At 35.7% G+C, this 288358-nt stretch overlaps 1 protein-coding gene and 1 non-coding gene across 2 annotated transcripts; both read left to right on the top strand.

Annotated features, from left to right (window-relative positions):
• The first annotated feature begins 69030 nt into the window (after positions 1 to 69030).
• Positions 69031 to 282473, top strand: TLL1 (tolloid like 1). The gene is made up of 21 exons (XM_028104406.2): positions 69031 to 69199; positions 153760 to 153867; positions 156018 to 156098; positions 157825 to 157977; positions 158500 to 158617; positions 167145 to 167323; positions 186024 to 186129; positions 192922 to 193046; positions 210675 to 210790; positions 225173 to 225275; positions 227343 to 227459; positions 228628 to 228773; positions 239834 to 240029; positions 242128 to 242253; positions 244332 to 244492; positions 247600 to 247780; positions 257452 to 257577; positions 260173 to 260300; positions 273330 to 273543; positions 280907 to 281157; positions 282339 to 282473. Exons 1-21 carry the CDS (start codon positions 69031 to 69033, stop codon positions 282471 to 282473), a joined length of 3039 nt encoding a protein of 1012 aa, XP_027960207.1.
• Positions 272180 to 272334, top strand: LOC114210217 (small nucleolar RNA SNORA62/SNORA6 family). The gene has a single exon (XR_003609489.1). It is a non-coding gene; the product is annotated as a small nucleolar RNA SNORA62/SNORA6 family (small nucleolar RNA).
• Positions 282474 to 288358: the final 5885 nt, after the last annotated feature.

Raw genomic sequence — 288358 nt, 5'->3', positions numbered from 1 at the left:
CACCCACTCTATTCCCACCCTACACCATGGCCCAGAAGCTTTGCACATCTGTACAATGTCAGCAACTCCAATAAAGCATCTGAACACCAAATGAGAGGAGTGGACAGAGGAGTCCACCCAGGGCACCTTGTATCTTGAAAAGTCTAGTTTCAGTAGAAGCATGTTTTTGGTCACATAGGAGACAGGAAGAACCTGGGAGTGCAAGCTGGGAGTCCCAGCACTTTACATACAACTTTAAACTGTCAGAAGAACACGTTGTAGGATGATAAGAAGCAGCAGCAAAATATAGCACACTCTCAAATAATGAACGTCTATATTGAGGACTATGCATATTGATAATTTCTCCAGTGAAAATTTTGAGAAGACTTGGATATCAAACAGTCTAATCATAATTCACACTCTTTAACAGCTGATGAACAATTAGCTTGGATAAAATTAAACTTGATAAACACAGGAAAAAATAAACCACATTAGAACCTATAAAGAGTCTGAGAAATAGCAAAATAAAGTGAAAAGGATTACATTCTAGAGCTCAAAGAAAGAACATGTCTCTGAATGTGGTTTTTACATATCAAGAAAACTTTTCAGTCAACTGTTAGGCATTCTCAGAAAATACTAGAGAATGTAGTCTCAAAGAAATAGGAGTATGTTGAACAATGAGAAAGGCTGAGTTGGGAAAGAGGAGGAAAGATAATAGGATGAAAAGGAAATGAAAATGAATAGATGACAAACAGTTGTAAGAAGAATAGAATGTAGTCGAGGCGGAGCAAGATGGCGGAGGAGTAGGAGACCTAGATTTCGTCTGGTCTCAGGAATTCAGCTGAATAGGAATCAAACCATTCTGAACACCTACGAACTCAACAGGAGATCGAACAGGAGAGTAGCAACAACTCTCTGAACAGAGAAGCGACCACTTACTGGAAGGTAGGACGTGCGGAGAAGTGAATCCGAGGCGATATTCGGGAGGATAGACGGTGGGGGAGGGGCCTCCGCCGGCCGCTTCTGGCAAGTGCTAGAGCCGCGGAGCACAAAATCGGACCTTTTAGAAGTCGGCTCCGCTGAGGGACGTCGCTGCAGTGGCTAAGCGGGGGGTGGAATCCTCCCGGGACAGTGTGGTCTCAGGACCCTTGGGGTCACAGAGAGACCGGGGGTGCCTGAGTGCGCCAGAGCTCCCAGATATCAGAGCGGGGAAGCCGGCTGCAGAGACGGAGCAGAGTCGTGGGCTCTCAGCTCTGGGTTGCCATAAACCATGATCCATGGCACAGTCAGGCCACTGCTCCCCCAGCAGGGACCCAACAAGCAGCAGATCCGGGAAGACTCCCCTTCCTCCCCCAGGAGGAGCAGTGCGGGAGTGCACTGCAGGGATCTGCTGGGTTTGGAGACTCCGTGCGGGGTCAGGTGCCAGAGATAGCAACGCTCGATCACAGGCCGGGTGAGCACAGAGTGCGGCCGGAGACCAGGGACACGGAAGTGACTGCTTTTCTCTGGGGGCACACTGAGGAGCGGGGCCCCGGGTTCTCAGCTCCTCCGAGTGGAGATTGGGAGGCCACCATTTCTGCCCTGGTCCTCCAAGGCTGTACCGAGAGCTTGCAGGGAACAAAAGCTCCTGAGAGCAAACCGGAGCAGCTTCCTTAGCCCGGACCGACAAGGGCGGGGCAATTCCGCCTCCGGCAAAGACATTTGGAAACCACAGCAACAGGCCCCTCCCCCAGAAGATCAGCACAAACAGCCAGCAAGCCAAGACCAAGTTGATCGATCAAGGAGAATAGGAGAACTCCAGCGCTAGGGGAATACTGCACATAGATTCATGGCTTTTTTTTTTTTTTTTTAACCATGATTCATTATTTCATCAAAGTTAATTTTTGTTGACTTTTTTTTATTTTTCTTTTTCCTTTTTCAACCAACATCTTATAAATCCCTTTTTTTAAAAAAAAAAAAATTTTATTTTTCATTTTGAGAGTCATATTTTATCCCTTCATAGTAGTTACCCTTATTTTTGGCATATATATATAAGTTGTTCTCTCTTTAAAATTTTGAGGTACAGTTTCTTCTAACAGATCAAAATATACCCTAAATCACTAGTGTATGGCTTTGTTCTAGTCTCCTGCCTGATCACATTCTCTCCCTTTTTCCTTTTTTTTTTCTTAAATCTTCTTTCTTTTTTCAAACAACTTATCTTACCAAGTCCTTTTATAAAATCTTTTATAATTTTCATCTTTATAGTCATCTTCCATCCCTTCATTGTATCAACCCTTATTTTGTACATATATGTCTTTCTTCCTTTAAAATTTTAGGAGGCACTTTTTTCTAACAGACCAAAATACACCCAAAATCTAGTGTGTGGCACTGATCTATGCACTAGCCTGATCATATTTGATCATATTCTGCCTTTTTTGTATTGTTTTGTTTTTGTTTTTATCTTTTTTTTTCTTTTTCTCTTTCTTTTTTCTTTCTTTCCCTTTCTTTTCCCCTGGTTTCAGGTCTTTTCTGATTTGTATACAGTATATTTGCTGGGGACGTTGTAAACCTGTTAGCATTTTGTTCTCTCATTCATCTATTCTCCTCTGGACAAAATGACAAGACGAAAAAAATCACCTCAGCAAAAAGAACAAGAGGTAGTACCGTCAGCCAGGGACCTACTCAATACGGACATTAGTACGATGTCGGACCTAGAGTTCAGAATCATGACTTTAAAGATACTAGCTGGGCTTGAAAAAAGCGTGGAAGTTATTAGAGAAACCCTTTCTGGAGAAATAAAAGAACTAAAATCTAACCAAATCGAAATCAAAAAGGCTATTGATGAGGTGCAATCAAAAATGGGGGCACTAAATGCTAGGATAAATGAGGCAGAAGAGAGAATCAGCGATATAGAAGACCAAATGATGGAAAATAAAGAGGCTGAGAAAAAGAGAGAGAAACAACTACAGGATCACGAGGGCAGAATTCGAGAGATAAGTGATACGATAAGACGAAACAACATTAGAATAATTGGGATCCCAGAAGAAGAAGAGAGAGAGAGAGGGGCAGAAGGTATTTTGGAGCAAATTATAGCAGAGAACTTCCCTAATGTGAGGAAGGAAACAGGCATTAAAATCCAGGAGGCACAGAGAACCCCTCTCAAAATCAATAAAAATAGGTCAACACCCCGACATCTAATAGTAAAACTTACGAGTCTCAGAGACAAAGAGAACATCCTGAAAGCAGCTCGGGAGAAGAGATATGTAACCTACAATGGTAGAAACATTAGATTGGCAACAGACCTATCCACAGAGACCTGGCAGGCCAGAAAGGACTGGCAAGATATCTTCAGAGCACTAAACGAGAAAAATATGCAGCCAAGAATACTATATCCAGCTAGGCTATCATTGAAAATAGAAGGAGAGATAAAAAGCTTCCAGAACAAACAAAAACTAAAGGAATTTGCAAACACGAAACCAGCCCTCCAAGAAATATTGAAAGGGGTCCTCTAAGCAAAGAGAGAGCCTAAAAGCAGCAAAGATCAGACAGGAACACAGACAACAGACAGTTAACAGTCACCTAACAGGTAATACAATGGCACTAAATTCATACCTTTCAATAGTTACCCTGAATGTAAATGGGCTAAATGCCCCAATCAAAGGACACAGGCTATCAGATTGGATTAAAAAACAAGACCCATCAATATGCTGTCTGCAAGAGACTCATTTTAGACCCAAAGACACCCCCAGATTGAAAGTGAGGGGGTGGAAAACCATTTACCATGCTAATGGACACCAAAAGAAAGCTGGGGTGGCAATCCTTATATCAGACAAACTAGATTTTAAAACAAAGACTGTAATAAGAGATGAGGAAGGACACTATATCCTACTTAAAGGGTCTATCCAACAAGAAGATCTAACAATTGTAAATATCTATGCCCCGAACATGGGAGCAGCCAATTATATAAGGCAATTAATAACAAAAGCAAAGAAACACATTGACAACAATACAATAATAGTGGGGGACTTTAACACCCCCCTGACTGAAATGGACAGATCATCTAAGCAAAAGATCAACAAGGAAATAAAGACTTTAAATGAAACACTGGAACAAATGGACTTCACAGACATATTCAGAACATTCCATCCCAAAGCAAAGGAATACACATTCTTCTCTAGTGCCCATGGAACATTCTCCAGAATTGATCACATCCTAGGTCACAAATCAGGTCTCAATCAGTACCAAAAGATTGGGATCATTCCCTGCATATTTTCAGACCACAATGCTTTGAAACTAGAACTCAACCACAAGAGGAAAGTCGGAAAGAACTCAAATACATGGAGGCTAAAGAGCATCCTACTAAAGAATGAATGGGTCAACCAGGAAATTAAAGAAGAATTAAAAAAAATCATGGAAACCAATGAAAATGAAAACACAACTGTTCAAAATCTTTGGGATACAGCAAAGGCAGTCCTGAGAGGAAAGTATATAGCAATACAAGCCTTTCTCAAGAAACAAGAAAGGTCTCAAATACACAACCTAACCCTACACCTAAAGGAGCTGGAGAAAGAACAGCAAATAAAGCCTACACCCAGCAGGAGAAGAGAAATCATAAAGATCAGAGCAGAAATCAATGAACTAGAAACCAAAAGAACAGTAGAACAGATCAACGAAACTAGGAGCTGGTTCTTTGAAAGAATTAACAAGATTGATAAACCCCTGGCCAGACTTATCAAGAAGAAAAGAGAAATGACCCAAATCAACAAAATCATGAATGAAAGAGGAGAGATCACAACCAACACCAAAGAAATACAAACAATTCTAAGAACATATTATGAGCAACTCTATGCCAGCAAATTAGATAACCTGGAAGAAATGGGTGCATTCCTAGAGATGTATCAACTACCAAAATTGAACCAGGAAGAAATAGAAAACCTGAACAGACCTATAACCACTAAGGAAATTGAAACAGTCATCAAAAATCTCCCAAGAAACAAAAGCCCAGGGCCAGATGGCTTCCCAGGGGAATTCTATCAGACATTTCAAGAAGAATTAATACCTATTCTCCTGAAACTGTTCCAAAAAATAGAAATGGAAGGGAAACTTCCAAACTCATTTTATGAGGCCAGCATTACCTTGATCCCAAAACCAGACAAAGACCCCATCAAAAAAGAGAATTACAGACCAATATCCTTGATGAACATGGATGCAAAAATTCTCACCAAAATACTAGCCAATAGGATCCAACAGTACATTAAAAGGATTATTCACCAGGACCAAGTGGGATTTATTCCTGGGCTGCAAGGCTGGTTCAACATCCGCAAATCAATCAACGTGATACAATACATTAACAAAAGAAAGAACAAGAATCATATGATCCTCTCAATAGATGCAGAAAAAGCATTTGACAAAGTACAACATCCTTTCTTGATCAAAACTCTTCAGAGTATAGGGATAGAGGGTACATACCTCAATATCATAAAAGCCATCTATGAAAAACCTACAGCGAATATCATTCTCAATGGGGAAAGGCTGAGAGCTTTTCCCCTAAGGTCAGGAACGCGGCAGGGGTGTCCACTCTCACCACTGCTATTCAACATAGTATTAGAAGTCCTAGCCGCAGCAATCAGACAACCAAAAGAAATCAAAGGCATCCAAATTGGCAAAGAGGAAGTCAAACTCTCACTCTCTGCAGATGATATGATACTGTATGTGGAAAACCCAAAAGACTCCACCCCAAAACTGCTAGAACTCATACAGGAGTTCAGTAAAGTAGCAGGATACAAAATCAATGCACAGAAATCAGTGGCATTCCTATACACCAACAAGACAGAAGAGAGACAAATCAAGGAGTCGATCCCATTTACAATTGCACCCAAAACCATTAGATACCTAGGAATAAATCTAACCAAAGAGGCAAAGGATCTGTACTCAGAAAACTATAAAATACTCATGAAAGAAATTGAAGAAGACACAAAGAAATAGAAAAACGTTCCATGCTCATGGATTGGGAGAATCAACATTGTGAAGATGTCAATGCTACCTACAGCAATCTACACATTCAATGCAATCCCCATCAAAATACCATCCACTTTTTTCAAAGAAATGGAACAAATAATCCTAAAATTTGTATGGAACCAGAAGAGACCCAGAATAGCCAGAGGAATGTTGAAAAAGAAAAGCAAAGCTGGCAGCATCACAATTCCGGACTTCCAGCTGTATTACAAAGCTGTCATCATCAAGACAGTATGGCACTGGCACAAAAACAGACACATAGATCAATGGAACAGAATTGAGAGCCCAGAAATGGACCCTCAACTCTATGGTCAACTTATCTTTGACAAAGCAGGAAAGAATGTCCAATGGCAAAAAGACAGTCTCTTCAACAAATGGTGTTGGGAAAATTGGACAGCCACATGCAGAAGAATGAAACTGGACCATTTCCTTACACCACACACAAAAATAGACTCCAAATGGTTGAAAGTCCTAAACGTGAGACAGGAGTCCATCAAAATCCTAAAGGAGAACACAGGTAGCAACCTTTTCGACCTTAGCCGCAGCAACTTCTTCCTAGAAACATCGCCAAAGGCATGGGAAGCCAGGGCAAAAATGAACTATTGGGATTTCATCAAGATAAAAAGCTTTTGCACAGCAAAAGAAACAGTCCACAAAACCAAAAGACAACCGACAGAATGGGAGAAAATATTTGCAAATGACATATCAGATAAAGGGCTAGTATCCAAAATCTATAAAGAACTTATCAAACTCAACACCCAAAGAACAAATAATCCAATCAAGAAATGGGCAGAAGACAGGAACAGACATTTCTCCAAAGAAGACATCCAAATGGCCAACAGGCACATGAAAAAGTGCTCCATATCGCTCGGCATCAGGGAAATCCAAATCAAAACCTCAATGAGATACCACCTCACACCCGTCAGAATGGCTAAAATTAACAAATCAGGGAACGACAGATGTTGGCGGGGATGTGGAGAAAGGGGAACCTTCCTACACTGTTGGTAGGAATGCAAGCTAGTGCAACCCCTCTGGAAAACAGTATGGAGTTTCCTCAAACAGTTGAAATTAGAGCTACCATTCGATCCAGCAATTGCACTACTGGGTATTTACCACAAAGATACAAATGTAGGGACCCGAAGGGGTACGTGTACCCCAATGTTTATAGCAGCAATGTCCACCATAGCCAAACTGTGGAAAGAGCCATGATGCCCATCGACAGATGAATGGATAAAGAAGAAGTGGTATATATACACAATGGAATATTATGCAGCCATCAAAAGGAATGAGATCTTGCCATTTGCAACAACGTGGATGGAACTGGAGGGTGTTATGCTGAGTGAAATAAGTCAATCAGAGAAAGACATGTATCATATGACCTCACTGATATGAGGAATTCTTAATCTCAGGAAAGAAACTGAGTGTTACTGGAGTGGTTGGGGGTGGGAGGGATGGGGTGGCTGGGTGATAGACATTGGGGAGGGTATGTGCTACGGTGAGCACTGTGAATTGTGCAAGACTGTTGAATCACAGTTCTGTACTTCTGAAACAAATAACGCAACATATTTTAAGAAAAAAGAAAAAGAAGAAGATAACAGGAGAGGAAGAAAAGGGGAGTATGTCAGAGGGGGAGACGAACCATGAGAGATGATGGACTGTGAATAACAGACTGAGGGTTCTAGAGGGGAGGGGGGTAGGGGGAAGGGTTAGCCTGGTGATGGGTGTTGAGGAGGGCACGTTCTGCATGGAGCACTGGGTGTTATGAACAAACAATGAATCATGGAACACTGCACCAAAAACTAATGATGTAATATATGGTGATTAACATAACAATAAAAAAATTAAAAAAAAATAAAATAAAATACTTTTGGATTAAAAAAAAAAGAAGAAGAATAGAATGTAAAAGCAAAGGAAAACCAACAAGATAGGCAGTAAAGAGAAGAATTGATATTTCAGGGAACTCTAGTAACTTAAAGGGGGCAAACATAAAATGATTTATAAAGTATGATACGTGAAAGTATTAAACTAAATGAATAGTCATGTGGAAAATGACAAAATTCCTTAAGGCATACATCAGGATAAATACCAAGTGGATCAGAGAAGCAAATGGAAAAATAAAAACACACAAGTACTAGAAGGCATGGTTATATTTCTCTATAATCTCAGAGTGGGGCAAATTTTCCCAACTATGACTCAAAATCTAAAAGCAATAAAGCTCTATGAACAATGAGCTGAGGCTGGCTCAGTCAGTAGAGCATGCAACTGTTGATCTTAGGGTCATCAGTTCAAGCCCCACATTGGGCATACTTTAAAAAAGAAAAGCAATAAATAAAATAAATAAACAAAGCAAAAGCATCATTAGTTTAATTACATAAAAAGATTGTTTTTTTAAATCTGTGCATGACAAAAAATAAGTCAAATAAAATAATAAAAGACACACTGAGAAATAATGTTTGCAAATTATATTGGAAGTATAGGATTGATGTCCTTATTATATAAAGTTTCCAAGGAAATAGAATGGAAAAAAGACCAATCATTCTATTTTTTATAAAGGGCACTAGAGATGTTAAACCGACAGGTCACACGGAAAAAAGCAAGTGGCTTTTAAGTGTATGAACATATTCTCAAGTCTTGTTGTCTGGGAAATACTTTCGTAATGCTACAGCTGCCTAGATAGTGATTCTTTTTTTTTTTTTTTAAGATTTTATTTATTTATTTGTTAGAGAAAGAGAGAGCGTGGGCGAGAGTACAAGCAGGGGGAGCTGCAGGCATAGGGAGAAGCACGCTCCCTGCTGAGCAAGGAGCCCGATGCGGGACTCGATCCCAGGGCACTGGGATCATGACCTGAGCTGAAGGCAGCCGCTTAATCGACTGAGCCACCCAGGCGTCCCTAGATAGTGATTCTTGTGGACCTGGGCAAAGTCCATTGACAACCTTCTGGAAAGGATTCACCATTCTAGATGCCATTAAGAACAATTGTGGTTCATGGGAAGAGGTCAGAATATCAACATTACATTAGCAGGAGTTTGGAAGAAGTTGATTCTGACCCTCACAGAGGACTTTGAGGAGGAAGTAACTGCAGCTGTGGTGGGAATGGCAAGAGAAATGGAGTTAGCAGTGGGGCCTGAAGATGGGACTGAATTGCTGCGATCTCATGATCAAACTTGATTGGATGACAAGTTGCTTCTTATGGCTGAGCAAAGACAGTGGTTTCTTGAGATGGAATCTACTGCTGGTGAAGATGCTGTGAAGGTTGTTGAGATGACAACAGAAGGTTTAGAATATTACATAACCAGACTTGATAAGGCAGTGGTGGGGTTTGGGAAGATCGACTCCAATTTTGAAAATTCTACTGTAAGGCAAATGCTATCGTACAGCATCGCATGCCACAGAGAAATCATTCAGGAAAGGGTCAAAAGGATCCGGCAAACTTCATTGTCTTATTGGAAGAAATTGCCACAGCCACCCCAGCCTTCAGCAACCACCACCCTGATCAGTCAGCAGCCGTCAACATAGTGCAAAACCTTCCACCAACAAAAAGATTACAATTTACTGCAAGTGCATATGGTTAGCAATTTTTAGCAATAAAATATTTTCGAATTAAGATAGGTACATTGTTTTAGACATAGTGCTATTACACACTTAATAGATTGCAGTAGAGTATAAAAATATCTTTTATATGCACTGGGAAACCAATAAATTCATCTGACTCACTATTGCAATATTTGCTTTATTGTGGTGGTCTGGAACCAAACCCACAATGTCTACAAGATATGCTGGTATATCACCTTACTGTTTCCATCATTACTTATTGGGTAAAATGAAATCATCAATGTGTTCATTTTACATATGTATGAATTACAATTCCACCTTTATTTAAAAATTATTCTTTAACATAAGTTTCTATAATTTTTTTTCTTAGTAAACTATTTTGGGTATGGGTTAACTTGGCTAAAGCAATTTTTTTAAGCAACAGAGAATATTTAATGACATGTAAAGTCTACAAACAAGTTAAGTGAAAAAATAGGTTATAAAACAGAATGCACAGTACTTTTTTTTGCCTACATGTTCCACAAATTTAACAGGGTTATCTCTTATTATCTCTGTCTTCTGGCTGCTCCCTTGGGCCTTTTTGTTAGTTGACTTTTGCATTTTTTTTTAATATGTCTCCCTGATTGATGTCATATCAAACGTGACAAATACTCTCTCCTTAGTCTTTCCCAAACCCACCTAACAACAGGCGTAGAGTCTGACAAAATGTTGTTGAATGCTTAGGTGAAAAGGCGGGGGGAATTAAAATGCAAAGAAAAGGCAACAAGTCTTTTTGTTGTTTTGTTTTTTGTTTTGAGAAAGAGAGAGAGGGAGAGAGAGAGAGCTAAGGAGTGTGGGATGGGGAGGAGCAGAGGAAGAGGGAGAGAGAGAGAGAGAATCTGAGGCAAGCTCCCCACCCAGCATGGAGTCCAGTGGAGGGCTCCATCTCACAACCCTGAGATCATGACTTGAGCCAAAATCAAGAGTCTGATGCTTAACTGACAGAACCACCCAGGCACCCCAAAAGGTGACAGGTCTTAATGCTAAAGATTCTATATCACTGTACATAGAATCCACTAAGAACAATGCTCCAAAGGGGGCCAATCACCATTGGTTGTTTATCTTCCCAACTGTGTCCTGCTGTGTTGCAGACTCTCCCACTTTCTTAGGAGAAAATGCTGCTTTCATAATAACCTCTACAAAGATCTAATTGTGTTTCTAAAGAATAGGTTATTTAGCATTTCAGTCAGAATCCTCTACATTTAGATTTCTTTATTACTGAGATAGTCAGAAGGAGCCAACCTGACACCTTCATGTCTAATCTCTCCTAGAACCAGGGGTGATAATGCCCCAAACACAGGTCTATCTTTCAAACTAAGAAGAAACAATTTAAAGATTTTATTTATTTATTTATTTATTTATTTATTTATTTATTTATTTATTTATATGAGAGAGAGCAAGAGTGAAAGAGCACAAACGGGGGGGAGTAGCAGAGGGAGAGGGAGAAGCAGGCTCCCCTCTGAGCAGGGACCCCGACGTGGGGCTCAATCCCAGGACCCTGGGATTATGACCTGAGCCAAAGGCAGACGCTTAACCTACTGAGCCACCCAGGAGCCCCAAGAAGAAATAATTTACCCCAAAGATACAAATGTAGTGATCCAAAGGGGTACACGCACCCCAGTGTTTATAGCAGCAATGTCCACAATAGCCAAACTGTGGAAAGAGCCAAGATGTCCATCACAGACGAATGGATAAAGAAGATGTGGTATATATACACAATGGAATATTATGCAGCCATCAAAAAACCCCCCGAAATCTTGCTATTTGCAACAACGTGGATGGCACTAGAGGGTATTATGCTAAGTGAAATAAGTCAATCAGAGAAAGACATGTATCATATGATCTCTCTGATATGAGGAATTCTTAATCTCAGGAAACAAACTGAGGGTTGCTGGAGTGGTGGGGGGTGGGAGGGATGGGGTGGCTGGGTGATAGACATTGGGGAAGGTATGTGCTATGGTGAGCGCTGTGAATTGTGTAAGACTGATGAATCACAGACCTGTACCTCTGAAACAAATAATACAGTATATGTTAAAAAAAAAAAGAAAGAAGAAGATGGTAGGAAGGGAAAAATGAAGGGGGGGAAATCGGAGGGGGAGATGAACCATGAGATACTATGGACTCTGAGAAACAAACTGAGGGTTCTATAGGTGGGAGGGGGTGGGGGATGGGTTAGCCCAGGATGAGTATTAAGGAGGGCATGTACTGAATGGAGCACTGGGTGTTATACACAAACAATGAATCATGGAACACTACATCAAAAACTAATGATGTAATGTATGGTGATTAACATAAATTAAAAAAAAAAGAAACTGAAAGCAGGCACTCATGCAGGTACTTGTACATTCATGTCCATTACAGCATCGTTCACAATAGACAGAAGGTGGAAACATTATGGACACAAGAGCATTGAAGGATTCAATGTATTTAATACTTTTTGCAATAAAAAATACAATTCTTATCTTGCTGAACTCCATTTTTTTGTTTTCACAAATTGCTATTTGATTTCCTTCTTTTAATTTGATAATACAAATAAATGCAAAATAGGAAGTGTAGACTATCCTGATAACTTAATTCTATTACACAGTCCTTTCTCTTGCATTATTTTGTACTTTTTTCTTTGTATTTATTTACCTGATGGAGCATTTGGAAAATATCTTTTTTGGAGATAATTACCTGCTTGGGGTGGGAATACTCTTTAGGAATATATTAGGCTTAGGCACTAGTTTTGTGGGCTGCTATAAAATGAAACAAATAGTAAGAAAACTTTTTGATGAATTTTTTCCCACAGTGACTTCTTGCATCTAAAAGGTGACACACATGTAAACAATGTATTTCTCATAGCTGATGCTAGTATAGAGATAAAAATGTACGTATTATCACAGTATAAACTTGTGAGAGTATGTGCTAACAAATCAATGTGCAATGTATTCATTACTGGTGTGCATAGGTCTAGCACTGAGGGTTTCAGTCATATTCTCTAACAGTCTGGATTTAAAACAGATATACATGTGTGTATCATTGTCATCATTATTTGCTCACTGTTGATAGCAGAACATTGTCTGAAAGGCAATTTTATTTTTAGCTTATTTACATCACAGGCCTATTCTTTTCTGATTTGGCAAACTCTTAGCATCCCACACAACTGAAATATTCGACTTGACATTTCACAGATAAACTATTATTTGAAGCAAATAATGTAGCATTCTTATGGAAAACATTTTTATAATTCAAAGATGCTTGGACTTTTTCACATTCTAAAAACAGAATTACCTTTGTGTAGATTGGTCAAGGATTTAATATTATTTTAGATGAATGTTCTAAAAGTTACAATCATTTGAAAACATATCTTATATAGAAATTGTGTGGAAGATTTTATCCTAACATATACATTGTCACTGTTAAATATTATGCTTTACAATTGTAATAGCAGTGAAAAGTAAGACCTATTCTTTATTGTCATAAATCAGCTTTCCACAGTGGTGGAGGAGTGGGAAAGGGTTCAATAGCTAATATTTGGTAGGTGGGGGAACTGAGGTTGAGGGAGAGTAGACTGTTTGTCCATGGTCATGAATGATATTATGTAAAGTAAATACAATTCCAGTGCAGATCCATTTGACACTAAAATCCATGCCCCTGGGGTGCCTGGGTGGCTCAGTCATTTAAGTGTCTGCCCTCAGCTCAGGTCATGATCCAAGTGTCCTGGGATTGAGCCCCACGTGGGGCTCTCCGCTCAATGGAGAGTCTGCTTGTCCCTCTCCCTCTGCCCCTCTCCACACCCTGCTCACGTTTGCTCTCCCCCATGCTTGCTCTCTTGCACATGCTCTCTTTCTCTCAAATAAATAAAATCTTTAAAAAATAATATAAAAATAAAATCCATGCCCCCAAAACACTTACTATAATGACAGACAATTCAGCACTGGAAGGCATCATGTTTTAACCACTTGGGAATATGTTCAAATGCAATAGGACTGACCAGGTCGAGAATTGGGTCTAGAAGGCATTTATCACTTAAAGTTTTTTTTTTTTTAAGATTTATTTATTTTAGAGAGAGCACAAGCAGGTGGGGCAGAGAGAGGGAGAGAGAATCTCAAGCAGACTCCACAATGAGTGCACAGCCTGATGTGGGAGCTGGATCTCACAACACTGAGGTCATCACCTGAGCCAAAACCAAGAGTTGGATGCTTAACTGACTGCACCACTCAGGTGCCCCCACTTTACAGTTTTAATGCACTTCATTTAATTCAAGTATTTAGTGTTCCCTTCCATGTACACAATACCAAGAGTGCCTTGTGGCACAATTCCAGGGGCCCAATTCACATTGCATTTTATGCCACGTGAAATCCTAGAAGTACATCTCCTTCAGTGTCATTGACCTTATGGGAGATACACAAAAATTACAACAGATGTTTGTTTAAAGATGCTTCTAATCTTTGTATACAGTTCTTCCATAAACAAACAACATGGAGAATACAAAAGAATTAAAATAATTTATCATGAGTTAAACATGTGGTGAAGGCAGTTTTTAGCAAATTGTGGTGCAGGTTTTTTTTTTTATGGCTTCCATTTTCCCTTTCCTCTACTTGCTCTCATGTACACCCATGAGTCATCATTGGTCTCCACAATTGTTCATCATTGCAGGTGTGTTATAGCCTCTAAACTCCTTCATTCTGCCTATGGGATCCTATTAAAATTCTCTCCCTTTATTTGTCCTTTTTGGTGGGAAGTATATAATGGAAGGGAGTGATACCTGATTTACCCAAAAAGACTAGAAGACCTCATCCTTTCCAGGAATGTCTGAATGTCAAGAAGAGAAAAGATTTTAGTTCTGGTTAGGCTTCCTAAGAAGAACCTTGAGCTTGATCTGGAAGACTGGGTTGGATCTTAGAGGCAAAGGAGGAGGAAAATGCTTTTCTGGGAGTTGGGAAGAAACAGGTTGACAAACTTCTTAAATGGAAAAATAGTAAGTATTTTAGGCTCCAGGATATACTGTTTCTGTCACAACAACTCAACTGTGTTGTGTAGCTCAAAACCCACCAAGACAATACATAAATAAATGGCTGTAGCTCTGTTCCAATAAAACTTTATTTACAAAAACAGCTGACAGGTTCACTGGCTGTAGTTTGCTGACCCCTGCTGAGGTCTTTAAAACCATAAATGGTCAGTGTTTTTCTTTATTATTAATATCCTAAAAGAATAGGAGTTGACAATAATAAAGAAATCAACTTAAGAAAATGGAGTCTATACCTTTTCTCTAAGTTAAATCCTCTGTGCCTCTCAGCTCTTCCTAGGACCTAGAACTTGGCTGAAGCAGAATGCCAGTTTGTTATTGTTTAATTATAGAGTATTCCCATGTGCTGAGTATTAAAACAACCTTCAATCCTGGGAAAGTTTCCAATTTCTCTACCTAGTTTTGGTTTGCATATATTTGGTTTAGGTTTTTTCATCTATGTTTTATGAATGAGAATGGTCTATTCTTTACTTTTATTGTAAAGTCCTTGTTTGTTTTTATATTAAACTGGGGTCAGACTTTTAAAAACTGGATTTGGAGATAGTTGTCATTTTTTCTATGTTTTTGAATATTTTCTATAATTTTAGGATAATCATTTCCTTGAGTGGTAGTGTATACCTAGAAAACCATCTGGGTGTGTGTATGGGATTACTTTAGTGGTTACAGAGTTTTTTATTTAGGTTTTCTATTTCTTTTTGAGTTAATCAAAAATTCTTAGAATTTTACAATTTTTAGATTTTTTGCCATTTCATTTACTGTTTTAAATTTATTGGTATAAAAGTATTCATAATGTACCTTTTGTTATCTCTTTAATAGTTATATACCTTTTTATTTGTTTTGTTGCTTATTTTATGTTTTATCTTCTTTCCCTTCATCAGTCTTTTTCTTTTTTTAAAGATTTTTATTTATTTATTGAGAGAGAGAGAGAATGGTAGAGAGAGAGCATGAGATGGAGGAAGGTCAGAGGGAGAAGCAGACTCCCTGCCGAGCAGGGACTCGATCCCGGGACCCCAGGATCATGACCTGAGCCGAAGGCAGTCGCTTAACCAACTGAGCCACCCAGGCACCCCCTTCATCAGTCTCGCTAGAGTTTTGTCATAGAGCCAACTCGGGGTTTCCTTGATCCTCTGTTATATGTTACTGGTCTATATTACTGCTTATATCTTTATTATTTCCTCACTTTTGAGGCTTATTCTACTGTCTTTTTTCTCATAATTGAGTGATTATTTTAATATTTAATATTTAATAAATTTAATAATTTTCAACTTTTCTCCTTTTCTAGTGGAACTGTTTAGGGTTATAAATGTCTTTCTAGCAATTACATTAGAAATTATTTCTCAATTTTTGGTATTTTTTTGTTCATTTTTAATGTATGTGATATATATTCCTCTTTCCATCATTTCCTCTTGTCCACAAGGTGTTTAGAATTCTTTTCCCTCTTTTTTAAAGAATTGTTTATCCCAACTCAAAGGATTGACATCTTTGATCAATTATGGAAATTTGACCATTTAATCTGGTCATTGGCTAACTTTTATTCTATCTTTGTGTTACAACTAATTTTGTACATGTAACTGATTTTTAATTGGATTGTGGCAAATAACATAATAAGAAATATACCAATCCTTTTATATTTGTTAGGGTTTGTTGATGGCTCCGGACATGTTAATTATTTGTGTGCTGAAAAGGGTATGTTAAGCACAATATATACATATATTTTTAGATAAAGCTTTTTATTGTACTATTTAGTAGTACATTGCAAACAATACTATTGTACTATTAAATTCTGAGATATCTTCACAAAATATATTTTTTCTTGCTTTGTCTACCAATTATTGAAAGAAATGTTTGAAATATCCCACTCTGACAGTCTTATCAAATTTCTCTTTCATTTCTATAAATTTTTGCTTAAAAATGTTTAGTGCTATATTATTATAAGTTATACATAAAAGTCTAGAATAGCAATATTCCTTACAAATTAAATATTTTTCATACAGGTATGTGTGTCTAGTCATGTTTTTTGTCTTAAAGCTAGTATTGTATTAGTATTGTTTCAAGTGTTCTTTTTTTAGGATTTGCTTATTCTATCTCTTTCCATGTTTTACTTTAAAGAATTATTGAAAGTGTAACATAAAAAAGACATAATAGGCAAATATATATTCTTTAGGTGTTACCCTTGAAGCTGTCTTTTCTTTTCTACTTTTCTCACCAACTTTACTGAGGTATAATTGAAAAATAAAATTATATATATTTAGATATGCAGTGTGATTATTTAATATATAGAGTATATAATGTACCTTGTGAAATTATTAATATGTATATAGTGTGTTGTGAAATTATCACCACAATCAAATTAATTAACACATCCATTACCCTATGTTGTTACCATCAAAACATTTTTTTCTTATAGGTGTCTTTGATTTTTCTTTCTCTTTTGCCTTTAAAATACAGTTTGAAAATTTTTACCTTTCAGTGGAAGAACTAATGCAAATACAACTATTGTGATTACTGACATAATTGAATTTATTTTCACCATTCTTATTTTTTGAGCTTTGTATTTGTCCTAATTTTTATGTTTATTTTCTCCTTATTTGCCTTCTTTTGGATTATTTTTCCCTTTATTACTTTTACCTTATAATAGTCTGAAAGTTTAATAGTTTATTTTTATTCCTTTCAGGCTTGTATTATGAAATGTAACAAGCATATTTTAAGAAGTTTAATGTTAATAATTTTACCCTATTCCTGGACTCTCATTACTCCCTCTATTTTACATTCTATTCTTTTCTACTTTTTAATTCATTAAATTAGGCAATAATGTTATGTTTTACAAGATATTTTTAATTTAAAATTTACCCACATTGATCATCATTCCCTTACGTAGCTCAGGCCATTTACTTGGAATCACATTTGTTTTCCTAGAATCATCTTTAAAGTTTCCTTTAGTAAGAATCTGTTGGTGTCAAATTGTCTCTGTTTTTCTGAAATGGTTGTATTTTGTTTTCAGTGTTGAAAAGTAATTTAACCACTTGATTGACAACTGATTTCTCATAGTCCTTCTAGTTTTGATAGTTGGCAAGGAGAAAGATATCACTTTGAAGTATCATTTCTCTGCAGGTAATTTGCCTTTGCCTCTGGTGGCTCTTAAGAGACACTTTCTTTGCCTTTTGTGCCTTGTGGTTTGCCATGATGAGTCTAGGTATGGTTTCAACTGTGCTGGGCTTTCTGAATCTGAGCATTGCTGTCTTTTGACAATTTGGAAAACACCTGTGTCATTATCTCTTCATAATTACCTGTCTCTCATTCTTTCTCTTCTCTCTTCATTTTATCTACCATGTCTCTTTAATCTGCATTTTGCCTCTGTTATGCCACATTCTAAACAGTTTCTCCAGATTTATCTTCTCCAGATTTATCTTCCGTTTACCAGTTCTCTTTTTGAGACAGTGTAATCTGCTTTTAACCCAAAAATGAACTTTTTAGTTATACTTTTGTCTCTAAAAGTTCTGATTAGTTCTTTTCCAAAACTACTTGTTCCATTTTCATAGTTTCTCTCTGGTTCTATGTGTGTATATATTTTCAGTGTTTTCTTTCATTTATTTAAACATAATAGGTATTATTATTTTTAATATTTTTTAAAAGATTTATTTATTTATTTTAGAGAGAGAGAGTGAGCGTTGTGGGGGGAGGGGCAAAGGGAGAGAGAGAATCTCAAGCAGACTCCCCACTGAGCCCAGAGAGCCTGCCACAGGGCTGGATCTCATGACCCTGAGATCATGATCTGAGCCGAAATCAAGTCAGACGCTTAGCTGACTGAGCCACCTTGGCCCCCCAACACTGTTATTTTATATTCTTACCTAATTACTCCAATATCTGGTGTTTCTGAAGTCTATGCCTTCAGTCTTTTGTTTCTACCACTTCTTTAGGTATTTTGTGATATTTTACTGTACACTCATGTGTCTTGAGAATTTATCTGTGGGAATTGTTTAAGACCTTGCCTGAGAGTGAGTTTGTCCTAAGAAGATTATATTTATTTATACCAGCTCAAGACCAATTTAAAGTAAGTTTTCAACTTGAGGCTTTGGAGACCTGCTGGTGAATTCTGGCCACAAACCCAGGTGAGTCCTAATTTATGGTTCTGAATTATCAGGATATTTTTTTTTCCTTTTACCCAGAAAAGACAGGCATGTTTTCTTGTGATATATTTCTGTCCTTAGTTTTGTTTTGGAATTCCTTTATACTAAAGGCATTACTCTTTGCATTCCCCACTTTAGTTATGTGTTTCGATTAGCTTTCCTGCCCTGGGAAATCTGCTGATTTTGTTTTCTTAGCCTCTCGACACGATTAAAACTGACTGAAAAAACTCCAAGTTTTGGTGAATGCCCTCAGGTTAGAAGCCATTTTCAGCACTAGCTTACCTCTCTGGACCCCTGATTTGATCTCATTTTTGTCTTCTTACATTTCCTTCCTTTTTGTAGGCATAAAAATAAATTCAAAATATTTAAAAAATATTTATCACAAGCAGCACTTAAATAAGAAAGAAAGAAACAAGAAAATAAAAGGCAAATGCTAGAAGCAAATATCTGTTTCAAAGAGGAATTTAACTACCCAAAGGAGAGAAATGATGAAGTACCAAAGGAAAATTTGTTTGGTCATTACTATGAATATATCTGTGAAATATCAAAGAGCAGTGTTCTGTAATCTGTCCTATTTCACAGTGGAGGAATATTCCTTATGAGTGGCATTGACCTGTTTCTGGTAGCATTCTTTTTTCCACTCTAAGGACTCACATAGCTTGTCCATCAGTGACCTTCTATCTTGGGCCTGGGGCACACCTCTGAAAGCCTACAAAGCTTGTGGTCCTTCTACCACTCCGTCATTTTTTTTTTTCTGTTACCACTGGGTCTACCAAGGAAGAAGAAGGATGGTGGGGGTGGGGGTGGGGGTGGAGGTGGAGATGCTAATGGAGAGGAGAAAACAAGTCCCATGCAAGTTTAAACCTCTGTACTATATTTATTATTTGACCATAATGTTCCTTCCTACACCCTTCCCCTTCCCACTCCATATTCTCTTTGAACTCTAGTTCCAGGGATTACTCTCTTATCTAAATCTCAATTTAAGTTCATTTTAGCAGTTCTAACCCAGCCAGAGGAACACATGCTGTTTTTAAATTATTTTTATTTCTTTTTAAAGTAATTTCTACACCCAATGTGGGGCTTGAACTCATGACCCTGAGATCAAGAGTGGGATGCTCTATTGACTGAGACAGCCAGGCGCCCCTCATACATGCTGTTTTTAAAAACTAACACATTGTTGTTTCTGCTTCCTTGTGAGGTCCTATAATTTTTGTAGTTGCAATTATCTATGCTGAAACAGGAAACGAATATAGAGGTATTTGTACCGATTTACTTTCCTTGCCTATTTTTCAGTTTTATTTACACGGGATGTGTAGTGTTTAATAAATAAATGAGCCACATTTATAGTTAATAATTTTAAAAGATTCTAACTATCAATTTTAGGTCTTTTGGTGACAAGGTTTTCAGGCACCCTAATTCTCTGTATTGCTAGACTTGGAGGTCCCCACTGTTTTTTCTCGAATAATAGTATTGATCTTCTCAATGAATTGACTCCCTCAGATGCAGTTCTGATGAACACCTTAACACGTTTATAAGGAACCTAGCAGTTGGCAAAAAATAGAGACATAATTCCTGAAAACACTGACTCAGAGAATCTAAGGTGGTAGTTACTTGGCAATTTGTTGGGACTTAGAAGGGCTTTTGATAAATCTAGCCCTATGGGAGCCTCACTATTTTTCTGAAGAAGCCTCCCCACTAAAAACAAAAATGCCCTGAAATGAGTTGGGAGCCCCAAGGACGTGGAACTGTCTAATGGCAAACAGTGGGCTAAGATGCAGAGATTTGATCCCACCTGGGCCTTTTTGGGCATAGTCTCATGCAGGAAAGTTGAAACTAGTTTACCTTGACTTCTTCACTTGTAGCAGAGACTTGTTGCAAGGAACAAACCAAAGAATAGATTAAAAGGGCTTTGGAAAGGCAAAAAGTGCCACAGACATGTAAAATAACACCAAACTTGTTAGAAATGTTCATGGGCTCCCTTGAGACTGTTTTTTCCCCTTGGTTTTATTGTCCTTGTGACTATTTAAACCAGTGCGGGTGCCTGAGGAATTCGAACAGCGCAAGGGTGACTTTGGGCACTCACTCAGGGCAGCAGTTCCTCATCAGTTGCCTGAAGTGCTTCAAATCCTTCTGGCAGTTCTGTCGCCTTTTCTGGCTACCTGAGAGTGTTAGACCAAATAAGTTTTAAGAGTTAATTTTTCTTTTTTTAGAAAGAGAATGCGCATGTGCAAGAGCAAGATAGAATGGGGGGGAGGGGCGGCGGGGAAAGAATCTCCAGCATATTCCCTGCTGCGCACAGAGCCCATGCACCGGCTGGATCTCATGACCTTGAGATCAAGACCTGAGCTGAAATCAAGGGTTGGACGCTCAACTGACTGAGTCACTCAGGCACCCCTAAGGGTTAATTTCTAAAAATGGTAAGAACAAAGTCGTGATTATTATTTATTCCCCAAACAGAATAGTTTCATTTTAATGTCCTTTGTTCTTGACTCCTTTGTCAGGATCATCCAAGATGGTCCACAAATAAACGCCCTGTAACAAGAGCATTTCCAGGGCACTTCCCAGAAGGTGCTCTGATGTTACAATTGTCACTCAAAGATTCTAGATGTTGGTTAAAAAGGAGTTCCCGGAAAAACCGTGGTTTGCACAGCAAAAACATTCAACTTGCCAATAGTCTTGTTTTTATTTAGCTAATGTGTGCACAGATATAGAAAGAGGTAGAAAGAGCATGGTGATGAGGAAGGGGACGCCTTCCCAATAGTGAGGAAATTGCCAATAATTCACAAAGGTGGAGCCTTAAGAAGTTGAAAAGGTCAAGTTCCCAGCTGTGACAACAGTAAGCATTTGTTTTATACAGAAGTTATGCTCAGTGTTATCTTCTATATATTATCTGTATAAATCATTTTGACCCGTTACTTCTTAAATAAAATTATGTTTTACAGTTGCTTCCTATTCATATGTCATCAATATTTATAGATTTTCGTAAGTTAAAAGTGTAGTGTAGTTTTAATATACTATTTTTGAAACTAGAATTTTTGCTTGTGACATTTTGATGGGATATGCGAATTGCAAGGCAAAGTCAAAAGTTTTATGAAGCCAGATTTTAGGAATAGGAGAATTCAACTCTTCTGTGGATAAAATAGAAATAGAAGCTTTCCAAAGCTTCTGTAGTTATTAAGGTATTAAAATATTAATTCAACTATGAGTTAAATTTAAACTCATAAAAGTAAGCACGACTCAAACATCAAAAATTATTATGTCTGGTAAAAGTCACTTACTGTGAAACAGTATCCCTACCATATGATGCATTTATAAAGAGGTCTTTATTAATTTAGAAGCTTCTGGGTTTTTTTTTTTTGTCAAATGGCCTTTTTTTAAAAAAAAGTGTCTAATATGCAGATTTGATTATCTTAATACCAAGAAAGGAGCTGCAAAGAAGAAAACAGAACTGTAGCTATTCTATAGTAAACATTTTCTCTGGATGTGGGTCTGTAAATTGTTTCTAATACATCATGAATGAAACTGAAACATATATCACAAATGATACTTGATCAGTGTTTCCCACAATAGTGCACAATAAAGGCAAGTGATAAGCACATTTTCCCTTCTCGAAGTAGCACGGTATTGCCTAAATTGCTTCTTTTAGAAATAACTAATAGAAATTGGGTATTCTCTTCAAATGTTGTAAGAGTAAACAACACTTAAGTAATGTCCTGTTATTCATTTTCTCTTTGTATGCCAACTAAGCTGCTCTCCAGAACTTTACTGTGAATAATATTCTTCCTGCATAGAATTCTAACCAGGTGCCACATTCTTAAGCATGCTCTGACACATTTGAAAATGTTTCTGATCTATCAAAGCTTTGAGTTGGTTTAATAAGGATTATTGGTTAAATGCTCATTTTTATGTTTGTTTCTTATCTGTCTATGAGAAATCATTCACATGTTATTCATTAGACCACAAGTGAAAATAATGTGATTTCTGGTATGATTAATTTTTTTTCACATGCTATGTTTGATGTCCTTTAAAGAGTATAAATCAAGTGGTAAGCTTCAAACGCTTCCTTTGATTTTTTTTTTCCTCTCTCATCTTTTTATATCTTAAGGCTTCCTTTCAAACATAATATGAGTAGGTTAAAAATTGGGCCATGTATTAATAACATGATAAAGTAATAGTATTGATAATAAAGTAATGCTATTGTTGTTATTATAGCTCCTTGTTTCCATTGTGTTCTCAAATCTTCTGTCTTTTATAAGTAGTTTCTGTCACAAAGTTTACAATATGTACTTGTGTATATGAATGTAGATATATGTGTCTGAGAAGGAAATGAAGAGAATGCTAGTAGCTTTTAAATACCTGTTCTCTGGTCTAGATCAGTGAGACCTCTTTATAAGGCTGAGATAAAAAATGGAAGGAAAAAATCCATTACGGTGTCTTATCGGGGTCATTATTTATCTGTTGAAAATGAGGAATTATTTAGATCATAGCGTCTATCTTGTCCTTCTCCATCTTCCTTCTCCTGAGAATTTATTCAGTTTACTTTGTCCTCAGCAAAACTTGTACAGGCAGCTTGAAGTAAATAGGCTTGACGAAAATTACCAGAAGGGAGCAATTTGGATTACCGATTATATACCACCGTCCAAACCTAAATCTAACAGACGGGATTGTCTCTGCTGGTTTTATTTGCTCCAGGTCGGTTTGTGGGGGCCGGCCAAATAGAAATGAAATATTTATTGCTGATAAAAATAAAGCATTTATCTGAAAAACAGAGGCAAATGGAAGACTAACAGAAGCATTATATTTCAAATGACTACATTATCAGACCAAGTTACACTGCCCCACGCTGTGATCAGCAAGAAGATAAGGTCTCCACCATCTGTTCTCAGGAGGTCCTGAGTTTAAATCTCAATGGGAGACTGCTGCAGAATGCCAGGGGAAAAGGAAAGGTAATTTGTAAGTTTTGCTTTCTTTATGCCAAAGCAATAATGATTCTTGCACACATTTGTTTATAAGAAAGATAGCATTCTACCCATACACTAATTTTAAACAAATTAATATTTAATAAAAAATTGAGATCCATTTAACTCACCCTATATGTTTCAATCACAGCTTACACATAAGAAAAGGTGTCAACAATTATACCTACGCTGTTAGTTTGTCTCACCATTAATGCTTTTGGATTCCAGTGTTGTTTAAATTCGACTTGGATGATGAAATTTTAAAGTATTTAAAAATCCCATCAAATGAAATCCTGTAATTCTTCCTGGCAATGTAATAAGTTAAAAGACCACAGTTAGGTTGAAGTTACTTTAGTATTAAAACAAAACAAAGTTACTCTTAGATGGATGTTTGTATGTTTGGAAATAACCTGATGGATGTTGGCATCTGGTCTCTCTAGACTGGATTGAAATGTAGCTGCAGTAACCTGCAACAGTTGTTATAAGTTCTTAAGAGGAGAGAGGTCATATATCAAGTTTTTGTATCATGTCTCTTTTAATTTCCTATAATTTCTCCTGGTCTCTTGTTTCTATCTCCTGGTCTCAGCATTTATGTCTCAAAACATCTTCAATACTGATAGCATCTATAGAAAATAAAACATTTTTTTCACAAAATAAATGTCCTCAAAATACAAAAACTGCTTCTCTATTTCCTCTCCTTTCATGGCTCACTCCACCCACGTATGCCTCTCTCTTACCTCCACACTACTAGTAGCCATCTTATAATGAATGAAAGTATCATGTCCAGACAATCACATTGGATCTTTTCTTTTTTTTAAGATTTTATTTATTTATTTGTCGGAGAGAGAGCACAAGCAGCAGGCAGAGGGAGAGGCAGGCTTCCCATGGAGCAGGGAGCCCGGTGCGGGGCTCGGTCCCAGGACCCTGGGATCATTACCTGAACCGAAGGCAGACGCTTAATCAACTGAGCCACCCAGGCGTCCCTCACATTGGATCTTTTAAAGGAAGTATTTGTTGTCTGTACAATCCAACACATAATTCAGCCCCCTACATAAGGACTTTAAAGGAAAGTTTCGATCCTTCCTTTCTTCTGGACACTGCAGCCAAAACAAGCTTGATAGCTCTATAGTATGCTTCATCTTGGTCAAAGGCTTCCTTTCTCGTTGCCCACAAATGTGGACATTCAAAGCCCTTCACAATCTGGCTTCCCCATCTCTTCCAAGCTTATTTCTAACTACATATACTATACTACCGCCAACCACCCATCATTACGGTAACAAGTCATGCCTTTTCCTGCCTTTGTGTTTTTGTTCAAATGTGTTCTTCCTAGAACATTCTTGGGACCTTTCTAACAGTTCTGTTAATTGATTTTGTAACAATTTTTCAAGGTGTAGGCCAAATACGACTTCATTCATGAATACTTTTCAGATACCACCAATGGGAAATACCTTCTCCCTTCACAGTATTTTGCAACTATTATTTAGTGATTACCTTATTTCAGTGATATTAAACTGTAATAACCAATTACATTAGGCAGGGGTTATTCATCTTAACAAATTGCTTTATCCCTATTTTCTTGCATACTCCCTTATAGGTAGAAAGTATTCAATTATTACTGAGCCAAATTTGCTAAAGATCAAATAGATGTTGTTTATGTAAATCTAAGTGCTAAAGGTATATAGAGCAATCCTGGTTTTCTTGTCTTGGTTTTCACTCACACATTAATATAGCAAATATTTATCAAATGCCTATCTGTTGCTTTGTAAAGCACTGTAGATATAAAAATTAGCAAAACAGACTTGGTTCTTGCTCTCATAGACCACCACTCTCTGGATTTGTGGGCTTTATGGGATTTCAATTTCTTTATCTGTAAAATGAAAGGCTTAGGTTATATAATCTCATAGGTTTCTTCCAATTTTAAAATTATGAAGACTCATAAGCAAATGACACTTTGTAAGATTAAATATCTTTATTTAAAAGAGATGAACTGGGGCACATGGTTGGCTCAGTCTGGTTAAGACTCTTGATCTCAGCTCTCAGGTCATCATCTCAAGGTCGTGAGTTCAAGCTCCGTATTGGGCCCCAGGCCTAACTAAAAAAAAAAAAGGCATAAACAATTATGCATTGTATATTTATACATCAAATACATATACATGTGTTTTTTCATAGGTAGTCTGTCATAAAAACATGACAGTCATAAAAAGTTGGATTTTGGGGGGCAGAAAACAAACTGTCACTTGATAATTAAGTATGGTAGTCAAAGACATTATCAAATATATCCTCTGTCTTTTTTAGATTTTGGGTGAAAATATTGTCCTTCCTCCTTTTAGGAATCAAGAACTCGGATGATGTCAGAAGATTTAAAATTTGTATATTGTATATACTTTTTGTCAGATGTGTGTAATCCTTCTACATGTTAACTTCATCACTATATTACAGTTCCCCTCTTAACTAATACGTATTTTACGAGTAGCACTGGGAATGTTTCCAATAGAAAATACGGTGATGTTCTTGATATGGTGGGGTCTGGTTGAATTAGTTCTTAAATCACTTATTTTAAGTAGAAATTATGTATGCTACCAAGCCTGCAATCAAAGGAAACGTAAATTTTCCTCAGACACTCATTTACGGAAGATACCTCTACCGTGAACCCATGAAAATGGTTAGAAATAGCCCCGCAGCCATGAGATTTTCTTTCACCTGTTAAATGTTGGATAATGTAATGACAGTTAATCCTTTCAAATCCTTTAAAGCACTTCAAAATACAAGGACACAGTGTTTTTCCAGCTATGTACGAATGCCGATTATTCCTGTTGTTTAAAAACCTTTAGAAAACTCCACTATACTAGAAATGAATAAAAATATTCTGTATTCTTTGAGCAAGGAAAGATGTAGACGTCAAGTCCAGAAATGTGATTTCCTGATTATTCGATTGAGGGATGTCTTTTCAGAGATCTATGTTTGCTTTTGATTGGATAATCTGGATACAGCATATTCTCAGCAGAGGAGGGGTAAAGAGGGTAGAATAGAAAAGTAGAAAGGATCAAGTGGAAGAATTACTGAAAATCAAAATAAGATCAAGATAATAATTACCTTGTTATCACTTAAATAGAACCTTATTCTACTATGAGAAATTATCGGACTGAGTTTACGAAGTGATCATATGCGTATACGGACGTGAAACTGCTGCCTATGCTCATTATCCCATCACGATCCAGTTAAATCATCCTCTCAGAGGAGAGTGATTTGTTATATTTGTGAACAGGTTGCAGCTTCATCTACTCAGAGACCAATTATGTAAAGCAGCATGAAAAGAGCCAGGGTGCCAATGCTGGCAGAGAGAGAGAGAAAGAAAGAGAGAAAGAGAACAAATCTGTCACGTGTTACAAAAGCAATACTGATTCGATTTTTGAACAAGGAAGTTTTTTTTTTCTTAAGTGAAATAAATTAATAACTCCCTGTATGAATGAGTGTCTATGCTTGTAACAGCCATCTGAGTACCTGGTAGTGATTCTATTAGAGCAGGGAAGAGGGATGAAACTTACCTCCATATATTTCCATGGTATTTTGCTTTAGGATATGCTGCTGGAACTCATTTCAAGGAGTAGATGACCCTTAAAAGACAGACTACCTGTTAAAATTTGAAAAATACTGACAGAGCAGTTTGCAGCCACAAGAATCCTGGCTGCGGGTACTGTCCTTCCTTTGGTTAAAACATTGCCTGTCAGGGTTATTATACACATGCAAATGTATCTATTAAGTACAGATTTGCTTATTGAATTAACTAGTCATCTCCCGGAAATGTTAGCGAGAAGGTTCCTAGAGAAATGGGGGACAAATCTGATTAATTTTGAGGAGAGTGAAATGATCAGAGAAGTTGCTGGAGACGGCGAGTTTGTAGGAACGAGGGACAGCATGAGTGAATGTGACTTTAAGAGAGTAAAGGTGCCTGGAGGGGGAAACAGAGCCAGCTGTTTCTCCAACAATGAGTAAGTCTACCCACAATTTATAAAAATGCCTTTCTCCATCGAATACCTCTTGGTAAAAGCCTGTTATACTAAAGCTTAGAAGTTTTGGTGGGTGATGAATTTCTTTGATAGCTTAATGAAAATGCCCACAAGCCCAAAGATGAGTTGAAGAAAAGCTATTATCCCTTAAGCCTAGAAATGACTTAGATGATGGTAAACAAGTTAACAATGCAAATGCGTTTAGACTATTGAACTTCAACCCAACTTTTTGTTTTTTATATGGCAAAGCTTGCCTTCAGGAAGTGAAAACATTAATGATCATCAAAGCCACTGTATTTGTTGTAAGCACTGGGAAATGATGAAGTCTCTTTGTTTCAAAATAAGTATTTTTTTTCTGTATATGTTTGAGATTCAAATTCTCTGCTAAATATATTGATTTAGTAGAATCAACATCACTGGATTTGGGTCAGTCAGACACAAGCATGTTGGATATTTAAAATTTTTTTGGAATCATTTTGATTGAGCTCATCTTGGCTTTACAGTGCTGCTATATATAATAATGAATTTCTTAGGTTTGGGAAAAATTGAGTTTCTAATGGACATTTCCTTGCGGAAGGATGATTTCAAGTCTCTGATGGTGGGTACTTTCTTTTGGCATTTGGGATTGTGATACAACTAAAAAAGAGAGTAAATAATCAGCTATACTTCTCTGAATACGTAAGTTGCTGGAAAGGTCTTCAGTGTAATTTGCATTCACTGAATGTTTTGTGTTATATTTGATGTTGACTAGCTCCTTAATGTCTTACGTGAAGTTAAGCTTTGCTAGTAAGCAATTAGTAAAAGTTCCTTTACTGTACAGATGTTTACACATAATTTAGATTATAGCCTACATTCATGTTTAATTTGTATCTCTTTGAATGAATCAAAATTCCTATCTATATTTGGCTTAGATTTAGATAAATTTTCCTAACCTCCGTTGTCTTACATTTGTGTCTGCTTTTCCAAGGAGCTTATCCTAGTCTCCTGGTTTAGCTATTTCCACATAATTTGGAATAAAGATCTGTTAGAGATATAGGAGAAGAAATCTACAGAATTGAGAATTTCTATGGTAACAGAGTATTTCTCAGTTTTTATAAACCAGATTAGTCAGATATGAATTATTAAAATAGTCCTTTTAATCTGTCTGCAAGGTTAGTTGGAGAGGAAATCAAGCTGCAAACCGTTGAGGTTTTCAATACCTCTTAATTCAGTATTACTTGTGAATTTGATTACTAGGCTGCCTACCTTTTTAGCTAGATTTAAATAAAATCAGGCAAATCTGATCCCTCTGGCAACACATAATCATCCTCTCATGTTTCATTACTAACCTTTAAGTCCTTCAATTTGGCTTTATCCTATCATTGGTTTAGACAGTTTGCCTTCATTTTCTTTCAAGTCTCTTTATCTTCCATTAAATTCCATTTCAAATAATTAATTTTTAGTTACTTTATATTTGCCAGTCTTCAGTCTACCAGTTTGTAAATATGTGGACCATTCCTTTGAATCCTATCCACAGTAGAAAACTATTCTAAATGCGGGGTGGGAGGGGAAGTAACAAATACCCGTCAGAAATATTTTGTGTCTATGACAGCAGAGCAAAAGACTCACGCTCCTGTGGAATATTTTTTAAAGTAACTGTGAATGTTAAATTATTTTTTCAAAGTATTTTACATTTCTGTAAACTGCTAACTTTTCTTTTGCACATTCATGTGTGAGAAGGAATCTAATGTACAAAGGAAAAAGGAGGAGGGAAAACTTTATAGGCACAAATATCTTTCCTGACTCTGTCTGTCTGATCCACTGAATTTGTTTATGTCTCCTGAAATATATTCAAGGCCCCTACACAGCTTGGCTCAGATGTCTCGCTGGATTCTGTGATGCGTACAAATGTTGAAATTTAACCCTTTTTTTCTTTGTAAATATAGAAAATGATAATGGGCTCTATTAATAAATGAAGGATTTTACTCTGCCTTTCACACACTTTTAGGATTGATAAGACAGTATGTCATATGTTAATGTTGTTTATCTCCTCAGGTAAAACTTACACATCTGAAAGTGACATTTTCCTATCATTCCCTGAATGAGGAAGATTTCTTTCCTAATATCATGATTCCTTTTCCCTATAAGAATTAATTGCATGAACAGCCTGTGAGAGACTTTATTACATTTACACATGAATGGAATTAAAAAAGACATAAATGACAGGATTTTATAACAGGAATAAAAGACAATTTCCATCTAGGAAAACAACAGTTTGAAAAATCCCAATTATCAAAGAACCCAGAATCTAATCAGTCATGAACTAAACATAGCAATGTCTACAAATTCAGTAACTAAATCTATCTAGAAAGCATGTAGTATTTAAAATGACATTATCTTATATTAAAATATTATGTTAAAATAACATTCTTGATGACATCCAGGATCTTTAAGCACACCATGATTTCATAAAGATGTGGACTGTAGCTCACTTTCTTATTCAGCCTTATCTGTAAGCTGCCTTCTGAGCAGAACAGGGTAACAGCTCTATTATAAGCTCATTTCTCATAATTATTTATATCTATAGTATGGGAGAGCACATCTTCCCAATATCTTAATTTCCACAATTTATTTCTAGCCTCCTCTCCAACTTTTCACTTTTCTTTTCCAGAGCAGCAAAAATGTCTAGTATTGGGATATGTATATATGTATGTATGTGATTACACACACATGCGCGCACACACACAGAGCACTCTAAAATGTTTCTACTCAATGTTTTTGGGGAGTATATATTTCTTACCCATTTTTTTTAGTTGATACCTAAAACTTTCATGAAAGACGAAAGCTGATCTAAGAACTTACTATTTACTGCACACTAGAATCCATCTCGTAATGAAAGTCACTTTCAGTTCATTTAAATGAGACAATTCCTTTACTCAGTCCAGAGAGGATATACTATCATGGAAGGCAGCCAACTGATTCTGCCAGAGAATTCTATCTTCACAGTCATTGGAAATTTCTCACATAGAGATAGTACTATCCCTGGTGAGGACAATGATGACCCTGCTTAAAAAAAATGTTATCAATGATTGGGCATATTTGGAATATATCAAGCTGTTTACAAATTGTTCTACTAATATATCTTCCATGAGTATAGTTGGGAAGGAAGTTACGCAGGCTAATAGAAGTTTCCAGGATTTCCCTGTTCTCTTTGTTTGGCATTTACCTCCATATTTATTTTTCTTTCGTTGTTCGACACCTGCTTAGGTTTCTTTTTAAGCTTATTTTTAAATCCTGTTAAAAATATTAGGTTGTTACATTTGCTTCTAATTCCCATTTTTCACTTCTCTATATCAAAATTAAACAAATTATGCTTCTCTAGATTTGTGAAGTTCTTTTATATTCTATTATCTACCTAGGAATCATCCTTGTACTATCTTCTGCAGTTTAAGATGGTTTATATTCCTTAATTTACACATTCTGCCCCTTTCTAATCCCAAATAACTATACTTTTAAAAAAAACTGTTCACAACATAACTATCCATCCTTTATTATTATCACTTTAATATCAATAACTTGTATTTCTGGAACACATAATAGGTATAATGCTAAGTGCTTTGCATTGTTTCACTCAATCTTAGCAACAACCCTTTCATTTGGGTACCATTTTAAAGATGAGGAAATTGAGGCCCACAGCAAAATTAATCCACCCCACATTTTCAGTTACTGTCCAGTTCACCTATTCATTGGCTCAACTTATGCCAAAGCTCTCTCTTAAACAATGACCCTTAACTTCTGCAGCTGTCTGTTTTCCTTTGCTGGCTCCCCTCTATCTTTTTCCTGCACTGGCTTTTCCTGACATGACTCTGTAGTTCGGCTAAGTTCCTTCCCGATCGCCTTTCCATTTCAATTGCGAGTTCTTTTTCACCTCATAAATCCCTAGGCATAATCTGAGAGTCAGCAGTAAATCTGGGAGTACTCAAGGCCCTGTTTATAGGTGTGTTCTTTGATGGCAAGGTAACTAGGAGCTGGGAAATTGGTCATAATGAGTGTTTCTGTCAGTAGAGGGCAGGAAAGCATACTCCCTCTGTCATGTGGATTAGAGTCGATTCTAACTGTTTAGACCTCTTAATAACTTGATATTTGATTCACCTTCTTGGGAAGCCAGAGTTTTATTCCATTGAAAAGTTTGTTATATATAAGTCTTCTTTGTTGTTTGGTAAAGGGTGGGAATAAGGTGAAGAGAGGGGAAGTACGTTCCCTTTGTTGTCTTTCCCTTCCTCCAAACCTGGTGTGAAATTCCACTTGGCATACTTTCTAAAATTTGGCCCGAGTAGCACACACAATGATACACAGTGTATACAGGAAGCAAAATTCAACAGAGTACCTTTGGCTACTACCCATGCTTATACAAAAGAGGAAATGGGCCATTATCCCACTCTCTACTTGCTGAACTTTGGCTACCATCGCTGTGAGGACAATATTTATTCTCATCTCACTTCATTGAAACTACTGTATTGTTTTCAAGGCACAGTATGAAGCAGCAGGAAGAAAACTCAAGCAAAACAAAACCTTACCTACCACAGCCAAACAGCTAAAAAGTCTAAGAGAAGATAACTTTACAAAATTAGGTATACTTAAATGATTGTGGTATTTGGATATAAGGTAGTTTTTAAGATGGCAGTTGATCAACCACTAAGATTTACTTCCTTGAGGGCATTTAAACTTCCTCAAATCATAGAATTTGTAGGTGGGAAGGACATTAGGAGTTGCCTGATTTAGAGACAATTTATTGATATTACACATGTTCAGAATACAAGTGTACAGCAATTCAGAATCAAAGAGAATAAATCCATTGCCCCATGTTAAATAGCTAGTTAGGGAGAGAATCAAGTTGTGGACGAGGACCTCTGGATTTTCCGACTAACATGTACTACATGCTTACGTATTGCTCATCACAGTAGGTGATAGAAAGTCTGAGTAGCTATAGATTTGATTACAGTCAACTTTTGCTTATCCACATGTAACATACCCTATTTCTAAATTTTCTACCACAAAAACGTAATCTTCTGCTAGTTTTCTTTCTTTTTTTTAAAAGATTTTATTTATTTATTTGAGAGAGAGAATGAGAGACAGAGAGCACGAGAGGGAAGAGGGTCAGAGGGAGAAGCAGACACCCCGCTGAGCAGGGAGCCCGACGTGGGACTCAATCCTGGGACTCCAGGATCATGACCTGAGCTGAAGACAGTCGCTTAACCAACTGAGCCACCCAGGCGCCCCTCTGCTAGTTTTCTTTACAATGGAGCACACATCATGCCACCTCCAACTTTATTTATAGTGATATTATTCCACTGTAACTAAATACTATCATTATATGCCTTCAACAGAAATACAAAGGGATTTTGTTCTGTCTGGAGGAAATTGGGGAAGCCCTCACAGAGGGCTTTTAGCTTGGATTCAGGAAGAGAGGAAGTTTACAGGAATGAGAAAGAGGGAAACATTGACTGAGTCAGTAGTCTGTGTGCTTAGCACCAAGGACAATGCCTGGCCCATTATAGGTGTTAACTGGAAAAAGGCAGGGTTGTAAAAATTTACCTCACTGGTGGGAGGGAGAAATGACAGAAAGAAGGGGGAGAGAGAGAGAGAAAAGCAGATGAGAGGGAGAGACAGGGAAGGGGAGGAAAGGAAAGAGGAGAAGAAGGAAGGAGGGGGAAGGAGGTGGACGAAGAAAGAAAGGAGAACTTAATTTTAACAGAATCCCTCAGTGAGGAATTTGTTTCATTTGTTAGTATATTTCTGCATTAGGAAACATTTAATGAGTCAGTCGAGTGAGGCATGAAAGGCCCTTTGAGGCTGGAAGGAACTGGTGTAACAATATATTAAAAGTAGGTGTAATTACACTGCATTAAAAAAGGAGAAAAAAGAATGGATAAAGAAGATGTGGTATATATACACAATGGAATATTATGCAGCCATCAAAAGGAATGAGATCTTGCCATTTGCAATGACGTGGATGGAACTGGAGGGTGTTATGCTGAGTGAAATAAGTCAATCAGAGAAAGACATGTATCATATGACCTCACTGATATGAGGAATTCTTAATCTCAGGAAACAAACTGAGGGTTGCTGGAGTGGTCGGGGGTGGGAGGGATGGGGTGGCTGGGTGATAGACATTGGGGACGGTATGTGCTATGGTGAGCGCTGTGAATTGTGCAAGACTGTTGAACCACAGATCTGTACTTCTGAAACAAATAATACATTATATGTTAAAAAAAAAACCTAATGATGTAATGTGTGGTGATTAACATAACAATAAAAAATTTAAAAAAAAAGGAGAAAAAATAGTATAAGCAAAACAGAGCCTTAGAGGCATCTGATTTTTAATTTATACGATGGAATCAGTGCCAGAAACGAGCAATGACAAAAAATCGTATTTGAGAGACATCTCATTTCTGCTTATTAATACAACAATATTATAAAACGAAGCACTCTAACACTGCCATCAAATCAGTGTTATTTAAATTCTCATTTAGCCAAAAAAGACTGAATGCATCATTGTGAGTCACAAGTGTAGCTCACATCTAGGCTCAGGATGCAGAAACCCTTATTCGCATTAAGTATCATTTTGTGGAGTCAGAGCTGTGCCATCTCACTTCATGGTGGCCTGGGAGGAGCAAACAGTTGTTTTTATGGGTTTGTACAATGTGATCCAGTGGAGAGAACTTTTGAGATCCGTCAGAATGGATTCTACTAGAAGCTTTTTAAATTTAAAACAGTGTAATCTTGAACAAATAAATTTCTTTCATTTATTTATCCATTAAATGGAGATTATAATGCTTATAGGTTTTCTTTTTGAGAAGTAAATCAGAATAGATACATAAAGCATCTAATATAACACCTGGTATACACAGGCTATGTTCAAGTGTAAATCCCCTTTCCTCTTGCCTGCCCAATCTAAGACCTGATATTTTCTTTTGCCCCTCAGGGAGGGAAAAAAACCAAAAACCAAAAACCAAAAATAAAAGAAAAAAAAAAAGACAGGAAATTGGGTTATCTAGTAAATTTGGGCTGGAGAAATATACTTCAATATTTAAGGTAATTTAATTTTTTTCCTGGTGCTAGAAAAATCACCGCCTAATATACAATTAACTTGATGCCGAGTAATTCCTTAGATTATTTCTCTAGACAATTCTGAAATCATTAGACACTGATGCAGTCTTCTTTGCGAATGAGACATCTTGTCCCTGGATTAATGCACCTAATCAGCGTAAGGAACGAGAAGGCAGAGGGAAAACAAATAAAAGTAAAAAGACAAAATGAACGATAACCCCAATGCCCTCCCTTACCTCCCTTTCTAAATAAAAAATATTCTAAATATATAGGCTTATGTTGGCTTATTGTTCATTCTTTGTAAAATCTTGATCATGAAGACCTAAAAATAGATTCAGGTCCTATTTATGTAGTTTCCCTTTTAAATGGACATTTCAAAAATTAAATAAATAATAAATAGACATTTCACAAAATTTTGACTCCTCCCTTATCTCTACTCCCCAGTAGAACAAGAGAAAAAAAGGAGCCAACTCAGCTAATATTTTCCTAAGATTTATTTTATTTCTCACTATTATTTCAGCCTAGATGATTTACATGAATTGTCAAGAGGTTAACGTAGCACAAGCATGCCCTCAATCTCAGAACACTCTCCCAACACTGCTAAAAAAGGAGAATAAGTATCTTCATGGAGGGTGACATTTTAGCTGTCTTGAGGTGTTTTTATTCTAAATTCAATTATCTCTAGGACAGAAAGAGGGTATTAAATTTCTCTCTACCGCAGACCATGTAATGGTAAATGTTTTATTGATAATGTTTTAGAGTTTCGGTTAGTCACCATTTTAAGAGGAACTAAACTCAAAATATGGCTGTCCATTGGATCAAGTTTCCCTGTAAAAATCAAACCTCTCTTTTTATTTATGTACAAGTTTATAATTAAAAATCAATTATGGTAACAATATTCATACTGAAACTGCTATTAAATTAACAGTTTTTTCCTATGTATTTTTTCAAGTGTGACTCATGGTGGGTGAAATGACTTTATAAATTATTTTAAGAAAGAAAATGCTTGGTTTTGGCTGACTAAACTACATTTTAACAAACCAAGTTGGGAAACAAGAGTCACAAGAAATATTACTATATTAAGAATGGAAGTTAGTATTGAAAAGATATGTAGAGGGGGGCCTGGGTGGCTCAGTTGGTTAAGCATCTGCCTTAGCTCACGTCATGATCCTGGGGTCTCAGGATCGAGTCCCACATTGGGCTCCCTGCTCAGCAGGGAGTCTGCTTCTCTCTCTGACCCTCTTCCCTCTCGTGCTCTCTATCTCTCATTCTCTCTCTCTCAAATAAATAAATTAAAAAAATCTTTAAAGAGAAAAGAAAAGATATGTAGAAGCAACTCATAGTGTATGTTTTGAATTATGGTTTGATTCATCCTAATATCCTCAGAACTACTTAGATATACAAATACACCCTCTTCCATATCCTCATCTGCCTTATTGTGAACCAGTACCAAACACCTTCTCAGTTAAAATCAAATAATTCACAGACTATCCCATTTTTTTTTTTTCTCACAGAAGCAACATCCCCCTATTATGGGCAAACTCCTCTCCTGGGTAACGTGATGTCTGTACCACTAACAGGGTGCACACTATCCTCCAGGACATTCTGTATCTTGGGAGCTCCCTTACCTAGAGCTGCATTGTTCTGGATTATGCAAAAAACACTGCTATGCTAGGAGCAAAAGCAAAATATAGGTACTTTTTTTTAAAATTTGGTACTTGCTATTTCAAAAAGAAATCAAAATTTCTTCTTTAGAAACTTAAGAACTATGATGAATATACTTATAACTTGTTTCTGGTTTAGTGTTAATAATTAGTATTTCTAGCTCTTTAACCCACCTTTCTCCTGCCCTTGAATGCCAGAGAAGTACATATCCTGTTACTTCAACCTCAAGTTCTTACCTATTGAGATTGTCCCACCTTTTTGTGTAAACCCCATTGGATTCCCTTCCTATGGCCTTCTTGCCTCCCTTTATTGCCCCCTCTTTTTTTTGGATTTACACTGTATTGTAGCTAATTAAAATAGAATGATTTAATTGTATTAGATACTAATTTATTTGTATTATACAAACACTGCTGGAGTAACACTTTCCTTCAAGATTAGACAGTTTGGAACATTTCTCAATAAAACTTAATCGTCTAAATGTCAGATTTTAGCTTCTGTGCATCCTTTTTATCTAATGTGAAAGATATCATGCATGTTTTCTGACTTGTGTCTGGTCCTCTGAATAAAACCATGTTTTGTTTGACTCTGCACTTTAATTAATGGAGTTCATTTTCCGGCCAGGTCTCTATTGGCAGCACAGGATGGATCAGAGCCAAATTTCTGAGGTTGGTCGCTCACTGAGTAGCCTAAACACACATGCACACACATACTCAAGGCATCAGCAATGGAAGTTTAAGGTGGTCCTTCTGGAACAGCTTCATTGCAAATGGAAATTTCTTCTCTCCTTCTCTCCAAAACTGCCACTTTAAATTATATTTAGGCATAAAAACTTTCTTACTTTGTCTTGAGCTTCCATGGCCAATCACGAGATACTGACAACTCTCGGTGTATCTCCTCTCACTTTTCCAGATATTTAAAAGTAAATAATTCTGGACTATAAATTAATTTAAAGCCATCTACGATGGGGAACATGGGAAGTATAGGATGGCGGTAAAGACTACAGTCTCTGGAATGGACAAGATTGGATCGTGGCTCAACCATCTATAACTGTGTGACTAGGACTATTGCTCAACCTCTGTCAATCTCAGTTTTCTTATTTAGAAAATGGGGAAATTTTAGTACCTACTTAATGGTGCTGTTGTATAGATTAAATGAGATCTAGTATAGTGTCTAAATGGTTGCTATTACTATCATTTAAATTATTAGAATTTTCTCCACAGTGAAGACTAAGGCTATAATTAAGCGTGATCTGTTTTAACTTGGTTAAAATTGATCAACAGTCTCATCTGACTTGGGGATATTTTAGCTTCCAGAAGCTCTGAAATATTTATAGCAGCAAAGGGAAATTCTATCCAGGCTTTATAATAGATGGAAGCAAAGCTCAATATGTCTCTGACAGACACCATACCCTGGGATTCTTTTTTATTTAAGTTCGAAAAAGACTATGTTCTGTCTAGGAATAAAAATATTTAAATATTATTTTACAAGGTAAAACATTTTCTCTTTAAGCTGAAATAAAAAAGTATTGGAAAGATTACAAATAAATGCAGGGCTTTAGTAGATAACATTATTTTGAATTAGAACCCAAAGATACTATAGGTCCTTGGGGGAAAATGTCTTATGTAACCTCATGGAATAATGTTTCTGTAGCAACAGAGGCAAACAAGCAAACTTGCAGCTCTAAAAGCTGCCAAAGACACTGAATTTAGGTAACATGTTTGCAGATAGAATAGCACAGAATATTGGGGCTTGCAAGAGTTTAATATAGTCTGGTGCATAAAACTTTGAAATTGAAACACTCTACCAACAGGTAAAAGTATTAAAATATATATGGAGACTTCTGAGATAGACAATTTTATTGATTTCTCTTCCCTAGGGAACACTCAAACATGATCAGATGGAACTAAATGCTTTGGAAATTGCTTTCTCTTAAGGCAAAGATCTGAGACTTATTCTTCTTTATTTATATTCAGCTTGTATGTAAAAATACTTCTGTCTCTGAAGTGTCTAATTTGAGGTTTTGGAATAGCAAAAATATCATATCACTTGATTATAAAATGATAAAAATAACTTGCTCTATTTTAAGAACATGCAGTAGGGCAAAAAGAGAAGGACCTGACTGTAAGTTTATCTTAGATTTCAGTATTTAAGCATTTTCGAAATGTAACAAAAAGTTATCTAGAAATCTTAAGCAACAGAATTTTCTACTAATATACTTCTTTCTCCCTGCTTTCTTACCTGTCAGCCAGAGTTCTAAAACATAAGTACAATCAAGAAAAGAGGTATATTAAAATTGTATTCAAATTACAGGACTGCTAGGAATTCCAAATTCTATCTTTCATAACTTCAATTCAATCTCTCTCTCTTCTTTTTTAAGATTTATTTGTTTATTTGAGAGAGACAGAGAGAGGGAGAGAGCAGAGGGGAGAGGCAGAGAGAGAGGGAGAGAGAGTCTTAAACAGACTTCGTGCTGAGCATGGAGACTGACACTCGGTTCGATTTCATGACCCTGAGATCATGACCTGAGCCAAAATCAAGTCAGGCACTTAACTGACAGTGCCACCCAAGTGCCCCTAATGCAATACCTCTAAAATCTAAATAGCACATCGATATATAAACTGTTAACTCAGGGATGGTCATTTACAAAAAGCAATAAAAAATAAAACAAATAAAGCACTAGGTTTTATCAAAAATAAATACATACAAAGTCAAGACTTTCAACCTAAAGGGAAATGGCTTGCACTTAAAATAAAAACCTACTGATCAATAAAACATACTCTCTTGAATTACTCCCATTACTATTTAACATTTTTTTATTCTAGTAAATGAGATTTTTAAGCAATGTATATTTTTTTCTTAAGTAATAAGACATAGAAGTAGTTGTCAAATCATTCATACCACTAATCTAGGTCTCTGATAACCTCTAATAAAACAGTAACAATTCAAGACCATAGGCTAAAAGAAATGGCATTTAACATTTGCTAAAGCTTGACATTTTGCCATAGATACTAAGATAAAAAAGTACTTTTAAATTAATTACTTTTCGGGGCGCCTGGGTGGTTCAGTTGGTTAAGTGACTGCCTTCGGCTCAGGTCATGATCCTGGAGTCCTGGGATCAAGTCCCGCATCGGGCTTCCTGCTCAGCAGGGAGTCTGCTTCTCCCTCTGACCCTCCCCCCTCTCATGCTCTCTCTCTATCTCATTCTCTCTCTCAAATAAATAAATAAAAAATTAATTGCTTTTCTTTCCAATAGCATCAGGAAATTGTACTCTGTGGTGTCACCTCCATTTGGGCTTTAGGCTTCCAAGCCCATTAATTAAAAAAAAAAAAAAAGAAAGAAAGATAACTTCAGTTTTCCTGTTGCAGTGATGATCAGTCCTAAATAATATTAGATAAAGTCCAATTTTAAAAAATGGTTTTTGTATTTGGAGGTGGGAAGAGTGGACATAACTGGTACAAAAGATTTTTCAAGTGTCAGAGTCTGTGATACCTCTTATTTGCTTCTCATGCCTGACCTGGGTCTGCTTCATGAATGGTTTGTTATCACTGGCTGTGTCCACAGGATAAACTCAGTGTGTTCAAGTTATCTGGGGCCAAATATACATGAGGACTTTATTTCCGGGGCCAAATATGCTCTAGGATTTTATCTGCTGGCTTAAATCATTGGTGGGTTTTGACTACTTGAGGAGAAAAAAAATAAAGAAATGAATTCAATATGCTTTTGCATAGCATTCTTTTTTTTTTTTTTTTTTTATGGGATCTACATTTATTTGGATCCTGTTTTGTTAACAGATCTTCCTGGACCAAAATGTAACCATTGATCTCAGAACAAAAATATCCTCTTGAAAACTCTAGAGGAGTTAGGGAAGTTAGTGAAAACTGCCTGAAGAATAAGTGCTGTCTTCTCTATGTCAACCATACAACTCCTCTTGACAAGTCTTTTTGCAACACACACACACACACACACACACACACACACACACACACACACACACACATATGAACATACACGAACACATGCACTTTCAAATCTGTAGGGATGAGTAGCCATGTGAATCTGTCTGTTCTCTGTTCTATAGATCACAAAAAAAAATCTGCTTTCTTAGAAAGAAAGAAAAATTAGGATTGCTATCATTCCTTTTTTTTTTTTTTAATTCATTTGATAGAGAGAGAGAGAGCAAGCACAAAGCAGGGGGAGAGGCAGAGGGAGAGGGACAAGCAGGCTCCCTACCGAGCAGGGAGCAGGGAGGCCGACTTGGGGCTCGATCCCAAGACCTTGGGAGCACAACCCGAAGGCAGACTCTAAACCAACTGAGCCACCCAGGTGCCCCAGTTTGCTATTATTCTTTAAAAGGCCTATAAATTATCTAGGTTAGATAACAGAATGAATTAAGGAAGAAGTATACTTGACATTCTTCTTTCAATAATTTAACCAAATGTAGTGTGAGATGCCAGAGCCTAGAATCATATGGTGTGGATTCATGATCTGTTAGTATTTATTGCATGCCTACCAAATTATGTGGCATTATTACGAATTATTTTTCTCCAGGTTGTGGTTCCTAAAGATGACCCTTAAAAGTTTAATAAACAATACAAAAAATAAACTAAATAATATTCACTCAAAAAATTTTAATTAGTGATGAGTCTTGAGAAAACCTTTTGCCAGAAAAATTTCAGTTAATTTAGAATTGAAATTCCGTATACTTTTTCAAAAATTGCAAATGTTTTTAAATCAATTTATACATCTTTTTTTCACATACAAATAAAAAAGTCAGTTTTGAAAATGTGTTTCTGTTACACCAAAACTTCCTCTATCAGTGTCTTTGTGTCTCTCTCTGTCTCTCTTTTCACATACACATACCTACTTACAATGAATTAGTCATTTTCAATAACAAGGTGAGAAGCTCCTGGCTTCAAATTTGCCAGCTTTGGAGCAATCATTAGGATCTGTTCTTCTAACAGTCAGTTTTCATTAATGGAAAAACAATGTATTTCTACCATAATCTAAAAAATTTCATAAATTGTGAAGATGAACTGGAATTTGCTATTAGATATTCATATTAATTAGACAGAAAGCTTTTTCTTAGCAAGAACTTAGCCATGTATGTAGAAGTTGAGTACAGTAATTTGAAGAGGCCCCAGCTTTTCAAAATGGATTAAATGAAACAAAAACAGAGAGAAAACAACAACTTACCATGTTGAAAATTCTTGTGCTTTTTTCTTACATAGAAGAAAATAGGTCTGGGGTGCCTGGGTGGCGCAGTCGTTAAGTGTCTGCTTTCAGCTCAGGTCATGATTCCAGGGTCCTGGGATCAGCCCCGCACCAGGCTCCCTGCTCAGCAGGAAGCCTGCTTCTCCCTCTCCCACTCCCCCTGCTTGTGTTCCCTCTCTCGCTGTCTCTCATCTATCTGTCAAATAAATAAAAAATTTAATTAATTAAAAAAATAGTTTTTTCTGTGTTTATTAAATTAAAACAAAATTGCTTTTCTTTTATCAGGCTACTAAGTTACAACAAACTTTGAGACATTATTTTTTAAAATATATACACAGAAAAAAATGCTGTATTGATATACATATGAATACAATATGTGATACAATTAATATTATAAATGTTGGTATGCATATTGACATAATCACGGCCAATATGATGAGAAAAATTCCTGCTTCTTCAAAATGTCAGAGGAGATTTCCAATCTTTTATCAACCTATTAAGAGCAAGGCATTATTCAGTATACTTGCAGCAGACTTACATGATGCCAATAGATATATGGGATACATACAACAAATGATTATCTAAGTGTCTAGAAAATGTAGGCTTAAAGTGCCTTGCTTGGAGGAGAATTCTGGAAATAGTGTCACCTTCTTAGCTCTCAGTTAATAGCATCTATCTCTCCTAACCTAACCAATGACTTATCCTCAAGGGCTTTGGATAATTAAGAGCCATTGGAGTCTCTGAGAAAACCCCAGAAAGGAAAAAAAAAAAATGAAGCCAGGCCTTCTCTCTGTGACCTGGTGGGAACCTGGTTTCCATTGATGGGAGCAGAAAGATGAGAGCAGAAGGGTAACTCCTGGGAGAAGCTACACCTGTGTGAGTCTCAGGAATTTAAGACAGAGGCTGATGTTGCTCATTCCCAAGTATGTCAGGACTTACAAGAAGACCATATGGAGCTCAAGGGAAGGCCAAATGTGTTTATGTATTTTAAATATTTTAAAATCATAATAATTATGATATTAATGAAATTATCAAGATAACTATATAGTTTCTACTCAAGAATCTCTTAGATAATTCTATAATAATCTTGTCTTAGTTTTTTTGTGCCTTACCTAATCTTGACACTTGGCCAGATTAGGGTCTGCTCTTTCATATTAGTGTTCATCTTCATAGTTCAGTTTAGAGTTTTAAAAATGTTATAAGAATTAAAGAACACTGAAAGGGGTGCAGACCAATGTTGGGCAACAATCTCAAAAAACAGTACACTTTGGAGATGTCAGTGCATTTGTCTGATGCCTTATTTTCTGAGCCAAAAAAAATGAAGGTAATATCACAGGCCATTCAATGGCATATTTTTGTTTGTTCATTTTTAACCTTCTTGTTTATCCTCTTTGAATTTAGGGAGCCTGAGTCTCATCATCTCTTTGAGCTGTGAAGTTCTGCAAGCTTATCTCCTCACTTCATCTCTAATTTTCATTTACTCATATGGTCTCTAATGTTTGACATGATTAAGTTTGCTATGGCTTGATAAAGAGTTGATAATTTGTGTAGAACACAATTTTGACTCTAAGACATTTAATTTTTTTATGTTTCCAACTGAACTCCGAAAATCATGTAGGCCTCTAATTGAGTTTTTTGTGTTAACATGGTGCCCTTCAAATGAAACATTTTGACCATGACTTTTCTTAATATGAAAAATTACACTTATATTCTTCTTCTTATCTAAAAATATATTATACCAAGAATATTATTATACTTTAACATTCTAACTGGATTCATTTTCTCTGTCATAAACTTTTATCTTTTAGTTCAAAGAACTTTTTTTTTCCTCTTAAATCATTTCTTGCCCTGTGAGCTGCCATGGTGGTTAGGTTGGCAAGAGCCATTCCAGATATGGATATGGTTAAAGCTTGTTTTTCTTTCTCTTTCTCTCCCACATGCACACAGCCACATACAGCCACAAACAACACACACACCACTTACTGTGTACACACACACACCACACATCACATACGCATGCACTGAGAAACATTATTAATCTGTAGCAATCCAGGGGAATTCTAGGTGGAAGAGTCTTTGGACTGCCCACAGGAAAGTGCATTTTTCGTTAAAGAACATTCGTGCCAAGACGTCTGTAACTACTAAGATGTGCACCACGGTCATATAGGAAAAAAAAATGCTCCTTTGCCAGAGCTCAGTTAGCAAATTAGTACTATAACTATTATCAGTAGTCGTATAATATCCAGCGACAATAGAGACATCATTTTTCTCTCTTACATTGTCAGAACAGTGTGTAATTGCATATGGCTCTGTGAATTACCCTTACAATCAACTTTGATCATCCCCAAACCACAAGTTAAATAATTCAAGATTATAAGCTCACGTAATATGATATGTAAAAATTAATATATTACTAATTTTTAAATATTCCTGACACAGAGGCTGATGTAAACGAGCTATTTTTACAGTTCTGCCAACTGTCTGAAGACTCTGGCCAATGTTTGAAAGCTCTTTCAACTCAGAACTCCCTCAGATGTTCTTTTATGATAAGGAAAAAAGGAGAAAGCAGAACAGCTTTGTGTTCTGTGGTAATGAAGGAAGGTCAGAAACCACAGCATATAGATTTTTGGAAACAAGTCAGAACTTTTTAAAGAGAAAAGATAAAGATTATTAGCAACATTGACCTTGCAGTCCCATGTAACCATTCCTAATGCTAAATTGAAACCTTTGTGGAACAAATAATGTGTTGACCCTCAAAATAACCTCATTGTGACTATGAATAATAATGATGTAGCTAGGTAGAGATGACAAAGGATTCAGTTTTAAATTACAGCAGCAATATCAGACTCACAGAGCAAACTCTAAACGGTTTCATCCATATATTATCTTTTTTGTATAGTACCTTTTTTGTATAGGAGGATTATAAATACTATATTTTTGATTGCAATATTGCTATAGTAATCATATCAGTTACCATCTAAACTGAGATGCTTTCAAGAGTGACAGGGATAGGACTATTCTAGAGGAATAGGAAAAAACTGGGACTAACTGGGGGAAACAAAGACGCATGGTCCCTGTAAGTACCACATGGTGCTTGTGGTAGAGAAAAGATTTTATTATCACAGGATATGCATTAGTATATACCTTACAGAACCTCGCTAGTAGTGTCTAATTATTTGAGGCAATCTAAAAATAAACCAGTTCAACTGAGATTTGTAGCCAGGAGGAAAAATGACTGAGTTTTACCCAAATTTTAATCACAACACTTCAAAAGTTGTGTTCAATAGACAATAAAAATATGGTCTAGTAAATATCAGAAATGAAATCTCGTGTATGAATTGCAAATATGGTATGAAACATTGGTCTAAACATAGGTCTATTAGTGAAATATTCCTAGGATGTGGTTTTTGTTTTAAGTACCAGCAGAACATTGTGGAAATTTCTATCAAATATATGGGTCATCACACAGAAATTCCATTATGTTTCTATTTTGTGGAAGGATGTTTACAATTAACATCTCGCCCAAAGACTGAAGTAGTTACAACTAAAAATGCTGAAAAATTCTTTAAGAAAAAATAAGTCTGTGTTGAAAATAGTACTACAATATACATAAACACAAAGGATTGGGCTAAATTTAGTAATTTCTCCCAGTTACCCAGCTTAATTTTTAAGGCTGTTTTTACGTAAAAATGTTATATTTCACTAAAATGTAAAATTTTTCCCAAAGTTAGCTTATTTGATCTGAGACAACTAGTAAATACACACATTTGAGTTTTAATTAAATAAATGAACTTAAAAAGGTGAACCAATTGTAGGTAGTGGCACAATCTGACTCTATTTGTATATTCCAAATCCAAAATCCATCTATAGGTTTCACGTAGGAGGAACACTGACATCACATAGAGGAGTCCTAACTTGGTGGAACTAGTCCTGAACAACTGCCAGTTCATGGTTAAGCCTTTCTAGACTTTAGTTTTCCTAACGTATAGAAATGAAAGTACTGAATTAGGTTGTACAAATGGGTCCTTTCCAGCTCTGACGCCAGATACTTGTGTCCTACTGACTCAAACCACCGAAACCATGTTGCTGTCTTTTGGCCATTAATCTTTAGAAGGTTATCCTCTTGGCATTGTGAGTATTTATGTATCGGAGAATGGCTTTCATTGAGATGCGTCAAAAATTAACTGTATTTAAATGAATAGTGGTAGGAAAGATTTTGGTTTGGATTTGATTTTGGTTTGGATGGTCCCCCCTGCTGCAGGACTACAGGATGCAGGGGTTGGCCAAGCACATCAGCGTCCTCTGAGGCTCCCTGCTGCTGTTCTGGCTGCCAGTGATGCAGTCCTCCAGTCCCCAGGGAGTGGCTCTCCGCACCGTCCCTGCTTGGGCTCTTCCGGCTGTTCCGGGGAAAAGTGGCTTCCTGCCCAAACTGGATGGGACATGCCTTGGGGGAGGAGCGTGGGTGGGGAGGAGGGGCAGGGAGTGGGAAGGTTATTTCCAAAGTTAATTCCTCAGCAATTAAAAGGGACTCATCTCTCTGGCCACACCTAAAAAAAAAAAAAAAAAAAAAGAATTTGACCTGTAAGGAGTGTGTCTTTATAGAGTTTCCCCCTAAATATCGTCATGTTGGCAATCAGTTGCACAAAGTGGCATTCTATAAATAGTGTGTTTCAGCTGCATTTTTATTTCACTTTTACATGAGAAAATAATCAAAGTTGGCTCATAAGGATTCAATTTCTGGAGATATACGGAGGAAATTTCTGATTTTTTTCCCCCCAAAATCGCTGCCAGCTACAAGTGAGATTCCATATGTTGTGTGGTATTTAAAGAGAAACTGCTCTTGATTTTTTTCACACCTGAACTACCTTATTTCAGATGTTCCAAAGAATGTCTACCTAAAAGGGAGTTGCAAGATAGATTATAAAATTATTCTGGCATCATTCACTGAAGAAAAAATGAATAGTATTTACTAACATATTATCACACCATCACATATAAAAGAAGGAAGCTAGTAACTTTGCTAGTTACTAGAGTACCATTTAAAGCAACTGAGTACGGGTGCTTGGGTGGCTCAGTTGGGTAAGCACCAGGTTAAGCACCCAATTCTTCATTTGGGCTCAGGTCGTGATCTCAGGGTCTGAGATGGAGCCCCCCCTCCGCTTCAGGGTCCAGGCTGGAGAGGGAGCTTGCTTAAGATTCTCTCTCTCCCTCCCCCTCTCACTGGCTAGCACTGTCTCTCTCTCTCTAAAAGAAAAAAATAAATAAAAAATAAAGCAACTGAGTGAACAAAAAGTTTCAGGTCTCTTTGTCTTGCTTCAAGTGACTTCCACACTGAATAGTTACCCCTGCCTATATGTTTTCTAAGACTCTGATTTTTCTTTGTAACATTTACAATTATAATAGTCATTTACAATTCACAGTATATAGTCATTTATAACTATAAACATATGTAATCTTGATTTTGTAATGACAAACTTGAACATAAGTCAAGTGACTGGGTCTCTTGTAAGTGTTATCATGTCCATAATACTTTTAACATGCTCCTCTTATCCACAATGCTGTCGAGAATGAGAACTGTGTCAGTGCTAAGTAAGTACCTAGGGGCAGAGGCTGCTTATGGGTACAGAGTCAGATGCATAAAGCATTTATTAAATCTATTCCACAACTTCAGGAGCTTAGTAATCACAAATCCTCGGAGCCTTGAACATAGTATTAATAAAATCTCTGTTGAAATTTCAGGGAATGAGAAATTGTCCCAAGAATAGATACACTCTTGGTATGAACATAAATTTTATATACATCTCTCCATTTTAAATAAATGCTCTCTAATAACTCAATCCAGTAAAAAAAAAAATCAGAACATAATTAGTTCAAACTATTTTCTGCTATGTAATCGTATGTATTTTTTTTTTGTTTGTTTGTTTTTAGTTGTAGCTATTTTTACAATACCAATTGTAAAACTGGCTACATGGTTTTGTATATCTCGCACATCATAATCTAGATCTTTCTTTCTGGGAACCTTAAGAACAGTGGAATGCACACAGTGATGCAGGGGTGTCTGCGATTTGAATCAAACCATAGAATGCTGTTAACTTTTTCTCTCAACTACAAATAATGGAATACATTTCTACAGATGCCAAATAGAATGACGTTCTAAGAATGTTATAGCATATATTTCAAAGCATCTTATTTTTAAACCCAGAGAATGCCATGCAAAACCTTGGAAGTACTTATTCATGCCTAAGGCAGAAACATAAATATACATTTTCTTACCAACTGGAATTTAATCATTCAGTCACAACTTGTTATGTTAAAAAATGAATAGTCCAAGAGATGTCTTAAGGTCTTAAATTGGCTCTTCTAATTTTTAAGTCTGAATTAAAAATAAAAGTCATATCTTATGACATGATGAATACAGTTCTGTACACAGAACTATTACAAAGCAATGCTGACACCTATAGAGAATGTATGCAAATATCCAAATTTAATTGGTATATACTTTATTGATTGGTATTAGAACTTTAAATTCCACTTCTTTTAATATGCAAAAAACCAAGTTTGATGTGCTGCATTTAGAAAGGATATTTAATTTATAATAAAAAAGTTCTTTTATTCTTCTTTCAACAAACTCTGCTGTTGCAACAGTATTATGTGAGTGGCAAATCAGAATGACTTGAGTATTTTAATAGTCAAGGGTGGAACCGATCATACCAGCCTCATTATGTGGATTCATCTGCTGATGTTAACTGATGACATGTGTGAAACATGCTGACAATAACAAACAAACATGTTTACTCTTTTACCTCCTGTATTTGTGCAGTATTTCTAGGGAGGAAGGAGAGCTATCTTCCTCTTTCTGAGAGAGCTAAGATAGAGAGTTCCCAAATATATTACTGGAGGCCAGTATTTTCTCTACTGGCTGTTCAACTCCATGTTTTAGAAGAACTGTTCCCCCCAAATTAAACCATGACGTGAACTTGGCCCAAAGAATATTTTTTATGTAAGTAAAACTCACTAACCTCTTTAATGAGCATTAGCTAAAGGAAGGCAAAAGCCATATCCTTTATTAAACAAATATTTGAGTGCTTAGTTGTCATGGGAAGAAATCAGGTTCCTATAATGATGAACAGAGTCCACTGATACCAACTAAGCCTAATAGCCTACGAGCTATTCTGATTGACAACATTCTATTTATTTGCAATAAAAAATACCTAAGAATAACTTTAATAATGAAAGTTCAGTAGCCTTATAGAGAAAAAGTACAAAATTTTACTGAGAGACAATAAAGCTGACTTAAATAAAACAAGAAACATGTTTGTGAATAAAAACATAGATCAATATAGAGATGTCAATTATCTCTTAATTAATTTGCAGATTATTTGTAGATTTTATATGATTTCAAAAAAAAAATCCTAAAAGCTCTTCACTGGACTTTTACTTGTTTAAATTTTTTAGAAGTTGTATAAGTCAGAGTTTTCCAGAAAAACAGAACCTAGGCCCACTGGCATTGGGGAAGGCAATCTGCTTTACTCAGTCTACCAATTCAAATGTTAATTTCATTTAGAAACAGCCTCACAGACACAATGTCCCATAATGTTTAATCAAATGTCTGGGCAGCCTGGCCCAGTCAATAAAATTAACTCTCACAAAAGTTCACGGGCAGAATTAGCTAAGAGAATTTTGAACAAGAAGACTAATTAGAGAACAGTGTTAGCAAATAACTATATGCCTAGTAAAATGTATATTCCATAATATATATTATATGTCATATTATGTGTATATACTATGGAACCAAATAATTAGAACAATGTAGATCCAACATTTTATAGATGGACATTTGGAAAGGACAGAATCCATAGTTTATAAATAGATGTTGGTATCACAAATTATTGTGAAAGCAAGAATTAGTCAATAAAATAGTGTTAGGAAAATTGATTTCTCAGTTGATTAAATTAGCAAAAATATAAATAAAAAGTACAGAAAGTAAATTAAATATATTATCTGATCTTTAGATATGAATAAAGAGATCATAAAGTAAAATAAAACCACAAAGTAAAGAGTGATTGAATTAAGACCTTAATAAGTAGAGATTTCTGTATCACTAATATGTCACATAAATTCAAAAGAAGATGATAAACTTGGGGAAAATATTTACAATGATTACAAAAAATATACATGAGGAAATTACCCCCCAAAAAGTCCAATCGAAAACTAAGCAAGGAATATAAAAGTTTATTCCCTGAAAAACTAATAGAAATATTTAATAAATATAAGAAAAAATTGCTCAACACCACTAGTATTTAATCAAATTCTAGTAAATATGATAATACTTTTTTGCACATTAAAATTGTCAAAGATTTAAAGTAGATTATATTCACTATTGGGTAGGTATATGGTGAGAATATACACTCTTAAATACAGCTGATAGAATATTAACATGGTAAAACCTTCTGAAAAGATAATATATGGGCTTAAATGATGATCATACTATATGCTTTTATTCTATTAAGTAATCCTGAAAAATATATTCTAAGGAAATAATGAAAGTATCTTAAGATCTAAGTAAAAGTAAGACTATTCATTGAAGCACCACAAAACTGGGGATAAGCCTAAAGGTCCAACTATTGAGAAATGGTGAAGGTGATTTTTTAAAAAAAATTTATTTATTATTGAGGGAGAGAGAATGACAGAGAGAGAGAGAATGAGAGGGGTGAGGGTCAGAGGGAGAAGCAGACTCCCTGCCAAGCAGGGAGCCCGATGTGGAACTCAATCCAGGGACTCCAGGATCATGACCTGAGCCGAAGGCAGTTGCTTAACCAACTGATCCATCCAGGCGCCCCTGGTGAAGGTGATTTTACTGCTTCCACAAGGTAAAATCTTATGTAGCTATTAAGAAAATACTTTCAAAGAAATTTTAATATGTAAGAAAGAAAATTTATTGAAATAAGAAATATGGCTACCTTGGGGGTAGAGTCAGGGTTGGGGAGATCTGTTTGGGTTTAAGAACTTAGTTTGAACATGCTAACTTTGAGATGTATAAGAAATACCCAAATAGAGACTGGCAATTGAATATATGCAACTTCAGCACAGAGGAAATGTAAATTGGGGAGTTAAATTTCCCTGAACTTTATTTCTTTTTTGTTTTTTAGGTGGGAGGGGCAGTAGGAGAGGGAGAGAGAATCTTAAGCAAGCTCCACACCCATTGCGGAGCCTGATGTGGGGCTCCATCTCATGACCTTGAGATCATGACCTGAGCCAAAATCAAGAGTCAGACGCTTAACCCAGGTGCCCCATGACTTTTTTATTTGTTTTTAGCATCTCTGGTCATTCCAGTTAGAACTCTGTGCGTGTTGACTGTTCTTTTTCCCTTGCTGCCCCTTTCCACTGGAAAACTAAAGTTAATCTAGTTTATCAAGTTCTATGAATTACTCCTTCATAGTAATTTATTTCCTTAATGCAGTACTTAGTACTCCATTCAATGAACTGACATTTTCACTGTCATGACTGTGACATGAACTGTGGCAATATATTCCTCCACACCTTCCACTTTTGAATAATTCCTGGAAACGTCACCAGATTAAACCTTCCGAAACCTCCAACTCTATTAAATTTCTCTCTTTCTCAAAATTGTGAATCGTTCCTCAATATGTAACTCTTCTTCCCAGGATGTAGCTCACATTCCAGACAATCTGTATCATTAGCTTTAGCAAACATTTGTGTTGTCACAAGACCAACCTTGGATTATTTGTTCTCATGGGCTATAAGCTCTTTTCCTCTTCTATAACCCCAAATCTTATTCATATTTGAAGAATCACAAAATGTCTCATCCTATATGGTGTCTTATTCCAATCCCCTCAGACAGAATGTTTCATCACACAGAACTTTTCATGGTTCTCATTTTACTTTTTTTTTTTTTAAGGAATCTCTACACCTAGCATGGGGCTCAGACTCACAACCCTGAGATCAAGAGTCGCATGGTCTAGTAACCGAGCCAGGCAGACAAACCCTATGTTTACCTTTTAGATTATACTTACCAGCCCATATTTTGATAATTTGTTAAATGTTTTACTTCATCTCCTCATTTTAAGTTATTTGTAGCAAGTTGCAGACTTTTAAACAGTCTATAAATCTATTTTAGCAGATCTGTGTGACCAAAAACAAAACAAAATGTAACGACAACAAAAAACAAAAAGCAAACGTAGTGACAGTATGATTAATATAAATAAAGACATTAACACATACAAGCTAAGTTTCTTTTTTTTTTTTTTTTAAGATTTTATTTTTTTCACAGAGAAAAAGACAGCCAGAGAGGGAACACAATCAGGGGGAGTGGGAGAGGGAGAAGCACGCTTCCCATGGAGCAAGGAGCCCAATGTGGGGCTTGATCCCAGGACCCTGGGATCATGACCTGAGCCAAAGGCAGATGCTTAACGACTGAGCCACCCAGGCACCCCACAAACTAAGTTTCTTAATGTTACAGCAGAGAAAACCTATTTCTTTTCCATGTCTATGGGGCTTTAGCAAAGCTGGCTATACTTTGGCCACAAAAAATCTTAATACATTTCAAATGGCAAAAATGTATACCACCACCTTCTGTGTTAACAATGCAAAAAAAAAAAAAAAGGAAATGAAAATTAGTATTAAGTTGATAAAAAGAGAAAACAACTCAGGTACTTTGAAATTAAAAAAATAAATCTTCTAAATAATTTGTGAGTGAATATAATAAAATTAGGATAAAACACATTCTATCAAAAATCATTACAAAGAGAAAAGTAACCTTGTGAGATATTGCCTGAGCTTTTTACTAAAAAATGCTTCATGTAGAAGATACAGTGACTTAGCTTGCTCAGTATTCATTGCAGCTGATTAGGAGGCCTTTCTGAGTGACGGGAACTAGAAAGCTAAAGCCTACTTTTACTTGATTTCCTTGCAACTAAATTTTTGGATGTGAAATCAGCTCTTCTAAAAGATGCACTCTTATGAGTTCTAGAACAGCCCCATCCAAAAGAAATTTAATGTAAGCCACAGATGAAATTTTAAATCTTCTAGTAACTCCATTACAAAAGGTAAAAAGAAAACAATGAAATTAATTTTTTGAAATGCATTTTATTTTACCCAATATATTCAATATATTATCATTACAACATGTAATCAATATTTAAATATTGGGCTATTTTACATTCCGTTTTCCCCATTGAGTCTTTGGAGTCTGGTGTGTATTTTAAACTTAGAATACATTGCCATTTGGACTATTTCAAAGGCTCATTAGCCACATGTAGTCAGTGGCTACCATGTTGGGTAGCAGTGCTCCAAAAGATGAACATGGAAGATTTTTTTCTGCTGTGGAGGCAGTTTCTCTTAGGAGGCACTGCAGTAGGCATGTTGGGCTTCCTGCAGCAGCGTTTCAGTGTCGCATCAGAAATAGGTGTGGTAGTGACCTTGACTTTAATTTCTGGATCAAAGCTAACAGGACGTCTTCCTGAAGTCAACATTTCCAGGAAAGACTTTCCGATTTCTTGCTTTCTGATTGTATCAAATGTGGTCTCCTGTCTTGGCAGGCTAGTTTTGTGGTCTTTTTCTGGGGTCATTCCTACTGGGTTATAATCAAGCCTGATTCTTCAGGCCTTCTAACATCTCTCTAAGTGTACAGTTCCACCGAATTTCTTTCTGTTTAAAATAGATAGAATGGTTTTTCCTCCTACAGGTGAATTCCAGGTATGGAATTTATGACATCATCATAAATCTTTTCATGTTTAAAGGGATAAAAATACACTGAGGATTTAAAAATGATTTTTTAAAAAGAATTTCAGCAAAATGAACAAAAAATGAAGAAGTAATTAATAAAGAAAAAGATAAATTAAAAAAAAGAAAATCTTTTTGACTAGCCTAAAAAATAAGTGAAAGCGAAATTGGAAATGCATATAATTGGAAATGAAAAGAGCATGAGTTATTCAATAACAAAACTAAACATTATAAAACATTATATTTACATCAATGTTTGACACTATCAAGTTGAAAATCTTGACCAAACAAATGAAATGGAGACTACAACTTCCTAAAAAAAATGAAATTATCAAATTTGATTCAAGATAAAGTAAAAACTTCAATAACCATGAGAGACTCAAGCATCTCAGAAGATAGAATATCATCTTTCTACAAAGGAACTTCCACTGATTGAAAAGTCACTCTCTCAACAGTTTAAAAGGAGCAAAATCTTTCTCCAACTTACTGGTATTGTCAAGTTGAGCACACCTTTCAATTCAGCTAACCAACAAAACAGATGATACAATTACTCATGAAGAGAGACAGGTATCTAGCTTGGAATTTATGAATTATAAATTAGTATTTACTCACTATTTTTAATTACTAAAGAAGTCGTACAGAGCCTATTTTATCCAGCATTGTGTTTGTGAAAGGTTGAATAAGACAGAAAAAGAAAATGTTGTATCATGTTCAAAAGATTTATAGTTATTTCTTTAGTCATCATCTTATGATGATGTACCGACTTTGAATTTCCTTAGCAGCCAAATAATCAGCTCCTGGGTCACTATTTTTACATAGTAAAAGCATACTTTGCTTCAGGTAAGAAATCATGTCTTTTGCATTTGATTTCCTAGAGTATATAACAGAATGATGGTTGAATTGAGTTGGAAATAAAATAAAATTGAATTTATCTCCCCGGTTGGTTTACTTTGTGTGTCAGTTTCTTCAGAGAGCAATAAAACAACGCCAATACCAAGAACAAATTCTACCATATAATCTTTGAATATCATTAAACTCAATACTAATTTCTATCTGAGTAATTAGAGAACTTCTGAGTGATCAAGCCTGTTTATGAGGAAAGATGACAGCCAAGTGAAGATCAGGAGAGCAATCTGGACGTTGGCCAGTTCCCCTCCACTCATTATGTAGAAGAAAATGCCTTTATCCATATTCTTCTGTATAAGGAGACAAAGCTAAGCAGTGCTGCTCCCAATGGCGGGCTGCAATGTACCTCGAGTACTTTCTAAAGTGCTCACATATATTATAAACAACTCGTGACAACTAAAGATTCAGTCATCCAGCTCAGATCCTCAATTAAAAATGTAAAGAGAAAATTCAAGCTAAACTCAAAGAAAGTGACTACAGCTAAGATTCTTATTGGTTACCTGGCACTCAGGTGGATCTCCAAGGCAATAGAAGTTTCAATTATGCTAGAAATGAAGGAGTTGGACATCATCTGTGATCATTTCAGTTGCTATGCTTCTGATGATCCATGCTAACCAAGTATCATTAAAGGACTCAAATAGCTGATGTTTTAAAAATTAATAAAAAAATTTGCCTGTATGTCACCTTATCCCATATATTTGTTTAGTGAATTATATTGGTTGATTAATTGAAATTACATTTGCAAAAACTACTAATGAAAAAAAATTGAAACTAGCCCTTTATTGACAGATATAATGGAGGAAAAAATCATGTAAATCCCTATTTTTTTCTTATAGTATTCTTTAGTTTAAAGATGAATTTATGACATACAGATTTGTCCAATCATTGTTGTACACCTGAAACTAATGTAACATTGTGTGCCAATTATACTTCAATTTAAAAAAAAACAATTTATAAGAATTTTAGGAAGCTAGATCTATAAAAATAGTTTTAGGACTATTTAGACTAAATTCCCTATCTAAAAAAGGAAGAGAGAAAGAAAACATGATCAGAACAAACAAGTTATAATATGGCCAAATTTAATCCATTAATTGTGTTCCCTATTAATTGACAAATAAGAAAATATTTTATCATTATGAGTAGAACTGATCCAATGGAATCTTTAGGACATAATGAGAATCACTCTCACACTCAAATCTCAGAAAAATTACATTTGCAGTAATAACTATGTACATATACATATCTAATTTAGGGTTCTGTAACCATAGTTCAACATTATACATATTATATATGTATGTGAGCACAATATATTGCTGTGAATAAGTACTTATAGGCATATTTCTCAAAAAATGACCCTGGAACAGAAGTCTTAAGAGATTGTCAAAAAAAGTTTGAGATTATCAACAACAAAGATGACTCCCTAATCATGCTAAGTGAAAAAAGCCAATCTAAAAAGTTTATACTATATTGTTCCATTTCTAGAAAACTCTAGAAAATGCAGACAAGCCTGGTGGAGAAGCCCAGAAAAGTGGGAAAAGGAAGGAATACAAAGAACATGAGGGAACTTTGGGTGGTGATCCATATACTTACAATCTTGATGGTAGTGATGGTTTCATGGGTGTGTGCATATGTCAAAATGTATCAAACTGTACATTTAAGATATGTATACTTTATTTTCTCTCAATTACATCTCGGGATTCAGTTAAATTAAATACATTAACTTAGTCTGGGGGTATGAAGTATTTTATAAAATAAATAAAATATAACATAGATTATTCATAAAATGTATTTCCAAGAAAGTATTTATTTGATCAAAAACCTTACCTGTTTTTCAGGAAGAATTTTAGATTGAGCTCATGTTTCTTGAAACATCCTTATCTGTTATAGCATTAAAAAGGTATGGAGTGTTCTAATTTTTTAAGTGTGGATAAATTTTATAATTCCCATAGCAACTATAGTCCTGAAAAACTGAAAAACCATATATAAATGTTTAGGTGTAAAACCCATTTTAACTGTATTAGTTATACTGAATGTCCTTATGTAAACGATGTATTAATATGTTTACCGTTATCAGTAATAGAAAGTTATAATACAGAAAGTTATAGAATATATGTGAAATTTGGGAAGAAATATAAGAGTATTACCCAAGGTAAGATCAAAGAAATAGTATTATTCATCTTTATATAACAGATTAAGTAAAGGCTAAAATAAGGCTGAGGAAGAAGAACAGAATTTATATGGCATCAAAGGAAGCTGAAAGGTGCTTGCTTGTTCCTTTTTCATTCTCTCTCATATTCCCTATTAATGTCCAACAACCCTATAAACATTCTTCCCTTATTTCCTAAAACGAAAGTGATCACCTTTCAGAGAACATCTGTAATTTTTCAGTTGTTCATCATGTAAGGTACTTACCACATTCTATCAAGTTATACCTGTCCTTCATCCTATTAGATTGTACATTCAGAGTGGCAACCATGTGTCATTCATCCTTCTGTGCCTACACTATACTCTTAATAAATACATTTGACCTCAAACAACTATGTGTCATTATAAAAGTTATTAGTTACCACAACTAAACTTTTTAGAATGAGCAGCATGCTGGTACACTCTGTGCTTTGAGAATTAAGGCCATGATATATTCTCATTCATACCTCATATACTCGTTTATGCATTTATGTTATACATGGAAATGCACTTACTGGGCACCTGGGTGGCTCAGGCATTAAGCATCTGCCTTTGGCTCAGGTCATGATCTCAGGCTCCTGGGATTGAGCCCCACGTCAGGCTCCCTGCTCCACAAGAAGCCTGCTTCTCCCTCTGCCACTCTGCCTGCTTGTGTTCCCTCTCTCACTGTGTCTCTCTCTGTCAAATAAATAAATTAAATCTAAAAAAAAAAAAAAGGAAATGCACTTACTTATTTGATATCTTAATTTCAGGCAATAATACTATGCTTTATAGGATTAATTAAAATATGGTATAATTATATACTCCATAAACATATAATTTGCAAAAACTTACTGAAAAACAAATAGCAAATAGCTGTCCACTTTAAATTATTTGTAATATATAGAAAAGGCACATTATTTTTTTTCCTTTGGTACTCGGCTTATATTGTTACTGGACTTTTCACCATTTTCCCTTTCATTTGCATACATTTTAATTTTTTTCAGTGTAGTATTTGAAGGTACTTTAATGACTGCAATGTAATTTCTAGAAAACCTGAGGAAAAATTTCTTAAGGTACATATTTTTAAATATTTTCACTCCCTCCAACCTGAATCAATGCTGTGATCTGAAAAAAGAAAAGAATATTCTACGAGACTTGGCTGAAGTTCTTTTCTGTCTTTCTCTGTGGTTCCTATAGGGACTCAGACTAGGCGAGGAAATTTATGTTGGCTGACAACTTCTGGTTCTCACTAGAGGTCGCAGGATGTCAAAAAACTGACCGGCAAACAAGAACACAGTTGCCAAAGGTAGTCTCCACAAAGCATCCTCTTTGTACAGTCCAGGCAATGCCTCAGACAGTGAGCCAATTAGAACACGAGACTTGAAAACACATTAAGGTTAATTAGCGTCCACCTCCTGCACTGTTTTTGTCTTTGAAACTAAGAGCTTCAATGCTACGTGGCCTTTAAAGACCTAGAAGAATTGGATCTGAAGGATTGGTATAACACTCCCCAGAGTAAATGCTTCAATATAGTTCAGGTCAGTTGATGACCAGGGTTATGAGTCTATTTTCTCTCATTTGTGAAGTGATATACATATTTAATTAGTATCACAATGAATATTATATATTCAACTCTCACAAAAATCATTATTTCTTTAAAAGTTTTAATTAATCACATTGCTAGAAAAAGAGGTAATATTGTCCTATCTCTCTCTTAGCACACGTTAGTAGGTTTTACATGCAAATATTCCTCTGTCAATTTCAATTGTCAGGTTTTATTATAACAGCACTTTCAATATTCAAGCTCTGATATGGTTCTCATACTTTTGATTTGTCTGCCCATCACAGTAACTAGAACTTTAACAAATCAAAACAATGATTAAAATATATCCAAAAATCTCTCACAATTGTGGTGCAAAAGTACCAATTATAAATCCTCAGGAGAACTTTTAAATGGAGCAATCATTCTGAAAACTTCTCCTGAAATGAGTGACATAGTTAAAGGATTAGTCTTATGGAAAAATATGACAATTGGGGAAAAAATAGATTTCATCTTTGAGGGAAATTCAAAAGCCACAGGAACTCTTACAGATCAAAAAAGTTGTCCTCACTTCAGCATATAGTATTTGATGTGTGAGAGAAGAAACAACTAATTCTGCAATAAAATAAGTTCTTTTGAGCTAAATTAAAATTTATCATCACTTTATTCACTTTGATGTTTATTATTTGGGGAAATTATTAAAAATAACTCAGATACTGAGATCAAAGCAGTAAATATTGATTTAGTTAGGAGGAAGTTAGTTTTGGGGGGTGAGAAGAACACAAGTTAGTAACTTGTCTACTCTGATGTTTTTTGTATAGTGAAGATCACTAGCTGGCCCTCTGTTTTTATGAAAAGCTTCTTGTTTCATGATAATTTTATTCTTTGGTAGCATGGCATGTGAACTGTGGCATTTATATGTTGGGTTATTATAATAAAAATGGCTAATAAAAAGTCCTACTACATATTGAATTAATTGCTCTACTAATTTCTTTCCTGTTTTACTAGTAATTAAAAGCAAACAGCTTTAGGTTCTTTGCATGTGGTCTGATGATTTCAAAAGTGTAAGTCATAAACTTTGCACTGATTTTAAAGCCAAACACATGACAATTTCCATTTCTCACAGCAATTGTTATTATAGAGGAAGAAAACAAAGGAGAACCAACTCATTTTTATAAGTTATCTAGAAATGTTTAAATCTTTTGTTATTCTTTTTTGGAATTACTAAAGTGTTTTATTTTAAAAGGGGGCTGTATTTAGAAATTGGTCTAGCAATATGATTTAATTGCTTTTTATGTCAATGTTGGAACCCATATGAACGAGCAGACTTTTTCAGTCTTTCTGAAGAGAAAAAAAGGGATAGCAACCCAGTCTGTCTCTGTTACAACCAGAATACTTAATAGTGAGGAGTGTGATACTAAGCACAGCCTTACAAGTGAACTGTGACCTCCACTCACAGATGGTGGTGTTTTTAGAGGAGTGGTAATAATTTGGAAAGCACTGGGTATAATCTCCTATCTAATACATGCTAACTAAAGTAGAAAACGGAGGAAATTATCCGGAAATGTCAGCACTTTCCCTCTAGCAAAAAATTAAAGCACCACACCCATTTTCCTCTGAAATAGCTAGATAATTGAGGATGAGGGGTGCTTTCAAAACCTTGTCTGAGTAATTAGCTTTTGATAACCCAGCTCTCCTGTGTACCCTGGCAAAAGTAATGTGGATATTCTAGTGCTCTACTGACCTGTGAGACAATCGGAATCCACTGTTCAGACAGTTGGTATCCCTGCCCCGGTTGTGCTCCCTTCTGTTGACAAGATTTTTTTTTTTTTTTTTCTTTTGGGTGTCAGACACAGGGTAAATCTGAATGAAAACTTTCCCCAGGAAGTGAGGAAGAGAAATAACATGAAGGAAATTGTCCCTTCTGAATCCTGAAGGGACGCTGTTCCCCACTGCAGCATCTCAGGATTTTTAGAGTTGGTGTTGCCAACCTTGAACAAACCATGCTCACCTATTTTAGGGACCATTAGTTAATGTTGTGAAAGTGCTCTGAAGATGCAAAGCAATACATAGATAAATAAACACACCTCAGATGCTTCATATTGATTGGAAGTTGGTTTTACAGTGCAAAACCACTACTTTAGTGGTTGGAAAAGTGACGTAAAGTGAGTTATAATGCCTGAGATGAAGGGCCAGGTCATTAATTATTGCCACCTGAAAGCTCAGTGCAGCTTACAGAATAAATCTGGCCTGGCCCCGAAATCAGACCCAGAGCATAAAGGAGAGTTTAGAAATACAGAAAAACTAGTGTGCAACTGCAGCTGCCTATGATGAACAGAGTTAAATAAGTTATAAAATAACCTGGTGATTTTACAATGCATCATAAAAACTGAAGTCATTCACATTGTAAATATATACCAACCAGTTACCCAGCAACTTATTCTAGAGGGTGGTAGACAATGTCAGCTTTTTCAAGTTGACTCAGTTTTGGCGTACTATGTTCTTATTTGCTAATTACCGAAAGGGGTTTGTTTTGATAAATACAGGCTGCCAGAAATTTAAGAAGGTAAATTAATAAAGTTAGTTATGGGATATAACTGCTGTTCGGACATTTAGTTGTTTCCAGGTAGGGAATGGAAAGGAGAGACGAAAACCTGAAGTAAACAAGTCCTGTGCTGAGGAAAGGCATTCTCCTCTTTTGGTCTCCCTTCAGATTCTCTTTCTAGCTGTGACGGAAAATCTTGTTTTCCCCAACCATTCTATAAATGCTACAAGCCTCCTTTCTGAGTCTCTGATCTGATTATTGATGCTCTCATGGATAGTTGTTAGTTGTGGGCAGGAGAAGAGGCAAGGACTTCCTAGCCCCTGAGCTACTCTCAAATGCCAGGCTCCATGCTAAGTGATTTATGTACCTGGTGTGTGCATGTTGCAAGATAACCTTATGAAATAAGCATTTTATTTTAAAGGTGAGAAAAATCGAGCTGAGAAAGAATAAGTGTCCAAAGACATCTAATAAGTAGAGCAAGGATTCAAAGACATTTTCTGATTCCAAATGTTGCATTTGTATTAAATATATAGATTTTTAAAATTAATCTTCACTCTTATTCTAGTATTAAATGTTTCCAGTGATGGAATATTAGAATATTACTTAGATTGTTGTAATAAACTCAGTTATATTTTTGTCATTTAAAAAATTACCTTGCACTCATACATGCAAAATATGTATCTTCTGGGGTTCATGCCCAGAAAATACAGGCCTCTGTCACGGAAAAGATGTGCATGGAAAAGGCATGGCCTCAAGTTGGCATGACTTGAATGCAAGGCAGAGTAGAGGTGCTTCTGTCTAGAATATAATCTGGGGAGTCAGGAGGGATACAATGCAAAATGAGGCTTCACCAGGGGCTTGAAGAAAGGCTGGGGGCTTTAGCTGGGGCCAGAGGCTCTTGGCTACTGTCACACATGCGGTTCTCCCTGCCCATCACTGGTTGTCAGGATTAGCAGAACTGTAGGCCCCCAAAGAGCAGACAGCTGAAGGAGCCAGTGGAGGGTCAGAGGTTAGGAGGTAACAGTACTGTGTTCATGAACGACGCACTCATTCTCTTATCCCTTATCTTTAAAATAGCATAAGATCAGAGGATCCTTGACTTGGATCAAGGCTCTTATGAAGTTTGGGCATTTCTTTCTCACAAGAAGCTGGTTCTACTTAATTATTTTATTTTTAAATTAAGTTATTCTCATTGCATTGGAAGTATATGGTATGTCCTACTGAAGACTTCAGTGCCTATTTTTTAATATTCGTGAGGAGAGTAGAATGAAATGAAGTACACATTTTATTTGATAGGGAAATTAATAGGTAGGAAAAATTGGGAGACTCACCTCCTGTTCATAATATGAAAATAAGAAACTAAGGGGACAGATAGTGGCCAGGTGAGGAGCATTCTAGATTCTGGTCACAGGTGTATATTATTGGGGAATTTATAAGCAACACCAGCAATGTCACCTACATCTTTACTTCAATTTGATATGTTTTGTATTAGTGGGATTTTTCAAATAAAACTGTTCTAGCTTTATTTAATTTGTACACTGGTGTGTGTGTATGTGTGTGTGTGTGTGTGTGTGAGAGAGAGAGAGAGAGAGAGAATTTCTTGCCTAATAGTGGAAAAGCTCACAGCATACAAATTTTTCCCATAGATCACTAGAAGAATGCCAATTAATAATAATAACCACCTTTTGGGCGCCTGGGTGGCTCAGTTGGTTAAGCGACTGCCTTCGGCTCAGGTCATGATCCTGGAGTCCCGGGATCAAGTCCCACATCGGGCTCCCTGCTCAGCAGGGAGTCTGCTTCTCCCTCTGACTCTCCCCCTTCTCATGCTCTTTATCATTCTCTCTCTCTCAATAAATAAATAAAAAAACCTTAAAAAAATAAATACTACGCAAAGAAATACTCTTTAAAAATAATAATAATAACCACTTTTTAAAATATGCTTACACCTACTAAAAAGTACACTGCATGCATAATCTTACTTAATTCTTATTTCAACCCTATGAGGTATTTTATTCTTGTTTCAAAAATCAGGAGAGTAAAACTAGGGAAGTAATTTTTCTCAGAAGCAAAACAGCTACTAAATGACAAAGTCAGACTTTTTCTGCTAATGAAACCTATGCTCTTAACCAGTCTGTCCCTTGCCTCTCTCCAGCCTTGAACAAGTTAGGCTACCTTAGAGTTATACCATTTAGTTCAAAGTGAAGGAGGAGAAGGCTCTCTTCAAATAATATATTTAGAGGGGCTGGAAATAGTTTGACTTTTAAGAACTCACTTAAGATGATAATAATAGCAAACACATATCAAAAATGCACTACATATAGGAACTGTAAAGTGCACCACATATATTAACCAACTTAATCCTTGTAACAACTCTATGAAATGTTATTACCCTTAAGATTATCCCTGTTTCACGGATGAAGAAAGTGAGGGCAGACGAGGTTAAAAAAGTGGGTTCAAAATTACCATTACCAAGCTAGTAAGCAGAGTGCTGGAATTTTGATTGGGGGACGATTTCTGAGCTCCATACTTTTGTGCCTCTCTAGCTAGGTGTTCAGGGGAAAACAGTGAGGATTCAGTGTAGGCCTAGAGGTCACACAATTGAATATCTGTTGGCGGACTCGAACTTAGCGTCCCATCAGGTGAGAAATGAGATGACTTTCTTCTTATTTTATCCCATGCCCTACATTTCCCTTTGGCAAGCTGATGCCTGAATGAAGACTACAATCATTTCCAGATGTCATTAGGCAATAATACATGGTTTCTGAACAAACAAGTCAGTGGCTCTTCTTGAGACTTAAACAGCAAATCATACTTAAACAAGCGAACTAACCAAAAGTGCTAACGGTAAATACATGCAGCTCTTGTGTCCAAACATAGCCTTTCCGCCTTGCGCTACTGGAAATGAGAATGAGTGATAAGTAAGCAAGAGAAAGAATAGACTGAGGTTTGGTGTGTGGAAGGGGCAAAAAGGTTGTTGTCCACAGACAGTGTGAGGTTTTAAGGGGACTTAGGAATTAAATTAGATCAGTGTTTACCAAACATCAGTTAACCTTCACATGCCACCTTTATTATCGACTTAATTTCATAAAGCAACTAACTTGTTTTTTTAATCTAAGTGGCATGAGAAACATATGCAATTGCAAATTTGTTAATTAATTTTTTATAACATATATGGATATATAATATACACACATATGTAACTATTCTTTTTTCTTTTTTTTTAGAAGTTTATCACTATGTTACCTAAAATGATCTCATGTGGTATCAGGGTTTTACCACACCTTGGGACACTGACGAAGAATTAAGAGATGCTATGTTGATTTGCTCAGGGCTGAGAGAGAGAGAGAGACCCTAAGAGGAAAGAAGGTAAGATACAACATAAGTGTGCTGTAGACGGTCACATAAGAATGGGGTGAAAGGGGGCGCTTGGGTGGCTCAGTTGTTAAGCATCTGCCTTTGGCTCAGGTCATGATCCCAGAGCCCTGGGATCGAGTCCCGCATCGGGCTCTACGCTCCTTGGAAGCATGCTTCTCCCTCTGCCTCTCTCTCTCTCTCTCTCTCTGTGTCTCTCATGAATAAATAAATAAAATCTTAAAAAAAAGAATGGGGTGAAAGGGAGAGTTAAAAGGTCTGGAGTAGCTAAAAGCCATAAAAACAAAGAGGATCTCCATCCCCCACACCGAGGATATGCTAGAGAAGAAGGTAGTACTGCAAACTAGCAAGTACCAAGGGATAGCCAGAGACTCCTAGGGCAGTGGGCTCTACTCAGACCAGAATCCACTGCAGGAGGAAGGTTCTTTATTTTATTTTATTTTTCTTCATTTCCTGGGGGAGGTGTATGTCTTTTTCTTAACAAACAAACACCTTCTGTAACACTTGTGAAGCATTATTGTGAAGCAAATACTGCTTTCTGTTCACTTTTTCATTCTGTCTCTGAAACTATATTTGTTACTAGGAAACAGCAATAAAGACAGATTTTGATTGAATGTAGTGTCATCCTAATTATCAAGAGTTGGGAGCATCCTGCCATAGTGACATACGAAATAATGTGATATCAAAAAATCATAGAATGTGAGATTTAAAAATGTGGAAGTCAGAGGCCATTTAGGTCCAGAGAATCATCTTCTCATTTAAAAATATTTAACTGAGATGCATATAATTTAATTCAAAAGAACAGTAGCATTAGTACAAAGCAGGATTTTTTTAAGCCTTGAAATAATAGTTTGAACCATATGAAATTGCTAGTATTTGCTGTTTTTAATCTGCTGATAAGGCAATTTCATAGAAGTCAGTCTCTCTGTATATACTATTTGGTTAACAGGTCAAGAGTTTCTACTTCAGACAAGGGGAGTAAGACCGAGAGAGAGGGAAACACATTTTATTCCATTCTCATCTGAATTATCTTTTTTATTTTAGTTTTTATTTTATTTTTTAAAGATTTTATTTATTTATTCATGAGAGACAGAGAGAGAGAGAGAGAAGCAGAGGGAGAAGCAGGCTCCCAAGGAGCAGGGAGCCCGATGCGGGACTCAATCCCAGGACCCTGGGATCATGACCTGAGCCGAAGGCAGACGCTTAACCATCTGAGCCACCCAGGCGCCCTGAATTATCTGTTTTCAAACAAGGGACATGAGAAGGGTATATTCACGTATTACTTGGTTTCATAACAAAAAACAATAATAACTAGCTTTTCACAAAATGGCTCGATAAGAAAATAGACTTTTTTTAAAAAGATTTGTTTATTTAAAAGTGGGGCACCTGGGTGGCTCAGTTGGTTAGGCGTCTGCCTTTGGTTCAGGTCCTGGGATCAAGCCCCTCATCTGGCTCCCTGCTCAGTAGGGAGCCTGCTTCTCCCTCTGCCCCTCCGCCTGCTTGTGCTCCTGCATGCGCGCTCTCTCTCTCAAACAAATAAATAAATCTGTTTTTATTTATTTGAGAGAGAGAGAGCATGAGTAGGAGTGGCAGAGGGAGTGGGAGAGGGAGAGAGTGGGAGAGAGGGAGAGAAGGGTAGGGGCAGATGGAGGGGGGGAGAGCATGGGAGAAGGGCAGAGGGAGAGAGAGGGAGAGAGCATGGGGGAGGGAGGTGGGAGAGGGAGAGATCCCAGGGTGGGGGGAAGGGACAGAGGGAGAGGGAGAGGGAGAGGGAGAGAGAATCTCAAGCTGACTCTGCCTGAGTGCGGAGTTAGACCCAGGGCTCCAGCTCAGGACCCTGAGATCCTGACCTGAGCCAAAACCAAGAGTCAGACACTTAACCACTACGCCACGTAGGTGCCCGCAAAATACACATTTCTAATTCACATTATCCACAGGGCAAGTTTATTTTAATTACTGTGATAGCAAACAGTATATACCAATTGGCATAGAGTTACCTCTTGCTTCAGCTCTCTTGGGTGGCTTTATTCCCTAAGGTTGCTGGCGGCTGATGGGGTCCTGCTGCAGGTGGTGATGGTGGTCAGGGGCAGTTGCCAGCTAGAAGCCAAAGTTACTTCAGTACATGTCTTACTAACGGAATCAATCACCTCTTTTTATCTTCCTGAGGAGATTGTATTCACATACTGCACATGTTTGTGGCTATATTCTGACTGAGCATTCAACTCTTTTCTCACATGCATATTCTTATTATCTGTTTTCTTCAAGTTCTTGCAAATTTATGTTTTTTTAATGGACAGGGCAAAATCTTTTGTTAGTTTGCAATCATAGCAACTATAGTAATAAAATTTAAAAAGTAGTTATTTTATTACTGTAGAGTTAGATTTAATAAATATTTTAAAGTAATATAATTAAATCAGGGATTGAGGCCTAGGATATTGTGGTGTAAATAACTATTCTCCACAGCTATTTTAGCCATAAAGAAACATTTCTATATTTTGGTTTGAGGTTTTACTATGTCAGTCATTCTAAATGTAGAATGTAAATTTATAAAATTGTGAAACTAAGCAATGATAAATTCTGAAGGAATCCATAATAGGCATCATTATATAATGAGGCAGATGTCCCTATATGTTACTTTTTTTTTCAGGAAAAATGAATGAACATACTAATTCCTGCAAAGTAAGTGATATTTTAGGTAATCTCCAGGTACAAACTCTTGCCAACTTACCTATGGTAAAATAACCTAAGGAGATATTTGCAGTATGTAGATTAACAAGGGACATTTTCAAGGTTTGGGGATAGCAAGCAGGGACAGTTTCAGCAGCTCAAGAGCAAGGATCCTCTAAAGGAAAGTTGCATTTTCTGGGCTTTCAGATGGGCTAAGCACAATACATTCTTGTTTGGCCCTGCACAAGAGCAACACCATTATTAATTATGCAAACCTTTTTTTGGATGGGTAAAAGAATTTGAGAATGACTCAGCAAGAGATTTCAAAACCAAATACCTCTACCTACTTATTGAACATGTTCTTTTCAGATCTGCTCTCTGTTCTGTGACCTGGGGTTAAAAGTTTGAGATCTACAGAAGGAAGTCTCCATTACTGCATTGGCCTCTGAGAAAGCCCCAGTTTTGCCAGGAATATCAAATCAGTTCTACCTAGTCCTCCCATCCTTTTAGTCTTAGTTTAAGAGGGAAATAGATGATACTTCTTCAAGTTTAGCCTCCAATTTTTCTTTAACAACCATAAAACCTGGTCAAATCCCCTAACCTAACTGGGTTTACCTGTCAAAAGTATGTGTGTGGGTGGGAGGGTAGTTACTTTCACATTTTCCTCTAGATAACACTGTATATTGATGGCAACTTGGAAAAGGGGGACATTTAAATGTTAAATAAAGATGTAAAGGCAACAGAAGATTTTTTACAAGTCCTTGCTAAAGTGACAGTTCAAGATTTAGTTGGAAAAGGCAAGGCTCCCAATCACCAGTCTGGGGGAGGAGAAGTCCTCTCACCTATTTTGGAAACTACTTGCAGATGTGGGGAAACCACTGAATTGCTCACAACAGGGGTTTTGCAGAGATTTCCTCTGATTTTTTTTTCCTCCCCAATTTCCCACAACCTGTGTTTGTCTTGCGTCTGCTAGGCTGACATGTGGTTTACCTCGCTGATCCTGCTGCCAGGTTTTACACACTCTCCTCAGAAGTAAAACAACTGAAGCCGAAGGATACTGAGCAACTCCGGGTATGGGCGCCAGAACTGTCACAGAAAATTTGCTTCCCGAGTATTCCTTCCAACTTCCCTTCCTGCGCCCACGTGAGCCATAGCGCCAGCCCATCAGCAAGGTCTTAGCGTTTCCTGCTGCTGCAATCTGTAACTTGATTTTGGATTTTTTTTTTTTTAATTGCAGTTCTGGGGATCTTAGTTCTTAGCAAAACTTTGTTGGTTGGGGGACTTTTAAAGCAGTCTTCTTCCTTACCCAAGTCGCGAAGGCTCAGACACTTTTCCTCCATTCCCGGGCTGCACTAAGGTTAAACCGCAGCAAAGGAAAGAAACACACACCCGCTGTTTATTTGGGGGGGGGGAGGGGAAGTAGAGGTTTGCAGCTAAGTTATCACGATCCTTCGCGCCACCCCCGGTCTGGCACTCTTGGCTGACACGTACATCATCTATTAATTGCTGTTCGCGGACTCAGATACATAATATATTCATTTTTATCTTTAGTAAAATATAAATGGATTGTCAGAGCGCTCGTGTCTGTTTGTTTGTACAAGGCTATCAAAAGAAGTCAGAGAGGAGGCTGTGGCCCGGATCCTGACCCTGATTGTATGAATAAGTAAGCAGGATGCAAGTGATTGGGTTAGATGCTGCGAAGATTTTTTTTTTTTTTTTCAAGTTAGGAAGAGGGTAAAAAGACAGCCTGGGTGGGGGGGCGGGGGAGGCAAACGGTGTATCCCCAAATCCTCACACTTTTGCTCTTTTCAGTCAGTTGCTTTGCTGGCTTCTGCAGGCTTTTAAGGTCTCGCGGCGTAGAAATGCCTGCCCCCCACCCCCTTCCTCGGTCTCCCCTTTCAGTTCAGATGTGCTGATGTGCAGACCGGATTCATCTTCCCCGAGCGACGGCGGCGGCGGCGGCGGGCTCAGGCGGCGGCGGCGGCGGCGGCGGCAGCTCGCGCTCTACGGCGGGGTCCTGGCAGCGGCGGGGGCGCGGCGCGGGAGCCCGAGCTTCGGTGGCAGCTGAGCCCGCGGGGCGCCGCTCGCCCAGCCGCGGCCGCGGGAAGTTCGGCGGCCAGAAGGACGACCTGGCAGGCAGCGAGCGCCCGCTCCGCCAGAGCAGAGTTTGCCCGCAGCTGCCCCTCCCCGTCTCCGGGAGCCGAGCTCCTTACCTGCCCTCCGCCCACCCGCAGGCCCCTAGCCAACTTCTCCCTGCAACTGGGGGTAACAGGCACTTCTTGCCCTCTCTACTGTCCCGACGGCATCCGTATGTCTCCGGACACCTGAACACCCCAGTGTCGCCGAGGAGCCTCCCGGTAGGGAGAGGAGCACCGGTTCCCCTCGCACCGCACATCAGCGCGGACCGCGGACGCCTCACCTCCCGGTCCCGTCCCTTCCTTTTCCTCCAGGGGAGGAGGATGGGGTTGCAAAAGCTTCCCCCGAGGATGCTCGTGTGGCTGGTGGCCTCGGGGATTGTTTTCTACGGGGAGCTTTGGGTCTGCGCTGGCCTCGATTATGATTACACTTTTGATGGGAACGAAGAGGATAAAGCGGAGACGATAGATTACAAGGACCCTTGTAAAGCCGGTAAGTGCCTCTCCAGGTCGGGACGGTGGCGTGCGGGGGGCCGCCGCGCTGGATTTCCGAGGGGCGGTGGTGGGAGCTCACCTGTTTCCTTCCCTCTCTCGCCAGCCCCTCCGTCGCTCTGTCTCTTGCGCTCCTTTCCTTCCCCTCCCCACCCCCCAAGTGACAGTCGCCACGGCCCGAGTTGACTGGAGTTCTGTGCTAGTGGGATCGAATGCCAAGCTCCCGGCTCCCAGTTTGGGAAAAAAGTCCAGAGTTCGGATTCCCTTCCCCTCCCCCAGCAAAACGAAACAAGCCGTAAACACAGCTGGCCTGCCGAGGGTTTTAAATACCAGCCCTCAGCGGGCTATATGCATCTGGAGGGGACTACACCTCCTCTTTGTTCCAGGGTGTGGTTCCCCAGTGTTCGCCTGAGACCGAGTTGGTTAGAGTTCCCCAAAAGATGGGTGGGGATGGAATTGCTACCTCGGGACACCTTTGCTTCCTCTTTTGCCAGGGATTTCAAGTGTGGGATCCAGGCGAGAAGGGGATTGTGACGATCTTGGAAGCTCTCAAGCTAGATGGAATTTAAATGCATTTGCCCATTTAAAATAAACCTTAAAAAAAAAAAAGTCCAAGTTGTTACCCCATTCAAACTTGCGCCTTCCTTCCTGTGTACACCCCGGGGAACTGCAGTTTGACCTGCACTGCCTGAAGCTCAGCTTCTCCTCGCGCGCCCCGGAGCGCCCCGGGTCCTTCCCCTCTCCCCAACGCGTCCAGCGCCTCTGCGGGTCTCCCCTCCCGCTCCGGGCGGTGCTTCACTCCCACCGCCTCAGGTCGGAGCCGCACGTGCCGCGGCCGGCGACCACGTGAGCGCAGCGTTCCGGGACTCCCGGGGCGCTCCAGGTCCCTGACCCTGCGGAGTTGAGGTTGAGGTGACCGGAATTCATTGTGGACTCACGACTAACTTCGGGAGGAAGGTTACAAGGGTTGTTGGGGCCGGCTTCGTAGAGTTGTTTGTAGGCTGAAGGCACGTTCTGTCCCATCTCTAGAGGTGTGGGCTTTGGCGAAGCAAAGAGGAAGGGAGTGGGCAAAGTGCCCAAAGTACCTCTGCTTCTGCGGATTCTGTGCGGGCTTGGTCGGTATGTGACTGCGATTTCTTTCCTTTTCATAGCAAGGTAAACCTTATTCAACCTTTCTTGGTCCTGAAGGAAGGAGAAGTACACACAGTGAAGGAAAATGCTGGAAATTCCCTTGTTAATTTGTACTGTTGACACATTGCTCTGACAAGGAGCGTATGTGTGTTCTGTGCATGTTATCAGATCTTCGTTCGCGCTTACTGGAGATGGTTATTCAAAACTTGGAGTAGCTTAATAGAAACTTGTCAGTCTGGAACTCAGATTTCTGTTTTAATTCTGTTTTGTTTATAAGTTTCCTCCTACCACCTTTAACACTCAGTCTATCCCACCAGAAGTTTCTTGGGCCTTCCCTGATGGCTTGGGGAGCAAGACACCATTCTGCAATGATGGGTGACTAGTGGCTGGACAACCAGAATTCAATACCATACAACTCCCCAAACATACAAGTCCCCAATTTTATTGAGAAATTAATTTTGAATCATGTTTGCAACTGGGTGAAAATTGTGTACTTTCTTGTTTTAGATCATATAGAAATGAAGTGTTATTTCTAAAGATTGTCTAGGAAAAACATCTATTCTGATGCTCTGATGTATGAAAGATTCGACCAGCTATTAATATGAAAAAACCAGTGCATATATTTGACCTGATTTCAGGAAAATAAATATAGTTTTCTATACAGATTCAAGTGAAAGTTTATGCCTTTTAAAAATCATTAATTTCAAACATGAATATAAGAAGTGTCAAAAATGAGCTAATACTATATTCAGAAATTATGTTGTTTAGGCTTATCTTATGTTAGAAATTGTCCAGAATAAGGTTCTGTGAACATAACTGTTTTTTTTTTCTATTTAAGAATGTTTTCAATTTTAAAATTTAAGTGGTTGCACCGTGTGTATTGAAATCTGCCTCAAGCATAAATGTTTATTATCCTCAGCAAATAAACATCTAGGGCAAGAAAAAAAACTTCAAGAGCATTTACTTTTGTTTTTCCTTTAATACTGGTTTATTTTAGAGCATAACCTTTGAGTACAAGAAGCATACCTGTGTCTATGTGTATATTGTATATGTATAATGAAAAGAGAAGAATGGCCCAAGTGGAAGGCTGAGAAGTATATCCAAAATCTGAGATCACTTTTTAAATGATCAACCCTGCTTTTTAAATTTAGTGACATGAAAGGCTTTAATTTACCATCTTGGCTAAAGAGTGGCAAAGTCTTGGCTAAGAGTGTCCTACACCCTTTGGCATGGTGTAAGACAAGTAAAAGTTATAATAACAAGAAAAAAATTTAATAGCACATTGAACTCCCAAACAAGAGTCAAAAAAAGGTCACTAAAATAGAAAGATGATGACAGATATGTGAAAGAAGGCCACACAAAAGCCAGACAGGGTGCCCTCCAGATTCTGGGGCACCTTTAATCTGTCCTTTCCAAAGAGCAGAGTGGAGGGCATGGACTATAAAATAAAAGTGTCCTTTCTGCACTTTTCTAACAAAATACTAATTTTCCTCAAACTATATAGCGGCTTGATGTCATAATGACTAACATAGCTTTATACTTTCAAAGCACTCTTAAGTACATTATTTCAGCTCAACACAACAGTCCAATGTGGTGGAACTTGTTAGTCTTCCCATTACACAGATAGGAAAACAGATGTTCCACAAGGCCAAATGGTTGTTAAGATTATCCAGAACTTGATTTGAAGTCTCCTGGCTGCAAAACCTGGCATGCAATTAGGTAGGTAGGTAGGTAGGTAGATAGATAGATAGATAGCTGAAATAATTACACTGCATCCTTAGCTGGCCTTTTGGAGGCCTCCCTAGAAATGCAAACAATGAAAATTTGTCCAGGTTTACCTAGAGTCTAGACTAATAGAAGTGCAGTTACTTTCATATCTGATAAGCATGAAATGACTAAGAACATAGTTTCATCTTTTCCAAACCCAATTATAATATAAAGTCTTTGAAGACAGAGGTCATACCTGATTTTTAATATTTATCCCAGGAATAGATTACCACTGTTGTTATCTGGTAAGTTCTCAATTCCTTCTCAATATCTATAGACTATAAATATTGATCTTCATCCCTTATCTACAAACTTCTATTCTAACCAGTAATGTTACCCAAGAAGAAATATTCTTAATACAACTTGTTAAAATTGCGCCATTCTTAATATATTTGTGAAACGCTGTAATTTTTATACCTATGAGAACTCTAATTTCAAGTTCATGGAACTATTGGACAGAAAGGAAGCCTTGTGTTAATTTAATTGAACTTTCACTTAGAAAGACATTTTGGTATAAGTGAAATTAGGTAAGTTAGTGCAGCATAACTAAAGATATATTTATATAGTCGAATCCATTAAGACAGGATAGAGGTAGTTGATCTCTATATATAGATAAACACAAAGATGCATATAATTCAAAGGGATATCTGATTGTCTTTCTTCAACATAGTACATAGTCATCTGAGTTTGCAATCTTACTCTCTCTAGTTCAGAAGGTTCCTAAGGGACACTAGGAAGCTGATGCTGCAGGAAGTCATTCCAGAACAGAGACTAAGGTATCCTGTTTCAGTGTTGTACTGTTCCAATAGGTGTTAATCAGAGTATTAATATCTGTAAAGAGCCTGGGCAAACTCAGTGTGCAAGTTAATCTTCCAGATTTGTCTGGAGATTACCTGGAGACCCGATAGACCAACTCTGTATTCCCTGCCTCCCTCCCTCCCTTCTTTTCTCTTTTTGTATTTAAGGGGATATCAGGAAAGCTCAGGCAATTAAAAATATAATATGTAATAAGGGAGATTGAAGAATTTAGTGTTTTGAATGATGGGTAGAGGCTAAGAAGACTGATGATGTAGAATATTTGTTCAGAAGCTTGTCCTTATCCTTTTGGACAAATGTGAACACCCTGAAAAAAAAAAAAAAAGACTTTCTATCTTGAATCTTCTGAGTAAATGTCTCCTTTTCCTGGAAAAAATCCAAACATGGTTAAAGGTCAGTGACTTGCAAGGTTAAATTTGCCTTTGGAGTGGCATATGCAAGCCTGTTTATATAGAGATAGGCTTTTGGCCTCCTAAAGGATTCTTCTTTCTGCTGTTCTTTGTAATCAGTGTCCCAGTGTCCTAGTATACTAATTTTTGGGATTATTTTCATAAGTTTATAATCTCTTGGTAAGATCTTCTCATTCTTTTCGTCCCCAGTGCTGTACTTTCTAGCTTCAGAGTTAGCCTCCTGGGTATGATGTTTTAGAATTTGATGTTCAGCCCTGTGTCAACTTTATTCTTTCATAATATTAAATATTGAAGCGTATATTTCTTGGTCAGCACCTCCGTCAGTTGCCAAACCCTCATGTTAAAAATGCATTTCATAGAGTGGCTTTGCTTCACCAGCCTCTCTTCTCTTTTAGTTTTCATTCCTCAGATCTTGTTTTTAATTTTTTTCTTTTTCCTCCTGCTGTTTCTGATGCCAACTCAGAAGTGGCCAAAGTATAATTTTTGCAAAAGGGATGGATAGATATTATAGTCTATATACTTGAATTCTGTTCATCATTTGCCAGTAGTGATTCTGTATCCCTTGTTGTGAGGGTCCACATCCATTTTTGGCCCATAAATGGCAGTTCCTGTTCCTAGGTATGAATCGGATAGACTATTTTTTTTTTTTTTTTTACATATATCCCCACAGAGTCAGCCAGCTTTGAAGCTCCTTTTTGTTTGTTTGTAAGTAGTCTCCTGAGATCTTCCCATTTTTTTGCCCCTGATGAGGGTACTGTCATCTGCCAGTTCAAAATCTAGCTGGAATCCCTTCCCTGAGGCAGTTCGGGTAGTAATTACTGGAATCTTTATGATTTCTAGCTCAGTAGATGCTGTTTGAGTCCTCCCTTCCCTGTTTAGGCCTCCTTAGGCTATAGTGGGACAGTTAAAAGTGTGTAAGAGCCTTGAAACGGCTTTTTGAGAAAGTTAGTGTATAATTCCACACTTTTCCTCTTGCCATCATGATGGCTCACTTTTCTAGGAGAACCTAATGTATGCCATGTACAGCTTCTTCTACAGAAACCATATTGTCTTTCCCTATGGTATATGTAAGAATCCTATTTTTGTACATCTTAGCAGCTTCCCCTGATTTAAAATTTAGTCTCACTTGTCTGTAGTTACCATAGCATTCTTTCTAAACCTTAAGAATATTAGTCACATTAATGATCTCTTAGGCCTCTTCATCAGCGAGTGTATTGGACAGAGGTTAGCCTTTAAATTTTTCTAGAACTCAGGTAGATGGTATCAAGTGCTAGTGATTTACCATCATTACTTTTTGTCTTTTTAGAATATTATCTATTGTTTGTAATAGTACCTTAGACCCGTCTGCTTAAAATATTTAAAACTAGGACCTCCCTAAGCTTTTCTAAGAATGCTTGGAAAAGATAGAGGTAAATAATCCATTTAAAATGAGGCCTTGCACATCCTGCTGGGACCATCTGGTGTCTGGGGAGGTGGGGGAAGGGGGCCATGCTGCTCCCCTGAACTGTAGGAGAGCCCCCTGCAGCATCTTGAGCCCATAGCTAGGCCTGGGCCAGGCCAAGGCTCAGGTGCCTGGCAAGGTTTCTGGGGATGTAGGATATTCTCTACTGGGGGAGTTTTGAGGCTTCTTACAGTTCTTTCATATTCTGAGATCTGGAGTTAATCCTGGACTTATCCTTCCTAAATGAAGGGGTGAAGAGTCCTCTCTGCAACCCTGGATTCAGTAGAATGATTTAGCAATATGGCTTTAGTGGTTTATTTCTTTTAGTTATCTATTGAATAATGATGCTTAGGGAGGAACATTAAAAAAAAAATTATAGCCTTAAAGCTATGGAATGAATTGTATAGAATGTGTTCTTTCCCAGAAAGCTGGAGGGAGGGAATCCCTTGCTTATTTATTTAGTTCTTGCCATTGTCAGCCCTGAAAATGGGATATTGACTATTAGATTTGAGACATTGTGGGTTGGCTAATGGAATGCTTGTTTTGTCAGCTCTTTACAAAATGTGTGCTAATCCTGTCAAGCTGTTTTAAGGAGCTCAGCTATATATTTGTATTAAGAAGTATTGTAAATTAGGTGTTAATTGAAATCCAGAAAGTGAACCAAGGAGGCATTTGTCTTACTCAGCTCTTCCCTTGCAGTTTACATTTAGAGTTTGAGCTAAACTATTTGCTACAGACCATATTAAAACAAAACAAAACAAAACAAAACAAAACAAAACACTTTCTTGAATTATAATAGTTCTAAAAAGTTGAAACTATACATTAAGAAGGTCAGAAGTGCTTCCACATATATTATTTTTCCCAAACAAAATCTATTGTTATGTATTGGTATCCTACTCAAAGCATACACCTTAATGTTTAAAAAAGACATTTCAACAGTTTTTAACTCACTGATTTTACAAATCAGGGGAGTTCCATGGGGATGGAGTCACAAGATATATATTTACTATCGGCATTTGATGTCTTTCCTGTGTTGTTAACTTCCTGTTGATGATATTTAATTCATGTGTTGGGGGAGGCAGAGGTGGAGGTGTAGGAGGGTAGAATAGCTTTTTCATTCTTTACATTTCTCATCTGTGTTAAACTGTCAGCACATGGATTGTGTACCACAGGGTCTCCCCGAATGGCCCCTGGCCTGGTAGCTGGTCTCAACATTTCCGAGCTCTCTTCTTTGGCCATGCGTGGATTTGCAGTGTTTATTAGGATAATCTCTACTCTTGAGCAGCATTGGGAACCCCCTTGGCCTCAGTTCTGTGGACTAGTGATACTGAAAGGATGGTGCTCCATTCCTCTAGGCAAATACCTAGTAGATGAGAGTTTATAATATTTTGTGTTTTGTATTCAGATTATTGTGTTATTAAGCATACCTCATATGTAGAAGTTAAACTTTTGAAATACCCCAGGGAAGAATATCATGCATAACTAGAAAACAGCCACACGGAGAACTTTCTAGAGAATGAATTCTTGGGCCCCATATGCCTCACATATCTAGGAATTGCCTTTGTGACTCATGTCAAAAATCACATAATTCCTATTTTCACATTAAACATTTTAAATTGTCTCCTATCTTCAACATATCTCCATCAGTTAATATTATTGTTACCCCTTTTGGATATATGAGGAAACAGACTCAGAAAGGTTCAGCGGCCAGGCCGTCATGACAGTTGCTAAGTGGTGAGAACTTGAACCCAGGTTCTGTATTTCAGATCCCCTTCTTTTTTTGAATCCCCTGCGCTGGCTCTTCAGCCAGTACAAATGTGTTAAGACTGGCAATTGAAGTGATGGTATTTGTATCATGGGCACCTATCCATTGTGGCAAATGACTTTCTTTAGTGAGAATACACCTTGCCTTCAACACTCTTGCATTTTATGACCCACTACTGTAATGTCAGAGTAAGGCCAGTAGTTTTAATTGCATGGAATATAATACAGGGCAGATCCTAGTCCCTTTCAAAAGAGTATTACCTTAGTGTGGGGAGTTGCAAATGAAATGCCCAGTTATGTATGGGACAAACAAAAATGCATATGATTAATTTTAATAGAGTTAGAGAAATATGTGAGTGCTAAATAGTGTCAGGGAGATACTGCTTCCCGTTGTCCCAAGCATTTAATTGTGACAGCAGGCTTTTCATGTCTGTTAAGGCTGCGGCTGGGTTGGATTTAAGCAGAATTCCGTCATGAGTGTCCCATTCTTGGCACAGGCTCTGACGTTTTGTGTGGTATGTGTTAAATTGTTTCACACTTTAGATTTGCTGTCTGAGTATTCATTCAGTGCATGATTATGAGCCCATAAAGAGTGTGAAGAACATCCTTTCAAATGCAGGCGATGCAGGAAAGTGGTTTATTGTGTACATTATGTATGTAAATGATGTGTGAATGCCTTTGAGAAAACAAATATGCCGTGAGAAGGTTCTTAAATAACTTCATCTTTTCAATCCTAACTTGTCTAAAAGCCCTAAGGTCAAAAACTTGAAAGCCTTGGGGGATCATAGGGTTAACTAAACTTCTTGGAACTCCAGTGTGGTTTCCTAAGACTAGGAAGTCTGGCATGTTCAAAATATATACTTTATGTAATATTTACTAAATTACAATTTCTTTGAAGAAAACATGCTACTTTTAGCAAATTATCATGTGTTCTAGGAGGAAGAGTTCCTGCTTGTATTTTTTCTCAAACAAATGGGTAAGAACAGAATCTGGTGAAACAGGCTTCCCTTTTCTATTTTCTTCTTTTCTAAACCTAAGAACCAAGGGGATGTTTTTCTTTTAAAACTAAAAGAAGCACTGAAAAGTACCAGGGGAAGAAATAGTATATATTTGGACCTGGGTTGACTGTGGCCTGCAGGCAGCAACCAAGGGAGGAATAATTAGGATTTGCCATTTGGAATGGGTAACGGAAGTAATGACCTAAATCAGGGGTTTGTGTTGCCTTCTGTTTCTGTGGGGAAAGAGATTTGTGAGATTTGCTGGGTGAACTCGTGACCAGGAGTTAAATTACAGAAAAAAAGATACTGAGTATAAGATACACTTCCAGTGTGTCCAGGATTAAAAAAATTTACAATAAGAAGAGATTTCCAGTGCGTGTAATGGTGGAAGGGGCTTCATATACAAAACTGTATGCAGCATGAAGAAATTACCCCATAACATATTTTATTTCTATATTGAATGGTACCCGTAGCTTAGTGTTTTAAGATAACTTATCATATGGCACCCAGTGACAGAATCAGAATTTGAATCCAGAACTCTGGATTCCATGTGTTGCCATGTTGCTGCTGCTGCAGCTTCATCTTTCTTTTCTCTCTCTCCCTCTCTCTTTTGGATAGGTATATTTTTGAGAATTGGGGTTGGTTTCAAAAATTATTATTTTTTTAAGGTTTTATTTATTTATTTGACAGAGAGCACGTGCACAAGCAGGGGGAGCAGCAGAGGGAGAGGGAGAAGCAGGCTCTCCACAGAGCAGGGAGCCCGATGCGGAGCTCGATCCCAGAACCCTGGGACCATGACCTGAGCCCAAGGCAGCCGCTTAACCGACTGAGCCGCCCAGGTGCCCCTCAAAAATTATTTTTTATGATTTCAGGGAGACTGAATAGTGTATCTGTTAAAAACTTGGGGTCTGGAGTGAGATGGGCATGGCTTCTAATACCAGACCCACCATATGGTGACTGTGTGTGGCTTTTTGTAGCTCCTCTTATGCTTCAGTTTTCTCATCTATAAAATGGAGATAAAGTTATGATCCTCATGGTGTTATTACATGAATGTAAAGTAAAAATCACTCTGTCTGGAACATAGTAAACACTGTATAATTTTTACTTGTAGTACTAAAAATAGGAGGTAGAAGTTTTTTTTTAAATTGCAACTACTTATTTGTGGGAAGATGATCTTTATAAAAACATATGTAGATAAAGGTTCTTTTTTCTTGTCATATATAAAAATGCATTCATATCTCAAGTCCTGTCAAGTCCTCTAAATCTTGGATTTGAGAGGTTAAATCTCCAACTGGAAAGGTAAGGGAGGTTTGGAAAGGTAACAGGGATAACCAATGTACACATTTCTTGGTGTTGTTCTCTTGGCTATTTCCTCCGATGCTTAATAGACCCAAAATATATTGACAATTTTCAATTCACATTGACTAATGTGCGAATAGAATCTTGGCTATATAGTCTTTCAGTAATTTCTGGTACAGATTTTATTTGCCATCTGGATTAACTTGAAGAGCTTACATACTCAAAATCCTATGTTTACACAGAGCTAAGTTTAAGCACATGGCTCTAAGCTACAAATATTCATAAATTCATCAAACCTTTATTGAACACTTACTGTGGATGAAACAGGGATTTATTGGAATTCCAAAAGTATGAAATATGATACAATGCCTGACCTGGTATAAAGTTTTAACTTTATCATTTTTAGGTAGATAATATTTTCTGTATAAATAGTTGCTTATATACTAATTACTTAACTGTATGCTAAAGTTATTTCAATTTATGCATTTGAAAATGGGTACTATTATATATATATATATATATATTTTATTTTATTTTTTATTTTTTTTAAAGATTTTATTTATTTACCTGACAGAGAGAGACACCGCGAGAGAGGGAACACAAGCAGGGGGAGTGGGAGAGGGAGAAGCAGGCTTCCTGCAGAGAAGGGAGCCCGATGCGGGGCTCGATCCCAGGACCCTGGGATCATGACCTGAGCCGAAGGCAGACGCTTAACGACTGAGCCACCCAGGCGCCCGAAAATGGGTACTATTATAAATTGTGACAATCGAGATATATATTCTTATAAATTTTTTTCTGGAATTTTCTTTACTCATGATATATGAAGAGTAAAGCTTTGTGGAGAGCATAAAAACTTTTAAGAAAGTACTTTGCAGACTTTGTTATTTGGCAGTGGATTGGGATGGGATATAACTAATAATTACTTATGCAATTATTTGGAAGAAGTCTGTATTGGTAATATGATTTCCATTTATTGTTCTCAGGTAGCTTGATTCAGAGATTTCAACTAATTTTTGTCATATTTTCCTACATTATCTACTAGAGTACATTTCTGTCCTTCACACAATATCTTTATCCTTAAATATATTTAAATGTACATGGTTGGCTTTTTCTTTGTTTACAGGTCCAAGAGAAGCAAAAAAAAAAAATGGTAAATGAAAAAAAATGTCTAGTCTTTTCACTTGCACTATTCTACTGTGGTTTTGAAAAGCAAATATAAGTTTTGCTTTCTTTAAATAATTTGGTGTGGGTAGTGGTATGGCAATTGGAAAACAAACTGGGTTGATAGTAAGAAATGTAATTTCCACTACTGCCTCTGCTCTTGTAGTTGTGTGTAACCTTGGGGATGTCCCTTGATTTTCTGGGACCTCAGTTTCTGAGGTTTAGAAATCTCTAAGACTGTCCAAGCTACAAAGCTTTCTGAACCTGATATCCTTGACATCAGAAGTAAGAGCTCTTCTGAAGTGGTACCAGGAAGTTGCAGGGCCAATGACTTATACTGTTCATTGAGAGGGAAGGGAAGATGCTTACACCTCTCCAGTGGGCACTTTTGTTAAGTACCCCCTCAGGTTTCTCATGGCTCCAGCCAAATCTTGGCAACCAACAGACTGCAGCTGCAATCACTGTGGAGCTCCTTGACTTGACTTTGCCAAAATTATCGTTGAAAGCATTTATGCATCATTTCCCATTCCTCTTTTCCAGCCTCAGTCCATCAGTAAAAAATTTGTCAAAACAGTGACCAGGTATGCAGACATCACCTATGTGCTTTTCAGAACTTGTTAGTTTCACATTACCATTAGAATCAAACGTTGCTCTATTTGTTTCACTGGAGAGATGATTGCTTGTCAGATGGGCAGAAAATGGCCAGTGGATGGAGAGAAATCAGTTCTTTCAAGTTGGAGGTCAATATTCATAATGGAGAGAAGAAGAGCTATAGGCAAAGGATCTATGGGAAAGTTTTTCTGGCTTAAAGTATTTTATGAAATGTACAATATATTAAAATATATATTCTTATATCAATTAATCACATATCTATCCTGAAAACATTCTTCCATTTGGTACAAGTGTAATTGTTAATTATCTCTATAAAATTCAGTTTCATAAACTTTCAATTTATCTGAATTGTCTAGTAAAGAACTACTTTTTTTCATCATAATTTATCTTATGTATTTATAGTCTTTTTGTTTTTAATGAAGAATCTCAAATTCTCAAACAAATCATTGCCAAAGGAAGTTTTCGTTTTTGAGCTTTATAATAGTAAAGAATGAACTCCGAGAGATATTAGTATCATGAATCTAAATAGTGTTGTTGTACTTAAACAGCATTGGATAGTGTGTCAGGTGACTTAGGTGCAAGTCTCAGGTCTTCTGTGTTTAAATCTATTATTTTGGTTTACTTACTTAATGGTGCTGAACTTAAATTCTCTCATTTGTAATATTGGGATAGTGTTACCTCATCTGTGAAACAAGTAAGGATTAAATGCATAAGTGTGATGCACTGTACAGATGTAAATTAATACAACCAATATTTTGCACCTGGTGTGTTTCAGGAAGATGGGGCGATACAAATAAGATGTGTCCCTTCTTATAATGATTTCAAAAGCTATCAGAAAAAAGGCAACAAATATTTCAATTATCAATGTGAAAGTGCAGTAAACAAAATATCGTGGTAACATGGAGGAAGGAATGCATTAATTATGTTTGGGATGGGGAAGGCTTCTCAGGGAAGGTGCATTTGAGTTGAATCTCAGTCTTGTAAGTTTTTCTCCTGGACAAAAGGTGGTGCAAAACCTTATAGAGTTAAATAAGATTAAAAACTGAAGCGTGAAGATTCATGGAATTTTATGAAAGAGGAGGTAGTAAAGGAGGTGGTAAATAGTCTAATGTGGGTAGTGCAGAGGGTATGTAAGGGTTTGTGCTTTGGCAAGAAATGATTTGGGAAAGTGCAGTGTAAAGAATTTTTAATGCCCAGGGTGTGGAGGTGATCCTGATCCCCTTTGCATCAGGATGGGGATTTACTGGAAATTTAGATCAGATTACTGGCTTATAACAACCTTATTTTTTAGAGATAAGTGGGGATGTAAAGAATGGTCTGATATGGTAGCTCTAGGAAGTAAGAAGCATGTGGGAGCAGGGAGACTTGTTACAGCTATGGTAAAAATAGTGGCAAGTGTTGCATTTGTACTGTGGCAGTAGTTATAGAAAAGAGGGATTAAGTTTAAGAGACCAGTCACCAACTGGTTAGCCTTGGGGGTGAGGGTCAGAGGGAGAAAAAAAGGAGGACTCAAAGATGATGTCTCCATGGCTGTACACTTGAGTGACTAGAGAAACAGGGATATAACAAAGCAAGGTAAGAAACACAGAATAATTATAATAATTTAAAAAAACAGTTTGTCTTTTGTAAAGCAAAAAAGTTTTAAGATCCCTTTGAGTTGCACATACCTGATGTTTGTTATCATAGGTCCCCTCATGTTGTTATTCTTCAGGGCTATATTGGTTATATTTGGACTTTTGTATTCTTTATTAACTTTGAAATCAACTGTCATGTTCCACTGTTTAGATTCGAAATGCCTTGAACCTATGGATTAATTTAGAGAAAATTATTTTTATGATATTGAGTCTTCTAATCCATGAACATGGTATGTATCTGCATTTGTTTAGGCTTTCTTTAATATGGTTTAACACATTTTTAGTATTTTTAACTATAAAGTTTTTTTTCTGCATGTTTTGACACATTTATTCATATATTTCCTATTTTCTGATGACATCAATGTACCATTTTATGAAATTTCTTTTAAGCCATTTACTGCTGTTGTGTAGAAATGTATTTGATTTTTAATATGTTTACTTTTTACTGCAAATCCTTGCCAGTCTGTCACTCATATTAATAATTTATCTGTATATTCTTCACAAGGCAATCAGCTCATCTGCAGTAAACCTGTAGCTTTGTTTCTTCCTTTATAATTCCTATGCTTTTAATTTAATTTAATTTTCTTGCCTTATGTGTTGATAGTCTTCCAGTGTTATTTGGAAATGATGACTGAGGGCTAGATTACTCAGTTCTCAATTTTGAGTAGAATGCTTCAAATTATTTATCAGCTATGCTATTTGGTGTCCTTAAAAATAGATAATTTTTATCAGATTAAAGAATTCTGCTTTTACTGAGATGATATGATTATTTTTATTTTACCAGTTAGTATGGTATATTAGAATAATTGATGGACTGATATTAACCGACTTTGCATTTATGGGATGAACCCAATTTGAACATAATCCATTATTCTTTTTACATCCTTGTATTCTGTTTATTGATATGTACTTCAGAATTTTTGTTCTGTGTTCATTAGTTAAATTGGCCTTACTTTTACTGTTCTTGTTGGGTTTTGGTGTCAAGGTTGTGTTAGCCTCATAAATACTCTGGAATATTTTGTGGAAGATTGGATTTATTTGTTCCTTTAGTGAATTGAAAGGATTATTCTTTGTGTCCAGTGTATGGCATTACTAACAGTTCAGGACAAGTTTATTTTTTTAATTTTTATTTTTTTAAAGATTTTATTTATTTATTTGACAGAGAGAGAGACAGCGAAAGAAGGAACACAAGCAGGGAGAGTGGGAAGGGAGAAGCAGGCTTCACATGCAGCAGGGACCCCGGTAAGGGGCTTGATTCCAGGACCCTGGGATCATGATCTGAGCTGAAGGCAGACACTTAACGACTGAGCCACCCAGGCACCCCCAGTTCAGGACAAGTTTAAACTAAATTATCTGCTTGAGTTTATTAGGCTACCATGGTAGTATAAATTTGGAATGCAAACCTACTTTGGAGATGATTTTTGCCTATGCCATTTGAGAGGATATTTGCTTTTCTCTCTCCTATTTAGTTTTAAGCTTCCAGATAATGAGATTTTGTGTAGTTACCTGGGGTGGTATGAATTTAATTTTCATTCTTATACACAGGCAGGCCAGATTTGGGAGTCTTGGATTTTTGGGGAGTTGCCTATTATACTTTCCAGCTTTGCTGGTCCTTGAACTGTCTTCTTTCTCCTGAGCCCTGGTTGATAACAAAACTCAATAGTCAGGTCAACCAAGCTTGGTAAATCCCCTCACTTGAGAGCTGGCTTTAGTCTTTTGCCTATTTTTCGGTGTTCCCTCCTTCACTCAACCATGAAAATGTTCACTCATCCTGTCCTACATTCGGGGAGATTTTTAAAATATTTTATCTCCCAATTTTAGTTATGCAGGAGGCTCCAGTACCTAGTCTGCCATGTTGGTAGAAATAGCAGTCTTTATAAAGGATTTTATTTTTTTTCAAAGATTTTATTTATTTGAGAGAGAGAGAATGAGAGAGAGAGAGCACATGAGATGGGGGAGGGTCAGAGGGAGAAGCAGACTCCCCGCTTAACCAACTGAGCCACCCAGGCGCCCAGGATTTTAAATATTAAAAAGATCTTTCTAATGTTAAGCATCATCAAGGAATTCCTTTTTAGAATTTACAAATTATGATGATTAAATGGCTTTATTTAAAACGAATTTATCATTTTATATAAATATAACCATAAGGTCTTCTATGAGATTATACCATATGTTTAGTTTGGTTCATAATGATCAAGCCACCATTTGTTTTAGCTGACTTTTCAGTACATTCATTCAGTCCTAGGTATGCACAAGAACTCCAGAAGTTTCATGAATTTTGTGTGAAGATTTCATTGTAAATGTAAACATTTTCATGCCCCTCACTTGAAAGAATTAAATTCAGATTTCACGGGGAAAGAAAATCCCTATGTAACTCAAACTAGCCGTTGTGATTTGCAAGGGAAAGACACTGCTTGAAGGAAGCAGTATACAAGTTACCTGTACTGACTTGCTGCCTTAAGGCAAATGTGTTTACTCTTTAACCTTTTTTAAAAAAGCTAGTATTATGTTTTTCTTTAAATTACTGTGATGTAGATCAGGAATGTGTTTTAACATATTTTGATATTTAATGTATTCTGTTTTATTGATTTTGAAAACATAGCGAAGCAACCCAACATTATTTAATCTCTTTAATTTTTTAAAATTAATAAGGTTTTTCTTTTTTTATTTAAAATAAGCAGAATTTCTTTAACCTCTTCTCACATGGTTATTAAAACTTTTACTAATATGACTTTAACCTCAATTAACAACTCATTCAAAATTTCCTGTTACTTTTTAGTTATAAGTCCTCAAAGGAAATACTATTCTAATTTGTAAAAATATACCTCTGAAGGTACCCTTAGAGATTATAACCCGAAATGCCTCATATTAGAGGCACTACAATGCTGTTTTAAAGTCCTAACCAATCCCAATTATCATGCTTAACCTATGTTGAAACAGATTATGCAAACAGGTAGAGTTGGAGGTGGTGATTTTATTATGTATGAATGGAGGTGAGTTAGTGAATGTGTCATTTACTGATTCAGTGTGGTTTCCTGATAACATGCTATTAATGATTTCTTTCAAATAAGCATTGCTCTCTCTATGCCTCTTTTAAAACACAGATGCTCTTTGCTTGGTAAGTATCAAGTCATTAACATGAAAATCATTAACATGGAAGATTAGGTCAATTTTATAAATGTTCTAGGAACAGAAAATAAGAAGGTGGAGAATGAAGCTCTAAGGATAATCCTATCCTACTTCACCTTGCTTTTGGGCAGCTCCTAGTCTGGGTACACCAGTGACTCTCTTGCCCTTAAACTTTTGCATTCTTTTTATTGGTGCCTCTGCATTGTGCTCAGTTTGTTTTGTTTTATTCAGCAGATTGTCCTAATCTAACGGAATAGTTAGCTGACTGCTGATTAGTGTATGCATGTAAGAAGACTACCCAAGGCTCAGAAAATAACTACCCTAAAAAGATAAGACAGAAAAATCCTTGGAGCTCACACAGAGCTGGTAATAGTGTTCTGTTCTCACCTAGCAGAAAGGAAAAACTCCATAATTTACTGGATATCAGGTAGATATCCTGAGAAGTGTTTTTCCAGAGTATTGGGAAAAACTTAGCTGTAGACTAAACACTACTCTGGTCCTTTCTAACAAAGCTTGAAAAAAAGACCAGAAAGGATCCAAGTAACTTTACTGTTTCCCAGAACAAAACTCAAGAATATTTATAGGAATATAAAAATATACAGCAACCAGCAAGTTAAAATTCAATCAGTATTGCTTCTGGCATGCAATCAGTATTGCAGCATTGCTTTAAGAGGCAAAACAAAACAAAACAAAAAAACCAAAAAAGCCCCTCCCCGCCAAACAAAAAGAAAACACTGGAAACAATGGGAGTGTCTATCATTAAGAAAATGGTTGATTAAAATATGTTATATGGTTAGTAGAGAATAAAATGAAGCTATTGAAAAAATTAGTTAAGCATGTATCTCTTGACCTAGAGAGATATTCATGGTATAATAAGTAAAAAAAGCTCCAAAAAATGCACAAAAATTATATATTTGTCTATATATTGCTTACATATGAAAGATAAAGGAATAGAAAAAGATAAGGAAGGATACACATCAGAGTGATAGTATTTGTTAGCTGAGGAAATGGAACTGAAGTAGGGTATGGAGACCTTTATAGGCATACTTGACTTTATTGTACTTTATTGAACTTTGCAGATACTGTGTTTGTTTGTTTTTGTTTTTTTTTTTACAAATTAAAGGTTTGTGGAAACTCTGCATTAAGCAAGTCTGTCTGTTAATGCCATTTTTCCAATAGCTTATGCTTATTTCATGTCTCTGTGTCACATTTTGGTAATTTCTCACAACAGTACAAAATTTTTTATTATTATATTTGTTATGATGATCTGTGAGCAGTGATTATGATTTGCTTCAGCTCAGATGGTGGTTAGCAATTTTTAGCAATAAAATATTTTTAAATTAAGGTATATACATTGTTTTTCTTTTTTTGACATAATGCTATTATACACTTTGTATTATAGCATTAACCAACTTTTATATGCACTGGGAAACCAAAACATTCATTGGACTCATTTTATTGCAATATTTGCTTTATTGACATGGTCTGGAACAGAACCTGCAATACCTCTGAAGTCTGCCAATTTTTTCTTTCATATAATTTAATTATTTCACTTGTAAAATAAGCATAAATTATCTCATAATTTTTTAATCTTTAAAATATTTAAGAGAAAAAATGAGACTATATGAGGATATTAAAGACCATTATGATATAAAATGACAGCATAGAAATATTAATTTGACTATATGCTTTGATTTTACAACTGTAAAAATGAGATATGGATGTGGATAAAAACCAGTAAGAACTTCAGAGTTTTTTTAAAGAGTGCTAGATATATTTATATATATGCCCCTCTTTTATATCTGAATATTTGTGGGCAATAATGATAGCTCTCTGATGTAAAGTATGTAAAATATAGATGCATGTGAACAAAGTGTAGATTAGAAAATGTAAAAATGAAGTGTTAGGATGGCAGGTTATGAATCATTTTGTGTTTTCATTTCCCCAAACTTTATGTAACATTGTACTGTCTTTATAATAAAAAGTAACTCAAAACCCAACAGGGCTCGCAAACAACCACAAAAATATGATTTACAATGAGGAGAAAAATCAATAAAATAAAAGCATCTCAGAAATGATACAGATGATAAGACTAGTAGGCAAAGACATTAAAATAATTACAATGGTATTTTATATGTTTAAGAAACTAGAAGAAATTTTTAACATGTTATGTGGAGATATGAAGTATATAAAAAAGACTCAGATCTAATTTGTAGAGAAGAAATATCCAGTGACTGAGATTAAAAATACACTAGATGATATTACCAACAGATTACATATTGCAGAAGAAAGGATTAGTAAACTTGAACACTATACAAGAAGCTATGCAAAATGGAACACAAAGAGAAAAAAAAGACTTTGAAGTTATGAGTAGAGCATCAGTGAGCACAAGGTCAAGTGACTTAATATGCAAGTAATTGGAATTTTTAAAAAATATTTATTTATTTTAGAGAGACAGAGAGAGCAGAGGGAGGGAAAGTCCCAAGTTGACTCTGCGCTAACCACAGAGCCCGATGTGGGGCTTGATCCCATGACCCTGAGATCATGACCTGAGCCGAAAGCAAGTCAGTCACTTAACTGAGTCACCCCGGTGCTCCACACGTAATTGGAATTCTTGAAGGAAAAGATAAATGTGGTGGAGGAACACAGCCTAGAAAACTATTTGAATAATAAATGACTGAAAATCTCTAACTTTGATGAAAACAATCAATCCGTAGATGGAATAATCTCCATAAACCCTAAGTATAAGAAACATGAAGAAACTGCACGATGTCACGGCATAATTTTATTTTTTAAATCTAGTGATAAAGAAAATATTAAAGAAACCAGAGAAAAGAGCACATTACAGAGGGACATGAAAAGGAATTGTATATGGAGGAGCAAATATGAGAATGACAGCTGGTTTCTTATTGTAAGCAAGGCAAACTAGTGGACAGTGGAACAACATCTTCAAAGTATTGAAAGAAAATGTCAGTTTAGAATCCTTTACCCAGTGAAGATACTTTTCAGAAATGAAGGTAAAATACTATTTCAGACATACAAAAGCTGAACGAATTTGTAACTATCCAACTTACCCTACAAGAAATGTCAAAAGAAGTCCTTCAAGTGGAGGGCAAATGGCAACAGGTGACAATCTGAATCTACTCAAAGGAATGAAGAACGTGGGGAATGATAACTACATCAGTAAACAAAAACTTTTCTTTCATTGTTTAAATCTCTTATGTTGTTTAAAACTTTCCTTCTGCCCTGTCTTAATGTGTCTCATTTCACAAAGGATTTGGTGTTCTACATTCTCCCTACTTATTGTGACTTTCCATATGGCCATTTAGTTCTTATCTCCTGAGCCATATTTACCTTGTTATCTTCCTCTCCCTACTATTTTCCTGGTTGCTGGCCTACCCTGCTTACACTCTTTCCCTCCCTGAACTTACACACACACACACACACACACACACAGATGCACTCATGCACACATGTGCACACACATACCTACTTTTGTAGAGGTGCAATTTGGTTAAAATAGCATCAGATAAAACTTTGAAGAGGTCCTAGAATAGAGTAGTGAATACTGGAAATGTTTAGGGTTAAGGGCAAAAATGAAAAGAGTGTCTGAATATGTTAAAACCAATGTTATGATTTCTAATCTGTTTTCTAAAAGCATAATCAGTTGCATATCTGACAGTCTCTAGTTGCTCACCAATGAGAGACCCCACAAATGTCCAGTGGGGCAGATACTCATTATATTCTAGAAATGACTGCTTGTCTTTTTAGAGTAATAATGCCTCAGTTCATTTCAAGATAGGAGCAATTTTCTATACTTTATGGTTCAGGAGTCAGCAACTGCTGACTTATTTTTATAAGAAAAGTTTTATTAAAAAAAGCTTTATTGAAACACAGCCATGTCCCTTCTTTTCTATATTGTCTATGGCTGCTTTCATCCTACAATAGCAGAGTTGAATAGTTGCAACCACTAGAGTTAGTATGGACCTCTTGCAAGAGTAAATTGTTTACTTTTTGGCTCTTTAAGAAAATGTTCACTGGCCCCTATAGTTACTTAAGATTAATAATAGCAAATAGAGCACTTACTGTGTACTAGGGTTTTTTGCTTTTTTGTTTTTTTTTTTTAGAGAGAGAGAAAGTGCGAGTGTGTATGCGTGGAGTGGGGAGGGGCAGAAGGAGAGGGAGAGAGAGAATCTTAAGCAGTCTCCACACCCAGTGCAGAGTCCCATGCAGGTTCCATCTCACAACCCTGAGATCATGACTGGAGCTGAAATCAAGAGTCAGATGCTTAACTGACTGAGTCACCCAGGTGCCCCTATGTTCTAAGTTTTAAAAAATATATTAAGTACAAATATTAATTTTAAAACTCATAAAACCCATATGGAGTAGATACTGTTACAATACTTATTTAACTGAGGAAACTGAGGCACAGAGCTTTTGTCCTAAGTCACAAATTTAATAAGTGGTAGGGCCAGGATTCAAACAAAGGTGGCTTGTTTCCAGAGTCTGGGCTTTTAACAGCTGTCTCATACTGCTGCTGCAGTTGAAGAAATAAAGGAAATACAGAATTAAGAAAAAAAAAATCCAGCACATGGAATACATGGTTAATTTATGGTGGACAGCCAACCAATTTATGTGAAAAGCAGAGAATTATTTAAATTACAAGAAAGAAGATAAGATATATTTAATTAGTTTTAGATTAATTATTGCAGTTTCTTCAGACTTATCCACAAAAGAATAATTATATGACTAACCAAGTTTTTGTTTTTTTATTTAGTTTTATTTACCCTTAGTGAATTACTTCTTTGAATTAGACCTGTATGTCAGGGTAGTAATTCTATAGGATAGTAGATTCAGGCTCCTTTTGTCAGCTTCTCCATTTCTCTGTTTTACTTTTTCTTTTCTGTTTGGTTCAATGTTATATCCATGGAGCTGTTCCACTGAGAAATCAAAATCATTTCCAAAATTTTAGTTCCATAACTTTGAGTTTTCCTTAAACCTGTTTTATATTTTCTACATCATTGTAGTAGAGTAATTGGTAAGCATTTATTTTGCTAATTGTTTGTAACTAAAATGTGAAATAAAACAGGCTCAAGAGATTCTGACAGCTTGCTTATTTTTCTTGAAATTATTTGGGTTTGGATTTTTGACACAGTGGTCTAAAAAAGTTTAAAAATTATAAACATGCAATTTTCTCCTTATGGAGACTATAGTTGTGACTGGAGCTCAGCATGAACTGATATTTAAGAGTATGTCATGGTTATGCTTTTAGTAAAAGACCATTATGCCATAGCTGTATTTATTTTTGGACTAAAGCCGTAATGTCCTTTCTCTTTTAGGGCCATACTAGATATTTCTTTCAAGGTAGAAAGCATGAGTTTTGTTCATCATGAGGCATTAAAGTAATACCTCTTCATTGTACCGAAATAGCCACATCAGCTATAAAAAATGTGTACATTTTCTTTACTAGGCACCTGTGGAATATGTGAGAAATTAGAGTATCTCAAAGAGAGTGTCTTGTCCTAAAAAGAGATTATAATCTGGTCAAGAGTGCAGATTATAGAACAGAATAAATATACAGATGATGGTAATAAAAAAATGCAGAGTAAGGTCAGTTTCACTTAAGACACTTTATACACTTATGATAAGTTAAACAACATTGCATTATTGAATTACCTGTTTAGGACAATGCTATAAATTGATATAAAATATAGTAAACATTTGCAACAAACATTTGCTATAGGACTTAAAAAGGAAAAGACATTCTTTTACTAGTTCACCTTGGAATGTTTTACAAAAAAATGTGGACTGGGTTTTGAGTAGATAGGAAGGATTCGATTATAATAAATACTAAATATTTCTATAGCACTTGTTTTTTTCAAACACTTTCAAAAATCTAATCTGATTTTACAATAACCTAATAGAACAAGTAACATTGTTATTTTCATTTGAAAAATAATTTGAGATGAGAGGTTAAATGTCTTGGGCGTATACAAATGATAAGTGGTGGCATTGTTCTTCAGGGTCTTCCAACTCTGAATCTTCTAAGTTTTATATTGTACCACCCTTTCTTTCTCTCTTTCTTTCTCTCTCTCTTTCTTTCTTTCTTTCTTTCTTTCTTTCTTTCTTTCTTTCTTTCTTTCTTTCTTTCTCTCTCTCTCTCTCTCTTTCTTTCTTTCTTTCTTTCTTTCTTTCTTTCTTTCTTTCTTTCTTTCTTTCTTTCTTTCTTTCCTTTCTCTCTCTCTTCTTCCTTCCTTCTTTCTTTTTTCTTTCTTTCTTTCTCTTTTTCTTTCTTTCTTTCTTTCTTTTTCTTCTTTCTTTCTTTCTTTCTTTCTTTCTTTCTTTCTTTCTTTCTTTCTTTTCTTTCTTTCTTTCTTTCTTCTTTGACAGAGAGAGACACAGTGAGAGAGGGAACACAAGCAGGGGGAATGGGAGAGGGAGAAACAGGCTCCCCATTCGGAGCCCGATGCGGGGCTCCATCCCAGGACCCTGGGATCATGACCTGAGCTGAAGGCAGATGCTTAATGACTGAGCCACGCAGGCGCCCCTGTACCACCCTTTAAAGAGGAGAATGGAAAGCATTAAGCTAGACTCATTCTACCTGGAACTCAGGAAAAGGAGGTTGGAAATTAGGCTGAGATTTAGGGAGCGTTTAGACTCTGAAGCTCCTTAAATGCCTGAGAAAAGATTTGAGGTGGGAACGAGGCAAGAGGAGATGAGTAGACCATTGCAATAATCCAGGCAAAACAAGACTGTGGCACAGACCAGGGTATGGGTAATGAGGTTGGAGGGAAGTGTTTAGATTCTGGATACATTCTGAAGACAGAGCCAACTGGATATGTTGATGAACACAATGGGGTGTCTTGAGAGAGAGAGTCAAGATGGATCCAAAATTTAAAACTTGAGCAACTGGAGGAATAAAATTATGGGGAACACAGAGAGATGAGCAGGTCAGAGTTGAGTTTTAGATGTGTGGATTTGAGATGTCAATGGGACGACCAAGTGGTGATATCAAATAGGCAGCTGGACACATGAGTTTAGAGTTCAGAGTAGAGTCTGGGCTAGAGATATGAAGTTAGAAGTCATCAGAATGGAGGTGGTTTTTATAGAGGTGAGATTGGGTGGTGAATCATTAGAAGACTGATTGCAGATAAAGAAGAGATGAGGTCTGATAACATGGTTCTGGCGCACTCCAGCATTCTGAAATCTTGAAGATGAGGAAGAACAAACAAGGTGCTTGAAACTGATGCAGTTGCTTTAGAATAAGCTGAAATGAGGCTGCCAAGTATGGGAAAGCTGTGAAGGCATGTTGAAACGCAACTTGAAAGCAAGTTGGAGAGATTTTTTTTTCTAGACCATGCTATGGACATAATAGTATGTTAGGCATGGAGTAGTTCAAGAAAGTCCATCATAAAACACTGTAGTGATTAAACATTTTTATTTATTGGGTGAAACAATGTTTATGGCTATCACAATAACAGAGTGAGAAGTAAGTAATAGGGAGTCAGTATCCTCATTTTTGAAATGAGGAAACCGGGACCAGAGAAGGTGAGTGGTTTTACAATTTATAGTAGCCTTTTTTGTTGTGTTGTTGTTACTAATGTCAAGTGAATTTTCAATACCTCCTATAGTCCCTGATGTCAAAGATCTTGCTAAATTTCTAGAAGTGTATTTATAAGGAGAAACCAATTAAAGATCAGAATAAAGTAAAGAAAAGTAATTGATGTTAAGGAAAATAACAGAAGAACGTTTGAACACAGTGAAACAGTCTACCAGGACATGAGGAATCTCGGTGTGCTGAAGAAATGACTGGACTGAGAATCAGGAAATTTGGATACCAGTCCTGGCTGCTTAACTTTCTGAAAGCCTTGAAACCAGTTTCTCAAGCTCGGTGTGTTGTTGAGAGCACAGCTTTCATGTAGAAAAGGATTTGTAAACACATTAAAGAGGTCTGGGGGGACACAGATATCAAGGAATTAACTTCTGGGGGGCAGGTTGGACTTAGAGGGGCAACTAAAGAAGACTTTTACTTTCCCCTTCAGTATTGTCTGGTTTGTTTATAATGAACATGTGTTAGTTTCTTTAGTTTCATGAAAAAGATAAAAATGAGGAAAAACTATAAGAAAAAGTTCAATTAAACCATTTCTAGATATCAGCCGAAAGATGTAGTTCATATCCATTTAATCTCCAAGACAACAGTTCTACTGTAAAATTAGGGAGTTTGACTAGAGTCCCTAAAACCAGTTCCAACTGTAGCATTCTGCGATCCCATGGAAGGCCACACATGTCAAGATGTGGGGCCCTTTCCTCACTACTTTATAAAAGGGAACCTTTGGACTAATGTGTTCAAGAAAATCAGGTAACTGAAGTACCTGGTACATTGTAATGCTGAACTTATAATGTGTATCTAAGTAATTTAGTAAAATAATACACTATTTCACATAACCATAATAATAACTTGAAACAGTTACTGTTGTTATCACCCATCCATCATCCAGTTTTACATATGAGGACATTGGGGCTTATTAAGATTAACTGACATGCCTGTGATCACACGGCTACTAAGTGATGAAACCCAAACCGGAGTTCTGAGCCTGAAATCTCAAACACTCAGTCTTTTTTGGGGGTACACCTTCCTTGATGTGGGGAAACATTGCTTTATTTCAGCTTACAAAGTGGGAAAACCAGGGTTTGCTTGATTTTTGTCAAGTGCCTCATTTCTAAATTCCCACCCTCTTATTTCTTCTCAAGTTAACTTTCCAAGTTAACTAAATTAAGGGCTCACTTTTCCTTCCTGTGCCTCACATGTTCTAAAGCTCTTTAGTCCTAAAATGCATTGCCCAGATTTTAATATTTCTGAAACACAAATCTTATAATTTGTGGGTCTGCTGAATGTTGAATGTTGAATTTTCTACAGAAAAATTAGAATCGAAGGTGTTCTTAAAAATATTATTTCTGAATCCTGACAATAAGGCATTAGACTTTCTGTTGACAGCACCATTGTCTTTAACAGTTTAGCGGCCCATACATCCAGTTTCCTTGACTGTCTTCCTGGTCATAACACACTGTCTTATTGAGATCTCCAGCTTGAGTCTCTGACATCCGTTTCTCTCTTAATTGTCAGACATGGACCCCCCCGCCCCCCTCTCCCTGGTACAACCTCCTCCTTTGCTGCCTCCTTATTCTCATTCCAGAATTTGATTTGGTTTGTCCACTGTTCTGGTTTCCTACTCAGTTTCCGTGACCCACGTGAACAGCTCCCAAACTTGTCAAAGTATCAGAATCATCTGAAGACATTTTTTTTAAAATGACAGATTATGAAGTACAGATCAGAAGTGCAGAATCAGTTGCTTGAATTGGAACCTGGAAATCTATGCTGAAACACGTTGCTTTCATGCACTGCCAGACCAAGAATTTCTGCCCATGTGATACCTTTCCTGGAAGCAGGTGTCTATGTAGATTTTCTCAATGATCTGGGTTCTTCATCTGCCATGGGAAGTTAGAGAATGGGATATCATTCTGTCATGGCATCTTGATTAGAAACTTTATTATTGAGAATTATTAGAGAAGACATTCTAATCTCCAGAAACACATGTCTGTTTACACTTAGAGTTGTGTAAGCACTTCATAGTAAATTAGATTTAGAATTATAATCCCCATAGAGGGCTCATTTCACCATATGATGAAAAGGAAAATTGGGGGGTTGAGTTCTTTTATCTTTTTCCCTCTTTGAACAGATATAAACCATTTTATGCATTGGGGTTGACAAGCAAATCTTTTTAGAAAATCATCCTTGTACCACATTAACTGTGAAGTAGTTACATATTTATTCCAGTTTTTGAAATAAGACATTTCAGCCAACTTCCCAATATTTTTCTTATTTGAATAATAAGTCCAGATCATTGAATTTTTTTATTCCCTTTAATACATGATGAGTTTCTTATGATTAAAATACTCAATGAAAATATAGTTATTTATGTTAATTTAATGAGCGACTAATAAATATCTACATAATGGTAAGAATGTTATTATGTGCTAGAGACAAACAAAACAGTTTATGTCCTCATGTTGCTGACCATTGTCTATTTTTTTGTGTAAAGAGAGCCTTTTCAGAACTGAGTGTTCTTGTTCTGCACCTCATGTTATTTTCCTAAGAACAACACATGCAGATTACTTTTTGAACTATGGCTTAATTACAGAGAACTGCCTAAAGCAAATAAAATGATATATAATTTATTCACCTGAAAAATTCAGGGCAAAGCTGATCCTGCTTAGGTATGAAAGTCTAGTTGAAAATATGTTAATACTGTGTTCCAAAACAGAATCCCATGTTACTGAGACTTCCCTCCTGCCTCTTACCCTTAATTTGCAGTTGGGCAAAATAACAGCTGTCCCATAGTAGCCATTTAAACTGAGGTACTATGTAAAATACTTATATTTTAGTTTATAATTATTTACAGCATACACTGGGGGAAGTTCCAAAACTATAAGAAGTCAGTGCAGTAAATCTCCATAATCCTCTCATTCTTCACCTTCTTTAGTTGCTTAGAGCACCAATAAGAAATGATATTTAAACTCTTTTCAGGAATGTTTATTTTTTTATATTCATTACCTTCATTTGATAGTGTTTTGTATTGAGTTTTTATTTTTTACCATTTGTAAAAGGTAAGGTTTTTTTTTTCATTCCTACCCCAGAGGACAACAGGTTTTACTAAAAATGTTATATTTATGCAGATTTGGAGAAGTCTTGAATTTACTCATGTTATTTGTCCTAGATTATCTTTCCTAAATGATTTTTTTTTGATTCTGTGAAATGCAATTTGTACTGCTATTCAAACTCATCAAGTACTCTGACTTCAGGAAAGCTATCTGGAGGTCTGATGTTCAAGCCAGTTCAGAGTCCCCTGAGAAGGAGAGACTGAGTGATCCCTCAGTTGAGACAGAGGGTTATACCAGGCTAAAAGTCTAAAAGTGTGGACAATGCCAACACCCTTGTGAAGAACTGGGGATGGTCCGAGTTTCTTGCAGACTGTTCTGCAGGCTCCTTGCAGGCTAACGGGATAGCCTGCCATAGTTTCACAGATGTTGGCAGAAACTTCTATTTTAGAGACAAAGACATTTAATGCATCTGGCACAGCAAACACTATGAACTTCAGGTTTGCGTTCTTCTTGTACCCCAGGTTCCTCAGGAGTGCCATGGACTGAGCCAGGTGGGTGGCGTTAATGCAGAGGATTCACATCACAACCACAGGCCCGAGTTTTGAGAACTCTTTTATAACAGACTGCAAGCAAACCTGCCCAAACTTTGCCCTGGAGAGAGATGTTATACAGCTCAGCAAACATATCTGCCCTCTGCCCTGTCTGCATAGGCTGTCCTCTATACAAAATCCTTGAAAAGATAGTCTAGAACAAAGGACATCAATACTCCTGCTCACAAAATGTGCTCACAAGAGCCCCTTGGAGAACTGTCTCCCAAGAATCCTGAGCAATGAATATGCTCATAGTTTAAATGATTCTTACCAGAGTTTTTTTTGCCCTACCTACTAATTCTGCTTTACTTGAATTTACCTTGGACTATATATTTTTATATCATCTTTATGATAGGCAATATTGATGATTAACAGTCCAGCTAAAATATAAATAAGTAGAAGTACAGAGGAGAGATGAAACAGCTCCTCACAGAGCAGGCAGTCCCTCTTTCATTCAAATGTACTGTATGGCAGGCAATATCGGCCTTTTATGATGTTCTAGGAAACATGTCAAATAATAATAGCCCAAGCTGAAATTTCCATTTAAAGAAGATGGTCTGTGGAAAAAAAAACAAAACAAAACAAAAAAAAGAGAAATAAGGATCAACTATTCAGACAGGACTAATAACTATTGAGAACAGATTAAGTCTCTTTCTACAGTTAAATCTTGTGGTTAGGATTTAATGTTTAAGATGATTGAGTGATCTGATGAACTACAGGTTTGGATCTTTCTTTCCCAGATACTTAATTGCCTGCAGGAAGATGGCTCTTTTGAAGTGAATTTTGTGTTAACTCCTCGTATGATTGAGGTTCTTAATGCTGAAGATTATTTAGTCATACCTCCTTCAATATCACCAGCTAGAAAACTGAGGCCCAGGAAGTCTGGGAAAGTTGCCTGAAGTTACACAAGAGGGAGGAGCAGAACTAACATCTCATGTCTCCCTGTAGGGCATTTGTTTACTCAAAAGAATTACATTATGTTAAAGTCAAAATATGAGAGGGGAGAGAGAGAGAAAGCAGAGAGAGAGAGAGAGAGAGAGAGAGAGAGAGAGAGAGACACTGATCTTAGCAGGAATTATAATCCTTATGTAGAGAAAACTCCACTTGTCACTGTAAATACCAACCCAAATTAGTATTGTATTTGGGAACTGGCCAGAATGTTTGAAGGTGCATTTCAGTTTATGACTAGAGCTTGGCTCTAATGTGGAAAAATATTAACTGCCATTCAAAATCACTTTAAAAAGATGAATATCTGAGATGCAAATACAGGATCGCCCTAAGCACAATAAACAAACAATTAAACCAATTATAATTTACTAGTGAAACTTCCAAGTGTTGAGAAATTGGCCTTCTTTCATGTATGGTGAAAAGCAGAGAATGTCAGAGTGGTTTAACTGTTTTCATCTGTACTAAGAGGCTTTGCCTTACTGAACTGGAAAGGGTCTCAGAGAGCATCTGCTGGGATGATTTTCTACCTTTTGAGGGGCCCAAGCATCTTGGAACTCTGAGACAGGGCAGAGGGACCACTGAGGATGAAGATCTTTACTTTTATTTCTAATATAACCTCTCTACTTTTGCCATATCTTGGCTTCTGTTACTTAGAAAACAAACTCTAAAACCAATGTAATATTTTATATCTTGAAAGGAGTTTGGGTATATGCATTTATTAAAACTAAGTGAATATGCACTCTTATGTTTTATTATATTTGTGTTTTATGGAAAAAACTAAACAACCACTGAACTCAATTATAGCACGTTAAAGTATTTAGGGAGTGATGTACTGATATCAGTGATTTACTTGGAAGTACACCAGAAATGAGGTAGATTGATAGTTGGATACACAATGAAGCAAGGATAGTAACATGTTAATGGTAAAATGTAGATGGAGGGTTTATGGGGCTTATTATATGATTCTTTCAACTTTGCTGCATGTTTGAAATTTTCCTTAATAAATTATTTGTGGGAAAACTCACCAATATAGTTCAACTCTCTCATTTTTGTAAGTGAAGAAAGTAAGGTTCAGGGAGAATAAGGTTAGTCATTGGCAAAACAGGAACAAGAACCAAAAAATCTTCAAAGAACAGGTTCTGCTGCTTGTCTTTACATTCAATTTGAACATTTGCCCCAAGATTTCTTCACATAAATGTCAGAAAAGTCATGAGTATTATCAAAGATGAAAAAAGGCCTTCTACAGGATGTTTGAAACTCCTACTTTTAGAAGGATTGATTCTTCTTCGTCTTCGTCTTCTTTTCCTTCATGTATTTTTCATGAAGGCAATTTTTGGGCTTACTCTAGTGTTCAGTACACTAGAATTGATTGTGGGCTTATATATTCTATGGTATTTCTGGGCCAACTCTCCATTTTGTTTTTCATTCATATATAAATAAACACATATGGTATTTCTCGATCAGTGTATTCCTTTGAAAGTATGGAAACATTAGTTAACATTTTTAGTAAAGGTCCATGAACTTTACATAGATCCTTCTAAAGCCTTTCCTGGGGGAAAAAAGTTGGCTTTGCTTCTGGTATTTGGTATAAGTGAAAATGAAGGACTACCTAAAAATGACTTCTCCTTTATTCTAATACTCTGTTAGAACACTTAGAGGGTAAGAATCTCTGGAGTCAAGATTGGCTTAGGTTTAAATTCTAGTTGTGATATTTCTAAGTGTGAGAACCTGGAAAAGTTACTCAACTTCTCTGATCTTTATTCCTTGAAATAAAATGGGGATAATGATGGTACCCTACAGATTGTGGTATTTAGTAACATTAGCTATGACAACTTTTATTAGTGGTAACCTCAGAATATGCTAGTGAATGACTGATGTATTTACAACATTTCATATTTACATTTTGTTTCATTCATTTTACTTTTTATTTATAGCTTATACTTACTTTCACAAGGGATTGTGCTTCTGAGTATTTATAGGATTTGCATCTTCACTTCATGTCAATAAAGATACACACTGTAATCCTTACAGTTGCTTGTACAAAAGCATGAGTCATCTATAAAGCACATTTTAGTTAAGATTAGGTTTATTTCATAACTGTGTTGTCCTTTAAAAATTTTTTCTCTCTCTCAGGTTTTAGTGTTGATTACTGCTTTTCAGTTTCCTCTTAGATTTCCAAAATGTTAGACTTGTAGGCTAGTACAACTCAAGAAAGGTAGGATTCTTAAAAAGTGAGACATTAAAATTTTAGTCATCTAAAATATTTAAAAAATTAACTTAAAAAATTGAAGTGTAAAAATGCTAATTTTTCATAGTAAGTGGATAAAAATATTGGGTTAATTGTAGGTGCAATATCAGACTAATGAAAATATTAGCTAGAAAGTTGTTGGATGGGTATATTTTATCCATCCCCCCCCCATGCATATGTCTGTGCATGGTGTGTGTGTAAATAATGTATATATAAATACATTATATATACACATGATATATATAGTACATGTATATTAATACATAATAAATATATACATACACATGTGATAGTATATCATTTGAAGGAGAAAAAAATCAAGGTTATATTTACTATTGTTCAGTAGTTGTGTAATGTTTTCTTTGTCTATCATTTGGAATTCCTCTTTTTTTAAATAATGTGATATTTCATAGTTTCTATGAGTGACAAAATGAGCTGTGGTACAGAATCATAAAATTTGGTGGGTTGGGAGCTTTGAGATCATCTGGAATTCTAGATTTGTCATTTTTAATTTTTATTTCAGGAGGTTGTTAAAGAATACTTATGTTTCATTATACTCCAATTACATTAAATTAGAGTCTCTGTGAATGGGGACTGTATAGCCCTACTTTTCAAAACCTCCCCTTGTGATCAATGTTAGAGTCATCCATCTGGGTGTGTGTGTGTGGATTTATGTGTGTGTGTGTGTGTGTGTGTGTGTGTGTGTGTGTGTGTTGTTTTTGCCAACATTTAGAAAGGTAACAGAGAATGGCTCTAGATCTTGGTGAAGTCACGGAGCTATTTACCTTCAGAACTGGAACAGAATCTTGGTTTCCTCTTAAACCAGTGGTTTTTCCAGTCTCCTACACAGCTTTCTTTTAGCTACTCCAGATTGTGTTATTTTTAGAGTTTGTGTGGTCCCCAAAACCCTTGGAATAGATGTCTCATGTGTAGTCAGGTCTTGTTTTGGTGGATGAGCCTTAGGGATATCATACATTCGTGTTTCCTAAAACACTGGGGAGTGAGTGAAAATGTTGGAATAGCTTCTATATCCCTGAAGTGGACTGGGCAGGCTGCTCCATAGAGTTCTCCTTGGCCAGGATAAAGTACAGTGCTATTTCTAGTTGGTCACTTCTGATTTTAATATGCAGTATATATTAATTAAATTATATTGTACTTTATTCAGTAATAATGGAATATATGTTTATTAGATTAGTTATGGGATATATATTAAATTACTTTAAAGATGGTAGAATAAACAAAACAGACATATTCTGTAATGAAAGTTCATTTAAAATAATTTTACCTATTCTATGATATTCTTATGATTTTGCTATTTATAAATAACAATATAATTCATAAGCACTCTATCACTAATTGACTTTCTGTGTGTTCCAGAATTTTTTAAAATATAGAGGTATAATATCATTCCATTAAAGCTAATTTCCCATAAATGGCAATACAGAAAAATGTGTTGATAACCCTTTTATGATATATTCTCTGGATAAATACAGTTCATTCTAGGTTTTCATCACCATTTCTTGCTGTGGTGGGATAATGTTATAGTCTCAAATGGCATGTGGCCAAACATGGATGCAGTGTTAGTGCCTCTTGAAGGCCTTGTTTAAAACACTCACTCTGGGATACTACTGTGCTTCTTTACTTCCAGACTGACCACTGCTCTAAGCAGTGTTGGGGCAATGCCTGGGCTGCCCGAGCCCTTGAAGTTCAAGAAGAAGCACCTGGACTTCTCATGATGGGAGGTCAGAGTCAATGTAAGTGACTTCCTAATTTGGGGGGCTAAATCCCTTCAGTGATTTAGGTCTGTATGAAGTCAGCCATGTAAGTGATTATTTTCAGTGTGTGTTTTATGTCATCATACCCCCAAATATTGCCACTGACTTAAAATAAAACTACAGAAGTGTTTCTCAAATAAATTCTTATGAATCTCTGGTGAAAAGCATAGTTCAAAGATATGATGCATTCAATTTTTGTTGTTTCCTTAGGATTACCCATTGATATGTTCAATTCTTTGAAAATATTACTTTGAGGAAATTAGAGTTTCTTGGAAAATGTGCATCAGTTATAGTTTAGGGAAAACTTAGAGTCTAATTAAAAATTTTCGTGGACTTTAAAGCTGAGCATAAATAGACTCATAAATGTTTAAGTGGGCAAAGCTACAAATACATATCTTTTGAAAATAGTTTTAATTTTGCTATAGTTTGAGCATTGTTGAGCATTTTTGCTCAGTACAGATTTATTTCTTTTCAAAGATGTTACTTCATGAATTCCCAACCATGTAGGAATGCCCAAAGGTAATAACTCAGTAAATTATGGCAGAAAATACTTGCTATCTGTACGAATGGATAATAAAAATAGTAGAAATAATGTTCATTTGTGATAAATTACAGGGATTGGATTTTTCCATTAGGGCAAATAATGAAGTTATGATGCTTGTGTTAAGATGAAATTTTCATCACGAACAAAGAGGAGAAATTATTATTTACATCAAGTTTTATTTTCATCAAGTCCTGAGTATCTAAATCCCTTTTCAAATAGTTTTTCTAACTGTTGATAAGTTATAAAGTAATGGTATTCGAAGATCATGAGGAGGTAATTTCTCTTGTACGGTTGAACTCTAGAGCTCTTGGCATAAAATTATAATACTTCATTATATAGAAGGGAAAACAAGGTTTTACAGTAAGTAAAGATTCAAATTAGTTTCTATTTTTCTATACAATGGCTTGCATCTAACTCTGATAAACAACTTTGAATTTATATCATACAAATTAATGTTTTATGTATCTCTACTTCCTTACTTGAATCCGTCCTATAACATATTAAAATAGCGAATACTGGAAAGAACATGGTATATAGAACAGAAAGTCCCAGGTATATTTTAGATTCCCAGTCCCCAGTTTACTAGAGTGTCATTTAAGTTCTCCGAGGGCCTACCCTTTTAGGTTGTTGTGAGGACCACATGAGATGATACATGTAAAATTACTTTGTTCACTGTAACAGGCTGTAAAATTTTTTAATCTTTTGGGTGCATGACTTAGAACAAAACACTTCAAATCTGGGTATTTTATCCAGAGACCTTAAGGAAGATTTTCTTCTTTATATAACTTCTATTTAAAAACAAAAGAGCAAGAAACAGAGTAATTAAAATACATAGTAGGCCGAAATATGCGGAATCACAGCATCAAAATGTTTACAAAAAGCACCTTTAGTTAATGGGACATATCCTGGGTCAGACTGTCTTCATGGGCCCTCCTGCTCCCTCCTCTGCCCTCTCTCTAACTTCCCCACTCCTCTTTTTCCATTCTGTTCTTCTCTTTCCCCTACTTTGCAAGGATGGTGGGACTTTCCTGCTTGTCTCCTGACCTTATGTTTTGTACCCTGTAGACCCTCTTCCTTATCAATATTATGTCACTTAGACTTCCTGACAGGTTTTTTATAAAGTTTTTGACATCTTTCCCTTGATGCTGAGTAGTAAGACAGGGTGAGGCTCTAAGCTGCTGAACCAGAAAAAGGAGAGCAGTCTTTGGTCCCCAGTGAGTAATAAAACCACAGGTAGCATTGACAGGTGTGTCTCGCCACACTTCAGGTGAGGCTCTTCTGTGATTTGAAACTCTTTAGCTGTATCTGTCACTACCATTCAAAATTTAATTTTTTTTTTTTAAACCACACCACATGTTTAAAATGAAAACTCAGGGAGGAACAGAAACAGAAAAGTAATGCATTAAAAAGGAAAAGTAAGCAGAGTTTGAGAAGAAGCACATAGAAATCTGAATTGCATAAACAGAACAACAGCCAAAGCTGAATTTTTTGGTTGGAGATGGGAGGAAGGTTCTTGGATGAGAGAGAAAGACAAAGAGAACCCATTTTACTAGGATTGCTGTGGCTTGTCAGGGCTGATTTCAGAATAGCTGACTGGGGCTCTGGGAAACAATACACACCAGTTGACCTGGGCCAAGAGCACTGGGAAGGGACAAAGAGGCCAAAAATGAATGGGTAACAAGAGGTAGGGGAACTTATTTATCTTGGCATTCATAATTTAAACATCTTAAATCAAGAGGAGTATCTGTTTTGAAACTATATAAACTTATTAGAATCAAATACTTGTGATTCTTTGTTACTGGTTGTTTGTTTTTGAAACCTGTAGTTGAAAGAGTGGTTTAGAAAGCTGAATATTTTCATGAATATCATTTACCATTCTGTAATTACCCTAAGGCAGAAAATTGGGATTGCTTTTTCTCTGTTGTTCCCTTCGTTTCTTTATTATAATCATCCTTTGCCTTCCCTGCCTTTCTTCCCATGTCTCTTGCTCTCCTTCCTTATTCTCTATTCTCTGTCCCAAGATTTTAGAATGATTTCTATAGACACACATGCCCTAACTTGACCATGGGACACCTCAGAAGTCTTTTTCTCAAACATAATAATCATAAGTAATACCAGCTTAAGGGGGATTCACGTGCCACATTGAATTTTTAAATTTTCCCTGTTGCTTAGAGACTGATGCTGATAAGGACATAAAAGTTAAAAAAACAGGGCATTACTTCAATAATTTGGGCTATTTGTTAGCATTGATTTAGGATTTTCAGAATTTATATATGTGTAAAAATTAGGAATTTTGGAATGTGATCTTTAGACAGAGCCTACTCCTCTGAGGGTTAGGATCTGGTAGCCAGCACAAGATTCTAGAGGGACATTCTCTGGTCACTTGAGGTTTTTTCCTTTGCCTGGTCTTCCATATTGGAGTGTTTTGCGAGTCACTGTAGTGTAGCTGTCTCAGGTACAGATATCGTTAACTAGCTTGTACTTGTCTTTGGATAAATTACAAGAACGTGCCCCCTCTGAGCAGAAGAATCCTAATAATACACTTTACCTTTCAGGTGTAGCTTGGCACTGAGACTGGGCTGGGTTCAGGCCCCCATTTGCCACCCAAGATCTGTTACACATGTATAAATAGTAGAATCATATGCAGTAGCCCTGGTTCCAAGCCACAGGGCAATGGGGAAAATGGAAAACTTTCCCTAAAACATTACCAGGTCCCCAAAATACAGCAAATACTTTTTTTCACTCTTTGTCAATAATCAGAAACTCCTGACTTTTGGAATTAGCAGATTATCAACACTTTATCTATCAGTTCTCAAAGTTTAATAAGTAAAGTATTATTTTAAATATAGTCATGATGTTAATTATTTGAAAAGTGAATTTGAAATGTAAGTACTGTTTCTATGCTATTTAATGAGGCTTTGGGGTAGGAAAATAATGCAATTTTTTAAATGAAACTTAAATTTAAATGAGAGATTAAATTTTGAATATTATCACAGTTCAAAGGGTGGGTGGCAGTAATGATGGTTTTTGCTAGTCTTGGTAGCACCCCAGATTCTCAGATAATTTGGGAGCCTGTGATTGCAGTAGAAGTAAAATATTGTGTGTGAGTGTGTGTGTGTGTGTGTGTGCGCACGCACACGCGCGTGCATGTGTGTGTGTGTGTGTGTGTAGATCAATCATTTATATCTACTTTTTTAACATATGAATTCAGGCTTTAAGATTTTAATGAGGAGATAGTGAACAGGCTGGGAAAAGTTTCTGGTTAAAAACTTCATACTTAGAACTTTGATAATCCTCTTAAGTGCATTTAAAACATGAGTGACTAGACAAAACCCCACGAGAAATCAAATTTGTATATAATGTGATTGGCAATTTGCCCTTTCCTCTGTCTGACATTCTTATTTTAAGGGGACACTAAGACCCAAGGGATGTAGGAGTGTGTAAGAAGGGGTGGGAAATGAGAGACTACTCTGTCTCAGGAAGCAGAAGCAGAGTGGTGAATCTTGAGTATCTTTTGGATCCAATTTGCACAGTGTAGTGATGAAATCACCTGAGTTTCAGGAACCCTTGCTCTTGCCCTTGACACTGCAGGTGGTGGTAGCGCCGTAGGCTGTCTTCATGGATTTTTAAGCTGGAGTGGACCCCTGCTACCCAGTGGTGCCACGTCAATGCCAGGAGCTGGAGGCCAAGCCCCAAGAACCCCACCCAGCCAGCTGTTGTTTCATTAACTGCCTGACTGTTGTTTCATTAACTTTGCAATAATGGAACCTCATGGTTTATACAATGGAACAACTACGGTTTGGGATTCTACTTACTAAGTCATGATAAGGTTTTATTGGACTAGATGAATGGAGTAAACCAGGTTTATGTTATTCTTTTTTTTTTTTAAATCAAAACCAAAAGATAATAGCTCTGGCCATTGACTATTCATGTTTAATATTTCAGTTTTGAAATGTGAATTTGTTGTTATACTACTTAGAAAGTAGAACAGAATTCTAAATACTGGAGTTCCTTTCAAAAGGAAAAAAAAACACAGGTACATTAAAATCTCAATTAGGGCATGGAGGAAGATATGGCTTTGGGGAGATATATATTAAAATCGAGTCAAGGATATTTGCTTCCACTTTTACTAATTTTTTTTCTTTAGACTATGTTTTGTAGGAATATTGAATTTGGGATTGTAATGTTTGGTACCGAAGAGGGACTTTAAAGCAAGTTTAAAGTAAAACTAAAGTAAAAATTATTAAGGTTATCTCTAGGACTTGTTAAGTGCATTGAATTCCTTTTAGAACTGGAAGTTTTATCTAGGTCTTTCTTTCTTTCTTTCTTTCTTTCTTTCTTTCTTTCTTTCTTTCTTTCTTTCTTTCTTTCTTTCTTTCTTTCTTTCTTTCTTTCTTTCTTTCTTTCTTTCTTTCTTTCTTTCTTTCTTTCTTTCTTTCTTTTTCTTTCTTTCTTTCTCTTTCTTCTACTCTAGTTGTATTAACAGCTATAGACCAAGTGACAACATCATTGTTTTTAATAAAATGGATTAATAGAAATGTAAGAAGATTAAGTATTTCAGGTTCTGGCTTCTATGCTTAATATGAGAATATTGGTTTGAAGCCAGTATACTAAACATGCTAATTTATTGGTATTTTGCTTGAAGTAGTGTGGAAGATTACCTCCTCTGAGATTGATCACCAGGGGTGGTTATTCTCAACCGGGAGCAATTTTGCCCCCAGGGGACATTTGGCAATGTCTGGAAACATTTTTGGTTGTCACGACTGGGAAGGTGAGCTGCTACTGGCATCTAAGTAAGTAAAGGTCAGAGATGCTGCTAAACATCCTACAAAGCACAGGAAAGCCCCCCATAACAAAGGATTATCCAGTTCAAAATGTCAGTAGTGCCAAGGCTGAGAAACCCTGATCTAGGAGTATTTACAATTTGGCTTCTTCCTTATCTCTTTTTCCTTTCCTTTCTTTCCTTTTCTACTCCTCTTTCTTAAATAGTTATGTGTAGCTTGGTGAGGGGAAGAGTTAAATGGCTCTCTCTGTTTTGTACTAATGTAACCTTTTCAAAATCATTTCCCAAGGTGTGCTATTGTACATAGTGAAAAGGGAGTCAGGAGACCTGTTGGGTAGCTATGACCTTGACCGTGTTGCTTAAACTCTTTTCATTTCTTTGTGTCTCAGAATCAGAACTGAACAGGATCTAAGGTTTCTCCTAGTCCAACAAAGTTAAAATAGTTTGGCTAAACAGTTTATTCAACCTGACACGAGCACCTCCTCTGTGTCAAATAACATATTAGATTCTATGAGTGAAATGGTACAGAAGACCAGAAGATGTGGTTCTGATTTCTAAATGCCTGTGATTTAACTGGGGAGACAGACATGTAAACAGATGTGACCATGCACCATGATGAGCATTCTAACAAAAGTGTGATCAAAGTTCTACAGAACAGGGGAGGACAGCTGCTGCCGGAGGTAAAGAGAGTTTGGGAGAATCTCATCAGAAGGAAAGTAGAATTTGACCGACTGTTGGAGGGATAGTGGAGGGATTTGCCCAAAGGGGAGGAAGGGCATTCCAGGCAAAAGGAGTGGCATAAGCAAAGGCTTAGAATTATGACGAGCCCTGGAATATTCTCTAATGTTGATAAGTTTCAGGATGGCTGGAACATTATCCCTGCATAAAAATACTCTTCTTGTTTTGTCTTAAAATATCAAAATTTCCAAAAGACTCTTAGAGCCGCGAAAAGTAAACATTGCCACGTCTCCCTTGTCCTTACGCCTTAGCCATTCATTCATTTCCAGTGTGTGCCTCCCAAGTGCAGCCAGCCTCAATTCCAGTCCGAGGATTCCCTCAGGCTCCCGGCTCTCCTACTTGTTTTAACTTGTGCCTTCTCTGCTGCTTCATTGCTAATGTTGTGGCTTGTGGTGCAGAAAAGTCAGGAATAACAAATCCAATTAAAAAAAAAGTGCCTGATTTTTTTTCCCCTTTGAAATAATTTTCAATTTTAATAGCCCCCTTGGGGCAATGGACTTGGGTAATTAAAACTGCTGATTTAGTTCACAAACGCAGGTGAACCAAGTACAGTGCCATCCCATTCAGCCCTCCTAAACAAGTAGAGAACATGACGGCAGAAATAGTGCGAAGGCTTCTGGCACAGACTGACAACAGGCAGTGCCGATTTTTGGCTTTGGGTGACCAAAACCCTGCTCAGCATTTCCTAACAAGTGGTTCTCTGCTGGGCTTAAGCCGCCATCACACTCAATTTTCTTTTGCAGCCATGAAAGTCAGTATCTTCCTTTAGATGATGTCATAAAAGGAAATGAAGAGTATTGAGGGAAATTCATCTTTCTATCGCCTGTAAAGAAGTAGACAAATTTTGTGTGAGTTTTCCCTCAGCAAGTCTGGCTTTTCTCAGGCGAAGCGAGTTTAAATGGACTAACTTCTTCTGCTGCTTTCCTTTGGAAATATCTGGATATAAAAGGAAGTTATGTAGTAGATATCACATTGACTTGAGCGTTCAGGAAATCTGTCTTCTATTTCCAGCCAAGCAGTAGACTCTCTGTGACACTTTGTTTCTTGATTTCTGAACTCCTTCTGGAAATAAATCTGGTAATATCTGCTGTTCATTGCTCAGGACTTAGGAAGTAATGTCTTACAGTATTTGAGAAGTAAAAGATTATATCATAACACAAATAAGTATTTTTCCAACCTTGATGTCAGTTAGTTCCCTGTTTATATGATTAAATTCTAAGTAGTTGGATATTTGGCAACATCTTTTTTTCCCCCACCAGAATGTAAAATTCATGTAAATCATGATTAAAATTCATTATGAATTTGTCAAAACATCACTTAACCTAATAAATATCCCAGAAAAGAGCCAGCTTGGCTGGAGTTGAATTAGTATAGCTTTGCTAATTTGGCCACTAAATTAAGCCAATACTTTTTAATCTGGATTGAACTAAGTGAGATTGTTCAGAAATCAAGGCCCGGGTGCATTCTCCCAGAAATCACGTTGTTTTTATTGGGTTGATAAGAGGGAGAGAAGGTACAAATAAATGTGTTCAAGGCCAACACGTCCCCCTTCAAGATGTATAGACCCCCCAGTGGTAATAACAGAGGGACTATAATGAAGACTTAATGGATGAGCAATCGTTAAGTGTGATCTGTGAAAATTTAAAATATTTTGAGTTCTTAAAGACTGTTCATCATGCAATAGGTGCATATTCTTTTCTCATCTATTAGACTTTGTTTTCCATATGAATAATTATTTATTGCATGCTTTAGAGCTAGAATAGATAGTTTTGCTGAAACAGTCACACTCATTCATTTACACGTGGCTTATGGCTGCCTTTGTATTACAACAGCAGAGTTAAATAGTTGCAGCAGAGAATTTATGGCCCACCAAGGCTAAAATAAAATATTTACTACCTTAAAGTTCGCTGACCCTTGCTTTAAAGAGATGCTTTTTGTAAACACAAACTAATTTCTGCAATTTAGATAAATTCTCTCTGTGTCATTATTCACTTAGATAAATGAAATCCTTTCTTTTGAAGAAGTGGAACCCCAAATACTTTCTTTGCATCTTATTTGCTTTCTAATACTTGAGAAATTCTTAAAAAATGCAAATGTTGAAATAATATGTAAAAGGAAATATGTTTCTCAGCTCTGTAGGCACTCCAGAAAAAAACACATGCATATAGTAGTAGAAGGGCTGTGAGGTGATCTTGAATAACATGTCACCAGTTATATTTGGGAAATGAGTAAATAATAATAAAAACAGTAAATGTTTATGTTTGCTGAATGCAATCTTATGCTGAATGCAAATTAAGCAAGTGTTTCTTCTGTGCTAGACATTGTTCTAAGTACTCTTTATAATTTCTTTCTTCAGCAGCTCTTTGAAGTAGGATAATTATTATCCTTATTTTATAGATGACATTTTTTAGTTGTGAATACATTTAAAGACTTTAACTGGTAAGAAAGACAACTAATTTGTGGATCACCACATCAAAAACTAATGATGTATTGTATGGTGACTAACCTAACATAATAAAATTAAAAAAAAGACAACAAATAAAATACCATTTATAATTTATTTCATGGATTTATTGATACAAATGAATAGTTATGTTTCTTGAGATTGTAAAGCCAAGTCACTGTAGTCCATGACTAAAGTATTAAGAATGGCAGAGAGATGTTTTAATAACTTAGGAAAGTTATCTTGAATCGTAACTTGGTAGTTTTCAGTTCTGAGCTTAATTTAATCTTTCAGCTTCTTCTAAGCTTCATTTTTTCACACAGGTTTCTGTTGAGTTTATTTTTCTCTTCCTTCAAAGTTAATGCATTCGAGTGCCCATATTGGAGACTGCAGTGGCTAGCCTTGTATTCTGCATGGGGTTTTTCTCCATTCAGCAGTTCATTCTGAGATACTGCACTTACAAAAAGGAAGTGGCCGGAGGTAAAGACAAGTTTTTTTGCAGGTGGTGGATCATTGAGAAGCAGAGGATATAGTCCCCTGTATGGCTTTTAGTAGGAAAGCAGAAACTATCCTCAATTCATCAGTAAGAATGTGAGAAGAGTGACTGATAGAGTTTGACTGTAAGTGGACGTGCCAGTTGGGACTTACCTTTGTGGGAAAAGCCAGACCAGGGTTAGACATTGTGGAGTAGGTCTTGAGATACTTGCAGTCCAGTATTACACACCGCTTACCTCCACCTACTCTGAAACTAGTCTTGGGGAAGCACTAAGGTTACAGTGAAAAGAGGTGAGAAGTAAAGGCAAAGAATACCACCGGAGACATTTGAGATCAGGAATTTCCCTCTTAGTCCACGTTCATGTGAATCCCATCCACCCCTGCCCCCACACTTACCTCCTTTTCTTGAATCTAAAGCACTGTTATTTCAGCACTTCCACATGCCACCCTATGCTTGTGAGTCTGAAATTGTTATTTAACCTGTTCCTTGTATCACCGTCTCTTCCAGATTATTTCTTTATACTGGGACATTCTCAATTGCAATACTTTTTGTGGGTAGAAGGTGAGCATCCTTAACAGAAAGTACTCCCTGTCCCTGATTCTCATCATCTTTATAAAGTTCTATCTGTATAACTGTTTACATTGAGACAAAAGGTCAGGTTAATGAATAGAGATTACTTATAAACTTTTCACCTTGGGGATGCTCATCAAGGTCTGCAAGAACCTTGCATAATTTGGAAGATAGAGCTCAGCCATGAGGCTAGAAATGGAGGCTGAGAACTGAGAATGGGAAGTCACAGTTCAGATTTTATCCTGTACTTTCTAAAACATTTGTAATCTGTTATTATTTTTTTTAAAGATTTTATTTATTTATTTGACAGAGAGAGAGAGCAAGAGAAGGAACACAAGCAGGGGGAGTGGGAGAGGGAGAAGCAGGCTTCCTGCGGAGCAGGAAGCCCAATGAGGGGCTCGATCCCAGGACCCTGGGATCATGGCCTGAGCCGAAGGCAGACGCTTAACGACTGAGCCACCCAGTCTGTTAATAACAACAGATTACAGGACTTTAGAATTACTTGTCAGAAAAAAAAATACATTTTTTTTTAATAGAATGAGAGCATGCATGAATGGGGAGGGGTAGAGAGAAAGGGAGAGAGAGAATCTTAAACAGGTTCAGCACAGAGCCTAACGTGAGGCTTGGTCTCAGGACCCCGAGATCATGACCTGAGCTGAAATCAAGAGGTGGATGCTTATCCAATGGAGTCACTGAGGCGCCCCTTGTCAGAAAAATATTTTAAAACACATATAATTTAATAATTATTAAATCATTATGTATATGCTTATATACATTAATTATAAATATGTAATACTTATAAAATCATTAATACATTAATGATACATTTAAATATATTAAAATCAGTAATGTGTTTATGTTCCCTTGACTGTGAAAAAAGCCTTCCGTTTTGTATGAATTGATTTGAAAATTTAAATTTGCTTTGAGACAATAAACTTTGCTGCACTGTGGAATAGACTGTGACATTGAACTGTCTGATGTATGGAAAAGAACTGTGAAAGCGTAAGTGTTGGTCAGATACAATACTGTACTTATCAACTACTTTAAGACACTTAACATTATCTGGTACGTTTACCGCTTCTGATTAGAATGTTAAAGCAGATTTAAATATATGAAATTTCTCAAATTCTTGTATAAGACTTCACAGGTTCATATGGTACTGCATGTACCCCCCCCCCCCCAAACTCCCAAACCAAAACCTGGAAACCAAACTGAAAACTAAACCCTAGCATTTTTCTTTTCTGTGTCTTATTTTTCAAGCTTCCTTTGCATGCTTGGTGGTGCTGTCGATGGAGGGTGGTGGGTACTTCAAGCACCAAGGAGTTACTTCAGTTTCATTTTGCATAATTGTTCAGTAAGTTCACTTCTCTGTCTGATCAGTTTCTCCTCATAGACTACCTGAGATGTTGTCTGGGTGCATGGGGGCCGGGAGGGAGGGCTGTTTTGTCACATGGCCATCCTACGGAAGAGGAAGTCTCAGATCTGAGTGTTGTCCCAGGGTTCTCACTGCTGGGGTGTCTGATTGGGGGTGAAAATTCTGGGCTTGTGCCCAATGCTGTTTCCTTGGCTGGTGTTCACTGGGGAAATCAGGGATGATGAACCTATGTGCCTGCTGATGCAACTATTGTTGAAAATCCCAAGATGGGCAATCTATCCGTTTTGGCAGTCTGTCCTTCAGCTTTTAATTTCAGGATCACTTTGACTGCAGTAACTCCCTTGAAAATCTTATCCAGCACGATCAACTACCTTTGTATCCTGCACAGGGCATGGAGAAATATCCTGAATGCCTTCCTTACCCCATGGGGGTTCTAACTGGCCTTTTATTCTGGTGTGGAGGCCCCAGATTGGAGTAGGTCCACTGGACTGGCACTCTTCTCCTAGATTTTCTAGATCCTGCAGCATTCAGCTTTCCTTTCAGCATGCCTGAACTGCTCCTCTCCCCTGTATCCTTTGCTATTTCAACACTCTTGATGACTGACTCCTGTGCTGCTGCTCTTTATCCTTTAAATTTCTATGAGCTCCTTTTATTTCTCCTTTCTGTTTTGGTGGAAATTCCCCTAGGTCATATCCACCTCCTTCTCAGGGTGGCATTCATGCTCACTCTTTAAGTGTAGAATGCTTGCTGGGAGACACGCTTTATCATAGAGGAAATAATTTTTAAAATACCATGGTGTTTTCAGAAAATCATTTCTGTAACCTCTGATATGTGACTTACACTGCACTAGTTCTGGCAACTAGACGTTAGAGGATGAAGCCTCTGTGTCAGGTAATGATTCAGATGTCTTTTAAAAGGTACAGAAGTGGTGCTTGTAAATCAGACACAAAGACCTCATGTCCAGCTTTAAGAGAATGACCCAGGGAGCTGAAGGCAGTGAGAAAGAAGTTCACTTGAAAAGAAAAAGCAAGGTACAGAGGAACAGGTTTTCTTGCTCTATTCCACGTGCTTTTTTTGTACCATTGGTTGATCTCATTCCAGCAGACTCTGGGATCACCTCTAGCCAGTCTCCTGGTGGCCTCATCCCCCTGCCAGTGCTTTCCAGAATCTAATACATTTTAATATGTTTATCACAATGGCCACAGGATCCCTTAATAAAATGATAACTGTATTGTTACTGGTTCAAAATACATGGAAGCTAGTAGTGGGAGATGGAATGAACCAAAATTCTGTTTTTCCTTTGTTATGGAACAGTCAGTATTTTAGGCTTTGCTACTTTGTTAAAGGGAAAATTAGGATTTTACAAGGAATTTCTGTAATCGAAATAATAGATGATATTTCTCGAGGGCCCAAACTGTTTCTGGTACTTTGTAAAAAAAATTTCCCAATGTTAAAAACAACAGTGTCAGTCATTATTCCCATTTTGCAGATGAGGAAACTGAAAATCAAAAAGGCTAAGTCACAAAATTAAAAACAGTGAGATTCGGATTAAAATTTATGTCTGACTGACTCATGCTTTTTCATGTTACTGAGCTTCGGTAAGTAGATCATGTTAGAAAGACCTCTGTGGGGCGCCTGGGTGGCTCAATTGGTTAAGCAACTGCCTTCGGCTCCGGTCATGATCCCGGAGTCCCGGGATCGAGTCCCACATGGGGCTCCCTGCTCGGCGGGGAGTCTGCTTCTCCCTCTGACCCTCCCCCCTCTCGTGCTCTCTGTCTCTCATTCTCTCTCTCTCAAATAAATAAAATCTTAAAAAAAAAAAAAAAGAAAGACCTCTGTGATTGGGGCGCCTGGGTGGCTCAGTCAGTTAAGCATCTGCCTTCGGCTTGGGTCATGATCCCAGGGTCCTAGGATCCAGTCCCTCATCAAGCTCCCTGCTCAGCGGGGAGTCTGCTTCTCCCTCTCCCTCTGCCCCTCCCCCCCCGCTCATACTCTCTCTCCTTCTCTCTTGCTCTCTCAAATAAATAAATAAATAAATAAATAAATAAATAAATAAAATCTAAAAAAAAAACCTCTGTGACAAAAGATCTTGTGACAAATAATGTTTGTTGCTGGTCATCCTAGGAACACACTAAGAAAGTTATGCTGGAAAAATAGGTGTTAACCTGTCTGACATCAATCTCTTTTGCTCTAGCAATGTATAAATATAATGCAGTACTAACTTGATGCACCTGCTCTAAGTTCAGTCTTTTTAGGCCTTAATATTATAAAAGTAAAACTCAAAGGTGGGAAACCAGACAAAATAAATATATAGCTTAGTAAATTACAAGATGTATCCACCACCCAGGTCAAGAAATAGAACATTGCCCCTGGCCCCAGCAGCTGTCTCTGTGCCCCACCCCTGTCAGAGGCCTCTCCCATTCTCCACTATCCTGGTTTTTATAATAACCACTTTTCTCCATTGCTTTATCAGCTATGAGTGCATTCCTAGACACTATAGTTTAGTCTGGCCCATTAAGAAGTGTGATCTATCTTTGAAGTCTCTTAATCTGCAGGTTCCCCTTTAATCTCCTTCTTTCTCTTATAATCGCCCTGAGGAAGAACTTGTACCCTTTAACTGGTAATAGTTCACCATAGTCTACATTTTGCTGATTTGGAGACTTGTAGTACATTCAACCTGTTCTTCCATGTTCTAGATTTCCTGCACTTAGCAATTGGGTCCAGACGTATAATCAGACTCCAGTTAGATCCCTCTGGTGGTGTGTTCTTTTTATCAGGAGGCACATCATGTCTGGTTTTAACTTTTTATATTAGTAGCTGTTGACACCTAAGGCTTATAATAATTATTAATTACTTCCTTGAGAGTTGCAAAATGATTCTTTTTCATTAATATAAATAATTTCATAAAAATAATTTTCTTCTTTTATTTTTCCTCTTTTATTTTTATACCCAGAAGTATAGTTCATATAGGAAAGTCAGGATAAATGTTTCTTTATTATACAATTATTTTTACAATTTTAAAGGCAATAATTCCATTTGCTATCATCCTTTAAAAGTGACCAATTACTATTTTAAAAAATCATCATGAACTAATTTGAATATATTTGTTATGTTTTATTTCACAGCAATTAAATAAAATTAAGAATCCATCTTTCTTTATACTGTGTTTGTGTTTTTTACATAGTTTTCTTAGTGGTTGCTTCTGGTTTTACAATATACATACGTGACTTATCACCATCTACTGGTATGAGCATTTCACTATGTTAAATGAAGCATGGAAACCTCCCTTCCATTTAGGTCCCTTTACCATTTCCATCTTTAAATGTCATTGTCCTAAATACTGTATGATATCACTTATATGTGGAATCTAAGAAAGCCAAACTCCTCAAAACAGAGACTAGCATGGTGGTTACCAGGGCCCAGGTGGTGGGGGAAATGGGGAGATGTTGGTCAAATAGTACAGACTTCCAGTTTTGAAATGAGTATGCCTGGGCATCTAATGTATAGCATAGTGATTATAGTTAATAATAATGTAGTATATACTTGTAAGTGGCTAAGATAATAGATCTTAAATGTTCTCACCACAAAAAGATATGGTAGTTATGTGATCCCAGGGAGGTGTTAGCTCAGGCTACAGTAGTAATCATTTTACAGTATATAAATGTATCAAATCAATACGTTGTATACCTTAAAGAAAGACAAAGTTATATGTCAGTTGTACCTAGGTAAAACTGGGAAAAAATAAATATCATTTTCTTGAGTATTAGATGGTGCTGTGATTTTTGTTTTAATCATCAAATATGATTTATAAGACTCATGAGGATTATAGTCTACTGTATACACCTAATTTTCTGCTCCGTCTGTTATTCTTACTCTCTTCTCCTGTTCCAAGATTCCTTCATCTATTTTCTATCATTGTTTCTTGGCCTATTCACTGGAAAAACTAGGAAATAGTATATATTTTTGAAGATAAATTGCCTTAGGAGTTCATTCAGATACTGCCAATTCAAATATTGGATCCCTGGGCTTTTACTTCATCTTTTTATTTCACTTTAGTTCTCAAGGACACAGAAGATGCTAGAATATTCCATAATTATTCTATCCCACATATTACACACAATATTCTCAGATTAATAATACCAGGGCTATTATTATCAATTTTGATTACTGAAAATAAAACAAATATGGTACATCTATTAACCTTCATTTTTTTTTTTGTCAGTTGATAGCTGCAACATACAATAAGTTCTTCCTTCTAATCTTCATTTCTCTTTGTTCTGTAACTATTTATTTAATGCTCTACACAAGTTCTCCTGTTGATGTCTCACCAGTCATTTTGTTTGTCTGAAATTTGTTCTTTAGTAGATTCTGCAAGAAGGGGAAACAGTAGCCACATTCTCTGAGTTCTTTCATGTTGATAACAGTTTGGGTCTTTTATATTGAAAATTTTATTGGGTAAAAATCTTTGCCTCACATTTTAATTTTTTTGAGAATCTTAATTATTTATTTCTGAAATAAAGCACCTCTCTCAAAGAAAATTGTTTTCTCCCCTTAATATGTTATATACTCCTTTTGTCTAGATGCCCACAGGATTTCTTTTTTCTTTCAAGCCCAGAATTTTACTGGATTATGTATTGGTGGTGTTAGTTATGGGTGGATACTTTCAGGTACCCTATGTGCTCTCTTAATGTATAATTTTAAATATATTTTAGGATTTTTTTTAAATTGTAATTTTTATTATTTGTTTTGTTTCCTTCAGGGACTGGATATAAAATAATAGAGTGGCTATAATTTCCTTTAACTATTTTGAAAGTATAGCCTCACTATTTTTTAGCATCTAATTTTATGTAAAAATTCAGAAGCCATTCTGATTCCTGTTACATTGTATACTTCTCCTTTTTTTGACTCTTCCCATACCCAGTGTTCTAAAATGTCTCAAGCATTTGCCTCAGTCTTCATTTATTGGACAAGGTGCTAGGTGAAACATTTTTTATGTAAAGAGTCTTGTTCTTCAGTTTGGAGAGGATTTCTTTTATTGTTTCTTTTCTTTTTTTTTTAAGATTTTATTTATTTGACAGAGAGAGAGCACAAGCAGGCGGAGAGGCAGGCAGAGAGAGAGGTAGAAGCAGACTCTCAACTGAGCAGGGAGCCTGATGCAGGACTCGATCCCAAGACCCTGGATCATGACCTGAGCCTGAGGCAGACGCTTAACCGACTGAGCCACCCAGGCACCCTCTTTTATTGTTTCCTTAATTTTCTCTCCTTCTTTTCTTAATTCTCTCATTTTGCAATTCTTATTAATTAGCTGAATGCTTCGCCTCCTGGATTAATTTTCTAATGTTTTCCCTTTGTTTTCCCATTTTTCATTTCTATAGGCTGTGCCCCCCACTCCAATTCACGTATGAAATCTTAATTCCCAATGTGATTATGCTTAGAGGTGGGGCCTCTGGGAGGTATTTTGGTTATGAGGGTGGAGCCCTCATGAATAGGATTTGTGTCCTTTTTTTAAAAAAATATTTTATTTATTTATTTGAGAGAGAGAGAATGAGAGAGAGAGAGAGCACAAGAGGGAAGAGGGTCAGAGGGAGAAGCAGACTCCCCGCTGAGCAGGGAGCCCAATGTGGGACTCGATCCCGGGACTCCAGGATCATGACCCGAGCCGAAGGCAGTCGCCTAACCAACTGAGCCACCCAGGCGCCCCAGGATTTGTGTCCTTAAAAAGTAGACCACAGAGAGCTCTCTTGCTCCTACCTCCATGTGAAGACACAGTGGCAAGAAGTTGGCCTGCTATAAACTAGGAAATGGGCTCTCATCAGACATTGAATCTGTCTCCACCTTGATTTTAGACTTTTCAGCCTCTAGAACTGTGAGAAATAAGTGTCTGTTGTTTATAAACCACCCAGTCTATGGTATTCTGTTATAGCAGTCCAAAAGGACAGACACTCCATCTCTGTGTCTTTTGTTTTTTTAAACCTAATTTACATGTACTAGAAGTTGCCCTTTTTAAGTTTACAATTTGATATGTTGACGAATGTATGTGGTCATTAAACTGTCACCACAGCATCTCCCCAATTCCCCTGTGCTCCTTTGTAATCAGTCCCTTTTCCCGCCCTCCCCTCTTGGCAACCACTACTCTTTTCTGATCCTAGAGTTTCCCCTTAAAACCTGTTCTTTTGTTCTACTATCTTATAGGTTTTCACAACTTGCAGATTTTTTTTTACCTACCTTTCTAATAAATATTTTAATTTAAGCTGTATTTAAAAATTTTCCTAACATCTTGTTTCATGGCTACAATGTCATTTTATCTGTCTATGGATATTAATTATGGTTTCCTGGAAGTTTTTTTAATGTATTTCCTCTGAGTTCCCTTTTTTCCCTTATTTTGCTCTTTCCCCCCACCCCCCCAGTTGAATATGTTTCTTAGATGTCTGATAGTTCCAAACTGTCCAATCATATGCAGTGTGAAGTACTAAAAAGCAAACTGGAAGTTCTGTGTTTGGGTGGGTCATGCAGGATTTGGGGCTTCACTATAGAGTGACTAGTTGGGTCATTCACTGGTAACTCCGAAATTATCTGTGAATGTGTTTTTTGGTGTTGGTATTCTACCTTCAAAGAAAGAGCACCAGTGTCCTTTCTGGTAATATAAGCTGTTAATCTTATAAATTTGAGGCAGGAAGAGGGAGCTGTGGATCTCACTCACGGCTATGCAGAATATCACTTAGCCATTGTGTTTTGAATGTCACTTCTCATCATGGCTTTATTCTGTACTTAGTGTCCCCAAATCTGGTGTCTGATTGGTTCAGTTTCTTCAGAATCTATAAAACTTTTTTCTTCTGAGTAGCTTGACAGATTTGAATGGGGTAGGGTCTGGGGACCCAACTATTTTTTAAACAGATCTTAAGATGACTCACATGTTTTCAGCCCCAGCCTCACCTCAGCTTTCTACTATACTTGGAGCTTTCCACACTTGAATCTGTCTAGGGTTCTACGAATCAAATTGGATTATTTCCTTTTCATTATTTCTATAAATTTCTCTCTTCTATTCTGCTAAGTCACTTACTCTCCCTTTATCTACTTACTATTTGGGTTACAGATAGTTCTAAGTGTCAGTCTAGATGGTGTCTAAACTTTTCTTTCTCGTTCTATTTCTTTCTTAGGCAGAGTTTTGGGAGTAGAAGTGTATGGAAATGTCTTCCTACATCCATCCTGAAATGAGAAGTCTGCAGCTATAACTTTAAATATCCCTATGGACTTCTTGTACATAAACTGCACTCTTTTCCGGCATTTGACAAAATGGCCTATTATTGCTAGAATTTCCTTTCCTTTGACTTTCATGGTTTTCCTTATTCTTATTCTTGCATGTCTACCTTCTTTTGTCTACTCTTATGGTGCCACTTTGATCTGTATTACCTCTTAAACATGGATATAATTCTGAGTTTTATAATTATCACTCTTCTTCCTTTCCCTCAGTGATCACTTGGACTATCATATCTCTAGTTCTGTATATCCATCTTCTTACTGGGCATTTTTTATTTATGTGTTCTACCCATTTTAATAAAAGTCAAATAACAAAATCCAAAGATATCTTCCTTACCAAATCAGCTTCTCTTCTCCCTTTTTTTTTATACCAGAACACTACAATTTTCCTATACAATCAGGCTTGATATTTTAGAATTACCTATGCATATTTAATTGGAAAGTAAAGATACCCATTTAGTTCTTTTTCTAAAATCATATGATTGCATTCCATGTTTTCTTTCCATTGTTGCTGCTTGAATACAATTTGAGTTATTTTTCCCTTTATTATTCTTATTATTCTACTAAGAGGTATACATCACATATTTGTATAACTAAAGAAATCTGCTGGCTGTAAATTCCATCAAACTGATGTCAGGAAGTTGAAATTCCTAAGAACTGTATAAATAGCACTCTCTCTTTCTACATGGGCGTGTGCGCGCACACACACACACACGCTAGGCATAAAAATAACTAAAGAGATTGGTAATTTTATGATGGATAAATTGGTTGTATGGGTAGTAAAAATTTATTTCTTAATTTGTTCAAGAAAAGAAGATTTCTCATTTATATGTAACATGTATAAAGTAGAAATTGTTTCAAGGAAAATAACTTGAGATTTTTGCCCTCCTAGGTATTCCTGTCTGTATTACTGTTAAGAAAGATGTGATGTGGATATGTGACCTTTTAAGTATCTTATATCATCAGTTTTATGAAAGAGCCGAATATACATGGCCAACCTTTGTTATCTGGATGGGAGAGGGGTCTTGTAGTAGAGTGTTGGATGGGGACAGACTTACTTGCATTTTGTAAGCATTCACCATTTATAAGGTTATTTCTTCCTGGTGTTCTATATCCAGGATGGAAATGTTACACATTTGCTCAATCCTGTCTCTTAGAATTGCTTATTTTATTATTCCATATACAGAATACTTCAGAATTTAATATGATTTTGTTATATCAGAGATTTCATGATCACTTTACATCATTTAGATCTGAGAATAAGACACATTTTCTGTATCTTCAGAGCTTTATAATTGGCTCAAGATTATATAAAAACTTAAAATGGATGTCTTCTGGATACTTAAATTTGAAAGACATGATTTTTTTTTCGTTTTGGTGACTTTTGTTCTACTGTTCTTATTTCTGAACATAAAGCATTTATTAAATAGCACTTTGTTATTATAGTGATGCAGAGAAAGATTCTATCTTTATTTACCAGGTATAAAAGAAAGGCCTTGAGAAAGGGTAATTCCTCTGAGGTCCAACAGAATAAAGTGAATTTGTTCCAGTGTTGAAGCAAGAATTAAATTTCAGGAGAAAAGTAGAGGTAAAGTGAAAACAAGAAATTATTTGAGCATAAAGAGAATATATACCAGGAACGAATGAAACAAAAGTGCAAACCATTATAACATAGCTTAGATATTGTGGGAAGGGAAACAGAGAACAGGATATCTAATGAATAATGAGGCTAAGACATATGTTAATAATTAAACATTGTTGAAATTTAATAATTGATCTAACTTAGAATTATACCTTAACAAATCATTGGGAGTTTTATAGCCCAATGCCAACCCAAAAATGTACTTAAGTTTAAAGTACATCCATTTGGAAAAAAAAAAACAACTTAAAATTTAGTTAAAAATAAGAATAATTGTCCAAAGTGCTCCCATGTATATAGAGTAAATGCTATAGCCAATAGCTATTGTTCATTAGCTTGCCTTCCTTCCTTCCTTCCTTCCTTCCTTCCATTTTTTTTCGATTTTATTTTACTAGATCATAAAACATAATTATTGTATTCAGGTTCTTTTTCCTGTCACTTTGTTCTCCTTTCCTGTCACCTTGACTTTTTAAAAATTTTTGGATTTTTTTAAAATTTGAAAGCTCTTAAAAATGAGGAAAAACAGTATTTGTTATTGAACTGTATTGTAGCATATGCATTTTTTAAGCCACTAGACTACAGGTAGTGTTAGAATAATGGCTTTCGCTTTCCTCCAATCTGAGTTTAGATCCTGGCTAGGACACTTACTAGCTTTATGGGCCCAGCTACTTTCCTTCTGTTGGCCAAGAATGGCAACTTTTTGAATACATACTGTGTTCCATTCTTTTACGTTTTGGTTATTAGTTCATTTACTCCTCACAAAATCTGTGGGTATTATTAACCCATTTTGCGGATTAGGAAATGGGAGCAGAGCAAGACTAAGTAGCTTTCCCCAAGTGACCACAAATCCTCATTTCTTCATTCGGCATATCTATTGACATCTCTTCCAGTTTCATTTTTGGCCATTTCTCTCTACAAGCCTCATGCTCTCAACAACATTGGCATTTGCAGTTGTTGGAAGATAATCTATTTCCTATCTGTGTGACTTTGTAATGCATTTTCCTGTGAGGTTCTTCCCACCGCCCTCCCCGTTTCTTTTCCTGGCTAACTCTTCATCCTCCTCCCAAGAGTCAGCTCAAACCCTGACATTACTCCCGGCAGAAAGGCCTCCTTCTCTGTCCACCTGTGGCTGGTTAAAAAAAAAAAAAATGATGCTGGGCTTCTATGGCATTTGTTGTGTTTTATCTTTTCACTTTGTGTTATACTTACTGCTGTTTTTGTCTATCTCCATGACAGGCTGAGGCAGAATTTACCTCCTGTGTTTCTATTACCGGGATCTAGCTGAGTACCTTTCAGAATAGAGTAGTGATTGAAAGAACAATATATGTAATTTTTAAATTACAAGTTGTATAATTTGAATAAGTTACTTCTTTTAGCTTTTGCTTCTTCAGTTGTACAAACGGGTTCAATACTATTTTCATCTCATAGAATAATTATGAGAATTGAGATAATAGAGTGTCAAATGTGTCAAATGTACATGCCATGGGAAGGTAACACAGGAAGAGCCAGTTTTATGATTATTATTAGTGTCCTAGATTATTCACATACATAGGCTTTCTCAGAACACCAAACTATGTAGTATTTTACTGGTCATGGATCTTTTTGAGCACCATTTATTTTCATGTCAGAAAGACATTTTCTCTGATAAAGTATTTCATTTAATGGTTGGAATGAGCAGAAAAAAATCTCTATATTTATCAAGGGTGAATGGGAAAATCAAATTCCCTTTATTTCTCTTTAAACTTGCAATATTTATCTGGGTACTTTAAGTCAAAATTAACTGCACTGCAAGATTAATTCCATTATTCATTTACTATACTCAGCATATGAGAAAGGATTGCTAGCTCATGCAAATCGAATAATTGCTGAAATGGATTTTTCTTCTTTTCAATCTAATTATTTAACAATTTAAAAACTTTATTTCAAAACCATAAATTTTAAGCTTTCATACAAGGAAGCAAAATGTTAATTTTTTTAGAAATCTCCTTGAATAAAAAAAAAACCTTACTTTATTAGTTGTATACTCTATAATGTCAGTTTTATTTATGCTTTTAGAAATCTTCTTAGAGAGCTTTGGAGTTCCAAATTTTAAAAGATCATAAGCTCTTCTCTCTTGGTAGTATTTTACATTTTTTGTTTCTTTTGGATATTCTTAATATGATTTCTCTTAAGAATAGATTAAATTTATGTAATAGAGTAAGCTTTCTTTAAAAGAAAACTGCTTATCTCCTTAAAATTAAGCCTTTAAAATACTCATGCCAGGAAGTATTAAGTAAACCATGAATCTGAGTTCTAGCTGTGGTTCTTTGGAAATTGTTTCCTATAGTCCTCCTAAGCCACATGTACTCTTTGGAAAATGTGAAGCAAAATACTCATTACTGACCTCATCATTTAAAGCCATAGTAAGGCAAAATCATGAAAAAGAAAATGCATGCACTATATAAATAAAGCTGCTAAAGTAGATTGTAGTTATTTTTCATTTCTTGACTTTTTGCTGTGTGTTTAATTGGAATTGAATATTTATGGTTAATTTTTTTTATTGCTGCTGCATATACACAATATATATTGGCTTCTGCCCATCATAATATTATTGGGTTTAGCTATTCCACCTTCCTTTTGGGGGTTGACCTCTTTATGCTTGTGTATATATATTTTTAGTAGTTTCAAATTCTTGTTTCAGTTTTTATGGACTCAGCTATTTGAGAATAAGCAGTCTCTTGATATAACTTCATAATAAAAGGATAAAATGCCCCTTTGGAGGACATTCAGTGTTTGGTGATGCTCTTACTATTGGTGATCTCAACCGTTGATTTGAGGCTATATTTTAGGGGGAGATGTTTTAAAGTGCACTACATTAAACTAACCTTTGTACATCAAGTTTTGTCACTCTATTGCTTAAATAACTACACAAGCTGTCCAATGTACTTATAACATCCAAATTCCACATCTGCTCTCTTAAGACCCTGCCTGACTCGGCCTTTGTCTGCTCTCCAACTTTATTCCAGCCCTGATCTACTGACTCTCAGCGCTTATGTCTCCATGGTCATATTTCAGTCCTTCTAACACAGAACCCTCTTTCTGGACTCAGGGTCTTGCACGTACTTTTCTTTTTGCTTTGAATGCTCATGGCTCATTTACTTAGTTGATTCATTTTCATCATTCAGGCCTCAAATTAAATACTACTTTCTCAGAGAGGACTTCTCCATCAACCCAGAATTACTCCTTCCCCCCATGTTGTCTGTTATAATATTATTAATTTACTTGATTATACCTAAGTTATGTCTTATGTTTTTTTCTCATAGTCTTTGCTGCCATAAATAGTAGGCTTTGAAGACCTATAATTTCTCTATATTTAACAAGAGCCTCTGCATCTAACACTGTGACTAATAGTGATTAGCTCTGCATCTAACACTCAACAATATAAGAAAGATTAACAATGAATGATTAAGAATATATTTCTTCACACATAGGGAACAACTTATGCCAAGTTCCTGAGGCAGGAGGAGCTTGATATGTTCCTGTGTGCTCCAGTGTGGCTGGAGCATAATGAGAGGAAAGAAAATGACATGGGATGAGCTTATAGAGTTTATCAGGGACTGGAAGACCATTTTAACAACATTGGATTTATTCCATAGTATAAGAAGAAATCCTTGTAAGATTTTAAACAGCGATGAAAAGGTCTGTATTTAAAGGAGTTCAGATTTATTGCTCTTGGAGACAGGATTGGATGTGGGAAAGTAAACTGGCAAAGCCCATTCAGAGTCTTGTGTAACATCTAGGGGAGAAGATGGGCATTGGGATGCTGGTGGTAGCAGTAGAGTGGGAAAAAAGAAGGTAGAAATTCAGAGAAGATTGTGTTGGTGCCACTTTTATAGATGTGTAATTCTGGCATTGGTATTAAAAGTTTGGGATGGGGGATTAAAAGATTTTAGACATGCTGTGGTGAAGATATCTGAGATCCAAGTAAAGATGCCAACTAGTGGATATATGAGTTTCAAACTCAGATAAGAAGTTTTAACTAAGGAAATGAATTTGGCAATCTTCGATATGTAACTGTTATTCAAATACACAGAACTGGATATAATTCATTGGGAGGCATTACTGAGAAGGAAGCAAGTCCAGGGAAGAATCATGAGAAATCCCAACATTTAAGAAGCAGAATTATGAAGATTCAGCATATAGACTCAGGAAGAATAGCAAATAATGCAGGAGAAAACTAGGACTGTGGAGTTGGAGAAAAGAATGAGTGGTCTGCCTCACCTGATGCTACTGAGAGATTGGGATAAACCACCTGAAATATTACTCATGTTGACATTAATGTTGGGCAGGAGTTGGTTATAGAGGAGAGAAGGGGCTAAAGGCAGCATGTACACACCACTTTGAAAAATTGCTTTAAGTGGTAGCATGGATGATGTAATAGTGCTGGAGACATGAGGTCAGGGGAGGACTAAATAGAATGATAGGTATTGGAGCAAGTTTGTATGTTGTTGGGAGTTATCTAGTTAGTAGAGAGAACTGTTGGTGATTCAACACAGAGCAGAGGAGAATTATCTAATGGGGCTTTCAATGTAACACACATGATTTCATCATAAAGAGGATGGTAAAGACCTGTAGAGTTGTAAAGGTTATTTATCTAGTTTTGTTTGAAGTGGTAAAATTGTTAATTCTAAGTTGATGCTCAAGTAGTACAAAGTGGTATAAAGTGTGAATCGTACTTTGTAAGCATTAGAACAACCACTAAAAAGATTATATGAAGTCTATTTAAAGACCATATAAAATTATAGTCAAAAAGCCAAGAGGAAATTAAAATGGAATTCTAAAAATATTTAAATATTGAAAAAGAGGGCAGGGAAGGAAAATCAGAGGAACACAAATGTGGTGGGCAGATTCTAAAGAACTGTCCCCCCCCCCAAGATTCCTGCCCACATGTGTTTCAATTAAACACTAATCCAGAGGGGACTTTGCAGGTGGAATTCAGGTCACTAAACAGTTGACCTTAAAATAAGGAGGCTACCTACTGTTCAGGCAACCACATCAGCTCTTGAAAGCAGAAGGCTGAAGAATCAGAAAGATGTAGTAGAAGTCAGAGATTAGAAGTGTGAGAATGTGTGAGAATAATTCAACCTGCTCTTGCTGGAGGTACAAGGTGAAAAGGAACGCATGTGACCTTAAGAAGCTGAAAGGGACTCCCAAGGAAAAGCATACTTCAGGGACTTTGCCCTACAGCCTCAAGGAAATGAATTCTGCCAACAACTTGAAGGAACGTGGAAGCTGATTCTTCCCTAGAACCTCCAGAAAGGAATGCAGCGCTGCTGACACCTCAGTTTCAGCCTAGTGAGACACTAAGCAGAGGAACCAGCTGAGCTGCACTGTGCCTGGACTTCTGACCTACAGCAACTGTGAAACAGTGTTCTGTTACATCACAAAATTTGTCATAATTTGACATGGCAGCAATAGTGGCTTTGGAATTAGAATGTAGGCAGAGTCTATAAAAATTTTGAGGAAAATGATAGAAAAAAAAGTTTAGATTGCCTTGAACATACTGGTATAGAATATGGACATTAAGGATGCTTCTGGTGAGGAATTAGAAGGGAATGATGAACAGGTTATTAGAAATGGGAGGGACGGGGATCAGTTATATATAGTGGCAGAACACTTGGCAAAATGGTCCTGCAAGCTGAACTTGTAAGTGATGACCTTGGTATTTACTTGATAGTTCCAAAGAAAATGTTAAGGGTATTACCTGGTGTATTAGTCTGCTCAGGCTGCTGTAACAAAATATCACAGATGGGACAGCTTAAGCAACAGAAATTTATTCCTCACAGTTCTGGAAGCTGGGAAGTCTAAGATCAAGGTGTCAGCAAGGTAAGTTTTATTTTGAGGGCTCTTCTCTTGGCATGTAGGCAGCTGCCATTTTGCTGTGGGTTCACATGACGTCTTGGTGCTCTTGCACATGGGTGAGATCCCTCCTGTCTCTTCTTACGAGGACACTAATCCTATTGAATCAGGACCCTACCCATAGGACTTCATTTAACTTTACACCGAATATAGCCACACTGAGAGTTAGGGTTTCAACATATGAATTTTGGGGGAGTGCACAAACATTCACTCCATAACACCTGGCTTCCTCTTGTTGCTTATAATAAAACATGAGAAGAGAAAGATAAATTGGGGGAAAAGCTATTAAACAAAAAGTAAGAAGGACTTAATGATTTTGGAAGTTCTCAGGCTACCCAGATGGCAGAAGACTGTGAAATTAAGAGATTTTTTGTCAGTAAAGTGTGCTCTGGAGAAAAGGCTAAGAGTGTGATTCTACAGCTTTTTCAGAAATCTCAAAAAGATCAAAAGATAAAGTATCCAGGTACATAAAAGGCTCTTTTTTTTTGAAAATGAAATAGCATTTTTAATTGTCATTTATGATTGTAATATACTAAGATTCAAAGAAAAGAAGTCAAATATTATTTTTACTCTTTTCTCCTGTAAAGCACCACAGATTCTTTTTTTTCTCTTGCTTATTTATTTATTTATTATTTATTTATTTATTTATTTATTTATTTATTTTTGATGTAGTGTTCCATGATTCATTGTTTGCATATAACACCCAGTGCTCCATTCAATACATGCCCTCTTTAATACCCATCACCAGGCTAACCCATCTCCCCACCCCCCTCCCCTCTAGAACCCTCAGTTTGTTTCTCAGAGTCCATAGTCTCTCATGGTTTGTTTCCCTCTCCGATTTCCCCCCCTAAAAGGCTCTTTAAAGAGATTAAGGGTAGGGTTTACAGATCCTCTCATTCAAACGAGGGGGCTTCTAGGAATCTGAAGAATGTTGTCCCTACGCCATCTCAACAGAAGCTAAAATTAGAGAAAAGATTATCCAGGAAACATTTTAGAGGGATGTCTTGTCTAAGGGTGTGAAACCCTGTGGAATTCACACAGAGCCCACGAGGTTCTTGAGAGTTTTATACTGGTAGAAACACTGGGACAGAAAGGGACAAGAGAGTGTGAGATGAAATAAGGCTGTTTGATCTCCAGGATTCTGCTGGCAGGTAAAACTACTGATAAAACTACTCAGCTGCAACAGGTGCTACATTTCATAGAAAACACAAGGATGCCCCAGACAGCAGAATCAGGAGCCTAAGGAGTGGAACTAAGACCCTAGAGGGCAGAACCAAGTGCCAAAGAGGGTTCTTCCCAAACCTTGAAACCTAATGTATTTTTCCTGCCTGGATATTGAAACTACTTTGGACCTGTGACTGTGCTTTACCTTCCTTTTTTTTTTCTGTGGTGGAAGCAGCATGTTTGTAACTGACAACCTATGCCTGTCTCACACATGTATACTGGGGCAGATAACATGTGCCTTTAATTCCATGGGTCCACAGATAGAGAAAAATTGTTCCCAGGAGTTCTATTTAATAGATTGCTCACCCACACTTGATTTAGATGAGAGATTTTGGACTTTTGAACAGATGAGATTTGATAAGATTCTTATGCTTTGAGTTAATGCTGTAATGGGATGAAGCTCTTGGGAGCATTGGGAGGGATGTGAATGTGTTTTGCATTTGGGAAGGACCTGAACGTTTGGGGGTCTGAGGGCAGACTGTGGTAAATGTAATTCTAACAATGTTCCCCCAAGATTCTCCTCTTCTGGTTTTCAATCAATTACTCCCGGTACTGCTCTGGAGGGACATTGCAGATAATTAAGATGTAACCAGCTGATCTAAAGAGAGGGAAATTATCCTGGTTTATCTAGATTGGCTCAGTGTAATCACATGAGTCCCTAAAAGCAGAAGAGGCAAGGTAAGAGATTCATCAAAAGAAGTCAGAGAGATTTGAAGTGGTAAAAGGACTGAACTTGCTGTTATTGGAGAGCAAGGGGATGAGGAATGCAGGTAACATTAAGGAGCTGAGAGAGGTTTCCGGCTAACAGCCAGCAGAGAAATGGGACCTCATCTCTATAGCTGTAAGGAACTGAATTCTTTTAACAAAATGAAAGAGATTGGAAGCTGATTCTTCTCCACAGGGTTCATGAAGGAGCGTAGCCCTACGGACAACTCAGTTTCAGCCTGGTGAAGCTCTAAGCAGAGGAAATATTTGAGCCACATTATGCCTATGACTTGTGGCCTGTGGAAACTCTGATGTAATAAATGAGTGTTACTTTAGCCCACTCTATTTTTGCTTATTTGCTACAGCAGTGATAGAAACCCAATACAACAAAAATAAGGAACATGTAGAAAAACAATACTAAAATGGCAGCTATAAACCCAAGTAAATCAATAATTACATTAAATGTAAATCGTCGACAGCATTAAAAGACTAAGATTATCAGATTAGCTATAGAAGTAAGGGCCAGCTATATGTTTTCTACTAGGAAACTCACTGGAAATATAATATTAGTAGGTTAAAAATGAAAGGATGGAAAACTATACTACACAAATCTGAATAAAAATAAAAGCTGAATCAACTATATTAATGTCAGACAAAGAAGACTTCAGAACAAGGAAAATTACCAGGACAAAAAGGAATATTATATAATGATGAAAGGGTCAACTCGCCAAGACATAACAATTTATGCAGGTCTTTTGTAACAAAGCTTCAAAATAAATGAGTTATAAACCAAAAGACTAGAAGAAATAAAGAAAGGGACAATTATGTTTGGACACTTCAACATTTCCTTCTCACTAACTGATATAACAAATAGGAAATAAGCCAATATATACAGAAAACTTGAGCAACATAAGCAACTTGACCTGATCGACATTTACAGAATATTCTACTCACCAACAGCAGAATACACATTCCTTTCAAATGTACATGAAGCATTCACCAAGACAGATCACATTGTGGGTCATAAAATAAACCTTATCAAGTAAAAAAAAATTATTCAAGCTATGTTTTTTGACTATAATGGAATTCATGTAGAAATTGATAACAGAAGAATAAATGGAAAATCTCCAAATATTTGGAAATATGAAATAATAATAAATGTCAATAAATAATCCATGGATAAAAGAAGAAATATCAAAGAAAATTAGGAAATATTTTGAACTGGAAGAATGTAAATCTACAACTTATCAAAATATTTATGATGCTGCTAAAACAGTTTTTTTGGGGGGGAGTTTATAGTGTCAAATGCTTATGTTAGAAAATAAAAAGGTTTTTGAGTCATTAATTTGAACTTCCACCTTCAGAGTCTAGAAAAGGAATATAAAGCAAAAGATAAAGCATGCAAAAGGAAAGAAATCATCAGGGCAGAAATCTCTTAAATTGAAAAGAGACAAGCATTAGAGAAAAATCAGTAAAACCAAAAGCTGATTCTTTGAAAAAAATTCGATAAAATTAATAAACTTCTAGCTAGATTGACCAACTGAAAAAGACAACACACAAATTATGAACATCAGGAATGAAAGTGGGGATGTAATTACTAATCCCAGAATTATTAAAATGGAAAACTACAAAAAATCCCCCATGCACATAAATTTGACAGCTTATTGATTCCTTGAAAGACACAGAGTACCAAAATTCATCCAGGAAGAAATGGTAACCTGAATAGCCTGTATCTATTAAAGAAATCAAATTCTGGTTAAAATCCTTCCAATAGAGACAACTTCAGATGCAGGAGGGCTGGAATTTAGGGCAAGATGGAGCCAGCAAATAATGGGCAAATCAGGACTAGACTGGCTATGGGACTGTGCCCAAACATAGGTTTGATGCACCAAGGGGAATCCCAGACTCAGCTTGCTGGCAGAAATTGGGCCGCTAACAGGAGGTCTGTCGTGGTCACATTGACCAATGAACAGTTAATACCAGGCTTTAGTACCTATGTTTAAGAAGGTCTAGGTGATCTTTGAAGGACAGAAGGAGTCTCAAGAGGACATGTCTTGTAAAAAAGGAAGGACTGATGATGTGCATTTCCCTAGGGATGCAGTGGGAATGCTGAGAAGAATTTTGGCTACATTGTGTATGAGTAATTGGGTATGAGTAAACTGTGTATGACCTGTGTATGATTTGGTCATGCTGGTGGCAAAGATAGTTCCTCTTTTAGCACTAGGTGCTTCCATAAGCTCTCTACTCAGCCACTGTGTCCTACAGTGGAGTGAAATTTCTTTAGTGACCAATACAAGCACCTTGTTATACTCTAGAAAAGTTTTAACTCTATTATAGTCACTGGTCCATTTCTACTAAGTCAATCTAATTTAAATTGTTCGTGCATTTTCATTCTTTTTAGGGCAGTGTTGTTGATATTAAAGAGCGCAGTGTTAGAACACTGCTAATCCACTTTGTACTGTACTTCGTATAGCATTGTGCTTATTTTCACACTTGTTATAAATCTAAACACCTCTCTGATGTATTTATGGCCAGGTAGCTCTGAACAGGTAGAAACAAAAAGGTTTATCTGGGGTGCCTGGGTGGCTCAGTTGGTTAAGCATCTGCCTTTGGCTCAGGTCATGATCCCAGGGTTCTGGGATTGAGTCCCACCTCAGGCTCCCTGCTCAGTGAGGAGTCTGCTTCTCTCTCTCCCTCTGCCCCTCCCCCCTGCTCCTGCTCTCTCAAATAAATAAATAAAATCTTAAAAAAAAGAAATAAAAAGTTATATTTTTGCAGTTACAAATAGTACCTATAGTAAAATACCTCTCATATGATCAAAAATAGTTTCCCACTCATCGAATTACTCTAATGTACTCTGCAATTTTGGCCATGTCAAGGAAGATGTGAAATGATTCTCTCTTAAATATGAGAAATAGTCAAGGTTATATTAAATTTCTATAATACTTCATAGTTACTATGTCAATATTGCTGGCCTATTGGAACATTTAAATGATACTATATTCTGATTTTGAAGAAAACTTGTTTGGGAGCAATTTCTAAATTGTGAATGATCTTGAATATTTTAATAGTGATTTGCATAATGAGGAAGTGAAGTAGGGAGACCATGGGCAAGGAATTAGAAGTCTGAATTTCCGATATTGTTCATCATTTTGTGACCTGGGTCCCCTCACTTAATAATTGCTCTTGCATCTTGCAGATGTCTTACAAAAGTTGTTGAGAATGGATGGATTGACAGGTTTGAAATACAAGTAAATAAAGAAATAAAGGATTATTGCCTCAGGATGTTGAGTGCCTTCTAAGGACATACATGGTTACCGTTTTCATGATTATAATATATTAATAGTCAATGGAAGACACAGTAGAATTGACTCTCTGCCAAAATACCTATGTTCATTCCCCATAATTCATATCAGTGGGAGAAAAAAAATCAAAATTTTCAAATGGTTGATAGATTCAGTAATTTAAAGAAAAAATGTCTTTGTTTTTGTCTTCCAAATTATAGTGGACAATGTGTCCCCCACTAAAGAGCAAGAATGAGCTTAAAAAGGAAAAGGAAACCTGAGATATTATATAGAGTTCATTGCTGTCATATTTGCTTAATTTGCAATGTCACTTATTTATGTTTACTTAATTATAATGCTAGTAGATTCAGACTTTTTCTTTCAGATCTTTGAAACAGACCTAACATGTCTAATGTGGAGTGATAATGAAGGTCAGAATAAGACGTGAGAAGCAGTTGTCTTGTCAAGGCATAGTAATATAGGTATTGGGTTTGACATCATGATTATGAGCGTCACGGTGAAAGGATGTGTAACTTCAACATTTTGACAGAAAACCATGGGTTTGGGTAATGGAGGATCAGATGATTAAGTGTGGGAGGCAGGTCCAAGGGAGTGTGTAGAGTGTTTGTCCTTTGATATTTATTGTCATTGCTCAGGTTCTCACCCAACCTGCAGTTTTCAGGAACCATGAGGCACGTACTGCCAGATGGACAGCTTGGGCTTCTCACGTACTTTGGCTCCCCAAAGCTTCCCTTCTCCATCTGGAGTCTGGTTAACTGTGCCAATGCTGCAGCACCAGGAACTAACTTCTACCTGCCTCTCCACAGCTGTGTTCTCTCCATGGAGCATCTATTTTTATATCACCTCATGCTGTAGTGCCCAGCTGGTTTTGTTGTTGTTACTTTCCATTTGCAGCGATGTTAACTACAATGGTATTTATTCATCATAAAAAACACCTTTAAGATAGGTCATCCATTTGCTCTTTGTCATATTTTTTGTACAAAGGCAGAGTGAATTTCACTCAGTCTAGTCAAGGATGCAATGCCACTTAAACACGTCTGTTCATTTAACAGTAGATCATAATTTCCCTTCAATCTCTTTTTAACTTTATCAGGGAAAAGTGGTTTCTGAATTAGAATGTGAATGCTAGCCTTCTATAATTGAAATAAATTTCACTGGAGAATCATTGTGATGTTCTAGACCCAAGAAGGGATCCTGTGGCAGAATTTCTTGTAATAAAGTTATAATATTTCCTTGTATCTCTGCTTTTCTTGATTTTTATTATCAAACACAGGTGCTCACCTAATTAATGTATTTCAGACTTTGGTGGCTAGAATTCTTAGTTTAGATACCATCTTATGGTTTTTACTTTTAAACTCAAAACTTATTTTTATTTTATCTCATTTTGGATCTTTATTACTGTAACTCTTCCAAATAATTACTGGCTTCTTTCCAGTATTCACTAATTGGATTTGTGTAAGAATGTTGCAAAGGACCACACAACATTACCCAATAACAATAGGGATGCCAAAAGATATGGGGAGAGGAGGATTCTAAGAATATCTGGATAAGATTGACTGTAACTATTTGTTTGAAATACTCAGAATACCTGTACATTTGAGAGGACTAAAAGGGGTAAATACACAGAGGAAGCAAGTGGGTTCCCCAAAAGGAAGATTTTTTTTTAAAGATCTGGAAAATACTGGTGGATTGATAAGAAGATAAATGGAACAAATTATGACCACCAGCTTAATAATAGTATGGTGGAGGGTGGAGGGATGACCAGCCAAGCACCATGTTGGGGTGTGATAGCAAAAGAAAGAAGACAGTCTGATACGCTAGGTTTTTAAGATTCGAATACAAAGACCCTTAAATGAGCACATATTTGGATTAGTTTCTTCTCGTGATGATTATCACTATGTTATGTTTGTCATATCTTGTGTTTTTTTTTTGTGAGGGTAAGTTGGGGAAATTATATTTTCCTTATAGCTCAGGGATGGTTGTACTTTGATTCTGTAATTTTAGGATTTTTATAGTGAGGACTAAAAAATAATAAGTAAACAAGAAAGGATAATCCAGGTGAAGGGAAAATGCATAATATGACTGGAAGGCTGCAGGGATCTCAGCTGTCTATAATTTATCATAAACTATGAGGAGTAAGGGTGAAATCTTAATAGATAAGAGTCTCTATCCTACACCTGATAGGAGAGGATGAACTCCATGGTGATGGCTCTGAAATATACAGATTCACAGCAGCTATGCATTCAGTATGAAAACAGATGAAATGAGAAAGTGTGGTTGGGAGAAACGTAAGAAAGAGATACCAGGTCAGCAGAACATTATTAAAAATATCACCAATTACTGAAATAACATGTGTTAAGTGATGTCCTTGCTGGTATTGTGTGGTCATTAACACCTAATGAAAAACTTCTATACACCAGTGTGCTAGAATCTTGAGACTAAATATGGCAGAGTCCCATTAAGATTTTACAACCTGGTGGGGAGACATATTGTAGCGTATCCATTAAAATGAATGAAGTACTATAAAAGAAAGATGTTAGAAAAGTAGTTGTAAGTTAAATGCTTGGGCTCTGGAATCAGACTCTGGGTATGAATCTGGTGATTGGCAGGCTGAATTTCTTTAAGGTTCAATTTCTTCATCAGCTTTTTAAAATCTGAGGAAAATAACTGGACTACTTTGTAAATTATTATGTATCGATACTTGTACCATACTACCTTTAGTGCTTGTTACACACAATAAGTTAGTTATGAGAATAATTATGAATAAAATGTTATGAGAATAATGTTGGATTTATAGGCTATAGGGCATCAAAATCTCTATGTGTGTTTGAGTCTGTGTGTGTGTGTCTGTGTGTGTCTGAGTGTGTGTTTGGACATGCGTGTTTGCACCCTAAAGCTCAGACTTTATAAGTTGTCGCACAGATTTAGGTCCCAGTTCTGGCCTCAATGCTGATTAGTTCTGACTCTGACAGTTCACTGAATCTCTCTTTAGTCCCCTTATATGTTGTAATTCCTACTTCAGAGGGTTGTGGTATGGGTATTCAAAAGACTCTAAGAGTTATGCCAAATATAAATAAATCCATCCATCTCAGTCATGCCTTGCATAACTTGGGGCACTTATATTTTTCATTTTTAATATGTGAAAACTATATTGATTGATATTACCTGGTTGCTTATGTTCAGAACATTCAGATTTCTAAAACTGCATTTTTACTTTGTTCATGACTTTGTTTCTATGTTCAATTAGAGTAACCAAAATCTAGATATAGATGTATCATAGACTCAAAAAGACTTAATACTGTTTATTTGTAGAAATATTTGGATAATTTTTGATGAGATTATATTTACCTTTAAGAGACCCTACATATTAAAGCCCCTTTACAAAAGATTTTGTCAGCACCCATTTACTCTGAAGTCAGATTTAGAGCCTTTTCAACCCTAAAGAGTAGAGCTTTGGATCAAAGTAAATGAAGAACTCCAACACGCAGCACAAATCTGTGTCATAAAACCCTATGTTAAATGGGCACTTTATTTCTTGCAGTTTCTACCAGAGTGTTATTGGTAGAGCTCTTAAATAAGCTTACTTATTAGCTTTGAATCTAAGAACTATAAGAGGACTGAGCAAAGCTTTTGGAAGTAAGTATATTGATAGCTGGGGAAGTGGCCCCATATAACGAGAGGAGGACACAGGGACCTTAATGTCAATATAGATGTGTATTCCTGCAGTTTCCAATAACCTGTGTTCATAGTGTCTACTATGAGTCACTGAGAAAGAATGTCAACAATCTACTTTTCATGAAGCTAGGCACATGTGTGTCATGTTTAATTTTGTTGCCATCTAAAATTTTGATGTAGAATGTTCACTTGCCTGTAATACTAAGAAGCATTACAGTATTTAGAGTGGCAGCAGGAAGGATGTGGGTTTGAACTTAGAAAGTACAAGAATAGGAGGGAGAGGGAGCCACATCTTGAATGAAGGCAAAGAGTAGAACAAAGCCTGTGGTCATGGGACAATGAGAAGTCTGACATGATGAGCGAAGGATGAAGCCAGACGTAGAGGTGGGGGGCGCCCAACCTTAGGGCTTATAAATAAGCATCGTCCTTCGAGCTAGTAAAAGTACAGATCTATGGACTTTATACAGTATATTTCAGTGCACTGGAGTTCGAGGCCAGGTATCAACACTTTTTCTAAGTCCTTGCTAATTCTAATGGGTATAGTTCAAGGTTCATGCTTTGAGAAATAGTACCAAAGAAGATGAGGCCATTTGTTGAAAGTCCCATTTTGTGTAGAAAGGTAATATTAGAAATGGTCCAGAAAAATTAGTCTGATGGAGTGGCATGCCCGGGGCCAATATGAAAGCTACTCATTAGTTCATCTATTTGGTGATGAGAGCCTGGCCTGGCATGCTGACAGAAACATTAGAAAAGATGGAAAATTCTATATAGAGGGCCGAGTCAACAGAATGGGATGATCCACACTATTAAATATGAGACAGAGAAGAGGGAGCTCATATACTAAGATATCACTGGAGAGGAAAACAATTTTAAAGGCAATGTATAGAATTTATAGTGGGTTCCTTCTTTATTCAATTACAGTTAGTCTAGTTTCTCTTTAAAGTCTACTCATGAGTTAATATAACATAAAGATAAGAGTGCCTGGATTTGAATTCCACCTCCTACTAAAATTGACTTGAGACAAGTTTGTTCACTTCACTGAACTTCAGTTTTCCTATCTGTGAAAAGTCTGTACGAACCTCATAGAATTATTATGAGAAACAAGTGCATGCATTGCATTTTTGGCATCCCTTGTCTGAGTTGTAAACATCAGAGAAAAATGATCTTGATGCTTTAATTGGTTTTTGCTCTCAGAATCCAGTTTGCAGAACAAGAATTTTAATTTATTTGTACTTATTGCCTTCTCTTTCACAACAGGGACTTCTAAACAAGAAGCACATATCTAAATTTCTGAGGTTGTTTTGAAAGAAATATTATATTAGTAGCTATGACATAACACACCTTCAGGACTCATGTACTTCTAATAGTAAACAAACTGCTGCCTTTAGGCCAGAGCATTTCTAAGCACACTTTTTCTGCACCCAGTGCCAATTCTGAATTCTCATCCTGGTTGCTAATTCATTAGTTCTCTGCATCAGAACATAGACCAAGCAAGTGAATGGCTAAAAACACTGCTTTTTCACTGTTCTTTAGAAATGAGGTTATCATTTTCAGGCTAAGTTTTGACTTTTTGGGGATATATGTTAGGGGACCATTATTTGCAAAATAGTTGTATTAAATACATGTTTATTAAAATGAACATGGAGATATTAGCTCTCCCAGAGAAAAGCTAAGCCAATTTATCCCCATTTAGGGCTTAAAAAAAAGGGGAGATGATGAATTTTGTCTTGCCAATATTTTTTTAAGAAAAAAAGATTCAAACTGAAATATTTCCTACCAAAATCTTATTTTTTCAAACCATGAGATTGGAATTGTTATCGTAGTTCATCTCTTAAATTAAAAGTGAATTTCTCCCTGTGTGACTGTAGCAATAGTTATGATGAGCTACATAGGGAACTTAGGTCAAAGACATATTGATTGTGGTTTTGGAAAGCTACTTTCATTGCTGCCTGGGTGGTGAAAAGAAAGGATATAAATGCGTATGTGTTAAGCCTTGGAGAACCTGGAAGTGTTTTGAGCTTGGCAAAATTAAGTTTCACATTGAGATGTTTTGTTTAGCAAAACTCAAAACATATTTGGAAGATTGCTTTCTCCCCTAAGTTTATACCTCTGGGTATTTTAAGCAATATGTTAATTTCTGATTCATTTCCAGTATTTTATGAGAGATTTTTGATAACCATGGGACCTTCTTCTTTGAACCTGGAAATAATGCCTTGCCAATATTAAGTATTCTAGTCCAGAAAGCTTGAGTTCGGTTTAAAAATTTACTTTGTGCCTTGATGGTTGGCCAAATATCTTCAGTCATTCCTTGTATGTTTGTGTTTAATTATATGGAAAAGCTTAACTAGTTTATCTTGTCATTACATATGTCGTTTTACCTTTATTATTGTGTTTCAGTGGAGATTGATTTAGAAAGAGTTCAGGACCCTAACCCATTAAGTATCAAGACTGTCTATAACTTTTATTTGGTAGAGTTGGCATGCATAACATTGTAAGTATTTATATATACACACATTTAAAAAATGCTGTGTATATGTTGCATATATTCAGAGAGCTTCCAAATACAACAATTCTAGCCTGAAGCCAAGTTCTGAGAAAAATATATGGAAAATATCCTCAAATGGATATAAGTTATGATAGCAGAGAGTGTCATAAAATTTGTTTTGTTATTATTTTATAGATGACCTAACAGAAATTACCCAGTGTCTGCTTTTCTCTTCCTTTCATGGATGTGTGGCATTCTTGATGTCATGAAAATAAAATAAAGAGTGCAAGTTCAGAATTATTAATCACTGTACTTAGAAGAACTTTTTCATATTAAAATGTTGAAAACATTAACTGATCCTTTGAAGAATCTTGTTTTGTATATTTTATTATCATTAGGGCACATTCTTATCATATAAAGTTTATGAGAAGTTGTTATTCCTAGCTAGAGTTTTACTCTGTGTAATGTTGTATGTATAATTTCACAGGAATCTACAGTTCCCACACAGATTTTCATCCTGTGTAACTCCAAGGGAATTCATTAACTTAAATACACAAGCTAGGAAAGAGCCTGAATATCTCATTACTTTATAAGATGTAAACATTGAAGTTTTAATGAGTGTTCTAAGGCCAAAGAAGACCACTTTTTTGAATAAAAAATAAAATAAAATAATTTTAGTCCCTGCTTTTGCCCATTAATGTTTATAAATGATCAGATAACTTTTATATTTATTCACTACTTTTGTGCTTAGAGATGCTGTATACTAGAAGTGAAATATTCTAAAAATACTGTAAATATTGCTGCTTCTTTAAGGAACCGTCCTTTCTGTGATTTCTAAATGTACAAATGAAGGGACAAAAACATATACATTCATGAGGGTTTGGAAATGATCCATTGGGAATCCACTACTGTGGATTCTACAGTAACAGAAATAAGACTACATATACTATCCTTAAGCAGGTGACTTCTTTGAGACATTTAAAATATATTAGAGAATATTACTTTTCATGCTCAATCTTTATTTCCTCTTGGTAAGTGAAAGCTGTAGGAGGAGGTTTGATTTAAACCTTTTCTTCTTCATAGGAGGGACAAGAACACCATCATATAAAATAGACATCATTCTTTTGACCATGTATGAGTGGGAACTAAGAATATTTACTTTTGATTTTTTTAAAAAATATTTTTTTTTAATTTATTTATTTGAGAGAGAGAGAGAGTACAAGCAGGGGGAAGGGCAGAGGGAGAGAGGGAGAAGCAAGCTCTCACTGAGCAAGGAGCCTGATGTGGGGCTGGATCCTAGGACCCTGGGATCATGACCTGAGCTTAACCAACTGAGCCATCCAGGCACCCCTTACCTTTGATTTTTTTTTAAACTAATTCAAATGTACTATTCTGGAGTATGCTTCTTGGAAATGCAATTAATACATTATTTAAGTGACTATAATTACCCTGTTTTGAAGAATATAGTATATAAAAAATTGAATGGATTCACTGGTGATCCAATAACTATCATACACAACAGAAATTGGGATTCGTGAGTTCTTTTTTTCCTATCCAAGGTCTCACCCTATGGGTTGTCAATATTAGATTGCCCTTGGCTAGTGTAGGTGGATTATGTAGTGCTGTGACCCATACCCACATTGCTAAGGGTGTTAAGCCACTGCTTCCCATACCTTCTCAGGCCATGACTGCTGAACTTACAATCAAAATTGGTCAAGAAAGTGTTATGAGGTGCCCAAGAGGATTACTTTCTGTCAAACATATTCCTCCCTTCCTAGGTGTGCAGCAGCAACCCCAGTTCCTGGTGATCAAGATCAGTTGCCCTATAAGGATGGTGACACTTTACCTTACCTGCTGGTCCCTTGGCACAAAAAAACTGAAAGTACTCAAGAAGTAGTCATAGTTTAAAGTTCAGTTGTTTTGTCATTTGGTAGAAAAGCTTCATTTATGTGAACCAGGATAGGTAAATGCTCAGAGTCCTTAGCTGTAGGGATGTGGACAACTGAGAGTGATGGTAATAGGGCCATTTCTGTTTCTCTCTCTTGGCTTTGTGTGCGTGTGTGTGTGTGTGTGTGTGTGTGTGTGTGTGATGCTGGCCCACACTCAGCTGTTAAGAATTTGTTAATTTTACATGTTTTCTTATTATTCAATTTTAAGATCTATATCTTCCATTCATGCTCTGTTTCTAGCAGTCCTCACAATGTCTGTGTATAGTTATTTAATGAAATTGCCGTAGTCCTCTGTGGAAGGACTAGAGAATCATAATCATATATTTTTTATGGCATTAAAGTGTTATTTCTGTTGGAACTGTGATTCCTTGTTCAGTATATGGATTCCAGGTCTGAAAACTGGCTTACATCTTGAAGCTCAAGGTATTTTGGGGGAGATGGGAGGTAACCAGTCTTAATCTTCTGATCATCCAGCTTCCATATTTTTGATTGAATAACATCCTTTGTTGGCAGTCCATCTGTTTTGCCCCTTGGATGCCATGTCTACTAACTCTCTTTCAGGGTCAGGGTTCCTGCATGAGACTACAACCTTGCCATGCATTATGATAATTGCCTCTACTTGGCTTATGGTAATGGAGCGTTGTCCTATGATCTCTGGGTTTTTTTTTGTTTTGTTTTGTTTTGTTTTTTGAGATTCTGTCCTACCTGTTGTCAGTGAACCTAGTTCTGTAACACCATTTTCTGCCATCAGTCTTGGCTTTAGAGGATTATCACTTCTTAGTGATGCTGTTTTTTGTTTTTTTGTTTTTTTTTTTTCCATCAGTGTGTTCCTTATTAGCCTTGGTAAATGATGAATCTTCAGGGCCCTTCTATATACTATAGTCATCTGGTGAGTTTTCTGGCTGAGTATTATATATCCATTCAAGCATACTTACTTCTTTGAGACTTTTTATCTCTAACATGACCATTCTGGCATTTCTCTCTTACTTAAGGTAGTTCAGTGCTTTATCCTAATAGCATGTTTGCATTATCTTTGGTGTCCTTTCAATGATATTAAAACCTATATTACAGGATGGTGCTTCCAAATGAATAAACTTTCTCTTATATAATTTTATGTCCATCCCTTAGATTGAGTCCTTGAATAATCTCTGGACTCCTCCAAGTATAAGTTGGCAAGGTTCTGTAAGTTCCTTTGGATACAGTCTTTGCTTGTTTTGGGTCCAGCTCATCCTAGTCAGGTTATATTGTGATTTAACACTACTTATTGGTTTAGCAGCCAGAAAAGGATGTGAAGGCAGATCTTGAGTAGTGCATGTTGTCTATCAGGGTAGGGCCACTGCATCATCTTTAAATAAAGGAGGAATACTAGTCCTTAATAAGATGGAGTAAGCCACTTCTTCAGACTTAAAAGTTTCAGATAAATCTCTAGGTTCACGATTTTCAGGGGCATCAACTCATATTCTTCATCCCATCTATTGGTACCATTATGTCTTAAGTAGAACCTAACTTTGGTATAGTTGACCTGCTGAGATTGGGAGGATAGCCCTTCTTTAAAGTTCTATAACTCTTAGGACTTGGCTTTGGACTTTATTTTTAATTTTCTCTGCTATCTGGCTGTAGAGGATGAGAACTGATGCTATGATGATCCATCGGAGTCCTAAGTTAGCTTGAGGTGACTATACCCTTAAAACATACTCCTCTACCAGTCATTGGATGCTGGCTACTTATATGAAGTGGGTTTGGCTATGGATTTTGCAGCGTTTTCAGCCAAGAGGGCTAATAGCTGAAGTCTTTCAGTCAAAACATTTCCAGCATCTGGAAATCAATTATTCAAATAAGATGTGGGATCTGGGCAGTCCATCAAAGCATCCACTAAAAAACACTATAGAAAAGACTATAGTAGTGGTATTCCTCTCCATATGTATAGGGGCAGTGCAGACAGGAAACATCTAGGTTACAGTACATAAAAAAAAAAAAATCTACCCTTAAATATAATACCATGCCCAGACATATATACAAATAATTTCTGCCAGGGGTGCCTGGGTAGCTCAGCTGGTTAAGTGTCTGCCTTTGGCTCAGGTTATGATCCCAGGATCCTGGGGTCGAGTCCCGCACTGGGATCACTGCTCAGTGCGGAGTCTGCTTTTCCCTCTGCCTCTCCCTTCCACTTACACTCCTCTCTCTCAAATAAATAAATAAAATCTTAAAAAAAATCTTCTGCCAATTTAAGGAACAAATGATCCCATTCTTACACAAATTGTGTGAGTGACTAGGAAAGAAATAATGTCTGCTAGCTCATTTATAAGGTTGGTATAATTTTGACTCTAAAGCTAGACAATACAAATAAGGGTAAAAATATTATGGACTAATTCTTTTATAAATCAGAATGCTAAAATCCAAAATAGGAACATAAGGGTCTTCTCTAACCTGACAAAGTATCTGCCAAAGCCTAAAAGCACAGTCAGTTGTAAAATATTAGAAGGCTTGTATTTGAAAGTCGTAAGACAGGTGTTCCTGCTATCACTGCTTATTTTCAAATTGAGGTTTTAAGAATTGTGTAAAACAAAAAGTTTACACACATGCAAACACTAGAATTGTAAAGAATGAAAACAACTTATTACTTTCAGATGATAGAATTGTCTTCATAAGCAATGCAAGAGATCTATTGGAGCCAATGGAAATATCTAACATATCTGATGAATAGGAGATAAAAATACAAAAATTATTTTCTTATATACAAAGAACACCTAGAAAATATAATTTAAGATGTTAGTATTTATTATAGCAACAAAATATGAAAGTTTACCTAGAAATAATTTCAACAAGGCATGTATAACAACTTTGTGGTGAAAAAGTTATACCTTTGTGGGAAGGTGTACATAAAACCAAAAATAAGTTGAAATATGATTATGAGTGTGAAAATTAAATATCTTTAAAATGAAAACTTTTTCTATATTAATTTATTTTTTTAAAGATTTTATTTATTTATTTGAGAGAGAGAATGAGATAGAGAGAGCATAAGGGGGGAGGGTCAGAGGGAGTAGCAGACTCCCTGCTGAGCAGGGAGCCCCATGCGGGACTCAATCCCAGGAGCCTGGGATCATGACCTGAGCTGAAGGCAGTCGCTTAACCAACTGAGCCGCCCAGGCGCCCTCTATATTAATTTATAGAATCAATGCAATTCTTATCAATACTTCAACAGGATTTTTCTTGTAGCTTGACTATCTGCTTTTGAAATTCATATGGAAAATCATATTGCTAAGAAGAACTGAGAACATTTTGAAAACTTGGGTAAGGGAGTAGTCCTATTAGATATAGACTCATCATAAGGAGATTGTTATCAATACAGTATGGTATTAAAGACATACACTAGTGAAACAGAATAGAGGGCCTAGATATATGACATATTTATGACAGGTGGCATTGTAGGTATTTGGAGAAAGGATGGGCATTCTTTAAATGAGGCTGGGAAAATTAGTTATACATATAGAATAAGAGAAATTTAATTTTATCTATCACAAAAGAAAAAAATAGTTCAATGCAGACTAAAGACATACGTGTGAAAAGATTTTAGAATTTTAAAGAAATTATTTTTATGACCTCAGAAAAAGATGTGCTGCTTAAATAAGATTTGAAAGCACAAAATATAAAGGAAAAAGGTTATAAAATTTATTGTGTTAAAATTAAATGCATTTATTTGAATTGAGTACATTGAATAAACTACCTAATCAGCATCCACTATAAACCAGGAACTATTGTAATGAGAGAAAATTGGTATCGGGGGTACATAAAAAGAACCTACAATCAATAAGCATAGGACAAACCTTCCAAAGGGAAACCATCACAAAGAGTAGGAACAGCCCATTCTCAAAAGAGAAAGCCTTTCTAAAATGTGTATACCAATACTTAGCCACACTAGTTAGCAGGCAATGTGTTTTCAAAAATTTATTTCTCTTTATACATACCTTTGCAAAAAAAAAAATGAGCTGATTTCCTAGTGTCCTTCAAAGGTGATTGTTTTTTTAGTATTATGAACTAATGGACTTAATGTTCAATATGATCGTTGATTATCCTTATCGATGTTCAAATTGTCCCAGTTTTGGCCAGTGGAAGCTTGTTCAGTTGTTCCTGAATTCTTTATCATAACACTTTTATCTTTGGTAGCTTCATTGCTTTCTGGTTTATAGTATGTTCCAGGATCATCTTATTCATTTCCTAACTAATATGAGATGATGCATGTGTTAACATATATAAAATAACTACATTGTACACCTTAAACTACACAATGCTATATGTCAGTGATAATTCAATAAAGCTGGAAAAATAATTTAGTATATAAGGTAGGTTCTTTTAACAACCATTTAAAGACAACTTTAAATTGACTAGTTAGCCTTCTATTTTTTTCATTTTACCATTCAAAAAATTAGTAGGCTTAGTACCTGAGGGTCACTTTGCATCATTGCAAGGAATATTAAAAATAGATAAAACTGCCAGAATTAGTCACATCACCCTAGCAACTGCTCACAGTATCAGTTTTTCCAGTTCTGTACCTTTAGCTTTAACTATGCTGAGTATCTCTGAATGACAGTCCATCATTAACAATTGGCCGCATACCTAAATTACTTTAACTTTTTTCTCCCAGACCGTGGCTCTAATAGTCATTCGTTTGCTACTTCATAAGAGACCACTAATGAAATTCAAGAAAAAAATGGATTTTAAGCATTGGTTTTTAAACATATTAATCCTTTCGGAGGGCTTCTTTAAGACCTTTTTAAAATTTCATTTTTATTTTTTAGAGATTGGTTTGTTTTATAAGCCTCCAACAACTTTTTTTCTTTAAATTTTTTATTGTTATGTTAATCACCATACATTACATCATTAGTTTTTGTTGTAGTGTTCCATGATTCATCGTTTGTGCATAACACCCAGTGCTCCATGCAGAATGTGCCCTCTTTAATACCCATCACCAGGCTAACCCATTCCCCCACCCCCTCCCCTCTAGAACCCTCAGTTTGTTTTTCAGAGTCCATCGTCTCTCAGGTTTGTCTCCCCCTCCGATTTCCCCCCTTTCGTTCTTCCCCTCCTGCTATCTTCTTCCTCTTTTTTTTTTTAACATATATTGCATTATTTGTTTCAGAGGTACAGATCTGTGATTCAACAGTCTTGCACAATTTACAGCGCTCACCATAGCACATACCCTCCCCAATGTCTATCACCCAGCCACCCCATCCCTCCCACCCACCCCCACTCCAGCAACCCTCAGTTTGTTTCCTGAGATTAAGAATTCCTCATATCAGTGAGGTCATATGATAAATGTCTTTCTCTGATTGACTTATTTCACTCAGCATAACACCCTCCAGTTCCATTCACGTCGTTGCAAATGGCAAGATCTCATTCCTTTTGATAAACCTCCAACAACTTTTAAAGTGAATTAATATATGGGCTTTTTTTTTATACCAGTGGATTATTTTGCTCAATATTGAATTATAATTTTTGTTCATGATAAGCATTTGGCAGTTTTTTTTTAAACTTGTAATTTATTCTTTTTAAAAAAATATCAGTAATACAACAGAGAGATTGCGGATTTAATGGCCAATTTCTAATTATATCTACTAGCTAAGATTTATGCTAGTTTTAAATATTTAAAATTAAAAAATATAATTAAGGAAATGGTTTCCTGGCTTTTATAAAGATTTTATTTACCTGATGTGCATGGATTTCTGTTTGTATTTCAACATCCGTTTTCTTTTACTTTAGTATCTCAAGCAAGGTTTGAAACATTATGGGCAGATTACTCAGTAACATTAATATTTCAGCTAGGTAAGCAGAGTCTAAGGTGTGTTTATCCTTTCCCATATGCAAGTCATGATTAACTCCATTTCACTTAATAAACACTTCCTTTGTAGAGCACTTCCATTTTTCAATAAAGTATATTATCTCCATATGCCAGTGCAGGTAGCATTCATGTTTCTGCAAATCTGAAAAGGAACCATCTATTTCTTCATTCCCCATGTGAGACCTTCACGTGGTTAAGATGGGTCATGCTGGTGACACGCATCTGAAATTTTTAGACAGGTGCTGCTTCTGACTCAGAATCTTGTAACTCTAACAAATAACCTCATGTCAGTTCTAATAAACTGTTAATAAACTGTTGCTTAAAGTAAAAGGCAGATATTATATGATGGGCAATAGGGAATGGTAAGTTTTTAAAATAGTAAATTCTATCAGCAGGTTTAGTAATATGAATCAATATCCTAGGGTTTTCTAAGCCTTGAATGGAATAAAGTGTAGATGGGGGTACTTTATTGATACTAAGCACTACACATTTAATATTAGTATTAAGTTACTGACACTTTATAGATCTTTTCAAGTAAAAATTTAAAATGTTGAAGATAATATTGACAGGCTATTTCATTGTTCTTTCAATTTTTGCTTGTTTAGGTGTTAATAAAGTTCCATTTACTTATCTTCCCAATTATTTAAAATTGCTGGGACTATCAAAGAAAGAAATAGAATTCAGTATGTGAGTCAAGTTTTCAGGATGTCAATGAGCTTTGAAATTTTGTAAAGTTTATTTCACTGAGCCACATGGGTTTGCAGTAGGGGATATTAACCAAAGAGAAAACCCAGCCTTGGACTTGTGCTCAAGAGGAAATCTTTTACAAAGAACCAGAAAGGTTGGAATGCAACATTTTCTCTCAAACTTTCCTAACAGTAGACTAAATAAAAATGGAAAAAAAAAGGTGGGAAAAAATATTCTGTTTGTGTGAAGGGATGACCAGCCAGTGGGTAAAACAGAGCTTCAATATAGAAAACAGCAAATGTGCATGAAGTCTTACTTCCAGGAAGACATCAAGATTTACTTCCAAGAGCTAGTGTCAATATTTAGAAAATAAACAAACTTAATTAAGAAAGAAGTATCAGGGTTGACTCCTACACAAGTGGCCACAAGTGTAAACAATTACAAGCCTGAGGGAAGAAAAAACAAGTGTTTACTCTGTCGTTACAAGATGTATCATGTGGGAAACATAAATAAACCAAATCTTGGTAGCAGTTGATTATATATTCCTTATTTGAGCAGTATAAGAAGGGCAGTTTTTAAAAAAGTAGAAACTATAGTAATTTGTTTTCTTAAAGCCTGTAACAAATTATTAGGCCATATGCAAAAAAAGTTTCAATATTGATTTTTACATTGTTTGGTCACAAAGTACTTTTCTGTCAATGTTTTCTCTTTTGAGACAAAGAATTCAGAATGAATATTTGTGGTATGGGTGATATTTTAAAAATGTTCTGAGAAATCCTATCCATGGGCATTGTGGGCTATAAATGTAGATTGATATGGTATTTCAATGGATCTTTTGTTATGAGAAAAATTTTGTTTTCTGACTTAAAAAGAAAGATGTTTATTTGAAAGTTTAGCATTTAATCATATCTATAATGTCCAATTTCATTAAAACAGAAAAAAGATTTAAAAATGACAACTTATTCCTTGTATTCTGTGTTCATAATCTATTGATTAATCTAGATTCATCTTGAAACTCATGAATATCATGGAAAATGACTTTATTATCAAATGTCACCATTTTCTGGAGAAATATTCCTTGCTCTAGCATGGTATATATGTATGTGTGTATGTGTATGTATGTGTATATGTTTGTTTTGCATTTCAGATTGAACAGTTGATTTCGTATTGAGATGATATTTTATTTCTTGATTTAGGAAGTAATTGAAGAAGATTGTTTGTCACTCTAGCAGCAGTTCTGTGTTCTTTGAAGGGAACTTTCAGTTTGGAGGATGTTTGGACAGTTTTCTTTTTTATAAACAATAATCCAAATGGTATCTAACTTTTTATACCTCACCACACCTCCTCCCTTCAAAAAGACATCTTGTTTGAAAATGGCCAGATAAGAGTCATGTTATCCAGAGACACTTTTCAATCTAGTTTATGAGGCAAGAATAAGTTAACCATTTTATTTAACTCATCATTTGTATTTCATCGCGTGAACACTTTTTAACTGCAAATTAGAAGACTTTGCTCAGTTTATATGATAGTATATGGTAGAAGTGAAAATGCAGATCTTGGGAAAAAAACCACTATAAATTATTTTAAATAAAACATTGCATGGGCTATTTTCTTACATTCACTACAATAATTGGACTACAAATACCTTTTTATTATTAGAAATTTAAGAAGGAAATATGTTACCTAAAAAATTCTCATCCTGATTTTTTTTGAAGAGTAATTCTGAGAGTCTGTATAAAAATATATGTTTACTTATTTTTATGTTGTATCAAGACTTCAAAGATAATTGTTTCCCAAACTTGGAACTTAAATTATCTTTCATGTGTGTCATTTTGGGACTAAAATTTATTCAATGCATATGAAATGCCACTAGAAAATTGTGTTCCCTTTTAAGTATTGTAACATTGTCTCCAAAATGTATAATTAGAACTTTTGCCAAATCTTACTTTTCCTTGGGAATTTGCTTAGTGATTGTCAATCAAGTAAAAATAGTTGACTTTTGAGCCTTCATTGTTGTCCTTGTCTGAGGAAATTTTTACTAAGCCTTTATTGTAGGGTAGAGCAGCCAAAGCAGCCTTGTCAGGCCTTCACATGACATCATTCTTCTTCCCTAAATCCAATATCAATAAAAGCAGAAAGTTTAAACTGTATATGGGAACAATGTAAGAAGCAAGTGCTCTTGGCTATTGTTGAATCTTTGCATTATCTCTTCAAATCTCATAAATCTCAAGATATCTGATCTGTTAATTCAGTCTGTATTTCCCGAGTATATCAGTGTGATGTTTAGAGAAAAATGGACACATTTCCCATAACTACACTTAATAATATACACTATTGAAATAAAGAAGAAAGGCAGTTGCCCCTTTTAAAAATTTTTGTTGAGTATCTAACAATAATCCACTCTAGATTGAAATGATTTGAAATATTCCTTAGAATGGTGAATATCTAGTATTTTGGGACTTAGGGCAAATCGGTGAAGTATGTAGCATGGCTAGCCTTATTTTTGTCATACACAATTTATACCCTGAGTCAGGGTATTTTCTCATTCACATTTTTTTGTGTCTGTCTCAAAACATATATTGAGTACCTACTTTCTGTCAGGCACTCTGACAGTGAGAGTTTAAAGATGAGCAACGCATGCTTCCTGTGGTCAGTGTTTTCAAAATTAGATTGAAGAATCAGACTGTTGAAAACATGGTGTGAAATCTTGTGTGCTGGTCTATTACTGACAGAAGCACAGGCAGGACACGGAAGCAGATGTGACACCAGATTAGTTGGAAAGAGGGGGTTTCTGGAAGGGCTTTTTATAGGTAATGCCTGAGGAGACTCTATCAACTTCATTACAGTATGCTATCAAGTAGTAACCAGCTATCAGATACGTTAGGATTAATTCACTGTAAATGTATTCCTTTTTGTGAGGTATTTAGTTTGCAAGCATTTTCTCCTGAGTGGACTGAAAGGCTTTGCATTTGGCGAAAATAGTGGCTCTTTATGTGATTGTTTCTGACAGCCTGTGGTGGACCTCTTCCCTGCAAAACATGTTGTGACTGGGTGTATAAACTCATACGTATTTTTTGTGTATAGCTTTTAGGAAATCACAAGCTTGAAGCCTCCTTATAGCTAGCTGGTCGCTGAATCCCAGCTTCAAAATGGAAAGGCTAAAGATCATTGGGGAATCTTGAAAGGGTGGAAGAAATATCATTTAAAGTTATAGTGTAGAGAATCACGATTTTCGCTTATTCATTCTTGCCATACATTCTTCTGTAAAATGTGTTTACTCTACCTACTACAATAAAAGCTATTTGTCTTTCTTGGTCTTCGATTTTAAAAAAAATTGTAGTACAATGAATGCAAATACCCTTCAGAAGAAAAACAATGCCTGTGGTTTTCCATGTAGTTTAAAAATTGTTCTTCTTGACATTTTATTTTGGCCTGTTGGTTAGCTCCAACCCCATTTTTGACCATAGGAATCCAAGCAGAATTCCAAACAGATAGTAAATATTCTAATTGCACTTGAGCATTTCCTTAATATTATCATCTATAACCAGTTTCCTGTATTGCTTTCAGTTCCGATATCCCCAACCTCAAATCACTGCATTAAATGGGACTAATGAGTAATAATTCATACTTTTTTAAAAACTATTTCTAATTTTTGTGATTTTTTGGGGGATGCAAAACAAATAGAAAATACCATAAAGAAAAAGAAAAAAAAAACACTCCAAAGTGGATTTGAGAATTACAAATATCTTGGATCCTAAATAATAAATATGTGTTAGATTATAATGCAAATTCTAAATCCATGTAATATAAAATGTTGTGGTCCAGCTTGCTATACCAATGTATAAGTAAAGTATTTCCGCATGCAGAAATAAGACATTTACATTGAAGTGAAAGATGAATGAAGAAAACCCTCAAATGTGTGCAATATGAAGAAAGAAATTGTGCATTTTAAACTGTCTGATAGGTTGTAATTTTAAGATGGCTATTTTTTCTTTTTTTTTCTGTTGATAGTATCAGAATTTAAAGATATACATGACTTGCAGTATATCAAGTCTGCACACAAATGAATTGACTTTGTCATTCACTATAGCTTGTTCTCAAAGAAATATTTGGTTTTCTCCTGAAGCAATTCATGGTGTGTTGAGAACTGACACAACTATTCTGAAGCTTTTAGTTCAGAAAAGTTAACAGTAAATAATAATAAAAAAAATTGGTGTGTGTATTTCAGAACAGTTTTGTCTCCTTTTAAGAATCATCTGGCCTTGTGCCTTTTTTTCTCCCCAGAAGTAATGTTTTTGCTTGTGTGAAGTGTTATATCCTTGGACTGCTGTTCTGTTTTTGATATAATCCATCCATCAAAACATGAATCCTATTGCATGTGAAAAGTCGTTACAAGAAAATAAAAATCTAAAACACATTTGGGTTTTATTTTACTCATACTACTTTTATTATACAAATGGAGTATGGACAAACTGCATTTTGTTTGGTTGAGTGCCTCAGCTTTCAAGTTAACCAGCTGGTTCAGAGAGGAGCAAAAGTTTATTCTTGCAAAAAAAAAATAATGCTGCTAAAGATGATGACAATGACAATTATTTGCAGTAATGGCAGTTTGCTAAAAATGTAGAATCTGAGGCCTCTCTCCAGACCGACTATATCAGAGCCTGCATTTTAACCCGATCCGCTGTGATCCCTATTCGAGTTCATGTTAGAGTAACACTGTTTTCCTGTCTCTAGTTGCTCCCAGCACTAAGAAAGGAAGAGCCAGCCTTGGAGTCACTGCCAGTCAATGCCCTCCACTGTTTGCATAGTAAACACACAGGATGGAAGATTCAAATAACTCACAAACTTGAATTTACCTTAAAGTGTAAAATCTTGGGGAAAAAGAGTGCAAAATTTATTTTTATGAAAATTAACAGGCCTTTTATATAAAGTGCAAATTTTGTTTATTTAGGCAGGCCATCTATTTTTTGAGATGTCTGTCTTTAGGGGTAGTGGAGCATCAGCGCTTTCTGCTAAAGGTGTACGAAGCTGATTAGAATCTGGCTTCAATTTCGGGCATCAAGACCAGCCTCTTACCCAGTGCTGTAAACTGTTCTACAGACCTTTCATTACTTTGTCTCTAGGACAGTAAAAAATAGTAAGCATTTTTCTGGTTCTACAGACTGCCATTCCATTGACAGTAGGGTGGAAGAGAGGAGTTGATGAGAGATTTCTAATTTTAATGAATATTTTTCCATATGGTGAACTGATAACCTACCTTGAACTAATTTCCATCTCCTTCCTTTCTAGATTTACACATAAATCTAACTTTCTTATCTCATGTCATTTTGTATGAGGGAACTAAACAGGGTAAATAATTTTACATAATAAACTTTTGACCAAAGCCTAAAGTATAGCTTTCAGGATTGAAATTTAAATTTCATAAATTAATTTTATTAACTATTTTTACAGCTAAAATTCCTAAATATTAAAGTTTAAATTTACTAAAAGTGATTTGAAAAGCATGGATTTCATCATTTCCTAAAATTTTAATGTATTTTCCTCCTCTCTTGGTTTTGCAAAAGAAAAATTTGAAGAAAAATTTGAAAAAGGAAATTTGTAAACTTGTATCATGAAACAGTTATCCCAGAATTCCCAAAGCATTTGTCAGTGTTTTACTATCTCATGATTAATTTATTCTCTCTCTTAAATTTGCTGTGTTTCCTAAAGTTACTGTATTTTGATATTCGACAGCACTAAGAGATTGATTAGTCTAGTTTTGGACTCAAATAAAAGGAAGGCATTTTTTTGTTATGTTAATATATATTTCTGACGTTAAAAGAAAATTCACATACTGGTTTTAAAGAAATTATCTCATTTCTTCCCACAATGGTTTATAGAGCTTTGTTTTATTCGGTAGCATAAAAGACTGGATGTAAAAGAGTCAGAGGGTTTTCAGGATTTGGGGCAATGATTTTGAAGCTCCTGAAAATATGGACAGTGTTTTATTTATCATTAAAGATCAAAGGTGTAGCACCTGGTCATTGACTAAATAAATGTTGACTTAAATATTATTTTTGGTATTTATTTATACATTTTACAGAAACTCAGAGGCAATGCCATCTTTAGAGAAAGTGTATAAAAATGTGATGAGTAAGTTGCTAGAACAGTACAATATTTAGCTGCTACTATGTCTCCTTCTACCTGGCAGTGAAGACCTGCTGCTGGTCACAGGCATCCACTGTAAATTCAAGCACACTTAGCAGATTTTCATTTACTTGCAAAATAGCCATGATTGCTAAATTCACTTTCCTTAGATTCCCCCCAAAACCAGTGACCATTTCATTCAAAGAAATGACTTACCCCCTCCCGTCAAACATCAAAGTAAGAAAATGTAGGTAATACTCTTTTACAAGTGGTTCATATTATAGTATAACAGGTCCAATATTATATTCAGTTATAATTACTTTCTGAAATATCTGTCTCTACGAACTGCATTTCCATATTTTAACAATATTTTTCTAATTAGCTTTGTTTGCATTGACTTTGCTCTTTAATATTTTACATTTTAATTGAACTTTTCTTTTTTAGCTGTGTTTTGGGGTGATATTGCCTTAGATGATGAAGACTTAAGTATCTTTCAAATTGATAGGACAATTGACCTTACACAGAACCCCTTTGGACTTGGACATACCACAGGTATGGTTGATTATTTGATTGAATTTGTGTTCATTTTGGAGAAAAGATACTCTTGAAATGCTCTAAGTATTCTTTAGGTCACTTTTAATGTCCTGCTGATCAACTTTGATTGCCTAAACATTAATGAGCCTATTTGGAAATTTAGATTTTGTTCATAGTTTTTAATTCTATTAATTAATTTCTTTGACAAACATTTTGTTTGGTACCAAGGTACCAAGTACTTAAACCAGGTACCAAGCCTGGTTTAAGTGTTTTGCAGATAGTAACTCTTTGAATGTGCATAATAATCCCATGAGGAGTAGCTAGTAATATGACTCACAAGTGAGGAGATCAAATTAATTGTATTTCTTATTTTCTTATTTCAAACTGTATAGTCTTTCCCATAAGTATTTACTTAGTTTGTATATTTTCAGTTTGTTTTTAGAATATGTGTGAAATAATCACTTATTTTATCACTTTCCTTTTTTTCTATGTTAATGAACTACCTACACAGAATTTTTTGTAATTTCAATTTCTATACAAATTTTTAGAAAAATTGCTAAATTTTAAAAGATATTATTGCCTTTAGTGGTCTTGAAACATTGTTTTTTGAAAATTCTATAATTACTCTTATCCTTATAATTACCTTAATATTAACTAAGACATTTCTTTTTTCTCATAATTAACCTTCTTCTAAATCTATTTATATGTGCTTCAGGCCTATCTAATATAAAGTATAATTGTTACATAACTGTCATTTCAAACATATAAATGCCATTCTTTAAAAATGTTTCTTATAGCTACTTAGAAATGAATACATTTAAATGTTACCTCATCTTTCTAAAATGTTCAATGAAAAAATTTCAAAAATTTTTCTCAAGTAGCACAGCAAAAATGTGACCATGTAATGAAAACAATCAGGCACGTTATTAGTCAGTGAACAAGCACTCTAACTTACTTGCCTTATAAGGACTTAATTGATCTTTTGCTCTAGAAGGCTTATATGGTAATGGTTTTTGTGATTATTTTGGGTTTTTATTAGCTTTACTCTAGGTAGATAAGTTTTGGTATTAATTTCAAAGGGGAAAAAGATAATGGAAAGAAATAGATCAAGGTGCAAGCAGTTTGTTGTCTTTATGGATTTCTAGCCCTTCCGTTGTCTTCGCCCAAAGAGACTCATTAATCATATTCTTGTGGTGTGAATGTATCTGCACTTGTTCAGATATTATTAGTGGTTATATTGGTTGTTTGCTCAGTGATGTCTTCTTGTTATTTGTCCACTGAAAATTCAATAGGAGGGGAAAATAGGAGATAAAATTGGGAGAGCATTCTATTCAAGGCCTGGAATGAGAATCAGAGGACTTGGATTTTCCTCAGATGCTCTGCTTTCTGACCTTTGAGAGGAAATCTGCCTTTTCTATTTTTTTTTCCCAGTTGGTAAATCTGCAAAAGGATATATTTCCTCATCCTGACCTCCTTTTCTACCTTTTGCACTCTAAAATTCTTTACATCTATTTTTATAAATTTTGCCAATTATATAGCATAACAGAATGTATTTTGCTGCTGAGCATCCTTTTTGATTGTTGTGACGTTTTTGTAATTATGTGTTATTGGTTTTTATAAATTATTAAAACTCATTTTTGAATTATATTTGAATATATTATAAAATATGATATGCTTTTAAAAATATTTCAAAATTGATCATAGCTTTGAAGTAAGACTTGTACTATATATTTGCTCTTCTAATGTTTTTATTTCCATTTGCTGATTTGGCTTCTGAAAATATTGTTTACATTGGAGAAATAGCTGGAATGCAATCAACAGGGCCGAACAACTTGCTGTCATCCTATATAACGCGATGTGATGTCAAAGTCTCAGTGAAGAAAAATGTTCCAAATTATCGATAGATGACTCAGTTGCCAGGATGTCCAAATAAAGTCACTTAGATTGTTCTGTGGATCACCCCACCCACTTGTTTTTAGTTACCAAAATTGTGTTTGTAGAATGTTTACACTTTTCTAAGATTTATGGATATTCATGACTCTAATGTTCTTAGACCACATAAAAAAAAGATGTCCAAAGAGAAATCAATGTAGCCTTTTGGTATGGTTTACTTAGAAGAACTTTAAAATGCAATGAGTTTAACTTAACTATTTTCTTTTATTCTTAAGGTGGATTTGGAGACCATGGTATGTCAAAGAAACGAGGGGCCCTCTACCAGCTTATAGACAGGATAAGAAGAATTGGCTCTGGTATATCAATGTTTAAAGTTGCAGACACTTGACTTGATGTACAGTAAATATTATACCAATAGCAGTTCAGTTTGCCATTAATATGTGAAGTGTGTAAAGGGTATATGCTAAGAAACAGTCCTTTATTCATTTTTGTTAGCTGATGTTTAATGTCAGTTTTTTTAGAACTTATTTTGGGACAACTGAAACATTTCTTTAACTTATTTTCAGCTTCTCCTTAGTATAAAATGCATTAAGGGATTATTGTATTGTTGATGTTTATTTCTGGTGCAGTGTGTATCACACTAAATTGTTTTTATCAAGCATGGAACTACATCAGTTTTAATCAAATCAAAAAAATGTCATGACTGTTTTGAAATAAAACCCACTTAAAGTAAATTGACAAACTGATTTGTGAGATTAAAAAATTAATTGAAAATGTTTTGACCCTTCCAGAAATATACATAGAAAAACAGCTTTCTGGTTTCATAATTAGTTAATACTTATAGCATTGAATTTGTTAAACACTATTTATAGATTATAAAGTTTCTAAAAAAGTTTTCTGTTCAAAGTGTGTCCTAACATTTTTTAAACTGATGAATTATTAATTAAATAATTGACAGTACTCACTTTCAGGGAATAATTTTCCCAAGCAAAGATGCCTTGCCTCAGGGTATTAAAAGATAAACCTGTTAGGGACGTGGGAATAGGGGCATGCATTCAATTGTTGTGTCTGAAGTATATTCCAGGAGTGGGATATTTGGATCAACAGTGATAGATGAATAAAAATGAATAATAAAACCATGAGAGACTATGGACTCTGAGAAACAAACTGAGGGTTCTAGAGGGGAGGGGGGGTGGGAGGATGGGTTAGCCTGGTGATGGGTATTAAAGAGGGTACGTTCTGCATGGAGCACTGGGTGTTATACGCAAATAATGAATCATGGAACACTACATCAGAAACTAATGATGTAATGTACGGTGATTAACGTAACATAATAAAATAAAAAAATAAAGAATGAACAATAATGCAAATTTAGGAAAAACAAAAAACAGTAACAAAAATATTTTGAAAGGCCACGAAGAAAATTAATGACTACAGACTTGAAAGCTGCTCTAGGAATAGGCTGTATTTTATGTTGGCCTGTTCACGTTGTGTATTGATCTCTAAATCGTGCTAAATCACCTGGATATAAATCCAGAGGAAATGTGAATGGAGATATACCAGCATCCCAGGAGGCTGAGACCATATCTGCCTTAACATTATTTCATTTATCCTCTCTGTAATTTTCATAATTTTAGGCTGTACTGTGGAATATCCTGCTTTAAAAGAATGAAGGATTTAGCAAGAGTTAAGAAGAGTTTTGAATATCTTGTGACTTTTTAAACCATGTCTGTTTATCATCTGGTGGTGAATTGGCAGAGAGCTAGTAAATTAAAATACATGAAACAATTTTTTTGTGGCCTACCAGTCTGTCTGATGTCTGTCTACTGTAGGCTGTTGTATGGGAATACATTAAAATTTGCTCATGGAGCATTAAGAAATAGTATTTTGACATCAAGTACTTAAATATTTTAATACTTTTTCAAGTATGTAATATAAATGAAATTTTTCTTTAATGCATTTTGACTTCAGGCATATTTACACAAATATGTAAATAAGACATTTTAACTTAAGTCTTTTAAGAGGAAATGATTCCCTGACCAAGGACTTCTGTTTCACAGAATGTTTTAAATGTCACTGCAGGCTTGGAGCAAAACAGCACAATTAAAGGAAAAGTACCTCTCAAATTCTCAGGGCAAAATGAAAAAAATCGAGTTCCCAGAGCTGCTACATCAAGAACCGAAAGAATATGGCCTGGAGGTGTTATTCCTTATGTTATAGGAGGCAACTTCACTGGTAAGGTATTCCCAGAGTGTTTATTTTTATAAAGAAATATTATATAGATTGTGTGTTTTTCCAGAGTATTAATATGGAGAATATAGTATTAAATCAAACATGAGAAATACTTTACTTACCTTGGTTGTTGGTTTAGAGTGTCATTGAAATTGAAAAATATCTTTAGTCTTGAGCTCTAAGAGATTAAAGTACTGTTCTGGTTTTTAAACTGAGTTTCAAATGTGTCCATCAATTCAGGAAGCTGATTTCTCTTCAACTGACAGGAAGAATATATGTCCCGTTGATAGAGCCTTGTACACACACACACATATTTGTAGAGATAGTGAGCTTGAACCTTCTGATTATAAGGTGAGTGACCCTTCTTAAGAGTGATCACTTGTGGTGCTCTAGGCTAGTATTTGTTGGTTGACGAGAGTGATGTCATCCGTACTGCCTAGTCAGACTCAGGATGGAGGAGCCAGCGTGTAGCACTGCTCCCTAAGGCAGACACTTTGTTTTATTAACATCCTGCCATTTTTCTAGGCAGTCAGCGAGCCATGTTCAAGCAGGCCATGAGGCACTGGGAAAAGCACACATGTGTGACTTTTATTGAAAGAAGTGATGAAGAGAGTTACATTGTATTCACGTATAGACCTTGTGGGTAAGTAGAACCAGGGAATGACTTAAGTAAGTGTAGAAGAGGAAAAAGAAAATCCAGAGGTAGGATTCATTTCTTATTTGCTTAGCATTTTGCCCATGAGAAAGTGTGAATTTTACCTAAGAAGATATATTTTGAATAAATATAGTCTTTGATCATAGACCTTTGTACATGTACCTCAAGTGTATTTCCCCACTACGTCAACTACTTCTCCTCGTGTTGCAACTATAATAATGGTGTTGCCACCGTCAATAATGTCGTCTGGTGATTCTCTTGAGCTCCCTCTAAAATCTATGCAGTAAGATTCCATTGATAGTCACTGTATCTTTTGATTTCTACCTCCATCCCATGTCAGTGCCTCAGTCCATTCATGTCTTTGTCATGTCACACCTGACCTATTCCAAATGCTTGACTGTCTTCCCTCATCAATTTACTGCCACTAGAATTATCTTCAAAGGATACCAGTCAGAGCAAGACACCACCCTTTTTTGTTGATTCTTCAGTGCTTCCTCGTAGAGTGCTGCTTTCTAGATTGGCTTCTTACGGGATGATAACAAATACTCTCCAAAACAACTGTTCTGGAGCACTGGGTGTTATACGCAAACAATGAATCATGGAACACTACATCAAAAACTAATGATGTAATGGATGGTGATGAACATAACATAATAATACAAAAAAGTAAAAAACAAACAAACAAAAAACAAAACAACTGTTCCATAAGTTGTGAAATGCTGTGTTAAATTTCAGTGGATATTTCTGCAGCAATGTGCTAATGAACATTATGAATATTCAACCCATCAGAGAGAATATAGAATACAGTGTTTTTTAAATTTACTTAAAAAACAGAGCATCCATGCCACTCTTTTAAGAGTGAAGAACATACATCAGTATCCCGGAACACATTTTGGGAGATGTTAGCCTGAGAATAAAATCCAAATTCCTTGATATAACATTTAAAGAATGCCATGAACTTACCACAACTTCCATGTGCAGCTTCTTCTGCCACCACATCCCATAATCTAGCCAAGTTACAGTAACAGCAGTTCTCCAAGCAACACTGTATACTTAAAGCCTTTTTACTGTGAAAGGTCTCAAACTTCTCTCTCCTCTATCTCTAGTTAGTTGGAACTTACATTTAAATATTTGATTAAACTCAGAACTTTTGCTTGCTCAGGAAGAATACTTGGTAGGGTTTGCTGTCTCCTTGACATTGCATCCCCTCAGGAGGCACATGTGCTGGACCTAGCACTTCAGCGATGCTGCTGTTGATCAGTGGATTCCAGGGGTGATGGCCCAGTCCTTCCATTGTAAAAGTTCCCATCATTGCAAAATAGTGATTTGCTAATGTTGTTCTTTCCTTTTAGTCCTTCTACATTTATTAGCTGGACTCCTCTACAAAGAGGAATTTTCTCTAATCAGCTCAAACTATTTGAATACCCTCTCGTATCGTTTATATAGGGAAGTAAAAATAAATGCTTCATTCATTTGGAGGAAAGAGTTCTTGCCCCAATCACATATATTTTTTGGGGAGAAAATATATATGTCACTGGGTATTGGGGGAGGATTGTGTCATCTGGCTTTGTTCTATCACATATTCCTAGAAGATTTAACCTCACTTAAAAAGTAATGGATTTTACTTTTGACCCTATCTGAGTGACATTAAGAAAAAGTATACATTATTACCTTTCTATATAATTTTGGATAATGCCATAATTTTTTAGTTTTGACTTATTCAAGTAATGTTTTCTTCCAAATTACTAAATTTTATCTTGACAAGTTTTGGTTACATGTGAAATGCCTCCTAGTTCTTAATATCTATTTAATATTTAAAAGGTCCAAATCTAGACTCTCCTTCCTTCCTTCTCGTTATCTAATAGAAATGAATATAGCTCAGCTTATATATTTCTAAATACATAATGTATTCAGATCAATGTATCTTTCCTTTATCTTTACTACCCTTCAGTTTTGTAAAACAAATGCAAACAAAACACTGGCATTCATTATCTCATTAATAAATTTCTGTTTGTAGCAAACTCGTATTTATGCTCATTTTCTTTCATTAATTTGGCTTTTTTCAAAATTTTTCATTTTACTTGTTTTAGCCTGCTAAACTATTTTTCCCCATTTGCTGTCATTTCTTCCTGTGTTTGCTTGTGCTTTTCTGCTTCCTTGGAATGCCTTTGCTTCCATTTTCATCAGTGGAAATCGTCCACATATTTCTTTCTCACCCATTTCTGAGCTGCCGTCAGTGTGACTTTGCTCTACCTTAGCTGTACTAGTTACATTTCCACCATTCGTTCATATGTCTGTCTTCATCTGTGATGACAGGTTGCTTATCTCTTCGTCCTTCGTGACACCCAGTGCGCTGCTTTATAGATAGGTGATCAAGAAAATATTGGCAATTTACACATCGGCTAAAGCACATCGTATGTAATTCTAGAAGAAAAGAATGTAAGAACGTAGCGGTATTGAAGAGCATGTACTTTAATGATGATTTTAATGATTTTAGAGAAATGGAAACTGAAGTTGTGAATTGCCCTCAAATCCTTAAATCTGTAGTTGCACTCCTGAAATCAAACTTTTGAGTATTTATATATACATATAATTGTGACTGTTATAGTAGTAATGTTGCATTTGGTGATTTGTTTTGTATTCAATTTCTTTATATTGTATTTTCAATGATAGGAAGGATGATACATTTTATAGGAATTGATCATTGGCTTGCTAATCATTCTAACCATTTTGTGACTTCTAAATTTCATTTGGAATTACCATTATTGGCCATAATTTCATGAAACAGTTATTTTATCATTATGGTGATTTTTTTTCTATGATAATGCTGCATTTATATCCCATAAAGATTAATCAAAATTATTAAAGAGTTTAGCATCTGGTGTTACACAAAACACTGAGGGCTACTGCAATAAGATCTATGTCAAGTCAAAAGCATAACACTCCTATTGGATTTTGGTATTGTGTCCTTTCCCTCTGTTGGCAAAAAGTTTGAATTTAACTATAAATATTTTTTCAGTGAATATTTATTGTCATCAGTGACATTTATTTCACAAGATGATTATTATCAGCAAAATGTAAGATCACTTTATAAAGACTTGTGTGATTTATTTCTTTGTAAGTCAGAAATTTATACAGCTGAATTTATTACCTTTGTCTACCATGCAACTTTATATTGCTGAATATTCTCTTTTTTAAAGTATAACTTTATTTTTTAAACACTGTTACATTAGTTTCAGGTATACAATTATAGTGATTAAACAATTCTATACATCACCTGGTGCTCATCACAACAAGTGGCCTTCTTAATCCCCATCAGCTGCTTAGCCCAATCCCTACCCTCTTTCCCTCTCCTAACCATCAGTTTGTTCACTATAGTTAAGAGTCTGTTTCTTGGTTTATCTCTTTCTCTTTATCCCTTTGCTCATTTAGTTTACTTAAATTCCATATGTGAGTGAAATCATATAGTATTTGTCTTTCTCTGATTGACTTCTTTCACTTAGCATATTACTCACTAGCTCCATCCATGTCTTTGCAAATAACAAGATTTCATTCTTTTTTATGGCTGAATAGTATTCCATTGTGTATCTATACCACCTCTTGTTTATCCGTTCATCTTTCGATGGACACTTGGCTGCTTCCATATCTTGGCTATTGTATTGTAAATAATGCTTTTGTAAACAGAGGTGCATGTATCCCTTTGAATTAGTGATATTGGATTCTTTGGGTAAATAAGTAGTGCAATTGCTACATTAGAGGGTAGTTCTATTTTTAACTTCTTGAGGAAACTCCATACTGTTTTCCAGAGTGGCTGCACTAGTTTGCATTCCCACCAACAGTGCATGAGGATTACTTTTTCTCCACATCCTCTCCAACACTTCTTGTTTCTTGTGTTGTTGATTTTAGCCATTCTGATGAGTGTGAGGTGATATCTCATTGTCGTTTTGATTTGCATTTTTCTGATGGTGAGTGATGATGAAATCTTTTCATGTGTCTGTTGGCTATATAAATGTCTTCTTTGGATAAATGTCTGTTCATGTCTCCTGCCCATTTTTTAATTGGATTCTTTGGGTTTTTTTTTTTTTTTTTGGTGTTGAGTTTTATAAGTTCTTACATATTTTGGATAGTAGCCCTTTATCAGATATGTCATTTGCAATTATATTCTCCATTCAGTAAGTTGCTTTTTAGTTTTGTTGACTGTTTCCTTCGTTGTGCAAATCCTTTTTATTTTGTTGTAGTCCCAATAGTTCATTTTTGTTTTTGTTTCCTTTGCCTTAGGAGACCTGTCTAGAAAAAAGTCACTATAGCCAATGTCAAAGAGTTTACTGCCTATGTTCTCCTCTAGGATTTTTATGGTTTTAGGTCTCATATTTAGGTCTTTAATGCATGAATATCCTCTATCCTCTACTAGATAATTTCTTGAACAATCTTACTTTTTTCCTCCTGCTAATTTTTAATGATTCCTTAAAAACAACTAACCAAACAAATAAACTTAGGGTTAATTTATTTAGCTATTTTCTAGATTTCGTGTTTTAAATTGTGTTTAAATTTGGTCAGTTTGGATATTCAGATTATGGCAACAGTCACTTATTCATCCTTACCTATTGAATTTTCATTTTGTGCCACTTACTATACTAATTTTTGGGACTATAAAATTGAATGTGAGGTGTTTTTCTCTGCACGAAGATTATAGTTAGGCAGAGGAGGTGTGCTAGCTAGGGTTCTTGCTTGCAAACAACGGAGGCTAGTTAATTTAAGCAGAAAAAATGACTTGTTGGATTATTAGAAAATTTATAGAATCACACCAGTGGAAAAAGTGGAGAGCCAGGTGGGGGGAGGTATCTCAAGAAGAGCATTTTTAATCTCTGACCATAAGCATCTTCACCATTGCTTTGAATGCTCCCTGCTAACCACCGAAGTCTTAGTTCTCTCCTGCACTTATGAGATCTGTTCTTTCAACAAATATTTATTAATTTATTTATTTCAAAAATGATCTTTTTCCAGTTTTATTACAATATAAATGACATAGAACACTGTATTCCTTTAAGGTGTATACTGTGATGTGTTGATATATGCATATTTTATGAAATGATTTCCACAATAAATTTAGTTAACAGGCATCACCCCACATAGTTGCAAAACTTTTATTTTCTTGTGATGAGAACTTTTAGATCTGCTCTCTTAGCAACTTTCAAGTATGTGATACAGTATTATTAACTTTAGTTACCATGCTGTACATTACATCCCCAGGACTTATTTGTCTTGTAACTGGAAGTTTGTACATTTTTACCCCCTTCACTCACTTGACCCACCCTCTCACCTCCCACCCCCAGTGCTTGCAACTTCTAATCTGTTCTCTGTATCTGCTGAGCTGTACTATGTGCCTGACTATATTTTAGGGGCTAGAGATATCAGTATACAAAACATGTAAGTTGTCTGCCCACAAAGAGCTTACATTCTAGGTTGGGGAGTCAGAAAAAAAACCATGAAAATCAATGAAATATAAAATGTATTAATAGACTCTAAGTTCTAGGACAAAAAGGAAAGCAATATAAATGGGATAGAAAGGCATTTGCACAAAAACTTGAAAAAGAAGATGAAATGAGCCATATGGCTATGTGGGAGAACAGAGGTCCTGACAGAAGAAATAGCCAGGAAAAAGGCTTTAAGGCAAGAGCATGTCTGTATGCTGAAGGCACAGCCAGGACACTGCATGGCTCAGGAGGAGTGAGTTGCAGGGACAGTAGTAAGAGATGGGACTGGATGGTAAGACATTTGTGTGTGAAGATCATGTGGGATCTTACAGTTATTTGTAAGTACTTCAGATTTTCCTCTGAGTAAAAGAGAAAGCTTGTATTAGTAAGCTGACATGATTCATTTAATACATCACCCTTCAATCCCAGTGGCTTCAAGTAACAAACATTCATTCCTTGTTCATACTGCCTGTCCATCACTGGTTGGCTGTGTCTCTCTCCAGAGTTACCACTTTAGTATTCAGTCTGATGGAGGAACCTCTTTTTAGAACTTTGCAGTTGTGGCAGATGAAGCAGAGACAAAATTGCCAAACATATTGACTATTAAAGATTCCAGAAATTACACAAAGAGTTTGTGCTCACATGACATTATCCAGAGCAAGTCACATGACCAAAATCAACATCAGTGGAGTAAGGAAGTATGATTATCTTCCAGTGAGGGGTAATGAATATTTTTGAATATTGACACAATGTGCCATAGAACCATTGGAGAATATTGGGTAGAGAAGAGTCATAATATGACTTTAAATTTTTAAATTATCTCAAAGTTGAGAAAAGACTGCTGTGGGGAGGACATCTTTGTGGATGTCATGATAGATTATCTAACAGGCAAAATCTAACGGTGCTTTGGTCCTCTAGTCTGAGGCAAAAGTAAGGAATAGCAGGTTTTAGGTTACCTGATTACTGTCTATGGCGTAGGGAGAGTTGTGGCCTCCTATAGATGGTGAAAGTTTTTCTTGAGAGGACAGATAGATCTTATAGTGGCCAAGTTTTAAAAACAGCACACAAATTAGAAATAAAAAAAATCAAAAGCTATATATAAGAAAATGGCATCAACCTGAGTGATATTTGAAACTAAGATAATACCTAGATGTGTTTAAACCACATTTTTATAAACCTCACATATTACCCTGTCATTCCATACCTAATTATATGTGCATATATTTAGTTATTTTTTCATCTTAGCATCCAGAATTATTCTCTCCCTAGAACAAGAGGAATCAAGCCACCACATTTTTCTTCTTTCACAGGATCATTATAAAAGTCAGTGGAAAATATATTTTTGTTTTCTGTTATGGAATTCATCTTATTTATTGGAAACTGCTATGGGTGAAATTATGCTTAAAAAAGGTGTTTTAGATTAAATAAGTTGACCACATTGCTTGACTATCTCCCAGATTTTGATTTGCAAAGTATTTTCTTCTTTGAATATAACCAGCAAGAATGACTCAGTGTGTGTAATTTAGTTGCTATATAATCATCAGATATACTGTTGCTCTATGGTAGCAAATGATTCAGTTTAAATCTCTCCAAAATTTGCAAATTTTGTGTTTTTCTCCATCTAATAGTTTACTATTTGGGTATGTAATAAATATCTGTGTATAGATTGAAGCATAGTATTAAAAATGGGGGCAAAAACAAAATTTCCTGATTTTTTTCCCTACCAGTTACCTCATTTTTCCTATTATTAATTTATTAAGCTTCATTAATTGTTATAATAGATTCATAAATAAGTGTATGGTATAGGTTAAGATGCTTAAGGCATTTAAAGCCTACAGAAATAATTGGAATGAAAAATATTTGTATTTGTGAACAATCAAAAGTACTATCAAATATACCTACTTTGGAAACTGAAAATTTGTGAAATTCCTCATAACATTTGGGCACTTAATTTTGACAGTTTTCTGTGTTTGGTGTCTTGTCCATCATGATTACCAACTATTCAAGACCAATTATTCACTGCCCTCTATTGCTGTCTCAAGCTGTGATCCTATATATAAACCTATTTTAAATTAAACCCCAATTATTTAAGTTTTAGATATAATTTTATTTATATTTGCAAATCATAATTCTACCAGTTGTTGGTTTTTCTCCACCAGTTAGCTATTAACCTTAGAAAATTTACCTTTTGAAACTAATTTTCCTCCATTGATTCCTTCTTTTAAAAGTTTTCTTCTTCAAAATAAATTCTTCCATGAGTAGGAAAAATAACTCCATTATTGATTAACCATTTTTCTTTCTTTAGTTCATTTTTTTTCTTTTCTTTTACTTTTTCTTATTTTAGGGGGGGATGGGGGTAGAGGGAGAGGGGGAGAGAGAGAGAGAATCTTAAGCAGATTCTTCACTAAACGTGGAGCCTGACATGGGGCTCAATCTCACAACCCTGAGATCATGACCTGAGCTGAAACCAAGAGTCAGGCGCTTAACTGACTGAGCCACCCAGGCACCCCTAATTCATTTTTCTTAAAGGGGAAAATAAACTTTGTTTTTATATTCAAAACTGAAATAATGGATTATTTCCAGATAACCATATGGCGTAGGGAGTGACACCATAGTGTCACTATGGTGACCACCATAGTGACAAAGTAGTTACCTAAATAATGTAGATGGATTGTGAGACTAAAAAACTGTATTAGACATAATTGTGGGTAGTAAATCTTGAGTTTAACTATATGTTTAAAGCCCATTAATCACCATCATAGATATTTTATTTTCTGATATCTTCTGAACACTCCTAATAATGATTTAAGGCATATCTTCTAATGTATGAATTAGTGAAAAAGCACTTCAGTGATTATGTGGAGACTTTTGTTGTCTATACATTTACTAGGACTAGAAATTAGCCGTGTTTATTGATGAAAGGCTGCTCTGTCTCTGAATGTGTTGGACTTTGTAGTTGATCATAATTCTTGACAAGTTTTACTGTACTGTAATCAATCTATCATTGCCACCACCATCTCTGTGTTTTTCCTTTATTGCAGATGCTGCTCCTATGTAGGTCGGCGGGGAAATGGACCCCAGGCAATCTCTATTGGCAAGAACTGTGATAAATTTGGAATTGTTGTTCATGAATTAGGCCATGTGATAGGCTTTTGGCATGAACACACACGACCAGATCGAGATAACCATGTCACTATCATAAGAGAAAACATTCAGCCAGGTGAGAGGCTTCAGAATATGTTGGGTTTAAGGTTGATGGAATATCTTTTAGTTGTGTTTATACTATTTATGATTTAACTTTTTCTTAAAAAGTGTGAACTGATTTTTTTGATATGGTAGAATCAGCATTTTGCTGGATAAATATACCCATGATGATGTTACATTTTTAATTTTTTTTCCTTTAGACTGGGTGATTTTCTATGCATTTTTGGTTTGCTTTTTCTTCTTAAGGTTTAGCTGTTTTATTTCTAAACTTCTGTGTTTTCCAAGAATGGGTGTAGGCTATTGAACCATAAATTAATATTTAATTTTTAAAGCATTTTTACTACTTAGCTCTATAATCTATGTGATAGAGATTTAGAAAGGATCCAGGGTTTGGCATGAAACATGCTGCTACCATAGAAATCTATATTATACCAGGGACATTTCTGGAGAAAATTTCAAGGAAATGAGTCATTTCCAGGGTAGTCTAAATAGTTTCTTTGAGAATTCTTCTTAAACTACCCTAAAGATAAATTCTTAAGATTTTTTTCAGTAGTTGAAATATCATATATAATTAAAATTTAATTTTCTCTGATAGGTGATATGTGATAATAGCCTTATTTTAAAGCTTTTTATTTAACTTTCATAAATTAATAAAGATTACATTTCAGTTACCAAAAGAAAAATTTTGTTTTTTGGAATTGCCTTATAAAGTTATATGGATTTCAAGCATTAGGAAAGTAAAAATGCATCCTTATTTCCTTATTCGTGGCAAGTTTTAAGTTACAAACATTGAATTCCTTAGACTTTCTTGTAATTAAATGTATTGATCTATTTATTTGCTCATCACATATTTGGTGTTAATTATTTATTGAGACATTATTAGATGTTGAAAATGCTGTCATGAAAAATAGAAAGCTTAATGTGGGGTATGTGCATATACATAAATGACTGCAAGTGGGTGAGAAAAGTGATAATAGTCATATGGTGAAAATACCACAAAGTCCAAGTAACATATGACAAAATGCTTTGGCAAGTCAAGGGAGATGTCACAAAGGAACTGAAATTTAGAAGTAAAGTATAAGTGTTCAAAGTGCACAGAAGAAAGATAGAATTTCTAAGCTGAAAAAACATCATGATGATAGCTATAATTACAGAAAATTGAATAATTTTTATTTGCTTATTTATGGCTGAATGGTTAAGTTGCAAGTGGGAGATTAGTTGGTAATTACCAAAGGAGGTTGAATCATAGGGAATCTTCTATACGAAGCTAGGGAACTTAGCTTTTATCTTTAGCTACTGGAGAATAATTGAGGATTGAAAGCAGAACAAGTTCAGATTAAAAAAAAGGAAAAAAATAATTCTTTCAGCTTTGGGATCATAACTGAGAATGGAGAAGTGGAGGTAGGGAGGATGAACTTAAGGAAACCTATAAGAAAATTAAATAAGTAGCTTATAAAAACTGACTAAGTCCTTAGTCAAGGAAGTGCAGTTCAAGAATAAGAGAGAATAACCTTTCAAAAATATTTTAAGAGGAACACTAACATATGAGGGGAAATCTTCAAGGTTTTATTTTTAGGCAACAGGATGAATGGTGGCACCATTAGATGAAGGAAGACATATGGATAAAGCAACATGTTTTTTAGAGTAAGAAAGAGAAATAATGGTTTTATTTAGCATATCGTTGATTTTGAGAAGCCTTTGGGTTATCTAAATGGAGATGTATAGTACACAAAGCAAAAATGAGTCTAAAATTTAGGCTATATCTAGAAATAGAAATTTAATGGTATATTTGACTATCTAGGGAAACCTTGAAGGGAGAATAAAAATACAGCTAAGGATAGAAAATGGGGAATAGCAATAATTAAGCAACATTTTGCAGAAAATCCCCCAAAAGACTAAGAAGTTTTGGTCAAGAGTTAGGAGAAAAATCACTGAATGTGATGTCCCAGGAAAGAGATCATTTCAAGAATGATAAAGTAGGAGAAGAGGAGTGGGTGGTTCAAGATGGCAGTGTAGGAATATCCTGAACTCACCTCCTCCCATGGATACAACAAACTAATACACATGGAGTAATTTCTCTGAAAAAATCGTGATAACTGGATGAACATTGTGCCTCCACAATAAAGGATAAAAGGGCTATGAGGAGATGAGTAAAAGAGGCAGAGACACACCTGCTGCCAAAAACTCCGATTCTAGACATGATGACCCATAATGAGGAGAGATTCCCAAAGTACAGCACTTTCTCCTGAGAAGCTAGAGGTTGACACCACAACCTTTGGGTCCTGTACTGGAAAGATGAGCCCCCCTGCCCCAAACATAAGACCATCAGGGATTATATCCAGGAGAAGAAACAACTGTAGGGAGGCTGTAGGGAACAGAGAACCTGCCCTGAAGGGACTCGCATGTAGACTCAGTCACTCCGGGACCCAGCAAAAAAACCAGCAGTTTGAAAACACCTGGTCCATATTTGAGGCAGACCCAGTTACTAATCTTAAAGTAATCACTAGAGAGGCAGAAACATGTTGGGACTCTCTCCAGGGACAGAAGCATTGGCAGGTGCATTTTTGCAATCTCATTCTACCTTGCTAATACCAATACTGGTGGGTATTATTTCGGCAATCTCCCTCTAACCTGCTAGTGCAGGTAGGTGTACCGCACCTCACCATGCCCCAGCTATGCCATAGCCAGCTGGGAGAGCACCCTGCATCACACCAGAACCATGTCACAGCCAGGCAGGCAAGAGACCTACCCTTCCAAGCCACAGATTTACCACAGCGAGGCAAGTGTCCCACCCCTCCTGTGCCAGAGTCAAACCACTGCCAGGCCAGCATCTTGCTTCGTTCTCTGCCACAGCCATGGCTCTGCCACAGCTGGCTGGTGCATGCACCCCACAGAGGGGATACCTCTGGAGTGTCTGGTTCTAGTAGCCAGAGGGATTTCTCCTGGGCTTCACATATCATCTTCTACACAAGGCCAATTCTTCAAGACTGGGAGAAGTAGCTGTTCTGATAATCAGGCAAAACAAGACAGAGGCATATGTTTCAAATGAACGATAAAGACCTCAGAAAATCACCTTAATGAAACAGAGATAAGTAATCTACCTGATAAAGAAATATTCAAAAATTCAAAATAATGGTTATAAAGATGCTCACTGACCTAGGGAGAAGAATGGATGAATACAATGAGAACTTAAACAAAGACATAGAAAATATAAGAAAGTACCAAAAAGAAGTTACAGAGCTTAAGAATACAGTAACCAATGAAAGATACACTAGAGGAGTTCAACAGCAGACTGGATAAAGCAGAAAAATGGTTTGGTGAACTGGAAGACAAAGCAATGAAACTCACCCAGACAGAGTTGCAAAAAGAAAAAAAGAATTTTAAAAAGTGGGATACCTTAAGGGACTTATGGGATAACATTAAGCAGAATAATATCTGCATGTGGGTGTCCTAGAAGGAGAAAAGAGAGAGAAAGTGACAGAAAACTTACTTTAAAGAGATCATGGATGAAAACTTCCCTAATCTGGGAATGGAAACAGGCACCCAGATACAGGAAGCCCACAGAGTTCCAAACAAGATGAACCCAAAGAGATCTACACATTATAATTAAGTTAATTATAATTATAATTAAAACATTGAAAGTTAAATAAGAAGAGATAATCTTAAAAATAGCAAGAGAAACAAGCTTGTTACATACATGGGAAATCCCATAAGGCTATGAGCAGATTTTTTTTCAATTATTTTTTTTATTCTGTTATGTTAATCACCATACATTACATCATTAGTTTTTGATGTAGTGTTCCACGATTCATTGTTTGCGTATAATATAACACCCAGTGCTCCATGCAGAACATGCCCTCCTTAATACCCATCACCAGGCTAACCCAACCGCCCACCCCCCTCCCTTCTAGAACCCTCAGTTTGTTTCTCAGAGTCCATAGTCTCTCATGGTTCAGCTCCCCCTCTGATTTCCCCCCCTTCATTCTTCCCCTCCTGCTATCTTCTTTTTCTTCTTCTTTTTTTAACATATAATGTATTATTTGTTTCAGAGGTACAGGTCTGTGATTCAACAGTCTTACACAATTCACAGTGCTCACCATAGCACATACCCTCCCCAATGTCTATCACCCAGCCACCCCATCCCTCCCAGCCCCCACCACTCCAGCAACACTCAGTTTGTTTTCTGAGATTAAGAATTCCTCATATCAGTGAGGTCATATGATACATGTCTTTCTCTGATTGACTTATTTCGCTCAGCATAATACTCTCTAGTTTCATCCATGTTGTTGCAAATGGCAAGATTTCATTCCTTTTGATGGCTGCATAGTATTCCATTGTATATCTATACCACATCTTCTTTATCCATTCATCTGTCGTTGGACATCTTGGCTCTTTCCACAGTTTGGCAGTTGTGGACATTGCTGCTATAAACATCGGGGTGCACGTACCCCTTCAGATCCCTACATTTGTATCTTTGGGGTAAATACCCAGTGGTGCAGTTGATGGATCATATGGTAGCTCTATCTTCAACTTTTTGAGGAACCTCCATACTGTTTTCCAGAGTGGCTGTAGCAGCTTGCATTCCCACCAACAGTGTAGGAGGGTTCCCCTTTCTCCGCATCCCCGCCAACATCTGTTGTTTCCTGACTTGTTAATTTCAGCCATTCTGACGGGTGTGAGGGGATATCTCATTGAGGTTTTGATTTGGATTTCCCTGATGCCGAGCGACGTTGAGCACTTTTTCATGTGTCTGTTGGCCATTTGGATGTCTTCTTTGGAAAAATGTCTGTTCCTGTCTTCTGCCCATTTCTTGATTGGATCATTTGTTCTTTGGGTATTGAGTTTAATATGTTCTTTATAGATTTTGGATACTAGTCCATTATCTGATATGTCATTTGCAAATATCTTCTCCCATTCTGTCGGTTGTCTTTTGGTTTTGTTGACTGTTTCTTTCGCTGTGCAAAAGCTTTTTATATTGATGAAGTCCCAATAGTTCATTTTTGCCCTTGCTTCCCTTGCCTTTGGCGATGTTTCTAGGAAGAAGTTGCTGCAGCTGAGGTCGAAGAGGTTGCTGCCTGTGTTCTCCTTCAGGATTTTGATGGACTCCTGTCTCACATTTAGGTCTTTCAACGATTTTGAGTCTACTTTTGTGTGTGGTGTAAGGAAATGGTCCAGTTTCATCTTCTGCATGTAGCTGTCCAATTTTCCCAACACCATTTGTTGAAGAGACTGTCTTTTTTCCATTGGACATTCTTTCTTGCTTTGTCGAAGATTAGTTGACCATAGAGTTGAGGGTCCATTTCTGGGCTTTCTATTCTGTTCCATTGATCTATTTGTCTGTTTTTGTGCCAATACCATACTGTCTTGATTATTACAGCTTTGTAATAGAGCTGGAAGTTCGGAATTGTGATGCTGCCAGCTTTGCTTTCCCTTTCCAACATTCCTCTGGCTATTCAGGGTCTTTTTTGGTTCCATACAAATTTTAGGATTATTTGCTCCATCTCTTTGAAAAAAGTGGATGGTATTTTGATAGGGATGGCATTGAATGAGTAGATTGCTCTAAATAGCATTAACATCTTCACAATATTTGTTCTTCCAATCCAGCATGGAACGTTTTTCCATTTCTTTGTGTCTTCCTCAATTTCTTTCATGAGTATTTTATAGTTTTCTGAGTACAGATTCTTTGCCTCTTAGGTTAGATTTATTCCTAGGTATCTTATGGTTTTGGCTGTGATTGTAAATGGGATCGACTCCTTGATTTCTCTCTCTTCTGTCTTGTTGTTGGTGTATAGGAATGCCACTGATTTCTATGCATTGATTTTATATCCTGCCACTTTACTGAATTCCTGTATGAGTTCTAGCAGTTTTGGGGTGGAGTCTTTTGGGTTTTCCACATAAAATATCATATCATCTGCAAAGAGTGAGAGTTTGACTTCTTCTTTGCCAATTCGGATGCCTTTTATTTCTTTTTGTTGTCTGATTGCTGTGGTTAGGACTTCCAGTACTATGTTGAATAGCACTGGTGATAGTGGACATCCCTGCCGTGTTCCTAAACTTAGGGGGAAAGCTCTCAGCTTTTCCCCATTGAAAATGATATTTGCTGTGGGTTTTTCACAGATGGCTTTTATAATCTTGAGGTATGTACCCTCTATCCCTATACTCTGAAGAGTTTTGATCAAGAAAGGATGCTGTACTTTGTCAAATGATTTTTCTGCATCTATTGAAAGGATCATATGGTTCTTGTTCTTTCTTTTATTAATGTATTATATCACATTGATTGATTTGCAGATGTTGAACCAACCTTGCAGCCCAGCAATAAATCTCACTTGGTTGTGGTGAATAATCCTTTTAATGTACTGTTGTACCCTATTGGCTAGTATTTTGATGAGAATTTTCACATCTGTGCTCGTCAAGGATATTGGTCTGTAATTCTCCTTTTTGATGGGGTCTTTGTCTGGTTTGGGGATCAAGGTAATGGTGGCCTCATAAAACAAGTTTGGAAGTTTTCCTTCCATTTCTATTCTTTGGAACAGTTTCAGAAGAATAGGTGTTAATTCTTCTTTAAATATTTGGTAGAATTTGCCTGGGAAGGCATCTGGCCCTGGGCTTTTGTTTTTTGAGAGATTTTTGATGACTGCTTCAATTTCCTTAGTGGTTATAGGTCTGTTCAGGTTTTCTAATTCTTCCTGGTTCATTTTTGGTAGTTGATACATCTCTAGGAATGCATCCTATTCTTCCAGATTATCTAATTTGCTGGCATATAGTTGCTCATAATATGTTCTTATAATTGTTTGTATTTCTTTGGTGTTGGTTGTGATCTCTCCTCTTTCATTCATGATTTTGTTGATTTGGGTCCTTTCTCTTTTCTTTTTGGTAAGTCTGGCCAGGCGTTTATCAATCTTGTTAATTCTTTCAAAGAACCAGCTCCTAGTTTCGTTGATCTGTTCTACTGTTCTTTTGGTTTCTATTTCATTGATTTCTGCTCTGATCTTGATTATTTCTCTTCTCCTGCTGGGTGTAGGCTTTATTTGCTGTTCTTTTTCCACCTCCTTTAGGTGTAGGGGTAGGTTGTGTATTTGAGACCTTTCTTGTTTCTTGAGAAAGGCTTGTATTGCTATATATTTTCCTCTTAGGACTGCCTTTGCTGCATCCCAAAGATTTTGAACAGTTGTGTTTTCATTTTCATTGGTTTCCATGAATTTTTAAAATTCTTCTTTAATTTCCTGGTTGACCCATTCATTCTTTAGTAGGATGCTCTTTAGCCTCCGTGTATTTGAGTTCTTTCCAACTTTTCTTTTTTGATTGAGTTCTAGTTTCAAAGTATTGTGGTCCAAAAATATGCACTGAACGATCCCAATCTTTTGGTACCAGTTGAGACCTGATTTGTGACCTAGAATGTGATCTATTTTGGAGAATGTTCCATGGGTGCTAGAGAAGAATGTGTGTTCTGTTGCTTTGGGATGGAATGTTCTGAATATGTCTGCAAAGTCCATTTGGTCCCGTGTGTCATTTAAAGTCTGTATTTCTTTGTTGATTTTTTGTTTATTTGATCTGTCCATTTCAGTGAGGGGGGTTTTAAAGTCCCCCACTATTTATTATGTTATTGTCAATGTGTTTCTTTGCTTTTGTTATTAATTGGCTTATATAAGTAGCTGCTCCCATGCTAGGGGCATAGATATTTACAATTGTTTGATCTTCTAGTTGGATAGAACCTTTAAGTAGGATATAGTGTCCTTCCTCATCTCTTATTACAGTCTTTGGTTTAAAATCTAATTTGTTTGTTATAAGGATTGCCATGTCAGCTTTCTTTGGTGTCCATTAGCATGGTAAATGGTTTTCCACCCCCTCACTTTCAATGTGGGGTTGTCTTTGGGTCTAAAATGAGTCTCTTGCAGACAGCATATCGATTCGTCTTGTTTTTTTATCCAATCTGATAGCCTGTGTCTTTTGATTGGGGCATTGAGCCCATTTACATTCAGGGTAACTATTGAAAGAAATGAATTCAGTGCTATTGTATTGTCTGTAAGGTGACGGTGACTGTATATTGTCTGTGTTCCCTTCTGGTCTATGTTACTTTTAGGCTCTCTCTTTGCTTAGAGGACCCCTTTCAATATTTCTTGGAGGGCTGGTTTCGTGTTTGCAAATTTCTTTAGTTTTTGTTTGTCCTGGAAGCTTTTTATCTCTCCTTCTATTTTCAATGACAGCCTAGCTGGATATAGTATTCTTGGCTGCATATATTTCTCATTTAGTGCTCTGAATATATCATGCCAGTCCTTTCTGGCCTGCCAGGTCTCTGTGGATAGGTCTGTTGCCAATCTAATGTTTCTACTATAGTAGGTTACATATCTCTTCTCCCGAGCTGCTTTCAGGATTTTCTCTTTGTCTCTGAGACTCGTAAGTTTTACTCTTAGATGTCGGGGTGTTGACCTATTTTTATTGATTTTGAGAGAGATTCTATTGCCTCCTGGATTTTGATGTCTGTTTCCTTCCCCAAATTAGGGAATTTCTCTGCTATAATTTGCTCCAATATACCTTCTGCCCCTCTCTCTCTGTCTTCTTTTTCTGGGATCCCAATCATTCTAATATTGTTATATATATATATATATATATATATATATATATATATATAATATCACTAATTCTAGCCCTTTTGATTTTGACTTGGTTAGATTTTAGTTCTTTTATTTCTCCAGAAAGGGTTTTTCTAATACCTTCCATGGTTTTTTCAAGCCCAGCTAGTATCTTTAAAATCATCCTTCTGAACTTTGTTCTGACATCTTACTAATGTCCATATTGATTAGGTCCCTGGCAGTCAGTGGTGCCTCTTGTTCTTTTTGTTCAGGTGATTTTTTCTGTCTTGTAATTTTGTCCAGAGGAGAATAGATGAAAGAGAACAAAATGCTAACAGGGTAACAACGTCCCCTGAAAACATACACTAAACAAATCAGAAAAGACCTGAAACCGGGAAAAAAAGGAAAGAAAGAAAAAGAAAAAAGTTAAAAACAGAAACAAAACAAAACAAACAGAATATGATCAAATATGATCAGGCTGGTGCATAGATCAGTGCCACACACTAGATTTTGGGCATATTTTGGTCTGTTAAAAGAAAGTGCTTCCCAAAATTTTAAAGACAGAAAAACTATATATGTACAAAAATAAGGGTTAATACTTTGAAGGGATGGAATATGACTGTAAAGATGAAAATTATAAAAGATTTTATAAAAGGAATTGATAAGAAGTTGGTTGAAGAAAGAAAGAAGAGGATTAAAAAAAAGGGGAGGAGAGAATCTGATCAGGCAGGAGACTAGAACAATGCCATGCACTAGAGATTTAGGGTATATTTTGATCTATTAGAAAGAACTATATCCCAAAATTTTAAAGAGAGAACAATTTATATATATATATATATATATATATATATATACACCAAAAATAAGGGTAACTACTATGAAGGGTTAGAATGTGACCCAAAAAATGAAAAATAAAGAATTTTTTAAAAAAGAGATTGATAAGATGTTGATTGAAAAAGGAAAAGAGAAAAATTAAACAACAAAAAAAGTTAAAAAAATTAACTTTGAAAGACTAAAAAATCATGGTAAAAAAGCCATGAATTCTATGTGCAGTATTCCCCTATCACTGGAGTTCTGCCGTTTTCATTGATCGGTAAACTTGGTCTTGGCTGGCTATTCTTGCTGATCTTTTGGGGGGAGGGGCCTGCTGCCGTGGTTCCCAAAATGGCTTTGCAGGAGGTGGAATTACCCCACCCTTGCCGGGTCGAGGCTAAATCATCTTCTCGGGTTTACTCTTGGGAGCTTTTGTTCCCTGAAAGCTTTCTGTACAACTTTGGAGGATGAAAGTGAAAATGGCAGCCTCCCAATCTCTGCCCTGTAGGAGCTGAGAACTCGGAGGCCCCACTCCTTAGTGTGCCCCCAGAGAAAAGCAGTCAGTCACTCTCGTCTTCCCAGTCTCTGGCTGCACTCCATGCTCACCCGGCCTGTGACTGAGCATTTCTATCTCTGGCACACGATCCTGTGTGGAGTCTTCAAACCCAGCGGATCCCTGTGGTGTGCTCCTGCGCCGCTCCTCCCAGGGGAGGAAGGGGAGTCTCCCCGGATCTGCCGCTTGTTGGGTCCCTGCTGGAAGAGCAGTGGCCCGACTGTGCCGCGAATCATGGTTTTTGGCAACCCCGAGTTGACAGCTTACTCCTCAGCTCTGTCTCTGCAGCTGGCTTCCCTGCTCTGATACCTGGGAGTTCTGCTGCACTCAGGCACCTCCGGTCTTTCTGTGACCCAGAGGGTCCTGAGACCACACTGTCCCAGCGAGGGTTCCACCCCCCCACCTCACCCCCCCGCTTAGTCATTGGAGTGATGTCCCTTAGCGGAGCTGACTTCTAAAAGTTCTGATTTTGTGCCCTGCTGCTCTATCACTTGCCAGAAGCGGCTGACAGAGGTCCCCTTCCCCGCCATCTATCCTCCCGAATATCGTCTCTGATTCACTTCTCCACACGTCCTACCTTCCAGAAAGTGGTCACTTTTCTGTTCAGAGAGTTGTTGAGTTTGTAGGTGTTCAGAATGGTTTGATCCCTATCCAGCTGAATTCCTGAGACCAGACAAAATCCAGGTCTCCTACTCCTCCGCCATCTTGCTCCTCCCCCAGCAGATTTTTCAGAAGAAACTTTGCAGGCCAGAAGGGAGTGGCCTGACATATTTAAAATATTGAAAGGAAAAAAAACACTGACCAAGAATACTCTACCTAATAAGGCTATCATTCAGATTTAAAGGAGAGATAGAGTTTTCCAAACAAAAGCTAAAAGAATTCATCACCATTAAACTGGCCTCACAAGAAATTGTAAAAGGACTTCTTTAAATAGAAAAGACATGATGATAATTAAGGACAATAAAACATATGAAAATAAAAATGTCAATGGAAAAGGTAAATGTATAGTAAAGGTAGTGGATTAATAACTGATAAAGCTAGTGTGAAGGTCAAAAGAAAAAGATAGATTAATTAAAACTAAAATAATCAGTTAAAAGATACATAAAATAAAAAGATGTGACGTCCAAAACAAAATATGAGGGTGGAGTAAAATGTAGTTTTGGGATGTATTCAAATTTAAGTTGCTATCAACTTCAAATAGACTATTAAATACGTAGGAATGTCATATGCGAACCTCACGGTAACCACAAAACAAAAACTTATAGTAAATACCTAAAAGAAAATGAGAAAAGAATATAAATATAACACTGAGGAAAGATATCAAACCACAAGGATAGAGAGAAAGAGAAGAAAGGAACAGAGAGGAATTACAAAAACAGCCAGAAAATGGTCAACAAAATGGCAATAAGTACATATCTATCAATAATTACACATAAATTGATTAAATACTGCAATCAAAAGGTATAAGTAGGTTGAATAGTTAAAAAATATGCATCTCTATGCTGCCTATAAGAGACTCACTTAAGAACTAAACACACACAGACTAAAAGTGAAGGAATAGAAAAAAAATATTCTGTGCAAATGCAAATGAAAAGAAAGCTGGTTAGCTGTACTCATAGACAAAGATAGGCTTTAAAAGGCTAATAAAAAACAAAAACAGCATTGCATAATGTTAAAGGCATCAATACAGCAAGAAGATATAACACTTATGAATGTATATGCAACGAACTTAGGAGCACCTAAATATGCAAGTATTAACATACCTAAAGGGATAAATTAACATAATACAATAGAAGTAGGGTACTTTAACACCCCACTTACATCAATGGATAGATCATCCAGACACAAAATCAGTAAGAAAAAATTGGCTTTAAATGACACATTTGGTAAGAAAGACTTAGTAGATATACAGAGCATTCCATTCTAAAGCAGTAGAATACACCTTCTTCTCAGGTGCACATGGAGCAATGTCCAGGATAGATCACATGTTAGGTTGCAAAGGAAGTCTCAGTAAATTCAAGAAGATTGAAATCATATCAAGCGTCTTTTCTGACCACAATGGCATGAAACTAAAAATCAATTACATGAAGAAAAATGAAAAAACAAAAACCCACGAAAATGTGGAGATTAAACAACATGTTACTCAACAACCACTGAGTTATTCGAGAATTCAAAGAGGAAATTAGAAAAATATCTGTAGACAAAGGAAAATAGAAATAAAATATACCAAAATCTATGGGCTACAGCAAAAGTGATTATAAGAGGTTAAGTTCATAGCAATATAGGCATCTCAAGAAACAAACAAACAAAAAAACTCAAACCATCTAACTTTACACCCAAAGGAACTAGAAAAAGAAAAAAAAATGAATCCAAAGTTAGTAGAAGGAAGGAAATAATAAATGAAATAGAACTTAATAGATAATATAAAAAAGCAGTGAAACTATAAACTGGGTCTTTGTTTTTTTTTAAGATTTTATTTATTCATTTGAAAAGATATATAGAGAGAGCATGAGCAAGGAGAGAGGCAGAGGGAGAAGCAGACTTCCTGCTGAGCCAAGAGCACCATGTGGGGCTCGGTCCCAGGACCTGGAGATCATGACCTGCGCTGAAGGCAGACGCTTAACCATCTGAGCCGCCTAGGCACTCCTAAGCTGGGTCTTTGAAAAGATAAACAAAATTAATAAACCTTTAGCTAGACTCATGAGAGAGAGAGAGAGAGAGAGAGAGAGAGAGATACCACAGCAATCCAAAGGATCATTAGACTACTATGAACAATTATAGATAAGCGAATTGGGCAACATAGAACTGGTTATGTTCCTAGAAACATGTAATCTTCCAAGACTGAATCATAAAGAAATAGAAAATCTGAATATACTAATTACTTATAAGGAGATTGGATCAGTAATGTAAAAGCTCCCAACATACAAAGGTCCAGGACCAGACACTTTCATTGGTAAATTCTATTGAACGTTCAAAGATGTAATACCTATCCTTCTCAAACTCTTCCAAAAAAATTGAAGAGGAAGAAGTACTTCTGAACTCATTTTACGAACTCAGCATTACTCTGATACTAAAACCAGACAAGGACACCACAAAAAAAAAAAAAAAAGAAGAAAATTACAGGTCAATATCTCTGATGAATATAGATGGAAAAATCCCCAATAAAATATTAGCAAACCAAATTTGACAATATATTAAAAGGATCATGCACTGTGATCAGGTGGAATTTATTTCAGGGATGGAGGGATGACTTAACATGCTCAAATTAACCAATGTGATATACCACAATAACAAAATATAGAAATCATATGATCATCTCATAGATACAGAAAAAGCATTGACAAAATTCAACATCCATTTATGATAAAAACTCTTAACAAAGTGGGTATAGAGGGAATGTACTTGACATAATAAAGACCATATATGACCATCCCACAGCTAATATACTCAATGGTGAAAAGCTGAAAGTTTTTCCTATAAGATCAGAACAAGACATTTTTGCCACTGTTATTCAAAATTGCATTGGAAGTTCCAGCTACAACAATTAGGTAGAAAAAGAAATAAAAGGCATACGGTTTGGAAAGGAGGAAGGAAAGCTGCCACTATTTATAGATGACCTGATGCTATTTGTAGAAAACCTTAAAGGCTCCACCAAAAAACTTTTAGTGCTAATGAATTAAGTAAATTTTACAGGATACAAAATTAACATATAAAAATATGTTGTGTTTCTAACACTACTAAGTTATCTGAAAGAGAAATCAGGAAAACAATCCTATTTACAATTGCTTCAGAAGGTATAAAATACCTTGTAATAAATTTAACTAAGGAGGTGAAAGACCTGTAGACTGAAAACTATAAAACATTAATGAAAGAAATTGAAGAAAATACAGATAAGTAAAAACATATTCCATGTTCATGGATTAGGAGAATTAATATTGTTAATATCCATACTACCCAAAATCATATACAGATTCAGTGCAATCCCTACCAAAATTTTAATGGCATTTTTCACAGACCTAGAACAAATAATTCTAAAATTTCTAAAAAGTCACAATAGAACCCGAATAAACAAAGCAACCTTGAGAAAGAAAAACAAAGCCTGAAGTATACACTCCCTGATTTCAAACTATACTACAAAACTGTGGTAATCAAAACAATGTACTATTGGCTTATAAACACCCTCATAGATCAATGAAACAGAGTAGAGAGCCCAGAAATAAACCTATATATATACATATATGTATATATATATATAGGCAATTAATCAACTGCAAAAGGAGCACAAATATACAGTGAGGAAAGGATAGTCTCTTCAATAAATGGTGTTAGGAATACTGAACAGCTACATACAAAAGAATGAAACTAGACCACTTTATTACACTATACACAAGAATTAACTCAAAATGATTAAAGGCAAATGTAGGACTGGAAACCATAAAATTCCTAGATAAAAACATTGGCAGTAAGCTCCTTGATATTAGGCTTAGTGCTATTTTTTGTTGTTGTTGTTGGTTTTCTTGTTTGTTTGTTTTTGGATCTGATTCCAAATGCAGGGGTAACAAAAGGAAAAATAAATGGATCTACATCAAACTAAAAAAGTTTTTGCATAGTGAGAGAAACCATGAGTGAAATGAAAGGCAACTTGCTGAATGTGATAAGACATTTGCAAATCATATATCTGATAAGAGGTTAATATCCAAAATATATAAAGAACTCATACAAATTAATAGCAAAAATATAATCTGATTAAAAAATTGACAGAGGTTCTGAAGAGACATTTTCCTGAAGAAGACATACAGATGGGCAACAGGCACATGAAGATGCTCAGCATCATTAATCATCAGTAATTAATTCAGGAAATGCAAATCAAAACCACAATGAGATATTACCTCACACTTGTTAGAATGGCTTTCATCAAAAAGACAAGAGATAACAAGTCTTGGCAAAGATGTGAAGAAAAGGGAACCCTCATGCACTGGTGCAGCCACTATAGAAAGTAGTATGGAAGTTCTTCAATAAACTAAAAATAGAACTACCGTATGATCCAGCAATTCTACTTCTTGTTGTCTATCCGAAGAAAACAAAAACACCATTCAAGAGAATTTATTCATCCCTATATTCATTACAGCATTCTCAGCGATAGTCAAGATAGGAAAACAACCTAAGTATCCATCAATACATGAATGGATAAAGGGGTGCCTGGGTGGCTCAGATGGGTAAGCGTCTGCCTTCAGCTCAGGTCGTGATCTCCAGGTCCTGTGATCAAGCCCCACATCTGGCTCCCAGCTCAGCAGGGAGCCTGCTTCTCCCTCTGCCCCTCCTCCTCTCATTCTCTCTAGCTCTCTCTCAAATAAATAAATAAAATCTTAAAAAAATAAATGAATGGATAAAGAAGACATCACACACACACACAATGGTATATTAGTCATGAAAAAAGACTGAAATCTTGCCTTGAGGGTATTATGTTAAGTGAAATAAGTCAGCCAGAGAAAGACAAATGCCACATGATTTCAGTTCTAAGGGCAATCTAAAAAACAAAACAAACAAACACATAAACCAAAATAAAACTGAGACTCATAAATACAGAGAACAGAGTGGTGGTTGCCAGAGGGGAGGGGATTTGGTAATATGAAATAGGTGAACAGGATCAAGAAGTACAAACTTCCAGTTATAAAATAAGTAAGTCATGGAGATGTGATGTACAGCATAGGGAATTCAGTCAACTTTTTGTTAACTTTGCGTGGTGATATAGGGTAATTAGACTTATTATTGTGGTGATCAGTTTGCAGTGTATACAAGTGTCTAATCACTGTGTTGTACACATGAAACTAATATGATATTGTATGTCAATTGTATTTCAGTTTAAAAAATGATGAAATCATTTGTAGTGTTGATTATCAAAGAGAAGTACAGAAAATTTTTACTCGCAATATAGGAGACTCAAATGCCTGAGCCAGCTATCAAAGTTCATCTTACTTTATATCATTAGGAAAGAAATAAAGAGGAAATAATATTTCTGAAAATGATTTCAACTACCAGTAAAATGAGTAGAAGTTTGCTGTTAACCATAGTTATTAGGTTTCTTTTATTACATGGAGGAAACATCTTATAAAGGAAGTAACCTTCAAAAATGATTCTTACTCTTAATAATAGGACTCCATTTTAACATAAATATGTACTTAAGCAAGAAATATATAAGTAGTATATAAATATATAATACTTAACACCGTGCTTAGCAGTTATGACTATGCATACCTTGGGTGACTCAACATTTAGGCCAATAGAAAAGAAAGAATTTATTGTGTGAGATTTCCTAAGTATTGGAACTACTGTCACAGGGCAATTCTGGTATGAAAGAGGTCATGTCATCTTGGAGATTAATCTTCAACAAATTTATGACTTGCCCTGGCTCAGAAACTTTAGATCAACTGTTATTCAAGGGCAATGTCTAATGTGCAGACTTTAGCCTCACATTTATATGCAAAATTAGTAACTATAGTAGGAACCAAATTGGTTAAAGATTGGATTACTTTAATCCATTTTAGAATACTCTTTTAAGGAGAAGTCTTATCATCTTTTTTTTTTTTAATTATTTAGGGTAAGTTCCCCTGGTGCTCTCTATCTCTGACCCTCTTCCTTCTTTTCATAAAATAAGTTCAATTTTCTTTATTTGGACCATGTATGGCCATATTGTTTTTACTTAGCACCAAACACTGAGTCATCTACATGTTAAGGCCTCAAAATGTATGACTGAAATTGTTCAATGTTCCCACTTTGGGAAATTTTTATAAAGCATTTTGCTTTAACTAGAGAGTATCTTCCCATATTGTGCTTTAAGTTGAAATCTCCTGTGGGTTATAGATAAATGTCTATAAAATCAGCTCCATAGCTTTATAAAAATCTCACCTTAGAACTAGATATGTTGAAATATACTTATTCTTCCTTATCAAGAAGCAAGTTGTAACAGTTGCTTCTAAGAGAGGTTGGCAGGAATGCAGGGTTTTTCCTGAAAATGCTTATATTACAGATAGATGCATCAGAGATTTGGGGAGCACATACTACACCATACAGGCTGGTTAGTTCATTAATGTGTGAGGTCATTGAAGATAGACTAAAACACTTTATTTTATTTATTTTTTAAAGATTTTATTTATTTATTTGAGAGAGAGAGAATGAGAGAGAGAGAGCACATGAGAGGGGGGAGGGTCAGAGGGAGAAGCAGACTCCCTGCTGAGCAGGGAGCCCGATGTGGGACTCGCTCCCGGGACTCCAGGATCATGACCTGAGCCGAAGGCAGTCGCTTAACCAACTGAGCCACTGAGGCACCCAGACTAAAACACTTTAGCCTGGGACTTGGGTTCTGTAACTTAAAGATGATTCTTTAATCCTTAATGCTCAAGTGAGTGTACTGGATTTCCTTCTTACAGAGATATTATGTTCTGGTGTCACTCAATTTCTTTATTGTCTTTTGGAAAATTTTTCATTAATGTAATATTTATATTTTTCATAGTCATATGGCAGTTGGAATAAAAACTTAGATGAGTGTTGTAATAGTTCCATTCTGAATTGTAACCTTGAATTTGAAATTCTGAGAACTCAGCTTTACATTTGGATCTTTCAAAACTTTTGAAGTTACATAAATGAGCCATAAAAGCAGCATCTTCAGCTACTAAGGTTGTGAAAACGGAGTCACTGAGACCTGAATTCTGAGGGAATTCTCTGTTTCTGGAACCATGGCCATAGATCTACATAGAGAAGTCTGTTATTTTCAGATTTCAAGAAACAGTATAGCAATACAATTATAAATAGCCAGTTGAGAAACCCATTAAAATGAAAATGTCCAGAAGTTAAAATGACAGTTGTGAAAAGTAAAACAAAAATAAATAAATTGTTAAGTTCTGAAGCACATTTTTCTTGATCAAAAAGCCCTCCAAAAAGGAAAAAAAAGACAAAAAGACCTCCAAGTAGAGGTTGGAATTGATTCATCAGAGAGAATCTTGTTTCCATTCTGAATGAACTCAGCTGCTGGTGTTTTACCTTTAGTGACAAAGTCACATGACCAAAACCTGCAGTGTTGTGTGTACGTACAAATACTGCTTTTATATTTTTCTCAGTGTTTCATAGAAAGACTCTAAAGCAAATAGAAGGATGATTTTTGTTGATCTTGACAAATGTAGTCAGAAGAGAAAAGTGGGGACTCATTAGGTAATAATATAACATTTTATGATCATTCCTGCAGTACTGAAAAAAGCAGTGAGATTTTAGAGAAACAAATATTATAAGAATGTAAAATGTACACATGGAAAACAACCCAAAGTGTGCTTGTTGTAATCCAGCTCTTTTTTGAAAATTAACTTATTAATCAAATTCAGTATTACTTTTTCAATGTGATATGAAGTGAAAACAGTAGCACTGGATGCATACTTTTGCACATAGGTGGGTATTGCTATATAGCTGTAACCAGCCTTTAGTCAAGAGCAGATGATGATGGGGTGCCTGGGTGGCTCAGTCGGTTAAGCAGCTGCCTTTGGCTCAGGTCATGATCCTGGGGTCTTGGGATCGAGCCCCACGTCTGGCTCCCTGCTCAGTGGAGAGCCTGCTTCTCCTTCTCCCTCTGCCTGCCACTCTGCCTACTTGTGCTCTCTCTCTATTTCTCTGTCAAATAGATAAATAAAATCTTTTTTTTTTTTTTTTTAAAGAGCAGATGCACACCTAGGAGGGGCTCTTCTCTTTTCTCTGTCTGTTAAAAGGTTCCTGAAATATTTGTCACTGATTCTTAGGTCAAGAGTACAATTTTCTGAAGATGGAGCCTGGAGAAGTGAACTCACTTGGAGAAAGATACGACTTTGACAGTATCATGCACTATGCCAGGAACACCTTCTCAAGGTTGGAGTCTCAGGTTATACCTTTTGACTTTTAATTCCTTTCCTCTGTGTTGCTCCTCACAAAGCTATGTTTAACATTGGAACTAGAACCACATTCAAATACTGTTGCCATTAAGTAGAAAAATACTTGATTGGTATTTATAGCCAACACTAGCATTTGAAATTTTAAAAACATATTTTCACATTTCCTATCAGATACATAAATTCAGAGTAAAAATTAAAATGGTATGAATTATTTAAACTATTTTACATTCCTAAATCACTTTAAAAAGCCCAAATAAAATGATTATTAAATGATCAGCATATTAAATTGGCGTAGCATAATTTAATGAAAATTAGGCATTCACAAATCAAATAGGGTACTTGGTTGTTGAGTTGGAATGTCTACTGTCTATGTGACTTGTGTTTTCTACTCTGTATCTTCTATTGCTCAAGTACTAGTTATGCTAATTTAATTCTCAAAGAATATATTATGAAGATATTTTACTTCATATAATTTAAAATTTCACAACTTATTAACCTTAAAGTCATTTCATTAAAAGTTTATGCTATTTTTAAAGAACGTAATAAATTTGGGTTTCAGTTACTTTATTCTAAAGATGATGTCATCAAGCAAATAGTTCCCAGGTAAGGAATTTGGAGCTGTCAAACCATTGAAGTCATCCCCTGTCCATTTTTGTGCCTATTTTACCCTCTTGTCCATTCCAACTCAATCTTTTTGCCCACTTATGTCCATTTCACAATTCATCAAACATCTGTTTCTAAAGGCAGGGGTGGAAAGAAGATAAAAAAAATCAAATTAAAACCCCTCCTTTTTTTAAACATTTTAAAAAAAAGATTTTATTATTTTTTTAAGTAATCTCTACACCCACAGTGGGGCTTGAACCTACAACCCTGAGATGAAGAGTCACATGCTTTACTGACTGAGCAAGCCAGGTGCCCCCTAAAAAATTTCCTGATAAAAAGTAAAGAAAAATGTCTCAAAGAACTCTTAATACTTGGATACATTTTTCAGTTATCCTTTTTGAAAGACAAAACTATTATTTAAAAAATTGAGTGTTAATTGTATTTTAATATAATTATTAATGATATTTAATAATTATTTTCTACTGAAGTGCATATATATTTGCTTAAATATAATAACCACCCAAATACTTATTGTTTCTGGAATTTGAATTTAAGTTTTGGTAGAAATACATCCATAAATTTGGCCTGAAATTAATCTCAAAGAGCTATAAAACTTTATTTTTAGGTCAGTGCTTGGAATTAAATTTTCTGTAGAAACATGTAACAAATGGGATTTGGGTCCCAGTTCAGCCAAGGCGCCTCTCATATACTCCTGAATTATTTAGAACTAAACTGACTTTTGATTCTTTGGAACATAGGAGGTAGTGGAAAGTAGAGAAAATAATTCATTCTTTCTGTCTTTGATAGATGATGAATATATACCAAAATTTAAAATATATATTTCCCCTTACTCTGTATTTCTTTTCCATGTTTAAATTTTTTCCTTTCCTTTTCCATAAATCATTCTGCTCTTACTACCTGCAGTCCATCATCCCCACCATGGTGCTGCATGCCAAGCAGCCTTGACCTATTATTTTGTCTTATTGTTTCAAAATTATCCTATTCAGTTTTCCTAATGAACTTATATTCTTAGAGTGAAAGTAATTATACCTACCTGTTGGAAGAATTAATCCAACCAACATTATTTTATTGTTTTGATCTTTAAAGAGAATGTTTATTAACTCATACATATATTTAAATAACTGAATTCCAGGAGATAAAATATTTGGCACAGTTCTTAGCCACCACCTCCAAAGTATTTGAAGTTTTGTGCGTGTATGTGCGTGTGTGGTTAAAGACACACAACATAAAATTTATAATCTTAACTATTTCTCGGTGTACAGTTTAGTAATGTTAAGTATATTCACATGATTGTGAAACAGATATTCACAACTTTTTCATCTTGCAAAACTGAAACCCTATGCCCATGCCCATTAAACAACAGTGCCCCATTTTCCCCTCTTGGCAGCCCCTGGTAACTACTATTCTACTTTGTGTTTCTGTGAATTTGGATTTAGATATTTTAGATACCTCTTTAAATAGAACCGTACAGTATTTGTCTTTTTGTGCTTGGCTTATTTCACTTAGCACAGTGTTGTCAAGATTTATGCATGTTGCAGCCTGTGACCCAGGATTTCCTTGTTTTAAGGTTGAATAATATACCATTGTAGGTATAGAACATATTTTGTTTATCCATTCATCCACTGATGGGCATTTGAGTTGCTTCCATTTGTTGGCTATTGTGTATAGTGCTGCTATGAATATGGGTATGCAAATATCTTTCCCATACCCTGTTTTCAATTATTTTACATAGATACCCAGAAGTGGGTATCTATACCAGACCATATGGTAGTTCTATTTTTAATTTTTTGAAGAAATGCCATGATGTTTTCTGTAGTAGCTGCACCATTTCAAAATCCCACAGCAGTGCACAAGGGTTCCAATTATTCCATATCCTTACCAACATGTATTATTTTCTATTTCTTTTTTTCCTTTTTTTTTTTTAAATAGTATCCATCCATGACATGATGTTTTATTGTGGTTTTGATTTGCATTCTCTGATTAATGATGTTGAACATCTTTTCATGTGCTTTCTGGCCATTTGTGTATCATCTTTGGAGAAATATCTATTTAATTCTTTTGCCCATTTTAAAGTCAGATTATTTAATTTTTTTGTTGTTGAATTGTAGTATTTCTGTATATATTCTGTCTCCTTCTTACATGTGTTATTTGCAAATATTTTCTTTTTTTTTCATCTTTGCTACATCGTAGCTTTTTATTTTGATGTAGTTCCACTTACCTATTTTTGCTTTTGTTAATTGTGCTTTGGTGTCATATCCAAGAAATCATTGCCAGATCCAATGTCATGAAGCTTTTCCACTATGTTTTCATGTAAGAGTTTTATAGTTTTGGGGTTTGTGTTTAGGTCTTAAACTGTTTTGAGTTAATTTTTGTACATAGCTTAAATAATTGTCTAACTTCATTCTTTTGCACGTGGATATTCAGTTTTCCCAACATCATTTGTTGAATAGATTGTTTTTTTCCCATTGAGTGGTTTTGGCACCCTTGTTGAAGATGATTTACTATATTCATTAGGGTTTATTTCTGAGATTCCTATTCTATTCCATTGGTCTCTAGGTCTATCTTTATACCAGTATCACTGTTTTGATTACTTTAGCTTAGTAATGTGTTTTGAAATCAGGATGTGTGAGTCCTCCAGCTTTGTTCTTTTTCACAGTTTTTTGGCTATTTGAGGTTCTGTGAGATTCCATACGAGTTTTAGAACTTTTTAAATTTCTGCAATAAATGCCATTGGGATTTTGATAGAAATTGTGGCTGGATCTGTAGATCATTTTAAGTAGTGTGGACATCTTAACAAACTAAGTTGTTTAATCCATAAAAAATGGAATGTCTTTCCATTTATTTGTGTCTTCTCTAATTTCTTTGAGCAATGTTTTGTAGTTTTTAGTGTACAAATCTTTCACTTTTTTGATTGGGTTTATTCCTAAGTACTTTATTCTTTTTAATGCTATTTTAAATGGAATTGTTTTTCTTAATTTCCTTTTCAGATTGTTCATTGCTATTGTATGAAACCACAACTGATTTTTTGTGTGTTGATTTTTATTCTACAACTTTGCTAAATTTGTTTATTAGTTCTCTCTTTTTTTTGTGGACTCTGGGGTTTTCTACATGTAAGATTACATGATCTGCAAAGAGAGATGGTTTTAATTCCATCCTACTTAGATGTCTTTTACTTCTTTTCCTTGCCTAATTGCTCTAGCTACAACTTTCAGTACTATGTTGAATAGAAACAGTGAGAGCAGGCATTTCTGCCTTGTTCTTGATCTTAGATGAAAAACTTTCAGTTTTTTAGCACTGAGTATGTTGTTTGCTGTAGGCTTTTCATTTATGTTCTTTATTATGTGGAGACAGTTTCCTTCTATTCCTAGTGTGTTGAAAGTTTTTATCATGAAATGTCTTTGAATTTTGTCAAATGCTTTTTCTACATTAATTAGATGAACATGTGGTTTTTGTTCTTCGTTCTGTTAATGCAAGTATTTGAAATTTTATATTTTCTTCTGAACCCAGGGAGTCTATAAAAAGTTTCAGTTGTCTTTATGGATGTAGCCCATCAGCAGATTTAGGTACTTACTTTTAGAAAGAATAGGGCTAGATATATGTGGTCTTTATATGCATGGGTAATTTGTAATGTAGAGGCTTGCTAACTGGTATTGCTTATTTTTCTTTAATGAAGGAACTGCAAAATTTTACAAAGTTTCTTAAAGAAGCATAGCTAATTCACTCTTCTAATGTAGGTAGAACAAATGAAGATTAGTAAGTGAAGCTCTTTGTAATCTGTCTCTGGACTATTGATAGTGCCTCACTGAGGATATTCAGCAAGAGCCTGTATTGCTTAACAGGCCTGGAAGTGGAGGGAGAGAATTGTTAACTTCTTGACTGCAAAGGAAGAACAAAACAAAGCGTGACTTACCCCCTTCTGAATGGAAGAGAAGGTACCTCAGTAGAGAGGAGTCAAAATTCATCATTCTATTGTCTGAGTTTGAATATATCTATGTCAAGATGTCCTTGACCTTTTTAAATCGAACTGTTTTAAAAATTGGAAAAAGTGAACCTTTTAAAGTTTTCAAATCTGATTTTAGAATTAGAAAATAATGAATATTTTTTAAAGATTTATTTATTTATTTGACAGAGAGAGGCAGCGAGAGAGGGAACACAAGCAGGGGGAGTGGGAGAGGGAAAGCAGGAGCAGGGAGCCCGATGTGGGACTTGATCCCAGGACCCTGGGATTACGACCTGAGCTGAAGTATCACGACTTGAGCCGAAGGCAGACGCTTAACAACTGAGCTACCCAGGTGCCCCTAGAAAATAATATTTTGTTGGTACCAAAGTACTGCAGAAATGGTAACCCTACATTAATTTGGACTTACCTACTTAAAATATCTGTTGATTCGTGAAGTATAGTTGAAGAATGGCTTTTCTCAATACTACCCTATTTTATAGCTCAACTTCTCCTTCAATTGCATTGACCTAGCTAGAGTTGCATCTTATTATGAGCAACCTCTCACTTTTGCTGGTCTACTCCCATAAGTTATCATCAGTTCCCCTCCCTCCCTTTATCTCAAGCAATATGCATGTGGAGTTCTGTAGATACTTAGATTTGTAAAGAGTTCCATTTTTTATTTGTGTTATCCAGGTTTTATCTATAAAGATCACTACCCTTACCTAGAAGCCAGAGAGGTTAGTCATAAAGCACTCATGAATCATGTCACTCCTCTGTTTACCATCTTCCAGATGGTAACAGTTTTCCTTAGGCTAAAGTCACATTCTCTGTGTGACACTCAAACACTTTAAGGATCCTCCCATCTCTGAGCAGTTGAATTTCCTGTTCTTTCTTTCTGGAAGTTTCTAATCCCATTTACTCACAGTGCCTTCACTCTCACTTCCTTCATGTTTGGCCAAAATGTCAACTTCCATGTGAGTTTTTCTTTGATCACTCTATTTAAAAACTACCCCATCACTGGATAATCAATGTCCATCTTCACTTCTTTTTCTCTGTAGGACCTGTCACTCTCTCAGTACTCAATCTTTTGTTTAATGTCTCTTGCCCTACATTAAAATGTGAGAATCATAGAGAACCATTTTATTAATGGCTATAAATCCAGACCTACAACAGTGCTTAGGAAATATTTCCTAAAGGAAGGGATAGAGACAAAATTTTCTTTTAACCTGTAGTCTAAATACAATTTATTCATTAAAATTTTGGAAAGGAGTATCATGCCTTTCATCCTAATTTAAAACATTTTTTTTTTACAATTGTATTTCTTAATTTCAAATACTTTTATAGAAAGCTTCTCTTTTTCTTGAAATCCTTCTTACCACTGGAATAGTTTCCCAGTCCATTTAACTTTTAAGCTCAGTTCTTCCTTTAGAGTTATAAATGTTGATATTCATTGCAAAATTAAGACTACATCTTTAATGCATTATATTCAGAATTTTTAGTTTTGAAGATGGAGAAAGGTAGTATCACGACCTTGGGTATCTCACAACTTGGTATGTCTAGCTTAGCATTATTAGGGCTTTGCCATTGCTAGTTTTTTCCTTCTTAATTTTACCATGAAAATTTTATTCTCTTTGTGTCTCTATGTGTGTGTGTATCAAAAAACTATTTTGCTTAAAATGTTCTTTCTAAAATTTGATACGCTGTTTTTTCCTGTTCTTTTAACATACTGTAATAGTTGGACTTCTAAGAATACATAGGTTAAATTAATAAGTTAACTAAAAAAATAACACTTTTTGGCTTTTACAATTTTAGTAACCTCAAAAATATGTATCGTAGGTTGTCCTTAAAAAATAGACTTCTATGAGGCAAAATTGTTTTACAATTTACTAATCCAAGTAGTTCTTAGATTTGCTTAAAAACCTAAAAAAAACCACGGTATATTTGGTGGGGGACTATATAGAATTCTAGATTTTTAAAATTATTTCATTGACTTTTGCTAGGTATACAATTTGGCACAACTTTTTTTCCCTACCTTGATAAACATGTTTTGAAAGTCTGGCACACTATTTGAAGCTCAACACTGATGTATTTTCCTTTTAGCTGACACGAGTCTGAAAAAAGATAATTATATATACTTATACGTGTAAGGAATGTATGTGTCTTAATTTGGTGACTTATGTGTGGCTTGCTTCTGATTTTTTTCAGGGGGATGTTTCTGGATACTATTCTCCCCTCTCGTGATGATAATGGCATACGTCCTGCAATTGGTCAGCGAACCCGTTTAAGCAAAGGAGATATTGCACAGGCAAGAAAGCTGTACAGATGTCCAGGTACTGCACCGTACCAAAGCAGAGCCATGATACTGCACCGTACGAAAGCAGAGCCATTATACTGCACCATACCAAAGCAGAGCCATTAACCTGCACCGTACGAAAGCAGAGCCATTATACTGCACTGTACGATAGCAGAGCCATTATACTGCACCCTACCAATACTGCACTGTACCAAAGCAGAGCCGTAATTGTGCCTGATTGTGCTGTTCCAGATGAATAAGCCACAATTCCCTGAACTGTTTACTTGTGTCTCTCCATGCTGGCAAGTGACGTTTTTAGTTCAAAGTCAGTAATCATAAAATGAAATGAGAGAACTCTGGAACACCCATTGATATAATTAAAAACAAATTGCTAGAAATCAAATTTAAGCAGGGATAGTATTTTTTTTCTTTTAACTTAACAAGTAAAAGAGCAAAAAGCATGATTGTTTGATAGTGTTATTAAATAGTTGCAGGATTTCATAGTCAAATGTTGAGTTAACTTGCCAACATAAAAAGAATATCCTTTATTTCAACTTCAGAATTGAGGACTGAATGATCTTTTTCTTGCAAGTACCACCATTAATGATATATGAATTAAAATTTTATTAGTTGGAATTTATAACGTTGTTGCAAAAAAGGAGTTCTAACCATGTTGCTAGTGAGTTACCATATGTTTTGCTACTGATTAAAGTTATGAAAAAGAGATTAAGGGAAGTTCTTAATAAGACTGTTCCAAGAGAACACCAGTGACTTATTGGTTCAAAAAAGAAAAAAGAATCTGCTTTCAAATTGGAAATGCTGCATACTCTATGCAACTCCTGCATAGTCAAAATCCTTTGAAATAGCATATATCAAAGAAATATGTTTTTAACTTTGGTTAGCACAGCTCTTCCCCAAATTTTTGTTCATGTATATATGTAAATTATACATGTATGTGTGGTATATTTTTAAATCTAAATTTCCATAGGGAAGATGTATTTGTAAGTAAATGGCACCACTGTGACAAAAGAAATGAGTGATCCTTGGCTAATTTCTGGTAGTATTGGACGTATGATACTTTTTTTTATTATGTTATGTTAATCATCATATGTGACATCATTAGTTTTTGATGTAGTGTTCCATGATTCATTGTTTGTGTATAACACCAGTGCTCCATTCAGTACATGCCCTCTTTAATACCCATCACCAGGCTAACCCATCCCCCCACCCCCCTCCCCTCTAGAACCCTCAGTTTGTTTCTCAGAGTCCATAGTCCATATGATACTTTCTAACTTTGAAAGTAGAAGATTTGGGGGAAGATTGTGTGTTAATAGCAACTAAGTAAACAGTTCACATGGAAAAATATTTTGTCTCTCTAAATACGTGTGTGTGTATGTGTGTATGTGTTTGTATATATATATATATATATATTTATTTATTTATATATCACTTAAGAAGCACACTGGAAATGCATTTAGAACACTGAATTGTAGGAAAGTCAGTCAGTAGGAATCAGAAAAGTAATCAAACTTATGACACTATAATTTTCAGCCTATAGCTCTTAAATATTTAAGTTACCGATGTGAAGATACATACACACTTGAGAGTTTATTTATGTAAACACACAAACCAAGCTATTTTCTTACTTGAGATATAGTAATAATGTGTACATTGGTTTGTTAATACAGTAAAACCACATTCATGAAGGTACCATCATCAATGAGAAAGATATCTTGTGTTTCTAAAGCAGTATGAGAAAGTTGCTTATTTATTTGCATAAGTAAGAGAGAGCTAAGACATATAAATATGTATTTTAAAATAAAATAAATAAATAAAATAAATAAATAAAATAAAAATAAATAAAATAAATAAAATAAAAATATGTAAACTTTAGTTCACAGAATCTTTAAGAATGACTTTGGACTTTTTAATACCCACCAAACAAGTCCCTCCCTTTCTCTCTTTTTTCTGTCTCTTGCTCTTTCTGTTTCTTTATCTCTCCCTCTCGGCCCGTGTGTGTGTGTACGTGTGCATGTGCATGTGCGTGTGCGTGCGTGTGTGTGTGTGTGTGTGTGTGTGTGTGTGAAGCCCTTAGCTTTGAGGCTTGAGCCTTGTATATGGTTATGAATTTAACATTCTTCATTTCTTTACAATAGAGAACACTAATGATATAGGTAGAAATGTAGGGCAAATAAACTTAAGTTACACTGGTAACAGTAAGTTCACCAGTAGCTCCAAGAACATTAATGGAATAATGTGAAAGATTGATAACTGTACATAGAAGTGTAAATAGGATGACTTATTTGAGAATCATCTAGGAAGAATGTAGGAGTTTATAAAATGAAATCTGGTTGTGTCTTGGCTTTAATACAGAAAGGAGAGAGTTATAAAACTGCATAGTCCTTTGGAGTTTGTCTTACTGTTTTCTTTTGTTAGAAATTGCTGATGAATAGAGCCAATCAGAGGTATCTGGCTACATTACTCCAACTCTTTACTTCTTATCAGTTTACCCTCAAAGCTGTTTTGGGTCTGCATTTTATAAAGTTATTCCTTAAGAGTTGAATCTTGAAAGGAATACCGACCTGGTTCACACTTAAATATCTAAGGTTGTAGCTTTTATGGTCCATGATAAGTGGGGCCCTGAGTCTAAGAGGGTAGGTTTCTAATAGGCAGGTAATAGTAGATAGACTGCAAATATTATTGCCTTTCCATTAATGATATAGGAAATGTGTTTTTATCTATCAGAAGATGAACAGCATTAAGATGTATGCATTTTTAATTCCCTTAAAACAATATAAACTGCTATTTTTTATGAGACTTTCTAGCTGGTAAACAACTTGTAATCCATTATTATATATATCTACTTATATATGCCAAATATATAAATTAGATTTGTATGGGAAACCTGAATTACTCATTGTATAGTCGGTGCATACTAATCATGAAAAAGCTCCATGTAGGACTAAAGTTGTGTTTTTTAAGGTGATGGAATGAAGATAAGTTTCTTTTAGTTTAGAATTATTTTCATTGCCATTTTTTGTTCTTTTAGAAGCAGGCAAGAAAGGTCTCCTTATGCACTGTTAATGTAGAGAAAGAATATGATCCTTTACAGCCTTGGCACTCTTCTGACATAAGACCCCATCATCCATCGCCAGACCACATTCCGGAAAGGAGAAGGAAGGGAAAGAAAGGGAGAGCTGCCCAACCCTGGGATTGAATAGGTTTCTGGACAGTGCTGCCCAAAGGCCAGTCCTGTGTCCTTCCCACAGCTTCCAGGTCTTTCTAGCATTAAGGCATCTAAAAGGACACCCACTAATGCTACTTTACGTACCTGCCATTATAATCCCTTGCATTCTACATACTGTCAAGATTGTCCCCCAAGCTAAGGCAAAAATTAACAGTTTGCTCTTGAGGGAGATCTTCTCTAGGCTGTCTGAGTTGCAGTGGATATTTTTCTCTTCATAAATCAGTAATGGGTACTACTGTTCTCTCTCTTTGAGGGCCTTCTTTTTCTTATGACTCCTTTTTTAAATGTATTTTTTTCTGTTTGATCTAATCTAAGGATTACTTTCATTTTTGATTTCTTTTTTTAAATTTTTTATTGTTAAGTTAATCACCAAATACTACATCATTAGTTTTTGATGTAGTGTTCCATGATTCATTATTCGTGCATAACACCCAGTGCTCCACGCAGAATGTGCCCTCTTTAATACCCATCACCAGGCTAACCCATCCCCCCTACCCTCCTCCACTCAAGAACCCTCAGTTTGTTTTTCAGAGTCCATCGTCTCTCATGGTTCGTCTCCTCGTCCGACTTACTCCCCTTCATTCTTCCCCTCCTGCTATCTTCTTCTTTTTCTTTTTTCTTAACATATGTTGCATTATTTGTTTCAGAAGTACAGATCTGTGATTCAACAGTCTTGCACAATTCACAGCACTCACCATAGCACATACCCTACCCAATGTCTATCACCCAGCCACCCCATCCCTCCCACCCCCCACCACTCCAGCAACCCTCAGTTAGTTTCCTGAGAATAAGAATTCCTCATATCAGTGAGGTCATATGATACATGTCTTTCTCTGATTGACTTATTTCACTCAGCATAACACCCTCCAGTTCCATCCATGTCGTTGCAAATGGCAAGATCTCATTCCTTTTGATGGCTGCATAATATTCCATTATGTAAATATACCGCATCTTCTTTATCCATTCATCTGTCGATGGGACATCTTGGCTCTTTCCACAGTTTGGCTATTGTGGACATTGCTGCTATAAACATTGGGGTGCACGTACCCCTTCGGATCCCTACATTTGTATCTTTGGGGTAAATACCCAGTAGTGCAATTGCTGGATCATATGGCAGCTCTATTTTCAACTGTTTGAGGAACCTCCATACTGTTTTCCAGAGTGTATTACACCAGCTTGCATTCCCACCAACAGTGTAGGAGGGTTCCCCTTTCTCCGCATCCCCGCCAACTTCTGTCATTTCTTGACTTGTTAATTTTAGCCGTTTGACTGGTGTGAGGTGATATCTCATTGAGGTTTTGATTTGGATTTCCCTGATGCCGAGAGATGTTGAGCACTTTTTCATGCGTCTGTTGGCCATCTGGATGTCTTCTTTGGAAAAATGTCTGTTCATGTCTTCTGCCCATTTCTTGATTGGATTATTTGTTCTTTGGGTGTTGAGTTTGATAAATTCTTTATAGATTTTGGATAGTAGCCCTTTATCTGATATATCATTTGCAAATATTTTCTCCCATTCTGTAGGTTGTCTTTTGGTTTTGTGGACTGTTTCTTTTGTTGTGCAAAAGCTTTTTATCTTGATGAAATCCCAATAGTTCATTTTTGCCCTTGCTTCCCTTGCCTTTGGCAATGTTTCTAGGAAGCAGTTGCTGCGGCTGAGGTCGAAGAGGTTGCTGCCTGTGTTCTCCTTTAGGATTTTGATGGACTCCTGTCTCACGTTTAGGTCTTTCAAACTTTGGAGTCTATTTTTGTGTGTGGTGTAAGGAAATGGTCCAGTTTGATTCTTCTGCATGTGCCTGTCCAATTTTCTCAACACCATTTGTTGAAGAGACTGTCTTTTTGCCATGGGACATTCTTTCCTGCTTTGTCAAAGATGAGTTGACCATAGAGTTGAGGGTCCATTTCTGGGCTCTCTATTCTGTTCCATTGATCTATGTGTCTGTTTTTGTGCCAGTACCATACTGTCTTGATGATGACAGCTTTGTAATAGAGCTGGAAGTCCAGAATTGTGATGCTGCCAGCTTTGCTTTTCTTTCTCAAGATTCCTCTGGCTATTCAGGGTCTCTTCTGGTTCCATACAAATTTTAGGATTATTTGTTCCATTTCTTTGAAGAAAGTGGATGGTATTTTGATGGGGATTGCATGAATGTGTAGATTGCTCTACGTAGCATTGACATCTTCACAATGTTTGTTCTTCCAATCCATGAGCATGGAACGTTTTTCCATTTCTTTGTGTCTTCTTCAATTTCTTTCATGAGTATTTTATAGTTTTCTGAGTACAGATCCTTTACCACTTTGGTTAAATTTATTCCTAGGTATCTTATGGTGTTGGGTGCAATTGTAAATGGGATCGACTCCTTGATTTGTCTCTCTTCTGTCTTGTTGTTGGTGTATAGGAGTGCCACTGATTTCTGTGCATTGATTTTATAGCCTGCTACTTGACGGAATTCCTGTATGAGTTCTAGCAGTTTTGGGGTGGAGTCTTTTGGGTTTTCCACATAAAGTATCATATCATCTGCAAAGAGTGAGAGTTTGACTTCCTCTTTGCCGATTTGGATGCCTTTGATTTCTTTTTGTTGTCTGATTGCTGTGGCTAGGACTTCCAGTACTATGTTGAATAGCAGTGGTGAGAGTGGACATCCCTGCCGCGTTCCTGACCTTAGGGGAAAAGCTCTCAGCTTTTCCCCATTGAGAATGATATTCGCTGTAGGTTTTTCATAGATGGCTTTTATGATATTGAGGTATGTACCCTCTATCCCTATACTCTGAGGAGTTTTGATCAAGAAAGGATGCTGTACTTTGTCAATGCTTTTTCTGCATCTATTGAGAGGATCATATGACTCTTGTTCTTTCTTTTGTTAAAGTATTGTATCCCGTTGATTGATTGTGGATGTTGAACCAACCTTGCAGCCCAGGGATAAATCCCACTTGGTCGTGGTGAATAATCCTTTTAATGGTGTTGGATCCTCTTGGCTAGTATTTTGGTGAGAATTTTCGCATCCATGTTCATCTAGGATATTGGTTTGTAATTCTCCTTTTTGATGGGGTCTTTGTCTGGTTTGGGGATCAAGGTAATGGTGGCCTCCTAAAATGAGTTTGGAAGTTTTCCTTCCATTTCTATTTTTTGGAACAGTATCAGGAGAATAGGTACTAGTTCTTCTTTGAATGTCTGATAGAATTCCCCTGGGAAGCCATCTGGCCCTGGGCTTTTGTTTCTTGGGAGATTTTTGATGACTGCTTCAATTTCCTTAGTGGTTATAGGTCTGTTCAGGTTTTCTATTTCTTCCTGGTTCAATTTTGGTAGTTGATACATCTCTAGGAATGCACCCATTTCTTCCAGGTTATCTAATTTGCTGGCATAGAGTTGCTCATAATATGTTCTTATAATTGTATTTCTTTGGTGTTGGTTGTGATCTCTCCTCTTTCATTCATGATTTTGTTGATTTGGGTCCTTTCTCTTTTCTTTTTGGTTAAGTCTGGCCAGGCGTTTATCAATCTTGTTAATTCTTTCAAAGAACCAGCTCCTAGTTTCGTTGATCTGTTCTACTGTTCTTTTGGTTTCTATTTCATTGATTTCTGCTTTGATCTTGATTATTTCTCTTCTCCTGCTGGGTTTAGGCTTTATTTGCTGTTTTTTCTCCAGCTCCTTTAGGTGTAGGGTTAGGTTGTGTATTTGAGACCTTTCTTGTTTCTTGAGAAAGGCTTGTATTGCTACATACTTTCCTCTCAGGACTGCCTTTGCTGCATTCCAAAGATTTTGAACAGTTGTGTTTTCATTTTCATTGGTTTCCATGAATTTTTTTAATTCTTCTTTAATTTCCTGGTTGACCCATTCATTCTTTAGTAGGATGCTCTTTAGCCTCCATGTATTTGAGTTCTTTCTGACTTTCCTCTTGTGATTGAGTTCTAGTTTCAAAGCATTGTGGTCTGAAAATATGCAGGGAATGATCCCAATCTTTTGGTACCGGTTGAGACCTGATTTGTGACCTAGGATGTGATCTATTTTGGAGAATGTTCCATGGCCCTAGAGAAGAATGTGTATTCCGTTGCTTTGGGATGGAATGTTCTGAATATGTCTGTGAAGTCCATTTGGTCCAGTGTGTCATTTAAAGTCTTTATTTCCTTGTTGATCTTTTGCTTAGATGATCTATCCATTTCAGTCAGGGGGGTGTTAAAGTCCCCCACTAATTATTGTATTGTTGTCAATGTGTTTCTTCGCTTTCGTTAATTGCCTTATATAATTGGCTGCTCCCATGTTAGGGGCATAGATATTTACAATTGTTAGGTCTTCTTATTGGATAGACCCTTTAAGTAGGATATAGTGTCCTTCTTCATCTCTTATTACAGTCTTTGTTTTAAAATCTAATTTGTCTGATATAAGGATTGCCACCCCAGCTTTCTTTTGCTGTCCATTAACATGGTAAATAGTTTTCCACCCCCTCACTTTCAATCTGGGGGTGTCTTTGGGTCTATAATGAGTCTCTTGCAGACAGCATATTGATGGGTCTTGTTTCTTAATCCAATCTGATAGCCTGTGTCTTTTGATTGGGCCATTGAGCCCATTTACATTCAGGGTAACTATTGAAAGGTATGAATTTAGTGCCATTGTATTGCCTGTAAGGTGACTGTTACTGTATATTGTCTGTGTTCCTTTCTGATCTATGCTGCTTTTAGGCTCTCTCTTTGCTTAGAGGACCCCTTTCAATATTTCTTGGAGGGCTGGTTTCATGTTTGCAAATTCCTTTAGTTTTTGTTTGTCCTGGAAGCTCTTTATCTCTCCTTCTATTTTCAATGACAGCCTAGCTGGATATAGTATTCTTGGCTGCTAATTTTTCTCATTTAGTGCTCTGAAGATATCTTGCCAGTGCTTTCTGGCCTGCCAGGTCTCTGTGGATAGGTCTGTTGCCAATCTAATATTTCTACCATTGTAGGTTACATATCTCTTCTCCCGAGCTGCTTTCAGGATTTTCTCTTTGTCTCTGAGACTTGTAAGTTTTACTCTTAGATGTCAGGGTGTTGACCTATTATTATTGATTTTCAGAGGGGTTTTCTGTGCCTCCTGGATTTTGATGCCTGTTTCCTTCCTCACATTAGGGAAGTTCTCTGCTATAATTTGCTCCAATATACCTTCTGCCCCCTCTCTCTTTCTTCTTCTTCTGGGAATCCCAATTATTCTAATGTTGTTTCGTCTTATCATATCACTTATCTCTCGAATTCTGCTCTCGTGATCCTGTAGTTGTTTCTCTTTTTCTCAGCCTCTTTATTTTCCATCATTTGGTCTTCTATATCGCTGATTCTCTCTTCTGCCTCATTTATCCTAGCAGTTAGTGTCCCCATTTTTGATTGCACCTCATTAATAGCCTTTTTGATTTCGACTTGGTTAGATTTTAGTTCTTTTATTTCTCCAGAAAGCGTTTCTCTAATAACTTCCACGCTTTTTTCAAGCCCAGCTAGTATCTTTAAGGTCATGATTCTGAACTCTAGGTCCGACATCGTACTAATGTCCGTATTGAGTAGGTCCCTGGCTGACGGTACTACCCCTTGTTCTTTTTGCTGAGGTGATTTTTTCCATCTTGTCATTTTGTCCAGAGGAGAATAGATGAATGAGAGAACAAAATGCTAACAGGTTAACAATGTCCCCAGCAAATATATTCTATACAAATCAGAAAAGACCTGAAACCAGGGGAAAAGAAAGGGAAAGAAAGAAAAAACAAAGAGAAAAAACAAAGAGAAAGATAAAAACAAAAACAGAACAATACAACAAAAGTAGAATATGATCAAATATGATCAGGCTAGTGCATAGATCAGTGCCACACACTAGATTTTGGGCATATTTTGGTCTGTTAGAAAAAAGTGCCTCCTAAAATTTTAAAGGAAGAAAGACATATATGTACAATATAAGGGTTGATACACTGAAGGGATGAACGATGAATGTAAAGATGAAAATTATAAAAGATTTTATAAAAGGAATTGATAAGAAGTTGTTTGAAAAAGGAAAGAAGATTTAAAAAAGAAAAAAAAAGAAAAAAAAGGGAGAGAATGTGATTAGGCAGGAGACTAGAACAAAGCCATACACTAGTGATTTAGGGTGTATTTTGATCTGTTAGAAGAAACTGTATCTCAAAATTTTAAAAAGAGAACAACTTATATATATATATGCCAAAAATAAGGGTAACTACTCTGAAGGGATAAAATATGACTCTAAAAATGAAAAGTAAAAAATGTTTTTTTTAAAAAAGGGATTGATAAGATGTTGGTTGAAAAAGGGAAAAAGAAAAATTTAAAAAAACAGTAAAAAAAATTAACTTTGATGAACTAATGAATCATGGTAAAAAAAAAGCCATGAATTCTATGTGCAGTATTCCCCTAGCGCTGGAGTTCTCCTGTTCTCCTTGATCGGTAAATTTGGTTTTAGCTTGCTGGCTGTTCGTGCTGATCTTCTGGGGGAGGGGCCTGTTGCCGTGGTTTCCAAATGTCTTTGCGGGAGGCTGACTTGCCCCGCCCTTGTCGGTCTGGGCTAAGCAAGGTGCTCGGGTTTGCTTTCAGGAGCTTTTGTTCCCTGCAAGCTCTTGGTGCTTTGGAGGACCAGGGCGAAAATGGTGGCCTCCCAATCTCCACCCAGAGGAGTTGAGAACTCAGGGCCCTGCTCCTCAGTGCGCCCCCAGAGAAAAGCAGTCACTCCCGTCTCCCCGGTCTCCGGCCGCACTCCATGCTCACCCGGCCTGTGACCGAGCGTTTCTTTCTCTGGCACCCGACCCCGTGTGGAGTCTCCAAACCCAGCAGATCCCTGCGGAGCGCTCCCGTGCCGCTCCTCCTGGGGGAGGAAGGGAGTCTCCCCAGCTCTGCCGCTTGTTGGGTCCCTGCTGGAGGAGCAGTGGCTCGACTGGGCCACGGATCACAGTTTATGGCAACCCTGAGCTGAGAGCCCGCACCTCGGCTCCGTCTCTGCAGCCGGCTTCCCAGCTCCGATACCTGGGAGCTCTGTTGCACTCAGGCATCCCCGGTCTTTCTGTGACCCCAAGGGTCCTGAGACCACACTGTCGCGGGACGATTCCACCCCCTGCTTAGCCACTGGAGCGACATCCCTCAGCGGAGCCGCCTTCTAAAAGTTCCGATTTTGTGCTCCGCGGCTCTATCACTTGCCAGAAGCGGCAGACAGAGGCCCCCTCCCCCACCGTCTATCCTCCCGAATATTGCCTCGGATTCACTTCTCCGCATGTCCTACCTTCCAGTAAGTGGTCGCTTCTCTGTTCAGAGAGTTGTTGCTACTCTCCTCTTCGATCTCCTGTTGAGTTCGTAGGTGTTCAGAATGGTTTGATCCCTATTCAGCTGAATTCCTGAGACCAGATGAAATCCAGGTCTCCTACTCCTCTGCCATCTTGCTCTGCCTCCCCCTCATTTTTGATTTCTAAACTACTTAGTTTAACTCTTCGGGTACAGTCACTGGTCTTTATTTGCATTTTCTCTTAAATTTGTTTTTCTGTAGTCGCATGAACTTTTTGCTTACTTAGTACTTCATCAACCATCAATGCTAATATTCTCCAGTAAATTTTCCCCAATAAATACATCAAGTAACATAATAAAATTAGGGGAAATACAAAATAAAATATCTAAAAATAAAGGGCTTTCTGAAGATTAGAATCTTCCTTGTTACATAAAAGTGCACGTGTATTCACACATGAACGCATGTACAGTCTATGTTCACAAATTTAAAAGTTTTCAATGCTAGTACACATACACTGTGTGCAGAATATCCCAGTCCATGGATGACCATATGTGTGGACACTTTAAGGATGGAAGGCCAATTTCAGCGTGCATGGAGCCTGAATACTAGAAACTTTACCTCCCTTCAAACACTTGTTTCACTAACTTTACCTTTAAAATTGAAATAACGTTCTTCTTAGTTACTTAAACATTAATCTCTTGGTTCCTGGTATAATTTTCTGAGATTCCAGACAGAATATACTTTATATATGTTCTTGTATATATACAGTTCTTGGCCAAAATATTGCCCACGTGCAAAAAATAATAATTTATCTATTTTTTCCCACTTATTCATGGACCCTTTTCTTCATTTCCCTGTAAACATCCCCTATTTCAATGGATGGTACCAGACATAGCTCATCTGGTAGCCCAAGCCAGAATTATGAAGGGCATTCTCACCTCATTCCTCCATTACTTTCTCCAGCTAGTCAGTCCTGTTGGCCTTTTGGAATCTTGCATTCTTGCAGTGAATCCCCTAGTCTGGGGAGCCTCATTTTTTGTCTGGATTGTTGAAATGTCTCCTAATTCACCTCTTGTCTCTATTCTTACATCTCTTTAGTTCTCTGGCCAAGCTGCTAAGTGGCTTTAAATATGCAAATCTTAGTTTGCTTATTTTTAGGATAAAGGCTAATCTCCTTTTCATTATGTCATTTCAAAATATTTTTCTTCTGTCTTCTCTGAATCTTTTCTCTAGGTATTACCCCTACAGCCTAGTTTTCACCTCCACTTCCTTTAGCTCCTGGCACCACAGTATGCTTGCCTTCTGCGTCTTTCTCCAGCCAGTACGCTCATAACAGCCTCCTGGTTAAATCCCAGCTCATATTTAAGATTCAGCTCCTATGTCACCTCCTACTTAAAGACTTCCTCATCTCCCAGGACTCCACCATGGTAAATGCCTCATTTGATCCTGGTCTTTTTGTCTTAATCCTATAATCATCGTTCATTTGGCATTTCCCACAATGGAGTATGTAAGCTTTTTCGGGATTGGAGTTGGGTTTTCCCTCATGGTATTCCGAATCTGATGTAAATTAAGTGCTCAAAAAATAGTTGCTATATGAATGAATGAGTCACCTTAACACGTGGAAGGCACCGTGCCAGATATTATTACCACAGAAAAGGAAGCACGGACTACACACACAAATAGCTGAGCCTCTGGGGCATCCCACAGACAATATCACTTGGTTAGGAAGTAAATTTCCTCCAAAGGATGCTACAGCAGTTCTGCGAGAGATGCCTAACCTGAGCTGCACACTGCAGGAGGCAGGCTCCTTGGAGTAGGTGTTTATGCTTCATTTTAAAGGATGATTCAGACTTGGCTAGGCAGTTGCTATTGAAATGTATTTTAAAATATTTCATTATTAATCTCACATTATCTCTCAGATGATTTAGGATTCTTTTTAACATTTCCTTATCTTAAAATCATTTTACATTTTATTTTATATTTTTTAAATCATTTTAAACCTGTATTTTATTTCTTATATTTAAAAGTTTAAGGGGTATAAATATAAGTTAATTAGGTAGTATTAAGTTGATCAGATACAGTTTTATTTCTTCCCTTAATCTAGAACTTTTTGAGATCCTTTGGGAAGAGATCTATCAAATAGAAATTATTGTTCATGTCTATCTATTTCCCTTAGCCTTAATAAGATCATAAATGTGGTCCTATAGAATATTGAGAAAGGAAAGTTCTCAATCTTTGGTATTGGGTGGATATTACAGATATTTGGTGAGAAAGTAACTATAGATAGACATGCAGACAGCTATAAACTTAATGTTATTAAAAGGTCAAGAGTTTGTAATAATTGCTCAACAAGACACAATCCAGGTAGCAGTTATACAATTTAAATTCTTGCAAATTCTTATATAATTCTTGTACAATTATACAATTTTCTATTCTGGAAGAATGAAGGTATATGTGAATTACCTAATTTAGAAGTGAGATTGATCATACAATAAAGGACTTAGAAGTTCAACTGCTTTATTATTGTTTTGGCAAAAAATCACATAATATGACATCTACCGCATTAGCAAATTTGTAAGTGCACAGTACAGTACTGTTAACTCTATGCACATTGGTATACACCAGATCTCTAGAACTTCTTTGTCTTGCATGACTAAAACTCTATACCCATTGAGCAGCAGCTCTTCATTTCCCTCTCCTCCAGCCCCCGGCAACCAGCATTCCCCTTTCCACTTCTATGAATTTGACTACTTTAGAAATCTCATGTAAGTGGAATCATGCAGTATTTGTCTTTCTGTAACTGGCTAATCTCACTCAACATCATGTCCTCTGGGTTTATCTGGGTTGTAGCATATGCCAGACTTCCTTCTATTTTAAGGCCGAATAATACTCTATTTTATGTATATACCACAGTTTCTTTATCCATTCATCCACTGATGGATGTTTAAGATGTTTCTGTCTCTTGACTGATATGAATAATGCCGCAATGAAAATGGGAGTGCAAATATCTCTTCCAGATCCTGTTTTCAATTCTTTTGAATAAATACCCAGAAGTGGGATTGTTGGATCATTTTTGAGGAAAACCCACACTGTTTTCCATGGTGGCTACACCATCTTATATTCCTACCAGGAATGCACAAAGGCTGCAATTTCTCCATTTCCTTGCCAACACTTCTTATTTTTTGTTTGTTTGTTGATAATGGCCATACTTCAGGTGTGAGGTGATACAGTGGTTTTGACTTTCATTTCCCTGATGATTAGTGATGTAAAACATTTTTTTTATATACCTATTGGCCATTTGTGTGTCTTCTTTGCCCATTTCTTTTTCTTTGCCCATTTTTTTAAATTGGGTTTTTTGTTTTTTGCTATTGATTTGTATGAGTTCCTTATATATTCTGAATACTAATCCTTCATGATATATATGATTTGCAGATATTATCTCCCATTCAGAAGGTTGCCTTTCACTCTCTTGATTGTTTCCTTTCTTTTTTAGCTGACATAGTTCCACCTGCCCATTTTTGCTTTTATTTCCTGTGCTTTTGGTGTCATATCCAAGAAATCATTGCCAGGACTACTGTTACAAAGTTTCTTACCTGTTTTCTTCTAGAAGTTTTACAGTTTAGGGTCTTACATTTAAGTTTTTAATTCATTTTATGTTGATTTGGGGGTATGGTGTAAGATAAGTGTCCAATTTCATTCTTTTGTATGTGTATATCTAGTTTCTCTGACACCATTTGCTGGAGAGACTATGTTTTCCCCAATGAGTAGTTTTGGCACCCTTGTTGAAGATCATTTGACCATATATACATGAGTTTATTTGGGGGCTGTCTCTTCTCTTCTCTTGGTCTATATGTCTGTCGTATGCCAATATCATATTGTTTTGAATACTGTAGCTTTGTAATATGTTTTGAAGTCAGCAAGTGGGAGCCACCTTCGTTTTTTTTTTTTTTTCCCAAGAATGTTTTGGCTATTTCTGGTATGCGGTTTTATGTGAATTTCAGTATTCTTTTTTCTTTCTGTAAGAAATGCCACTGAGATTTTGATCGAAATTATGTTAAATCTGTGGATTGCTTTGGGTAATATGGATATTTTAACAATATTAACTCTTCCAGTCATGAACACAGCTCATCATTCCATTGGTTTGTGTCATCTTTAATTTCTTTCATCAGTGTTTTGTAGTTTTCAGTGTACAAGTCCTTTGCCTCTTTGGTTAAGTTTATTGCCAAGTATTTTATCCTTTCTTGATGCTATTATGAATGGGATTGTTTTCTTAATTTCCTTTTGAAATTTTTTGTTGCTGATGTATAGAAAAGCAACTGATTTTTTGTGTTAATTTTGTATTAACTTTGCTGAATTTGTTTATTAGTTCTAACAGTTTTATGTGTGTGTGGAATGTTTACAGTTTTATACGTGTAAGATTGTGTCATCTGCCTACAGAGGTAGAAGTTTAACTTCTGAATTATATTTAGTTTTAGAGTAATTTTTATTAGGGCAGTGATAACAATAACTGGCCTCTGTATATATTTTATCTTTTTTCTCCTACATATGACAAAGTTTTGTATTCAAAGACATATTCAAACACTTTAGACCACAGTCTCCCTACCTATGGAAGAGGTATCTAAGGATTAAAAAGAAGATTCAAGACATAATAATATTTGATTCCTACACAGCAACTTTATTAAGTATATGTTAGTAAGATGGCTATTTAACAAGAGAAAACTGAAGCTGAGACTTTTGAGACTTACTTGTATGACATAATTAGTAAGTGGTAATGCCATGATTAAAACTTGTGTTTTCTCACCATGGACTTTGCTGAGTAAATGAACCACCTATGCATTTTAACTTCATAGTGCCACTTTTTTCTTGCTGATTTTCCTTTAGTTCTTTTAATAATAAACTTTGCTTTGTATATCTGAGCATTAAAAACCTATGTCTGGAGAAAATGTTGAAATATCTTTTGTAGTAGGGATCAGGTAGCCTAGGACAACCACACTTACTGAGGCAAATGCACAAATGATTATAAGCATTATAGGCAAATGTTATATAATAGATTTACTTAATATTTGAATTATATGCTGATTCTGTTTATTTTTCATTTTATAGAGTTTTCCATTTTATCTTTATCAGAACAGTATTGTTTGTGTACATCTGTGGATTAAATATATTTAATTGTTTTAATTTCACTTTAGTAAATACAGTACAAACATTCTATGTGGCTTAGTGTACTTTTCAATCATTAAATAATTTATTTTTAGCTATGAATTACGGTATTTTTCATTGAAACACACTCAACTCCCAAATGATTATATAGCATCTGAACTGATCCTCTTAGAAGCACACTGTTTGCATTAATAAAATCTTTTTTTTAAAAAAAGATTTTAGTTATTTATTTGACAGAGAGAGACACAGTGAGAGAGGGAACACAAGCGGGGGGGTGAGAAGGAGAGGGAGAAGCAGGCCTCCTGCCAAGCAGGGAGCCCGTTGTGGGGCTCGATCCCAGGACCCCGGGATCATGACCCGAGCTGAAGGCAGACGCTTAATGACTGAGCCACCCAGGCGCCCCTGCATTAATAAAATCTTAATAAATTTTCATTTTCTAAGGGTTTTTATAATCTTACATTTATCAAGAACCCTTAGATGATTCATGGAAAATGCTGAATTATGTATTTTTGACCTTGAGCATTTTCATTTTTTTCTAAAGTTGCTTTTATCTGCCTATTAATCAAAATAAACACTGCTTACTTCTACTTGAAATGTATTTTGTTGTGCAAACTTAATATCTGTGTTTTCAAATAAATATTTATATCATATCAGACTTTTTACAGCTCCATTTTTTTTTAAGATTTTATTTATTTATTTGACAGAGAGAGACACACAGCAAGAGAGGAAACACAAGCAGGGGGAGTGGGAGAGGGAGAAGCAGGCTTCCCGCAGAGCAGGGAGTACAATGTGGGGCTCGATTCCAGGACCATGGGATCATGACCTGAGTCAAAGGCAGATGCTTACCGTGCCACCCAGGCGCCCTCTATTTTGTTTTCAAAGTCATCATCTTTCTTTCTTCATTTAACTTAAGATATGCAAAACCATTTATTATTTATGGAGGATTTGATGAGACAAGAGTTCACCTGCTGGTAGCTATGACTCTATAATATGATAATATTGCAGTCTGATTTCAGTCTCCTTCAGAGGGAAAGAACTGTTTTGTCTGTTTTTTTAAATTACTGAATGAAAGTTATAAAGATGACGGGCTGAAGTGGAAGAATTATTCTTGAATTCAGGATACTTAAAGCAGCCTAGGTTCATGTGTCACATGCTATGTCTTACAAATCAACAGGAAAACCCATTATAGAATGGTCCTGACCACTAACCTTGGCTAAACCAATGAGCTAATTACACTCTGTGTCTTTGTTGAAATGGCCCTAGAGATATTAATCACACAGATCTTGAGGCTGTGCAACTGATAATTTGCTATTTTAGATGACTGATAATTACTTCTAAGAAATTAGACAGCCTTAGTAAGAGGAAAACATAATTGCTTTTCCAGTGATTTCTACTTATGATCAGCGTAAATGATAGAGTAAATAAATGTCCACATCTTGTTGGAAAATTTTAATCTGCCTTTATGTTTTTAACCTTTCAGTTTTTTTTCAGCTTATTTTGAGAAAAATTTTCATTGTATAGGACATTTTGGTACCACCTTCACTGATTGTATTCTAATTGTTAATTAGACTGTTTTTCGACTTTGATGTGATATTTGCTATGAAGTTTAGCTTCACTTTACATTGAAAAATATTTATATTTCATGTTATCCCCTAGCCACGTCAACCACATATCCACTGGCCTGAATATGAGTATAGGTCACCTACGAACTTTTTGGGAATGAATGAGAGAAGTCTCCATGAGGAAGAACTTTATGAATGCCAGATTATTTATCTCATAGTCTTGTTTTATGGTTAGCCCTAATGATACCATTAAGTATGTTAAAATCGTGGTAATGGAGACATAAGGTGAATTTACTTGGAAAGGAAAAGTCTTATAGAACACAAATATATATTTTCATCTAACACCAAAAGACTCAGGGCTTTATTTATGATGTTTTTCAGAAAAATTAAAGAATGATCTGATTTTTTAAGGAAATATGGATAACTCATCTCTTTAAAAGATCAAATATATGTATCTTTTTTTTTTTCCTTTAGCATGTGGAGAAACCCTACAAGAATCCAATGGCAACCTTTCATCTCCAGGATTTCCAAATGGCTACCCTTCTTATACACACTGCATCTGGAGAGTTTCAGTGACCCCAGGGGAGAAGGTAGTTTATATCATCGAGAGTTCTCATTTAGTGTCATATAAATACAGAGATTCATCTTCTTTTAAATATAATTTACTTTATTTTTTATTCTTAATTGATTCTTCAAATACAAGACTAAAAATCTCAGAAAATTTATAATAAAAATTGCTCAAACTCTGGGAATTTTTTGAAAAATGTAATTTAAAAAGAAATAGTAAATACTCTAAAAGGGTTGAAATAATGCAGATTATGTTCTCAAGCACAATGAGATTAAGTTAAAAATAAGTATCACATAGATAACCAGAAAATCCCACACATTTCAGTTAAGAAATATACATAAAATATCCAGTTTAGCTAAGAAGCAAGTACAGATTTAGATAGAAATTATTTTCAGCTATAATATAACAAAAATAATGAATATCACACCTGTAGGATGCAATGAGAGCAGTACTTAGAAGGAAATTCACAACTTAAATGCTCACATTAGCAAATAAAAAAATGCCCTAAACTAATGAGTTAGATATTCTTATTGAGTGGCTATTAAAGTTACAGTAAAATAAATGGAAAGGTACATAATGGAGGACATAATAAATAAAAGATAAACTAAGGAGATCAAAATAACATGGTACAAAGTATGAACAAAGTCGTACTTGGAAAAAACTTAGAAATATAGGAAAATGGTTGTAAATAGATCAAGAAAGAAAAAGAATAACGGGAAAAGCACAATTATCTAATCACCAGAATGAAAAGGTTATGATGCTCTAGATACAAAAGTGAGATTAAAAGAATATTGTCAACATTATGCCAGTAACTTAAAAAATGTAGATGAAATGGGAAAATTCCTATAAAATATTACTGAGTTCTTACTCAAGAAAAAGAAAAAAAAAACTCAATTACTCCTATAACCACTAAAGAAAATGAACTACTGTTTAATTGGATTATTAGATAATTTTCAGCAATGAAAATCCAAGTTCAGATGGCTTAATTTGTGAGTTCTAGCCAACATTCAAATAAGAAATAAGCATAATCTTATATAAACTCTCCCAGGGAATAAAAAGGAAGATCCACTCTCCTATTTATATGGCTAGCAAAACCTTGGTAGAAATCCTGACAAGGACAGTATAAAAAAGGAAAAGTATAATCCAAGCTAACACTTGAATATGGATGTAAAATCCCCAAACCAAATCAAAGGTAGATGCATATACATGCACGTGTGTAGACACAAACACCATTAGAAGTATATCTCAATTAAATCAAGAAAAAATATCTATTACCGATTTAATAACAACAAGCCCTGAACAAACTGGGAATAGGTACCTTCTTAATCTTAGAAAGCAAATCGACAAAAATTATTACAAATATCATTCTTGGGAAAATTCTGAAACATTTCTTTCTACCATACCAGTTTTTTTTTTTTTTGGTGGAAGTCATGGCACATTAAGGCAAGAAAATGGAATTAAACATAATAAGGATTGAAAAGGAAGAAAATTCCCTTTAGCATATTTAGTTTGTTGGTTCAAGATTTTAAAATTATTAAGGAAGGAAATGAATGAATCTGTTAACTTTTGGATTCTGTCTTGAATGCTAACCTTAAAAGTCTTTCCGAAAGACCAAGACTGTATTGATACTAATCTTTTTTTTTCTTGATACTTTTATTAAATAGTTTTTGTTCTTTGCTTATGACTAATTCATCTGGAATGACTCAAATATACTTAGAATTTTTGTGAGAATGCAATTGAGGTTAAAGTTTAATATTCCTGATAATTGAATGTTAAGAGAATCATGGGTGTGGAGCTGTCTAGTGTGTTACAATATTCCACATGAAAACTGATTGAAACATTTGTGTAACATGAATGGTTTTGAAACATAAAAAGTTTCAATTGACTTGGAATACATGAATGCATACATAATTCTTTATACAGTCATTTTTAATTTAAGAATTAAAAGTCTTTTTACGGTAGTTATAGGTGTTGATCAATTTCTGTGTGGATTTTTGAATAAGCTTATGAGAATATTTTATGAAAATCATTCTTAAAAAGGTACTGAAGAGCAAAATATAAAAGCTGATAAAAACTATATGTGATTTTGAAATTAAAATTATAGAATATGAAGAGTTTTGAACAAGATTAGTAAAATCCACAAAGAGCAAGATAATACAGGAAAAAAATTGTTCCTCCTATCCAATTGCAGTACCCACACCATCAGTATTCAAAGTTAATTCACTTTTCTTATATGTTTAATTACCAATAAAACTGTATTTTCCAAGATGTTACAAATAGGAAGAAATCAACACATCTATCATCTTTTAAAATTATTTTTCTTAATATTATGTATGATGATGAGCAAATAAATTGAATTAAGTGGTCAATGAAAAACATTAGCTCATTTTTCATTGTTGTGTCTTTATTAGTTTCTTTTTGTTTTAAATTTGGGTTTATTCTGTTGTTCTTTTTTACTTCTTTAGTTGGCAGTTTAACTCATTAATTCTAATACAAAATTTAAGGCTATAAATTTCCTTCTAAGAACTGCTTTATCTGAATTTCACCAGCTTGACATACAGTATTTTTGCTATTTTTCAATTTTCATTATCTTCTTTGTCTCTTATTATTTCTTCTCAACCAACATATTTTTTGGTAACATATATTTTCTTATTTGAAAACATACATTTTTTTCCCAATCATCCTTTTCTTGTTAATTTCTCCTTTAGTCACTTCTGATGAGAGACTGTACCCTGTAAGATGTCAGTCTTTAAAATATTTTGAGGCTGGCAGTATGACCTTGGAAGTGACCAGTCTTCATAAAGAATAATCTTTGCTTTAAAGTTGGGACACCTGGGTGGCTCAGTCAGTTAAATGTCCGACTCTTGATTTCGGCTCAGGTCATGATCTCAGGGTCTTGAGATCGAGCTCCACGTCCTGCTCCATGTGCTGGGCAAGGAATCTGCTTAGGATTCTCTTTTCCCTTCTCCCTCTGCCCCTGCCTCCACTCTCTCTCTAAATAAACAAATAAAATCTTAAAAAGGAAAACAAAATGTGTTTTGTGCAGTAGCTGGGTGCAAAGTTCTCTATGCGTTAGTCTTTTAAATTGTGAAGTGTATATATTCTCTAATTATTGTTTTTTACTTTATCAAATAGAAAGGTATGTTAATATTTGTCACTATTTGGTGGATTTATTAGTTTCTCTTTATTTTAAAAATAAATATTGTATATATTTATATTTAAATATATTTAAAATATTTTTGTTCTATATTATTATATATATATTATGTTTAGAATATAACATCTTTCTGATAATTAAACTATTATTATATACTGTATTTCTTTATCTCTAGTCGTGATTTAGGTACTTTATTTTTTCTGATATTAATAAGGCTACACATTCTTTTTATTAATATATTTGCCTGGTTATATCTTCATCTTGCTTTAGACATTTAGTTGTTCTGTGGTCTTGTATCCCAGGTGTGTCCCTTTTAGACAGCAAATAGTTTGGTTTTATTTTTTATTTAATTCATGGTGGTTAATTTGTCTTTAGTGTTTATTACAGTTACATTTTTTGTGATTTCTGATGTATTATTATTTCTTGTTTGCATTCTATATGTCCCACTTTGTTTCTTTTGTTCTACTTTTTTGCCTTTTTATGTATTGAATTTATGGTTTCATTTTCCCTCATTTCACTTATTTTCTCTTTATTGGTTTGAAAGTTTTAAATGTATATTCTATTATTTGGTACCCCCTTTTCTACCAGCTTTTTTTTTTTTAAAGATTTTATTTTTTATTTATTTATTTGAGAGAGAGAGAGAATGAGAGATAGAAAGCACGAGAGGGAAGAGGGTCAGAGGGAGAAGCAGACTCCCCGCTGAGCAGGGAGCCCGATGTGGGACTCGATCCCGGGACTCCAGGATCATGACCTGAGCTGAAGGCAGTCGCTTAACCAACTGAGCCACCCAGGCGCCCTCTACCAGCCTTTTTAATGGAGTCATATTTAAGTGGTGTCCTTATCCTTCTCCCAAACCATAAAAAGATTCTAAAAAAAAGATTACAATGCATGTTATCTTCATTTTATATGCTGTTGTTTAGTATATTTCTTCAAGTTTGTTTCATCCTGACACAAATAAGATATTATTATTGTTTTTTGCACTTAACATTTGTTAAGGTATACATAGATATTTACCAATTTTTTTTTATTGTGGTAAAAAACATGTACAATTTACTGTCTTAACCATTTTTAAGTGTACATTTCAATGGTGTTAAGTACATTCACACTGTTATGGAACAGATCTCCAGAACTTTTCCATTTTGCAAAACAAACTCCATACCCATTCATGTCCATTTTTCCTCCCCCTTGGCCCTGGGAACCACCATTGTACTTTCTGTTTCTATGAATTTACTTTCGATACCTCACACAAGTGGAAGCATACAGCATTTGTTATCTCGTGACTGGTTTATTTCATTTAGCGTAATGGTCTCAAGGTTTAACCATGTTTTAGCATGTGACAGGATTTTCTTCTTTTTAAGGCTGAATGACATTCCATTGTATGTATAGACCACATTTGTTTATCCATTCATCCTTTGATAGACGTTTGAGTTGCTTCCACCTTCTGGCTGTTGTGAATAGTGCTACTACAAACATGAGCAGGAAAATATCTCTTCAAGACAGTCCTTTGAATTCCTGTGGATGCATACTCTGAAAAAGTGGGATTGCTGGATACTTTGGTAGTTCTGTTTTTAATTTTTTGAAGAACTTCCATATTGCTTTCCATAGTGGTTGCATTATTTTACAATCCCACCAGCAATGTTGAAGCGTTCCAAATTCCCCACATCTTCACCAATATGTAGTATTTTGGTGTTTGTTGTTGTTGTTGTTGTTGTTTTGATAGTTGTCATCCTAATGGGTGAGAGGTGATATCTCATTGTGGATTTGATCTGCATTTCTCTGATGATTAGTGATGTTGATAGGAGTCTCGGCACTTGTATATCATCTTTGAAGAAATGTATCTTTAAGTGTCTTGACCATTTTTTAGTTGGATTATTTTATTTTTTCTTGTGGAGCTATAGGAGTTCTTTACATATTATGGCTATTAACCTCTCATGAGATATATGATTTGCAAATATTTTCTTCTTTTTTGTAGTTGCCTTTTTACTCTGCTGATTGTTTGCTTTGCAAAAGCTTTTTAGTTTGATGTAGTACCACATAACTATTTTTACTTTTTTTTGCCTGTGCTTTTGTGCCATATCCAAGAAATCATTGCCAGTTCCAATATCATGAAGCTTTTCCTCTCTGCTTTCTTCTAGTTTTATAGCTTTGGTTTTACATTTAGGTCTTTAATTGATTGCTGAATTAATTTTTGTATATGGCTTAAGATAAAGGTCTGACTTCATTTGCTTGTACATGGGTCTCCTTTCCCAACAGCATTTGTTTGAAGGTTCACCAAATATTTTTATTTTTTTATTTTTTATTTTTTTAAAGGTTTTATTTATTTATTTGAGAGAGAGAGAATGAGAGATAGTGAGCACGAGAGGGAAGAGGGTCAGAGGGAGAAGCAGACTCCCTGCTCAGCAGGGAGCCCGATGTGGGACTCGATCCTGGGACTCCAGGATCATGACCTGAGCCGAAGACAGTTGCTTAACCAACTGAGCCACCCAGGAGCCCTCACCAAATATTTTTAATCATTATTTCTTCTCACATCTCAGATTTCCATTAAGGCTCATTTTGTCCTGCCTATAGTTTATACTTTAGGTTATTTTTTTTAATTAACATATTTTGCTAGTATTTTTTCTGTTTGAAAATGTGAATTTTTTTACTTGAATTCATAATAATGTAATTTACTGTATATAAATGGCTATATATTTAACTTTGTTAAAAATCAAAATTGAAGAAATACTTTCACTTGAAGTATTTCTTAATGTAGAATCCTGGAAATTGAAAATATCAAAAGTTATTTAATGAACACTAAAAATTAAATAAGTTATAACCATATAAAATAAGTTTACAGAAGTTATTATAAAATGATGCTGCTTGCAGATGATTTCTCAAGGCAGTTTTTTCAAATTCTAAAATCTCAGATTTCTCCCATGTAATAAAATGTATTTCAAGTGCATTGCATAACAATGTGTAGTCTCTTCATTTTTTTCTCTATCTTCATTTATTTTACTAAAAGAAGTAAAATTCTGATAAACATAACATTACACAACACACATGAAAAAATTATCAAGTGCCTTACATATGAATATAAACACATGGATGTTGTATAAATTTAATCAAATGAAAGCAAGCTATATAATTTATAAAACTGAATGTTTTAGTTCAGCATTATGAGGGTAGTTGAATATTATAAAATTTGTTATTTTGTCAAATAATAGTATCAAAATGGAAACAATCTGTCTAAAAATTTCATAAATGCTAGTAACACTAGAATTCAGTATGTATATTTAATGATAACCTGATGAATTAGGACTAGGAGGACTTTTTTCAATTCAATAAATATAAGAAATTAATATTGAGTATTTACTATGCCAGGCACTGTGTTAAACTGCTCACACTCCACTGAGTTTAGGATTATAATTATCTGTTTTATATGTGAAGAAATTGAACTTAAGAAAAGATTGAGTAACCTGCCTAGCACTACAGACCTTGCATTTGGCAGAGCTAATCATTACATTTTTCTTTAGTAATAGAGAATATGTTTTTTCTTTTCAAAAATTCAGAAGAATGAACTAAAAAATTACACTTAAGTTGATCAAATAAAAACAAATATATTAAGATGTAATAGATTTTAGAAAACTGAAGACTTCGTTGTGGAACTAAAACACAATAACATATGTAGCAGAATGTAACATATCATATGTCAGGATGTATTATAAATTGTCAGTTTTTCCTAAATTAACGTATAGTTTTAAAGTAAATCCAATAAATTTCCAATAGATTTTTGTTTTATACCCAGACCCAATTTTTCCAGAGGTTATTTATAAAATAACAAGGGTTGGAATAACCAAGGCAAATTAGAAAATAATTAATGAAGGAAAGTGGATTGCACTGTAAGATAATAGAAAAACATTAAGCTGCTTCAGTAATTCATATTCTGTGGTATGTCAAAATAGGCTTCTGAATCAATGGAACAAACCAAAAAGACCAGAATTATGCCCTGAGGGCTTAAAGACTTTTGTCATATATTTGTTTATAAATATGAACTTTCTTTCTTTCTTTCTTTCTCTTTCTTTCTTTCTTTTTCTTTCTTCCTTTCTTCCTTCCTTTCTTCCTTCCTTTCTTCCTTCCTTCCTTCCTTCCTTCCTTCCTTCCTTCCTTCCTTTCTTTCTTTCTTTCTTTCTTTCTTTCTGTCAGAGAGAGAGAGAGAGAGAGAGAGAGAGAGAGAGAGAGAGAGATGAGTGGGGGAGGGGCAGGGGAGAGGGAGAGAGAGAGAGAATCTCAAGCAGACTCCATGCCCAGGGCAGAGCCTGCTGTGGGGCTTGATCTCATGACCTAAGAGCATGACCTGAGCCGAAATTGAGAGTTGGATGCTTAATCTCTGAGCCATCCAGGCACCCCTATAAAATAAATAAGTTGGGGAAGAGTTTTTCAATAAATAATAAATCATTTTTATGTATTTGCACAAAAACTAAACCTTTATTTCGTATTTTTCTGAGGAAAACAAATGATTTGGTGTTTATTTTCTGGAAAAGATATGTTGGGTACCTAAATCGAAAATAACAAAATGCAAAATAATTTATTAGAATAATTACATTAACAATACAAAATCACAAATAAAAATCAAAATGAGATGAGAGGACATTGGTATGCATATATAAAGAGCTGTTTTAAATTAACAAATAAAGATTAACACCACATTAGAAAATGACTAAGAAAGCAGAACATTTATTGATCTGTACGAATAGATATATAATTAATATAGAAATTGTTTACTTTCAGTCTTTATCAAAGAAGTGCTTTTTGAATCAACAATGATGTGTTGTATTTTACCCACAAAGATGGAATAGAATAATATCAAATGATAATAAGGGTACAAAGCTTCTGAAAATAAAAGTGGAAATATCTTTTCTGAAGGACTTTAGTAATCTTTATCATATTTTGAAAAATGCACTTGCACTTTAGCCCAGAGATTTATTTTAGAGAAATTATTTGAGTCTGTGCAGAGATAGTTATATATAATAATGAAAAATTGGAAACAAATTAAATTTAGAAAACCAAAAATAGCATTGATTTGAGAAAATGTTTTTAATATATTGGGAAATTTAATAAGCAGGTTAAAAATCATAGGCATGAAAAGATCTAATTTTTAAATTACATATGTTAGAGACGAAATTATGGAAGAGTATATACTAAAACAATGCTTATTTCTCTCTGGTGGGTTTACAGATAAGTTTTATTTCTTCTTCCTTTAATTTTCTACAATAAGCGTGTATTATTTTATATAGGAAGAATATTCTTTTTAAAAAATAAGTTTATTATTGTACAACAGTGTAAATGTACTTTCACCATAAAACTGTGCACTTAAAAGGGATTAAATTGGTAAGTTTTATGTGCATATTTATTTTACCACAATGAAAAAGAAGTAAGATTGTCATTTTACATGTATGTCTTTTTAGAATTAGACTTTCCAAGGTAAAAACAGAGTCCTGTCCAATCTAAGACTGTTCTTGATGTTGCACGGTGCTTGCTGGTAACAGTCCAGAATGTGCAGCTGAGAATGGAGCTCTGTTGAGCTGATAGAATTATGCACTATTGATTCTTTCATCTTTTAGAACTGATTGACCTTTTAACAAGGGCAGATTGCTTTTGTCTTCAATAGAGTTAATTTTTTTTTCTTTTCCTGTATAACCCAGTTAGGAGCTATCATTTGCCTGCTTTCATTTTGCAAAAATATCTTTTTAATCACTCATCTGTGCTTTACACATATGGGGTCAATTCAAAATATAGTATCTGCTGGCGTGTGAAAGAAATCTTTGCTCTCAAGAACTTATAAACATAGCAAGAGCAAGGCCCAGTAATACAATAGCCAAACTCTGAGAAATCACTGAAGAAAGCAAGATGGAATTGCTGAGGTAGGAGAGCTCAGATCTTGTTGGGAGATCTAAGCCTTTGATCAAGACTTTGAAAGGTGTGAAGAGATTCCAGAAACAGGAAAGGGGAGAGTTGTGTCCCAGGAATAATGACATACACTTTGACTAAAGGAGTGCTGAAACTGGGGGTACTTTTTCAGGGCACACCAGCAAGAAGTCAGGGATGGGTAGGATGAACGTTCTGTTTGAGGTAGTGAAAGATGAAGCAGCAGAGGTGGGCTATGACCCTAGAGTCATGATCCCTAGGATGAGAAATTTACATGGAGTTTGGTGTGAAGCCACCGGTGCCCAACTTTCATGGGGTTAAAGTGGCCATACAGGATAGGATGAATTAGAGATGAGTGAAACTGAAAACCAAAGTACAGCTTGTGAGAGATGCCTGGGTGGCTCAGTCAGTTAAGTGTCTGCCTTGGGCTCAGGTCATGATCCCAGGGTCCTGGGATCGAGCCCTGCATCAGGCTCCCTGCTCACCAGGGAGTTTGCTTCTCCCTCTGCCTGCCACTCTGCCTGCCACCTGTGCTCTCTCTCTCTGACAAATAAATAAAAATAATTAAAAAAAACCCACAAAGTACAGCTTCGGAAACGATGGCAGTTATTTCAAAGAGGTATGGAGAGCATGGTCAGCGAAAATGGAAGGAGAACATTTTTAGGGGAACTACAGAAGTTGGAATTGATCAGGTATAGGGGTGGAGTGGGGATTAAGGAAAAGAAGGTATGAAAAATGTTCCTGTGAGTAGTTGGTGATGACACACCAAAATTTCAAAATCCAGGTGTTATCATATAATTTTAAGCAGAGAAATTACTCTTATAGCATAATCCAATTCTTGTTTTTCACCTGTCATATAATAAATCCCTGATGGAATTAGGGATCCACCTGAGTCATACAACTCGTTTATTGTAAGGCAGGGACTTGAACCGAGGTCCAGGTTCTCCTGTCTATTCTTTAGATTTTGAAGTAAGAATCCCTTACTTTAACATGTTGATTTTCCTGTGAAACCTTAAAATTAGGCTGATGTTTTTATGTTCCCAGCATAGTTGGATTAAGTAAATTAGGTTAATACTTTTATTTCTTTCATAACTGTCTTCAGGATTTATGTTGTGAGGGACGCCTGAATATATACCATGAAAACAGTAATACATGAGAATCTTAACAATGCTTTCTGATTACCTTAGTGGTTTTCTAACATTTTCCAATTAAATCCTTCTGATTTAACTCTGCTGAGATCAGCTTGATATTATGGCCTCCAGGGATCTGACATAAGGAAATACATTCCAACTAAGAAAGTTTAAGTAAACTAGAAATCCGAGAAGCTAGAACTTAAACCAGGCTTTCTATTCCCAATCATAAATAGCTTCTAGTTGTAGGAAAAGATGTAAATTTTTTCCTTTAGCAGGATACAATTCGGAGGTGAACAAAAGCTTAGTGATCAATTATTCCATGAGTTGGCAATTTTTTTCTGGAAAGGATATACAGTAAATACTTTTGGCTTTGCCGGGGATAGTTTGTTTCAAATGTTCAGTTCTATTGTATTGCAAAAGCAATCATAGGCAATATGTAGAGGAATGGGTCCAACAAAACTTTCCTTACAAAAACTGGTTGTAAGGCTGGATTTGACCCATAGAATATAATTTACTGATCTTCTCACCTCTAGTCTTATTCCTGAGAAGAAAACTGTAGTCTCCCTAGAGATTATTAGACTTGTCCAAACTTCTTTTGGCTGGAGCCCAGAAATCTATTTTATTTTACTGCTTTTGATTCTAGTATCTCTTTCTAAAGAGCCACTTAATAATATCAGTCTAATTGAAGATTTGTCTTCCCCATCCTCAGCACTGTAAGACCAATTCTAGTTGGTCTTTCTGTGGTGCTCATCGAATTAGTTTAGGTAGTCAGTAATGTCTTAATTGTGCTGGCAATAGTTTCTTGGTTATATTTTTCAATGGAGATTTGCAGACATCCAGTCCCTTGACTGTTGGTCTGCCTTTCTTCCAGATTACGTACTTTGTGGCACTCTGCAGTACTATGTAACAAAGTTTTACTAAGCAAACTCCACAGCAATTGTATCAATTTAACTTTGCAGAATAGCAACTAAGACTCATAACAGATCACAGGAAATCCTAGAATTGTTCCTTGTATCTCCTTCAATCTCATGTTCCAAGGGAGCCATGATTAATTTTAAATTGATAATGGTAAATTGATACTTACCATAAGAAATAAACATTTATATAATTGTGCCAGTTAGTTTTCATCATTCTTTTAAAAAGATGCAACGTATTTACACAAAATAGCATAATTTAAGACAACCAAATATTTTCCAAGTGCTTTTGATTTGTAATTCAAGTTGATTCTGCTAGCAACCTTAGTCAAAGGCCAACATTTTACTTCTGTGTCAGAGCCCTAAGATTTGATTTTAGAAAACCTATCTTTATTACATTTTCTGCTTCTAAAGGACTCTGTGTTTTATATTAAAGTAGGCCAGTTTTGTTCCTCCACGGTGCTTGGCGTTTAAAATAGAAGATTAAAAACAAGATAGGAAACTTTTCTGTTTAGAGTTATCCGCCTTCCAACTGTGTGTGTGAGTGTGTTTGTGTGTGTATGTTCCAAACTTCAAATATTAACTACTTGTTAGCATTCCAACCACATTGTTTTAATTTTAAATACAATTTGATGATATACATACTTCCAATTTAGCTTGATTTTTTTCCCTCATAGAAGAGGAAGTGAAACTATTTGCACACCATTATGAAACTCACCTTTAAATCCAAGAGGGAAGCCACAAAATGAGCCTTGGGGTCTACCATTTGTGTCTAAATTCTAGTTATGCCATCTCTGCTATAATAACTGAGTTCTTGTATGATCATACATATTCGAATCCCTGGTGGTTGCTAAGAGAGAATACAAATGCAGAATGAAACCTAAGATCAGGGGTGCCTGGGTGGCTCAGTCATTAAGCATCTGCCTTTGGCTCAGGTCATGATCTCAGGGTCCTGGGATCGAGCCCCACATCGAGCCCCACATCGAGCCCCACATCGGGCTCCCTGCTCTGTGGGAAGCCTGCTTCTCCCTCCTCCACTCCCCCTGCTTGTGTTCCCTTGCTCACTGTCTCTCTCTGTCAAATAAATAAAATTGTTCAAAAAAAAGAAAAGAAACCTAAGATCAGTCAGGCAGTGGTGGTCTTCCCCATTTAAACAGGCTTAAAGTAAATACAAAGTTAAGGAGAAAATATAGAAATTATTTCCCAATGATGTTGTAAGAATAACCTAATATTACATTGGTATTCAAAGATGGAAGAGAAAACATATTGGGAACTTCAGAAAAATTGTTTAGAAACTATGCATTTTGATAATCAGGTGTTGAGAATTACTGCAAAGGACAGGAAAAAAATGGATATTGTGGAAATTTTTGTAAACATTTTTGAGAATATTTGGAATGATAAAATTAGGCTGAAGGAAAAGAAAAAGAAAGGAGAAAGAGAAACTATAACTAAGGTAGACAGAAATAAATGAAAAATTTAATTTTATTTTTTTAAGATTTATTTATTTACTTGAGAGAAAGAGAGGGAGCATGAGTGGGAGTGGCAGAGGGAGAGGGAGAGAGAATCTCAAGCAGGCTCCACACCGAGTGGGGAGCCCAATGCAGGGCTTGATCTCATGACCCTGAGAACATGACCTAAGCCAAATCCAAGAGTTGGAAGCTCAACCAACTGCACCACCCAGGCACCCCAACAATTTTATTAAACAAAACCAAGTTATGCTACATAGATTGTATTACATTAAAACACAAAACAAAACAAGTGTGCCTCTATTTTCACATCCTTGGTAGATTTCATCTCTTTGGAATCAAGAAAACACATGTTTAAAGAAACTGGAAAAGGTTGAATTTAATGGCAAAATGTTAATACCATTATAAGGTACAGTTGACTTTCATTATAGTTCGATAAAGTCTTAGTTTCTATCTCTATAAAATAATTATTTACACGGACAATTATAACCAGCTTTGGTGTACAGTTCCACTGATGACCATTGTCATTACTGAGATGCAAGACGCCAAGAGGAATAATTATTTTTATGTTGTATCTTCATTCTCATAAGAAGTAAGCTAGTTAAGGATTGATTTACCCTAATTAGTACTCATGGTTCTGTTAAGTATTGAGTTCAAGAAAGGGGAGAAGCATATGTTTTCCACACAAAAATGGTAGCACTTTTCTGGAATATGGATTCAGTCTTGATAGATTATATATATATTTTACTCAGTTCTTGAGCTTGAGAGTTCTCTTAAATATAAATTCAGGTTTTTATATTGTTACCAAAGGATTCTTTAAATATTGTTACAATCTACAGTTTTATATTAGAAGCGTTTATTTAAATACTCATAATTTGTTGCTTTGGGCCAAAGTCCATTGCAGCTTGCAGAGTAAAAAAAGGTTCACCTCACACCTTAAGCATCTTAGGTATTTTAAGCAGAATAAGTTTTTGAATATTAAAAAAACTATTTTCCAAATGAATTTTACTTCAGATAAGTATATTTCTCATTCTAGTTTGGCTCTACTTTTGGTGTAATCAAGTAGAAAAAGAGTTAATTATTTGAAAAATAAAGTCTTTTTGTAAAGCAGTAAGAAAATTGTCTTTCCTAGAGTTGTTCTTGAATTATTTGAATTATCTTAACAAAGAGCAGCATCATTTCAAAACAAAGTACAGAATAAGGGGTCATGTGTAAGATCTTATAACTTGAGAGGTCCTTGAGTATATATTCTTGGATCTAGAAAAGCATAGTGACATCTGTCTTTGATTATAGTTACATGGATAAATTCAAATTTTAGAACTGTATTTAAAACATTTCAACATACACAATGATATTATGTTCTTGGAATATGGCACATGGTGGTAATTTTTAATATAATTATACATGTCTGGTTGTCTTTGAAATAAATTATTAAAAAGAAGACATTCATGGCAAAATCAGAATTTCTCATGGTTTAAGTCCTGTTTATCTTAAAAAATTCAAAATAAACTCTTTGAATAAAGATTTCTGTTTGTTTCACAATTATTTCAATTACTTTATTGAAACTTTGCTTTAATTATTAAAATGTTTACTTTTAACTCCTGACATAGTGCTCTTATATTGTCAAACATTAATGAGAACGAGAAGATATTTTCTTTTTTTCAGGTGTTTGCTAAGAAAAAATATTAAGGGAATACTAACAGAAAAAAAAAAAGAATTAGCTATGAATCTGTATTCATGGTAGTCCTGGGTTCCTTATCTCCAGGAATCAAATTACTGTGTGCAGTTACAGTCATTTTACTTTTTGTGTCATTTTGCTCCAATTTGCAGATTGTTTTAAATTTTACCACAATGGACCTATACAAAAGCAGTTTGTGCTGGTATGACTACATTGAAGTGAGAGATGGGTACTGGAGGAAATCACCTCTCCTTGGTAAGAGACTCTTTACCTCCTCTGTGGTCATGCATATAGTTTGTCCTTGGAAGTAGATTCTTTTAAGAGTCATCTTGGACTTCAAAATGTATGTGGCCCACATCTTAATTTTTATTATACTCTTTTCAACCACAGCAAAATACGGACAGATAAATAGAGAGATTGATTTTAAACTAGCTTAAATTATGAGGAAATACTTGGATCTGAATGATTGAGAATAGCCTCCAAATATATTTTTAATTTGATAAATCATCGCTTTAATGAGAAAACCAGATAAATGATGTGGGTGCGCGTGTCGTGTTTTGTTTTGTTGGCTAAGGGAGTAGAATGTGAGCCACTAGGTCCATGTTTGGTAGCTGATTTCTTCTGCCACCCATGTTAGCTCTCACTGTGGATGTCACGGTTGTGCTTCTCAGAGAGTTTTTGTGGCTGAGAAGAGGCATTTGTACTTTGTGTCATAAATTGTAGCTCAGATTTGGTGCTCACAAAAGTCTGCTGCCAACGTTTAACCACAGACCACGCCATTGACTTGTATGAGGCACTTTACTGTTGCCCTCTGTTTTACTTAAAGGTGAGAGCTGTTGTGAGCATGTAAGCATCTACTTCAATATTGATTTTTTTTGAAATGGCAACTTTTCCTTTATTTTTAGAGGTAGCTTTGCTCAGCTGTGCTTATGTGCCTTACAGTTCTTTTTATCTTAACATCCAAAACCCACTGAATGTATACTGTTGTATTAAAAGTCTTAGGTCCAAGACATATAGAGATGTTTAAAAATAAGAAAAAAAAATAAAATTGAGCGAATGTGATAAGTCAGGTTGAAGAAAACATTGTCTTGAACACTGCATTTCTTAGCCTAGGTGAAGCAATCTGTAATATATGTGTGTGTGTTCCAAAGAAAACATTTCATTAAATTCATATTGAAGAACCAAATCTAAAGCTAAATAGTGGAGCACATTTCTTTTAGAACACCAGCAGCGTTACATGCTTTGGCGTATAGTGGGCCAACAGACTGGTTCAGTCTGGTCATCGTTTTCATGTGGAAAATTTTCCCCATTACTTCCCCTGAGACCTGTCCCTTGAAGTGTACCTGTCAGACAGGCAGCATCAGGATCACTTGTTAGAGGGGTAGAAATCCAGGCTCCATTCCATACTTTCTGAATTAGAGACTGTATTTTAACAGACTCCCTGGCATTTCATATGCACATTGCAGTTTAAGAAACATTGCTCTCTTTTGCATGCCCTTAATTTACTTTGCCATTTAGGAAGACAGTTCTTCACCTGTTGACTGTTAGTATGAATTTGTTTTAAGTCGACTACTATTTTTCATATACTGAAGCTACGTATGATAGCACTGCCAGGGGCATGCAGAAATGGATGGCAATGTATTATTGTTGGTAAAATTATTTCATGTGGATTGCCAGATTTAGCCATTTTCTCATATATGGAAATTTAAAGCACAGTGAAGACACACAGTTAGCCAATATATATTTATGGGAGGTTGACCGACTGCACTGCAGATTATGACTTTGTACATGGGATGGAATGTATGCAGTACTATAAGACCCCCAGAGCAGCATGTGAGTCTCCCTGGTGGGTCATAGTCAAACCCTACAGGACAAAGAACTCCGCTTTGGGCTGAGACACATCCCTAACCAAGCTACTTCTCTGCAAGGACCGGTCTGATAATTGGAGCCAATTTCTCAGGATCACTTGTACTTTTTTCTGTTCTCTATGAAAGAATATTCCCTACCTTGATGTATCATGTGACCTTTTACAAATATGTCTTTAGCACTAGCTGTTTCTTAATTCTATAGACAATGATATTGATGTCAGTCTGTTAATCTGAGAATGGTATGTTCCAATATTTTATAAATAGATACGAAGACATTCTTTTATTTATCCACCTATGTTAAGTAAATACTAGGCGTACTTATAGCTCTTGTTACTCCAGATAGAGTATAGGAACCAAATCGGGTTTTATATATATAATTTGTGGCTAGTGTGGAAAGCAATTAGAATATAGAGTCATATTTAGGAGTCTCTCTTTATTCTTTTATTTCTTTTAGGTAGATTCTGTGGGGACAAGTTGCCTGAAGTTCTTACCTCTACAGACAGCAGAATGTGGATTGAGTTTCGTAGCAGCAGTAACTGGGTGGGAAAAGGCTTTGCAGCTGTCTATGAAGGCAAGTCCCATTCAGTTTTAGAGATTACTTCCCCTTAAGTCTCTTAGCTGAAAAGTCCTTTCTCTCAATTTCATTAGAATGATATTGTAACCACATTTAATTATGAAGTCTTCTAAATCTGTGTTATAATATTCACAAAAGTACTTGGTAAAGTTAAATTGCAAGAAGAGCCTCTTTCCTGGTACCAGTGACATAGTAACATATAAATGTATGTAGGGATGTGGGGGGGGGGGCGTGTGGAAATGGCGCAAGAGCTCTTAAATTTCCATTGTTTCCATGATAGTATTAAAATGTCATGAAGAAATTATGATTTTTTCTTTGTACTAAATTTGTGTTTATTTGGTGCCTATACTGCTGAAATTCTCTGTTATAGGAAACTGCACAGAAAGTACTTGTGCACATTTCTGGAGCATGCTTTGTCTAAGTGAGGGAGTCAGCATTCAAGGGAGAATTTACTAGCTGCTTTGTTCTATACTTCTCTGAAACAACAAACTGGCATTGTGTATCCTGGCTTTAAAAATCGCCCCCCTTTTTTTTTTGCCAGGTTGTGGGCAGAAGAGACCCTTCTTGCGCCTGCCTCTGCTAGCACAAGAGCTTAGGTAATTTAGAAGACAGGAGATTTCTGCTTCCCTTAAACTTTTAAGTAAACGGAAGCATTTTGTTGTAGAGATTAGCTGTATGGCCGTCAAGGGGATTATTTGGATGGGGCCACAGATGTTGAGCACATGATGCTAGCTCACATTGCCAGAGGCCCAGAGAGTTCTGTGGAGCGTCTCTCTTGATCAGCTATTTTACCTGAGCTCAAAAGACTGTAAGAACCAGTTCAGGAAATCATATAGAATATGATAGAATATTCTACCACATAGAATACATTTACAAAATCTCAAACGGTTTTTAGAAGTTAGAAAAAATACTGTTTTTTGTAAAGATGTGAAGAAACCGTGATAAAAAAATCATATATTCCCGTGCTATTATCTAATATTTATAGTTAACTGACTAGGTTTTTACCATCTAAATATTTACAGCAGTATAACCAGCCAACTTTGATTTTTTTATAGCTGGTCTTTATGTACTCAGCTACAGGCACTGAGCTAAAATGGTATCTCAGAAGAAAATGAAAATGAAATGTCAGGTCTAGGTTTATTTATTTGCGTATTTTCACCCTCAGCGATCTGCGGAGGTGAGATACGTAAAAATGAAGGACAGATTCAGTCTCCTAATTATCCCGATGACTACAGACCGATGAAGGAATGCGTGTGGAAAATAACAGTGTCAGAAGACTACTTTGTTGGATTGACCTTTCAGGCCTTTGAGGTAAAGTCTTTCAGGCACCCTTCACGGAACATATCCTCCATAAATGACAGTGCCATTTAAGGGGATCCTCATTAAATAAGCAAAGAACCAGAGAATCAGCTTTTTAATCAGCAAAGAATCAAAGGATTGCCTATAAAATGTAACATCAAGAGTGAAAGAGGTTTTTTTTTCTTCTTCTTTCCTCTTGTTGCAGACATTTTCAAGAAGATTAAAGTGAGTTTACATTATCTGTGCTATTTGAATTAGAATGTTTGAAGTACCGACAATCGTTTCTTTTGAGAAAGGCACAGGCTTGTTTCACAAGACTGCTTGAAGAGTCCATTAAATAATAGAACTTTTATTTCTCTTCTAAACTAAGAGGTTAAAAGGTAGACCATCATGTTGTTGTTGTTGTTGTTGTTATGGAGAAAATCCATTTTTCTCCTTTTCATGATTATGCAGAAAACTGTTTATATCAGAAATAGAGATTTAAGTGTTTTTAGCTTTCGATTTCATCAAAAATATATATCAGGGAGGAGATCAGCACCAACATTACATTATTAGATGAAGGCACAATAAACCAAAGGTTAGTCAGAATTCTGGAGCAAAGTCTGGGTCCAAAACTACCAAGCTGGCTAATGAGTCATTTTAGTGGGGCTGGGGGAACCGAGTTAGGGATTGGAAGCCAAGAGATGGAGGACTTTGTCGTGAATTCCACAGCATGTTTAAATTGAAGAATCAGTCTAGAAATTGAGAGCCCACTGATGAAATGGGAAGGAATGATGAGATGGTGGTAGTTAGGTTCATCTCCAAATGCCATAACTGGAGATTATTTCTTCATTGATTAGAAGGCTCATTCTCTGTCCAAGCAATCAGAAGGCAGTGCCAGGGTATATCATTCCTGAGTGCAATGTGTGTGCTGGTGTCTCGGTCCCCACAGCAGAAACATCAGGGGAATCCAGGCATTACCCATAAGCCCAGAGAATCTCTCACCTTCATGTGATATACTTATCTCCACCCCTTTGCATGTGCCATTTAATTTCCCAGACATACAGCCTTTTGTCATGGAAAAATTGTCTTCTCTTATATGATCATGATGTTGTGTTAAATGCTCCTGATCATTTTGCATTTTTGGAAACCTTGGTTCTTGAGATTATTTGATTCATGTTTGAATTTTGTTATTTTACCGGATCAATAATATTGCAAACATTATTCAAATAGATCACCTTATTGCTAACAGTGAACTAAAACTGGATAGGATTCACCTGCTATTTAAACCAAAATAACTGGTTCGGTGAAAAATGATCTACCTAATGACCACATTACTTGTATTTTGTGATGTTGCCCAAATGATTAAGAGATGAACTGTCTTTCAATATATAATTCAATTTTTTTATGAAATTCTCCTATTACATAAGTGGTGTCAGAGAATGCATCTAAAACTAAATTCCATGCATCTAAAAACTGAGATACAATTCCTGAGATGCAGAAGGCTTAGTTGGTTTGCAGTTTTTTCTTTAATGCCAATATATTATAGTGATATTCTTCAAAAATAGGATAGTGAAAGTCAGGTAGGAAAGATTTACATCTCAGGCCCTTAGAACCATGCCTGACAGAGAGTAGTTGCTTAATAAATATTTGTTGATTGAGCAAGTGATTGAGATTTGGGATTGGGGAAATGTCATGCCATATTTGGCTGACAGCACATGTTAACTGTTATCTCTAGGTTCCTGTCTTTTCTTCATCTTGCTGTATTTCCTTATGTTTCTTCCTCCTTTGTTCATATACTGGACATATTTAAATGTCTGCTAGGTCTCTCATCTTCAGATGACCAGAACCAAACCTTTGATTATCTTGTCCTACTCACTAACTCACTCTTCTTCAGTCTTCCAGATTTCAGTATTTACTATTTCGGTATGTCACTATTTACTCAAGAACTAGCCCTGATTCCACTTTTTCTCTTAAACCCTGAGGCCAGTCAGTTAACATATTTCATTTGCTTTGTCTTCAATAATGCCCCATACATGGCCACTTTATCCCAACTTTCTGGCCACTACTCTGTTCCCACTGTTGCTCCTTCTCTTGGAACTTGGTGAGAATGTTACCTCTCTACTCTTGCCCTGCTATCCTGACCCACAGCAGCCAGAGGGATACTTTTACAATGTAAGTTAGATCATAACACGATGCTTAAATTCTTTTGGGGTTGGGGGAGCACCTGTGTGGCTCAGTTGATTAGGTGCCCAACTCTTGATTTTGGCTCAGGTCATGATCTCAGGGTTGTGAAATCGAGCCACACATCAGGCTCTGTGCTCAGCAGAGAGTCTGCTTGAAATTCTCTCTATCCCTCTCTCTTTCTCCCTTTGAGCCTCCCCCTACTTATGTGTTCTCTCTCTCTCTCTCTCTCAAATAAATAAATACATCTTAAAAAAAATTCTTTCAGGGATTTTCTATCACACCTAAAATAAAGCCCAGACTCAGTGATCCGGGACCAAGGCAACCCACGCCTGGTCCCAAGCTCCTTCTCACACCCTCTGAGCTAATCTCTTTGGTCTTTTTTCCCTTCCTTGGAAATACCAAGTTTACTCGATTATACAGCATTTGTCACTGATGCTCTTCTACCTCTAAATGTATGCTTCTATTCCTCTCATTTCATCTGGATCTCTGCTTCACCATTGCCTCCTTAAAAATCCTTGCCTGGTAACTCTATTTTAAATATATTCTTACCTACAATTGTCTACAAACCATTATTCTGTTTTAATTTATTGCACTTATCACTACTGGAATTTATGTTATGGATCTGTTAATTTACATGGTTGCTGTCTCACTAAAAATGATCACCACCGAAGGGTAAGGATCTTAACCTATCTTGTTGATCACCATATTTCCAACACCACTAGATGCATGATTAATACATGATGATGGGGGGAATGAAAGAATGGATGGATTATAGGTAAGGGAGTGTGAGAGTGCATGATGATTGGTGAGTAGACATTAACATATCCTTCCTTTATCAAAGATACATAAATTTCTATGCAAAAGGAAACAAGCCTAGATAGCTAAGAAAAGTTTAGATTATGTAGGACCTGATGTGCCCTATGGCTCAATTTAGATAGATCCTCAGCTCTAAGAAATTCAGACGTGACAAGGAATTTAGAGATGTTCTAATGTATCATCTAAATCTTCTAGATAAGGGAAATGAACTTATGCCATTAACCTAGTATCATATAAGCAAGCACTAAACCAGCATCAAAATCCAGGTATAATCAATATTCTTTATACATAGATTCTGTATCCGCAAACTTACATACGAACTAAAATTTATTTTTAACCTCCAAATCAATACTCATTGCTCTTTCTGGGTCATTCATGGACATGCACAGAACTGCAAAATATTTGAGTCATCTGACATTCACATCCCCAGCTATGATGTGAACGTGCCTTATGGAGAAAATGTATGTGTTAAATAAACATTGTTCAGGCATGCGTTATAATGCAGTTGGCTGTGAGTTGTATTAATGAATTGGCAACATATATTAAGGTGTCTTTAAACAGAAACACACATGAAACAAGGTTATGTATTGATTGGTTGACAAAAGATTTGTGATCAGAAGCTCACAAGAACCTAATCCTCTATTTTCCCAGAAGCAATGAATCAGTATTTACTAATTCAGTGTTTTCAGCAACTTTATAGAACTTAACTACCATGAATATTGAGAATCAACTGTGTATGTATTTTTAATTTGTTCTAGTGGTCATTAAGTGATTTTTTTCATTTAGTTGATTTATATATGTTTATATCAATTTATTTTTATTTACATATTTTTAATCTTTAGCTTTTACATTTTATTTTGAATATGTATAATTAAAAAAAAAGTCCTCACCACTTCTCAGCATTTTGTGGTTTTGTCTGACTTAAAAAAGTTTTTATTCATTGATATCAGTCTTTGCCTTTATTCAAAAACTGTTTCTATTTTTGTAACTGTTTTATTCTCTATGTTACACTCTCCCCTTTCAGATAAAAAGGGCCTTAAGACAAATTTGTCCATCATTTTTGTTGAACTCTACCATAAAGAACTTAATAGTTATCTGTTATTTATACCTTTCTGTGAATTTATGTTGTGACTTTATCTCTTCTCATGTTACTTAGATTTTAACGTGAGTGCAGAAAGAAAATCTGAACAAGGGTCTTTGTTAATGAATTTCAGGTATCTTTGAATGGGAAAGGATACTATTTGGAGGTCAATAGAGTTCTGATACATCTGTAATTATACCTTTGAGAACCTTTTTCTTCTCTAGTAGTTACTGACGCATTGCTTCTTAAGGCCGATACTGCAGTGGATTTGTACATGGAGGTAGATTATGTCAGAAATCATTTTGGAGTTATTTGTAAAGAAACCTCTATATTACTGTTTTGCTTGAGCACTTTCAGTCTGCAGAAATACAGAAGAGAAAAAGTTTGGGAGACTGGAAATGTTTATAGTAACAACTTCAAAGAAATGTCAATAAAGCAGAAAAGAAGTGAAATAAACCCAGAGCTTACTTATGTTTACATTGAAATCCCCACATACATTAATTTAAGTGGGATTAAGTTTGAGGTACTTGTCAGACTTTCTACACACTCTGATTTGGTTATACTTCCTTTATGAAAATCACAAATGTTTAATAGTCTTACCCATCATTACCGCAAGCTGCACAATTGTAAACTATGTACAAAAGTTCTTATCTTGATACTTCGAGGATTGCCTGACTAAAAGTAACCCCTTAATTCCTTTAAATATTTTATATTGTTTAAGTTAAGTAGTCTTTTAAATGACCTAGGAAGCCAAGACAAAGAGATCTTAATTAGTTAACATTTTTCTGTTTGCCATGCACTGTTTTTGGATGTTTGGCTAAGAATATATATACCAGGGGTGCCTGGGTGGCTCAGTCACTAAGTGTCTGCCTTTGCCTCAGGTCATGATCCCAGGGTCCTGGGATAGAGCCCCGCATTGGGCTCCCTGCTAGGCAGAAGCCTGCTTCTCCCTCTCCCACTCCCCCTGCTTGTGTTCCCTCTCTCGCTGTGTCTCTCTCTGTCAAATAAATAAATAAAATCTTTAAAAAATATATATATATATACCAGTTGATGACTTAAAAGAGAATTAAGTAGCTCTTCAGATTTATGGTTTAGGCTATAGTTCTACTCTGAAAGATTAGCATGTGTTCATTTAAATAAACTTGCCCAAGGTCACATAGTTCATAATTAGTAGCATTGTGACTGAAATCAATTCCATGGCCTCTGCACTCTTGAACCCATGTACCGGAGAGAGGCATCTATATTCTCTCATACTATTAATTCTTTTCCTTTATAACTATCTTCATTTGTGCATTCGTGTTGTTTAATCAACATATGTTTGTCAGTCAGGGACATGTCTGCTATATTCACCACTGCTTATACACTGTCAATTGTATATTTTCTGGCAATAACAAGTTTTTAGTGAATATTTATTAAATTTAAGAGTGATGTAAAAGTAACTGTGTCATGAAAGAAAAAACTCAAATGGTAGCATTAAAAAACTCAAGTCACGTGAAAATAAACCTAACCCAGACTCATGATTTTCATTGTCACATGGTTGAATGTATATATTCTGTTTTTGAACTGTAATGATCTATGTGTTAATATTAATTAATATTAAATAGTAATACTAAAATAATATTAAATAATGCAATATTAAATATGATAGTAACAAATTTTAAAATAATGTTCTATTACTAAGCTTTTCTCCTTTTTTACAAAATTCTTTTTGTTCATAGCATTATGTCTTAGCCTTTGCTGGATTTTTCCCATTATTAAAATTAATTAATTTTTTTTATCATTTTAACAAGAGTGTATGTAGTAGTATATGTATATGTGGAATCCACACAGATATGGAAATTCCCCAAATTAATTTTTAATGACGAATGCTAATCTACAGTGTTTTTTAGTCATACTTTTCTTGAACATTTTTTCCTCCAAAGCAAAAAATAATGACTTTAGCTTTGTTCCCTGTGTATACAATTTTAAATTATATTATTTGTAGAAGTTTAATCATTTACGTAGTTGATTACATTAATTATATTTTAAAACTACATTCTAACAGTCATAGGAGAGCGTTGTTTTCATTATTATAGTAAAATAAAAAAAAATTTACACTTGATCTTAGCCAAAAGGCCAAGAAGCGATAAAATAAAAAAAAAAAATTAAAGTGTACAGTTCAATAGTGTTAAGTATATCCACATTGTGCAACCGGTCTCCAAAACTCTTTTCGTCTTGCAAAACTGAAACTTTATACCCCAAACAACTCTCCTCTACCCCCAACCCCTGGCAACCACTTTTCTACTTTCTGTCACTATGAATATGACTACTCTAGATACCTCATGTAAGTGGAATCATTCAGTTCTTGCCTTTTTGTGAATGGCTTATTTCACTCAGGGTAATATCCTCAAGGTTCATCCGTGTTGTGGCACATGAAAGGATCTCCTTCCTTTTTAAGGCTGAAGAACATTCCATTGCATGTATATTTGACATTTTGTTGATTCATTCATCCATTGATGGACATTTGGATTGTTTCCACCTTTGATTATTGTGAATAATGCTGGTATGACCAAGAAGGTACAAATATCTCTTTCAGACCCTGCTTTCAGTTTTTTAGATTTATACCCCAAAGTGGGATTGTTGAATCAAATGGAGAATTTTTCAATCTATTTTTAGTTTTTCACAGAGTATAGTAGATCTTTTATTGAAATCATTGTCTAGAAAGTTTGGGCTTTTCAGAGCTTTTTACAAATAATTAGGTAGATGTTTTTGTAATATTTATTTGGAAATTTGATTATAAAATGAAGGTAGAGTGTACGAATGAATCCTACGTCTGGGCATGGTCCCTTCTTTTTGCCACAAATCTCTGCACTAGTTTGCAGTTTTAGAATGAGAGGCTATTGTAGGTTGTATTTAATTTATTTTAGTTCTTGCTAAATAAACATCACTCAGCTTTTCCATGCTTCTTTTCTAACCTGCTGGTAAAGGCATGAGCTCCACATACTAATGAAATGTAATATTAATCCCTTCTGGCTAATCTTTGTACTCATTCTTCCTTTTTTGTGTGTTTGAATCTACTTCCAATGTCATTTAAATTTCAGTTTCCTAAAAACTGTTCAGAGCTTACTATCAGTTTCGTTGTGTTCTATATGTACATATTAGGTATGTTTACATTATGATAAACTTGCCACATTTGTATATGGTTTATGCTCTGAGTATCTTAAAGTCTGTAATAAATCAGCATCATCATTATCAAAATATATTTATTACATGTGTAATTGTGCATGACATTGCATTCAGGTTCCAGATATGAACTGTGTCCATGTTGTAACTCAAGAAGAAACTGCTTTTTCTTTTTTTTGTTTTTATAAATCATTGACTTTGGTGTTCTTTTTTCTCATGGAGCTTACTGGCAAAACACCAATGGACTTACCCACTTTTTAAAAACATTTTATTTATTTATTTGAGAGAGATAGCGCACAAGCAGAGGGGAGGGGCAGAGGGAGAAGTAGACTCCCTGCCAAGCAGAGAGCCCAATGTGGGACTCCATCCCCGGACCCTGGGATCATGGCCTGAGCTAAAGGCAGAAGCTTAACTGACTGAGCCACCCAGGTGCCCGACTTACCCATTTTTTAGCTTCAATCAGATTTATTTCTATCTATTCTATAGATTAATTTATGAAGTAATTGATATAGCTGGAGAAAATGTTACATAAATGACATAATTAAAAGAACTCAAACTTTCATTTGTGCTCACCATCATTACTCTTGTGTAGATGTAGTTGAAGAAGTGTAATTATAATTAAGACCAATAGATTCATTGTGCTCGCATTGCAATTAGATCTAATGCAGTTAAACTGAAAAATGTAAAGATCATTGAGGTCATTAATAAGATATCTAGGAGTGTTGTTGTATGAGGATAATGCATTTCTAAATATCCTAAATTCATATATATGAGGTACATTTTATTTTCTAGACAGTTGAACAACTGTGGCATTTACTTTGTGAAAATACAGTATAAGTTTCTATTGAGTTACCCCTAACACAAAATGCATGATATTTAATATGTAAGTAATTAATAATTCATAAATAGGTACCAGTAGAATTAATCTTTTTTTTTTAAAGATTTTATTTATTTATTTGAGAGAGAATGAGAGATAGAGAGCACGAGAGGGAAGAGGGTCAGAGGGAGAAGCGCTCTCCCCGCCGAGCAGGGAGCCCAATGTGGGACTCGATCCTGGGACTCCAGGATCATGACCTGAGCCGAAGGCAGTCGCTTAACCAACTGAGCCACCCAGGCGCCCAGTAGAATTAATCTTAAAACTGGCCATTTTTGTGCATTTTATCCATGAAATATTTACTTTATCATTTAAAATATTTAAACCTCTAATTTTTTACTAAGTAACCAGCGAATATGCAGGTACTTTAAATTAAAATTTAAAGAGCTCTATTATATACCTGTTAAAAGAACAGAGTGAATTTTATGTACAGGGAAATATCCATTATCCTATTTCTTTTTAACCACTGAAGAAATACAATTTTTTTGGTTTCGTTTTTGGTAGTGTCTATCTTGTTTATGTCCTTGTTAATATAGTAATTTTTGAAAGCCATTATCTCCTCAAAATAGTGATTAAAAAACCCTTTCTAATTAGCCTATGTTTTATTCTAGTATGGCTTATAATATAAACCAATTTTATTTTTCTTAGTTGACCTATGAAAAGCAGCTTCTTTATTGTGTGTTCTCACTTCCTTTCTTCTTCTGATTCATTCTTTCCCTTTTCTTCCAAAATGATTCCTGAGTCAGGAGCAGTTCATTCTGTGCCACTCAGGCAGGTGAGGAGAGCTTGCTGAGAGCTTTTGCTATTTTCTACAGTTTGTCACTAGTTCAGTGTTGCTTATTCTTTTATCAAGTCTATATCTGGAGAGTTTGGGATATTATTTTATGTGTCCCCTTGACCGAAGAAAGGCCTTTGGCCATCTGGAAATGTTCTTATATTTATAGAGAACTCTGATTTTGAAAGGAGTATATTAAAAGCTGAGAGAAGACAGCATATAATATAGCTGGTCAGATTGGCCTTGTCATCCCTGGTGACTAAGTTACTAGTGTCACTGCTTGCTCTCCCAGGCCACCTCTCTATTTAAACAGCTGTCGTCTTAAAAATATTCTTTAAAAATGAGATACTTTTTATAGTGAACATTTTCCCATTCTTTCCCCAAATTCCACACAGAAAGAGAATACATTTTTAGGAAAAAAACAAGATTTGTATATCAAACCCAATGAGTACCTACTGACGGTATAATTTAAAATTATAACCTTCACTTCCCCACTTCTCATACTTCTCATCTTGTTTCATTTTATATTTTTCCATAGAATTTATTGGTTGCTAATATTTTATGATTTCATCATTTATCCTGTTTGTTATCCGTTTACTCTCTACCCATCAGTAGCATGTAAGGTCCAGGAGGGTGAGGCTCTTTGTTATTTTGCTAAAGGATGCACACCAAGCAGTGAGGAGAGTGCCTAGCATAGAATTGGCACTGAATATTTGTTGAAGGAGTGAATGAATCCTGATTTGTGGTTGTGAAAAGGGAAGCAGCAAATGTAGTAATTAGTTCTGATCTAATCTGTCCTTCAAACTCTGTTGTTTTCTATTTGTCTTTATGCTATCTAATTTGAAGATTATCATTTGTAATGTATTGACAAATCATGAAATGGATTCTTCAAGGGGCGCCTGGGTGGCTCAGTCATTAAGCGTCTGCCTTCGGCCCAGGGTCCTGGGGTCAAGGCCCGCATCGGGCTCCCTCCTCCACGGGAAGCCTGCTTCTCCCTCTCCCACTCCCTCTGCTTGTGTTCCCTCTCTTGCTGGCAAAAAATAAATTAAAAAAAAAAGAATGAAAGAAATAGATTCTTGAACCAACTGTACCAGCAGTTTCATCCATTCAGGTCATGGTTCCATGGAATGAATGTACTCTCTGACATTCATTTTTTTTTTAATAAAGAATTCCATAAATTAGTGAATTATATGTTGAATGTGAGTTGACAAGATGTGATACTTTTCACTGTTTATTAATTTTAGATGCCTGTGTTTTCTAGCTTTAAATATCTAATAAGTGGTTAACTTCTTAAGAGTTTGGGGCTAATACACATTTTCTGTGGGAAAAAAGTAAGAATTTTATTTAGAAATTGTTTTATAATTTGAAAACAATTTGTAAATTTTGGTTTGTTGTTTTTAGAAGTTTGGAGCCAAAACATAGGTCCATGAACATGAAGTTCTTCATAAAGTTTTATAGTACTGCACTTTTTTTTGCAATTAGTTGCTTAAGGAAAGAGATTGAGTTCTTGCAGGTTATATGGGTTAAGAGGAGTGTGTTGGGGTAAATGGGGTCAACTGAACAGCCATATTACCTTGAGAAACGAATAGCCAGTGCTGATTCTACATACAGTAGTCTATCTACTGCTATGCTGACTATGGGTAAAGAATTTCATAGACTAGGAAGTATGTCATTTTATATTATCAAATTTTCCTTTAAAAAGAGATTTAAAACTTTAAACAGTGCAATATTTATCAACAGAATTTGAATCAAGCTTCTCTGTGAATAAGATAACAGTTTTGTTGATGAACTATCAGCAATTTTTATGTTTCAGAACAAATTATACATTGCTTATAGAATATCTGGTCCAGATTTTTAATGGTAATTTTAAGTTTGGATTTTTTTAAACTCTTTTTTCCAGAGGATTACTACTTGCATTCTAATTTTTTTTAAAGGCAGTTAACTTCTGTTGATTGTGATGCATGTGGATGCACTGTTCCATAGATTTTTGTATCTCTCTCTGTATACCAGAAAAATAGGCCCTTTATTCATGGGTGGTATAGATATTGCCATGCACACTCACAAGAAAAGCTCTCATTTGGTGTAACTTATTATATGACCCTGTCAGTACCATGGCACCAAGAACACATAATGCTCTTTCTACAAAAATTGTTTTATCTATTGATTAGATATATCTTCCCATATTTTTATTGTTGCAGATTGAAAGACATGACAACTGTGCCTATGACTATCTAGAAGTTCGAGATGGAACCAGTGAAAATAGCCCTTTGATAGGGCGTTTCTGTGGTTATGATAAACCTGAAGATATCAGATCTACCTCCAATACCTTGTGGATGAAATTTGTTTCTGATGGAACTGTGAACAAGGCAGGGTTTGCTGCCAATTTCTTTAAAGGTAATTTGAAGTAATTTAAAGTGTGAGATTTTCTTTGTTAGGGATAAATGTGATATTTAACATTAAGTTAAGAGAGAACTACAATAAAGTTATACTGGAAGTGAAGAATGCACTGTGCATAAAGGATATTTGAATGATTTTTGATGGTAAAAGGTTATTGGTAAAATACTGGAATTTGGAACATTGTAGCACAGGGTAAGAATTCCATTAGGATATCCTACCATCCATTTTTATGAAATACTCAAAAAGGCAAAATCCAGAAAGGGAATTTAGACAGGGAGAAAACATTTGGAATGTAATAAATATAAGATTCGTAACCAGAAGAAGTCATTCATCAATTTATTTCCAGGTGACAGCATTTCTAAACCACGTTATAGAGAATAATGTTCCACCACATTGGAAATAATGTATGGCCTCCTTAGCAGAATATTCTGATACCTAAAATGCCTTTTTGACAAAGAATTATTATTGATCAGCTTTAATTTTAAATTACAGAACCAAATTTTAGTATATTTTCATGTCCCATATTTGGTGTGCATTACTAAGGTAAAAAGAACTATTTTACTTATTTATTTTTAAAGGTTTTTTTTTAATTTATTTGAGAGAGAGAGAGAGAGTGGAGGGAAAAGAGTGAGAGTCTCAAGCAGACTCCATGCTGAGCATGGAAACCAATGCAAGGCTTGATCTCAGGACCTTTAACCAACTGCACCACACAGGCACCCCAAAAGAAAGCCATTTTAGTACAAATAACATCAAATTTGCATTTAGAAAATTCATAGGCACTTAACATTAAGTGTGTCATTGTAAAATAAGACTATGGACTCTGAGAAACAAACTGAGGGTTCTAGAGGGGAGGCCGGTGGGAGGATGGGTTAGCCTGGTGATGGGTATTAAAGAGGGCACGTTCTACATGGAGCACTGGGTGTTATACAAAAACAATGAATCACGGAACACTACATCAAAAACTAATGATGTAATGTATGGTGATTAACATAACATAATAAAAAAACCTCTTTATGGGGAGAGAAAACAAAATTTTCTCTACACTGATTTTTATAGAATAAATGATGGATTTAGTTGTGTATGTCAAAATTTACTGTGATTAATAGCCCAACACTTTCGTTATTTAAAGAACAGTATAATGGGTTTCCCTGAGAATTACTTAGGTATTCACCATATGATTTGAAAGGCAGAGAACCCTGGTATTTTTACTAGATGTATTCAAAGTATTTATTAAAATGTACATCTACATGCATTAGTTCTGTAGTATTTTATAGTAGAAGAAACATACCATCAAGCGTCCCCTCTGTGATGCTTATATATTTGGTTATCAAAAATGTTTGGAGATTGGCCAGTGCAGAATTTCTCCAGAGAATATTGTTTGCTATTTTCTCAACTCACACTAGGTTATTCCTGGGGATTGAGATTAGGGAATACATTGTCATATATGTTGTTTTAATAGCATATATTTTTCATATATACTTTTTATGTTTCCACATATAATAAAATAGTGTGTGTATTTACAAAATATGGAATTTTTATATTTCCTGGATCAAGATGTCTATATAAAAAATGCCGAATACTTTAAATTTAAAGAGGTCCAGTGGGTTTCAGAATTTTCTTTCCATTTATATTCACCATAAGCTGTTTCTTAATAATGGCATTTCTTTAAAAGCATTTTTCAGGATATCTAGCAAACTATACTATGAAATCAACAAGTGAAGCTGTTTTTTCAATAAGTTTTTCTATTTTATTCTGGACATTCTCTATGTCATAAGGATTCCCTTGACCTTAAAATTAGAAAAAAAAGAAACCTCACATACCTGTCAGAGATAAGATGATCTTCAGTTGGCATTGCTATTAAGTTTTTAGTCCTTCTGGTTCTTATACAATTCTTAGATTGAAGTGACGTGAATTCTTGTATTCCATCTATCAAGGGCTTGCAAATCAATCGTTCCTGCTCCTTTGTTGAAGAAATCAGTTGTCTTCGTTTCATCCAGAGTTATTAAGGGTCATATTTTCAGAAAATTTTACACCTTAGTATGTAAAACACAATACTCTATCTGGTTGTTCTCTACCCCTCGTGCCATCTTTGTAGAGGAAGATGAGTGTGCCAAACCTGACCGTGGAGGCTGTGAGCAGCGATGTCTGAACACACTGGGCAGTTATCAGTGTGTGTGTGAGCCCGGCTATGAGCTGGGACCTGACAAGAGGAGCTGTGAAGGTAGGGTCGCATCTGCACATGGAGCTCCCTGCATGAACCTGCACCCCCACCCCCCACCCCCACCTCCAATGCCCCATTCTTCTTTCTTTAATACCTGTCATTCTCCTTCCCTCTGCCTGCCTCTGTCCTCTACAGTAACCTCTCTCCTCAACTGATAAGACTCAGTTTGTAGTCATAGTTAACATGAAACCTTGCCTGGGTGCTTGTTACAGAATCAGTCATTTCCTCCTCCGGTTACCAGGCCACCTTGTTTATTATATCTATATTTGTATGCATTTCTCCCCCCTTTTGCTCTCTCTATAATCTATATCATCTCTCTATATATTTGTATTTTTATCTCTGTCTAGATCTAGATTTTTACCCATCCATCCATCATTTATTTTTACCTTTTCTTAGCCTAGGTTATGGGTACGTCTCCCTTACTAAAGTACAGAATCCTGAATCTGAATTGCTTTTGTACCTCTACCTTCTAGCACAAACATAAAGCAGGAGTTAAATGTGTTTTATTAATAAATGATTCATAAACAAAGAGATTTTGCTATGTTTTCTCCATTTCCTCTGCACGTTCTAAGATGGTATTTCTTGCACGTTTTGTTACCATGTCTTATGAACTCTTCCTTCAGAATTTAAAGCTGCTTCTTTTTTTTCTCCTCAGTTCCCCTGCTCCACTCTATTATGGGCCCCATACTTAAGTTACAATATAAATGGACTGATCTTCCTTCCTCTGTTCTATTCCTCCTTTGTTCATAACTCTCTCAACATGTCTGCCAAAATCATCTTCATAGAACTTGTAGCAGTTTAACATTACTTATAGTTACGTATTTATTAAGTTTACTTTTGGTGGTTCCCACAAAAATGTAAATGTAAGCTCCCCGAAAATGAGCACCTTGTTCTCTACTGTATCTGTAATACAGGACATAATGGTGGAAAAGGTGGCAGACTTATTTGCTTAATGAATAAATGCCATACCCTTAACTGACCTAAATAAAAAAGTCAGAGACTCTATGTTTCTTCTTAAAAGTTTAAACTTTTCTCTTTGGCAAAAGTCTCCATTATATCTATTAAACTACTAATCTGCTCTCTGTACTAGAATAAAATAGCCACAGTTATGAAGGCAATGTAGTATCTTTATAACAGAGAACATTGTATACCTGACAATAACAAAGTAGCATGATGATTCGTTCTGTGCGGTGCCTGAAAATAATTATTTTACTTTATAATAATTCATCAAAAAGCGGCAAATGTGAAAGTACAGGTCATTTTTACAATACATTTATAAATACAGTAATGTACATATATATATAGATACACACACACACACACATACATGCACATATATATATACACAAAGGCAATTAAAATTAAGAGACCAGTTACTTTAGGTAACTCTTGACTCCCTAGGAATTAATTACAAACCTTGTACAATATAGGTTCTCTTTCCTTAACTTGCTTTGGATACCCTTATTTTGCTAATTTCATTAACAATAAGGAAGAGAAGTAACATTTTAAATAGTACCCCTTTTAAATAGATCATTCAAAAGGGAAAGAAAACAGTTGTTAAATGGAGTTTTCAAAAAATAAAATGACCTATTTACTCTAGTTTATTTTGCTTACTAGCTCAGGTAACTCCAAGAGTTGCTTATCTTGGGGAGCAAGAATTTGAAGAAATAAGCAGTTAATTTTGGTCTCACTACATTGGACTATATTGTGCTTTATGCTTACCTTTCCATTAATTCTCATAACAACCATATGGTGTAGATATTATTATACCCATTTAAAAGATAAGACAACTGACACCCGGTTTTCTTTATATTGCTTCTCCAACTTTAAAGTGATCTGAAATGTTACAACCATAATTTGCTTAGGTCCAAAGCTACGAATTAACACCTTATGAATGGGATTAGATAATTAAAATAGTTGTACTAAAAACTAAGGAACAGTGACTGCAGCTTTCTAGATTTTGAAAAATTTGGAAGATGGTTGAAATTCAATGCTGAGATATTTGGTTATCAATGGAAAGGTGCTAAGAAGGGGATGACTCTATCAGGGGAAAACCTTGTCACTTTCTTTCCTTCTAGCGGCTTGTGGCGGACTTCTTACCAAGCTTAATGGCACCATAACCACTCCAGGCTGGCCCAAGGAGTATCCTCCTAATAAAAACTGTGTGTGGCAGGTGGTTGCACCAACCCAATACAGAATTTCTATGAAGTTTGAGTTTTTTGAGTTGGAGGGCAATGAAGTAAGTGAATAATAAATACAATTTTTTCTATTGTGTTTTGGGAAGACTGGTAAATGGAAGGAAGGGAGGAAGGAAGGATGGAAGGAAGGAAGGGAGGGAGGAAGGAAGGAAAGAAGGATTGATTTCAGTAGCACAATCATATAGATGTTACAGTCTTTCTTTGCTGTACTGTTCATTTCTACAACTGCTTGTAATTTCTGTTGGCATTGGATGATATTTTAGACTATTTCTGGGAGATTGAAAATTATCCAGAAGGAGTTTTACTTAGTGTATTAATATACAACAATTTCTTGATTTATGAAAGAACTATGAAAAAATTAGGGTCAGCTTCATGTCACATAGACTTTTCTAAAAAAAAAATCAATTAGTCTGTCAAAATTCAAAATCCACTGGTTGAGTCATAACAAAAATAGGCACTTAGGAGAAACCTGGTATATTTTTAATCTCAACAAAGATGCATTTAATTGACACTATCTTTCCTTTATAAAATATAACTTATTGTAATGAAGGTCCAGTTTTCTGTCAGGTGACCACATTTAAACAAGTGAAATCATTTATTTGAGAATTCCTATGTGCTAGTGCACACACACAATTCAAATGGAATGTCAAGCCTAGAAAGGAGAACTTTCAGAACTGTGTCCTTTGTATGATTGGTCGACATTGGCTTAATTTCAGTTTTGTTTGAACTTTCCTACTTTCTTTTCTTTTCTTATTCTAATTTCCATATCCTTTCTTCCAATGACTTTTGTGCTTATTTTAAAATGAACATGATTTAAAACTTCTAAGTATGATAAAATTAACTCAAAAATTATTTTGTCTCTGATATATATCTGTTGAACACTTGTAAAAAAGTGAAAAAACAGAAATATATCTATGCTCCTGAACAATAATTGTTGGTAATATTTGTGAATTTTATACCATCATGTTGTGTTTGTATATGTATCTTTGCTTCTTTTCCCCCCTCCTACTTTTCTTTACCTCTTTTTAATGACTTTTTTTTCTCTTAATTCTATCATAGTCAAGGCACTTATGTGCATTTTTTTTTAGTGCTACTAATGGCTTTGAGGTAAAAAGAAATTGCTGACTTTTGTGTTTCCTTAAAGAAAATTAAAGTCTAAAATGTGATGAACTTATATATTTCAGAGAATTATACAATTTTAGAGCTCAGTGGACCTTTTGAGATCCTCCTTACATCATGTGTTAAGTTTTATGATGGCAAAAACTGCAATTTATATTTCTAACATACTTTGTCCACATGAAACACCATTTTCCTTTAATAATTACCTGAAATTTAGAGAAATATTGAAATGAAGAAAATATTTTTATAGCATTTTTAGAAAAGTTTTCATAGGAGCAACCTTTTTTGAATATGGTAATCTCCCTACCAGTTCTGTGATTTGACATGAACTTGGTCTTGAGTGACTTCTACTCTCTCCATTTTCCCTAAAGCATTCAGCTGTGACTGATATGAGATTTTGATTCATTAGTTGATAGATGTTACTAGGAAGGCTGGAAGTTTATATTCAGGAGGAAGGAGGGTAGATGGTTTTAAATAAGTGGGTCATTGTATTCTGAAAGCATTTTCCCATGGTGGTGGTCTTTTTTCCTGGGAGGATCCTTGACAAACTCTCTAACATATCCCAAGTTTCTTAAACTTAGAATGATGTTACTATATGAAAGGCTTTTACAAAATTCTGTGTATTTTTGTGGTTTGATGTCTTAGTTACTTAAAATAAAGGCATGAGCAAAAACTTGATTTATAGATTACTGGGTTCAGTTAAAACTTCATTGTTTTAGTTATTATATTGATATCCAAAAAGAAAGATGACGTCAAACAACGTTAACCTCAGTAACATTCTCCTACCCTATGTCAGAGCTCTCTCTAAATAGATGTTGCAGCTGTAACAAAGTGGATAGAAGACCTTTTAAAAATTTTTCCTAACAACATTTTGCTTATTTATCACCTAATTAATATCACAAGAACCAGTAATTTGAGTTGACATATTGCAAAGTACAGATCATGCCCCAGGGTTCAATCATATGCATTGTTAAACCTTGCTAATTACACATTTATGTAATAAGGTCATTCATGCAAGATGTATTCTTTAGAATGTACTCTTTTGGAACTTTAGAAAAATGTATTATGGAAACATTTGTTAGAGGCTGTAAAATTGCTGAAGAATACATGGCATTCACTTAGATTCTTCCATTTTGGTGTTGTTAGTGCATTACATATAAACCAGAATGAGTCTACTTCATTGTAGTGTGAATTCCCCTCTCCATTCCACCACATAGAGTTTTTATTTGTTTGCAATCCTGCAGCATAGCTCCAGAGTAATTTTATAGCACCTGGCAGCTCCAAGAAATTAAGAAATATCTATTTGCTTGATAAATATGAAAGGCAAAGTATCCTTTTTACTGTATCCTCCAGTGTCTGTCTCCTTTGAAATTTCCTAAGGATGCTCTTCTGTTTAGAACATAGTATTTCTGGAAGGCAGCACCAGACCAAGCCAAACTCCATGCTATTTTCACTGAACTGCCCCATATGATAAGTATAATTTTGGACTAGTTATTTAGAAATTTCTGAACCTCAGTTTTCTCATCTTTACCATAGAAAAGAATGTTTCCATTGTTAATGGTTGTTTCATAGATTAAATGTATCAATTTCATGTCACTATTGTCAGCATTAAATAAGACAGTACATGACAAGTTCTTTCACAGTTCCTAGTGAAAATTTAAACAGTTTTTTTTAAAGTCAGCAAATACTGTTCTTGTAACCATCAGCACCATCATCTCAACAAATATGCATCTCAGTTCTCCTAAACTCTATTTTTTTGGAAAAGATATATGCTGTAAATACATGTAAACAAGCACACATTGGTATATACATCTCTTGGAGATATTCAGAGCAAAATTCTCTAATCTGTTTTTCATGCCATATGCCTCATATTTGGACTCTTTCCCTGATTTTTTTTTCTTTACCTATTAATTCCAGTTTGACTACCAGAGGAATAAAGAGGGAAAAAACATGATGAATTTTTCAAAAATAAATGTCAATCATCTGATACTTTAAAATCTGGTGGCTCTCATAACCATGTCTTTTCTAGGTTTGCAAATACGATTATGTGGAGATTTGGAGTGGTCTTTCCTCTGAGTCTAAGTTGCATGGCAAATTTTGTGGCGCTGAAGTGCCTGATGTGATCACATCTCAGTTCAACAATATGAGAATTGAATTCAGATCTGACAATACTGTATCCAAGAAGGGCTTCAAGGCACATTTCTTCTCAGGTATCAGTATTCACATGCTGCATGTGCGTATCGTGGCCTTTGAAGGTGGATTGTCTTTCATTGTTATCTACTCTTCATAGTTTTCTGTAAATATAACTTGGAGGGACATAGAATGCATGCACATTTATCCTAGGTCTAACAATACTTTTACTTATAATTAGAATATTAATAATTGGGGACCTGATGAAATATAGCTGTCAAACACTTAATAAAAACAAATATTATAAAGGCTAGTGCAAATAACCCCAAATTTTTACAATAATATTTTCATACAGTGACTTATAAGTGTATTGGGATAATGATACCAGACTTCCAAAAAGTGGCAGCCTGTTTCAAAATGATTTATCTTTTTTTCTGGAATACCTGATCTGATTTTAGCAACATATTTTTTATTCTTATTATCTAGCAAATATTTCTTATTCCTCTTATGATTATATTTTCATTTATTGATAAGCTGATATTAAAATCATTCTTTGCCTCATCACTATAGAAAGGATTATAGAATGAAAACTACATATATGGAAATTACAATTCTACTAAAAATAATAGATTATCAGGTACACTAAACAATTGACACTTCTGTTTGGAATTTAATATTTTGTTTAACCAACTCATAGTAAAATTTCCCTTGGCTAGAGCTGAAATTTGATAAAATGTCCCCCAAATTTAAAGAAATACATGAAAACACCAGTGAAATTCCTTTATTTTCCTAATTTTGGAATCAGACCTTACTTATAAAGATATTATTCTGAAACTTCAAAACCAGACAAAATTACAATAAACCTTAGTATAGCAATCTGCCTTTCAGACTGGCAGGCAATTTAAAGCAACTGAATTCCAATTATATTTTAATATTAGGTAATTTGGATTGAGTTAATTCAAAGTCCATTTATTCCAATCCCCATGTGTTTAAAATTAATGAGATTTACAGTGCCTAGGGTTTGTTTGGGGTTTTCAAAGTAATTGAAGTTAATGGTTCACAAGCTCCATTGAGGTCCAAGTCATACACAGAAGGACATTCAAAATACAAGGGATCTTGGCTCTCTTATTCTCCTTGCCTTCCTTCCCCCAGGTTTAATTGCCTTTTAAAAATTCTTCTCAGGCATTAATTTAAGACGTTATTCAAAGTAGCATTTTAATATCCTATTTTGATGAAAGCAAGACATTCTTAGACTTCACTATTTTATAAATATCATGTGTTTTACAGATTTTAGGTGACTTAGTGGTTAGAGATAAAGGTTTTTATTTTAGAACCACCTAAATATTTTTTTTAAAAATTGAAATTATAAAGCGAATAAATCTTATCATAATATTAATAATATTATCAATCCTTTTACTTTATCATAGTCATACCTTTTATTTAATATTTACTTTTTTAAAAAGATACATGCTACATACATAGTGGCAAAGTATTAAATTTAAAGCTACCCAGAATATTTAAAATTCACTATCTGATATTATTGGTTAGGAAAAACTTTCCAAATTGTAAAGATAGATTGTGTCTTTAGAATGATACTATTGAAATATAAAGCATGCTACTTTAATTCTTACAATATAGATATGAAGGCACATAAAGAAGATGCTGTTCTCCAGCACATCCAAATACATAGTCTATAATAATTCTCATTATTATATTCACTTGACAGATGAAGCAGCTGAGGAGTTAAGTAAACTGCTTAGTGTCATAAAGCATTTAAACCCCCAGTTTGTCTTGGTTTATCTAAGAGCTGATCATGCCCTTTGCAAATAGCATGTTAAGTGTTACACTGAACGTATTTGTGACCTGAAAAACAACAGATATACTTTTCACTTCTTTATTAGATTAATATATTTTTTAAAGATTTTATTTATTTATTTGACAGAGAGAGAGAGAGAGACAGCAAGAGAGGGAACACAAGCAGGGGGAGCTGGAGAGGGAGAAGCAGGCTCCTTGCTGAGCAGGTAACCCGATGTAGGGCTCAATCCCGGGACCCTGGGATCACGACCTGAGCCGAAGGCAGAGGCTTAACTCACTGAGTCATCCAGGCGTCCCTAAATTAATATTTTGTAAAGTCCAAGATAATTAGCATTAAGTGTAAACTTCAAGGGGTTTCTTTCTGGTACATTGAAAAATATCAGCAGTTTGTCAGATTCATATTTAAAATACTGTGGTTCTGGATGAGTATTAAATTAATTTTACATTTAATTTCCCAGGAGTTTCTGTTAGTGTGGGGAAGATGTTTGCTCAGGAAAGGGAAGATAAAAACATTATAATATAGAGCTATCAAGAGATGACAACAAGTTCAGACTTAGTTTACCTGATGTCGTTATGGTCATCATACAAAATTATAATTACAAAAGATCATTTATTTTATTTTTTAAGATTTTATTTATTTATTTGATAGAGGGAGAGATAGCGAGAGCAGGAACACAAGCAGGGGGAGTGGGAGAGGGGGAAGCAGGCCTCCCGCTGAGCGGGAAGCCCGATGTGGGACTCGATCCCAGGACCCTGGGATCATGACCTGAGCCGAAGGCAGATGCTTAACCACTGAGCCACCCAGGCGCCCAGAAAGATCACTTATTTCAATAGATAGGCTCTATTCACATTGAAAATGTTATTTTAGAGATCTAATAATGCTTTAAGGGTAATAATATATAATCATGTGTTCAAAGTCAAATAATTCATTATATTTATTAGAACGTAGATGTGTAAACCATGGGGATATTGTATTTCACAAACAAAATTAAAGGATTTTTTTGTTTGTTAAAATTTACTCCTGGGGAATTTGACAAAATACATTATTGGGTTTATTATGACAAACTCTTTAGAAAGAAATTTAGCACAGGAATTAAGAGTCATTACAATGACTATTCTAGTTGCTTCAGAAATCTTATTCTTGAGACACATTTATAAAGAAATGTTTCAAAAGCTGGAAGAAGGATTTCAATATACTATTATATTTTCTATCACTACTATTATAGTGATAGAAATTTGAAACAACCTGATGGTATGACAGGGGGAAAATGGTAAATAAATTAGAACAAACACTTTGTGGACTTTTCTACATCATAAAGATGGTTTAATGATTTTGTGATGTAAAAAATTGTATATGATAAAATATTAATGGAAGTCTAGGTATGGAACTATCTGCACACTGTGCATACAGCTAAGCATGTGGTGAGAACAAACCTGAAAGTTGCTATATAAAAATACCAAGAATGTGTGCTAAGGTAGGAAGATGGTACTTTATAGTTTTTATCCAATTTCTCTCAGTTTTCAATTTAAATACAAAAATAACTTTAATTCATTAATTAATTTTTGAGAGAGAGTGTGTGAGCGGGTATGCGTGGACAGAAGGAAAAGGGAGAGAGAGAATCTTAAGTAGGCTCCACACTCAGTGCAGAGCCTGACACGGGGCTCCATCTCAAGACCCTGAGATCAGGACCTGAGCCGAAATCAAGAGTCGGACTCTTAACCAACTGAGCCACCCAGGTGCCTCTAAAATAACTTTAGAAGAAAAACATATCATATTTCTGTTACCCCAAATATTTCTAGATTTGTAAACATTTCCTAATAGACTTTGATCTTTGAGAGTGAAGAAACTTTTAAAGTTATCTCTTTTATTAATTAGTTAATAAATATTAATAGAGGTTAATAATCTTAACTCAAGTATTTTGTGTTGAGTTAAATTTAATAATTTTAACTTTATAGTTATTTAATAAGATTATCTTATTATAGACAGTTGAATACATGTGTTACTGTAGTGTGTTTGTTAATCAAGTGATACCTTATGAAGACTGAGTCTTAAATGCTTCTCTTTGTAATCTGTATTCTAAAGATTTCAGAAGTTGTTGTGAATTTATGAAAACATGATAAGGAATATAAGATGTTCAGCTATTTTTTCCACAGTCTTGTGCCAGGAACAATTACCAAGGATTCAATAAAAAGAAGAACTAATATTTGATAATAGGTGATTCTATATTATTTGGAAAGGAAAGTTATTAAAAAATAATTCTAACTTTCTTGCAGCTCAGTGATACATCAAGAAAAAAGACACATGAAAAAATATTTAGATTTTTTGGGGGCTCCTGGGTGGCTCATTTGGTTAAGCGACTGCCTTCGGCTCAGGTCATGATCTTGGAGTCCTGGGATGGAGTCCCGCATTGGGCTCCCAGCTCAGCGGGGAGTCTGCTTCTCCCTCTGACCCTCCCCCCCATGTGCTTTCTCTCTCTCTCTCATTCTCTTTCTCTCAAAATAAATAAATAAAATCTTTAAAAAAAGAAAATATATTTAGATTTTAATGTGTACAGTGAAATAAAAGATTTATAGCATCATTTCCAAATATAAATATTTAATAAAATAATCAAATATAGATTCTAGTTATTTTTGTACATAGCTTTTCATTTTAAATAAGCACTTTATAGACCTAAGAAATGGGATCAGATGAATGACTCTTGGATGTCAAATTCTGTCACTTCCGTATTTATAAAAAAATAAGAACCATCATAATAAATTCTGATTTAAAATCTTAACAATAACAAAAAAAATAAAATCTTAACGATAACATAATAAAATCTTTCATTAGACATGAAAAATGCTATAGCTTGAACATTTAGAAGTTATTGTATTATACAACAGGAAGTCCACAAGGCCCACTAAAAAAAATCAAAGTGTTATATACTGTACTGATTTTAGGATATATTTAAAAAACAATATAATGAAGTAATATGAAAGCAAATAAGGAAATTAGGATAATCAAAGTAAAGCTATTCAGACATGATATAAAATTGTGTATCTGTTCAGTTTTTTAGCTACATTGGAAACAACGTAAGCATTTTCTAGAAGATAGTCTGGTCCAACAATATATTACTGTTATGTTTTTGAACTGAATGAGGTTTGTTTTTCTGTTAACACTAATCACTTACTTTACATAATAGTAAAACCAAACAATTTTGTATGATTGTGGATTTGAACACAAATATGCAAACCTGCCCAGGTATATGTGATATAACTTATTTATTTTAAGTGGTTAAGCAAGGTTAACGGTATTCTACTCAGAACAAAGTATTTTTATTTAAACGGGCCAAAATTAAAGGAAATATTAGTAGGATTTTGTGCATGTAAAAATGGCAAGATTTGTCAAACTTGTTTTTTTAAAAATTTAATTCTAGCATTCATTATTTGAAAAAAATATAACACATGACTTTAACAATGAGAGTTGAACATTCTCTCCTCCTTAAACAACCGTGGATTGGTAAGAATTAAATTAGAGTGAATATTAGAGAATTTGGAGAATAAACCTCATTTAAGAGCAGTGTCTCTCACAGATCTGGTACTGGAGGACTTAGTGACTTGCTCAGTGGTAAAAATGGAATAAAACCCACCTTACCTGACTCCCAGTTTATTTCTGTCTGTAACAAATGTAGGAGTCAGATAAAATGATCTGTGCGATTTTTCTACCTCAAATTGACATGATTTCAGCAGACATGCTCTTCATCTGAACCGTCTACAATTCTTTCCTTACATCATTCCTCCTGTACACCATCTCTCTAATGGAATGCTTGTAGATATTGTTAGAAGAAATCCAGCCCCATATTATCCTAAGAAAACTGTAAATGTTAATGTGATTAGTTTCAAATAATTAAACAAAACTTTCCTATGATTTTGACAAGTTTTCATTATTAATGATTTTGAAATATTTCCATGTTTTGGAAAGAGCAAATTGTCTTTGTTGTAGCTCTCAAAGGAGTTTATTAGTACTGTTTTTTTTCCCAAGTTTTTATTTAAATTCCAGTTAGTTAACATACAGTGTAATATTAGTTTATTAGTGCTGTTTTGAAGATGATTATTTATTGTTAGGTTTGTGTTGAAAATTGCATGTGCCACGTATATGCACACACACGCATGGGAGTGTATGTGTGTGTGCATGCAGGAGTGTGAATGGGTCTATTTTATCTTTTGCCATTTCTTGTGAGTATATCTGTCATATATGTTTCTTGTCTGGTGCATGGACCCTTTACTTTCTTTTTCCTACAGACAAAGAAGCTTTCTGCAAAGAAAAAATTTTTATTTTTGAATCTTGCAAGAATTTGATACAGGTTGCCTCTTCAGTTCCATCCAGTATGTATTATGCATAGACTGATGGCTTCTGATAGTCTCAGAGAGACTCTGCAGGCCTCTGATGGGAAAATGCCACCTCCTTCTTTCCTAATAATGGATCTTTCCTTTATCTAACATGAAGCAATGGAAAGCAGATAAGTCCATTCCAAAGAAGGAGGCTAATTTCCATCTGCAGAAAATAAATGTTTTACTTCTACTCAGCAAAACATTTGTTTCTCTCGCTAATAAAAACTATTCTTAAACTTTTGTGCCTATAGTATGAAAATACTGGAAAATTTCAAATGAGTTATTGATAGAATTCTCAAATATTAAATTTATTATGCAAACAGTCTAAGAAATAGTTAAAACTGTATCATCCTCTGTTCTCTCTTTTGGATTTTCATTGTTCAAGGTATCTGTAGTTTGTGTGTCCTAAGAGGAAAAAGGGAAAGAAAATGAAAACATAAACATGTTTGCTAATAGCTCTTTTCTCTAGTTTGATGACTTTCATTCATAAGATGTCCTGAATATAATTGTGGACTTTGTCTCTTGTGATGTTGCTATTTCTCATCAACAGATCATCAGAAATCAATTCACTTTAAATAGGATAGTTTATTTACTTCTATTAAAACAAGTATCTAAAAAAATAAAATAAATATTTTTAAAATAACCACACTGTATTCACTACTCCCTAGATGACTTAAAATATTAATTGAAATAAATAGCTTTCTTTGTCTGCATGATGTAAATTGTGTGCATAATTTTAAGTATTCCAATGTTTACTGAAATTTTCTCTTCTCAAATGATTATTTGACACATGGAGGCACAGTTTTACATGTTACTTTGCTGGGTATGATAGCTTTCCTCTGCTGCTTTTAGTTGCTGTTTGCACTAGTCCAGTTTTGAATTTTAGATAAACTCTAGATTAATATATGTATAGAATATACATATTCTAGTAGTGTATTGTGATTACTCTTAATTTTCATGTGACATTGATTATGTTAGGCACCGTCAGATGTGGAGATGAAGTCAGGAAACACCAGTCAAGGGGGGAAATAGTACTGTGGATACTTGGACAATCATTATTTTTCTCCTACCCTTCTTTTTCCTCTAAAGATTATCTTAAAATTATCATTTATTTTTCCCAAACAACATAAATATGAATTATTAGCTACAAAAAAACTACTATGTAATGTAATCAATTTCACTTTCAACTTTATTTCTCTTTAGTTACCATTACCACAGCTATTGTGGTAATATTATGTTCTAATATTATTCTATCATAATACATTCTGCCAAATCTAAAGAAAATAATTCTTCCTAGAAATATAACCTAGTGGCTTGAGAGTGCCACTAGAATGAAGTTTAAATGTTAGAAATATTTTATGTACTGGAATTGCATTGATTATAAAATAACTATGGACTTAAAAATGCATGAATAATAACTTGTGTTCATGTTTGTATTTTAACATTTTTATATTGCTCATGAATGGCAATCCTAACAGGTCCAGAAACAGGTCCAGATAAAAGGATGATTTCCGGCAGTCCCTGCCACCATTGGTTCACTGAGCACTTAATCTGTTTACTAGTCAATTGCAAATGTGAACTCATTTTCTATAAACTAAATGGCTTATAGTTGTTAGATTTCCAGTGAATTCTCAAAAGTCTGGTTGACCTATAGTACAACTAGAGTTCAGTCTCTCAGGTGTTATTTTAAGATCATCAAACATTCATTATATAAACATTTTCATAGGAAATATGTAACTATTTCAGTGTAAGTAATTCTGGCACCAGAAATTTTAAATTGGTTATTTCCATTTAACAAAGAAAGTGTATTTCTACATCCGCTCATGAAGATATATTTTTTTCTGAAGCATCTCAACTAAAGTGTCTCTGGAAAGTTACATTAATAAATTTAATTAATTAATTAATTAATTAAAATCATTTACTGCTTGACTGAATTGGAAAATACAAGTGGCTGACTCCATCAGGGTAAGAAGTTATGACCTACCATCCACCCGTTTTGCATAAGTCATCCATAACTCATAAACTGTAATTTTCACTGTTGACATAATTAAGGGAACAGGGCTTTGCAATGATTATAAATCACCCTAAAATTAATTTTACAAGGCTAATTCTGTATTCTGATTTCTTAAACATGTTGATGTTCTTTTAGAGAATGGCTTTCTTTATTCTGCTTTTATTGTGCTTAAGCTACATAGTAAATAATAAAAGTGAAATGGAGGTGTTAAAGATAGATAGAGAACACATAAATCATAGATGTATCAATTCTGATATATTCTTTTGAACTTTAGGACTGCCTGTATGCATTTGGAGTATTCTGATATTGCCAATACATGAATATATCCCAGAAGCATGTGTGTGCTATGTCGTGTAATCAGTCTCCAAAAATGGGAAAACAGATGTGTTCTTAAAAATTACTATCAGATTCTTCTATAAAAATGCTTTTCCTAAACCCATTTCCATAGAGTGAATATTGATTTGATAAAAAGGCAAAACTAGCTTTAGCTATCTGTGTGCCTCCGTGAGCTCACAAATTGTCACTTGAAAAATCAGTTGACAGTATAAATTTTTGAATTCAGCCAACCTCTGATATGACTGTCATGTGTCCTTTTTGTTCTCTATGCTGTGAGAGTGATGAAAGTCTGAGTGATGTGTCATCATCTATGTGTGTCAGGAGCAATCTGCCAGTTTTGACTTTAATGGACAAGCCAGCCATGGAATGACAGCTGAATGACATAGTATGGTGGCTGATGCCTCTCACTGGATTGACTGCCTGCTAATCTCGTTTGGCTTTCTTCCCTGTAGTGAATTTTTTGGCTATTCCTTAAAGCTCATATTTCCTATTCTAACCTTTACTTCTAGCACACTAAAAGCCTTTTCAGGGAATTACTTATTAATAAACTGGTCTGCTGGAGTAGATTGGTTTCAAATATATAAATTAAGTTACTTCTTTAGGATAATCTAATGAATGATGCCTTTTTCTGTCTTGAATGGTTATGAAGTGTTCAGATTCATTAATGCTAACCATAACAGCAAAGTTAACAAAAAAAAAATCAACTGCAGTAGTCATACTGAGTGATTTTTTTAAAAGTTATTATACACAAATTTTGGAACCTTATTTAGCCTCTGTCTCTACACCATGGCTAATATATTGAAGGATTTCCCTCTACTTAAATGCAGTTCTGCATTTATTCAAACTACTCACAATTTTAAATTTATTTTTAAAAATTGGCAATAAATGTCTAGGATTAGTTGGAAAAAGATTCATTCATTTCCTCTCTCCTACTCAGAACTCCTACTCCAACATAGGAGTGAAAGAGGTTACAAGTTGTCTTCCTAGAGTCAACAGTCTTAGAAACTCAATTCATGGTACAAGGCTCCAAGCTAAACAAGGAGTGGGTAAAACTAAGACACTATAAATTTGGGGGGGTTTGTTTTATGTTGGGAACAAAGAAAGCTGTGACTTAGTTTACCCTTTGCCAGTGTTAACCACAGCTAAAAGAGTTTCCTTTGATACCCTTTGTTTCCAAAGCTACTTTACTAAACTGTGGAGTTATCTTTTTGCTAGACAAAGACGAATGCTCCAAGGATAATGGTGGGTGTCAACATGAATGTGTCAACACAATGGGAAGCTACATGTGTCAGTGCCGTAATGGATTTGTGCTGCATGAAAATAAACATGACTGCAAGGAAGGTATGAAAGAGTGTTCTTTTCTTAACACCTAGAATTGCATGCAGTTTCGGTAAAGCACTGCTTCCAAGTAGAGTTAATCATATCAATGAGTGATATCATTGTTGACTGTTCAAATGTCAAAAAAAATATGTGCAGCATTCAGAGATACAAGGCATACTATTGGAACCTCATAATACCTAAAGGTTCTGCACTTCACACATGGGTGACATTAGAATAACTTTGTGTAACAGACATTGGAGTGGCTATGATGCCATCTGGCATCCAGAAAAGCACCACATTATCCCCAGGTTCTTGTAGCACAGACCCTATGACAGTCTCCATATTTAAACTTGACTTCTGCTAAATGTTTTGCATTTGGTTTAATTTCCCTCCCCAGAATATCATATATGTGCTACATGAGTGATGGCACTTTAAATACCAAGAGTATCAAACTCAAATGCCTACCAGAGGAAAGACATTTGGAAAATGGTAGATACTGTGCCATTTAAAGTTCTAAGTCATGGGTTTGGCCAAAAAAAGAAAAAAAAGGAGCATTCTAATAGCACAATAGTAGGCTATCAGTTTTTGACCCCTAGGCCTTATAATATTCTGATTTTATAAAAAAACAGTTATCTTTATCTCCTTAACCAGTATGAGGTAGATGGGAACAAGAAATAGTTACTCAGTTCTTATTTCATCCTTTGAGGATTTGCTTCTGAATTTTCTACTTAAATTGGATTTATGCCCATTTTGAAAGAATTACTATAGCAGATTTTATAACTTTAGTTATTAGCACATGTAGATTGGTAGGTCCCTGGCTGGAATCACAGTTAGATAGCAGCTCTTTGTATGAACATTGGATTAGTACAGGATATCCTGAACTAACTCTTGTTCCATTCACTTCCTTTCAAATATTGTCATATGTCAGTTTTTTTCAATTTTTTCATTGAGCCAATGATATTGCTCAGAATCATAGGCCAGCAGAATTTTTTTCCCCTCTTTTAAGTTTCTTATGTGAGGATAAACCCATGAGGACTCCGATATTTGTAACTTAGTACAGTATTCTGTTAAATCAACAGGCTGGGGAATAGTCATGCAGTTATAGAAGATAATTCAGAGAAAAAAGAGACAGCTTTTGTAAAGTATGCATATACCCTGTGGCTCACAAGTAACAAATATAAGTTAGATACCTTAATTCTTTGTTTATTACAGTAAATATTTTCAAGAAAGGATTTCATAGGAAACTTGCTTTTAGATAGAACGATATTTAGGTATCCCTAATAAATCTCATTTTTACTGCCAGTAAGGGGTTAGGATTTTTTTTTTTACCTCTGCTATCATATGGACACCTTCTACAATTTAGTAGCAAGCCTCTTGGCTTTGTTTTATAGGCTATTTCCAGATCCTGGAAACTCCATATTTCATATGGCAAAGCAGGGACAGGAATAATGGAACTTAGAAAACTGTTAGGATCTAGATTCTAAGACTTGCTACATGATCCTACATGGTTTGAAAGGAGCTGAATTTCTTCTCTTTTTTGTATTCCTATGCTAGGAGTCCAAATCTCCCTATGGAAACCTACCACAAGTAAGAGAAAGATCTAGTAGTAGGGAATGCAACAACAGCACATTTATGTTGGGCATCATACCCTTATTGCACAGTCCTGCAGTGTAACAGGTGTTTTGTCCATATAGTAAAGAGTTGCCCCAAAGAGATTTCTTGGAAAATATCAGAGAATTAGTTGTGTTTTAGAATGGGATACATAATACACAATAAATAATTCCCAGTCTAAACTAGGATGTGTAGGGGCCTGCTTCATAAGTTACAGAGAATGGACAGACCCTGAGGATATTAAATATTTTTTTGACATTAAACATTTTTGAAGTGTGATATTTACAATGTAGAATAGTCTCCTTTAAGCTAAGGTAATTTTAATTGTGAAAAACCTAAAAGAAATTTCATATTAATTGAATGAAATAGCCTTCAAAATTAGTTTAGAAGCTATTTCCATGGCTAGTAGCTGTTCATTTATTTTTCCCCTTAGTGCTGCATTTTACTTTGATAAAATTAAGGATTAATTTACTTTAACAGCTAAAATTATGGTTTAGGTATCCACATGTTTACTTTAAGGGTGAGAGAAAATGTAAATACATGATCCATAAGATGACTTAATGATGTTAATTAGCTATAAATGATGTTTCTGCTAATGGAAAAATATGAATTGAAAGTGGCATATCCATTGATTATCATTTGTGACATTGCGTTAAGTATTTTGCACATGCCAAGTGTTAATATCCTCGATTGTCAATATATTTTGCTCTGTTAAAATCTGAGCTTTCAGATCCAGCAGTTTAAACTAGTCCATTTTCTTTTAGGCATTTATCTAATTCATTGTAAACGCTTAATTTCATGTGAGCAAAAAAATAAACATTGCCTGATTATGATCTACAACATGTTTGCCAAAGCAGATGACTATGATAACAGAGACTGGAGTGGTGATTAGTTAGTATTCAGGAAAATCTTTTCAGCAGCATAGGGAGCAAATAAGCTACTTTCTTGCTGAACCAATCCTGGGCTGGATTTCCATACTGACTGCTATTATTGTTACTGGCACAGCTGAGTGTGAACAGAAGATCCACAGTCCAAGTGGCTTCATCACCAGCCCCAACTGGCCAGACAAGTACCCAAGCAGGAAGGAATGCACATGGGAAATCAGTACCACTCCTGGCCACCGAATCAAATTAGTAAGTGAGCTCGTCCTTCTTCTTTCTGTTAAACTGACTGCCCTTGTCTTTCATGGCCAGCACATGGAAATAAAGTGAATGTTTATTCAATTGAATTGAATTAGTGGGCAGCTGGAAAAGATTTTCTTTCTTATGCTTTCCTACTTACACTAAACAAATCCCTGATTTCCTAGATCAAGATGACAGTAATGGCAGCCGTGCAGTTCTCATATGGTGTTCTTATCCCGGATGCTTTAAAAGGCATTACCAACGTTGCTGCAAAACAGTAGGCTCTCCTTCCTAACATGTTATTGGTCATAATGTTTCCAAGTGGGGAGATAAAGGAAGGAACAAAAAAGTCATCCGAAATTCAGCAAGAAAGAAATAAAATAACTATTCATATAAACAGAGCATAGTACTGGTTGTGTCAATTCTATATATCTTAAAGACAAAATGCATGTATTTTTTATAAAACAATGTTGTCTTGTAACAAGTCATTTTTGCATAACATAGTTGCCTTCCTTAGACAGATACTGGTATCTTTAGACTTCCCCTAAATTCACATGTGAATGTAATGTTTGTCCTTCCTCCTGTGTTCTCTGTCTTGCGTTCTGTCCTGATCATCTGGTAATATATATTGTTTCATTATAGCCTGCAGAGTACTTGAAGAGTATAATGTAAGGAAATAATCATAAGAATACAGAAATTTTAACAATTTCCCATAACATGCTGTTGTCAAAAGCAGGAGGGAATGCCAACCAGCAAGGCTCAGGACAGTCTAGTGGCACCATAATAAAGGACAAGACATTGTCTTGAGAAAGAGGCTACCGGTCTGCATATGGTAGCTTATTGGACCAGTCCAGCCATGAGGTTAATTTTAAAACTTTGTTTTTAAACTTTCTTTTCAGTGAATTTGGTGGGGTGGAGGAGAAGCATTACTTATGTGTGGCATTATAATAATAAAATTAGAGAATGTCACCAAGACGTTCATAGCCATCTTATGGAGTTTCTTGCAATCACTGTATTTGTAAAATATCAGTAACTGACTTTCCAAACAGAGACATCAATTTATTTCAGCCACTCTTTGGAAGGATGCTAGGTGAAGAGATGACAGTATTGTGGGAACAGGATTATTTGGCAGTCCTATCCAAGGTCCTGATTGAGAGGACCATTCTGAGGCTTATGGGCTGCGTTCTTTTTAGCAGTAGCTAAAGAAATTGGAAAAATAGATTTTCTGAAGACATTGTATTTTGTAGATCCACATTTTGTCTGCATTACATTCCTTCTGTCTGAAGACAGATTTCTTCTATATTTTGTGTAGGGTATGTCTGTGCAGTACCACTATTTAAGGATATTTTCATTGGGTATAAAATTCTAGGATGACAATTTTATTTTCTTGTCTATAACACTGACTCCATTATTTTCTGGCTTTCATGGTTTCTCATAAGCCTGTTATAAATCTTATATTTATTCCTTTTTTCCTATTGTTATCTTCATTTTTTTAATCAGAAGTTTGAATATAATGTATCTATGTGTGTGTGTGTTTAGAAATTTTGTGGGATTTATTCTTCTCAAAATTCTCTGAATTTCTTGCATCTGTATTATGATGTTTGTTAGAAATTTCTGAAAATTCTCTGCCATTATTTCTTCACAAAATTCTTTTTTACTATTGTCTCTCCTTTCTTTCTGAGATTCAAATTGTACATATGCTAGACTGTTTTATATTATACCATAACTCTTGGATGCTCTGTTATTTTTTTGTCACTCTTCTTGAGTCTAAGTTTGCATAAATTTCTGTGGACCTATCTTCAAGTTCAGTGATTGTTTCTTTGGCTGTCTTGAGTCGCCTTGATGAACTTATTAACACATTCTTTATTCCTCTTACCATGTTTATTTCTAGCATGTTCATTTGATTCATTATTACAACTTTCATGTTTATTAATTTGCTTAGGTTGCCAAAACAAAATACCATAGACTGAGTGGCTAAAACAAAAACAAAATATTTTCTTACAGTTTTGGAGGCTAGAAGTTCAAGATCAATGTGCTGTCTGGTAATGCCTCATCTCCTGGCTTGTAGATGGCTACTTTGTTGTTATATACTCACATGGCCTCTCCTCCCTGTGTGCACAGAGTAAGCTCTGGTGTCGCCTGTCCACTTCTTAAGTGGACTATTTGGTTTTCAGGCGGTTGAATTAAATAAGTTCTGTATAGATTTTGGATAGTAACCCTTTATCAGATATGCACTTTGCAAATATCTTCTCCCATTCTGTAAGCTACCTTATAGTTTTGTTGATTGTTTCCTTCACTGTGCAGAAGCTTTTTATTTTGATGTAGTCCCAATAGTTCATTTTCACTTTTGTTTTCCTTGCATCTGGAGACGTGTCAAATGAGAAGTTGCTGTGGCCGAGGTCAAAGAGGTTGCTGTTTGTGTTCTCCTCTAGGATTTTGATGGATTTCTGTCTCACACTTAAGTCTTTATCCATTTTGGATTTATTTTTGTGTACAGTATAAGAAGGTGGTCATTTACTAGCATCTGGAGCATAATAATCATATTTACCTTATTTAATTTATAGTTTTTAAAGAGAGAGTACGTGAACAAGGGTGGGGGCAGAGGGAGAGGGAGAGAGAGAATCTCAAGCAGGCTCCACACCCAGCACAGGGCCTGATGTGATGCTTGATCTCACGACCCTGAGATCATGACCTGAACTGAAATCAAGAGTCAGATACTTAACAGACTGAGCTACTTGGGTGGTGCCCCAATCATAGTTACTTTAAATTCCATCTCATAGTTTAAACATAGGGGTTATGTCTGAGGCAGTTCTGTTCATTATTTTCTGTTTTAGCAGTGTGTTTTTTTCACTTTTCTTGCCTTTTTTGTGTGTCATGTGACTTTTTAAAAAATTCCTGACATTATGTGGATAATAGTAGAGATTTTATGTCTGGAATTGGACACATCTCTTCTGAGGCTATTAACACATGTTTGTATGGAAGTTGATGTTGTTGAGGAAATATCTAGTTAGTAAAGCTGACTAAAACTTTGGGTTTTCTTGTTCCTATGATGACCTTCAGTGCACCATTGGCCTTGAATTCCTTTTTCTTAAATTGGAGGCTGGGATTTCAATGGCATTTCACAATGTTTCTACTTTATCTTTAGCTTCCCTGTTCATCTCCACCATGAGTGATTTCCCTCTCCACACTTTGTACTCCCCAGTGGTAGACTGTACTTTCTTCTTACTGGGTGCTTGTTGCTCTGGGCAAGGGCTTCACTGTTGTCTTAGTATAGCATCTACCTTAGGACCTGATGGTTTAGGTATCAGAGATAGTCTTTCTCAGTGGTCCTGTGTCTTTCCTCTGTGGCAACCAGACTCCATCTTATATCTCTGATTGGTCTTCCATGAGAGTTTCTTGTCCCTTCCACAGTGGTAGCAGGCCTCTACTGTCCTTGCTGTAGGAACCTGTGAACAGTGCTTCTCCAGAGGCAGACGTGGTTTATTTTGGGGTTTTGTTGTTGTTGTTGTTTTGCCCTTCGCCTGGCTACAGTGGGTCTGTATCTTTGCCCTGTGGTGACAGGGTTTTCTTTCCTTCTTCCAGGAGCTTAAGTTTTGTTTTCTGGAGAAAGGTTACATCAGGGCTTCATATTTTTCTCATAGCAGTAACCACTTCGCTTCTCCAAGCCTGCAACACTGAGGAAGGCGATTGGCCTTCTCCTGCTCTACCCATGATTTTCCTCATGAACAGGACATTGGGGTCCAGGGAGAAGAGCTTGCAAATGGGTTCTAACACCCCCTGTGTCTTCAGCTCCCAGGGTCTCTGTTCTTTTACTCTAGTCCATACCTGACTTCTACCAGTTTATTAAAAATTATAGCTGGATACTTCTTGCCTGGTTGTATGGCACCCAGCATCTCTTCCTTCCATGGTCTGTCACTGATGAACAAGAGGTTGTGTCTCATTTCTCCTTGGAGGGGGCTGAGATTCAGTGCATTTCATATTACTTGGTTGACTAGTGACTTCAGCTCTTTGATGTGTTCAGTGAAGTTGTGATTCTTAAAGTTTACATGGGTTTTTCTTGTTGTTGGGGTAGAAACAACAATAGTTCCAGCTCTCTATACCCAAGGGGAAGTAGAACTGCTGATATACCCCAGTTTTAAAAATGACAATATTTTATTCTTTCTTAGTTTTATATCTTTCAGCTTATTGAACTCCCCTTCCAACTCTAGGACAGTCTGTTCTTTCACAAATTGCAAGCTTTAATTTTCATGCAAATATTCCACTTGAAGGTCAGAACATAAAGCATGTCTGTCAACAGTGGTCATGCTTACTAGTATCCTAAGAAGGAAATTCTCAGAAAGAAAAAAAAAAAGCTTTAAGCAAATATTGATCTTTAAGTATTTGATTTTATGATCTTTGTGGAAGTCATTACAGTCTAAACCCTAGGCTTTCTCAAATATTAGCATGCATCAAAATTACCTGGAAGCCTTGTTAAAGTACATCACTTCACCCCAAAGTTTCTAAATTGAAACACAATACTGATTCCCACTTTATTATCCCGTTAATCATGTTCATATAAAACCTCTCAATACACTCTAATACACTCTAAGAGTTAGGATCACTGGAAAGTGTGTCATGAGATTAGCTACCAACTTCAAGTGATATTTTAGTTCTATATATTTTAATTCTTACCATCTCAATGTTGTTGCTATGTCTACTATCATTGTCTTCCTGCTTATTGTGTAACTGCTAACTAATCTTATCTACTTTAAAACTGAAATTGCTGTTTATAGCAGATATCAGCCAATGGACATTTGGCCAACCCTGTTTATAATTCCAATTGAAACCATTCACTCACCTTTCTATGTAGTTAGACATTTATTGTATAGCAAATGTTACCAAAGAGATATGTTGTTCAAGATATATGCATTTTGCCTGGTTTCTTTAGGATCCTTAATTTTCATGGAAGAACTTGAACCCAAACTGAATTTGGAAAATAGATTCCCAAAGGAAACTTGGAAAATTATTAAATCTTTTAGTATCCTTAGGCCAAGAGCTGCTGATAGATACTTGGCTACAAGTTAGTCTCTTTATGGGCCAGGGCAAAGAGAGAAGGCAAAGAAAACATTTGACCTTTTCCTACACCATGGAGCTTTCTTTACAACTCACATATTGTTACCCCTCTTTACTTAGGCTCTATGGAAAAATAATGAAACATTTCTAAATATTTTATCTATTCATATCAAAAGCAAAGGAAAGGAAATTGTTCCTAAAGACAATTTCATGAGTTATAAAGAAAACCACCTTGCTTGTGAATTTTAAGGGGCTTACTGTTCTTTCTAACACAAATATTCTTTTACCTTGATAGAGAGTTGTGTTGGGTGACATGCAAGTAGTGGTTTGTGGGTGAAACAAGTCTTTCACTATGTCTTGGATAACCATATTTTAGTTAATTTGGTTGACTTGTAAGACTACAAATATCACAGTTATTTAGATAATGTGCAATTATGGAGGTAAAGGACTTAAAATAAAATTCAGTGCCCTTTGAGCAATATGAGCATTTTTGTGCGTAGTATTTATTTACCATAAGTATATTCAGTTCATGATGTGATTATCCATATCTAGTGTCTATTATTGTACAATAATGTAAGGACTGAACTATAAGTAGTGGTCAGCTTATTATGGAATTACAGAAATTTAAGACTTTTGGCAGTATAATACAACTATTCTTTTTTATGCACTGTTTTAATTATCTATTGCTTTATAACAAACTAACCCAAAACCTCGTGGCTTAAAGCAAGCACCATTTTATTATATCCCGTGGCTTGGGGAGAAAGAGGGTCATGATTTCAGTAGCGCTTTCCTGAATATTCTGTTGCCCATGGCATTGATTGAGGTCAGTGATATTCACCTGGGTATGGTCTGGTTTGGAGAGTCAAGGTCGCTTTAATTGTATATCCGTCATCTTGGTGGAGAGGGCTAGAAGGTAATCTCAGGTGGGACAACCAGAGTACCTACACACCATCATTCTGGCCTGGTGGTCTCAGAACCTTCCTATGGTGGTACGGGGTCCCCAAAGAGAGTATTTCAGGAGGCCCAGGAAGATGCCACAGAAGCCCCTGAATGTTACCTCCTCACACCCTATTGGTTAAGGAAATTACAAAGGCTGGTCTGGAATCAAGGGGAAGAGAATTAGGCTTCATCTCAATGGGGAGAGTAGCGGAGAATACATAGTCATCTTTAATCTCACCCATTCATTTAAATATGTAAGACTGCACATATTTTCTGAAAGTAAATGTAACACTAGTGAGTTACTGCTTATACTGTCCTGACAGATTTGCTTTGGGTAAAGTCCAGAATGTGTAGCCAGAATATGATTAGGCTGTAGTATATACAGGCAGCTGATATACAAGCAGGAAATCTTATTTAATGGTGATTTTTTAAAAAAATGACGTAGTAAATACTGTCCAGTAATATGAAACAATTTGAATATAACAGCCTAAATTATGTCTATACTACATAATAAACATTAATTTTGTCCCTAGATCATGAATTTACTCTTATAAAGCTAAATATAAAAATTAAGTAGAATTGTATTTATGAATTATTATATTGGTTCTTGAAGATTTTTTGTATATTCTTTCGTATACTTTTGTGACACATGCTCTGATCTTTATAAGATCTTGGAATGCTGTCTTCATATAAATGTAATAAACTAGAGAGCTGGGATCAAGAGATCCTGGGAGAGTCCTTTAAAAAGGGCCTATTCTAAGATAGGCACTCTCTCATATGGAATTCCACACAAAAAATATAACTGTTCTCAAGTTTTCCATTTCTTAGAGTGTTTTCCAAATAATAAAATGCAGCTTGACTGGGTACATCTCATACCTCACAAAACTGTGCTTGGACTAAATAGCACTAAGAACTAATGTGTGCATAGTGCCTAATGGCTTCAAAGAGGTATCATGCATATTATCTCAAGTTGGTATCACAAATAACACTTATAGATAAGGAAGCTGTCCCTGGCGGCTTAGGTAAGTTGGCAAATTTATAAAGCTGATAGGGATCTAAATACCTTCAAGCCCAAGATTCTCTCTCTACATTTTATCTATTTTTTTTTATTTTAGCATCCTGCATCAATAATGGCTGTGCATGCGTGCATATATAATAATTTAAATGGAAAATATTAATAAAAGGAAGTTATAATAATTAAGTAAAATGAATACCCAACAGAGACATATGGAAGGATTAGGAACATATATTTTGAACTTAAAGTGACTTGTGTCTAAATTTAACTAGCCATGTTATCTTGAGAAAGATACTAATCCTTTTATGTCTCAATTTCTTCCTTTGGAAATTGGAGCTAATATTTACTCAGGAATTTTGTGTGTGTATTACACAAACTTGTATATAAAATGTTTGGCATAATAGTTTATTAAAAGCCAATAAACATTGATATATGATATAAAAAGAGTAATTATAATTATGACAATGATTAATAATAAAAATTATATACCATTTTATTGGATAATTCAACCATGATCAAGTTTTTGTGTAGCCTTATGAATCTGAAACTCAATCCTAACAATTAAAAATATAGCTAATGATTGCTTATCAGAAAACTTTCTTTAAAGGGTCAAAAAGGAAATATTACGGAGTTTGTAGACTATGTGGTCTGTTCTGCTACAATTTAATTCTGCTGTTTGAGTATGAAAGCATCCACAGACAATACACAAATGAATGCATGTGGTTGTGGTCCAATAAAAGTTTAATTACAAAAACAGCCTGAGGGCCAGACTTGCTCTGCAGGATTTAGTTAGTTAAGAGGGTCAGGGTAAAAGAGTTGGAAATCATGGAGTCATAAGTGTCCATGATCACTTTCCTTAAAATCAGAGGGTGAAAACATTTAGCTCTTACTTTTTGTAGTAAACAGAATAATGTTCCTCATCTCCTCAAAGGAGGAGATGATCCCCAGAACCTAAGCACATGTTACCTTATGTGACAAAAGGAACTGTGGTTAACATAAAGATCTTGAAATGGAGAGATTATCCTGGATTTTCTGGATGGGTTTGATGTGGTCACAGGGGTGCTTACAAGAAGGAAGCAGGAGGTCAGAGAGGAGAGAAGATGCTAGACTGTTGGTTATGAAATTGGAACAAAGGGACATGAGCCAAAGAATGAGGGCAGCCTCGAGAAGATGGGCAAAATGCAAGGAAACAGATCCTGACTTTCCCTCTGGAAGGTCCGGCGCTCCTTGCCCATTTTAGATTTGTAACCACCATAGCTCCACCATACATTAGAGCTCTAGCTCTAAGTGTATGCCATTTAAGCCACTGAATTTGTGGTAATTTGCTACAGCAGCAATAGGAAACTAATATGTTTGCTTTGTTTCTCTGTGTTTGTGTGTGTGCGTGTGTGTGTGTGTGTTATGAGGTTCTGACTCTGTATTAATAGTTTTAAAGTAGAAAGAAACCCTGGTTGAAAGATATTTGGGGGGAGAAAGTCTTCTTACTGGAAAAGAGAGAAAGTTCTGAATGAATAAGGACAAGGATCTGTTTTACTTCTGACTTCATCCTGTCTTGGTTCTGAGAGACACAACTGATTATTAAATTTGGGGTACTCTTAAAATATTTTTAAATATTAAAACATTAAAACCAAAACACAACAAAGACAAACCAACAAAACAGGAACAAAGTTCCAGGCATAGGGGCATCCAGCAATAGGCCAATATGCTTATGTCATGTTTATTTGATTTATCATATCCTCGAGTTTTGCTAAGTTATGTAGTTGCAATTTATAGCTTCATATATGGGCTATTTAGAAAATAAAAACACCTACAAATGTTACATAATTCTCCACCATAAATCTACCAAAAGTGTATTTGGTGGCAGCTTTTGAGGACTCATGGAACAGAAAAGGTCTTTTGAATTGGAAGGCTGAGGTTTATATTCCACTCTGCCATGTTTCCCAGTGGCCTCTAATCCTTTCAATATCTTGTGGGAAACCAAATGATAGTTCTCACTGAAGACCGGAAAAGGCGAAGGATGGCTGGGACCAGGGAGCTCTAAATCTTATATCACAGCTGCTCAAATTGCATCAGTCTCTTTCAATTTCTTACTTTTAATGGTCACCCTGGCTAAATTTTATTTCTGCATTAAATGCTACCATTTTATTTTCTTGTCCTTTGTGAATATATGTGGCGACTCTGAATGGCTTTATCTTTTAGCCAGCGCCTGTATTTTCAATAAAAGCCCCTCTACAGATGTTCATGTGAGGCTGCATATGGCAGCCTGGCTGGTGGCCAGCTAGGTAGATTAGGCTTGCTTGGGTGTTCCAGAAACACATAGTTATTCTTTCCATAGCCTAAAACGAGAATTCAGTTTTATTTCTTTTGAATGGGACTCCTTAATCTCTTAGTTTGCCTTGTGGGAAATGCATTAGTATTTCTGACTAGAGCTCACGGTTATTTGCCCTCTTTTGTTTTTTTTAAAGCCTAGATTAGTAACCTTAAAATCATAGAAATATAATCATGGAATGAGTAGGGTTTAAATGTTTGAATACTAAAATGTCTATAAAGTTTTAGTGTAAGCACTTAAGAAAAATATTTTAAAGTCCCCAAAAAGAGGGCAGTGTTTCAGCAGAAATCAGACTTTCATATAGCTCCATACTGTCCTGTTACCTTTGTGACGTTGAAGGATGTTCTGGGAAGCTAAGTGTCTTTATGGCGTGCAGTTCTGTAGCATTGGTTCCTGGTGGCTAGAAATCTCCATGTTCTGCATTATTTAGATACAGACATTCATGGCTCAGCATGTGTCATAAAATAAAGTAATAAACTGTATCTCTCACTGTACCTTTGGGAATTCTACAAAAATAGTTTTTTAAGATTTTCCCAATTTCCCATGGCCCCCTATAATACCTTCCTGTGACCTAGAAATATATTTTATTGAGGCAACATTGCTATATATGGAGGTCTTTAGATGTGGATACCTCTCTGATATTAAGGGCCATATTTATGAGATGTCAGCATGTGAGTTAGTGACGCTTTTGCTTGTGTGTGGCAGAGCATTTGGGTTAGACTGACTTCTGGAAAAGGACCACCCAATCTTTGCAGATGACCTAACAAGCTGCTACCAATTCCAAGAGGAAAATTCACTAACACCTTAATGAATGAGAATTGTTTGCATCACTTGAGAATATGTCAGCTGCAGAACCTTTGCCTAATTTGACTCTTACAGAGTCAGTCTGATTCCATTAGTAATTTGATAAAAAGCGGGAGCCAGCTGGCTCCAGACCAGGTGTCAGTATGCCCCCAGCCTGCAAGCGCACTGCCACTTTGTGTGGTGTTGCTCTGTTCTGTAAAACAGATGTTGTGATTCACTCCAGACATCCTGCGTTTCATTAGGGAGTGAAGTAGTCACTTAGTTATCTCATTCACTTGGTTTTCAATGGACTGAACATGTGTGGTCTGTAAATTCTGATCCCATTTTAACTGTTACTTAAAGGATGTGCTTTAGAATGCCATCACCCCCATCATTCTTACAGTTTTCTCTCCTACACAGTAGGTTTCTCTGCTCTTTTTATTGATAGATGAATGACTCTAAATCACAGTCAGAAGAGACAATTGTTCAACATGCAGTGGTTTTCAGATGTTGTTATTCTCCTGAAACAATGCTTTTATTTTTTTCTTGAGATAACATTGACCTTATAATTCAGAAGCTTGGTTTCATAGTTAATAAAGAATTCTAAGTGCGGTTAAGCCAATTGTCTCCTATTGGTTTCTTAACAGTTACAAACTGATACTGAGACAGTGTCTATGTGCGTAATGGTAATAGAAGCCGACTGAGTACCAGCTCAGGAGAGGCAGAAAACCTGAAGTGTTGGCCTGTCACGTTCACAGCGTTTCCATCCGTGGTGTTGGCCGTAAACATGGAATAGGTAGATAGGTAAATGAATGGATCTCCAGCCAACCATCCATTCAGGGTCTTCTATATCCCATGTACTGCATCTCTACTCCATTCTCTGCCACTGGATTGCAGAGGTAAATAGCAGCAAACTTCAGCGATCGCCTGCTTTGAATGTTGTACTTCATGGTAATACACTCTGCTAAATTCTCCTTGTTCACCGTATTTTGCGTGCACTGTTTCTTGTTTGTTTGTTTCCTATAAGATGCTTTGTGCAGTATTTATCTCTTTTGCACTATCCAGTGTCTTCGGTAGAATGAAGTGAACATTCTTTTTTACTCATAATGGTTACAACAAATAATGACTCTAATGCTTATTGGTCATTATCATTTTAATTTATACTTTTTAAAGTAGGGTGCGGTGGAATATGGCAGTAGAGATCAGCCCTCTTTCTTTTGTTTCTTCTTTTAAGTACCTTTCATTCCTTTCTCCTACTCCCTAATTAATATAAATTGCTTCTTTCATTTCTTCCCTTACTCCTCCAAAGCCAGTGATAATAGACGACCATGTGTTAAGGAATAGATAACTGGCCAGCACTGAAGGAGAACCATTCTTAGTCAATTTTTTTCTTTTCATAATTACAAAGATGTATGTCTTAATTAAATTTAGAATTGTGATAACTTCACAAAATTAAAAAAAACATGTATGCAAAAAGTTTATGTGCAAATATTTTATGCTGCAGAGACTGCAGGAAAATGAACGAATTTTCAAGTATACATTCTATTTCTCCAGCTTTATTCCCCTCTACTGGGAATGATAGTTTATTTTTTGAAGGTATGGTGGCTTTTCTAGGGAAGGGAAAAAGCCTTGATCGGCAATGGCAAATAACCTAGAATTCCTGGAATTATTAATAATTAGGCCATTACTATTTTCAGTCTGCCTCAGTTAAACTTTCCTTTGTGTTATTTAATGCGTTATACATTTAATGAATTTTTATTTTAAGAATTTGCTTCTGCACATCATTAAAGCTTGGAGTTGAGGCCGCTGGCTGGCCAGTGAGCTTCACAAACATAGATAATGAGCTGCATGAGGGGCAAATCTTCCACCAACACCACAAGGGTCTCTGGTCCAATGAGTGAAGTTTGACAGTAATTCTTGCTACAGGTATTAAAAAATATAAGAATTTGCTAAGACCTATGCATAAAAATTACTACACAGGAAAATTAGAATAACTTTTAAAGGCATACTAAACTTTGCAAGCTCTAAAATAAGTGTACCATCTATCTTAAAAGTAACTTAAAAATAATCTAGCCTTGAGGCAGGCAGAGGGAAAGGGAGAAGTAGGCTCTCAAAAAAAAAAAAAAAAACTAGCCTAAAACCATTGTAGTATTTTCTAATAATATGGGTTGTAAGATCTAAATAAAGAGGTATAGGGGCGCCTGGGTGGCTCAGTCGTTAAGCATCTGCCTTCGGCTGATCGAGTCCCGCATCGGGCTCCCTGCTCCGCAGGAAGCCTGCTTCTCCCTCTCCCACTCCCCCTGCTTGTGTTCCCTCTGTCGCTGTGTCTCTGTCAAATAAATCAAATCTTTAAAAAAATAAATAAGTATACAGTGTAAATTCCCATTATTTTATTCTATTAAGATTTACTGTGCTTAATTAATTTCTGTGAAAATATAAGTTATATTTTTAGGTTTTCTTCTTAGTTTAAATGCCCCAAGGTAGGATGATATTCAGTAGTTTATGATCATCAAAACCAGAAGGAATCAATTTTTAAAATGCAAGTGTTTAAAGTTTTCTGATGCATTCAGTATAAACTTAGAATTATATTCAGAGTAAAATATCACTGTTATTATAACTTGTCTAAATCCTGGAGTTGATTGTGATAGTTTTGTGATAGTTTGGATTGTGATTTAGTTGCAATAGTTTAATAATAGAATTTCACATGGAGTTATTGTGCTGTTTTCCTCATTATGTTTTTTCAGAGACTTTACATTCTACTGATTTTACACTTCTTTCAATAATGTTCTATACGGGTTAATTTATTTGTATGTCCTGAGCATGTTTTATTGATGTGAATTTCTGCTCTAAAGGAAAGAACCCATTTTGAGTGATATGCGTTCTTGTTTTTGTTTTTCTTTCCCTTTCTTTCTTTTTTTAATAGGCCTTTGGTGAGTTTGAGATCGAGCAGCATCAAGAATGTGCTTATGATCACTTGGAAGTATTCGATGGAGAAACAGAAAAATCACCAATTCTTGGAAGACTATGTGGGAACAAGATACCAGAGCCCCTTGTGGCTACTGGAAATAAAATGTTTGTTCGGTTTGTTTCTGATGCATCTGTTCAAAGGAAAGGCTTTCAAGCCACACATTCTACAGGTCAGCAAATTAGACTCATGTTTTTCTTTCCTGATCTAGGTTTCTCTTCCAGTGAATGCAGTGGATCCTACAACAGGAACATTAATGAATCTCTGAGCACAGCAGAAGAAATCTCACTGAAGCACTGTGTGAAATATTTGAGAGCTATGTAGCATCCTACTCAAATATCTTTGTAGTTGCTGAACATTTAGAAAGCAATGCAATAGTTTGATCTGATTCATGTCCAATGCAAGTATGATCAAGTAGAACTATCTCTAAATATTTGTATAATGGATTCCATATTAACTTGAGCCGTTTGATTTATATACTTTATTTAACAGTTAGAAATCTATGTCTTAGTATTCAAGAATCGTGTTTTCTCTAACATCCTACCTGGTTGGCTAGCTTTTGCATTAATGTATTTTTGTAAGTCTGATTTGGAATTTATCTCTCCGTTGTACAGAGTCTCATTTGTTTTTCCTTTTATTTAGTGTGCAATACAATCTTTCTAATCCTAATCCCTAATTTGACTTTGTAATGGAAGTTTTCAAGAAATAAAATATAATTTAGGAAATATATGGAAGATTTTAGGAAAAAATATAGAATAACATTTTTTAATAATTTGGGGCCAGCTTAATACTGTATTTCATAAATGTCTAGGAAATGTCCTTTTTTTACATTCAGTTAAAAAACAAGTCAGTTGGACGCCTGGGTGGCTCAGATGGTTAAGCGTCTACCTTCGGCTGAGGTCATGATCCCAGGGTCCTGGGATGGAGTCCCGCATCGGGCTCCCTGCTCGGCAGGGAGCCTGCTTCTCCCTCTGCTTCTCTCTCTCTGTCTCTCATGAATAAATAAATAAAATCTTAAAAAAAAAAAAGTCAGTTGTTTGTAGTTTCCTAAAGTCATTTATCTTATAGTGCCACCTAGTGGTACTATTGATGAATAAACTATTGAGACTGCCTTGTAGAACTGTCTTGATGTAATAATATAATACACAGTGTAATAGTATACAAATTTGTCCATAAAACAATGTAAGTGCAGCAGTTTTTTGTCATGGGTTCTGGTTATTGTTTTTATTTTCTTTTTGTTTAATTTTGTTTGAGAAATCAGAATTTTAATTATTCCATTGTCCAATATTATTTTCCACTTTAGTGTATTTTATTATAAGTATTAGATTTATATTGGAGTCTATTTATGAGAAAGTGAATATTGTCAGAATTTTTATCTGATTTGTACTAGTAATGGTTGAACTCATTAATAGTGCAAATTAATTATTTCTCATGAGTGATATAAATATTTTGGTTTGAGAAGAATCTTTCAGGGACTACAGAAATTTCATACTAATGAAAGGTTTTTCCATACACTTGACATTTACTCTTTAAATATTTTCCTGATAACTTGTTATGCATTAAAGGGGTGGAGTGATTGCAATCCCATTACTTCATCAGTACTTTCCTGATAGCATAGGGTTTATGGCATATATATCTGGCTATCACAAGTTCCAGGAATGCAGTATGAAAATATGCTGTCAAAATTCTTGAAATAGCTGACCAAATATTTTTAAAATACTTACCTATGAATTTCCCTTTCTTTTTTTTCCTTTTTTTATTCTTATGTTAATCACCATACATTACATCATTAGTTTTTGATGTAGTGTTCCATGATTCATTGTTTGTGCATAACACCCAGTGCTCCATGCACAACGTGCCCTCTTTAATACCCATCACCAGGCTAACCCATCCCCCCACCCCCCTCCCCTCTAGAACCCTCAGTTTGTTTTTCAGAGTCCATCGTCTCTCATGGTGAATTTCCCCTTCTTAGTTTAATAAAAACTTACTTTTATAGAATCTCTTTTTACCCTTTGTGAGTAGAATGATTAAGATTTATATTATGTTCCAGTACGTAGGTACATTTGGGTTTTTAGTCCAGTTGTGCCATTACCTAGCTGGGAACTTTGGAAAAGAAATTTCTTTGGATATCAGTTTCCTCATCTGTAAAATACTCTTTAAGTTTCATTATAGCTATTAACCTCCATGATTCCTTAATTTGTATGGCCTTTGCTCATGGATCCTATTTGCATTGTTTATATTACCATTAAGAATCCATTGGTAGAATCCAATTAAGTTCTCAGGAGATCTTATTTGAGATCTGATGGTATATATAGCATGCACTTGGCATTTTAGGCACACATATGTACTTAACATACACTTTACATATATTGAGTCCTTAAAAGACTATATGATGTATTATTATCCTCATTTTTCAGAAAAAGAAATTGAAAATCTAGAGGATTAAATAATTTGCAGAGATTTCTAAAATTATGTCAAAGCCTGGAGTTTATCCTTACTCTGTCTCCAGAATGCCTCGCATACATTCCACCATAGTATATTTTCTCTTCATGTAAAAGTTTTAGATTAGGAAGCAAATCGATATAAAACCAGTCACTGTTGCTGAAGCGATACGTAGAGACTGAATGCTTCCTTATGTAAGTTTTAAAAAACCCTCCGTTTGAAGTATGTAACTGACTAGGCTCATTTTATTTCCCCGTTCAGTTCACACCCATTCAAATATCCACGTGAGCCACCTGTCACATTTTTGTTAGGCAAGACATGCCTTGGATTTTGTTTAATCCAGCCCTGTCATCCTACATATGAGGATTCTGAACTAAAAACTAAATGACAACCAAAGTAGAACAAAAAAAATAACAGTTGGCATTAGAATCCTGGCTTCTTAACTGCTACTCATTTGCTGTTGTCAACATTTTTGGTATTATCTGTTTGTGTTTTTTTTCTCTTCACCCGTAAATTTTTGCTCCTACTTAACTCAGCTATCTTTTCTGGGTCTATTTGTTTCATACTGTTAATTTCTAATAGCCAAACATGCTGAAACCCTCTTATGTACTGACTACTATTTATCTCTTCTCCAAGCTTGCTCTTTAACAAGTTCATTTATTCCATAGTCTTTCATCAAATATTTATTTGGTACCTGTTTTGGATAGACACTGTAAGGTATTCCTAATTTATGGCAAAAAGCTGGGAATTTGTGGGAATTTACAGGGAAATAGAAGGAATTCCTTCCTGTTGAAGCATACAGTCTAAGTGTAGCCTCTGATTTTCAGAAGTTTCTGTACTTTTGGTTTTTCAGTCAGTTTCTACTGACAAGACAGTCAAGTCCAGTACCACATCAGTCCATTTTTGCTACATGTATAGAACACTTATTCATTATTTACTGCCTTCTAGAATACGTGTAACTATTATCGATGGACCCTGACATACACATTTTAATCTGCTTGAGTAAATTTATATTTTTTATATACAATTTGAATTTTATCCATGAGAAAAACTTCTAATACCATGAATTTTGAAACCAGGTGATTAGAAATACTGCTCTAATATGGTTTTATGGCTATTTTTTTTCACAAGTAATACTGTGAAAAAAATCCATGAGAAAAGGACTTTATTGGAAAGAGTCCTTTTATCCCTCTGATGGTAGGTCTAAATTCTAAGCCCAACTATATTTTAATCAGGTAATGAATGGTATTACACCACCCTTAAATAAACTTATTGAAGAAACAAATCAGTAAAAAAAATATCCTGTGTATTGTCTCAGAGGATATGGCTATAATATAGAAAAAGAGGGAAATGTGGAGAGAAAATAGTCTTTTAAAACATGGCCTGTCCAAAGAAAAAACAGAGAGGGAGGCAGACCATAAGAGAGACTCTTGACTATAGAGAACAAGCTGAGGGTTGCTGGAAGGGAGGTGCAGGGGCATGGGGGTAGCTGGTGGGGTGGAGATGGTTAAATGGGTGATGGTTAAGGAGAGGTCACTTTTTGTAATGAGTGCTATAAGTGATGAATCACTAAATTCTACTCCTGAAGCTAATATTACACTATATGTAACTAACTAGAATTTAAATGAAAACTTGAAACATTAAAAAATAAAATAAGACATGGCCTGTCTGGTAGGACTTCTTTGCTGTAGCATTGTACTATGCATCAATGACATTTAAAAGTCAAATAATGCATGATTAAAGTTCTTAGAAAGGAAGTTATTTTGATCTAACTCAATTAAATTAGAATGCCCACTAAAAGCATGTATAGGGTCAAATTACAGGACCTCTTTGGGAATTTAATACTTTATGGGGAAATAAACAATCATGTCTTTCCAAATTAAAATGAAATCCCCCCCCACCACCGGCTGCTCTTCGCTTTTTGTCACCTTTCTTATTCAGCTTCATTTTCATTTTCCAGAATTCTGTAGAAGATGTTCTGGCAGCTTACAAAGTATTTTCAAACAACTGATTTAAAAACAATACTGCGGACATGCTACATTACTTTTATATTGTTCTAACTTGGTAAATGGATAGGAATATTTGCAGAAAATGTATTTAATTAAATACCTCCTTTAAAGGGACCATAGTAAATGATGTAGTAACCATATTTTGAAGAACTGCCTCAAGGATTCTCAAATTGCCCTCACGCTGCCTGTAATTTTCTGCTTATGGAATTTCTCTCAGGGCATATTAAAATCACACATCTTGTGCATATAATATTTAAATCTTTGTTCTTAAAAATTTTATCCTGTGGACTGAGTTTTCTCTCTCTCTCTCTCTTTTTCATGGTTGGATCATTAATTCCAGATTTATTAGTGTGATCAGTGATCCATAGGAAGGCCGTTGTGTACTGAAACAGAGAAATGAAAATAGACAAACATAATGGAACATTTTAAGTCATCCTTAAATGTAATTTATTTATTTTGAATATTGCCATTTTCTAGATGTCTTCAATAAAACCAAATAATAACTCCTCACTGTCAATTTCAGATTCACAAAGGTTTCGTGAAATCTCCTTTTCCATTTTGTTCCACTACTTCATTTCCTCCTTGATTTTTGTTCCAAGTTGGCGCTGGCAGAGAATTGTCTCTTCTGAACCCTGGTCTTTTGTCCTGCTACTTTGCTTCTGCAAGGCAAACACACTGAAACTAGTGCTTTCCTTATATCTCCCAGTGGGCTCCTTCAGCTCTTCCTGGCTGTGGAATAAAAGTAATCCAAGTGCTGGCAGCTTTTTTTTTTTTTTTTTTTAGGTTGAAACCAAAACAAATCAGGGACTTATATATCAAACTTTGAGAATAGGTAGAATTTAAAAAATTCTCAAGTGAGATTACACTGGTTTGTACATTTATATATTAAATTTGGAAATATTTTTCACAAAATATTTTACTGGCCTTCAAAAACGCAAGTCTTCCTTTATGATAGCAGATTAATAATGTTTTAAATTGGTTTTCATTTTATTCTGGCTTTTCATTTCATACCTGAATGGATCCCTAGCAACAGCACAGATGATGGCATTTAGATGTTCTCACTAGACAGTAATGATTGTAATGGTGATGGCTTACACTAATATGGTCTTTCCTATGTGCCAGGTGTCCTTCAAACATTTGACATATATTAACTCATTCACTCTTCATCTAGACCCCATGATGTGAGTACTATGTATGATCCTTGTCTTAGAAATGGAGTGTGAGACAAAGTCCCTCAACTGATGAAGGGCAGAGCTCAGATTTGGACCCAGGTCGTTTGGCTGTGGAGATCTGTCACAGAGGAAGGACAATAATTTTTGGAATTAGAGAAGCACCATGGTAGGAAGGGTAGAATGTTTGGCTTCCGGTCTATGGGATTCAAGAGATGAGTTGAGCTTTCAGGGTGATTCTAACTCATTTACATTTGCAATAGTATCAGTATATACTATATGCTATATCGATAGATTGTGCAAGACGCCCCACCTTACACCTGGAACGTGGAGGGACACTTACATTCTTCATGGAACACAGCCCAGTGGGGGAGTCATTCTCATGATTGAAACCCTGGTTCGAAGTTCGTTCATATGTTAGTCACACACAAGAATCTCAATGTCTTTGTCTGTAACAGTGCCGGTAGGTTTGGTTGAGCCTACGCATATTTAGATACATCTGAATGGGGTTTCATCCTGGGGATTCAGACATATTTTGTTGTTTAAAATCATCAGTTGTGGGTAAGCCATATACAAATTGGAAAAATCCAACTAAGTGTTTTTAGTTGTGTAATCCGTCCTCACAGGGTGCCGCCGGGACTGTTTGGTTGCAGATGACCATGAAAATGTTACAGTGGTGTCTTCGTATCTAGGGTCCTGGCTTGTCCACATCTTTCCATGTTGGATTTTTGGTTTTGTCCCCTCCCAACTTATCTCAGTTTTCCTGGGACTTTCCTGGTTTTAGCCCTGAAATCACTGCTTCCCAGGAACCTCTCAGGACTTGACAAACAGAAACAGAAAGAAACTCTACTTTCTTCTAACATTTTTGATGGCCCTTTTTTATCTTCTTCTCCCCTGACCCCCTGCCATAAGTTTGCATGGGTACTGGTTGGAGGGGATCTACTATTTAATCTCTGGGTGTTTGGTTTTTTTGTCTGTTTGTTTTGTTTTTTTAATCTCTATGTCATTAGGAAGTTTTGGGGCTCAGATTACAAAGTTTCTGAGAAAATTTTTTGAAAACTTTCATTTCTAAATTATACTAGTTGTGCATTTTTGTGCATACTCATCTAGTTATTTGGTATATTTACCTCTTGTGACAAAAGTAATAACTGGTAAACCATGTGTTTATTAATATCTCTCTGAAAAAGAAGCTGTGAAAAGAGAATTTAAATTTTTTTATTTATTGCAAACACAAAATACACTTCATAGGTTCTGGAACTGCAAATGTTATTACAGTTAAAGATGCGCGTATGTTTTTCCCAACCAAGTTATATAAATATTTCTGCCTAAATAAAATTGTTCTATATAGTCTATGTAGAGTTCTATATCATGCATATACACACTGGAGTTTTATATATTTTGCCAGCTTTTAAGTTATTTCTTATTCCTTTGGATTCTGGGCTCTTAAATGAGTAAGATTAAACCTGACTTAAGATACTGACCTTTTTTTTTCCCCTCTGAAAACTAGTTATTTGAGACTAAAAACAGTATCATGTGTAACAATAAAAATATTTATGAGAGTTACTACAGGTTAGGCACTGTTTTAAGTGATTTTCCATGTATTCATTAAATCCTCAAAATCCACTGAGATTGGTACTATCATTATCATCTGCATTTTGCCCTATGGATCAGAGAAGCGACATCACTCATTTGAAGTAACTGAGCTCGATGGTGTTGGAGGTGATATTCCAACCCAGCAAGCTCTGTGTCCAGGGCCTGTGGTGGGACCTGGTGCACCATCACACTCTACGATTATAGGAAACACATCTGATGATGTAAATGCATTCAGAAGTTAGAGAACGGTTACACTGCATTGAGGTTGAAATTGGACTTGTTAAAACTCACTGAATTTATGTCATTTTTCTTTCCTGAGCAGAGTGTGGAGGCCGACTGAGAGCAGACCCGAAACCCAGAGATCTGTACTCGCATGCGCAGTTTGGTGATAACAACTACCCGGGACAAGTGGACTGTGAATGGCTGTTAGTGTCAGAACGGGGCTTTCGACTGGAGCTATCCTTCCAGATTTTTGAAGTGGAGGAAGAAGCCGACTGTGGCTATGACTATGTTGAGCTCTTTGACGGTCTCGATTCGACAGCGGTGGGGCTTGGTCGATTCTGTGGATCAGGGGTAAATACAGTACCAACAGGATCCCATAGCCATGGTAGAAAATGCCCATTGATTCATGATTGTTATGTGCACCATATGCAAATCGGCAATGTTTTTACGAGAAAAGGTTACACATTATTATTGCCTCTTCTTCCTTACCTCTTCTCCATCTAGTGAATTTCCCCAATAATATTACACAAGAGAGAAGAATTTAGTAGGTATAAGTGCTGGTTCCTGTTCACATTCTAACTTTTTTATTCATGTTCTTACTGTGCAATAAATGTTTAAACATTTAAGAATCTAAAGGCAATAAATTTAAACACCACCTTTGACGATTTGGTAAACTTCCTAAATTAAAGCATAAAGGAAAAGGAATTATGCACACAATTCAAATTGACATTCCCCTCTCAACGAAGACGCTTGCTGAATGGCAGGCACCACCACCTGGTATGTGGGCTTAGTCAGTGCTGCCATAATGCCGTTCCATTGCAGTGTGTCACTTGTGCATGGGACAGAATGCCCGATACAGGTCAGAGAGTGTCACCAGGAGAAATAAGAAAAAGGAAAGCTTGAGATTTCCTTCATGCTTTTCTCCCCCAGGACTCCCTGCATAAATATCAAGCCGTCTTCTGAATACATATTTTGTTCCGAAAACATTAGTCCCATTTTTTTGTCCACCCGTGTCTATTGCTTACATAATACTGAACTTGAATGGTATTGAATTCCTTTCCAAGTATCAGCTGAAATGAAACAAAAAACTTCTTGGTGTTTAAATTATTAAAGCAAGAAGGAATGGATGATTGGGATTCTGGAAGTGGCTCTGCCTCAGAGCTCCTTCTGAAACACATTTAATATCTCTTTACCTTCTTTGAACCTTACTTTATTTACTTGTAAATCAAAGGAACTTGGCTTAAAATTTTGGGGAAAAAATCCACCAAGTTCCAGAACTTGGAAAGAGACTTATATTCCAAGCCCAGCCATATCAGTGCCTATGATCTTGAGCATGTCATTTGCTTCTCTGAAACTCAGGTTTGCTCACCTGTAAGATGAAGAAGTCACTCATACCCACTTTTCAAAGTTGTTGGGAGAATTAAATCATAAACCAAAAAAAAAAAAAACCCAGACAAACATGAATTACACTGAAGGAAAAAAAGTGACTCATTCTGTTGTTTATTTGCCTGTTTGTTTGTTTTTGTCTTCAGCCACCAGAAGAGATCTATTCAATTGGGGATGCGATTTTAATTCATTTTCACACTGATGACACAATCAACAAGAAAGGATTTCATATAAGATACAAAAGCATTAGATATCCAGATACTATGCATACCAAAAAATAACACCAAAACCTCCATCAAAACATAAAGGAATGTGCATAATGGAGAGAAGACGTATTTTTTTTTAAATGAAGATATTAGCACAAATGTTTTATATAATGAGTTTGACCAGAAGAAGACTTATGAGGACAGGATTCTCTCTGTGCTAAAAGAGAAGTTTTCAAGCCAGCTCTGATCAACGTTGCCAAGATACTGAAACTCCATGCTGGGTGGTATAAATATAAATAAAGCTGGTGAGAAGGCATCATGTAACTTCAAGGAAGACTCCAGAGATTTTGTTCACAGCCTGACATAGATGCCTTGCCATTCAAACAGTTCGATTCAGGGGCTGTGACTTGCAGCGTGTTTCTTTTTGACAATTTTTCGAGATTTGGGAGAAATCAAATGATCTTGCAGGTCATAAACTAAAAAACCCTCTTGTATCTTAGGATAATTGTTTTGGCTTTGTATCTTGCATACGGATCCATATGGGATGTTGCAAAATGGGAGTCTTTGGAGGGCGGTTTGTACTTTAAATGTGGGCGTGTCCGGAATTTTGGAAACTGGAATATTTCAGCTTCATTATTTTCACTTGCAGGCCAGATTCACCTCTTTGAAACACGAATGATCTTGAGACCACTTCATTTTACTGACGTTTTGACAAGTTGGAAATGCCAATAGTGTCTATTACTGCAGTTAAACTCTAGGCATCATTTATTTAAGTGCTGGAAAATGCCCAGTTGATTGCTAAACTCAAGTTCTTTCAGTGAAAGTGCTGCCTTTTCACACCAAATTTAAGAAGTGTTGTGATGTCTTGGGCACTTCAAGAGAGAACTCCCAACAGGTGTGAACAGAATTCTTCCAAGTGACGGCCTGGATGGCCCGTTCTCAAGTCACCAGTGCTGCTATTGTCTTTTCTGTTGTTGATCTGTTGTAGTTGTTATTGCTGATGTTGTCATGGTTAGTGTTGTATTTAAAAAAAAAATGAAATGAAATGGAAGTAGGCTGTGTAGTCATTGAAAGGTCTCTCTTCTTCTTCTTCTTTTTTTCTCTTCTTGGGATTCAGTTAAAAAAATGCAATGTTGGGAAAAAGGATTTGTTTCTGAAAGACTTTCTATGGTGCTATTCCATAAACGTTTTTTTTTAAACAAAATTTTTGACCTTTGAGCCAACCACCTGTAGACTATGAATGTCTCCCTATGTCTGTCTGGTGGCATTTGAAGACTAAAGACTTGCTAAGTGTATCAAGAGTGTATCATTGCAAGGGCACCACTTGTCCTGTGGAACAATTACTTATAATGCCTTAGAATTCTTGCACATGATCAAACAGATCCTCCGAGAGACACACTTTTTGAAAGGTTGAGGAAAACAACGTATGTTAATTAGCAGCTCTGTGAGGAAAATCCATTTCCATGACTGAGAACATTGGGTATAAATATGGTGACCTGCTTTTGTTGTAGAAAACGAATTTTCTGCTTGAAAGCCATGTGTGTTTTTAATATTGTGTATGTATATGTGAGGTTGTCTGAATGAGTGAAGCTACAAGAAGGTGAAAAGCAGTGGGTGGTGGAAAAGTTACAATTTATGTGCCAAGTTCTACTAGAATCCTGTCTGAAGTAGCACCTTTCTTAGGAGGTTTCATGGACAAATAATGGGAACTTCTAATTATTATCCATGCCATTAAAAAAAGGCTTTTTCCTTTACAGAAACTCTATTTTGTTATGTTTTAATGTTGATGTAGATTGCTATATGAAGTAAATTTGTTTCTGTTACCTGTCCATGAACATTTGACATTTAATAAAATTGGGTATTTTTCTTTATTTTTACAAAATTAAACTATACACACAGGTGTAGTTTATTCATTTTTTGTCATTGTTACCCTGAAAAATATTTTCTTGCATATGAATTACAATATGTAAATACATTTTTAAAACCAGTCTTTTGATCTTACTCAATGTTCCTTTGGGAATATGTAACTATTGCCTGCGATGTAATGAGCTTTTTTAGTGGAGCTGATTTATTCCAGTAACTTCTTCTATATTTTTTCATTAATCTTCAATTAGCCAAATATATCAGCAATGGGAAAGAGGAAAAAATACCATTAACACCTAGTGTATTACACTATGCCTAGCCCAGTACTAGGCACAGGGCACTGGCTTTTTTTTTTTTAAACTTTATGCTACCCTTTGAGAGTTGTGGTGATGTTCTCATTTTGTAGTTCAGGAATGGAGGCTCATAGAAGGTATGTAATATTCCCAGGGTCACTGTGTAAAGTTAGATGTTGAAACCCAGCTTGTCTGATACAAAATTCTGTGCTTGTTCTACAAAATGTAGTAGAATCAATCTTGACATATATAAATAGTAGACATGTTTTTATGACGAAACATTTCCACATAAAGTAAATTTTAAGGGTGAATTACAGTAAAACCTTCAGGATAAATATATTGTTCTTTTCAGGAACAGCATGACAATTCGAATATCAACTGTAGATGTCTTTAAGAGCCACAGGTAATGCTAGAAATTAAACAACAACAACGACACCTACTCTGTAGTTCAGAGTTAGTAACCATGGATGGACCTTTTGTTAAAATAAATACATTAAATTATTTTATCTGGCGTAGTAGGGGAAATGTAGTGTTCTACTTTAAGAAATATTCTGGATATTACAATTGACATCTTATTAGGTCACAATGAGCTGCAATCAACACAACCGAGAAATGAAAGTGAAAAGATACTTAGAAGGCATTTATGGAGATGTTGCAACTTCAGGTCTTCAATGTGAACATTAATTTTTATTGTATCTTATGTCAGATACCAATTCGCTGCATATTATTTTTATATTAATTCAATTTTGGCTTTAAATGTGTTGTTAAATGAAAGTACAAACAGCTTTGTTGTTATTTTGTTAATAATTGTTAGTTACTGTTTTAAACATTTTATTAAATTAATTTTGTAAATTATTTTCAACCCCTACAGCAGTATACTGGTTGTGCTCTCTATTTGCCAAAGTTCTAACTCCTATACAATCCTGACTATACACAGAAAAAAACTGCTCCTACTTAATATGATTTTATTAAATTATTTTTCAAGTCAATTTTGAATATTAATCTACTTTATTAATGAGGTCATGACTTAGCATAATTCACAAAACAACATTTAAAAAAATTGTATGAGAAACAGCAGTGGTATTTCCAAAGTCTCCAAATGTCCCCTTCCTGTATTGGCTGGATTTTTGCTATGTACGACTAATTTTAATATATCACAGTATCAGATTCAAATTCTGTCCAATTTTGTTTTTAAATTTCTTAGTCTTTTTTATTTGGTTTCTTTTACACCTGTATTTTTGATGGTAAGCCTGAAATATTAAATTTTGCTCTCCCATATAGAAAATCTCTAAAAGCGCACCAAATGACTAATTATTATTCTTCATAAGGCTAAATATTACTTTTTAAAAGTAAACTATAGCTATGTGTGACATTTAAAAATAAAGCAGTTCTCAAAATGTTTGGAAATTGTATTTAGTGACAATGGGAATAAAACTTGCTTTTTGGAAAACCTTTAATACCACTTGTGAAATCTGGCATGGGAGGAAGAAAACAGGAAAAATAATTACCTTCTAAAGTTTATGACTTGAAGTAATGCCTTCCATTTTATAAGAAAAATTATGTAAAATGAGCATATCAAAAAGACAACAAAAAGCTGGTCTGTGAATGAGTTAAAGCATTTTATGCTTCAATGCATAGTAAGTGGTCGCTAATGAACAGTTAGCTGTTAATCTTTAGTGTTATTGTTATAAAATTAAGACACATTGTCATTAGCTTAAGAAATAATTGATGTAATGGATGGATCTAATACGTTGTGAGATATTATTATTAGTCTCCAAACTTTCTGTTGACATCACCTTTTTTCATTGTCCAGCCACAACCTCCCCGCCTCTTTCAGCCCCGCACCAGTATATTCAGCCTGTGTCCAGGCTTGCCCTGTGACTCTAGTCAACTCCTGTGCAGAGACTATGCAGAATGATTCCAAAAAGATTATAGGGCCCTGAGTACATCTCACTGTATGCAACTTCCCTCTCATCCAATATTTTAAATAAAAAATTAAAACCATAAAATCAACTTCTAACTTTAGAAAACTTGAAATGGAAACATACCTGGGTTAAAGCAGATGAAGATTGAAGACTTAAGAAGCCAACATGCAGCTTAAGACATGTGGAGAAAAGGTCCTGGTACCTGATCTTGCCTTAGCTGCCAGGGTGGAGGTGTTGAGTAAATAATGAAATTACTTGTGTTATTATGTGTTATTTCTATGTGCATACAAGCTACTAGCTTCACCAATCCCTCCACTCTTACTGAGCCCTGTCTACCTATGTTGTTTGTAGCTGAGAAACCAGTTATATATCATTTCATTTTTGCCCAACTATCAAGCTTTTTGGCATATTTGCATCTGAAATAAAAATAGCCACTAAGGCTATTCAAAGCAGCTTATAATACTGTAAACGTGCTTAATGCTTCAGTGTATTTTACAAATTACATTTAAAAAAACAGATCCAGTGGTGCTGCTGCTATTAAATATTATAGGGTGATTATATTAGTCATAATATTTAACTATACAACATATCTAAGAACTAACAAATCTCATATCTGTCAAAAGCTCAATTAGGAATATTTTTAAAAGAGTAACTACTAGAAATTTAGTTAAAAATGATAATTTTCAATCAAAATGTAGAAGTGCATTTATATTCCCTCATGATATTTTTATGTCAGAATCAGTGACTCAGAAATGACAGCTAAATGCTAAAATAATGGTGATAAGGTTGAGGTCAGGGGAAGGGGTTTATTTCAGGGGAATGTCATTAAATTATTTAAACAGGAAGATTGCCAGAAAAGACAAAGTGAAAGTATTATAGATAATGAAGTTTAGATAAAGCTACCCTAAAAGAATATTTAGTGAACATTCTTTAGGAGGCTATAATTAAAATTCAAAGTAAATTACAAGAAAATTTTCTACAAGGATCTAATAAATTGGTTAAAGTCCTTTCTATACCACTGAATGTCTGTTATTTGTGTTTGAATTCCCTGGGAGTAAAGGGTCCTCATAACAAGTTTTGTCATTTTCAACCCAAAAGACATATTACAACCACGTAGTTTATTCACTCATTTATTTCATCTATTTCTTCATTCCATAAATATTTGCTTAATTCCTTCGAATATGCTCAGCACTGTGCTAAGTACTAAAAATTTAATGAAAGGTTGAAAAAGAAAAAAATCACAATTTTTGCTTTTGTGAAGGTTAAATTCTAGTTTAAGAGAGAAACATTAATTAAAAGCAATCACAAAGTGTGAAAATTGCAATATAAAACATGCATTTGTATTTTACAGCCATTCTGGGGACATTATTCCAAATAGCCTGGTTTGCATTTTGAGACAAGCATTAACATCAACCTTTCCTTATCCTTGGTTTTCTACTATCTTACTTGCATTTGTTCTTTTTAAAATTTCAATTGTCCTCTAAAATTAACTCTTTTTTTTTCCATCAATCACGTGTATTTTTAACTTGTAAATTATTCATTCTCAAGATGGATGATGGGGGTGGCATAGCATATCAAAATTCTGATGTTCATGTAATTAACAAATAGAACTAAACAATATAACTTACAAAAAGCACTACCAATGGCCAGCACCAATAGTGCTTGATAAATTCTAATTCTTATTATGATACACATTAAGATTCTTGAAACCCCAAATCTCCAATCAATGCTGGCCTAATTGGTGGAAAAGGGATGTTTTGCAATTGCAGTATGATTTGTGGGACAGTGAAATGCCTCACTGCCTCACTATTTGCTTCCTTCTTCAAGTCAACATCTATGTTTAAAATGTTGGTAAAATCCCTGGGATACTCAGACCTCT

This window comes from Eumetopias jubatus, unplaced genomic scaffold (assembly GCF_037043125.1).
Source record: "Eumetopias jubatus isolate StellerSeaLion01/CBP00866 unplaced genomic scaffold, mEumJub1_p1.0 scaffold_2, whole genome shotgun sequence".
Taxonomy (NCBI): domain Eukaryota; kingdom Metazoa; phylum Chordata; class Mammalia; order Carnivora; family Otariidae; genus Eumetopias; species Eumetopias jubatus.
Note: the sequence above shows the minus strand (reverse complement) of the source record. Positions and strands in the feature narration are given on the sequence as shown.

Excerpts from the sequence above, each read along its gene's own strand:
- TLL1 (XM_028104406.2), top strand. The coding sequence starts at position 69,031 with ATGGGGTTGCAAAAGCTTCCCCCGAGGATGCTCGTGTGGCTGGTGGCC. Across the intron at positions 156,099-157,824 it reads GATAAGAAGAATTGGCTCTG|GCTTGGAGCAAAACAGCACA; the intron begins GTATATCAATGT and ends ATGTCACTGCAG. Across the intron at positions 260,301-273,329 it reads CTGGCCACCGAATCAAATTA|GCCTTTGGTGAGTTTGAGAT; the intron begins GTAAGTGAGCTC and ends TTTTTTTAATAG.